The 210,642-nt window shown below is 55.2% G+C and overlaps 9 protein-coding genes across 18 annotated transcripts; 4 read left to right on the forward strand and 5 right to left on the reverse strand.

The window, feature by feature from the left end:
- Positions 1-8,223: 8,223 nt before the first annotated feature.
- SRL (sarcalumenin) lies at positions 8,224-32,628 on the reverse strand. Of its 6 annotated transcripts, none has more exons than XM_063171241.1 (8): positions 32,520-32,580; positions 24,136-25,113; positions 22,508-22,603; positions 21,522-21,617; positions 18,255-18,290; positions 13,374-13,490; positions 12,437-12,670; positions 8,224-11,856 (listed from the first exon to the last, which is right to left on the reverse strand). In XM_063171241.1, the coding sequence occupies exons 1-8, from the start codon at positions 32,578-32,580 to the stop codon at positions 11,045-11,047; spliced, it is 2,430 nt and encodes an 809-aa protein (XP_063027311.1). In that variant the 3' UTR covers positions 8,224-11,044. The 6 variants fall into 6 exon arrangements, with proteins under 6 accessions (XP_063027311.1, XP_063027310.1, XP_063027314.1 ...); XM_063171240.1 differs by having other exon boundaries at positions 22,508-22,606; XM_063171244.1 differs by lacking the exon at positions 24,136-25,113 and having other exon boundaries at positions 22,508-22,606; positions 32,520-32,628.
- A 2,331-nt stretch (positions 32,629-34,959) lies between these two features.
- Positions 34,960-41,807, reverse strand: TFAP4 (transcription factor AP-4). The gene is made up of 7 exons (XM_063171247.1): positions 41,634-41,807; positions 38,105-38,270; positions 37,575-37,673; positions 36,911-37,081; positions 36,547-36,684; positions 35,414-35,572; positions 34,960-35,320 (listed from the first exon to the last, which is right to left on the reverse strand). The coding sequence occupies exons 1-7, from the start codon at positions 41,720-41,722 to the stop codon at positions 35,126-35,128; spliced, it is 1,017 nt and encodes a 338-aa protein (XP_063027317.1). The 5' UTR covers positions 41,723-41,807; the 3' UTR covers positions 34,960-35,125.
- A 3,711-nt stretch (positions 41,808-45,518) lies between these two features.
- GLIS2 (GLIS family zinc finger 2) lies at positions 45,519-52,315 on the forward strand. The gene is made up of 6 exons (XM_063171253.1): positions 45,519-45,560; positions 49,220-49,592; positions 49,998-50,174; positions 50,619-50,752; positions 51,298-51,416; positions 51,528-52,315. The coding sequence occupies exons 2-6, from the start codon at positions 49,236-49,238 to the stop codon at positions 52,313-52,315; spliced, it is 1,575 nt and encodes a 524-aa protein (XP_063027323.1). The 5' UTR covers positions 45,519-45,560; positions 49,220-49,235.
- A 1,696-nt stretch (positions 52,316-54,011) lies between these two features.
- LOC134426324 (mitochondrial import inner membrane translocase subunit TIM16-like) lies at positions 54,012-93,352 on the reverse strand. 3 transcript variants are annotated; one of them, XM_063171251.1, is made up of 31 exons: positions 93,247-93,352; positions 90,272-90,368; positions 89,960-90,034; positions 88,354-88,424; positions 87,844-88,027; positions 87,201-87,277; positions 85,364-85,414; positions 78,039-78,125; positions 77,720-77,802; positions 61,528-61,582; positions 61,331-61,388; positions 61,096-61,241; positions 60,601-60,696; positions 60,391-60,522; positions 60,147-60,279; positions 59,894-60,069; positions 59,151-59,259; positions 58,972-59,058; positions 58,738-58,880; positions 58,562-58,666; positions 58,354-58,439; positions 58,139-58,280; positions 57,952-58,041; positions 57,758-57,874; positions 57,541-57,676; positions 57,355-57,446; positions 57,187-57,273; positions 55,768-55,852; positions 55,303-55,442; positions 54,864-54,929; positions 54,012-54,169 (listed from the first exon to the last, which is right to left on the reverse strand). In XM_063171251.1, the coding sequence occupies exons 1-31, from the start codon at positions 93,304-93,306 to the stop codon at positions 54,083-54,085; spliced, it is 3,153 nt and encodes a 1,050-aa protein (XP_063027321.1). In that variant the 5' UTR covers positions 93,307-93,352; the 3' UTR covers positions 54,012-54,082. The 3 variants fall into 3 exon arrangements, with proteins under 3 accessions (XP_063027321.1, XP_063027320.1, XP_063027319.1); XM_063171249.1 differs by lacking the exons at positions 54,012-54,169; positions 54,864-54,929; positions 55,303-55,442; positions 55,768-55,852 and adding an exon at positions 56,965-57,108; XM_063171250.1 differs by lacking the exons at positions 57,187-57,273; positions 57,355-57,446; positions 57,541-57,676; ... (22 more) ...; positions 90,272-90,368; positions 93,247-93,352 and adding an exon at positions 56,335-56,486.
- VASN (vasorin) lies at positions 64,963-72,012 on the forward strand. The gene is made up of 2 exons (XM_063171248.1): positions 64,963-65,075; positions 69,353-72,012. The coding sequence occupies exons 1-2, from the start codon at positions 64,963-64,965 to the stop codon at positions 71,370-71,372; spliced, it is 2,133 nt and encodes a 710-aa protein (XP_063027318.1). The 3' UTR covers positions 71,373-72,012.
- Positions 93,353-94,426: 1,074 nt separating the features above from the next.
- DNAJA3 (DnaJ heat shock protein family (Hsp40) member A3) lies at positions 94,427-104,291 on the forward strand. Its single transcript, XM_063171462.1, has 12 exons — positions 94,427-94,643; positions 94,773-94,906; positions 95,282-95,365; positions 95,905-96,117; positions 96,853-97,005; positions 97,841-97,988; positions 98,563-98,627; positions 99,458-99,586; positions 99,995-100,110; positions 100,394-100,491; positions 102,420-102,536; positions 103,228-104,291. The coding sequence occupies exons 1-11, from the start codon at positions 94,427-94,429 to the stop codon at positions 102,521-102,523; spliced, it is 1,461 nt and encodes a 486-aa protein (XP_063027532.1). The 3' UTR covers positions 102,524-102,536; positions 103,228-104,291.
- NMRAL1 (NmrA like redox sensor 1) lies at positions 103,931-108,690 on the reverse strand. Of its 2 annotated transcripts, XM_063171254.1 has the most exons (6): positions 108,518-108,690; positions 108,153-108,218; positions 107,717-107,955; positions 106,740-106,989; positions 106,126-106,316; positions 103,931-105,312 (listed from the first exon to the last, which is right to left on the reverse strand). In XM_063171254.1, the coding sequence occupies exons 2-6, from the start codon at positions 108,190-108,192 to the stop codon at positions 105,142-105,144; spliced, it is 891 nt and encodes a 296-aa protein (XP_063027324.1). In that variant the 5' UTR covers positions 108,193-108,218; positions 108,518-108,690; the 3' UTR covers positions 103,931-105,141. The 2 variants fall into 2 exon arrangements, with proteins under 2 accessions (XP_063027324.1, XP_063027325.1); XM_063171255.1 differs by lacking the exon at positions 106,126-106,316 and having other exon boundaries at positions 105,169-105,312.
- Positions 108,691-111,006: 2,316 nt separating this feature from the next.
- NLRC3 (NLR family CARD domain containing 3) lies at positions 111,007-128,824 on the forward strand. Its single transcript, XM_063171430.1, has 18 exons — positions 111,007-111,238; positions 116,832-116,969; positions 117,909-119,634; positions 120,188-120,274; positions 120,957-121,040; positions 121,258-121,341; positions 122,177-122,260; positions 122,365-122,448; positions 123,264-123,347; positions 124,073-124,156; positions 124,572-124,655; positions 124,759-124,842; positions 125,075-125,158; positions 125,773-125,856; positions 125,964-126,047; positions 126,571-126,654; positions 126,812-126,895; positions 127,638-128,824. Exons 2-18 carry the CDS (start codon positions 116,963-116,965, stop codon positions 127,726-127,728), a joined length of 3,003 nt encoding a protein of 1,000 aa, XP_063027500.1. The 5' UTR covers positions 111,007-111,238; positions 116,832-116,962; the 3' UTR covers positions 127,729-128,824.
- Positions 128,825-129,543: 719 nt separating this feature from the next.
- Positions 129,544-193,283, reverse strand: CLUAP1 (clusterin associated protein 1). 2 transcript variants are annotated; one of them, XM_063171256.1, is made up of 13 exons: positions 193,224-193,283; positions 192,659-192,770; positions 191,421-191,505; positions 184,899-185,078; positions 183,006-183,101; positions 171,798-171,881; positions 170,130-170,263; positions 168,583-168,724; positions 150,200-150,272; positions 139,889-139,993; positions 131,986-132,041; positions 130,310-130,351; positions 129,544-130,048 (listed from the first exon to the last, which is right to left on the reverse strand). In XM_063171256.1, exons 1-13 carry the CDS (start codon positions 193,243-193,245, stop codon positions 129,893-129,895), a joined length of 1,287 nt encoding a protein of 428 aa, XP_063027326.1. In that variant the 5' UTR covers positions 193,246-193,283; the 3' UTR covers positions 129,544-129,892. The 2 variants fall into 2 exon arrangements, with proteins under 2 accessions (XP_063027326.1, XP_063027327.1); XM_063171257.1 differs by lacking the exon at positions 130,310-130,351.
- Between the last annotated feature and the right edge of the window lie 17,359 nt (positions 193,284-210,642).

Consider the following 210,642-nt stretch of genomic DNA (forward strand, 5'->3'; position numbering starts at 1 on the left):
CTTTACTCCTTCAGTGGATCAGATATATCTCAGCAACTTAGCAATGTTGGGACAAGTATGAAGTGGAAGGCACTGAGAAACTATTAAATTGATTTTTAGTTTGTATTTAAGACAATTTCTACACACTTTTGTGTTCTCAAGCTTGGAGAAAGTTCACTTTTTTCTACAAACACAGCAACCTGATATTACTTCAATTTTTTATTGTGGTGGTAGGATTGAGACTTAGATGAAACAAGAAAGATTCATACAGGGCAATGTATAGAATCAGACAATCATGGAATGGTTTGGCTTGGAAGGGAGTCTAAAGATCATCTCTTTCCAACCCCCTTCCACTAGACCAGATTGAACGTGAAAGCAAACACCTTCCAAAAACTCATGTTTAAAACTGAGCATGAATGAATGTTTTTGCCATGTGCCTTGTTCTGTTTCCAGAGGAAACAAAAGAAGAAAATGTTGCTGAGAACACTAAAACATAACACTTTGGCAGAGGTGGTTGTCACATCCTCCAGGCATTTTTACCTGAGGTGCTGCCCTGGCAGTTGTGGTGTGTTGTGGAAATAAAGTGTGAAGTCACTCAGGAGTGGGTGCTGCTGGTTGTGGATGAGGCAAGTACATAAATACCTTTTGTCAGAGGTAAGAGGGAAGGCTTGCTTCCACAGGGGAAGGGGAATAATGGTTCTGAGAACTGAAAACACAGCAAATGTCTGTTAAAAGGGGGAGCTGGGGAGCAGGACAAGGTGGCACATACAGCCCAGTGAAAGGTCACAAAGGGAGAAATGCTACAATCCAGCATTTATTGCCTAATGGTGCCAGGATTTAGAAATGGGGACCCTAATCCTTTTATAAACCAGGAATCTCCTTGATTGGTGAATGGGATAACTAACAGCCATCATCAATAAGTAAAAATCACACCCTTGTGCTTTGTCCACACATTGAACTCTCAATGGAACAGTCAGGCAAAATCCCTCTCCAGTAATTTCCCACCAAAGGTTTCCTCCAGACTGCAGCTTCCAGAAGCTCTGCATGATTTTACCTGTGAGAACTGCTCAGATTGCTTGGTAGATTTAGTGAGATGAGTTATTCACCAAAGGGATCTTGGTTATGATGGTACTACTATGTGTGATCTCATGCCTAAAACTGTCCCACATCTTGTCTATTTATTTGGGAAATTAATTTCTAGAACACTTGGAAAGCGAAAACAGGAGTTGAAATTGCCTCTCAGTATTTCTTCAGTCCAAACAAAAACCAAACCAACTCATTGTGTGTCTTACATGTTCAGTCCAAACATCTCAGTTATTAATGTTAAATTCCTGGGTGCCTGGAGAACCTGTTCTTGAATAAGCTGCAAAGCTGAAGCCTGGCTGAAAATATTAAAGTAAGGTATCCCACCATCTTCAGCTGAAGGATTTTCCACAATTCTGCAGTGATTTTGGGAGGCAGAGCCATGTGGCCAGAGAAGGAGAAAAGGCTCCAGCCATGCACCAGGGAAGTAGGGGCTCAGAAGCAGACTGATTGTTCAAAGTGGCTTTTTCCTGTCTGTTCATTTATCCTCTTTCACCATCCTTGTTTCCATTCCTTCCTCAGCTTTATCTCTGTTGAAGAGAAGAGAAAATATTCTATTCCCCTTTCACAGTTGTAACACACATTTATTAAGTCTCATTCTATTATAACTCAAATAACTATTGCCATGTTTGATTCTCTATTTGGACCATTTAAGCTCTTAATGAAGAATTTGCCCTGCATCTGGATCTCTTCCTTCCTTTTTTTCATTGAGTTCAGTTCACAGTCAAGCCCCATGGACTGCTTTAGACACCCTTTGAGTGGAGATGTTTGGATTTTTATCTGATTTTCCCTCCTGCCCTGTCTCACCCCTCCAGCTGCGCTGCTCAGACCAGGTGACACCAAGTCCATCAATCACTTTGCTACAGCCTCAAACTCCTTCTTCCAAGCCAGAAATGTGGGCAGGGCTTTTGGAGAGATTATCATCTTCCTAACCTCAGCCTGAGTGCAAAGCAGCCCACAGCCCACCTCTGTCCCTGTGAGCAGTTGTGCTTCTCTAACCATGGAAACTTCAGCAACACAGAGTTGCTGCTTTCATTTCCCCCCAAAAAGGCAACACACAGCAGTGTGTTAGTATTAGTGGGAGGATGTTTCTTTCTCCAACAGAACAGAGCTTCAGGTGGCCACTGCCTGGGGCCCATGACCTCTGCCCTGCTCAGTGTCCTAGGAGAAGTGCAGATGTAGAATTTTTGGGCTGAGGTCTTATTTAAATTATATATTAGGCTGAAAAATGAACACACAGGAATGAAGGATGCTCCCAGTGCCTGTTGGAGCTGACAGCAGGGATGGTCTGGGCTGCTCCATCCTCCTCCTGCATCTCAAGGCAAGGATGTGGCAAACACCATGGACTGAAAGAAGTCCCTTTTATAGGCCCCAAATCTTACAGAAAATAAAGAGTTACAAGGCTGAAGAAACCTCTTAGGCTGGAAATGTATTCAGTGTTTCTGCAGAATGGGGAGAGCACAGAGCTTCACTTACCAAAAGCAGCCAAATCTACAGGACTGTGGGGTTGGAAGACTTTTATGTCTAGCAAGTAATAACTGTCTTTAATTAGCTTTGTTTACATGATAGATGTCAATGTCAAGCTCTCTCCATGAAAAGGGCAGAATGTCCTTAGTGGGAAATGTGAGTTTTGAAGCCTGACAGCATAAAACCAGCAGGAAGGTTTGTGCTCAGACTGCTGGGGAGAAAAATCACCTTTGGCTCAACAAAACAGGAAGGATTTCAAGCCCACAGCAGAAGTTTTTCAAGAAACTAATGAAAATGGAGGATTATAGTTTAAACTGTTTTGCAATCGCTGGCCTCAATCCTGCAGACACTTTTCACACACACTCAACTTTATATCTGTGGTTGGTTCTGCTGACCCTCATGGGATTATTGACACCTGGAGATAGAAGTGAAGGCCAGACTGTTTACAGAGCAGAGTTTAAACTATAGCATTTTAATTTTTAAAAAAAGCATTATATCAAGGTCTGCATAATCGGCTCATTGGGATTCTTCATGTTTGAAAAAAAAAACCCTGAGAAACTCAGGAATTAAGATTCATTAGGTGGTCTCAGATCTGTTCCCTTGTGTGAATAGGACCTTTTGTTGTGCTGGATCACAGCACTGGGCCACAAAACTTATTCAGCAAATATTGAAAAAAACCCACCTTCATAAAATTTGAATCTATGGCTCACATGCAAATACTGTCTGTATTTCTTTCCTCTCTAAAAAATAGTATGTTTGACCACTAACTGAGACTGAAAGGTTTCTCCTCATCAACAGAGAGCAACTAATTAGGGAAAAAAAAACCTGGTTTATTATTTTTTTTAAATTTTGATTTTTTTTTCTTTTTTATCTCAGCAGTATATTGTACCTGCCATGAAAGCACTTTTTGGAACCCCCAAAACAGGAATAAATCCCCTCTGCGAGCTCTGGTTCCACCATTTATCAGACTGCTGGTGCAGGAGCCAAACTGCCATTGGGCTGACTCACATTTGGCATTTTGAGTTTATGTACGTGATGACGATGTTTGCAAGCAACAGGGGAAAAGCCCTGTGTTCATCAGCACCATGATCCCAGCAAAACCTTCCCTCCTCAGCTGCATCAGCAGAGCCCAGGGATGTGGCCAGAGCCTAAGGCTGCTGTGGGCACTGTTGCCACCACTCTTTGCCACCCAGCACCACAATCCTCACGTTGCATCCCAGACTTCCAGCTGGCCATGCCCCGTGGCTGCCAGAGCCCCAGATCTGCCCAAATTTAGGCACACCTGGTGCCCCTTTGCCCTGCCCATCCATCCTGACCCTCTGTGATTCTGCCAGCATCCTTTGTGGCTCTGGAGAGCCAGCTTTGGCACTCAGGACACCTTTCATATGATCCTTATGCCCCCAGGTCCAATATTTTCAATGTATTATTCCTGGCACTGGTATTGTCCTTGACACCAGGTTTATTTTTATCTTGCTGGCCCTTTTTATCTCCAGCTCTGTTGCCCTAAGTCTTATCTTGTTTTTTGCCTTTTCCCAGGCTTTAAGGACCTGATGGGGACTCTGGCCACACAATGACCTGGCAGACTTGGCTGTAAATGGCTGTCACTCCCACCTGCCTCTCCTGGCATTCCCTAAGCTTTAACCACAATTTCTGGCTGCATCACAGTCCTGTTGGTCAGAGGCAGAAGTTGTCCCTTCAGGCCCTGCCACCACAGTTTCTCTAGGTGTCCTCTGGCTCAGGCTGACCCATCACCACCTGCCCCATGTCCCACCTCTGACATCCTGCCTCATCCTTTTCCAGGTGAAGAACCACAGCTGGAATGAAAAGGGGACAATGCCATGGGAAAACCCTGTCCTGGGATGCAATAACCCCCCAGCCTATTCAGTTTTGCCATGATTGACTGGGCCCTGCAGGGTTGGAGGCCGGGCTGGCTCTCCTGGAGCATTTGGCTGAGTCTGTCACCATTTACCTAAACACATCTCAGCTGCTGAAAATCCCATCCAGATCTGCTGCAAAGTGGAAATAATTTGTTAAATGCTTTATACTGGGGCAGTAGCACACCTTCCTCTTGCTGAAGCATTTGGATTTCTGCCCATGGAGAGGACCAAAGAGAGCATCAGGATCCAACTAGGTGAGCAGATACCCAGAGCACAGCCTTGATTTTGGCTGGGGCTGGGGCTGCAGCTGCAGCTGACATGAACTTTCCACTGGTGGCAATGGGTCAGAGGCAGCTGGGGCTCCTTTCCTTCCCTCTCCAGCCCTTGCCTTTGGGAGCTGTGGGCAGGATTAAGGAGAAAAAGCAGTGTATGGGTCATGGGAAGAGGGAAAACAGCAGCAGCTCAGCCAGCCGAAGAGGAAACAGGGGACACAGATGTCTGTGGAGAGCTGAAGCCACTTGCAGAGGATGCATTTACTTGTATTTCCTTCCAGAAGAGCTTAATTGCAATGTTTTTTAATGACAGGTAGGATGGGAGCTAGGCTTCTGCCTAAGCACTTCTGTGTCCTGCATAGAAGTACTGAATTTAATATTAACAGCAATTAATCACTGGCAAGCAGCCGGCCACATTCCCTGCCTGGGAGGGCTTGGTTTGCATACTCAGCCCCACCAACCTCCATCCCCAGGCCAATGGCACTGGAAAGTCACCAGGAAGCAAGGGCCTTCCCTGTGCTGCTGGATTTTGGTCTGGATCTGAAGTGATGGTGACACCAGCATCCTCTTCCCATTCCCACCAACAGAACAAAGGTGGTTTTGGACACCTCTTGTCTCTCCCATGGATAGGAATTTGCCACTTGCCACCATCTCACCCACATTCCATTTCCCTTCCTTCTGCCCCAAAAGGCTACTGGGATAATTTCAGATCAGAGCAGCCCATGTGGGTTAGGGTGGATTGCAGGTTTGCCAGGAGGCTGATGGATTTATCCTGTTGCTGATACGGTGACTCGCTCTCTCATTAGCAGCACTAATTGCTCATTGCAAGTTTTGCACAGGTACATGAGTATTTTGGAACAGCTCATCTTTGCATCCTGTAATTAAATGACCACTAATGAACGTGTTAGAGAGGGAGGAGCCAAATGCTCCATTCCATGCTGGGCATCCATAGAATAACTGCTGGGAATTCACCAAGTTGGTGCCTGGGCTGCAGCAGCTCTTGGTGAGGGACAGCAGTGTGTGAGCACCCTCCAGCCTCTGCTCTGCTTAGAGGTACCCCCAAGCCCTGGCCCACCACACCCCAGTTTTCAGGGGTAACATTTGCTGGACACCTCATGGAGTGAAATCCCCATCCCAGGGCTCCAGGATGCCCTGGCTTCTCTGATGCTTGCCCTGAATATGATGTAGGTGTACTAAAGCAAGTGGTGATCCCTTGGGGCCAATATCCAGGCTTTTCCCATCTCCCTCAAGCAGACAGTCCTTTTGGACATTCCTTTTTCCAAGGCAGAAGCTCCAGAGGTGGGCTTGCTCCCCTTCCTTCACCCTGTGTCCTCCAGGAAACACCAACCTCATGTGCAAACCCCAGTTCTGGGTCTGAACCCCTTTGCAGTCTGCAAATCCTTCTCCTGTGGAGACGTGTGGATGTAGCATTGGGGACATGGTTTGGTGGTGGCCTTGAGGACATGGTTTGGTGGTGGCCTTGGCAGTTTGGGATTAACAGTTGGGTTTGATGATCTTAGAGGGCTTCTCCAACCCGTGATTCCATTTGTGTCAGCCAAGGGAAGTGCTCCCAAAGCCCCTGCACACTCTTCAGGACAGGGCTTTACTTGCCTTCCTGGTTAAGTGGCCTGCACATTTTGGAGAAAATGTGTTGATTTGGGGTTTCTCACAGACACAAAATGATCTCAGTGCTCTGGTTTGAGGCAGGAGGTGTCTATCTGACATGTCCTGAACTTAATGTTGAAACTCTTCCAACTCCAAGCCTGAGCCTAGACCCTGTCCTGGGAAGGGATGCCAAAGGCCTATGGGGTCTGTGCAAGCCAGGGTGCTTTTGGGGCTGCATGAAGTTCCACAGACCCAAAAAGGAGGGACTTACAGGAAAGGGGGGATTGTTTGCTCCAGGAGCTGTAAATGGCAGCTTGAACCAGTCAGGCATCTGCTGCCAACAGGGAGAGTGACAACCCCAGCTCTCTGATGGACAACTGGGTGGGCAGATTTTTGGCAGAGAGTGAGTGGCTTCATAAAAATCTCACAGCCACTGGGGTCTTACAATTGCAGCACAGGGAGTTTTGGGGGACAAGGTTTGGAAGGAGTTTGGCCCCAGCATTGGATGCATGGGAACAGCAGAAAACAGACTGGGTGGGGACCTCCAGTGTGCAGCAGGCCGAGAACCAGGGCTCCCCCCAGCTCCCAGCAGACCTTTCCAAAAGCTTTTATTCTTTTTCTGATGACTGGATATGGGATATTTTCATGCCTTCAGGAGATCAAGGGGCTGAGGTGGTGGAGGACAACCAAAAGGGACTGTAAACCCCTTCACTGGTGTTTGAGGAGCTTCAGGAGAACTCTGGAAACCTTGGTGGGAGCACCCTGGGAGCTGGCAGGATCCGGCTGCCGCCAGGCTCTCGGCAGCACCGGCAGCTCTTCCCCAGCAGTGTCACTATGATAAATGTTTGTCTTTTCCGTCCAAGAGATACAGCAGAGCCACTGCCAGCACCGTGTCTCAGTGGAATTGGGGTTTGCTCTGCCAGGAGCGTTACCGGCTCATGATTCACATCTTTACAGCAGCTTTGGAAGGAAAATGTGCTTCTCGCCAGGCAGGCCTTTATGCACGTCGAGATGCCACAGTTTTTCCAGACTTTCCAAAGGAAGCCACAGCCAAATGAGACATTCCTTCTCTTCTTCCAGCTTTCTTGGAACAATCTTCTTTGATTAGTAAGTGAGACAGATAGTTGGAAAGAAAGACAGACAGACAGGCTGGGAATAGGGTTATAATGAGCAGTTTGCATGAGCCCCAGTCGCCGGTGGGAAGGTATCTCCATCCACCCCTTGCTGGGTGGCTGCTCAGAACCCCTGCTGTACACTGTAGTCCCCCACCCCTTTGTCCTCCTCCATGGTCCCCAGCCCCTTGATGGCATCCTGTCCTCCTCTATGGTACTGCACTCCTGCCCTCCTCCATGGTCCCCAAAGCCCTGTCCTCCTCTATGGTCCCCAACCCCTCTGTCCTCCCCCATGGAAGAAAAAAGGGGAGCAGGGAGACATCCATGGAGAAGGACAAACCTCCCTCTTTCCTCCATGATACCTGACCCCCTGCCCTCTGCTGGGATCCCAACCCCTCTGTCCTCGTCCAAGCTCCTCAAATCCCTGCCTCCCTCCATGATCCCCAACCCTGCCCTCTGCTGTGATCCCCAATCCTGGGTTCTCCTCCATGGTCCTTGACCCCTGCCTTCTGTCATGGTGCCCTGACAGCATGTGCTGAGGCACGTGGGATCTGTCTCACCAGGGAGGATCACACTGCCCTGAGGCACAAAGCAAAGGGGTTGGGGTTTGCTTTGCCTGTATGGCACAAGGAGACAGGTTGGAAAAGCAGCCAAATGCCTCAGGCATGGCTGGCAGGTCGTGTGCAAGGGACAGAGGCCAAAGCTGGGGTGCAGGGAAGGAGATGGGAGTTCCTGCCTTGCTCCCTGCAGCTGCACCCCCTCATCCACCCCAATCCCAGTGCTGTCTCCCATACCAGGAAGAGAAACAAAACAAGCATCTCCAGGGAGTGTGTTTGGAAAATATCAGGTTTTATTAGACAGGCTGATGTTCAAGCTGACAGTTTTATCCCAATGCACATGATCACGGGCATCTACAGGGCCTGTGTCCCAGCTCCCTCCCTCCCATGAAGCTCTTAGGCAAGATGTTCAACTCCCCCAAATTCTGGGGAGGTTTGAGTTTCTCAGCAGAATGAAAATGTCTCCCTGCTCCCCATTTTTCCACTCCCAGATTCCCAGAGGTCTCCTGAGAAAGCTCAGTGAGAACTGGGCTGGGAACTGCAATCCTCTTGGGACTGACAGCCACCTGGATCCGTGGGAGAGGAGGCATCTCAGTGGTGGCATCTCCCTGAGGCAGCACGGAGCTGGGTCAGTGTGTGCCACAGGGAGCAGACCCCCAATGCCAGGGCTTTGGAAGGGGAACCCAAAAGAACCATACTGGGGGGGAAAAGGGTTTTGGCTGTCATGGGGGAGCCCATCCAGCACACAGGCACCAAGGCTTTGCACAGGGCGTGCAGGTGCTGCAGGGAAGAGGAAGGGAGGAGAGGAGGCAATGAGGGCTGGAAGATAAAGCAAAAGGAAACCAGAGAAAGGGTGGAGAGAATGATGGGAGTGGCCTGAGAGCACTTCAGTGCCTTCAAGGTCAATACTTCTTGTGGGGCAGGGGGCCTTTCCCTGGGTACCCCATGGGCTTTAGGGTGACAGAAGAACTAGGAAAGAGATGGTGCAATACAGTGCTTGCAAACAGAAATGTTTAAAGGCCTTTGCTTTCTGTGACAATGACACACAGTGTGATAGCAGGAACGGTGACAACATCAGCCAGTTTCTCGTGGTGATTCTATTCCATTAGCTCTCAAAAAACCATGCAGACCAGTCCAACAGAGGAGAGTGAACGACAGATGGAGAGGAAAACTGATGAGCAATGGGATCATGGACAAGAAAGAAGGAATTACAGCAGAGGGGCAGCAGCAATGGGGCAGGTTTGAGACCTCACAAGCACATCCCTTCTCTCCACACTGCTCTGGGTGCTGCCCTCCCTGGCACTGCTTGCCTTCCCTTGCATCTCTGCTCCCTCTGCACTGCAGGCAAAATCCTTCTTCCTGAACCACGCCCTGCCCTGTGCTTGGACGTAGATTTCGGTCTCAGCTTCATTATTTCAAATGTCAAGTCCTACCTTGAAGCAGAGGCCAGGAACATTCAAGTCCCTGCAGCAGCATCCCCTCAGACTCACCTGGACTCAAGGGCACGACTTCATTGCAGTGTCTGGGGGACATGGAGTTCTCCCAGGCCTCCTGCCTTAGCTCACTTCCTGTTGCACATGTGGAGATGCCCTTCACACCCTCCCCATCACAACACAGCCTTCCATTCCCAGCTTTCTCTTTCCCTCTTTCATTCCTTTTGCCTTTTTATTGCTTTAGCCAGCATCTCCATGTCCTCTTGCTTCTGTCCCTTTTCTCCAGAGGTTTCCTGGAGAGCAGTGCTTGCTGTGGGTGTTTGGCAGGAGGAAGGACTTTCAGCAGGTTCTTGGTGGGTTTGAAGGTGCCGGTTTTCCATCCAGGATGACATCTATCACCTGGTTGGTTTGGGCTCAGCTTGGCAGACAGCAATGCTGTCCATGAGGGCCAAGTTTCAAGGTCAGATGTCCATGGGGAACTTCACCCTGCTCGGGTGCTTCCAAAGCAATACTCCTTCAGGACTGAGCACCGATGCTCAGAGACGAGCCAACAAATGGCTAAAAAGGGAGGAGTTTGGAAAGCAATCCCCAGAAACCTGCCTGGACTGTCCTGGGGAGGACAGATCAGCAGGTAGGCAAAAGGGATGTGACCTTTTTAACTTCACAGCTAATGACCCCCCTTCCTGCCTCCCTCCACAGAGCACAAAACCACGGAGGGCTGACTGAGAAAAGAGCAACATGGACTTCAACAAGGCAAACTGCCAAACCCTCACCCTTGGAGCCCTGCTGGTCTAAAGACAAGACTTGCTAGCATGGGTTTTGAGGTTAATGACACACATAAGCATGAAGTGCCTTCTTCTGTGCTGGTCCAGGGAAGGAAACCCTGCTCACATCTCCTTGTGGGACCATCTGGTTTGGGGTGCTGGCCCTCCTCCTCCAGCACAGCTCAGCCAGTGATGGCTGCTCCTTTCCACTCCGTTTCTTCCTTTGCCATGGACTTGCAAATCCCATCACAGCTGCCTGTCTGGAGCTACAAGTGTCCCTTCAAATGCTCCTTCTTAAGTCGAACACTCACATGAAGGCTGCAGAAAATCAACTGAGCTGTCAAGTGAAAACAGAACTCACCAGGTGACCTAGAGGTCTCGGAAATAAAAACAAGATCAATATTTGCTGAGATTTGTAGCAGGTTTGTGCCTGAAAACAACAGCTGGGACATGGCTTCTCTTTCCTTGACCAGTGCTCCCGGTGATGCCTGGGTTAGTGTGTCACTGCTCTCCCCTGTGTTCTCAAGCTGTGTCCTTGTTCTCATTCCCTCATGGCTTTGGGGATGCAGAGGTTGAAATTCCTCTTCATGCACTCTTGGCACCAGTGGAAAAGCAGCTGCAGTCCTGCCCATGCATTGCTCATACTTACAGCTTAAACATTGCCTTCTACTCAAAAGAACAAAGATAAAATGTCAGGAATTCACAGTTTTTATTCTCTTCCTTATGCCCACCCATCTTCCCCTGCCATCAACGTCAATGACTCAAAAGTCCTCATCGTACGGTAGCCTTTGCCAGCGCGGCACTCAAAGGGTTAACAAACCACGGCTTCTTGGACAGATAAGACATAAGCTCATTCACCAGTAGGAACATGTGGACAGTTGGGTTGTGGATCACCTTAGGGCTTCCTGTAGCGATTCTTTGGGGTTTCGCCACAGCCAGTGACGTCGCAGGAGAGGACATTGGGCTTCTTCCCCAAGCCGATGCTTCCCAAGAGATCAGGAAGCTCACGGGTGATGGCCTTCTCGATCTTCTCTAGGAAACACCCTCCCATGTAGGAACACTGCTGAGATAGCAGCTTAAAACTGGTGATGGGATTGATGCCAAAGAAGTCCTTGTAAGCCTCACGGTTGGGGAGGTCAAATTTGCTGACATTGGTCTTTGCCAGAATGGATTTAAAGATATAGAACCTGTCAGGATCTTCCACAATGTCCCTGAATACCAGTTCTCCATCGCTAAAGAAGGTCATTTTGTCCTTGTAGGTCTGGAGATAGCGATCGACCAGCAGGGCGTGGATGCGCACCCGGATGGCGTGCTGGCGGATGAAGGCAATCTTGTTCTCCATCCTGTTCTCAATCACCTGGTTGAGATCTTCCAGGAGTGATATCTCTTCTTTGAGGAACAGGTCTCTGTGGGTTTCTGGATGGTAGTCATGGGGCCAGAAGGAGCTAACGTACACCCTGGGCGGCTCTGTGACATTGATGAGAGGAGCCAAGCTCCAGAACAAGGCACCATAGACTCTCATCAGCTCCTGGGTAGCGAGGCTGTCAGCTTTGTTCAGGATGATTCGGATCTGAGACTCGCGGCCCTTCAGCTGACGAAACAGCATCTCCAACTCCAAGCCCACATCCAGCTTCGTGGGGTCAAAGACAACAAAGATGAGATCAGCTCTGTCGATGAACCACTGGCACACGTCATTGAATGGGTAACCTTGAGGAGAGGAAACAGAGAAATCCAATGCAGGATGAGTCCCTTCATCAAGGGGATTGATAAACCTGCTGTGAGCCTGCTGTGCCTCAGTCCCCATTTGGCTGCATGGGTTGTGAGGCACAGTGGTCTTCCCTTGTAGCCTAGAGCCTTTTTCTCACATGCTAAAAACACTTTGGAGCTTCTTGGCACAAAAAGCCATCCATGGGTGTCTGGGCCTGTGACTGCCTGTCTCTATCACCCTTATCTCCAGACCCTCCTCCTCCCTGCTCCTGACCACAGGTTCCTGATGTTCCTGTGAGCAGATACTGAATCACAGGATCAGAGAATCATTATGGTTGGGAAGGTGCTCTAAGATCATTGAGTCCAACCATTCCATGCACTGCCATGGCCACCAGTAAACCATGTCCCCAAGTGCCACATCCATACATCTTTTAAATCCCCCCAAGGGATGGTGACTCCACCACTGTCGTGGGCAGCCTGTGCTGTGTCAGGACTCCATTGTGCTTCAGCCACCTTTGTCACCTCAGATCATCACAGCATCTTTTCTGGGGTCCCTTAGATGAACCCAGTGAACCCCTACCTCTTTCTTGCTGCTTGCGGTTTTCAATGATGCCCGGCGTGTCCACGAAGGTGACTCGCTCCAGGAGTTTGTGGGGGACCTCAATGCCAATCAGCTTCTCCAAGAAGTTCTGCCCAAACTTCTCCAGGGGTGAGAAGGAGCGGGCGCTGTCAGCAGCCATCACGATGCCCTCGATGGTCTTCAGCTTGGGGCCGTGCATGATGACAGTGAACTCGGAGGTGGTGGGTTCTGCCCCTGTGCAGCAACGAGAGGAGCAGCAGAGGCATGAAATCCATGCCAGGCTATGGACACAACAGGGCTGGCCTGAGGCTGGGAGCATTGAGAGCATTGCATGCTTCTCAAGGTGCAGGGACAAGGCAAACAGCATGAAATTCCTGCTCTGACTTCTTGGGAAGACGTCATGGGGTTGTTTTCTGTGGGGACTGGTTTCTCTGGAAGTGGCCTGACTGCACAAGGTGTCATGGAGAACCATCTCCTGGAAGCTCTCATTACCACAGCACTGATCTGGCCATGGACATTTGCTCTTAGCTGTGAGATGACATCCGTGGGAGCAGGAAGGAACGAGGGGTAATGGCATTTCTCCTGGGAGGGCGAATTAGCTGGCTGCATGTGAGGAGGGATGGGGAGAAGAGAAAGCCCTTTTGAGCTGCCCTTTTGACATGACTGCTGCTCATGGGTTTGGTGTTGGGAGCTGTGAGCCCTGTGCTGCAGGATGAGGATGTTGTGGGAGACATGTTCTCCTCCACCCTTGCAAGGGTGGACAGGCTGTGATGGGGAACCTCTCCCTCCACATGGCACCACAGCCAGGTGTCATGGAGCAGATCCCAACCTCCCGGCTGTAAGGAGGGATTGAAGACACACGGCTGGGAATTGCCGACTGCAGGAATGTGGAAATGCAGGTGTCAGCACCCCCTTGGCAAAGCAGTGAGTGTGGTACCTGTGTAGAGCTGGTAGGGAGTGTTGTCCAGCCCCAGGAGGTAGTTTATCATGGAAGATTTGCCGACGCTCCACGGTCCCAGGAATAGCACCATAGGCTTGGAAGTGATCTCCCCATCTGCGGAGAGGGGAAATAACAAGAGGAAGTGAAGGAACAATAGCCGTCGCCGCCGTGCGATGAACTCGCGGCTGTAACGAGCATCCCATGTGAGCGGCGCGGTGCTGCTGCCGGGGGATCAGGGGGATCAGCCGCCCCGGGGCCGCCAGCAGCCATTCGCCAGCCAAGGCAGCGGGACGGGCCCGTGCTCTGCGGCAGAGCCCCCCTCGAGCTTTAGCCCTTCTTAGACTACGGAGGGTGTTTAAAGCCTTGTCTCGGTTTGTTTCAGGTTTAGCCGGGTGAGTGCGGGGCTGGCTGCGGGCTGGGGGTGTTGTTTGAAGGCAGCCGCCGCAAAGCACGGGCCGTGCCGAGGAGGAGGGCCCCATGCCGGGCCCCGTGCGCAGGGAGCTGCCGTGGGCTCCGGAGCAGCGGCGCAGGGCTTGGGAAGCGCGGTGCGAGCCTCGAGCCAGCTGCCTGCAAGCCTTTCCACCATGCCCTCACTGGGATCTACCCCTGGGCTGTGCCTCCCGACCCTCCGGCCGAGCAGGGGGTCACTGCCTGGGTGTGAGCTGGGTGCGAGGCTCCAGCTGGGTGTGGGGAGGCCAAAACCCCGCTTTGGGCTTGGGGAAAGGCAAAAGGAGTGTGAGCTATAGCCCCCATCCTGTGTTTTTCAAGTCACACAGTTTTCTCCATGAGGATGGTGACCTGTCCCCGTGCCATGCCATCAGTCCAGGAGCACAGAGGTCCCTGGACACACGCAGCCAGCCCCCCCAGGAGCATTCTCTGCTCAAACAGGACTCATGCAATCAGCTTGTGACCACACTGCTCGAGCCCCCAACCCCCAGGAGCCCAGGTAGGCAGCTGGTGGAGCCAGAGGAGCTCAGGGCCTGTGCCAGCCCTCAAGCTGTGCCCAGGACACACAGGAGCCTGTGAGTCTGAAGCAGGACAAGAATAAACAGGACAAGAATGGAAGTAAACTGGGTGAGTTCCCGTTGGTGAAAACCAACCCCATCCTATGCTCAGGGTCCATCCTGTTGTTGCTAGCAGGAGTTCAGCTAGGGGATGGATGACACCAGATGAACTGGGAGCTGCTGTCTCAGCTGGAGCAGGGCCTTTCCCCATAGCCCAAGGCAAGGAGATGCCCTGATCAAACTGTGCTGCCCTCAGCACCTTCTCTTCATCTCCATGCCTACGGCAGAACTATTTTCCATGAGGCAGATGAGAGCCCTTGGTGCTCCATGGTTGCCACCTTGCAGGAGCCAGCAGCATTCCAGCAAGCCAGGGATCCATTTCCAAGGTGGGGGAAACCACAAAGCCCCCCTGGTGCTGAGCTCCTGCCCCGAGGGTGCTGGAGGGCACTGTATGGCAGCTTCACACTGAACCCATCTGCCCATGGGAGCAGGATCTGGGGAGAACATTCCAACCTGCTCCTGCTGTACCTGCCCATCACAGGCTCGCTCTGTCACCTCTGGGGAAGGGAATGGGCTGGGACATCTCTCCACGGGGCACTGCTGCATCCATACAGCTCAGCCCTCCTTCACAAAGCAGCACCTCTGAAGCAGGGAATGCATGGCTCTTCCTGCACCCTACTCCCTGCCTGGCAGCTGCAGGAATCCAGCCTTGTCTTCTCACGTGGGACCAAAACAAGTGTTGAAACCTTGGCCTCTCATTATTAATCATTCCTCTGCTGCTCTGTCGCCGCTGCTCTGCTCTCTTGCCAGCTTTAATTAGGTTAGGATGGTTGTTATTATTACCATTATCCCTGTGATGTTGTGCCAGAGGTTTGGGGTGGGTCCCTGTGTGCTCTTTCATAACACAGCCCTGGCCAGGTGTGACTGTGTGAATGTGGGCACCTGTGAGCTCCAGCTTTGCTGCACAGAGCCAAGGCGGGCAGCGAGATGGGCAGCCCCCCTGGCTGGTCACCCACAGCCCCTCGAGCAGCTCTGTGCCCCCCACGGGCTGTGTGGGCAGTGCCAGGCGCTGCAACTCTGCAGGCAGTGCAGGAGCTGCGAGGATGTGAGGCCGGGCATGGATTCCCTGGGAGAGAGGGAGCATCTCCCAGGCGGGAGGGTGCTGGCCTGGCATCTGTCCCTGCTGTGTCCCCATGTCTGTCAGCAGCAGTTCGGGTCAGCCTGACGGCCCGGACAGCAGAAAGGAGCCGGGCTCGCTGCCGGCCGGGCGGGGATGGCGGCAGCTCCGTCACAGCGGCTCTCTCCAGCCACCCTGTGGCTGCTCGCTCTCAGCTCAAGCACAGACGAGCCTCAAGCTCATCCCTCCGCAGAGCCTGGGTCTGCTTGGGCTCCTCAGCTCTGGGCACAGGAGCAGTTCGGCTGTCCAAGTAGATTTTTTTTTTCCTAGAGCAGTGACAGTGCTTTCTGTGAGGTTTTGCCATGTGGCAGTGCCAGGTTGCCCTTGGTTGGAAGCACTGCTGCTCTGGGGTGGAGAAGAGACAGCTCTGGGGAGAACTTAGAGCCCCTTCCAGTGACTAAAGGAGATCCAAGCGAGCTGGAGAGAGACTTTGGATGAGGGTCTGGAGTGACAAGGCACAGGGAAATGGCCTCGCAGTGAGAAAGGGCAGGGTTCAATGGGATTTAGGAAGAAATTCTTCCCTGTGAGGGTGGGGAGGCCCTGGCTCGGGTTGTCCAGAGAAGCTGTGGAAATTCTTCCCTGGGAGGGTGGGGAGGCCCTGGCTCAGGTTGCCCAGAGAAGCTGTGGCTGCCCCTGGATCCATTGAAGTGTCCAAGGCCAGGTTGAATGGGTCTTGGTGCAGCCTGGGATTAGGGGAAGGTGTCCCTGTCCATGACAGGGGGTGGAACTAGATGGGCTTTAAGGTCCTTTCCAACCCAAATCATTCCATAATTCTATGATTAATGCTGGGCAAGGCTTTGTCTCCCCTTGTCCTTAAGCCCAGCAGATGTGCCTGGTGTGGCCTCTCCCCCAAGCACAAGTCTGTCCTGAGGATGCTGAGCAAAGCAGAGGACCTAGCAAAACCTCCTTCCTATCCTGGTTCCTACTGAGCCACAGGCACCAAGCTCTTCTTTGTCCTCAAACCACCAGGAAGGCTGGAACACCTGGGGACTCTCCCAGCATCACCCACGCTTCTGTCCCACCCTGTGCCACAAACACCACCGGCCATGTGCCCATGGCATGGATCCAGCAACCCTTGGAGGGCACCCCTTGCTCCCAAAGCTTCCAAATCCACGAGTACCCTGGCAACACGTGTGCCCACAGCCAGAGGGCCCAGCCCACGTGGCTGAGGCAGCCTGTGCCTCCCCGTGTGCCCCCAGGCTGTGCCCACCCTGGCAGCACGTGTGCGAGCGCCTGAGCCCGAGATGAGATAAGGCAGCTATCGGAATATGCTATAAATAGCCCCAGCCCTCTGCACTGCTGCCACACTGGCACTGCAGGGAGCCAGGGGCTCTCCAGGCACTGGCAGGGCTCAGTGTGGCCGTGCCCAAAGGAGCCTGGCTTGGCTGAGTGTGGCAGCGTGGCCGTGGGCAGGACAGCAGGGACACGAGATGGGATTTCCCTGCGGGAACATTGTTCCCGTGGCTGAGCACCAGGCCCAGGGGAAGGGCTGGGTGTTGGCTGGCATTTCTTGGACTGTGTCCCATCTCCTGATCCTCCTGGGGGACCTGGCAGCACACCCTGAGCAGGATAGGCAGGGAGAGGAGCCAGCTCGGGCTTCAGCTGGGCAGGGGCCAGCCCGTGTTACTGGGACAGCTGCTGTGGGATCTGGGGTGGACATTCAGGAAAGTTTCTCACGTAGGAGGGTGAAGGGTGGGAAGAGATCCCCTCTATAGGGGAGCTGTCATCTGGGCTGCTCCAGTTCATGCCGTGGGTGAGAGATCAACCTAAAGGTCCAACACATACAATCACAGAATACTTTAGGTTGGAAAAACCTTCTAAGATGACCAATTCTAAATGTTCCTGCAGCACTGCCAAGGCCACCACTGTCTCATGTCCCCAAGTGTCATATCCAGAGGGCTTTTAAATCCCCCCAGGATTAGGGACCCCACCACTGCCCTGAGCAGCTGTGCCGGGGTCTGACAGCCCTTTCTCTGAAGAAATTTTCCCAATATTTCCAAGCTTCCTCAGGTGAAATTTGAGGCCATTTCTTCTTGTTATGTCCCTTGTTCCCTGGGAGTGGGCCCGGCCCCTACCTGGCTCCATCCTCCTGTCAGAGAGCTGAGAATGAGAAGGTCCCTCCTGAGCCTCCCTTTCTCCAGACTGAGAAAGGGAGGCTCGTCTCCCTCTCACAGGGCTACCAGAAACACCTTTGAACCCTGGCCTGAGGAATATTCTCCCTCTCGGTCGTAAACCAAGAGGGAAAGGTGTCAGAGCCTGAGCGAGGTGAGGACTGGAGGGAAGGGCACTGTCAGGACACACTGTCAGGCTGGGACAAGTGCGGGCTCTGGAGGGGCTGGGGACACTGTCCCGGTGGGGATGGCGGGTACAGCCCTGCTCGGTGCCCGGGCATTCATTCCCCAGGAGCCCGGAGGTGCCGCAGGGCAGCGCAGAGCAGAGCAGAGCAGTGCCCTGCTTGGTGCCCGGGCATTCCCCAGGAGCACGGGGAAGCTGGAGAGCGGAGGCAGAGCGGAGCAGTGCCCTGCTTGGTGCCCCGGCATTCATTCCCCAGGAGCCCGGGGAAGCTGCAGGGCAGCACAGAGCGGAGCAGTGCCCTGCTCGGTGCCCGGGCATTCCCCAGGAGCCCGGGGAAGCTGGAGAGCGGAGGCAGAGCGGAGCAGTGCCGGCAGCATGCAGGGAGCAGGCGGCGATACCAACCTGTGGCCGAGGAGCCCAGGGTGCGTCCGGGGTAAGCTGTTAGCGAGGGACACGGGGAGAGAGAAAAGGAACCGTGAGTCCGAGGAGGGATGCGACAGCCCGGGAATGCTCCAGGACAAGGAGGGAACCGATTGCCACATTCCCCGCAGGAGACGAGGAGTTACAGCCTGGGAGCAGCCTGCAGCTCCCAGGACAAGCACTGAACCCCTGTCTGCCCTGCAGGGTGGAGATGTGGCTTTGCATCCCCAGCTCCTGCTCTGCGGGGTTGTTGCCTTCCCTGGCATCACCCACCGAGCACACGGAGCCCAACAAGCCAGGGTTAGACAGCCACCGACCCAGCAATGTCCTGACAACCCCAGTGAGAGGGTCACCCGGACCCAGCCCCTGTGGCTGGTGACGGCATCTGGGAGGTCGTTCTCTACACAGGGACACTTGCTAATTAGCATACATCAGTAATTAGGGTCACCAGCATGCACCAACACCCGGTGTGACCTCACAGCAAGCTTTCCATGGCTGGATTGGGAGAATCCCTCACCCTCAGCTAGGGATAGTCCCTCCAGGCACAGAGTTGGACCCAGGCAGAGCACGTCTGCATCCACGTGGGATGGCAGAGCAGGGAGGCGGGAGGGTGGCAGGCAGGGAGAAGGAAATGGCATCTGCCAGGCTGAAGCAGAGGGTGTGTGGGAGCTTTCTGAGATGCACCCTGACAAGTCAGAATTGATGGTGACAGCCACAGCTCCCACAGGACTCCATGGGAGTTCTCACATGTTGTGGGGAGCAGAGGAGCTCTTTGGATTACACTGCAGTGAGAGGAGCTGATGGGAAGGGAGACAAAATGGAAGGCTGCCACGTAATGGAGGGGCCAGGGTGCTTGCCACGGCACCCCTCTATATTGGTTTACACCTCCAAAGGTCACACATATTCCATGACAGGCCTGCCCCAAAGCTCCCCCAGCTGTCCTGCTCCTCCCAGCCAGCTGAGCCGGCAGCTCTGTGCCCTCCAGCCTCCCCCCACCACGGAGAGGGGGCACAGGGGGAGCTGGGAGCACCTCCCAGCCTGCAGGGACAGCACTGATGGGATGAACCCGCTCAGGACACGGGCACTGTGCAGGGAAAGTGTTGAGAAGGCTCCCTGAGCTCCACCGTGTCCTCACCTGCCCTCCAAGGTCAAGAGAGTTCCCTGGGCCAACCCTGTAACTAATGTGCAGGTTTCTCTGATTACACTGCTAATGAGGGCTGGGGAAGGCTGGATCTGTGGGTATGAAAGGCAAACTGCTGAGCTGGAGGTTTCTAGAGAGGGCTCTGCGTGCCAGGGGATGGCTGGGCTGTCACAGATCATTCAAGAAGTTTGGTGTATGTACAAATTTTTTGGAGGGGAGCATGGCCAGGATGTCTCACAGCTGAGACAAGGACTGGAGGCAGTGCAGCATCCCTGTGCCCTTCCCTGGGGGCCAGGAGGGGACTGTGGGTCAACAGCTCCAGGGTCACAGGACACAGCTGTGTGCTGGGACCTGACCTGGGGACTGTCAGCCTGAGGGGTGGCTGCTCCTCACAGTGAGGTGGAACAGGCCATGGAGTGTTGAGGTGAGGCCAGGAGGAACACCAGGACCTGCTGTCCAAGGTGAGTCCTGCTCAGGAGCTGGATTTGAGAGAAGCTGGGAAAACAACAGGGTCAATGGTGAACCTCAGGAGCTGAGAATGCCAGCAGGAGCCTGGGGAACACTTAAACACTTGTTTCCTCACAAAAGGAGAGCAGGGAAGTGGCTGCTTGGGCATTGGAGGGATTAAGGGTAGGGTAGGACATCCTGAGGGCTGGAAATTGTGGCTGGGGGCTGCATCCTCTGGCTGTGAACAGCAAAGGGGGGTTAGAGCCCACCAGCTGCCCCTGTAACCCCAAACATCCTCCTGAACTGTGTCCCAGGCTGAACTGACAGCAAACATCAAACACCAGAGCAGCTTGGAGAAGAAGTTGGGGTGTTGCCAGGGGACAGGCCAGCAGACATGGGGTGACAATCTGGACACGTTGTGATGCTCAATCACCCCCTCAACAGGGTAACTTCCTTGTGCTCCACACTGGCTGTACACTGGAGATGGCCTGGCAGGGTAGGGAGATGTCCAAGCCTGCTTAGAGAATGTCTGACCCAGACTCAGGAGTTGCAGGAGGGATGCCTGGAAAGCAGGAGGGATGCCTGGAGAGCCAGAGTTCTGCTCTACATGGATGTGTCCCAGCTGAGTGTGGGCACCTGGTGTGACCTCACAGCACCTGTGTGCTGGTGGAGCAAGGCCAGCTGTAGAAGAAAGATCTGTGGAGAGGGTGCATCCCAGGGTGTATCCCAGTCCTGCCTCAACAGAAGGGAGGGCATGGCTCCAGGAGGATGGGCCTGGACACTGGGGAGGCAGGCAGAGCTGCAGGATGAGGAGGACAACTTCAGGGCCTTGGCAGGAGGGCGACATGGGCATGAAGTCCTGGGACATTGACAGCAGGGATTCCAGCAGCCCTTGGATACTCAGGAGATATCTGGCCCTGGCTCCTGTGCTTGAATAGATACTCAGAGGAGAATTATTGCAATGAACAAGGAAGTCAGACTTGGGTTTGATCCATCTGTGCTTGGAAAATGAGGCTGCTGGTGTTTCTTGGGTCACAAGCACTTCCTGTATCTTGTAAGCATCTTGGGACAGGGCTGCACTTTCCTCTTGTGGAGGAACACATGTGTGACCTGGCTCAGCCCACACCATGCCAGGGGCCACAGGGACCTGCTCACCCCATGCAACATGTCTGAGATTGCCAAGGGCTGGAAACTCCAACTCTCAGGATGAGTGAAGGCTGTGGAGCTTGAGGAACACCCTGCCCACATGTCTGTGTCCTGTACCCAGCAGGAAGGATGCCAGCTCCTGCCACCCCCAGGAAGCTCATCCCCAGCCTTGAGAGGTCCTGAGCTTCCTTGCCAAGCCTGTTTCATTGGGCCATGATCTCTGCTTGGCAGGGGTACAGGGCATTGATGCTGAGCAGGTGGGAGACCCGAGGCAGGCAGGGCTCAGTGCTCAGCCCACACAGATGGCCCTGACAGCAGATGGGCTGAGGCAGAGGCAGGAATTCCTGCTGCTGGGTTCACTAGGGCATGGCCTCTAAGCCCAGCGTGTTCATGGACTCCCTGGGAAGCTGCAAAGGAGGACACACAATCCGAGGCTGCCATGATCTGCTCTGTGTGCTGTTATCTGCATCCCAAGGACCTGCTGGTGCTGGAGACCCCAGTGCCCGTGGCATTACCTGTGATCTCATGCTGCCTCAGCTCGTTGTATCTATAGGAGTGCTCCAGGGGCTTGATGGAGGAGTGGTAGATCTTCCTCAGCCGCTGCAATACTCCTGGGGGGCGAAGCAGGTGGGCAGGTGAGAGGCAAGCCCCACCAGGCTGGGTGAGACCCTCCTGGGGCCATGCAGGTCCCAAGGGTGGCCCAGTCATGGATCAAGGGACTTGGCTTACAGCTGAAATATTGGCCAAACTGATCCCAGCCACACATTTTGCCCAGAGCAGCTGTGGCTGCGCCTGAATCCCTGGAAGTGTCCAAGGCCAGGTTGGACAGGGCTTGGAGCAGCCTGGTCTGTGGAAAATGTCCTGCTCATGGCAGAGGAGTGGGATGAGATGTTCTTCACCATCTCTCCCAACCCAAACTGTTCTAGGATTTTGATGCCTCTCCCCCACTAATGTTTTCCACTGGGCACTGTCCCCATCTGCTCCCAGCAGCTGATGGAAGGAGCACCTTTCCTCAGTGCTGTTTAGCACACAACACCCACAGTCCCAAAAAGCCCTCCACTATGGTGCCAGGGGCCCCTGGCATGGCCCCAGAGCTGCTTGTTAGAAAAGAGGAGAAGCTTTCTCCACAGTATCTCTTATCACTGCCTTTCCAGCCCAAACTGCCAGTGGGGCCAGCAGGAGCAAACCTTAGAGCAGCAAAACCCAGTATATAGTTGGAATAAAAATCCCAACCCTTTGTCACAAGTTGCTCCAGGTTTCTTTGAGCAGGGATGTGCCTGATTCACTGTCTGCATCTTCCAGCCTCTATACCCTCCTAATTCTTGTATGCCCTCAGTGATGTCCTTAAAATACCTAAAATACAGTAGCCCACGAGCAGCCAAAGGGCTGTTATTGAAAATCTGGCATTACTAGACCTGCAAGAAGCAAGGTTAAAATCAAAACACAAGAGAAGGAAAATCCTGTCCATGGCCTTAGTGCAGGACATGCACGGCCTCCTCACCTGAGACATCATCGGCAGGTTTCTCCTCATTGAGCTTCAGGGTGTTCTCCAAGTGGGACCGGTCGCGCTTGGTCGGCTCGCTGGCATCTTCAACCTCTTCTGGAGGAGAAAACAAGGAGACCTGTTACTGCTGGAGTGGGGAACCCACCCAGGAGCTCACACAAGCGACTGCCAGGGAGAGGGCACGGGGAGCACACACACCCCGAGCCTGCGGGCACGCCATGCCCACGGCAGCCGCTGTCACCCTCGGCATGCCGCGCGCTCTCCCTTCAGCACAGGCTCCTGGAGGCTGCCAGGGCTCTGCCTGCTGGGGGAAGTGTCATGGGCAACTGCTTGGCTCCGAGGAGGGGCTGGCTGCTCGTGGGGAATGTGAAGGATGTGCCTGGAAGGGGCTCCCGGGGCTGGGATGTAGCACGAGCACGCGGCAGCTGCTGCCCAGCGGGGCCCTGGTGCTTCCCCCGGCAGCTGTGGCTCCGTGGGCTCGGCCCCGGCTGCAGGCTGGGTGCTGCCCACTCCCCCAGAAACCTGGAGACATGGGGTCCCAGGCTGGGGCTGCCTCTGGCTCTTGGGGGACAGGCCAGCCTGCCCTGCCTTTGCCAGTGGGGCTGTTCCCTCCCAGTTCTCCCACCCCACCTCTGTCCCCATGTTCCCCTGCCCTCTGCGCAGCGCCCTGTTCCTCATGGCTCCGTGCCACGCATGAGGAGCATGAGGCAGCTGCCTCCACTGGGGGAGGCACCCCACTGTCCCCAAAACAGGGAAACAATGGTGGCCTTGCCATGGAGGTGCTGGCACACCAGGAACTTCCAAGAGCTTTTTGGGGTTGGACTGTAGCAGGGGTTTGGGGACAGCAGGATCAAGCAGGGCGCCACTAAGCCCTGAGACTGTGTTGAGCATCTACTGAGTGTTGGGCTGAGGAAAACCTTTTGACCTGCCAAGTGAAGACACAGAGACCAAACTGGATTTGTCTTTTGGGTAAAATGGGAGGCTTTTTGAGCTGGGACATTACAGATGAAAACAACAAAAATACTAATCTGGGTCCAAAGGTCCCTGCCCAACCTGTGGGCCAAAGTCTACAAATAATTCTAGGAAATTGTGGTGGAGGGTGTCCCTTTCCCCTAGTTAGCCTTTCACTGACTGAGCAGGGCTGTGCCTCAGCAGCTCATTGGCCTGGATTAGTTCTTCACACCTTCCCTACTAGCCAAGAACTGGTGGAGATGAGCCCCACAATCCTGAGAGCCCCACCATCCGTCCCAGGAGCATCCTGCCCCTGGCCAAGCCAAGAGCCCGGCTGGTGGATAAAGAGTCTTTAAGAGATCTGCGAGTGCTGAAAGGGGCCTGGAGGTTAAACATTTTATCCCTGTCCACATCCCTGAGGAGAAATCATGGACTTGGAGTGGCGAGAAGGGAACATCAGTCAGCGCAGGCACCACTGCGATGAGTGCCCGTGTGTTGGGCATCCTGCTGCGGCCTCGCTGCCCACGCCGGGCGCTGTTAGGGCGGGCGGGGAAGCAGAAGCGTTAGGAGAGGGCCATGCACTAGGGCAGGTTTAATGTGCCAAGCTCAGCTCCGCCGGGTTGATGGGAGGTCACTCCTGCTGCCACAGCACACCCACAAGAAAAGACTCCAACCTATCTGGCTGTGCTGGGTCTCGGTGGTGCTGGGGACCTCTGTTCCTGCCAGTGGGGTCTTGTCTGCAGGGGGGTCTGCTGCTGCTGGAGGGTCATCCTCTGCTCTTGGTGGGTCTTCTGTTACTGGTGGGTCTTCTTTTGCTGGTGGATCTTCCACCATTGGTGGGTTTTCCACTGCTGCTGGCGGATCTTCTGCTGCTGGCGAGTCTTCCACTGCTGCTGGTGGGTCTTCTGCTGCATCCCCACAGGGTGGGTGATGGCAGCTGGCAGGGCCATCCCTGGCTTCTCCTGTGCCAGCAGCTGCTGGTTTGCTGTGGTTCTTTTTGTTGGAAGTGCCGGCTCCTTCCTTGTCATTCTCTCCAGATTCATTCTCTGGCCTGTCACCATCTTCATCAGACTCTTTCTCCTCCTCAGACTCTCCCTCTTCAGACTCTTCCTTGTCTCCATCTACCTCAGACTCCTCGTGTTCACCTTCCTCAGACTCTCCTTGCTCATCATCTTCCTCTGAGCTCTGCTCATCCCTTTCCCCCTCTCCCTCAGGAGCAGATGCTGCTCTTGGCTCCTCTGTTTCCTCTTCCCCTGGCTGCCCTTCCTCCTCAGAGCCTCCTTTCTCTGCGCCAGGCTCCTCATCCTCCTGGGCATGGATGTCATCTTGTGTGCCAGGCCCATGGTTTCCTCCACAATGAGCTGCCAGAGATTCCTCCCCTGAGCTCTGTTCTTCCTGGCCCTGCTCCTTGCTGCTCTCCTCTGTCTGGCTGTCCCCTGGCCCCAGGCCCCTCCTCAGGCCGCCCGTTGGCTCTTCCTCCCCCTCTCCGTGTCCCTCCTCGGTGACACCAGGCATGGAGGCACTGGCAGTGCTGCTGTCTTGCTCCTCCTCAGGGCTGCCATCGTGTGCCTTGTCCTGCAGCGGGGGCTCCGTGCCGGGCGGGGGGCTCTGGGCAGCACCATCCCCATGGCCCGTGCCGGGGCTGCGTGGCTCTAAACGATGAGAACAGCTCAGTCAGTCCCACACCTGCCAGGGCCCTGAGCTGTGGCTGCTACCAAGAGGTTTCAACTCTTCCCTAAGCCTTCTCCAGCTCAATTTTCTGTCCCTGTCGCAAGAAGTTGGGTGCAAAGGTGTTTGTGGGGGCAAAGCGGAGCTGGCAGGGGCTCTATAGCTCCACCAGCCCTGGCTGCCTGGCACTGGGGCTGCCCACCCCAAAGCACTGCAGGAAGGTGGCAAAGCTGCCCTAAAGATGGGGAAAGGAGTAAAAATGGCAAATTTTGAGGGGCTGTGGGCACTTGGCAGGTTAAAAGGGTCCTTCCCCAGCCCTGACTCCAGAGAACATCCCACCAGCCAAGGTGGATGGTGAAGTGAGGGGGAGGAGGAGGAGGAAGGGGCTTCCTGGCATGAGGGGCTGCCCAGCATGGGAATCTGCCTAACCCTGGCCACGGGGCTGAGGAGCTATTTATTGTAAGTGTCCCTTCACTAGGAAAGCATGTGCCACGCCGTGCTGCTGCTGGGGACACAATGAGTGTGCTGTGTGGCCCAGGAGAATCCATCCGTATTTTCCATAGGCTCCAACTGCAATTTAACATCAGTCAGCAGGTGCCAAAAATAAAAGATCACGGCTATACTGTCTCTGTTACAAACAGTTGCTGCTAGTCTAAATAATCCCCCCAAACGTCTCATGCCAGGGGAGCGTTTCAGAGGAAAATAATTCCTTTGTACTCCAGCTGGCAAGCAGGAGCCAAGCAGGGAAAAAGGCCACCTCTATCCAGGCTGCAGGAGGAGAGGGGCACGGCCAGTGCTGTGCTCTGGCTCCTGCTCCATGTCCATGCAGGAGCCACAGGACTGTGTCCAGCAGGATTTTGCCAAAATTGGAGCTCACTGGGCTTGGCCACAGGGCCGAGCACAGGAGGAGCTGGGCTGGGGTCAGTGTGGGACCCCTCAGCCCAGTTTGCCCTGGGGATGCCAGGGGGTGGTTTTACCTCCGTGGCACTGGTGGGGCTGTGAGCTGGGATCAGGTCACATTGGGAGGCTCGTGCCATGCCAGCAGCGGGCACTGGCAAGGGCAGGCTGCCCCAAGCCTGCCCTCGTTGCCAGTGGCTCTTGGTTCCCTGGCACAGCAGAGCTGCAGCCGCTGCCACAGCCCCTCACCCTGCCCAAACTGGATGCACAGGTCACCCTTGCTCTGGCCTCTGACCTCCCTGTCCTCTGCTGGCAGCAGCTCACAGGTGCCTCCAGGCACCCAGCCCAGCTCCCAGATGGAGGGAGATGGCTGTGGGCAACACCCACACCCCTCCCTTCCACCCTGCTCCTTCAGGTCACCTTCCTACAAGACCCCTGGGACACTGCAGGAGCCTCTTGAAATGAAATATTTATATTTGACCTGGAAGCCCTGAGTGGCTGGGTCCAACATGGCCCTGCCTGGCTCTGGTGGTCTGGGAACCAGCCCGAGTCATTAGAGGGTCCCCTCAGCTGATGGGATATTCTCAGTTTGGCCCCAAAATAGCTGGTGACCTGGAGAGCTGGGAGAGGAGTGATGGTCAAAGCAGAGGAGGAGGGCAGGACCGGGCAGAGGAGACCCTGAGAGTCCTCAGGGCTTTATCTGGGCTCTGTGTGCCCCCTCTGAGCCATCACCCACCATGGCCTGGCACAACAGCAACGCCAGTGCCCACCACGAGCCCTCCCTCGAGGAAAAAAGGGAAATATCCCCAGGGCTCCGATGGGGATGTCCCTGCCCCGTGCTGCTCACGGGCTTCATTTCCTGTGACCTTCAAGCTCTGACAGAAAGTCCCTGTCCCCTCTCCACCTCCTTCTCCCTGTTTCCCCTACATGGCCGCCCGATCCAGGGTGAATTGTGCTGACCTGCACATGGCGGCCCGATGAGCGCAAAATGGGCCGAAGGTTACGGGCTTAACACCCTCGGCAGGCTAAAAATACAGCACGGCAACTGTACGGGGCACCGGGGCACCGGGAGGAGCAGCCCCCGCCGCCAGCCCGGGGTGACGTCCCCACCTGGGGGCCCCCGTGGGTGTCGAGTGACACCGGGGCTCCCCGTGTTCGCACCTTGCATTGTGCCAAGCAGATGGGTGGCATCGCAGAGGAGACCTCGCCGTTTTCCCCTCGGGGACTTGGCCTCTCTGTGAGGCTTGAATTGCCGCTGCCGCCCCTTTCTCGTGCTGGGAGCGTTACGAGCTGCCAGGGGACACTTTTTTAGGTGGTGACAGCGGGGATGGAGCCCCAGGGCGCGGTTCTGGGTGGCACAGGGTGCCGTGGCGGGTTTGCAGCCAGACCAGCCCGTGCGGGAAGGAGGGGATGGCTGGACGTCGCGGGGTCCCCTCCATCCCTGCGCGGCATCGAACGGAACAGCAGCGATCTGACAGCAAAACGGGTCCTCCAGGAGGACGGGGAGAAGGGACAGATGGGCACAGGTGGCCCTGGAGGGACACTCTCCCCCTCCAGCAGAAACCGGAGCCGTGAGCGTGGGGCCGGCGATGGCAGGGCTGCGGGGATGGCTTTTCACACGCCCCCTTCCCCTGCCCGGCTCCCCATCCCTGCTTCCCTGCGGGTTTATCCACCGGCTCCTGCAAGTCCTGTGCTCCCCGTGTCCTCCCGGGGGGGTCTTGGCAGGACCTTGTATCCCAAATATCGAACACTGCCTTTATTCTGGCAAAACCCTTTAAAACCTCGTGGAAACTGACTGGACACAAAGAAGCTGTCAGGGAGTTCCTGGATTTTCCAGCAGGACCTGGTGCAGACCCCTCCTTTCCTGTGAGACCCCTTTTGGCAGTGATGTCCCTTCTCTCCAGGCTCTTCCCTCTTGCTCAGGGTCATCACCCCAGGGCTCCTCCAGCCCAGCCCTCAGAGCAGGGGGAGCCCGGCCCCGGCTCCACTTGGAGCCAATACCTCCAAAGGGAAGCGTCCCATGAGGGTTCAAGCAGCCCAGAGGACACAGGCACAAGGATGAGGCTTGAGGATGGGGTTGGCTCTCCAGATCTTTGTGCACTCCAAAACCCAGGATGCCCAGACACATCATCACATCCCAGAAGCTTCATGATCCCAAAAAACCAGCATAAAGCAAATATATTCCGGGTTTCCAATGCAGAAGGAAGTGCAGGAAACACTTTTGTCAAACTAACTTGACCTCATTTGTACAGAAAATTTTAAGTTTAGCTAAAAATGTTATGAAGTTATTTGATTTCTGTAAATGGTTGAATAGAACAAAATTATATTTTTATTAGTATATGGTAAAGAAACATCACCAGGAGCTACCAAATGGATTAAAACCAGACTTGGAGCTTTCTGAATAGAGATTAAAATAGGGAATCACTGCTGCAGGGTGTTCCTTGCACTGTCTGCCCACCCTCAAGGTCTGTAAGGGACCCTGAACCCTGACTTGCAGAAGACACGAAGATGAGGAAGGTGGGAGATGAAGCACCTGCTGCTTCCTGCCTGAGGAGATCTGGGTCATCAGTGAGCAGAGGGCCAGGACACGTCAGGTATTTTGGCACAGGCAGATGTCACTCTGTGTATCGAGGAACATCCACCTGCAGTGTCCCTTTGCAGCTTGGAGCAGTGCTGGTGGACCCAAGGGACCTGCTGGGCATGGCTGGGGCTGGAAGGGCTCCTTCTTCCAGAGGAAGGGTGTCCAAGAGCTTTCACTGCTCCTGGCCTCCAGCCATGGGAGGCTTCACCAACCCACCCCAGGGCTGTCCCCTGAGGGACATCTGTCCATTCAAGGCCAGACCTCCTGGCTCCCCATCCTTCCTTGGGTCATCCCAAGCATTCCTTGGACTTGCCAGCCTGGATTCTAATGGTTGATGTCCCACAAGATCCCCAAAGCCATGGGAATGTGGGGGCAGACCCTGCCTGGCCATGCTGAGTGAGGGGCTCAGCCCTGGGGGTGGCAGCACTGGGGACACCAGCCCATGGTGACACCAGCACATGGACAGGGCCACACAGCTCTGAGCCCTTTTCTGCAGTGTACCCAGAGCTGTGTGACCCAAGGGTGCCCAGCTGGCACCAGGGCCATGCTGCCACTGCCAGCACCCCATCCTAGCTCGGGGTGCCTGCCCAAGCCTCCCCTGCAGCCCCACCAGCACAGGAGCTCAGGGCTCTCTCCAGCAGGCACTGACAAGGGAAATGTCCCCATGAGCTGGAAATAGCTCTGTGGAGCCCTGCACAGCCCCGGGCTGCTGCTATTCCTGCAGAGCTCGGGGAACAGCAATTCCAGAAGCAAATTGGTCACCCTGACCCAGTGGCCAGGCTGGGATTTCACCAGCTTGGCGAGTGGGACACAGGGGAACATGGCAAGAGTGCTGTCCTTGGGCATGGCACGGCCCTCCCAGCCTGATGCCAGCCCACAGAGACCTGCTGGCATCTCTGTGCCACCAGGGCCATGCACAAGCGAGGTCTCCTGGCCTTCCTGCCCTGCTGGATGTCACCTACACACTGAGAGGGAGGGTGCCACAGCAGAGCCACCCTGCCTGGCATCTGCCTTGCTTTGGTCAGCCAACAACTTGGGAGTAAGATGGGCACACACAGGGCCCAGGGTGTCCTTGGGGTGAGGCACCAGGGGTGTGACAGGGATGTAGGTGGCACAAGCACCCAGCACACCCGAGGCACCACAAGCCCCTTGTCTCACACACACCCATTGCAGTGCTGCCCATGGCTGTGCTGGTGCTGGAGGGTGGAACAAGTCCAGAGAGGAGTCCCTGGGACACAGAGGTGCCCACCTCTGGGCAGGTTGGTTACTGTGGGGCCATTGGCCTGGGATGGTCAGGGTGAGGTGTCCCCATGGCTGCTGTGCCCAGGGCCCTGAGCCCACACAAGGTGTCACAGTCCTGCTCCCAAGATGTTCTGGCCTGGGAGGTGGAGCCCACCCCAAAGTGACACATTCCAAGGTGGTGGAGAACACCCCAGGATGCCACGAGAAGGTGGTGCTGGAGCTCACCCTGGGGTGACACCTTCCAGGATGAGGCAGGACAGGGACTCCCAGGAGCTGAGGCTGGCACAGACCCCTCTGCTGTCACCAGGAGGGGTCTGTGCCAGCCCTGCAGTGCCTTGCAGGAGGACACCACTGTGCCAGGGCTTTCCCCAAGTCCTCTCTCAGCTCAGAGGCGGTGATGGCACAGCCTGGAATTGCCCTCCCACTCAAACCCATGATGGCTGCAGAGCCAAGGGATGCCCAGGGCAAAGTGTCTGGGCACTGCCCTGTAGCCCATTGCTGGTGGCCACAGGGGCCACCCAGCCTGGAAGGGATGGCTGGGCTCTGCCTGAGGGCAGGAGCAGATGGTGAATCGGGTGAGTGCCCTCACCATGAGCCCCTGCCCAGCCCCACAGTGGGTGCTGCTCCCTGCCAGGCTCCAGCAACCCAGGGAGCTCTGCCAGCCCCAGCCCTGTGTGCAATGAGCTGCCTCAGCTGGGGCTGTAAGGGCACAGGCACAGGGCAATTCCCACCCCCAGCCTCTGGGAATGGTGGCAGGGTCCTGGCAGCCCCACGTGCCACTAAACCCAAGGAACCACACCTTGCCATGATGTTTCAATGAAGCCCCTGGTTCTTCACTGGACTTTCACCCCTTCTCTTCCCACGGGCACCTGCAGCCCCACAGCCCTGTGGGATCCCCACAGGTGCCAACAGGGCTGAATGGGAGACATGTCCCAAAAATGGAAAAAAACTCCCCTCCAAGCCACTTCCTGCACCCCAAAGGATCCGGGTCTGAGAGTTCAGCTTGGCACCAAAGGAAAAGCAGAACTCATCCTGCAAATCCCACTGCTCTCTGAGGAGCAGAAGCATGGGCAGGAGACATGCCAGTGCTTAGAGCTTTTTTGGAAACCTACAGTACTGGGGTGAAATACGTGACCCTCAATAAACAGGTGACCATCAATAAACAGGTGGCCCTCAATAAACCCCCAATAAACTTGGGGGACCCCTCAGAGCTGGTCCTGGGGCTGCCAGACCCTCATGTGCCTCCTGCCCCCAGAGCCTCCTCTGGGATAGGGGATCCCAGTGCTGTGCCATGCCAGCCTCAGCCAAACCAAGACTAGGCTGGTGGTCACCCACCATGGACACAAGCTCCTGATGTCCCACAAGGCCACCAACCCCGCTTGGAGTGGCATCAGCCACCATCCATGCCGGCAGAACACCTTCCCAACCCCCCTGCACACACTGCACCCGCAGCCCCACGGAGGTCACCCCACCTCTGTCGGGGTGTGTCGCCGGCCCCCAAACCCATTCATTGCCGAGAAGGGCCCAAGATGCCCTTAAAAGGCCAAAACTCGGCGGGGCCGGGGGTGCCGGGCGCTGGCAGCGGCAGCTGCGGTGGCCGCGCGGGGCCGCGGCGGTGCCCGGGGGGGTGCCGGGCTCAGTGTCCCCTTACACGGCTGTTTCCATTCTTAGCAGCCCCGCTCCCGGCTGCGCGGCCGCCGGAGCGCGGCCAGGCACAGAACCAGCCCAAATTAACTCAAGGGCAAGCAAGGGTACCAGCGATGCCGCGCCGCCCCGGGGACACCCGGCCGGGCAGCGCCGTGAGGAGCGGGGATGGCACAGCCCGGGGAGGGGGATCCGGGGTCCTCAGAGCCCCCCACCCCTCGTCACAGTCCTAAATCAACCACCACGGCAGCCGCAGGTGACACGGCCGCAAGGCATGGCAGCGGCAGCGCGGCCCCTGTGCTCAGCGTGGCTCTGTAACAGGGACCCCAATCTGCACCTCCCGCCTTCCCCTCCTGTCCACAGCCCCCCAACATGTTTCCCTGCACATTTTGAGATGGTTCTGCAGCCATGGAATAGCTGCTGGGGAGCCCGGCCCGCTGTGCCCCTGCCACCCTGCCCTGCTCCAGGTCGAGCTCGCTGGGTGCCCCAGAGCCTCTCTCAGTCCCACAGGCACCCACAATTCTGCCTGCAACCCTACAGGACCCCCACAGACTCCCACAGACCCACAGGTACTGCAGCCTACAGGCACCCAGAGTCCCAGAGGTGCTCACAGCCCCACGGGCAGCCCTGCCCCCACAGGCACCCCCTGTAGGTACCCACAGCCCCACAGACATCCACGGCCCCATGGGCACCTGCAGCCCTACAGGGACCCCAGAGCCCCTTGGGGTTCCCACAGCCCTGCAGGACCCCACAGCCCCACAGGCACCCCCAGCCCCATGGGGACACCCAGCTCTATGGGGACCCCCAGCTCCATGGGGACCTGCCAGCCCTGAGGGGTTACCACAGCCCCAAGGGCACCCACAGCCCTGTGGGGACCCCATAAGCCCGGGCACGCAGAGGTACCCACAGAGTCCCCACAGCCCCAAGGGTACCCCCAGCCCCACAGAGACCCCATAACCCTGCCAGCCCCCCAGCCCTGGGGCACCCCCAGCCCCCGGGGTGCCCCAGCCCGGCGTGTGGCCGTACCTGCGGTGCCGAGGAGCAGCAGCGAGGCCACGCAGCAGCAGAGCAGGTTGAGGCCCTTCATGGTGGCTGCCAGGAGCTCCCTGCCGCTCGCTGCCTCTATTTATACGGGCGGCGCGGGGCAGGGCCGGCAGCTGCCCGCACAGATGCTGCCGCTGCCGCCGCTCCTCCGCTGCCAGGGGCCCTGGCCATGGGGACAGCGAGGGGACACAGCGCTGGGAATGGCTCCTGTCAGGGATGCCAGGGCACGGGGCACCTCCAGGCGTGGGGATGGCGCTGCTTGTTCGGGCCCTGTCCCAGTGAGAGGAGAAGCGGGTGCCTCTCCTCTTTATTTGAGTGAATTCCTGCAGGGCTCCTCTGGACTGTCCCCATGCAGAATCCTGCTCGTGTGGGGTAGCACGGCTCCTTGGGCTGCCTCAGCTCCTTCTGGGCTTTGTGGACAGGGAGAGATGAGCACCACCGCCCTGCAGTGTCCTCATCTGTCCCCAAAGGTGGCTGTCCCCAAGCACCGTGTCCTGGGCTGGTTTGGTGTCCCCTCCAGCCACCACAGGTCACCAACTCCAGGCAATGCCATAGACCCCAAAGGAAACAGGCCGTGTTCCTGCCACCCTGAAGGTGTCCCCACTGTCACTGCACTGGCAGCGTGGCACAGGGCACAATGTCACCAGTGCACCTGGCACCCTTGCTCATACAGAGCAGCCTCCCAGTGCTGTCCCCAGAGCCTGGCCATGGCACTTGACCCTTGGGCTCCCTCAGGGCAGGAGCCATTCTGGGGGGGCTGTGACCCAGCTTTTTTAAGGGAAGGTGGCAAACAACAGTTCCCCAAGAGTGGGAGCAGGGGGAGCCCCTGAACCCAAGATGGGGGTGGTAAAGGGCAGTGGTGTGGAGCAGGGGGTGATGGCTCAGAGCAGGCAGGAGCCAGCCCTTGGCTGGACACCACGGATGGCCATGGAGTGGAGGGGCAGTGAGAGGGACCCACAGCCACGGGAGGATGCTGAGAGCTGGGTGCTCCATGGGAAAAGAGGGCTGCCTCCCCCCAAGAACACATGGAGAGCAGTGAGTGCCCCGAGTCATAGTCAGCTCCATGGAGAGATGGATACCCCATCCCTGGGCAAGGGGGACACAAAGCCTGACCCCAGCTCCCCTCAGCTGTGTGGCCTCATTAAAGGCAGCCCAGACGTCCCCACCTGCACCTCAGCACTGAGCTGAGCCCCGATGTGCCCATCACGTGTGGGCAGCACTGGCAGGGCTGAGCCTTTAAACACAGCCTGAAAACCACAGCAGGGCCAGCACCAGGGCCAGCACCCTCTGCCCGTGCCTCCTGCCGTGATTCCCAGCGCAGGCAGCACCCCCTGCCCTCCCCACGAGCCCCAGAGGGACCAGTGTCCCTCGGGCTGGGATCCATCCCTGTCCCCACAAACGTCAACGCCGGGACGGAGCTTCTAAAAAACCAAGTACAAACTTTATTTTGTTTCTTTACAAAGGCACGAGCCTCTTTTTTTTTTTTCAACTTTCTTAACAAAATAGAATAGCTTCTCAATCAACACAAAGACCTGAAAATTGTAAAAAAAATACAAAAAAAAAACCAAAACAAAAAAAAAGAAACAAAAAAAAAAACCAACCAAAAAAAAAAAAAAAAAAACAAAAAACAAAAGGGGAAAGGAACCGAGAAACAGCTGCAGCTGGGGGGAACCTACTGAATACCACCGAGGCTCTACACACGACTGGCCTAAAACCCTACAGCCGGGTGGGGGGCAGTGGGGCGAGGGGGGATGCACAAAACAGGGACCCCCCACCCGCCACGACAGACCCAAGCGACACAATCACAAAATAGAAAAGCTCTTCGGAGCTGACAGACCCCAAAACCAGGTTAAGTGCTTAAAGGAGGGATGGGAACGGGCTGGGGGGACAGGAATGGGCACAGGTGCAAGGACGGGGTGTAAAAATCAGCCCCCAACCTGCCATCCCTGTGCCAAGGAGGTGGGTGTTGGAAATGCCAGGGAGGGATGGCATATGCCAGCCCTCCCACCATGCTCCAATGGCATCATCCCAGGATTATTTTACTCTCCAAGGGGGTTTTCCCTGCCCCATGTGGGGTGCAGGAGCCATGGTGGTACCCTGAAGTCAGGGATCCCTGTCCTGCCCTTGCTGCCATGTCACTTGGCATCTCCCCCCCGCTTAAAAACAAACATTTAATTAAAAGAAAAAAAAAAACAAGAGAAGGAAAAAAGCAAATTAAGATCCCAACCAAAGGCCCTGTCCCAAGGGAACACCATCAGGAACAATGGGGCTGCTGCCAGCTTGGCAGGATTCCCTGTGGGTTGGCAGGTGGGGGGTGACAAACCAGGGTGGGGGGCCGTGCCCCCCATCCCCAACGCCCCCCACCATGCCCCGAGCCCCCCATACCCCACTGTGGCCACCCCCAAGCCCCCGCCCCCCTGGGAGCTGAAGGGTGACCTTTGCCTGCCTCTAACGCTCTGCTTTACAGTATTGGAAAAAGGTCATAAAAGAGACCCAAATCACGTTGTATTTTTTAAAAATTTCAGCATATTCTCTGACGTTTCCCCCCCCTGCCCCGGCTTCCCTCCCCAGCTGCTGGCCGGGGGGTGTCAGGGCAGCTCCCCGTCCCCCGAGGGCTCCTCTTTGCTCTGGTCCATGGAGTCACTGTCGTTGCCCTCGGTGTCGGAGGCGGTGTCGGAGGCGGAGGGCTCGGGGCAGGCGCGCGCGGGCGTTACGATGACGGCGCGTCTCTGCTCCTCTTCCTGCAGCTGCTTCTCCTGCGTGCCCTCGATGTGCTGGATGGCCTGCCCAGGGCACACAGCGACTGTCAGGGCACCTCTGACCCACCCTGGGGTTAGGGACCCCCCGAGCCCCCCGCTGCCAAAGCCCCTGCTGACCTGAACGATGGTGTCCAGGTTTTGCCGGGACGTGGAGACCGTGTTGATGACCGAGGAGGGGCCCATGGTGACCACGGTGACATGATGGGAGGGAGGCGGCGCTGGAACGATCACGGTGGGGTGGTGGGTGGGCGCTGGGGGAGCGTGTGATGGCAGGAGCTGGGAACAGAAGGGAAACCCTCAGTGAGCAGGGCATGGCAGTGTGGGGAGAACATCGTGCTTCTCCACAGAGCCCAAGCTCCATAAAAGCTGAAGCAGCACTCTGCTGCTCCAGTTCTCCATCCCAGAGGATGCCAGCTGAAAGCTGCTGTCACCTCAGCTTTGCAGAGTGGAACATGAAGGATTCCCCATGCCCCAAAGGGCAATGATTTGGGCTTTGAAGCCGGGAGAGCCAAGTGCCAGCCCCTGCATGGCCAGGAATTCCCCACACCCCTTGGAGATCCTCGCTGGAGCAGCGGATGGGAAGATCCGCCCCAGCAGGAGGCTACGGAGAGTTCACCTAAAAATAGGCTGAACTTCCCCGGGAGGCGGCCGGCGGGGACCCTGCAGGGACACAGCTCTGCAGGAGCCCAAGGAGCAGGGAAGGAGCTGCTGTTCCTCCCTTTGAAGCTCCCAGAGTGGCATGGCCCCGGGCTGGGCTTGAGGGTGGCAGTGCACAGGGACCAGTGCTGGCACAGTGCTTGCCTCCTCCCTGCACCAGCAGGCCCGGGAGAAAGGCTGAAGGCTCCCATCCCCTCAGCCTGCCAGCCTGACACTCCCCTTTCCCAGCCTGCTGGGTGGCAGGGAGTGGTTTGGGCATCCCTGAAATTCAGTGGGAGCCATCCAGAGAAAGGTGAAGCCCCTGAGATGAAACTCTCTCTGGCAGAGAGTGACCTTCTCTGTACAAACCCCTCTGTGCCAGGGAACAGAGCCCTGGAAGCCACCACGAGTGCTCCAACCCACAGTCCCTCCCTGAATCTCAGGGTGCCCACAAGCACAGCCCCAAGCACTGTGGGCAGCTTTGGGCCACCCCTTTCCCAAATCACTACAGGCAAGAGCTTTGCTGGGACATCAGTGCCTGCAAGAAGTGCCAAGCCCATCACTGAACCCACCCCCCCTGTTCCAGTACCTGGGGGTGCCTGGGCTGCACTCACCTGGGTTCGGATCTGCTGCTCGCGCTCGAGCTTCTCCTGGTGCAGCAACCTCACCTGCTCCTGCTGCTGCTGGAGCTGCACCTGCTGAGCAATCACCTTCAGCTTCTCGGGGTACATGTGGGCCTCCAGGGAGCGAACCTGCGGGTCAGGGAACCCCAACATCAGTGGGGAGTCTGGCACGGCCCCATTGAACCCTGGCTGTCCCCTTAGGACGCCCTGGACAAGCATGGAGAAGCAGTGTCCAAAGCAGGTGTTTGGTGACCCCACAGCACTGCTGGTGTCCCTGGGGGTCCCTGGGGATGTGGCAGAGGCTGCAAGAGGGCACCTGGCCTCACCTGCTCCTCCAGCATCAACCTGGCCTCACCTGCTCCTCCAGCATCATGCGGACCGAGCGCTCCTTGTCCAGCTGCTGCCGGAGCTCGATCATCTCCCGGCGCAGATCCTCGGCCTTCTCATCCTCCCAGATGTCGGGAGAGCCGATCCCCTCGTCCTTGTCCTCTGCCCGTCGCCGTTTTGGGGAGGAGCCACTGAATTCCTGCCATGGGAATGGGGTGTCAGGGAAAGGGGGATGCTCTCTCTCTCTGCCATCCAGACTTCAGGGTGATGCCACTCCCCACCAGAGCTCCATGCTGGAAAGGGTCTCCCTGGGGCTGGGTTTGATGCTTGGGGACAGATGGGCTCCTGTGTGCCCCATCCTGGTCCTCATCCCCAAAGCCAACCTGATTCTCACACTGACACCCAGAGCAGTTCAAGCAGGGCACTCCAGCACCAGAACTGCTACCAGGACCTCCCCAACCCCCCAAATGGGTGGAAATAATGGAAAATGGGATGCCAACCCTTCTCCCCCTGACAGGTAAGGGATGCTGGGTTGAATGGGGCTCTCTGTCCTGCCAGAGGAATGGAAACACCTCCACTCTCTGGCTGAGCAGGGTAGAGGGCTCCACCCTGAGCCCAAGGAACTGCAATGACATCCCCCCCGGCCAGCCAGGACTGTCCCACCCCCTGCTGTCCCATCCCCGGGGCAGTACCTGGATGAACCGCTTGAGCTGGGTGTTCTGCTGCAGTAGCCGAGTCTTCTCCTGCTCCAGGGAGAAGATGTACTCAGCTGTCTGCTGGAGGATGGCTGCCTGTGGAGGAGGAGGAGGGGCAGGCTGAGGCAGGGGACCCTGGTGTCCCCCAGACCTCCTCCCGATGAGCTCTGCAAGCAGCACTGCTCCTTGCCTGTCCCTGGTGCCTCCTCCTGGAGTCTGCTTCACCCCAGGTTCCCCTGGTGAAACCCTCCAATTCACCCACCTCGGGAACACAACAGCTGCCTCCTCACCCCACTCCCCTCTGCATGGGTCCCCTCCTCACCCAGGAATGTGTCACCCTGCTCCTGGGGCACTGGGGGCTGTCACACACTCCCAGCCCACTGCAGGACACCGGGCTGGGCATGCACACCCACTCCTGCTGGGAAACCTCCCCAGGAGAGAGCTCCATCACCGAGTTCACACCCAAACGCCCCCAACTCCACTTTCAGCCCCTCCACGTGCAGGACCAACGTGTGCATGCTGCTCACCTTGCTGAGCTTCTCCCCATCCGTGTGTGGGATGAGGGTTTTCAGGGACTGGAAGCCAGCATTGATGCTCTGCATCCGCCGCCTCTCGTTGCTGTTGGCGATTTCCCTGCGTATCCGCCGCTCCTGGTCCCGCTGGGTCTCTGGAGTCAGTGGGATGTTGGCCAAGCTGTGAGAGAGACCCACGGTTAGGGAAGAGGGGCTGCACCCCTGCTGCCAGCTCACTGCATCTCCCCTTGCTTTGCAGTGATGTTCCAAGCCACCAAAGGGATGGGTGACACGGAGGGGACGATGGCTGCAGCGCTGGAATCACCAAAGCAGGTGGGTGGGTTTCTCCAGCCCTGTGTCCAAACCTTTGGGGGATGCACTTGCCAAACAACAGCCCTGCTGCAGCCCCCTGGTTCCACTGGGCTCAGCCACACTGCCCAGTGCCCAGCCTGGGCCAGGGGACCCCCAGGTGGGCGAGGGAGGCTGCGGGCTGGCCGGCTGTGTCCCCGCGGGCCGGCCGGCGTGTGTGGCCCCGGGAAGGCGCTCCCTCCCTCCCTCCCGCCCCGCTGATGGCTTCCAGATGACAGCTCCCAGCAGAGAAGCCCCCGTCCCACCCCAAGCCGCAGCTCCTGCCTGCTTCCTGCCGCTGCCTCCTCGCCCCCCACGCCCTTGCCCTGCAGATGGGCCAGGAAATGCCAGCACAGAGGGCGAGGGCTCCGGGCAGCCAACACCCACGGGCGCAGAGCACCAGACCCGAGCGAGGCTCGCTGCCGTGGGGTCCAGCTTCACCCACACCCCACTTCCTCCCCGAGGGAAGCAGGGCAGAGGTTTTGGATCGCACCATGCCAAGTCTCCCCAGCGTGCAGGCACCCGCTGGCGCTGGGGATGCTGCGAGGCACCAAAGACTAAACACAGCAGCCGGGCTGCCGGCACGGGCGAGATAAGCCGGGCTCCAGCCGCCCGTCCAGGTGCCCGGCGGCTCCGGGATGGGGAGGTGGGAACATTCCACCCAGAGCCTTGCCAAAGCCACACTGGGAAGCAAAGCCCAGCATCCTGCCCTCACTGCCCCCCTGGTTTGGGAGCGTGGGGATCTAAGGGATATCAGCAGCACCACCGTGTGCCCAGGCAGTGACCAGAGACTCTCAGGCCACTCATCACTGCCTGCTGCAACTGGGGAATGCACCACAACTCATCCATGGTACACAGGGATGGGGAAAGAACCAGCTCATCCAGAGGGATGGCAAAGGATCCTCACTCAGCCTAAGAAAGAGACGGATTCCAGGTCTGTCCAAGAGCATGGGGAAGGATCCCAGCTGTGCCCAGCAAGACAGAGAAGAATCACAGCTCATCCCAAGCAGATAGGGAAGGATCCCAGATTACTCTAGAGGGATGGGGAAGGATCCCAGATTACTCTAGAGGGACAGGGAAGGATCCCAGTGCATCCAAGGGGATAAGGAAGGACCCCAGTGCAGCCCTTGGAGGCCAGGAAGATATTTGTCCCCAACCTCTGGGGCAGTGTCCCAGCATAGGCTGATGCTGGGTGCCAAGCACACTGCACTGGCTCCCCCACATGGGGGTGTGGAGCGGGGATGGGTGTCCAGGGGTCTGCCCCTCTCCCTGGGAGCTGCCTCTGCCGCATGGACCAAGAGCTGCTTGCAGCAGGACTGTGGCACAGGGCTCCCATCTGGTGGTGGCTGTCACCCACCTCCCTGCTCCTGCTGAAACCAGCCCCAAACTTGTCCCCAGAACACACCAGACCCTGCAGGTCCTGGAGACATTGTCCCTCTTGGGGTAAGGAGGTGGCTGGAGCACTGCTCCAGGATGTGGGACCACCAGACACTCAGGGGGAATGGGATGGAGAGGCCCAGGACTGGGCAGCACGGAAGTGCTTTCTTAAATACTGGGAAAGGAGGAAGAGCCTGCTTCCTCACCGGGAGACCTCCCGCAACCTGCCCCAGCTGCTCTTCCTGGGAAGAGACCTGAGAAGTGACAGAGAAATACAGAAAGGGCAAAAACCCATGGATTCAGACACCCAGCATGGCCAGGGATGGGGCAGCACAGAGGCAGGGGGAGCAGGTGGCATCCACTGGACCCCTGGGGTGTCTCCAGCCTAGTGCTGGTGCTGTGGGGTTCATGCCAGGCAAGCAGAATTTGGTCCTACCCACGCTGGGGAGGGCATTTCTCTGGCCTGGACTGCGAGGGAAACAAACCCATGAGGGTGCTGGAGCCAGGCACAAGGCAGATGCCCCCCTGTCCACTCATGTCCAACACTGATCACACCTTGTGCTGTGGGTTGTGCAGGAGGTCAAGGGAGGCATGGCCATGCGGACAGGGTGTCCCCAGGCTCTTTGAGGTCACGGGCAGGGTGTTCCCCAACCTGCAGGCAGGGCATCCCCAAGTGCACAGGCAGGGTATCTCCATGCTTCCATGAAGGGCACTTCTAAGCTTACAGGGTCAGGGTACACCTGAGAGTACAAGCAGGATCCAGCCCCAGTTCACAGGCAGGCTGTCCCCCAGCACCCTGAGCTCACAGGCAGGGTGTCCCCGAGCTCCTGGAGGTCACAAGCAGGGCAGCCCCGGCACCCCGAGCTGCACGCAGCGTGTCACCGAGCGGCCTGAGCTCATGCAGGGTCTCCCGGAGCTGGGGGCAGCGGAATGGCTGCTCCCCGAGCTCTGCCCGTGCGGGGTCAGTGCGGGGCCGTGCAGCCCCCGGTGCCGGCCGGGACGGCCGCACCCCCAGCCCATGCAGCCACCCCCGGCCCGCGGGCCCGCAGCGACCGCCGTGAGGGACCCCAGAGAAGCCGCCCCCCAGCCCCCCGCCCTGGGTCGCGGCCCCTCCGGGGGGGCTCAGGTGCCGCCACTCCCCGGCATGGCCGGGACGAGCCCCGCAGGCCTTGGGGCAGCACCCGAGGGGCCGGGCCCCCAGCACGTGCCCCGGGGCCCGGGCCGCCCCTCAGTCCCTCAGCCCCGGCCGTGAGTGCGGCCCCGCGGCGGCCCCGGGCGCGGGGGGCTCAGCGCGCCCGGGGGCGGGAGCTGCAGGCCCGGGGGGGCTCGGGGCCGCCCCGCGTGGCCCCGGGGCCCGCGCCCCCGCCCGTCCGCCGCCCCCCGCGGCCGCGGCCCCGGTCCCCGGGCGCCCCCCCGCCCGCCGGGGCTCCCCGCGTGTCCGCGGGCTTTGTGCCGCCGCTCCCGCACTACATGTCCCGGCAGCCCCGGCCGCGACCCGCCTCCTCCGGGCGGCTGCAGAGTCACGGCCAGGCCCGGCGGTAAACACACACCCCCGCGCCCCCCGGACCCCCGCGCCCCGCGCCCCCCGCCCCGAGCGCGCCCCGCCGCACCCGCGGGGCCCGGCCGGGACCGGGGGCGCGGCGCTCCCCGCCCGGGCCACGCGCGGCCGCCGGTCCCATGTGCGCGGCCGGGACCACGTGCGGGCGGTGGGGCCGCGGCCGCCGCGCCGCTCCCCCCGTTCTCCGCTCCCCCCTTCCCCGCCATCCCCTCCCGGTGCTCCCGAGACCCCCGAGCCCGGGATCTGCCGGCGCTCCCCCACCTGCAGAGCCCACCGATGACCTCCTTCTCGGATTTCCTGAAGTGCTGCAGGGCCGGCACCTTGGGGGCCGGCACCATGAAGTACTCCATAACGGGGGCGGGGGGCCCGGTTCAGCCCAGCCCGGCTCGTCCCGGCCCGGTTCAGCCCCTCCCGGCCCGGCTCCGGCCTCTGCCCGCGGCCCAAGGCGGGAAACAGCTGGAGCGAGCGCGGCTCCCGCCCGCCGCCGCCGCCGCTCCCCCGCCCGCCCCCGCCCGCCCGGCGCCGCCCCCGCCCCGCACCGGCCCCGCGTAAACAAAGGCGGCGGGAGGGGCCGCGGCGCGGCCGGAGCGGCACCGGGACACGGCGGCGGAACGCGGCGGGACACGGCGGGGCGGGGGGCGACTGGAGCGGCCGGGACGGTACCGAGCCGTGCTGGCACCGGCCCGTCACAGCGCCTCGCGTCCTGACCTGGCTCCATCCTATTCTGCTCTATCCTGTGCTACTCTATCCTGTCCCGCTCTGTCCCATCCTACCCTCATGCTGCCCTGTCCCCAACGCATCCCACCTCATACCATCCTGAGCTGTCCCCATGCCACTCCATACCCCTCCTATCATACCATACCAAACCCTACCCTATCCCACCCTGACCTGTCCCCCTCCCATGCTGCCTCATTCTAACCTGCCCTAGCTCCATCCCATCCTACCCTATCTTATCCTGCCTTATCCTACCCCATCTTTACCTGTGTCCATTCCACCCCACATCATTCCATCCTGCCCTAGCTCCATCCCATCCTACCCTATCCTGTGGATCCCATCCCACCCTGGCCTGTTGTGTCCCTATCTCATCCTATCTCAATGTGACCTGTCCCCATCCCCTCTTGCCATAGTTCTGTCCCATCCTGCTCTATCCTACCCCATCTTGACCTGTCTCCATCCCATCCAGCCTTGTCCTTATCCTATCCTATCCTACCCTACCCTATCCCATCCTTTCCCATCCCATCCTGCCCTAGTCCTATGCCATCCTACCCTGGCCTGACATGTCCCCATCCCATCCCCATCACACTCTGTTCTCACTCCATCCTAACTCATCCCATCCAATCCCATCCTAACCTATCCCATCCAATTCTATCTCAGCCCATTCTGACCTGCCTCATTTCCATCCCATCCCATCCCATCCCATCCCATCCCATCTCATGGTATCCTGACCTGTCTTGTTCCAGTCCCATCTAATCCTATTCCATCCTGTCCTGTTCCCATTCTATCCTGCCTTATCCCCATCCCACCTCATCTGCCCTATCCCATCCTACCCTATCCTACCTTATCCTGACTTGTCTTGTCCCTATTCCATTTTATCCTGTCCCCATCCAATCCTCTCCTATGTCCAGCTTGTCCCACCCCATTCTACCCCATCCCCATCCCAATCCCACCTAATCCCCTCCCCATCCTATCCTACCCATCCCCTACCCATCCTATCCTATCCTACTGGCCTATCCTACTCCTGTCCCATCCTCTTTTATTCAATCTGATCCCATTCCTATCCCACCACATCCCATCCCATTCCTGTTTCCAGCAGGGTCTGCCTTTTGGGGGGCTCAGGGGGCTGCCAGTGGCTGGGGAGAGGGAAGGGGTCACAGCAGCCCTGGGGAGCTGGGGGTGACAGGGATCCCATGGCTGGCAAAGGGCTTTGGGGAGGAGGCTCTGGGGGCTGCCAGAGGCATCCTGAGAGCTCATGGGGGGTTCTGGGGGCTGGTGAGGAGCTTGGGGAATTGACTGGGGGGCTCTGGGAGCTGGCAGGGGGCTGAGGGGCCTAGCAGGGGCGTTGGAGGCTGGCAGGGGCATGGAGAGCTCCAGATGGGGTTCGGGGTTTGGGGATGATGGGTTCATGTGGGCAGGGGGCTTTTAGGGGGTCTGGCAGGGGGATGGGGAGACTTTGGGGGATGATAGAGGCTTTGGGGGGCTGTGGAGGTGGCAGGAAGGTGTAGAGGGTGGCAGGGGTCACAGGGCTGGCAGGAGCCATGGCAGGGCTGGCAGGGGCTGTGGGGGGGTCACAGAGCTGGGAGGGGAGTCTGGGGGACCGGTAGGGGAGCACAGGGCTGACAGGGGGCTGGCAGGAGCCGTGTGGTACCTGAGGGACCTACCTGAGGCAGGTGACCTCCCCCCAGAGCCCCCCCAGCAGCGCCTGCGTGTGTCCAGGGCCCCCGGAGCGGGAACGCTGGGGGTGCAGGGGTGGCTGTCAGCCCGGAGGGGCAGGAGCCGCTCGGCAGAGCAGGGTGGGCTCAGCCCTCCCCCAGCACGGCCCGGCCCCGCCGGGAGCTGCAGGACAGGTTCTGCCGGTGTCCCCTGGGCCCCCTGCCCGGCCCCCGCGGGGCCCCGCGGCTCGGGGAGCAGCGCGGCGCCCCTGGCTGGCACAGCGAGGGGACACACCGCGGGGACACCGCAGGAACCCCTCGGGCACCCGCGTGGGAGGGACGGTGCTGCCCTCCCGGGTCTGCCCTGCTCGTGGCGGGGATGTTGGGGACGCGGCGGCTCCCACACGAAAACACCCAAACCGCGGGTGGGATGTGGCTCCGGCCGCCCGTGCGGGTCAGAACTGCCCCTCCCCTGTGTCCCCGCTCTGCTGCTGGGGACACAGCAGCTCTGTCCCCGCCAAAGAAAACCCCAAACCGCGGCTGGGATGTGGTTTCAGCTGCCCGCGGGAGAATTGTGCCCCTCACTCCGTCCCACCTTGCGTGGGGCTCTTGGGGACACGGCAGCTCCCTCTCCACCCAAAAGTCCGCATGGAACAGAGCGTCCTCCCCGTGTGTCCCTCCCTTTCGCAGGGAGGACACGGCATCTCCCCCTGCAAAAAAAAAAAAAAAAAAAAAAAAGATAAAAACAAAACAAAAAAAACCCAAACGGAAACAAAACAAGCACGGGTGTTTTGGTGGGGCGTGACTTCAGCCACCCGCCTGGGACAGTGCTGTCCCCCACGCGTGTGTCCTCCCTTTCACATGGCGCTCTTGGGGACACTGCAGCTTTCCCCGCAAAAAAAAAAAAAAAAAAAAATAAAACAACCCAACCAAACAAAAACCGCGTGGGGCAGGGTCGTGTCCCCCCTCCCTGTCCCCCGTGTCGGGGGGGCGTTGGGGACACCGCAGCTGCATTCCGTCCCCAATAAAATCACGGGTGGGGTGTGCCCAGCCACCCGCGTGGGCCCCGGGGGACGGAGGGAGGGAGGGACCCCCCCGGCGAGGCGCGGCTGCAGCATCCGGGCCGGCCCCGCCACATCCTGCCGCCGGAAGGAGCCGCGGCCCCGGGACAACCCCCCCGCCGGTGACGTCATGCGGGGGCCCCCGCCAGGCGTGACGCCAGCCCCGCTCTGTGACGTCACGCGGCGGGCGGGCGGCGCCGCTCCTGCGGGGAGGGGGATCCCCCCCAACCCCCATTTCCCCGGGGTGACCCCCTCGCCGCCCCGGTACGGGGTGGGGGCTCCGGTGGGCGCCGCCCCCCGCCCCGCCACGTCCCCGGGGGGGGACAGGGACACGCGGAGGGGACACACGGACACGCGGGGGAGGGGGGGGTCGGCTCTGCCGCAGCGCCGGGGTGACCTTGTGCGGGGGGGCGGCGGGTTCCCCCCCGGGGCGGGGCTCGGTGCCCCCCGGTGCCCCCCGCGGGGGCGGGGAGGGGCCGCCCCCGCCCCCGCCCAGCGCCGCCCGCAGCCGGGGCCGGGCCGCTCGGTGCGGGGCGGCCATAAATCACGGCGGGCAGAGCCCCCGCCCCGCCGCCGCCCCCGGGACCGGGCAGGGGGGGCCCAGCCCCGCCGCCGCCACCCCCGCCCCCAGCCCCTGCGGATGTGGCGGAGCGGCCCGGCCGCCCCGCACCGGCCCCGGCACCGGCCCCGGGGGGCCCCGCTCCGCCGAGCCCCGCACCCCGCCCCGCTTCCCGCCCGGCGCTGAGCCCCCGCCGCAGGTACGGTCGCGCTCCGGGCACCGCGGAGGGGAGGAGGACGATGAGGAGGATGCTGCCACCGCCGGGGGGAGGGGAGGGGGGACCCTCCGGGCAGCCCCTTCCCCGCTACCCTCGGGGTGCGGGGGGTCCCTTGGCACCTGCGGCCCCCCCGCCCAGGGAGCGGGTCGGGGGGGGACGTGGCCCCGCCGCACCCCCAGGAAAATGAGGAGCGGGGGCTGCCCCGCTGCCCGGTGGGTGCCGGGGGGGGGGGGGGTGGCCGTCACCCGCCGTCCCCCCGCACCCCGGGCGGGTGTCCTGACCTTGGCCGTGGGGCGGGGGCTGCGGCGGGGACGCGCTGGGTGGCTCTGCCCGGTTGCGGCCACCTCCGGGGACACAGCAGTGTCCCCATGGTGCGAGAGGGGAGAAAGGGTGGCAGTGGGTGGGGGGTGCAGGGCGTCCCCATCCCGGTCTCGCTCCGGCGGTGCCACCGCCCGGCAGCCGCCCCGGTCCCCTTGGCGGGGGCCTCCCGCTCCCCATGGTGAGAGGTGACAGTCCCCACCACGGGGGTGACAATCCCACGGCCCCGTGGGGCTGAGGCGTGGGGCGGCCAAGCCCAGGCTGTGCCATTGTGGGGTGTTTTGGGGACTAGGACGGTGTGACCCCCTCCCTGAGGTGCCAGCAGCGGGGACCACAAATTGTCCCCGGTGTCCCCAGGCGCTGCTGCAGGCGCTCGCTCCCTGCCCAGCATGGAGAAACCCTGCAGCCGGTGGACACCTCCCCTTCCCCATGCCTTTGTCACCCTGCTGTCACCGCCTCCCCCAGCCCGGGTCCCCATGTGCCCCCATCCCCACGATGCTGCCGCACCCGGGGCGCTGCTCCGCTGGGTGCCGGGACCACCCCGCTGCTGTCCCCGCCTGCTCCAGCTGTGTCCCCGGGCAGGGCTGGCGGGGGCCCTGGCGCTGTGGGGCTGCTGTCAGCCCTCTGCCAGGATCCCCACGGCTTCCACATGCCCGCGAAGGGGCAGCCACGGCACCGGCCTCAGCTCGGGGACCACAGCCGTGTACGCTCCCGGGGACACCTCTGGCAGCTGCCGCCAGCCCGGCTGGCGCGGGGTGCCGGGTGCTGGAGGGCCACAGTGACAAGATGGAGCTGCCAGCAGGATGTGACCCCCCCTCGCCTCCCCCAGACCCGTCAGGCACCGGTGGGCTCCCGTGAGGAGCGGCCGTGGCAGTGCCAGCACCATCTGCACCGGGACGAACAGCGATGGCCGGGTCCCACGGGCGCCCGCGTCCTGCCAGCAGCCGTGGGGACAATGACCCGCATCCTGCCAACCCACCCACGCCGCCCTGGCACGGGGGGCTCCGCGGAGTGCCCCCCGTGGCGGCGGTGCCAGCCTGCCGCTGCCAATTGCCACGGCGGCGGAGCCCGAGCCCTGCCTGCGGCGCTGGCACCGCTCCCGCTCCCCGAGCCCCGGGGTCACCGTCCCCCGGCCATGGCAGTGCCATCCCGCCATCCCCGAGCCCACCGCGCCGCGGAGCCGCTGCCCGCGCTCCCTCCGTGCTATTCCTGGCGGGTTTGGGGCTGGAGGGGGGACACACGACACCCCGGCAATGCCGGCAGCCCGGAGAGCTGGCACCCCGCCGGCCGCTCCGGGGTCACCCCGGGTCCCCCGGACGTCCCAGGCAGTGCGGGGGGCCCAGGGGATGGGGGCGCTCCCCCCGCGCCCGGGCTCCATCCCAGCGGCCCCCACCCGCACCGGGAAGCCCCCGGGCCCAGCCCCGCGCCGGACTGGTCTGAACTGGTGTGGCGGGGGGGAAGCCGGGCTGGGGCCGGGCTGGCAGCGCCTGGCGCGGGCAGGAGAGGCCATGGGGGGAGAGCGGGCAGGGGCAGGCAGCAGCGGGCAGGGGCCTCGCGCGGGGGCCGCAGGTGCCGGGGCGTCCGGCCAAGCCACCGCAGGGCTTGTCCCCGTCCCCATCCCCGCGGGGCCCCCGCGGCGCCCCGTTTCCCGAGGCCGCGTGGTTTGGCAGCCTCCTGCTCGCCCGCCCGCGGCCGCGCTGGGAGCCCTGGCGTCAGCGGCTGGAGGCCCCTTTCCCAGCCGGCCCGCCCGGGGATGGCTGCGGTCCCCACCCAGCGCCGCCCGCACCGGGACCCCCCAACCTCCCAGCCCCGAGGACGTGAGGACACGAGCGTCGTGGTGGGACCAGCAGTGACGCCTGGCCTGGCCCCGTGTGGGGGGATGCCAGCCCCTGTCCCGCTCCCTGGGCTGGGGTGCGGCTGTGCCACCCCAGCTGTGGGTCCTGCCCCTGTGTCTGTCTGTCCCCGAGCTGTGCCAGCAGGCTGTGGGGCACAGGGGGGTGCTGGAGCCCGACGAGCGTGGTGGGGCTCAGGGTGGGGACAGCCCACGGGCGCAGCCCGCAGTGGGGCGCAGGGTGAGCCCCCCCAGAGGGGAAGGGCCCCACTGCGGGCAGGCCGGGAGAGCTCAGCGAGAGTCCCTGTCCCGGGAGAGGGACGCTGAGCTGGGGCAGCCTCCGGAGCGGCGGGAGGAGGTGGATGCTCGGGCCAGGACCCCCCCGCTGAAGGGGAGGGCCCCGCCTATGGGGCTGACCCCCGGCCGCGGGAGGCGCAGGGGGATGCGATGCTGTGGGGCGGCTCCTCCCCCGCCGGGAGCCCGGGACAGGAGCCCCCCCCTGGGGCCTCCCCTCGGCCAGCTCGGGGGTGCAGCGGGGGGTCCCCGCCCCGCCGCCCGGGCCCCATGCCCCCCGCGGCTCCTCCGCATTCCTCAGCGTCTGAGCCGGGCTGGACCCCCGCCAGCGCGGGGGCCCCTCCGGCGGGGCAGGGCGGGGGCCGGGCCCCCCGGGGCGGGGTGGGGATGATGGAGGGGCCCCCCCGCTGCCACGTGTGCTGGGTGCGCCGTGCCCCCCGACACGGCCCCTCGGCCGCCCCCGGCCCGCCCCGGCCGATGCGGGTGGCCGCGGGGGCACAGCCGGGGGGCGGCACCGGGCGCTCACCGCTGCACCGAGCTGCCCGTTCTCAGCTGCCCGCCAGATGTGCGGCGGCCGAGCCGCGAGGGTGGCATTGTGCCGTGTGCCGTTCCGTGCCGTTCCGTGCCGCGCCGTGCGGCCGCAGCCCCTGCTCGGCCCCGGCAGCGGCGGCGTTGGCCGGCGGGGAAGGGGCCCCGGCGGGGGAGGAAGCTCCGCCGCCTCCGGGGCCGGGGCCAGCGGGCTCGGCCGCCCGGGTCACCGCCGGGCTGGTGGCCGCCACCGCCCTCCTCTGCCGCTGGGAAAGGCCTCGCTGGGGCAGGCCCGCGGGGACTGACGGACGGACGGATGGATGAACGGATGGAGGGGGGGTGGAATGGGGACACCACGGCTGTAGCTCCGCGGGTGCCCGGGGGATTTGGCAATCCCCGGCAAGGTTTGGTCGCGGGCCAAGGGGCTGTGCCGGCGACACGGAGAGGACACACTGGGGACACCGCAGGGCCGGGGTGGGGGGGGAGCGCGGTGCCATGCCCTGCCCTTTGCCCGCTGCGGGAGGGGGCCGCGGCAGGGCGGCCGGAAGGGACGGCGCGGTCTCCGTGCCAGCACCGTGTCCTGCGGGCCGGAGCAGAGCGGGCATCGCCATGGGGCCGCGCTGGGGCGATGCTCCGGGTGGCACCGGTGACCCCCGGGTGTCCCCCGCAGAGCCCACCCCGGCACCATGCATTCCCTGGAGGAGCCCCTGGACCTCAAGCTGAGCATCTCCAAGCTGCGAGCTGCCCGCGAGAAGCGGGGCCCGTCCGGCCCCCGAGTCCGCGCTGCCCAGCGCCCCGACACCCCGCCGGCCGGGGAGGGCCGAGGGGGCGCCCGGGGGGTCCGCAGGGCCGTGCCAGCCTCGCCGTCGCCCGCGCTCCTGGCACACTCCAGGCTGGTGGAGCCGCGGGACGGGCGCTTCCCGGTGCCCGTGGTGGATCTCAGCCTCTCGCCCCGCTCCGGGGGGGACTCTCCGGCGGGCAGCGCCTCGCTGTCCCCCGAGCGCCAGGGCAGCGGGGACCTGCCCGGCCCCCTCACCCCACACGTAAGTACGGCCGTGACCCCCCCCCCGAGGTGTCCCCAGCTGTGGGGACGGTGCCCGGACAGTGCTCCCGACCTCGGCAGCGTGCCCGGGGCTCCTCTGTACACACAGCCCGGGGCAATGTCCTGCCTGCCCCCCCGGCCCCAGAGGTATCCCCGGGGAGGCCCCTGGGAGGTCTCTTTGGGGCGTCTCTGGGGGTCTCTGTGGGGTTTTGGGGTCCCTGGGGGGGGTGGCAGATCTAGGGGGTTTCTGGGGAGTGTGGGGGGATCTCTGGGGGGGTCTGTGTGAGGTTTTGGGGTTCCTGAGGGGCTATAAGGAATCTCTTGAAGGGCTTGGGGGGCGTCTCTGGGGGTCTGCATCCAGCTTGGCCCTGTCCCCCACTGCTCCTCCATCCGGACTCTGCTCCAGGATTTCCAGTCCCTGCGCTACATCGATGGCCTCCCCAGCTCCTTCCAGTTCTTCCTGCCGCTGGGGGCCGGGGGGGCCCTGCACCTGCCCCCCGCCGCCTTCCTGCCCCCCAGCAAGGAGAAACGGCTCCCCCCCGAGCTGCCCCTGCCCAAGCAGCTCGTCTGCCGCTGGTCCAAGGTCAGCAGGGAGGGCTGGGGCTGTGGGGGCTATGAGAGGATGGAGATGATGGAGGTTATTAGGGGCTGGGAGACCACACGGGCATTGCAAGGATGGGGGGCACGCAGGGGAATTTTGGGGCTGGGGAGATGGCGTGGGGCTGGAAGGCCATGGCAGAGATCTTTGGGGCCGTGGGTGAGTTTTGGGGCTGAGAGGCCAAGCAGGGACAGTAGGGCTGGGAAGGATAAGTTTTAGGGCTGGGGAAGCGGGTGCTGTGCAGAGATGCTGGGGGGTGATGCAGGGCTGGGGGTCATGCAAAAGGCCTTTTCCATTTCCCCAAACGCTGCTGCTGCACACAGGTGGGAGCTGGGATGGGGTGGGGGCAGGTGCTGGCTGTGATGGGGGGACTGGCCCCCCTGGTGCCCACCCTGCTGGGCACCCTCACCCCCAGCCTCCTGCCCACAGTGCAACCAGTTCTTCGACCTCCTGCAAGACCTGGTGGACCACGTCAACGACTTCCACGTGAAACCCGAGAAGGACGCGGGGTACTGCTGCCACTGGGAGGGCTGTGCCCGCCATGGCAGGGGCTTCAACGCCAGGTGGGCGTGGGGGGCTCTGGGGGGGCTCTGGGGGGCTGCTGCGGGGAGGAGGAGCCCAGCTCTGGGGATGTGCAGGGGAAGTTTCCCTCTGTCCCTCCCTCTCAGGCAGGGTGTGAGGTCCTGGGGGCGCTGGGTGACTGTGGTGGCCTGGATGTCCTGGTTCTCCCACCCCACAGCCAAGGCACGGGGACAGGGACTTGCCCTGTAAGGCAGGGCTGACTCCCTCCCTAGCATTCCCTCCCCAGTGCTTCCACAAGCAGATGGTGATAGGACAAGGATGAACAGTTTTAAACTAAAAGAGGAGAGACTTAGATGGAATATTGGGAGGAAATTGTTCCCTGTGAGGGAAGGCAGGTCCTGGCACAGGGTGCCCAGAGCAGCTGTGGCTGCCCCTGGATCCCTGGCAGTGCCCAAGGCCAGGCTGGGCAGGGCTGGGACAGTGGAAAGTGTCCCTGCCCATGGCAGGGGGGGTTTGAATTATACAAGATTTAAGTCTTCCCAATCCAGCCCATTCCATGACTGTGTGATTGCCCCGACCCCGGCAGGTACAAGATGCTGATCCACATCCGGACGCACACCAACGAGAAGCCGCATCGCTGCCCCACCTGCAACAAGAGCTTCTCCCGCCTGGAGAACCTGAAAATCCACAACCGCTCGCACACAGGTCAGCAGAGCAGCCCCCTCATTGCACTGCTGGGGCTCGGGGGGCTCGGGGGGCTCGGGGGGACACGGCAGGGCTGGTGCCCCCGGCAGACCCGGTGCTGCTGTCCCGCAGGTGAGAAGCCCTACATCTGCCCCTACGAAGGCTGCAACAAGCGTTACTCCAACTCCAGCGACCGCTTCAAGCACACCCGCACGCACTACGTGGAGAAGCCCTACTCGTGCAAGATGCCGGGCTGCCACAAGCGCTACACCGACCCCAGCTCCCTCCGCAAGCACATCAAAGCCCACGGGCATTTTGTGTCCCCCGAGCACCCGGAGATGCTCAAGGTCCACCCGCCTCCCAAAACGCCCCTGGGCTCGGCGGAGGTGCCCTACGTTAACGGGGCGCAGCTCGTCATCCCCAACCCCGCCGCTCTGTTCGCCCCGCCGGGGCTGCCGGCGCTGCCCATCCCGCTGGCACCGGCGCCGCTCGATCTCAGCGCCCTGGGCTGCGGGGCTGCGGCCGCGCTGCCCGCCCTGCCCGGCCCCGTCCTGCCCCTCAACGGCGGCCCCCTGAACTTGGCCAAGAGCCCGCTGCTGCCCTCGCCCTTCGCGGCGGGGCTGGGGCTGCCCGTCATGTCGCTGCTGGCCGGCGGGGCCAAGGCCGAGGGGGAGAAGGGCGGCGGGGCTGAGGGGCGGCCGCCCAAGGCGGGCAAGGGGCTGGAGAGCCGCAAGGAGAGGGGCGAAAGGACGGAGCCGGGGCGGCCGCGGGTGCCCCCCGAGAGCCTGGCGCTGCTGCCGGGGGCCGTGCTCGACCTCTCGGCCGGTGTCAGCTCGGGGGGCAGCCCCGAGGCGCTGCCCCCGGGCTGGGTGCTCATCCCCCCGGGCTCCCTGCTGCTCAAACCCGCCGCCGTCAACTGAGGGGCCCGACGATGCCCGGGGTCAGCCGCCGGCCCCGTGGGCAGATCCCGCTCCCGTGTGGGGACGGGGGGCACGGCCCCCTCCTCCCCCTGCGGCCCCGGCGGGGCCTCGCTCGTGCTTTTACCCGTCACGAAAGAAGAACGGACTCTTCTGAGAAAAGCAATAATCCCTCGGCGGCCGGAGCCGGCTGCGACCCCGCGCTGGGGGCAGGTGGGGCACAGGGGGGCTCCCCCTGCCCCCTCTCCTTTCCCCCCGGCCCTGGGCAGCCGGACACGCCGCTATTTATTTCTCGACCAGTCCCCCTGCTCCGACAGGGTCCCGCTGGGGCTCTCCTGCTTCCGCTGACTCGGCGTCTCCCTGCCCGAGCCCTCGGTGCTGCTGTGGGGGGCCGCAGCCCCGGGGCTCTGCCGCACGGCCAGCGGGGTGACAGCTCCGCAGCCCCGAGCCGTGCCCGGCCGTGCCATCCCAGCCCCGGCAGCCCGTGCCGGGCCCAGCTGGCTGGGCACCCGCCGGCCCGCCCCTCCCCGCTCCGTCCCCGCCGCCTCCCCGGCCCTCCCGTGACAAGGCACACGGCCGGTGTGCCGCTCGTCGGGCACTGCCCCCTCTAGCTACGTTCATACCTAACCACGCACCGCGAGCGCATGCGGGCAGCGCGGGCACGGCCGGCAGCGGCTGCCGGGCACCGCTCCTGGGGCTGCGGCGGGCATGGAGGGATGCATGGATGGATGGATGGATGGATGCTCCCCGGCCGCGGGGCAGCGTGCCCAGCTCGGAGCCCCCCGGGATCACACACACACCCGTCCCGCTCGCTCGGGAGCCGTGGGGGCTCCGCAGTCCCGCCCCGGGCCGGGGTGCCCGCAGGGAGCCGGTCTCCCTGCCCTCACCGCCCGGCGCTGCCCCAGCCCAGCATGGCTGCGGGCCCTCGACCAGGCCGCCCCGGCCGGTGAAACGTCTCCTCGCTCCTCATCGGTTTGTTGTTGCACATTCCAGGACATCAGTATTTTAACGGTCTCGAAGTGCCTTTCTATCGTAGTTTCTGGGTTGTTTTTATTTTCCTCCTGTTGGGCTCCATCGCTGTTAGCGTAGCGTGTAAGGACTGCACAAGTACGAGATAAGCTAACGACTGTAACACTATATTCGTCCAGGGGAGAGGAAGTTTATTAAGAAAACAATAAAGTGAAGTTGAAGTAAGTTCCTGTTTCAGTCCGTGGTGCCAACGGCAAGGACAGAGGGGTGCAGGGGGGGACGGGTGTGACCTTGGGGGCACGGCTGGCCCTGCCTGACCCCCAGCCGTGTCCCCACGCTCCTGCTCAGGCAGCCTTGGCACCAGTGACACCCTGCCAGCACCTGTGGGGTGAGCTGCAGGTGGGGACAGCCACAGGTGTCCCCTCACCCCGAGCCAGCAGCCATCCATCCACGCTGGGAGGAGGTAACGGCACAGCACTGCCAGGGTATGGAGCCAGAGGTGCACTTCATCCAAGAGCATCCAACCTCCCCACCAAAAATAGCTCCTGCAGCCTCCCCCAGTGCCATTTGAGCCCTGGCAGCCTCAATGCCCTGGGGACACCCCTTCTCCCCCAGCTGCCTCCTCCTCCCCCGGGCAAGCACAGCCCCTGCAGGGGCCGATCCCTGCAGGGCAGCGCTGGGCAGGCAGGGCCCGCTCCCTCCCCGGGCGTGCAGCAGCCAGGCCAGGTGCTGGAGGACACGGTGTTTATTGGCTAGCTATAAGTTAAGGGTGAGGGGCACGGGGGGCAGGGGTGGCAGCAGTCACGTCTCGGCTTTCCGCCCCTTCTCCGGGTCACCCTTGGCCTGGATGCGCAGCTCCTCGTCCAGCCGCTCCTTGGCTCGCACCACCTGTGGGACAGGGACACCCGGGGTGGGGGACACCAGGGACATGGGGACAGCCAGGGACATGGGGACAGCCAGGGATTGGGGACAGCCAGGGATGGGGAGATACTCAGGGACATGGGGACAGCCAGGGATGGGGGGGACAGCCGGGGACAGGGGGACACTCAGGGATTGGGGGACAGCCAGGGATGGGGGATACCCAGGGGTGGGGGCACACCAGGGATGGGGGTACACTCAGGAATGGGGGGGACACCCAGGGACAGGGGGACACCCAGGGACACGGGATACCCAGAGGTAGGGGACACTCAGGGATGGGGACACACCCAGGGATGGGGGGACTGCCAGGGATTAGGGGGACAGCCAGGGATGGGGGACAGCCAGGGATGGGGGGGACACTCAGGGATGGGGGGGACAGCCAGGGACGGGGGGGACAGCCAGGGATGGGGGGGACACTCAGGGATGGGGGGGACAGCCAGGGATGGGGGGGACAGCCAGGGACGGGGGACACTCAGGGATGGAGGGGACAGCCAGGGATGGGGGGGACACTCAGGGATGGGGGGGACACTCAGGGATGGGGGGGACAGCCAGGGATGGGGTGCCCCCTGCCCTCTCTGCCTCATCCATGGGTACACCCAGGATGTCCCAAGCCCAGGCAGGGTTAGGAAGGTGCAGCCCCTGCCCTGCTCCTCCCAGCACTCACCTTGGACTGCAGGTAGAAGGAGCCTCCCACTGATTTGTCGTTCACCTTGAACAGGTGGTCGTAGTTCTGCCGAGAGAAGCTCTGGGTCAGAGGCACCTCCAGCCTTGCCATTCCCACTCCCAAACCCTGGCACCTCCCACTCCCCAGAGCACTGAAGAGTGATCCTGGGCACACGGCTGGCTCTGCCCGACACCCCTTGGGAGCCCCCATGCTCCCAGCAGGGCACCTCCAGAGCTCCCACATCCCCTCCCTGAGCAGCCCTGCTGGGCAGATGCAGAGGCCAAGCCTGGAGGGCTGCTCCAGCTGGGGCAGGGAACCCTCAAAGTCCTCAAGCTGTGATTAACTGAGCCCAAGGCAGCACAGGGGAGCAGCTGCCACCCCCATGCACAGCAGCACCCCTGGAGAGGCCAGGCCCTGCCAGCCCCAAGGAAGCCTCTACCTTCTGGATCTCCTCAGGGTTCAGGCTGGAGACGTTGAGGATCTGCTGGGCTTCCTGGAGGCTGATGCCGATGATCCTGGAGGCAGCAGCAGACTGGGGCCTCTCGGCACGGCCCCGCGCATCGGCCGCGGCCTGGCTCGCTGGGGACACCGGCCTCAGTCCCCTGCCACCCCCCTGCCACCCCCCGGCCCTCAAGCAGCACAGCCTGGGCACTACCAGGTGCCCCGAGCCCCCTCTGTCCCCACCCAGCCACCCCGGGGCCAGCTGGATGCCGTCCCAGTGCCCGGGAGGTGCAGGGAGCAGGCAGGGCAGGATCACACCCCAGGGACTGTCCCACTCTGCCCTTTGGGGGGCTGGGATCCCTGCGAGCCTGGCAGCAGTGCCAGGGCCAGGATGGCCCCTGTGACAGTGGCAGTGTCCCCTGCAGGGCAGCGTGGGCGCACAGAGCACCATCCCAGCTCGTACCTGCGAACTCCTGGCGCAGCGCCCGCATGAAGGCCCGTCCCACCACCTGGGCCCCCACCAGGATGATCTGTGCCAGGTACTTGGCCTGCGGGGACAGCCTGCTGTCACAGCCACCGCGGCTCCTTGGCCCTGTCACCTCTCCCCATGCCCCGGGGGTCTGCTCTGACCCCATCTGGTTCCTGACATGGCCGTACGTGGCCCCGTTCCCCCTTCTCTGTCCCTGTCCCCCACCCAGGCCCTGTGATACCTTCCCCAGGCCCCCTCTCCTCTCCCCCGTCTCTGTCCCTTGTACCCATGCCCGGTCCCCTCTCCGTTGGTCCTGTCACCCCCTCCCTGTCCCTGCTCTCCTCTCCTCTGTCCCTGTCTCCCCTCCCCATGACTTCTTCCCCGCTCCCTGCCCCTGTGACCCCTTCCCCTGTCCCTGTCCCCTCTCCACTGGCCCTGGCTCTCCCGGAACCAGCTGCTTCCCACACTCCCGGTCCCGCTGCCCCTGCCCGGGCCCTGTCCGGCCCCAGCCCTGCCCCCCGGTCCCGCTGTGCCCCCGCCGCGTCCCCCGTCCCCTCTCACCATGTCCCCGCCGCCGCTTCCGCCCCGCCGGTCACGTGCCCGGGGCTGAGGGTCACGGCGGACACCGAGACTGCGGCGGCGCGGCCGGAGCGTCCTCTCTGCAGCCACAGCGCCCTCTGGCGGTAGCCCCGCGCCGGAGGCCCCGGGAGGGGCGCGACTTCCCCGGCCCTCCTCCCCGTGTGCCTCCGGTCCCCGTGTGCCCCCATCCCGGTCCCTGTGTCCCCCTGGTCCCCCCGGTCCCCGTGTGCCCCCATCCCCAGTCCCTGTGTTATCCCGGTGCCGGTCCCGGTGTCCCCCATAGGAACGAGGGAACCCCGTGTTCCCTCCCGCCGCGGTCCCTGGCTCTCCCTCAGTCCCTGTGTTATCCCCGATTTCCGTGTCCCCCGGTGACGGTCCCTGTGTCCTTGTGTACTCCCCGCCCTGGTCCTCACGTCCCGCTCGGTTACCGTGTCCCCCCGCTGTCGGTCCCTGGGTCACTCCGATGTCCGTGCCCCCCAGAGCCGGTCCCTGTGTCACCCCGATCCCCCCGGAGCCGGTCCCTGTGTCGCCCCCGCTCCACATGCCCCTCGTTCCCTGTGTCTCCCCCATTCCCGGGCCCCCCCGGTCTTCCAGGATCACGGCAGGACACGGTGCTGGTGCAGCGGCTTTAATAGCGGGTCCTGCCCGCGGCGGGCCCTGCGCCTCCTCCATCTCTTCCTCCTCCTCCTCCTCCTCCTGGTGGTGGCCCCGCCGGGTGCGGGGTCCTGGCTGTTCTGTCCCGGGTCCGGCCTAGTCCTGTGGGAGGCCGGGGGTGAGGGCGCGGCGGGGCCGGGCGGACCCAGCCGGGTTCGGTGTGTCCCGTCCCGCACTCACCCACTCGTCCTCGTCCACGCCCTCGAAGGAGTCCTGCGGCAGCGGGTCGTCCCTGTTGCCCAGCCGGGCCACCATGGCGCTGAGGAGCTGTGGGGAGAGCCGGGCAGGGCCGTGGGGCGCGGGGCATCACCCCCGGGCCCGGCGCAGGGTGCTCAGCCCTGAACCCACCTCCTCCTTCTTCTGCTCATCAGTCTTCTCCTCCAGGTACACGGAGGCAGGGACGAACTTCCGAGCCGGAGCCTCTTTGGGGGCCTCACTCACTGCGAGAGCGGTGTCAGCGTGGGGCGGGAGGGCTCCACCCCATTGACCAAAGCCCCCCGAGGGCCGGGGGTCCATGCCCAGCCCCGTACCCACCTGGCACCATGTCTGCGGGGCGCAGGCTGGCACGGCGCTGCTGCCCGTCCTGCCCGTCCAGCCACGCACCCGCACCCAGCGCCGGCTCCCACCACACGCGGGTGGGCGGGTACAGATCGTCCTGGAAATACTCCTTCTGCGGGGACAAGGGGCGCTCAGGGGGTGTTATCCCTCCTTTCCCCATCCCCAAACACGGCCAGCCCCCCCTGTCACCCACCTTGACGCGTGGCACATGGAAAGCCACGGGCTCCAGGCTGCTCTGCCCCAGGCGCAGCGCCCGCGCAAACTCCACGTCCCGCACCTCGCACGCCGTTTTGGGCAGGAAGACGAAGCCCTGGAGGGGTGCGGGTGTGAGTGGGGTCTGGCAGCACAGGTAGGGGGTCAGGGACAGGCAGCATATCCCCCCTTTACCTTGTGGGGTTCATTGGAGGTGAAGCTGTTGCACTCGAGGAAGTAGGGGGGCTCGGGGGTCACTTCATAGAGGAAGACTCTGGTGTCACCCTGGGGACGGAGCAAGACAGGGGCTGTCAGGGGACATGGACACTGTGGGGTGCTGTAGGCAGGGAGCCCCACAGTTTTTTAGAGGGCAAGCCCTCACCTTGCCGGTGAGGAAGACAACGCTGGTATCCTCATCATAAAAGGGCAGGAGGGTGGAAGGGGCCACGTCCAGACCAAGGACAGACAAGGGTCCTTCAGACAGGGCCTGTGCCCGGTACAGGAGGATCCTCCTCTCGCTGCGGCTGTGGGGAGGTGACAGTGAGAGCAAGCACTGTCCTCAGGGACCCCTGCCCTGCCCTGTGTCCCCCTCCTTACCTGTCAAAGCCGGACACCAGGATGTAGTCACCACCACACACCCAAACCAGGCGCGCTCCACGTCCCCCCTCGGGACCTGGGCCCTCCTGTGTGGGATGAAGGTCACCCTGCCTGCTCTGAGAGAGCTGGGGGCACAGTCGTGTGCACATGGGAGGGTTTCCTGCCCACACCCCAGCTCTCCAGCCCGTCCCCAGCGCTGGGATTGTACCTGTTGAGGCTGAGAGCTGCGCCGTGGCTCGTAGATCCGTATCCGTCCGTCTTTGCTCACCGTTGCCAGCTTCTTCCCATCCGGGCTCCAAGCCATGCTGAAAATCTGGAGAGACGGATGTTGTGCAAATGTCCCAAAGCTGCCTCTCGGGTATCCCTGGATTTGTCATCCCTTACCTGATCCGTGTGTCCCTGCAGGCACAAGACTTCCTGCCCTGTGCTCAGCTCCCAGATCCGCACAGTCATGTCATAGGAGGAGGAGACCAGGAGATCGGATGCCGTGGGGTGGAAGCGGATGGAGTAAATCTTCTCCGTGTGACCTGGTGAGGTTCAGCAGTGCGTGGTTGTCCCCAGCTGTGGGTGCCAGTGGGCTGTTTGTCCCCAGTGTGGGGTGCTCAGTGGTCCCCTCACCTTGGAGAACAGCTTCAGGCTCCTGCAGGGTCTCCTGCAGCCCTCCCTCAGGGATGCGCCACAGCCGGATCTTGGCATCCTCACCCGCTGTGCCAGGAGGGATGGGCAGTGTTTAATGGGGTGGGCTGGCATGCCTGGAGCCCTGGGGGACTCTCTGGGCAGGGCTGGCATGCACGTACCCACAGCGAGGCGCCGCGGGTCGAAGGGGTCCCAGGTGAGGTCGGCCACGGCCACGCCGTTCTGGATGGTGGGGACGGCCACGTCGGGGAGGCGTCCAGGCTTGGAGAGCTGCGGGAGAGAGCCGGGCTCAGTGGCATGGCACACAGGGCACTCATGGTACACACGGGGCACACAGGGCACACATGGTACACATGGTACACACAGGGCACACATGGTACACAGGGCACACATGGTACACACAGGGCACAAAGGGCACACATGGTACACACAGGGCACACATGGTGCACACAGGGCACACAGGGCACACACGGCACACAGGGCACACATGGTGCACACAGGGCACACACAGCACACAGGGGACACACAGCACACACAGGGCACACATGGCACACAGAGCACACACAGCACACAGGGCACACAGGGCACACAGGGCACACATGGTACACACAGGGCACACAGGGCACACAGGGCACACAGGGCACACAGGGAAAACATGGCACACAGGGCACACAGGGCACACACAGCACACAGGGGACACAGGGCACACACAGCACACATGGCACACACAGGGCACACAGGGTACACAGGGCACACACGGCACACACGGCACACATGGCACACGCAGCACACATGGCACACATGGCACCATGCCAGCCCCACACCTCCCCGGGTACCTCGAGCATGGCACACACAGCACACATGGCACACACGGCACCGTGCCGCCCCACACCTCCCTGTGTACCTCCAGCACGGCGATCTGGCCGCCGGCAGAGAGCAGGGGCAGTGCCACGCGCTGCAGGTTGGCACAGAATCCATCGCTCTCTCCCGGCGTGGTGAGGCTGAGCCCCCGCAGGTTGGTCAGGTGCAGGTCCCGGTGCAGCACCCGGCCCTGGGTGTGCCTGAAGCGGGAGCTGGGCCCTGCAGTGGGCACGGGCTGGGTGAGCACCCCAAATCCCCCAAGGGGGGCACCCCGAGCCACCTCACTGCCCGCTCACCCAAAATGCTCTGCAGGGATTTCTGGCTGGGGCTGCTGGCAAAGCCGCTGGAGGGGCCGGTGCTGGCTGAGAGCGAGGTGGCTGCGCTGCCTGGGGAGGCCAGCGAGGATGGCGAGGAGTAGCCACTGGCTTCCTACGGGAGAGAGAGCCCAGGCAGGGAGTGCTGGTTTGTTTCGTGGGACGAGGGCAGCAGGGACCCCACCCCTTCAGCACTCAGTGCACTTTGGCAGCACCCCATACTCACACTGTGGTCAGCGTCGGTGTGGCCGGTGTCGGTGTCTGTGTGTCCAGCGTTGGTGGGGACAGTGCCAGCAATGATGGGGGATGTGAAGGTCTCCGTGGGTCTCCGGGCTGGGTGCAGGCTCACTCTCCCCACCTGCACCGAGCACAATGGTGAGCATGGGGCAGTGGCAATGCTACCAGCAAGGACACCCCCCCCCCAGATGACACTGACCTGCTGGCTGTCCCCTGCCCACCAGCCTTGGGCATCAGTGGCTGGCAGCATCCCTGTGCAGTCAGGGAACAGATCCTCATGGAACTCCTGAACAGACTGGGGGAGAGGGGATGGGGTGAGATGGATGTTCCTAAAATCCCACAGCCTCTGTCCTGCTGCAGCTGGGACACCCCTGGGCACTCCCAGACACTTCCAGCACCCAAACTTCAGCAGCTTGAAGTGCCCAGCACCCACTGCACGACAGCACCCAGCAGGTGGCACCCAGTTGTCAGCATCCACTCTCCAGCAGGCAGCACCCAGCTCCCCAAATCCAGCACCCAGACTCTGCAACCCACCACCAGCATCCAGGTTGGACCTCCTCTCCTGCTCTCCCCAGGCTGGAGACCGGGGTCTCACTGCAGCCGGGTCCTTTTTGTCACCCAGTGCTGGGCAGGTGTCACCCATGAGATGACACCAGGCACCTAGGAGACAGTGCCACCCCCAGGGCCCCCTCACCTTGCGTGGCACCACGTAGCTGACGGGGACGAGGGCGGTGTCGGTGAGCTGCAGGACACGGAGCACCTCACAGGCCATGACATCCAGGGCCAGGCGTGGCACGGCCCCCAGGCCCCTTGTGCTGCCCTCTGTCCTGCACTGGGTCACTGTGGGACAGGAGGGTGGCGTGGGCTGGGTGGCCAGGCAGCAGTGAGCCCCCGTCTGGGGGAGATACGGGTGGGGGGGACCCGCTTACCCTGGGTGAGTGCTGGCTGTGCGGGGGCCGCCTCGAAGCAGTACAGGAGGTTTTCTCCCTGGAAGAGACATGGTGGGAACACGGAATGGGCAGGGCTGTAGGAAGCACCCCACTGCACCCACATGCACTAAGCTGCACCTCAGTACAGCCCTCCTGTCCCCCAGTGCCTCCCTGCACCCCCAGCCATGGGAGCTCACCTTCCCTGCCAGCACCAGCAGCCCCGTGTCGGCATCGTACAGAGGGATGGTCACCCTGCAAGGGAAGGGGGCGCTGAGCCAGGGCACACATGGGCACAGCACCCCATGGGCACAGCATCCCAATAGGTACAGTATCCCCATGGGCACTGCACCCCATGGGCACAGCACCCCAAGGACACAGCACCTCCGTGGGCACAGCACCCCCATGGGCACAGCACCCCAAGGACACAGCACCTCCATGGGCACAGCATCCCCATGGGCACAGCACCCCATGGGCACAGCACCCCCATGGGCACAGCACCCCATGGGCACAGCACCCCCGTGGGCACAGCATCCCCATGGGGACAGCACCCCCATGGCCACAGCACCTCCATGGGCACAGCATCCCCATGGGCACAGCACCCCATGGGCACAGCACCCCCATGGCCACAGCACCCCAAGGACACAGCACCCCCGTGGGCACAGCACCACATGGGCACAGCAACACATGGGCACAGCAACACATGGGCACGGCATCCCCATGGGCACAGCACCCCCATGGCCACAGCACCCCATGGGCACAGCACCCCCGTGGGCACAGCACCCCCGTGGGCACAGCACCCCATGGGCACAGCACCCCAAGGGCACAGCATCCCCAAGGGCACAGCACCCCCATGGGCACAGCACCCCCATGGCCACAGCACCTCCATGGGCACAGCATCCCCATGGGCACAGCACCCCATGGGCACAGCACCTCCATGGCCACAGCACCCCATGGGCACAGCACCCCCGTGGGCACAGCATCCCCATGGGGACAGTATCCCATGGGCACAGCATCCCATGGCCACAGCACCCCCGTGGCCACAGCAACCCCATGGCACAGCACCCCGTGGGCACAGCATCCCCATGGGCACAGCATCCCCGTGGGCACAGCATCCCCATGGGCACAGCACCCCGTGGGCAACAGCACCCCCATGGGCACAGCACCTCCGTGGGCACAGCATCCCCATGGGCACAGTATCCCATGGGCACAGCACCCCGTGGGCAACAGCATCCCCATGGGCACAGCACCCCCATGGCCACAGCACCCCCAAGGGCACAGCTTCCCCATGGGCACAGCACCCCATGGATGTGGGGCTGGGTCCTGTTCCCCCACTGGTGCACACACACCCCAAACCCCATCCTGGGCAAGCGTGGGGCAGAATAAGGCTGTGCTGTGATGGGAGGGCAGCGCCGTGCCAGGGGGTACAACCCTCATTGCCCAGCTTGGCTGACAGCTTGGCAGCAGGATGTCACTGCCACCTGCTTCCAGCACAGCCGTGGGGCATCCTGCTCCCTGCCCTGCTCCCTGCCCTGCTCCCTGCCCTGCTCCCTGCCCTGCTCCCTGCCCTGCTCCCCGTGCCCAGCCGTGGCACCCGGGGAAGCCTCCAGTACCCGCGGGGTGGCCCCCAGGGCAGCCGGGCCGGCTGGGCCGGTTCGGGGCGGGCGTGTGGCACTCCCGGCTCACCCGAGGAGCCAGCCAGCCCCGGGAGTGCCCTGCGGGCCGGCTGTGCCAGCTGGAGCGTGTCCCTGCTCCCTGTCCTGCCCCCTGTCCCACACCGCAGCCGGGGCAATGCTCAGTGGCAGGGGGGGCGCACAGGGAATGCCCGGTGGCAGGGGGGGAGCACAGGGAATGCCCGGTGGCAGGAGGGGACAGGGGTGACAGGAGCACAGAGGCGCTCTGTGCCTTCCCTGGCAGGGGTGGAGGAGGGAGCGCCGCGGGCAGAGACCAAAGGGACAATCTATACAATCTATCACTTTCGGTTGAGGTTTCTGTGGCTGTGCCAAGGGGAGGGAGCTGCTCCATGCCATCCCGTGCCATGAAGGATATCTGGTATGGCATGGTCCTGTCCCAGGACTGTTGGCACAACAAACACTGCCAGGATGCCTGGGACAGGCACTGGGGTCCCCTGCCCTGCTGTCACCACAATCACCAGCACTGCCACCACCACAGTGGTGCAGGTCTGGGACAAGGACACCCTGAGTGCCTGGTTGTCCCAGCCCAACCCATGCCAACCCTCACCAAGCCAAACAGGGAGCATTGCTCTGCTGCCACAGGGGCATGGCACAGCCCTGCAAGGGCCACCCACTCTCCCCTGTCCCTGGCACAGGGTGGCAGGAGCTCTCTAGACACTAGGGGCATGGAGGGATTGGGACCCCAGGGCATTGGGGCTCACCGGTGCCAGAGTCCCTGGTTACCCTGGGACAATGGATGTGGGGGTCCCTGGGTGTGCCAAGGACACCCAACCCAGCCTTTGTTGTTACCAGGGTTGCCAGGGGTCCCATGGGTGCTGGGGATACGAGGGAGATCTCTGTACCTGGATCTAGCCTTATACCTGTGTGTACACACACCTGGGGTGCTGGGGTCCCAGGGACCCCGGCCCCAGGGATGCTGAAGGTCCTGGGGGGCTCTGGAGGCTTTGGAAGGTCTGGGAGCTTCCAAAGGTCCTGGGGGTCCTTGTGAATCTGGGGAGCCCTGAGGTCACATGGAGCTCCCACGGGGTCCCAGAGGTCCTTGTGACTCTGGAGGCTCCTGAAATCTCAAGGTCCCTGTGGAGGCCTCTGGGATCCTTGTGACTCCCAGGTCCCAGAGGTCCTGGAGGTCCTGGGTGCCCCGATGGTCCCTGTGACTCTGAGGTCCCACATGTCCTGGGTATCCCAGGGGTCCCTGTGAATCAGAAATCCTGGATATCCCGAGGGTACTTGTGCCTCTGGGGTCCCAACAATCTCTGTGACTCCAGGGTCCCGGAGGTGCTGGATGTCCCCACGATCCCCATGGCTGTAAAGTCCCAGAGGTGCTGGATGTCCCCGCGGCTCGGGGGGTCCCCATGACTCCAGGGTCCCTGTGGTCCCGGATGTCCTGGGTGTCCCTGTGGTCCCGGATGTCATGGGTATCCCTGTCGTCCTGGATGTCCTGGGGGTCCCTGTGGTCCCGGATGTCTCGGGGGGTCCCTGTGGTCCTGGATGTCCCGAGTGTCCCTGTCGTCCTGGATGTCCCGGGGGTCCCGGTGGTCCCGGATGTCCCCGCGGTTCTGGGGGTCCCGGGGGTCCTAGTGACTCCAGGGTCCCGGTGGTCCCGGATGTCCCCGCGGTTCTGGGGGTCCCGGGGGTCCCTGTGACTCCAGGGTCCCGGAGGTGCTGGATGTCCCGGTGGTCCCGGATGTCCCCGCGGTTCTGGGGGTCCCGGGGGTCCCTGTGACTCCAGGGTCCCGGTGGTCCTGGATGTCCCGGGGGTCCCGGTGGTCCCGGATGTCCCCGCGGTTCTGGGGGTCCCGGGGGTCCCCGCGGTGCCGCCCCCGTCGGGCCCCAGGTGAGCGGGGGCGGAGCCTCCATGGAGGCCGTGCCCCGCCCCGCCCCCTCCGCGCTCTCAGCCAATGGGCGCCCTGCGGGAGGCCAGGCCCCGCCCCCTTGGTTTAAATGCCGCCCCCCGCGCCCGGCGCCGCCAGAGAGGGGAGCGCTCGCCCGGCCGCCGCTGCTCTGCCGCCATGGACTGACCGCCCGCCCCGCACGGCCCCGCACCGCCCGCCACGGTGAGTCCCGCGGCCGCCGCACCGCCCGACCCTCCACACGGCCACCGCGGCTCTGTGGGGCGGCAGCCCACGGGCGGGAGGGGGCTCTGCCGGGCATCCGCGGCTCAGGGGGCGGTGGGGCCCGGGGGGCCCTGGTGGGCCCGGCCCGGGCCGTGGGACGTCCGGTGTGGCCTGGGCACCCAGAGTGACAGGGTGTCACTAGGGCTCGGCTGAGGGTCGGCATGCCCTGCTCCCTGCGAGGCCTCAGCTGAGCCAGGGGCATCCGGCTGGCCCCTGCCCCGGCTGATGGTAGGGCCTGGGCTGGGCTGGGGCGGTGGCACTGCAGAGGGCTGGGACAGGGGATCACGGAGGGATCTCGTTTCCCTGTCCCTGCCTGTGCCTGTTTTGCCATGGGATGTGCTGGGGTCTGGCTCTGGGATCCTGTTCTGGTGCTGCATCCATTGCAGGCAAGGGGAGGGATGTATTTGGGGCTGACATGGAGCACAGCTCCATCCGGCATGGCCGAGTGGCAGCGAAGCGCTCCAGACCCACACGGGACCAGCATGGTCTCGGGCCCATCCCATGCTTGCTCTGTCTCGGCAGATGTGACAGCTGGGCTCTCCTGCTGGGGTCAGGCAGAGGTGGGAGCTGCTGGCAGCAGTGTCCACCACCACCCTGCTCAGTGGAGGGCTTGGCTGCGGTGGGGTTTGGCTGCCCTCGTTCTGCTTGTCCTCAGGGGCCGCTGGCCTGGGTCACTGACCTGCTGCGGGTCCCCATGCAGTGCTGACAAGGGTTTTCCTCTGGCTGGCACAGAGGGATGGGTGCCAGCAGGGCCACGGCCAGCCTGGCACTGAGAGGCAGGGATACCCCAACGCTCCTCCTGCCTCCAGCTCCCCACACACTTCACTGTCACCTGGCATGAGTTCGGAGGGTGCTGGCGCCTGTCACCCTCTTTGGGTGTCACCTCTTTGTCTTTGGGTGTCACCTCTTTGGGCCACCGTGGTGTAAATGTCCCTTTCCACGCCTGGCTCCCTCCCAGCCTGACAACGGCCACAGGAGCCAACACATGCCAGCAGAGATGCTCCAGTTCTGAGGCTCAAACCCCCCACTACTGTCCCCCCATACACCTCCCCGTGCCAGCGTGCCCCACGCCCTCACCCCGCGGCGCTGGGGCGGCCGGACTGCGCTGACCCAGCTGTGCCGCTGCCCACACGGCCGGGGCAGTGCCGCCATCAGGGATGACACTAATTACTGTTTTCCCCCGCGCCACGCCGAGCCCGGCCGGGTGGCCCTGACGCAAGCGCCGCCGGCCCGGCTGGCTCTGCCGGCACGGGGAAGCGCTCGGGGACACCGCGGCCGCCCCAGTCACTGCGGAGGAATCTGCCCGTGCCGCCCGGGCCACGCGTGGCACCCTCGCCCGCCTCCTCCCACCCTCCGCCGGCGTTCCGGCTCCTCCCGAGGCGCTTTGGCTGCCGGCAAAGCGGCTCTGCTGGTTTTTCTCCTTGCCGGCACCTGAGATGGGGAGCGCGGCCGGGTCAAAGGGGCAGGAGCGGGATGGAGGGGCTGGCGAGCGCTCGGGGAATGCAATAACCAGGCTTGCATTCCTGCGGGGCTGCTGCGGAAACTTTAATTAAATAGGGAGGGGAGCGGGAGGAGGTGGGAGCTGCGGCGGCCGGCGCAGGGTGGGTTGAAGGGGAGGAGGATTAAGGGTTTAATCCTGCACATCCCCCCGGCTGGCTCGGGGAGGGGGCACATGCTGACATCGCCTTGTTTTGAGGGGTGTAAGGCAAGGGGAGCAGCGTCTGCATCCCGCCCGGCCGCGGCACCGTGTCAGCTCCCTGTCACCGCACACTGCAGGGCCCCCGTCCTTCCTGCCCTGGTGCCACCGGCCAAGGTGGCAGCCCACGGGCCGGCAACAACGCTGGCTTTGTTTGGCCGCGCTTGCCGGTGCGGGAAGGGACATCCCGGCTGTGATTGCTTCCCTGAGGTCCCCAAGCAGAGGAGAAAGCAGGGACTCTGCAGCTCCTCCAGCCTGTCCTGCACAGGTGTCACCCTGCAGCACAAGGACATGGCCTCGTCCTTAAAAACAGGAGGCGGGCGCAAAGCAGGGCATCCATCCCTGCCGAGTGCCAGGGGTGGCCCGGGCCCGGGGGGTGACACGGCACTCCCACCCCAGCAGGCTGGCAGGGAAAGGCTGAGCCGGGACTGGGGGAATCTGAGCCCAGATCCTCCCCGCAGCCGGAAAATATGAATAATTCGGCAAATATCTGCGGTGCAGGCGCGGGGGAGCCCAGCCAAGGCAGCAGCAGGCCGCTGGCAGGGCGGCCCCAACACCTCCGGCAGGAACGGGGCCCCCTCTCCGCCCTTGGGGACCCTGCCAGGACCTGGGGAAGCTGTCCCCTGTCCCCCGTTCCTGGGGCTGTCCGGGGCTGCGGGAACCCCTCTGTGCCCCGCAGCAGCACCGTGCGGGAGGCGGGGCGCGGACGGGGTGTCGGCGTGTGCCGGCGGAGCGGGCGATGCCGGGGGCGGCGGCGGGGCCGTGCCCGGTGCTCGTGGCCAGGCGCGGATGCGCGGCCGTGGCCGGGCTGGCCGAACCTGCCCGGAGCGGGGAGCCTGGCAGACGGGGAGGAAATGCCAGCGTAATTAAAGGGACGAGAGAGACTTGGAGTCAGCAGCTGGTTGCAGCACGGGACACGTCAGCGAAACCCGACCCTGGCATTGCAAAACCAGCCCCGGCCTCGCCAGCATCCCGCGGGCCCGGCCCCGCTGCGGCGCTGCCCACCCGGGCGGGCTGGCACGGCCGTGGCACCGCTGGCATGCCAGCATCCTGCACCCGGGGCTCTGCCACCAGCCAGCACGCTCTGGTGCTGGAGCCACCTCGAGGGGTGCTGGGTCTGCCCCAAACAGCTCTTCACAGGGTCTCCATGTTGTGCTTTTAACTCTGCTGGCAGCTGACTGTGCTGCGGGGTGCAGGGGCACCCGACACCGCTGAGGGGGCTGAGCTGGCCTTGCTGGGGAGGGGCTGCAGTGATGGTGTGACCCCTGGGTGACAGTGACCTCTGGGATGTGGCACAGCTCCTCCCCAGTGTCAGGGCTGACGGCACAGGTCATGTCAGGGCAGGGCTGGCCAGGCCAAGTGACTCAGGCGCTTGTGGTGACCCTGCCCAGCCGTGGGCTCACCCCACCCTGGGGGGGGCGGCTCGGGAAGAGGCGAGCACAGAGCTGGCCGCGGTGTTAACCCTGTCCAGCCCCCCGGCAGGGGACAAGGGGACACAGCACGGCTCCAGACCCTCCTGGCTCGGATGTGTTGTCCCTGCACTGCTGCCGGGGCAGGCGGCACGTGCTGCTGAGTGACCTGCGGCCCCCCACACACAGCGGGGCCCCTGTGAGCCACGGGGGGGGCGTTTGCCTGGAGCTCCCACAGCTCTGAGCAGGGGAGAGGTGGCAACAGATGGGGCTGGGGAAGGGTTCGCCTCTTCCTTGCCCAGGGATCCCACTCTGCCACCTCCCCCCGACCCTGAGATGGAGTGGCAGGAGACTGTGAGGCTCTGGTCCGGCCATTAAAGGGGCTGAAAGAAGAGCCCTGTGGGACACAGACAGCGTTTGTGACATTGGCCAAGGCATCCATGGGGAGCTGGGGTTGGGGTGTTACAGTCTTGGTCACCCCAGAGCCTCCTCCCTCCATCCCAGCCCTCAAGGGACAGGGACACAGCCCACGGTGCTGAGTCCCTGGAGTTCAACAGTGAGGGGAACAGCAAGGTGACCTGTGGGGACAGGGGCTGGGTGGGGGTGAATGAGCCCCTGGACACTGTGGGGACACAAATGGCTCCTCCAGCCCCACACTGTGTGCCCCTGTCCCCAAGAGGGGCTGCTCTTGCTGGTGATCCGGGCAGGAGCAGCCCCTGAAGGTGCAGCTGCTGCAATGGCAGCACAAGCAAAGGGTTAAGCTGAGCTCTATGCAGGGGAGGCCGGCCAGGCTCCCACCCCTTCCCGGTGCTCTGATTCTCCACATCCCCCGTGTTTGATTTGCACCCTGCTGAGCAGCTGGGGAGGTTGGGGCCCTTGTGAGTACTGGGAAAGGTCTCGGTGCTCCACAGAAGACAGCCCCAATACCAGTGGGAGGGCCTGGGGTGTGCAAAGGTACCGCATCCCCAAATCCTGGGGGTCTGGGAGGGGGGGAGCATGGAGCTGGGGTGGGCAGCCCTGGAGGCTGAGCGGGGTTCAGAGGTGCCCCCCAGCCTTGGGTACCCCCCAGCAGGGCCCATCCCCTCACCCTGGCTGTGCTTGTGTCTCTGCAGAGCTGACACCATGAAGCAGCTGATCCTTTGCACCCTGCTCCTCTTGGCCCGTGGGGAGCTGGCCGGGGCATGTCCTGCAGGCTGCCAGTGCCATGACACCAAGACCATCCTGTGTGCAGCCAGGCGGGGCCAGACGGTGCCCCAGGGGCTGCCCCCCAGCACCCTGTCCCTCTACGTCTTCGAGAACGGCATCACAACGCTCAGCGAGGACAGCTTTGCAGGGCTGCCTGCCCTCCAGCTCCTGGACCTCTCACAAAACAAGATCACCAGCATCCAGAGAAACATCTTCCAGCCCCTGACAGAGCTCGTCAACTTGGACCTGTCCTCCAACCAGCTGCAGGAGATCACCAATGAGACCTTCCATGGGCTGCGGCTGCTGGAACGGCTCTACCTGCAGACGAACAGGATCCAGCACATCCACGCTGCTGCCTTTGACACGCTGGAGAATCTGCTGGAGCTAAAGCTGCAGCACAACCAGCTCAGGGCTGTGCCCCCCCTCGACCTGCCCAACCTCCTGCTGCTGGACATCAGCTGGAACAAGATCCCTGCCATTGCACCAGGGGCTTTCCATGCCGTCAGCATTGAGTCCCTGAAGATCGCAGGGCTGGGCCTGACGAGCTTAAACGAGGAGCTCTTCCAGGTCCAAAACAACCTCCACGAGCTGGACATCTCTGACAACCTGCTGGAGCGCGTCCCGGCCGTGCTGCGGCGCCTGGGCAGCCTCACCAGGCTCAGCCTGGCCGGCAACGCCCGCATCTCCCAGCTGCCAGCTGAGGACTTCCAGAGCCTCCACAACCTCCAGGAGCTGGACATCAGCAACCTCAACATCAACACCATCCCTCGGGATTTCTCCGGCTTCTTCCCCAGGCTGCGGGCCGTGACGGCTGCCGGCAACCCCTTCAACTGTATCTGCCAGATGAGCTGGCTGGTGCAGTGGGTGAACACCAGCGGCGTGCTCCTGCGGCGCCCCGAGGAGACGCGCTGCCACTTCCCCCCCAAAAACTCGGGCAAGCTCCTCCACCACCTGCAGTACACCGACTTTGGCTGCCCCACCACCACCCCCACGCCCACCACGGCCCGCACCACCACGCTGCCGCCGCCCACGGCGCCGCCCAGCACCCACCGCCCGCCGCCGCCCCCCAGCACCGCCGCGCCCACCCTGAGGCCCGGAGAGCCCCAGGGCAGCTCCACGCTGGTGCCCTTCAGCGGCGCCCCGGCCCCCACCAGCCCCCCAGCGCCCATCTGTCCCCCCCGCACGTGTCTGAACGGCGGCACCTGCCACCTGGGCGCCCAGAACCTCCTGGAGTGCCTGTGCCCCACGGGCTTCGCTGGCGTGTACTGCGAGGTGGAGGCGAGGGGAACGACGGCGGCCCCGGGCACGCCGGCCCTGCCCCCTGCCCAGCGGGTCAGCATCGCCCAGGTGGGCAGCACCTCCCTCAAAGTGGACCTGCACAGCTACATCCAGTCCAAGGCGCAGCTGAAGGGAATCCGCCTGAGCTACCGGAACCTGTCGGGGCCGGACAAGCGGGCGGTGATGCTGCGCCTGCCGGCCTCGCTCTCCGAGTACACGGTGCGGGCGCTGAAACCCAACTGCACCTACCGCGTCTGCATCGGGGCGCTGGGCGAGGCGCCCAAGGAGGAGCACTGCGCCGAGGCACACACCCTGCCCCTCAGCCTGCAGCAGCACTCCCCTGTCACCCAGAGCCAGGACCCCAACCTCGCCCTGATCCTGGTCCCTGCGCTGGCTGCCATGCTGCTGCTGCTGGTGGTGGTGACGGCCGCCATGTACTACTGCCGGCACCGCCGCGCCAAGGCTCGTGCTGGTGCTGGGGTGGACACCGGCCCGCTGGAGCTGGAAGGGGTGAAAGCCTGCCTGGAAAACGGGGATTTGAGCAGCCACGGCTGCAAGGTGCCAGAGGCGGCCATGCTTTCTGGCGGCTCCGAGTGCGAGGTGCCGCTCATGCAGTCGCACTACCCCAGCAACAACAACACCCCGGGGCTCAAACCCTCCTACTTCTGAACCCACAGGGCTTCCAGAGCCCTGGACACAGGAGGGCTGAGCTCCAGAGGCAGCACCTGGCCGTGTCCCTTTGGGATACGGGTTGCCAAGGAGCTGACTGAACTGAGGCAGAACCCCCTCATCCCACAACGTGCAATTTCCCAGAGGCTGCCATGCTTCAGGAGGAGACACGAATTTTACTGCTCTGTGCCTTGATTTCTGTGACTCTACCTAGAAGGTGCGCAGCGGAAGAGAAGGGGGGGTTCATTTGGGGGTTGGGGGGCTTTTTATAGCTCCTGCTAAAGAGAAAGCTGCTGTGACTGGGCTGAGGGACGCCCACGTGCTGGTAACAAGGGTCCTTCAGTGGAGCATGGCCCGTGACTCGACTCCCTGGAAGCTGATGTGAGCAATACGGCCCGGCCGAGGTGCTGGGACCCTCGGGACCCCCCGGGCCAAAGGAAGTGCCGAGCAGGCAAACCGGGAATTGAAGCTTTAAGAACTCAGAGAGAATATTTATACATCGTTATTTCCCATTTCTTCTGGGAAAACTTTTTTTTAGTACAGGTTTGTGTACATCTCTTTTGTAAGGCAGATCAGAAGAGGGTGTCTTTTTGTAAAAAAAAAAAAAAAACCAAAATGATTAAAATAACAACAACAAAAAGTTCTGTGCAGCTCTGAGTACCTCGGCAGGCACTGCCCGTCACAGGCAGGGGTGTGGGCAGTGTGGCGTGTCCCCTGCAGAGGAGCGGGAAGGTCAGCCGTGTCCTCCAGTTGTTGTTGGCGAGCACCGGGATGAGTCAGGGCAAGGGAGGGGGGAAGTTTTCCCAACTCTGGGCGTTTTTACCCCTAGGGCGCTGCCCCCCACCTCGGGCGCTGAGGAGGTGTTCCCAAAACAGAGGCCACGGGGTTCAAATCAGCCCCTGCCCTGCGCATCATCCAGCCTGACTTCATCCCTCCCCGCCTGCCAGATGGCTGCGGGGCCAGCTGCGGGACAAACAGCCCAGCCCAGCCTCCTGCCGTCACCCGCGGCGGCACCGGGACCCCCAAATGGCCCGTGACAAGTGTCAGCCTGCGTGGCCCCCAGCCCGGGGGCGCCGCCAGAGCCCCCGCTGCCCGGCCCCACAACAGCCGGTTTTGTGCACGGGGTGGGCTGGGAGCCGACGCTCGGCAGGTTCCCTCTGCCAAGTGCTTTCTGCTCCAACCCTCTGGTTTTAATCGTTTTCCAATCCTTTATCTTTGGGCCTGGAATTTTCCAGGTTGGGGCCCTGCCCGCCGAGGTATGTTTGATTTGGAGAGAATGAGCGCAGCGCGGGGCTGCAGCCGGGGGTCAGCGCCGTGCGCTCCGGGCCCGCCGCTCCGCCGCAGGGCACGGCCCTGACCCGCGGCCCCTCGGTGCCGCTCGCCCGGGGCAGGGAGCGCCTCTGGATGCAATTAGGGGCGCGGGGCGTCGGCGGGGCCGTCTGGCGCAGCCCCCCGGCTCCCAGGTGGGCTTCCGGCAGGGCTGGCTCCCATTAGGGCCGGCGCAGCGGCAGCAGGGGCCCCTCGCCGGCGCGGGCGGCTCGCTGCGATGGCCACGCTCGCCCGCTCAAAGGGCCCATTGTGGTCCTCTCCCCACAGATTTTTCAAATTAACATCCCAAATTCCTCCCAAAATTGCTGCTGTGTAAATATTTTCACTGCGAGCTTTGTATATTTTCCAGCCTCGCGAGGAGGAGAGAAGAAAAGTCCCTGGCGGAGCCGCGGCCTCGCGCCGGGTGCCCCCGGCCGGCCGCCGCCACAGCCCCCCGGGCCCGGGCCAGCCCCCGGCGTGTCCCCGGCCCCAGGAGCCCTCCAGCCCCTCCTGGCCCCTCACTTCCCCCTTCCTTTGCCTCCATGATGGGCCCTTCCCCTGTCGAAGCCGATTTCCCCGCTTGCAAGTAGCCAAAAGTTTGCAGGGCATCCCCTGATGCCAAGCGTGTGCTGGGGACCCCTTGGCACCTCAGCTGATCCCATTGCTCTGGAGGAGCTTCCAGCAGCTCCAAAGTGAGGGAGCTTCAGTGGAGATGCCAGGAGGGCAGAAGTAAAGTTAGGGCTCAGCTTTGGCAGGTGCAGCACCTCTGAGTCACCCCGAGCCAAAGATTTTGGGGTGCCAGCTGCACAAGGGGGGCAGCAGGGCTCAGCCTTGGCACGGAGGTGATGGGGACGCTGCAGCCAGGACAGGGCTTGGCCCATACCCACATCTGCACCCGGGCAGCCCTGCGGGAGAGCAGCAGTGCCCAAAGTGGGGCTGTCCAGCCCCTGTGGCTTCCTGAATCCCAGCACAAAATTCCCCTGGCCACTGCCAGCCCCGTCGTGCGCCAAGAGCCGCTCCAAGAGCGGCACATCGTGCGGCGCTGCTAATTCCTGCGAGCTGAATCAGCGCCGACAAGGATTGCAAAACCCCCTGAAATGGACCCAAAAAACAATCTCCCTCTCTCTGTGCGATCCGGCGGGTGAGCGACAGCCCCGGGCAGAGCCACCGGCAGGATGGGGGCTCGGCGGGGAGCCACAACGGGAGGAGCTTCACCGGGGCAGAGCCTGCCTGCACCCTGACGTGGCAAGGCTGGAGGGCTCTGGTCTCCCAAAATCACCCCTGGTTGCAGGCATGGCCCCACAGAAACCAAAGACAGGTCCCCTGGGTCCCCCAGGTCTGCAGCAGAGCCCCGAGGGGTCATGGCTCAGTGCCAGGGATCTGAATGCCCAATCTCTGGGGGGAGGACAGGCGTGTGCCCATCACACAGAGCCCAGTGCTGCCAGGAAGAGCTTTGGAGCTCATCATCTTCCCGCAGAGCTGGGGAGGCCAGGAGCACCGTGTGGCCACTGAGGCTGTGGCTCATCTGGGAGTGATTTGGGCGCTGCCATCCCGCCCCAGCGCTGGGCTATTTTTACCCAGTGGAATTACGGGACAGGCCACACGGGCTGGGTGGCTGCCCCGCCTTAACCCCTTCATGTGGCTGCCCGTGGGGATGGGTCCCACTGGGGTGACACCTGATGGGGTGGGGTGGCCTCTCCCCTTCCTTGTGTCTGAGGGTGGCAGCCAAGCTGGGGCAGGAAAAACCCCTTTCCTCTGATGGCAAGCACGTGTCAGCCCAGGCATCTCTGGGATCTGCAGGGGCATGGGGACAGCAGTGGCCCTGTCCTGCTCATGTTCTTCCTGCTGGGATGGGTTTTTTCAGAGAGCCCCAAAACACCTACCATGACCCAAAATGGCCCAGGAAAGAGCAGTGCAGAGGGTGCCAGGCAGGACAAGAGCAGGTCCCATCCTAGCTGGTATCTGGGGAGAGGTGGCAGGGTGACAGTGGGAGCATTGTGCCTCGGTGGGGTTGGGTGCCCCGGTGCTGGGAGGTGCCAGGGCTGCAAGCCTGGCCCCAGGAGCTGGCTCAGCCACAGGCCTTGGCAAAGTGTGAGTGTTAGCAGGACCACCAGGGTCCTGCTCCAGCCTGGGGGAGCCAAACAGCCCCAAATCCCTCCACAAACATCCTGCTGTGCCAACTCCCTGCTGCACACAGGTCCCAGCTGTGGCACCTCCCAGCTCTGTCAGACTTTGCACCGTGAAGGGTGGTGGGGATCCAGCTGTCCCCATCCCTCAGCCCCACCACCATCCTGCCCTGCCCTGCTGGAACACCCCACGGGCACCTCTGCTGACCCCAGATCTCATCCCTGCTGATCCAGCCCTAGCCCTGAGTGGCCGTGGCACCCCAGCCTCCCTGGGGACATTATCAGGACATTGATGCAAGGAAGGGGCTGTTCTCCTGTCACCACGGTGGTGACAGCACTGTCCCCGGGCAGTGCTGTGCTGCCTGCCAGGCGTGCAGCGGGGTCTGCTCGGTGACCCCAAGTCAGAGCCGGTAACCCAACCCCGCTGGTGCTGGTTACAATTTAGGGCAACAATAACCTATTGAGGCCCCTTCCTGGCTCCTGCCCTGCTGCTCCTTGATCTAATTAAAGGGGGCCAGGCGGGGACAAAACCCGAGCTGAAGGAACAGCAGGTACCCAGGGGTGGCACATTGAGGACCAGGATGCAGAGAGGGGCCATGGCCACCCACACCTCTCACCTCCTGTTCCCTCAGGGTCTGGGAATTGGTGGGGTCAGCTCTTAAGCATGGCCCTGACATGCTTTGAAAATGATATTTGTGTGGTCAGAAATATCTCACCTGCTCAGGATTTGGGAAAGAGAACCCCCAAAAGGCACAGGCTGATGTGGAGGTCCATGGGGCCGGTGCCTCCCACTCCCTGCCCTCTCTCAGGGATGCTGGATAGGCCACAACCAGCCTGATGGGTTTGGTGTTGCTGTGGGCACACTGGGGGTGTTGGGGTGAGCACACTAGGGTGTCCCCCACCTTGGGGCTCGCCGTGGCCCTGCTTTGGGGTGCCACGGGGACGCGCGGTGCCGGCTCGGCGGGCGCGGTGGGGATGCGGTGGGGATGCGGGCTCCCCTTCCTGCCGGCCTGGCGTCAGTAATGAATGGTATGAGTTTCCTGCCCGCCCACTGATTGCTTCCTCAAAGAGCTTCAACGAGCTGCTGCTGCTGCTGCTGCTGCTGCTGCAGCTCCCCACGCCCCGCTCCCGGCCCGGCACCGCTGCACTGCCCAGCAGTGTCCGTGCCCCGCACTGGGCACCACGGCCACAGATCCACAGTGTTATAAATGATCTAACATCTATCACAACAGCCATCCCCGGGGCTCAGTCCCTGTCCCCCCGTTCCAACCCTGCCCCAAGCACATCTGGTGATCCGGTGACCCCAAGAGCATCCACCCCGTGCCCCTGCCGCGGCTCCGCAGTGTCGCGGCCGTGCTGGGGATGGCTCTGCCGGAGGGGGAGCTCGGCCCCCGCCCGGAGCCAGCCCAAATCCCCTCCGCCATTTGTCATCCCCGCCAGATTTACAGGCGGCAGCGCTCGGGGCTGGAAGCGCGATGGCCTCAGAGCAGCACCTCCCCACACCAAGGGGGGCTCTCCGCTCGCCCCCGCCGCCCCCGGCCCCTCTCGGCGGGCCCCGCACGCAGCCGCGGGCCGGAGGGCCCCGGAGTGACGCGCAGGCAGCGCCCGCCAGCCGCATTCCTGAGCCGATAAACCCGGCAGCCAAAATAACTGCAGCCTGTGCTCAGGGGGCCGAGCACAGCAGCGCCTGCATCCCATTTACCCGGCTGGCTCGGGGTAATTCCCGCTGGATTCTCCGCCAAGGGCAATAATGGACCCCAAGGTGTCCCCCTGCAGCAGCCCCAGCCTCCCTGAGAGCGTTCACTGGACACTGGTGATGGCTTTGCTCACTGAACTAGTGAGCAGGAGAGCTGCAGGCTGCTCCCCAGCAGCTGGCAGGAGGCTCAGGGATGCTCAGGCAGCCTCTCCACACCAACCTCACCCCACCGTGCCCAGGCAGGTCCTCTCCTCTCCCCTCCTGTCTGTCCTGGCCGCCCCCAGCACTGTCCTGAAGCTGGCACTGGTGTGAGGCATGCAGGCAGGGGCTGTCACAGCACACTCAGCCCCTCACCAGAGCCCTGATCCCCCAGCCTGCCCCAGCATCCCAGACCATCACAGAGCCAGCTCGGCACACACAGAGGGTCCCGGCAAGCCAGGGCTTTGCCTGCAGCCCTGGGAAGAGCTGGTGGCCTCCAGTGCATCCCAACAACTGTGTCCCCAGCCCCATCACCCTGTGGGAGGAAGGCACAGCCTCCTCCTCCTCCTCCCACTTTCTTGCCCACACGGTGACGCCAGGCCAGCTCTCTGGGCAGCGTGGGAGAGGCCAGGCCGGCTCTAGCTGGAGGGTTTCCAGCCCTGGCAGCGCCCCGCAGACGGACACGGCTCCATCGTGCCGTGACAGGGGGCGCTGACCCCTTACACAGCCAAGGCTCCTTCTCCACTTCCCGGCGGTGTCCGGTGAGCGGGGCTGGCCACGGCTGGGCGGGCACGGCGGCACAGAGCACGGCAGGAGCGGCACAGAGCACGGCAGGAGCGGCACAGAGCACGGCAGGAGCGGGAGGCCAGGGCTGAGCCGCTCCAACAGCGCCAAAGGGATTCACTCGCCTGCAGCATCTTGTGATGCTGCCCCAGCGCACAAACCCACCCGGCCAGCAGCCACCTCAGACAGTGTCCCCAGCAGCGCCACCACCCACCACGGCATTACAGAGCACCTCTGTGCCCTCGCCAGCACTGCCTCTGCCTCTCACCTCCCCCAAATGGCGACGGGGATGCAGCTGCACGGTCTCCAGCTTTGTCCCCACCCTTGTGGCCGAGTGCTGCTGGTTCCAAGAGCTCTCTGCCAGCTCCTGCTCCACCACCACACCCCTGATGGGTCCCTGACCACGACATTTCCACCGCTGTCCCTCCCAGCCCATGTTGAGTGCCCATCCCTACCCAGGTGAGGTGTCCAGAGCCATGGTGAGCGTTGCCCCGCTGAGCCTCCGCGTGTCCCACAGCTTCACCTCCCGCTCCCGCATCTGCAGGGACACAGACACAGCATCAGTGGGCACTGGGTGGCTCTACGGTGCCACCACCTTCACCAGTCACCTTCCACCACCCCAGCAAGGGCCAGGGCACCTGGAGAGGGCACTTCCTGCTCTCATGGGGGACAGGCCACCCAAAAAGCACCTGGGGTGCTTTGGCACAGCGGCCACAGGGAGTAGGGCTGGAACATGCCAGAGGTGCCAGGGCCACCTCCTGGCAGGGACTGTACCTGGCTGAACCCCACGGAGATGAGGCAATCGCTGGAGCCCATCCAGAGCAGCCGGGAGTCCTTGTTGTTGTCGTGTCCCAGGACACTCTGCAAGGCACAGGAGACAGGGCTGTCAGAACTGCTGCCAGCCTTGCTGGACACGCTGAGGGGACGTGTGCTTCACCAGCCTGAGCACGTGGAGCGAGCGCTGGCCCTGCTGAGAGCTGCCCTGGGGACAGTGCGGTGGGGACAGCCCGCAAGCAGTGACAGCCCTGACTGCCCCCCCTGCCAGCGTGGTTGCCTTGTGGAGCAGCTGGCCCAGCTCCCAGCAAGGAGTGGAGGGTGGGAGCAGGTAAGGTGAGTGTGACAATGGCTCCCGTGTACCCAGGGCTCTCCCCACGCCCGGGTGAGGGGGACAGAGTGCTGCGAGGAAGCTGCTTCGTGCCACACACACAAGAGGAGGCTCTGCCATGGCGATGATGACAGAGGCACTTACTTCCCTGGCTGCATGCCAGGCTCTTTATCCATGCTGAATCCTGGCTCCTGGAGCTGGGTGCCCCGTGTGTGCCCAGACGCTACTGAAACACGGCAAGGTGAGCCTGGCCACGTTCACCAGAGTGCTCTAATCCCCTGCACCCTGCTTCACCTCTCCCCTGGCTCCCTGTGGGGTGGGACCCCCAGCCCACATCCTGTCCCCATCCTGGTCCTGCTGCAGACAGGAGGGGAAGAGCTTCCACGGGGCTGTCAGCGTGTGTTTCCCAGCTCCCATGTGGTGCCCAGATGGGCCCTGCGGTTCAGGCACCCCAGTGGGAGCTGCAGGCAGCCCTGGCCCGCGGCACAGGCAGCACTCACAGCCCCTCGCTCTCATTGAGCAGCGCCAAGAACTGGCTGCTAACGAGTTTGGAGCTGGCAGGGAAAGTGCAGGGCTCTGCCAGAGCCAAACCCGGCACGGCGCTTCCAGGATCTCTGTGCAGGGCAGGGGCACCAGGCCTGGGGGCATGAGCTGTGTCCCCCTTGGTGTGAGCACTGTGACCACCAGCGAGGCTCTGCCACCACAGCAGCCAGAGAGGGGCCATGGAGGGGTCACACCTCGCTGGAGAAGCTCTGCTGGAGCAGCCTCCACCCCACAGAGATGCCACTCTCTGGAGAGAGCCAGGGTGGGAGCAGGGGCGCGGTGCCAAGCCCGTCGTGCCCTGGCTCCGTCACGGCAGCTGCCCTGCCAGCACAAACACGGCTCCCTTGGAGAGGCAGCGCTGGCCCAGCCCAGCCCGGAGCTCCCAGCCGCAGGCCAGGATGTGGGGCAGGAGCTCCGGGCCCCCAGCGCCAGCACGCTGGCACGGACCCAGCAGGGAAAGGACCTGGAGAAGGGAACGTGTCCCAGGATCGCTGCCAAGAGGGATGGAAACTCCAGGAGCTGGGGCCAGCCCGCGTGTCAGCCAGGAGAGCACTTCTGCACCTGAGCCGCGTGGCCCAACATCTGCAGATCCCATAACCGAGTGACGGCCTCGGCTCCGCAGCCCTGGGTCCCGCGGGTGCCCCGGAGCCCCTGGCGGTGCTGGCAGTGCCCGGGGCAGCGGCAGTGCCCGGGAGCCCCTGGCGGCGGTGGCAGGGTCTGGGAGGGCAGGGTGATGCTGCCGTTCTCCCAGCCCCCGGCAGCCGGCTGCGGCTCAGGGCCATGTTTTCTGCATTAGTTCCATCCCGGCTGAGCTGTACGTATGGCAGCAAGTATGCGGGAGGCTGGGCTGCTCCGTGCTCAGCCTGTGCAGATGTTGCCAGAGGTGAGCGTGCGGACAGCAGCTCCCCTGGTGCAGAGGGTCCTGGCAGGGACGGGGCGGCGTGGGCTGGCACTGAGGGTGGACACTGGTGTGGCTCAGCCCTGGGGCACCCGTGGGGCTGCTGTGCACCCGTGGGGCTGGCAGAGCTGGGCAGAGACCCTGGCAGCTTTCCGGAGTGATGCTGGAACCCTTGGAGCAGGGAACCAGCCACAGCCCAAGGGACGGGTGTCCCTCCTGAGCCTCGTCCCCCTGGCAGCTGCAGGGAGCCCACCAGCCCTGGGCCAAGGAAGCTTCCCAGCTCCCTGACAGTGCCCAGCTCATTGCACGGATCCAGCCCTGCCAGTTTTGGGCAGCCCATGCTGGGGGGAGCCTGAGCCCCCTCCTCAGAGCCAGATCGGCTGCATGGGGAGAGTTTCCAGCACCGTCCCTCCCCCAGTCCCAGCCGATCCCTCCTGGGCAGGCTGGGGTGAGGCGCTGGTTTCCGTGGGGGTCCCAGCCCCTCTCCCGGTGCAGCCCCGGGGCGGCGGGGGCCCAGGGCTCGGCCGCAGCTGTTGGCAGCGCTGCGCGGGCTCGGGAGCTGGGAACAGCTGCCCGCAGGGAGCGGCCGCTCCGGCTGCCTGCGAGAGCCCCACACAAAGCCAGGGCTGCTCCGGCTCCCAGGCGATCCCTGTTTCCCCGGAGCCGTCACCCTGAGCCGGATGCAGGGCAGGGAGAGCCGGAGGTGGGAGCCCGGGGCAGAGCCCTGGGGCTGGCAGGGCGGGAGGTGGCCGCGGGGGTCAAAGCTCTGCTCTTGGCACAGCCCCGTGGCTGGCAGGGCTGGCACAGCTCAGCCCTGCCCGTGGCTAACAGCCCACGGACATCTGATCCCCGTGAGAAGCAACCCCAGCAGCGGGACCTGGGATCTGCGTGGGCACAGGAGGCTCCAGTGCCAGGCTGAGCTGCCCCTTTGCCAGGCGGTGCCAGGGCAGGAGGGGTCTCTGGCCAGGGCACTGTGGGGGACTCTGGGGACAGACACCCACACCGGGTACGTGCACTTGGGGAAGCTGCTGCTCCTTGCACACCCACGAGGCCGTGGGCAGCAGAGGAACGGCTCCCCTGGAGCTGAAAGGGTTAACCACGCACCGAATCCTCCTCTCCGAACAGGAATGTGAGTGATGTCCTTCCCTTGCCAAATCCCAGCTACTCCAGAGGTAGCCAGGAGAACAGAGCAGCCTCTCCCAGGCCAGCCTCACTCCTGGTCCCTGCCTGGAGCTCGAGGAGCCCAGGAGCTGTCACCGGCCCCAGGGGAGTGCAGGGACCCCACAGAGCTGGGGGCTGCTCCAGCAGCCATCACACTGCCAGCACAGGCCCTGCCCTCTGCCAGGTGTGTGGTGTGTGTGTGTCACACGGGGCAGGGACCAGGACAGTCCCCTGCTGCCCATGCCACCTCCCCAGTCCCACTGGCCAGGGCAGCATTGCTGTGAGGCCCCTGTGCCCTGTGGAACTGGGCACCAGCAGGCTCTGCCTGTCCCCCCACCACCAGCACGGCCCCCCTGCTCCATCCAACCCCTCCTGCCCTTGGTGAGGCCAAGGCCATGCCCCAGAGGATGCTGTGGGCACAGCGAGGGCAGAAGGTGGGTGGGCTCCCAGTGGGCACAGACACCACGAGGCTGGGGTGGGGCAGGAGAGGGGGATTTGCTGGCCAGGGGGGTGGGCAGGCTGCAGCAGCCAGCAGCCAGCCCTCCTCTGCTGCCTCTCCCCTCCTCCTGCAGCCACCAGCCCCACCAGCCCTGCTGTGACGCCATCAAATCCCAAAACACCTTTGCCCTCTGCAGAGCAGCCTGCCAGGAGTCCCAGGTCAGTCCCAGCTGGGGCTCCTGAAATACCACCAGGAGCCCCAGAAATGGAGATGCCAGCCTGCGTGGGCCTCAGCTGCTGAGGCCATTCCCAGTGGGAGGGACGGGCACCCAGGCAAGGACAATCCAGTGCCACCACACACACCCACACCCCTGAGATGCCTCTGGCTCGTTCCAGATCCTCCTCGACTTCCCCATGTCTGCCATTCCAAGCAGCATTCCTGGGAAGGACGGGCTGGGGGAAGCGGAGCAGAGGAAATGTAAACAGTCCCGTGCAGCTACGCTGGGGAACGGGAGCATGAGAGCGCCGAGCGTGCGCTGCTATAAATAGGCTGCCCAGAGTCAGGCCAACTTTTTCATAGCTTCCCACGGTCTCCTTGGGAATGTGGGATGCTGTGGGCCTTCCCCCAGCCCGGAGGAAGCTGCTGCTGAGGCTGGGAGTCAGGTACCCCCGGGGTGACCCCAGCGTGGGACGCCGTGGTGATGGGGCGGTGGGAGGAAGGCTGGAGTCTCTCTACGTCCTGATGATGACAAGGGGTCCCCAGCCAGCCCTGGGCTGACAGCTGGATCCTGGGCAGAGGTGACATGTCAGGGTTCTTGGAGTTCTGGTTGTGGGTCAGATCACCCCAAAACTGAATCTCCACCCTGCACAGCATCACCCTGCCACCACGGGACCCTCTCCATGGCGTGTCTCCCACTGGGGCACAGCTGATGGGATGGTGGCCATGGTTTGGGGCAGGGGCTGGAGTCCCTCTTCCCCCAGAACCTTGAGCAGGGCTGGGACAGCCCCGGCTGTGCTCAGACTGTGAGCCCCGGCTCTGCCCATCACTGAACTGCGCCCCGGCCCAGCCTGCGGGGACAAACCCCGGCGGGGACAGCCCCCAGGGACACTGTCACAGCTGTCCCCGGGCGCCCTCAGCCCCGGCCCCGCTCATTAGCGCGGCTCATCCCGAGGCGAGCGGGGCGGGCCTGGCCCGGTGCGGGGCCGTTCCCTCGCCCCCGGCCCTGCCCAAACGCCGGCGGAGGAAGTTTCTCGTGAGAACGGAGCCGGCTCCTCTCATCCCACTCAGCGGCTGCCCCCAGCTCCACACGGACGGCGCCTGTCCCAGGCCTGCCCCAGGGGCTGGCCAGATGCACACACAGCCCCTCGCAGGGGGCAGCAGGACGTGGCCCATGGGCTCTGTACCCAGGGCGGGGTGGCTGGAGCAGTGGGCAAGCAGGGATGCCACCTTAGTACCCAGGGCGTATCTGAATCAGTGCCCCACACTGCTGGTGACCCAGCTGAGGCATGAGCTGGGTGGGTATGGATATGGGTATGGAGCTTCCCTGCTCAGCCTTGTGTCCCCTGTCCCACCAAGGTGAGGGACCTTTGGTGGGGTTTGCACGGGGATTGCAGGAGGGTGAGGGCAGGACCAGCGACACAGAGCCCCGGCAGGGCTGCAGCCACAAGGGAGAGGCTGTGACTCGCTTCCAGGGGGAGGGTCAAGGCGAGGAGGGCGACCACAGCCCTGTGGGAGGGGAGGACAGGGCAGCGTGGCCTTGGGAGGGGATAAGGCAGAGCACAGAACTCACAGAACTCTCTTCCCAGCCAGCAGCAGGAGCGTGGCCCCATGGGGTGGCAAGGCAGGACCCAGGGCAGCTCTGGCATCTCCGCTGCCAGTTTAGGGCACTGAGAGCAGCCCTAGGGTGTGAGCACAGCCCTGATGCTCACAAAGGGGCTGCAACAAAGGATGGGCATCCAGCAGGATGAGGCCACTGCTCTCCCAAGGGAAATGATGGCCCCGGGTACATACCAGGCACCCCACGGGGTCAGCCAGAGCCCGGCCACGCTGCGTCACACGCGTCTGCCTGCTGCTGGGATATGCTCAAAATAGCTGCTAAGGGCATAGCTGGGAATGGGGGGTCAGGACCTGGCGGGGATACGGCCCCAGGGTGTGGGGCAGCCTGCCAGTCACCCTCCCTGTCACCCACCCTCGGTCCCCAACCCCATTGTGCCACATCCATGGTGCCTGAGAGAGCAGCAGGTATTAGGAGGAGCGACCACTCCTCCCTGAGCTTATTTTAGCTCCTTCTCAATTCTTTTCCCCTGCTCTAAACAAAGGAATGTTTAATGAGGCAGGCTTGGCAAATTAAGAAATCCAGCCGGAGGAGCAGCCTGGGGCTGGCTCTCAGCTCCACACAGGGCTCAGGGTGAGCCAGCAGCAGGACCCTGTGCTGGCTGTGAGGAAACCCAGCCCACGGTGCTGCAGGGGCCAGCACAGCTGGGAAACCCATCCTGCAGCTCACCTCTGCAAAAAAAAAACAGGCAACTTCAAAGCCAGGAGCCTGCGAGGTGCTGGCACGGCCCCGGCATCACCCGGGGGAGAAGGAGATTCTCCAACCAACCCAGCCCTCCAGCCATGGGGAAAAAAGAAAAGAACAAAACCCAGGAGCGTTATTCTTCTTGGCTAAGCAAGCCCTGCGCAAAGTTCCAGAGGATTTATGGCATTTTAAAGTTTTCCCCTTCAGCAGAGCACTTCTCCAAGACTAAACATCTCCATGCACTGCGAGGCGGCCGGGCAGGGCCGCGGCAGTGAAGGTGAATATTTCTCTTGGCAAACACAGAGTGCCGGCCCCGGGCTGGATCAGACAGCAGAGGAGGGAAGTGAACTGCCTGCTTTGAACAGCCACCATCATTCACACGTTATTTTTAATAGCTCAGTGAGACAGAGTCCACCCTCCCCAGGAGACTTGGCTCGAGCCCATCGCACTCACAGCTCCGCCATCAGACAAGCCGACAGGTCTGGCAGGGGGAGAAGGGGGGCCACGAGGGGAGGGGAGCACTGAGGCCAGCAGTGGATAAATTTTGGAGTAGAGAATGGGATCTTCCAGCCATGCTGAGGCAACTGGGGCGGGACAGGGTTGTGGTGGTGGCTGGAGCGCTGGGAGCACTTTGCCCCGGCTCGTCCGTATGTGTCACCCCTGGGTCTGTGCTTATTTTTTGTGCTGGGGTGTTTATAAGGCTGCCTGAAGGGTCAGGGCATCACTTGTACTGCAGGAAGCACCCAGGGGCCTTTGGGGAGCTCAGCACCTGGGTTATGTGCAGGAGCAGGTGGAAAGTCCTGGTGCAGCCCTGGAGCTCTGGCTGCCTTCCATCACTGTGCCTTGGCACTGTCACCAGAGCCACTGGCTCCTGAGCCCACAGGCAGCAGGAGATCCACCATGAATGACAGAGCCCACTGCAGCCATCCCACCCTGCTCTCCACTGCATCCCTCCCTTCCCAAGGGCTTCCAGCCCCTTCTGCAGCCAGAGCCCCCAAGCCACAGGAAACCTCTAATAAGAGGCTGTTTGAACTTGACGTCAGGGCTTAAATTCTCTCCTTATTTCCTAATCACTGTTATTTGCTGAGTTGTGCAGATCCAGCTGCCCAGGCCTTGCCCTTGGTGGGTCCTCATGCCCAAGAGCCTTTGGTCCAGCTCCCACAGGGCAGGGCAGAGCCCAGGAGCCTGAAGAGCCCAGAGCCCTCACACACACAGGGCTTGCCTGCCATGTCCCACTGCACTGGGGGTGCTCCCTGGCCTGGTGGGAGAGCAGGGCCCCCTTGCTGAGCCCCACCAGGGTTAAGGGGACAGCCCTATTCCCCCTGCCCTCAGCTCCTGGCATCTCCTAGCCAGGGCTGGCATGGTTTGGGGGACCAAAGCTCACTCCCCTGCAGCCTGGGCAGGGCTGCCTGCAGCACATCCAGAGGGGACATACCTGGGAGGCAGCTGGGCCTGCTCGGGGGTCAAAGATCCGCAGTTTCTTGTCCTGATGAGATAAAAGAAAACAGAGGAGGGTAAAGGACCTTGGGGCCAGTGGGATGTCATGATGCAAAAGGCAGAAGGCTGGAGTGAGCAGCCCTCCCCTTCCTGCCCATCACTCTCCTGCCTGCAGTGCCTATCCCTATGGATGGCTTGCACTGTGTCCTCCCACATCATGGGCGGGGGCACCCCCAGAACCCCAACACACTCAAAACTGCTCCCAGAAAAGGAGGGAGCATCCCAAGTAGAATCAAGGCTGGAGTCCAGCCCTCAGATGCCATCTTGACAGTGCTGCGGGAGAACGAGCCCCCTCCTGCCTGGCACCCCTCTGCCAAACGGGCAGGGCACAGAGGCAGGGCAGCGACGGGGTGCACAGGTGCCAGGGTGCTGTTTGGGGAGCATGCATTGTGCCAGCCACAGCCACAGGGGCAGATCCACACCCCAGGCACAGCCATAGGGGCAGATCAGATCCACACCCCAGCCTGCACGGCTTGGGCTTGCACCCGCTGTGCCCAGCTCGCACACGGGCTCGGGGCTCCATCCCTGCGCTGGCACTCCGGCTCATCCCTGCGGGCCGGGCCGGGCTCCGGCTGCCCCCGGGGCTCCCCCCGCCAACCCTTTGCTGTCCCTCACTCCCTCCCTCCCCAGCTCTGGGGCTGGGGCTGCGCGCTCAGAGCTGCCTGCCGAGCCTCTGCACGGCCTGGGGAGGCTTGCGGCTTGCACGCTCCCCTTGCACACTCCCCTCGCACACCCCCCCTGCACACTGCCCTCACACACCCTCCTTGCACACTCCCCTTGCACACTGCCCTTGCACACTCCTTGCACACTCCCCCTGCACGCTGCCCTCGCACACTCCTTGCACGCTCCCCTTGCACACTCCCCTTGCACGCTCCCCCTGCACACTCCCCCTGCACACTGCCCTCGCACGCTCCCCTTGCACACTCCCCTTGCACACTCCCCTTGCACACCCCCCCTGCACACTGCCCTCACACACCCTCCTTGCACACTCCCCTTGCACACTGCCCTCGCACACTCCTTGCACACTCCCCCTGCACACTGCCCTCGCACACTCCTTGCACACTCCCCTTGCACACTCCCCTCGCACACTCCTTGCACACTCCCCCTGCACACTGCCCTCGCACACTCCTTGCACACCCTCCTTGCACGCTCCCCTTGCACACTGCCCTTGCACACTCCCTTTGCACACTCCCCTGCACACTCCTTGCACACTCCCCCTGCACACTCCCCCTGCACACTCCCTTTGCACACTCCCACTGCACACTCCCCTCGCACACCCCCTTTGCACACTCCCCTTGCACACTCCCCTGCACACTCCCCTTGCACACTCCCCTAGCACGCTCCCCTTGCACGCTCCCCCTGCACACTCCCCTTGCACACTCCCCTAGCACGCTCCCCCTGCACACTGCCCTCGCACGCTCCTTGCACGCCCGCCCCGCCGCCGTTCCCGGCGCGTCCCGCAGCGAGCGGCCGGCGCCATCTAGCGCTGCTCCCGTCCCTCCTCCCCGCGGGCTCGCTGACCCCGCTCCTGCCCCTCTCCACACCCAAACTTCCCGTCCCTCCACGCTCCCCGTGCCTGGGAGTGTTCCAGGCCAGACTGGGCGGAGCTCCGAGCACCCCGGGCTAAGGGAAGGTGCCCCTGAACGAGACGAGCTTTAAGGTCCCTTCCAACCCAAACCACCGTGGGATTCTGTGAAACGGGTGCCCCCCAGGTTCAGGGTACATCCAGCCCATCCCTGCCGTGCCACCCCGAGGCGCCCCCTGGCACAGCTCACCTTGCAGGAGGTGCCCAGGAGGTGCCCATCTCGCTTCCAGGTCAGGCTCTGCAGCTGGTCCCCGTGGGAATCCAGGACTGTGGGGATAAAGCACAGTCAGAGCCAGGATCAAGCAGGGTCCCTCCTGCAGGCAGGGCAGGAGCCACCACTCTCCCAGCCAGAATATTTCCCTGCTAAGTCTGTGCAGGGAGTGTTCGTTCCTGTGCTGCTGGCAGCTGTAAACAAAGAGCAGGAGCCCTGGGAAAGCCACAGAGCCATGCTGCCACCCATCTCCTCACCCCCTCAGGGTGGCTGAGGTCTGGGCAAGGCTGCTCAGCAAGCACCCACATCCACCCATGCCCTGGGCATGCAGAGAGAGGGGCCTGTCACCCAGGGGATCCCCAGCAGAGCTCCTGTGGACACCTTTGGCAGTACCGGAGTGTTTCACACCTCTGCATCATTGTGCAGGGGCACAAGGGGCTGTGGTGCCCTGCCTAAAAAGCCACCTGAGCTGCCTGTTTGGTGACACTGAGGTCAGGCCCTGAGCCCAGGCACTGGCACGGAGAGGACACATGGAACAGACACATGGAACAGACACACAGGGAGAACACATGGAGAGACACACAGGAGGACACGTGTCATGGGCAGTCACAGCCCTGCCTACCTGTCAGGGGCTGCTGCTGGCCCAGGTCCCACACAGTGACTCTCTTCCCTGCACCACTGGCCAGGACAGCGTCTGCCGTGGGGTGGAACTGCAGAGTGTCCACTGGAGCCCCCCCGGGCCCCAGGGTCAGCCCTGCGCCACTGGGAATGTCCTGGCCACCCTCGGGCAGGCGCCACACCTTCACCTGCAGCCCCAGGAGAGAGGGGGTCAGTGCCAGGGCAGGTGAGCAGGACCCTGGCCCACCTGGGCTCGCTGCTTGCCCAGGGTTTGGTCCCTGAGGTCCCTGAGCATTCCCAGGTGATTGCAGTTTGGTGGGATGGGGTCCCAGATGGAGGAGGCTGATCCTTGACCATGTGCTCTGTCCCCCTCCCTGGGGATGTCCCACTCCTCTCTCCCAAAGCTGGCACCCTCCACCCCATGCTCCTCTTACATCACTCCAGCCCTGCTGTGACTCCCAGAGACACCCTGGGGGTCATGAGGCGTCTGTCCCCCCTGCCACTGAGCACTCACCGTCTCATCAGCAGAGCCTGTGGCCAGCAGGAGCTGATCAAAGGGGGAGAAGTCAAAGTCTGTGACCACATCTGGAAGGAGAAGGGCAGAGGTTTGTCCCCACCTTCCTCTGCAGACAGTGTGTCTGCCCCTCTGCTCTTCCCAGCCTGATTCCTTCCCTACACACTCAGCAGTGGGGGGCAGCTTCAGCCCCTTCAAGGCGTTTTGGAGCAGCTCAGCTTTGCTGTGAGTGCCTGACCCCCTCCACTCCATCCCTCAGGGCCTTGCACCCCTTTGGCAGGGGTAGAACCCTGGAGGGGCATCCCCCTGTCTGATCCATGCACTGACACCCCCACAGGGCACAGGGCACAGCAGGGACAGCCCCAGGGTGTCTGTGCCATGACACCCCCACAGGGCACAGGGCACAGCAGGGACAGCCCCAGGGTGTCTGTGCCATGACACCCCCACAGGGCACAGGGCACAGCAGGGACAGCCCCAGGGTGTCTGTGCCATGACACCCCCACAGGGCACAGCAGGGACAGCCCCAGGGTGTCTGTGCCATGTCCTGCTGGAGCCACGCTGGTGACAAGGCTCCTTTGTCACCCCGGGCTGGCATGCCAGTGGCAGGGATGCTCCGGCCCGGCGGGAGGAGGGCTGGCACCAGCAGCAGCAGCAGCAGCAGCCCCTCGGATGCATTTGGCACGCTCAGAAAAGTAGGTCACTGTGTACTTTTCTGCTTCCAGGAGACAGGCCCCGGAGGCATGAAGAGCAGGCAGCTCGCTCGGCTGCATCCACCCGGGAGGAGAGAAAATCCATTCGTGCCACGGGAGGAGGCGTTGCTCCGGCACAGCCGCTTCAAAGGGCTCCTGCTGATCCCATTAGGAAGCCGTGGGATGGCGCTGCCTCCCGTGCGCCCCTCTGGCCTCCCCAGGGAGCAGAAGAACTCACACTGCCTGCTCTTCCAGCCCGAGGGAGCTCCCGGTGCCAGGGGCTGAGGTGGCACGGGCTGGGCACCCTCCTGGTGCCAAGGCTCACACACAGGGAGGCAGTGCTGGAACCAGCCCCCATCTTGCTGCTCTGGTGTAATTCTGGGGAAATGGGTGCTCAGTGCCCCTCAGGCTGCCACTGCTGCTCCAGCACCTTGAGGTGGGCACCCTGAGGTGGCACCACCCCTCCCTGTGCCCACCAGAGTGTTTCACAGCCCTGCTCCTCTGCCACAGTGATGCTGCCACTGCCTCTTCTCTGCCACACTCACTGCCCACATCAGAGCTCTGGTCCAGCCTGTTCCTCCTGCCACTGGAGGCAGTGATGCCCCAGTGATGCCAGCTCCAGCCTGGCACTGGGTGTACTGGGAATTTCAGGGTGTGCTATAAGTAATGTGGAAAGGCTGTGCTGGAAGGATGAGAGGAAGAGCTACATGTTCAGGCCTCACTGCAGCCTGAGAGATGAATGAATACGGATTGATTCCAGCCTGGCAGAGTCCCTCCTGGTGTCACCCTGCCCTCAGGTGATGGTCCCTGGCAGGTCCCCATGTCCCTTGCCTGGCAGACAGCCCACCACAGCCTGCCAGGCTTGGACTCAGCTCCCGGGGCCAAGCACATCCTGTGGAGGTGGCACTGACACCCACCTGAGTGGCAGCAGAGCTGAGATATGGTCCTCTTGCCCCCATCCTGGCACTCCAGGGGCACAATGCCCAGCACACCTGCAGGAGAGGGCACAGGAGCAGGTCAGGAATCCCCCCAGCCTGGGACACACAAGGGGCACCCAGCTTTGCACTGCCAGCCACGAGGTGTGGGGCTGCCAGCACTTTGGGCGATCTCAGGGAAAGCCTCCTCCACTCACCCTGGTGTCCCTGGGGCTCGGGGGACTCACCCACCACCCAGACCCCTGGGACAAACCCATCCCACCCCCAGGCAGTGCTGGGACCCCTGTGCCTCACCGGCGGCCTCGGCGCTGAAGGCGATCCAGCGGCAGCTGGCCTTGACATGGCTGCCACAGGAGGGGACAGAGCCCGCTCGGATACCACTGATCCAGGCCTGGAATACAGAGGGAAAAACCTTCTCAGGGGCTGTTTGTTATGGCAGGGCTGCAGGAGCATTGGCACAGCATGGGCAGAGCCCCCAGCCCCAGAGGAGCTGCCATGCCCATGGAGAGATGGAGACTGTGGGATTATCCTGACCCTCTGGAGCGTCCCAGGCCAGTGTGGCTGCTCCTGCTCCTGCCACAGAGCCCAGCCCCTCACTGGGGCTGGAGAGGGGGACACAGGAGCACCCCAGCTCCCAGACTGTGCCATCTCTGGGCTGTCCCACTGTGGGAAGCAGTCAGAGGTCTTTGCAATAAATTGGTGCCAGAGAATCCAGATGGGATGAAAGCTCTTGGGCTGTGAAGCACCACAGGGTCAAGCTGTGGCTGACTGGGGCCAATAAACACCTCCAGCAGCACACTTCCCACACAGACACACAGCCAAGGAGCTGCATTACAGCCCCAAAACCAAACCCCCACTCTGCAGTGTGTCCCAGGGCTGAGCACTGCACTCGTGGGGCCCTGGGACAGCCAGCCCCACTCCAGGCGACACAGACACCCCACCTCAAGGGGCCATGAGCTCCCTGGCACTCCCAGGGCCAAGTCCAACCCTTGACAGTGGCAACGGCAGGTGGTTTATGGCTGGCACAGGCCTGTGTGCCCACAGCCACCCCTGGAGCTGCAGTGGGTGTCCAGAGCAGTGGATACCCCACAAACTGAGCAGATACCTGGGTAGGGAAGGGAAACCACGAGCCCCAGGTTTCCTCTGCTTGCACAACTTCCGTTTGAGGCCTGACAGGGAGCACTGGCTCCTGCAGCACTTCCTCCCTTGACAGCTGTGCAGACCTGTTAACCCTTCTCCTGCCAAAGGCCGCTTTCTGTCCCCACACCCAGCATGTGGGCAGGGGGTGCACTGGGAATGGGGAACGGGGCAGGAGCATGAGCAGGACCCTGGAATAAGGGCCTCACTATCTGCATCCCATCACCCTGCACTGGGTCCCCAGATGTGACACCAGCCACATGTGGCCTCCAGCAGCCAGGGGTGCCTGCAGGATCCCTGCAGTGAGGTTTCACAGAGCTGGTCCATGCTGACCCCACAGTTTCCCCAGACACAGGCAGCAGCCCTCAAGGCAGTGATCCTCCCTGCAGCGTGGCAGCACGGCCAGGAGAGCACATGAAACCATCCTGGCTACATCCCTGGAACAAACTGTGAGCTCTCAAGGGCCATCTGGCAGCAGAACCGTGCAGATGCTGCCTGAAGAGCAGCATCAGATGTGATCCCTGATGTTTACACTGCGCTTCCTGATCCAGCCAGGTCGGGTGTCTCTTGTGCCTCCATAAACAGCTGCTCAGCTGGGGACACAGCACAGCTTCCCGCTGTGACACCTGAGATGGGCTTGGTGACAAGAGTTCCTCCTCCACCTGCTGCCCTACGGGGAGTGCGTGGCCTCACTTCCAAGGATATGTTTCATGCCTGAATGGGCAAAGCCTTTTGGAAAGGCCTTGCAGAGCAGATCCTGCACAGAGTGAGGCCACGCTGCCCCTCGGAGCTCCTCCACCATGGAACCAGCACCAGGACAGCAATGATGGGATGTCCCTGCCTGCAGGATGCCATGTCCTGCACAGCCACACTCCCCACTGCCAGTGATGTATCTGAACCCTGGAATTCACAAACATTCATCCCACAGAGATTTCAGTGACCAGAGCCACACTGAGGCTGGCACACCATGGGCATGGGGGCACCGTGTCCCCTCCCACATCTGAAGCTCAGAAGATGTTTTGGGTGCTTGCTGGATTTGCAGAGGCGTGTGAGCACAGGCCATGGGTGCGTGCAAGGACAGCTTGGCTGGGAAGTTACAGAGAGGGAGTGTGTGTACACCCAAGGGCTGGGAGCAGCAGCAGCCTCACTCATGGCCACGGTGCTGAGGGGGTGCTGGGTGCAGGGTACCCAGCTCGGGGAGCCCCCAAAAGGGCTGTGTGTGCTGGTAATGCCCCCCATGTGACTCACCCAGCCCTGCCCCTGCATCTCTGCCCCTGCCCTGCCAAATCTGTAGGGACAGGGACCTGAGAGATTGCCCTGGCCCAGCTCTGTGGTTTGGGGGACAGCAGGGCAGGACTACGCACTGCCAACACTGTGCCAGGATGGATTGTGACACTTGGCATGACTGGGGCTGGTTATTCATGGAGCAGAGGCCAGAGCTGGGCACCACACGGCTCTGTGCTGCCCACAAGACTGCCAGAGCTGCCTGGCCCCAGCGGTGCCGAGCTCCACAGCTCATGGCCAGGGAGATGGGGCTCAGCAGCACCCGAGGGGCCCTGCCCTTCCTCCGTGCCTACGGAAGCGGGGTGGCACAGCAGCGGGGGGGCACAGCAGGATGGCAGGAGCGAGGCCCAGCGTTTCACACTCGGTGCGTGGTTCCCCGGCTGGCACAGACCAGGAGGGCGAGATACCGAACGGCAGCGGGCAGCAAGAACCGGGGATGCACCGTGTGCCAGCCGTGCCCAGCGGCAGGAGGGCAGCAGGCACCGCAGGACGGGTATCCCATGCCAGCCAGGGGGACTGCACCGGCCCAGGACAGGGCTGGGGTTCCCCTCCCGCCCCACCTGCGGAGCGCCTCGGGGCCGGGATCCTCCGCCGACACCGGCATGAGCAGCACCGGGTGCCAAGGAGGGGCCGCCCGGGCAGCGCACCCGCACCGCGGCCGGGAGCCCCGGGCACGGCCCCGCCGCACCGGGGATGCCGCGGGGCCCGGACCGCGTCCTGCCGGTGCCGCGGGGCGGGGCCGGCCCTGCCCCGTGCCCGTGGCAGTCCCTGTCTGTCCCTGCCCGCCCGCAGCCCCGGCCCCACCGCCCCCGCCATCCCCCGGTACCGGCGGGTCCCGCAGCGCTCACCTCCCTGCGGGGCAGCCGCGCCTCGGTGTGCCGGAACTTGGACGCCTTGAAGCGGTTCATGGTGCTCCGGCTGTACCGCTCCGAGCCGTGCCCAGCCCTGCCCGGCCCGGCCCGGCCCGGCCCCGCCACTCCGCCCGCCCCGAGCCCCGCCCCGGACCGAGCCCCGCCCCTGGCCCGGCCCCGCCGGACTCCCCACGTGTGTCCGTCTGTCCGTGTGTCCTTCTGTCACCGTGAGCGGGGCACAGACCCCAGCCCCGGCTCCCTCGGACCCCCGCCAGAGCCTCCAACCTCGGCGTCGCAGCCAGCCCTGGGGTGACTGAGCCGCGGTCCGGGGATCCCGGCCCCTTCCCCCGAGGCTCGGCTGGCACCCAGCTCTCCTCCCTCAGAGGGGCAGCGGTTCCGTGGGGCTCTGGCCGGGGGGACGCGGCCAGCGGGAGGTTTGCAGTGCCGTGGGCCCGGCGTGATCGCCTCCTCCTCGGCCGGCAGTCGGCGGTGAACAGAGACCTTCGTGTGCTCACGGCTGCGGGGAGGGAGGAGGAGGAGGGACCGCTGGATCTGAGCCCGCTGAGCCCTGTGGAGCCCGGGTGTGACCCACGCCGCTGGAGGCCAGGCCTCCTGCCCCGCTTTGACCCAGGCTGGGACAGGGCCCGTGTGGGCAGCGGGAGCGGCACGGCCCCGTCCCCGCTCAGCCCGGCGGGGCCTCCCCCGCGCCGCAGCCCCGAGCCTGTGCTGAGCAGCGCTCGGAGGCGCCAGCCCCGGTGCCGAGGGCGGGAGAGAGACGCGCCTGGCACGAATCGTGCTCCCCCTCTGCAGAGGAAAGCTGCTGTGCTGCCTGCCGTGGGTGCCGTGCCAGGCTGCTGTGCCGGGGGAGCGTGGGCGTGTGGCACTGCACCCGCTGCGCTTTCAGAGCCTTTATTCCATCCGGGGAGATATGTCACCCGCTAGGGGAGAGGAAGAGCGGCCCTGAAGGGCTGGGCAGAGGGCAGGGTTCGCACCCCCCGCACGAGGCTGTCACGGGGCAGTGCCCGCCTGTCCCGGCCGTGTCCCCGCGCGCTCCCTGCCCGGTGCTCCCGGGCCCAGCCACCGCTCCGCTCCCCCCCCGCCCGCCGCCAGCCCCGCGGCCCCACCGAGGCCCGCGCATGCGTAACCATGGCGCAGCCACGGCCGCGGCCCCGTGCGCATGCGCGGCCCGTCCCCGCCGAAGGGTGCGCAGGCGCAGCGCCGCGCGCGGGCCAAGATGGCGGCCGGGAGCGCGTCGCGCTGGGTCGGGACGGCCGCGGGGCGCGGGGCGGGGAACGCGCGGCCGCCGCTGCTGCTGCTGCTCCGCGGGCTCCGCGCCCCGCCCGCCCGCGCCCCGCGCCGCCTCCTGCTGCTCCGTGCCGGGCTCTGCGCCGCGGGTGAGCGCGCCGTGGCCGGGAGGGCCGGGACGGGACGGTGGGGCGCGAGTCTTTTCCCCCGGCCGTGTCCCTTCCTCCAGCCGGCCCGGCCTTCCCCTCACGGCGGCTCCTCTCTCTCCTCTCCCGCAGGGACGAAACACGCTGCCGCCGTTGCCTCCGCCGCCTTCCACAGCAGCGCGGCCCGCTCCAAGGAGGATTATTACCAGGTGCTGGGGGTGCCCCGCACCGCCACGCAGAAGGAGATCAAGAAGGCCTATTACCAGGTGCGGCGGGGCCCCAGCGCTGCCCCTCCGCCGGGGCACGGAACAAATCCAGCCCCGTGCTCGGAACCGCTGCAGACAACGGGAGGAGGCACTGGGGAAGCTCAGCACATGGCCTTGGGGATCGCTTCCAAAGCATGGTCTGCCTGTGCTGTCATTGCTTGTCTCCTTCCAGAAGGATCTGGGATGGCTCAGGAGATCAGCAGCAGCTCCTGTAGTTCCTTATTTTGGGTTGATAAATGAAAATGAAGGGTTTTAGTTCCCGGGAATCCATCTAGTGAATGCCGGGCTCTGCCTGGTGTGTTTTATCCTGGCATGTGAGATATGCTTAAGTAAATAACTCCTGCCTGTCCCTAAGAGTTGGTTTTTGCTTTTTAGTTGGCAAAGAAATACCACCCTGACACAAACAAGGACGACCCCAAAGCGAAGGAGAAGTTCTCTCAGCTGGCAGAAGCCTACGAGGTAATAGCAGGATTTTATTGTGATGAGAAGGAGGAAAGACTAGAGCGTGGACGAGGGCAAACATTTCCTGTAAAACCATGGCTGGTTTTTGATGCACTTTAATCTGGGGCACCTCTGTCCCAAGAAATTCCTTGGTCCAAGTATGTGATTTAGCTGCTTTGTGCTTTTTCAGTTTTCCCCTTCCTTAGCAGCGACTGGCATGGATGTCACTTCCATGGAATTATTGTCAGTTTAAATAATCAAAGAAAAAACCTGTCAGCAGGTTTTTGAGGCAGAGGGACTTTCACTGTGCTCCCTAAGCCCTGTTTTTTGAATCCAGCTGGTATAACAATGATCAGCTGTTTCATAGAAATTACTTCTGCTTTTTATAAATTCGCAAGATCTTGTCGTTTTTCGGCCGACGAGCCTGGAATCACCAGGGAAGCAGCAGCTTGTCCCTCACTCCCATGGTGCTGAGAGCGGGCTGAGACCTTGATGGAGGGTGTGAGCCCGGAGCCAGGGATTCTCCTGGCCCCTGCAGTGCCCGTTCTTGCCCGCAGGTGCTGAGTGACGAGGTGAAGAGGAAGCAGTACGATGCCTACGGCACCGCGAGCTTCGAGGCCGGCGCCGCCGGGGCCGGGGCCGGTGCGGGACGGCAGTACTGGAGCAGCGGCCCCTCCATCGACCCCGAGGAGCTCTTCAGGAAGATCTTTGGGGAATTCTCAGGATCCCCTTTCGGCGATTTTCAGAGTGTTTTTGACCAGCCACAGGAGGTAGGAGGTGCCTTTATTTAGGAATGAGAAACTCAAAGTAGTGTCTCTCTGCAGCTTCTGTCACAGAGCGCTCTGGGAGCTTCAGCAAGGAGTTACTTCTGGGGATGTCAGTGTGTGAGTGTTCCATGGCATGGGCAGAGTCTCATAGTTTTGCTCAGCTGTGCAGGAACACACCCCACAGCTCCAGACAGAATATTTTTTCTGGGCTTTTTCAGAATATTTTTTTCAGACCTACTTCTCTGGTGTTTGCTGACACCATCCAGTACTGCCAAGCAGTTCCATTGCTGCAGAGGCACAGTGTCTGCTGCAGCTTATTTACCTATGCCTGCTTTGATCTGTAATGCTAAAACCCACAAAATACCTTGTAACTATAAACCAGGCCTTCCAGCAATATGTTTGGCTGCTTAATTGGCTTAATTTTGCAACTTAATTAGCTTCATGTTGCAGTGAGGCACACCATAAAATCTGTCTTGTTCTTTGTGTTGCAGCTAAATGCTCCTGTAAGTGTTGATGGTTCATGTGTTGTCTTCAGAAATGTTTGGTGTTTGGTACTCCTGGTTTTACTAAAAATGACATTTTTCATATAAGGAGAATTTCTTCTTTTGATCAGTCATCTTTACTGAGAATTTATGTTTTAAGCATTTAAATGTTTGGTATTTAGCCTGAACTGTTCTCAGTCTCTTTAAGACTCTATCACACCTCAGTCATGGCGCTATATCCATGTTTCCTGTGCAGTACATCATGGATTTGACATTCACCCAAGCTGCAAAAGGCGTCAACAAGGAGATTGTGGTGAACATCCAGGACTCCTGTGTGCGCTGTGATGGCAAAGGACACGAGCCTGGCACCAAAGCTCAGCGCTGTCACTACTGCAATGGCACGGGCATGGTAAGTGCTGAGCAGACACCAGCCCTGTGCTTTCCCTCCTTGGGGAGAGTCCCTTCATTCCATGAGGAAAAATTCTCACCACACTCATCAGCTTATCTCAGGCAAAGCTGAGTTCATGTCAGCTTGATGCTAATAGGCACTAGGAAGATTTTCTTTGTGTTAAAGTGCTGTGCTCAGCTGAAAGCATGAGCCTTCAGGCTGGAATTTCTGCTGCTGCACATCCCACAAACCATATGAATATAATGTAACTCTGAATGTAATGTATATGTATGTACTCTGAATGTAATGTATATGTATGAATATCATGTAGCTCTGAAATTCCTCAGGCAATAAATGGGTATCTTTTGATTTGAGGGGTGGAGGAAGGTGGTGAAAACCCAAGGGTAATCACAAAATAAGAAGATGCAGGTAATGATGGAGCTGCAGGCTTTGGTTACCACGCAGCTGATTCCTTGTGTGCTTCAGTGCTTCAGTCCAGGGCTTAGTCACCATGAGGTTTCCTTGGACACTGGCAGTAATCCATGTAAATGGATTGTCCTTGGATTCATCAGAACACAGACGTTTGTAGCACTGTAAGGAGCTTTGTTCCTCCTTGTACATCAAAGCCTAGACTTTGAGGGTGTTTCTGTGTTTCCCTTGCCCTCACCACCTGACACTGGGAGTAGTGGTGCTGTTCAGTGGAAATCGGCATGTGATGGCGAGCGGATTTCAGAGCCAGCGTCTGAAGGGTATCTGTGTCCTGACAGGCTGTGTGTGTGATCAGCGCTCAGAGGTGCTGTGTGAGAAGCCCCATGTGAGCACTCCTCATTTCCCAGGGTGTGTTTGTGCTCCCCAGGAGACGATGAACACGGGCCCGTTCGTGATGCGCTCCACGTGCCGGCGCTGCGGCGGCCGCGGCTCCATCATCACCACGCCCTGCGTCGTGTGCCGGGGCACGGGGCAGACCAAGCAGAAGAAGACAGTGATGGTTCCTGTGCCAGCTGGTCAGTGGTGTACCTGTCTGCTGCTCTCTCTTAAAGAGCTCTAGTTATTTACTGCCACTGCTAGGTGCAAACTGGGGAGCAGTGTAAGACCTTTATTAAAGCAAAGCAAGTCGAGAGCTCAGCAATGAAATGGGCCAGTGATGAGATGGACCTTCTGGCCATGCTCTGCCCGTCCTCAGCTTTGGTTCTTGCCTGGGTGATCCTAGGCAGGTTTTGAAGAATGAATCTCCAAAGGTTTTCTTGCCATGGGTGTGCTGATTGCCTTCCTCACCAGAGGGGAGAATTCAGTGGTGGGACTAAGACTTGATTCTTTGAGACCACCCTTGGTGAGCAGCCTGTAATTTTCCTGCAGCTTGTGGAGGCTGCAGTGTTCCTTAGTCCAATGCATTTCTATACAAAATTCTGTAGATACTGAAGTAACAAATGTGTTGGGGGCATGGGGATCACCTCAGAAGTATAAACATGTGCTGACCCCTCCTGCTTTGGGCTGTGGTGGCCAGCTCTTGGGATTGGCAAGAGTTGTAGGCATCCATGTCATAACCCAAGGTCATATTCCCTCCTGTTCTGATTGCAGGTGTTGAGGACGGGCAGACAGTTCGGATGCCTGTGGGGAAGAAAGAAATTTTCATTACGTTCAGGGTATGTATCCCAAGCTGGTTTATGATGTAAGTTGGTTGTTCCCTTCTCAACTGCCTGGGAAAGGCCTGCAGAATGGGCAGAGGAGGAAGAGCCAGTGATCCTTTGGAACAGCTGAAGTAACATGATCCCTGTGAACTTTGTGAGACAGCAGGAGATCTGCATTGTAGCAAGGAGGGTAACTTTGAATCTGTTCATGAAGAATCGCTGCTTGTTCCAGGATCAGGCCCTTAGGGTAGTGTGAATCAAAATGCAGAGTAGGCTTTTCATGCCTCCAATTTTTGACTTGGAAATGTGAGGAAGCTTCCTGCTGGCAGGGGTGGCAGAGCTGAGGAGAGCTGTGGGAGGTGCTGCAGGAGGCTGCCTGGTGAAGTGTCCCTCTGCAGATCCACCTTCAGGGCTGCTGTGCACCTGTGCTGTTGCTGGGTGTCTTCTCCTGCCACACACATCCCTGTTGAGGAGAAATTTTTTTTCATCACCTCTTTCATGGTGCAGGAGGGTTTAATTCTCTTCTAGATTGTGAGGCCACTGGAAAGGTGCCTAATTTCCTTCTCACTTTTGGCTTTCCCCTGTTCAGAGTGCTGACATAGTGACATAGATAAACTAACAGCAGGATTAGGGAGGGAGTTCCTGAGGCAGGAAGCAGGGATCCTTCCAATCCTTTGGCTAATTCAGTTATGTTGAGATCTGTGTTTTACTGGGACACCAACTATTAACTCACAGTTCTTAACCATGCAGTTTGGGATGGTGTCATTTTTCCTGAGACTATTGGGAGCAGTTTAGCAGGAGAACATGGTGTGCTCACTGCATTTTGGAACTGTGGTGCCCTGCAGGTTCAGAAGAGCTCTGTGTTCCGACGAAACGGAGCCGATATCCACTCGGATCTCCCCATCTCCATAGCCCAGGCTGTGCTGGGAGGCACTGCCCGGTGTCAGGGCTTGTATGAGACAATCAACATCACGGTGAGTGCCACTGCTCTGGGCATGGAGCGCTGGGGCACAGCAAAGGTGGGCAAAATATCCCAAGTCTGCCAGTGTTCCCTTTCAGACTCCTTCAGGATTGAGCCTTGGGTAGTTTGTGACCTGCCTGGTCACCCTGGTCACAGCTTCTTTGCTGTGGAGGGACAGGGAAAGAAAGGGATTGCTGGACAAACTCCAAACTACAGGGCTACAAGCTGTGTGAGGTTCTTTACTGATTCCTACAAAAGCTTTTCCATCCTTACTGGCTTAGCTTTGGGATGTGTCCAATGCATATGAGAACTCTCCTATCCTACTTTAGAGCTTGTTGGAGAAGGAGATAATTTTTATAGCTGTGTAATTATTATCTAATGTTTAATTAGAGTAACAAATGTGACACCTTTGTGTTTATAGATACCCCCTGGCATCCAGCCAGACCAGAGGATTCGAATGAGTGGGAAAGGCATTCCCAAGATCAACAGCTATGGCTACGGAGACCACTACATCCACATAAAGATAAAAGTTCCTCAGTAAGTAGAGCTAAAACAAGTTCCTGTGAAACCTTAAGAACTTTTCACAAAAAAATGTTGTGTAAAAGTTGTGTAAATTTCATGAGGTGAAATGCAGTGGGTCCTACGTCCCCTCTTCCACTGGAGATCATTCCTTACAGATGGCTTATTTAAAGAGCACATGGATTCCTGGTGTATTCATACACAACGTGCTCCAGTTCCTGCCCCCTGTGGGTGCTGCTGGGGGGGTTTGGGAGGCTGTGGGGGCCCAGGCCATCCCTGAGCCCATGTCCTGGTGCCACAGGAGGCTGACGGATCGCCAGCGAGCCTTAATGATGAGCTACGCCGAGGACGAGGCCGACGTGGAGGGCACCGTGAACGGGGTCACCAACACAGCCTCAGGTGAGTGAGCAGGGACACTGCTGCTCCTTCCTGGGCAGCTGCTGTGGGAGTGCAGAGTGTTCCCTGGGCAGCAGGGTGAACCAGGGGCACTTTCAGGTCTGTGGCAGCACAGCCTGGTTAACAGAAGCAGTTCTGCTGTGATATTAACAGGCTGTAGCACTCAGCAGGGAGGCAGCCTCTTCCCAGGAAGCTCTGTTCCAGTACTTACTGGGCAAATGTGTGAACAGAGAGCAGGCACTGAGTACTCCAGGGTGCAGACAAGCTGTGCTGATGAATGCTTCCTGCTCCCTGCTTCCCCTGTGCCAGCACTTGCCTTGAGGCAGGAAAGCAAATGTGCTTCAGGCAAATTTCCTGTGTGATCCCAATCCAGTGTGCTTGTGAGCACAGCAGGGCTGCTTCTGGAATGCTGACAGGGGTTTCTGTTGGGCTGAGCTCTGGGTGTGTGGGGAAACCTGGGCTGGGAGTGTCCACTGGTGGCAGTGGCTGCTCTGATCAGTGGACAGGGTCCAGCATGGTGGAGGGGTGAAAGCAGCTGGGAGCTTTGTGGAGCTGCTCTCCAGCTCCAGATGGAAAACTGGGATTCAGCAAGTGTGTTCTAAGTTTCAGGGATGAGGTACACATGGTAACATAGTAAAGAATGAGCTTTGGCTACTGGAAAGCAGTTTTTTCTTTGCTTAATTGAAACAATGAACTTCTTAAAGCCTGTTGGATTTTGGTTTTGGTTTGAAACCCAACAGGGCATTTATGACTAGGCAAAGGTGAGAGTCTTTTGGAGCTGCTGAATGATCCCAGGATCTGCTCTACTGTGAGGAGTATAGGCTTAAGTGCAGGATCTGCCAAATACTTCCCAGTGTTCTGTTTTATAGTAATTATACATACAGAAAATATGTCTTTCCTATATTACAGTCAGCCCTGGGGAAAGGGCAGAGAGCTCTGAGCACTAAATTTCCATTCCAGCTTTTTAAAGGCATTTGTGTGCCAAAGAGGAAAAATAACCTCTTCAAACGAATTTTTTAAATAGCAAACCTGCCAGTTTTTACCATGATGAAGCAGCAAGGTGAGTTAAAACAACGCCAGTAGGTCGCAGTGTAGAGTCGGGCTGTGCTGAGGGAGGCGTGTCCTGCCTCGGGATTTCATCCCATTGCATCAGTCCGAGCCCGGGGAGGCTGGGGAGCACCAGGCTCCGAGTTCTCTGTGCACAAAGAAAGCTCAAGGGGGCGTTTGGGATCTTGTTGTTGATGGTTTTCCTGTAGAAAAAAGCAGATTAGCAAACAGGTCTCCTTTGTTCTCATTTATAGCCACTTCAGAGGGACAAACAAATTCTCAGGACCTGTTCATATAGGACAATTTTAACATTCCTTATCTAGACAGTCTGAAATACTTGCAGTCTTTTTCGTTCCACATGAGTTAATTTTCTGCTTGATACTGTGTGAGCATTGCTTGCAGTGACTCAAATCAGGCTCCTGGGGTGGTTTTGCACTGCTTTGCAAGGACACAACCTTGAAACAGGCAGAACCTGTTTCAGGGACCACCAGCATAGATCTTTTAACCCTGGAAAGTCCTGGCTGGCTGTGATTGAGTTCACCATTTGTTTTTAGTGGCAGACTCTCAGTTCCAATACTTGTTTCCAGAGCCTGTGGCATGCCTGACTCAATTGTGCAGCACGAGAATCCCCTTGCCAGTTGGAGGGCTGGGGAGAGGGGAAGGGAGCAGCTCAGCACCTGTTTCAAAGTTGTGTTGTTGGGATCCAGGCTCTGCAGTGCTTCCACTGCAAGGGCTCCAGTCCTGTGTCTCGCTGCCAGGTGCAGCCCTGGACAGGAGGGAGCAGCACAAGCAGCTGCTTTCTCCTGGCCATTCCCTGTCCAAAAGAGCCCCCTGGTCCTGCTGGGAGATGTGTCTGACTGCAGCCCTTTGCTGTTTGTGTCCAGGTGGCAGGGCCACGGCTAGCGCTGACGCAGGCGGGGATAGGCCTGAGGCTCAGGAGAACAAGGAGGGATTCCTTTCCAAACTTAAGAAAATGTTTACCTCCTGACACCCCATCCGAGGTACGAGGTCTCTTGTGTTTCACTGTTGTCTTTCCCCCACACTGAGCACTTCTTGGGAGGTGGAAGCACAATAGCACAGCGTTGCTTCTCACTTAGCCTCAGGCCTTCCAGCCCTAGCTGTCCCCTGGGACCTGGAGCAACAAGCCAGGGATAAAAGTGCATTGTTGCTGCAGCAAAGAGCAGCACAGATGCTGGGTGCATGCTTGGGGAGGTGGCTGGCCTCCCCTGCAGCTCTGCTGCTGGAGCTGTGCCCAGTGCCAAGCACTGAGCTTGTTCCCTTGAGCTGGTCCCACTGGGACTGGGTTCTGCCACACAGATCTGGGCTGCAGAGCTGGTGCTGGCACACTGGGGCTGGATTCACTCACCCCTGCCATGGGCTTACAGCACCAGGAGGAGCCAGCCTTTGTCACAGAGCACAGCAAAGCCCACCATGCATCACTGCAGTGCAGCTCAGGTGCTTCAGCTGGTGCTGACCTCTTATGAGGGAGCACCAAGGCTTGGAATCATCTATGGCAGAAACAGTCTGGGATTCCAGGGGCTCAGCTGTGCATCTTTGCAGGCTTCAAACTGGCTGTGCTGTAGGGGTGACAGTGTGACAGCAGGCCAGGAGGGGAGGTGCTCCCAGAGTGGGCTGTGTGCTGTGTGCTGATCCAGCCAGGAAATTGTAACCTTCCTCTCACTTCCACTGCAGGAAAGCGTTCTACTGGGAACTAGGAGCCAGCAGCAGCAGGTCATCCGTGCAGTTGGGGGTGAATCTTTGTGGCAGCCAGGCTCTGGAGAACACAGGATGTCAGTCAGCAGCACAGCAAGAATCCCAGCTGGAGAGGCCATGGGCCACCAAGGCACCAACACAACAAACCCCACCCACTGTCCCAATAAATGGCAGTGAAGGAAAAAACCAGCTTAGCAGAAGTGTGGCTCTCTGGAGGCTGCTCCACAACCCTACTGCTGCTGGAAGCTTATTTGGTAAAAGCTAAAGTTGAAGTATTATTTAGAATCCAAACCAGAGGAAATGTGAAATAAATAGTCCAGCACAGAGCAGCAGTTTGCTGTATGGAGGCCAAGCCCACCAGCTGCTCACTCAGGTGCCCTTTGGAATGCCAGGTGTGCTTGGTGAACTCTCCAGGAGACTTGGTGGATCAGGAAGGTCTAACCTTGTCTTCATGACAGCCCTGCTGCCCTGCACAGCTCCAAGTGGAATCTCCCTGTGGCTGGGTGTTGTCTGAGCCCAGCTGGCCTGGCTCCCTCACAGCCCTGGGCTTTCTCTATCCTGCTGATTGCCTGCACAGAGCAGTGATGGAATCTGCACTTTGCCTCAAGTTTATCCCCCAAATAACAAAGTTACCACACAACTGCTGTTGCTTCTGGACTGGTACAAGTCGATCACTGAGCCCTTTGCCAGCTGGGGACAAAAATCTTTTATTACTTTAGTGCAACACCCGTAGCGTAAAGGATTGGTCAAAGCATCGTTGTTTTACTTGTGTGAGAGTGCAAGTGAGGTGGATCACTCCTTCCACATGGAGCTGAGCTCTTGCAGTGAGTATTCCATGGTTACTGTAGCCTGCTGTGTTTGTGATACTGTGCAGGTACCATCAGCCACATACTAATCAGTTCAACACCAGTTCAGGGACATGCTGTAGTCTTGCCCTTCTTAATTTGCTGAAATAAAGCACGCGTTGCCTCCTGATTAAACTTCTGTAAAGTGATTCTGTACCCATGTAAATAAGATGGACTTCATAAAGATATTTAACACGTGCTGTGCCTTGCTGCCTTGTCTGCTCTTCCACCTGCTCTGTCACCCCCTTTCCCTCCCCTCAACAGGAATGAAGGTCTCTGGGACAAGGAGGGGACAGGGTTGGATGGCTCAAGCAGTGCTAGGGGCTGGGATTGACTTTAAACACAAAGCTGCCCTATCTGAGCAGTACTTTAGGCACATGAGGGGGAAGGGGCTTTTCCACTGAACCTTGGACAGTCTAGAAGAAGCTGAGTTTTATCTCAGCTCCTTGGGACAGTGACTGAAATTAGCTCCAGAAGCCCAAGGACCAGGGCTGTGTGATGAGGAATCAGGCTCAGCTTTTGTGTTACACTCACAGGACGTCACTGCAGTCCCTCCTCCTGGGCTGACACTAAGCCTCCATCTCTCCAGTGGCTCACCTGCAGGGCCCAGACCAGATCCATGGAGAAATCCCTGTCTGCTGTTTGCTTAGGAGCCTGCAGCAATGGATACCTGCCCCAAAGGCACTGCCTTTGGGTACACACCTTCAGCCTCCCACATGGTGCCAAATGCTCAGAGCTGCCTGGGAAAGGAGGTGATCCTGGAAAAACAAGCCCCCACCACCCTAAAACACCCACAATTACTAAAGCAACGCCTCCCTGAGCACAGACTGCAAAGGCAGCACTTCTGCCACCCCTCTGCCTGTGCTGTGCAGCCCTTCCTCTTGTTCTAGCTGCCTAAATAGCCCCAACCACACTGCAGGAGCACACAATGGACCAGCAATGGGCTGAGCTCTGCCTGCTGGGGCAGATCAGCCTCTCAGCACACCTCACCTCAGCCAGGTGCCCTAGCTGCTGCAGAAAGCAGGCAGGCAGAGGAGGGAGGGGAGGCTCAGAAGGCGTTCTTGTTGTCCCCCACCCACTGCTGGAAGGTTCGGGCCCTGGGGTTCAGCTTCATGGTCAGGGCCACGCTGCGGTCCGGCCTCAGGGCGTAGAAACGGAACATGGCAGCCAGCTCCTTGGCCCCAGGGAAGTCCCGCTTCTCATACTCCTCAGGGGAGATCTGCCAACAGAATTGGGGGAAAAACTGGCTCAGAGCCTGCTGGGCTTCCCCTCAGCCTGTGAGGGGATGTGGTGAGGGTTCTGTTACAGCAGCCTGTCACAGCATTGCCCCTGGTGCGGAGGGCTCTGCAGGGCACTGTGGGGTTGGGCAAAGGAACAGCCCAGCCAGCCTAGGGCCACCCCCAGCTCTGGCACAGCTGGCCAGGGGCTGGAGCAGCTATGAGGGAGCCCTTCCTCACACCAGAGCTGTGGCTGAGGGGTTCTAGAAACTGGGTGGTCCAGGAGGCAACTCAGGTTGGCACCTGGCACCCCAAAACATTCTTTCCTGCCTGAATCAAAGGGTTTGGTTCACTGCACTTCTGAGAGGGCACAACCTGCAGAGAGCATCACAGGGGCTTTGTTTCTAATGAAATGCACTTTACCACACCCCTCATCCATTGTATTGGGTGCCCGAGGCACAACTGAACTGCAAACAAAGATTACAAATAAGTCACGAAGGGGCAGGGAGTGGTCAGGGTGTTGTTAACAGTGACACAGCAGAGGCCAGGTCTGTTGTAATGGTGACACAGCAAAGCCCTGGGGGAAGCCCTGCTGAAGGGAAGGGCACCCAGCAGAAACCTGTTGTGTAAGTGCCCATCCCTGGCTCCCCTGGAGACCTCCCAGCTCAGTTATCCCTCAGAGCCAGGCCCAGACGTGCCCAGGTACATCTGTGTGCTCAGTGACAATACCAACAGGGCAGTGTCACTGCTGGGCTGTACCAAAAGGAGCTGTGGGTCCCTCAGGAACATCACCTACACCAAGGGACACTTCCTACCTTGCTGGCTGTCACAGTCTTGCCCGTCTGCTGGGAGAGGAGGGCAGCATACTCTGCCTCGGTGAGCTTGCCCGTGCTGAGTCCTATCACCTGGCCAATGTACTCCCCTGGGGACTTCAGCAGGGAAAGTACAACGGGCCCAAGGTCCTCCACAGCCATCCCATCCATGGGGGTGTCTCCCATGGGCAGCTCTGTGTGGAGAGATTGGTCCCAGCTGCAGTGCAGCCCAGCTCTGAGCAGGTACAGCAGTTTTCAGTCTCTGGATATGAGGGGAGGGAGGGATGAGAGCATGGCAAGGCAGGACAGCAGGGCTGAGCTAAGAGACCTCGACAGCAGAGCAGCACCATGAGTTGCACCACAACCTGCACCATCCCAAATGCAGGTACTTGGGGTGTGTGTTCAGAGCTGCTCTGGCATCTGCAGAACACCCCTCAGCACCACAAACAGGCCCAGCATCCTGGGGATTCCCTGCAGGCCACCAAAGAGGTCTGAAAACCATCAAGCAGCTTCCTGTGGTCAAGCTGGGAGAGGCCTCTTCACCCTAGCAGCCCAGAGCCCTGGCAGTCTGTCCCTGGCACAGTGGGACAGTCACAGCACAGTGACCCACAGCTTACCCAGCACAAGGGCGTCTCCCTGCGGGGCCTTCTGTGGCTTGAAGATGGAGAGGAAGTTCTCAAAGTAGAAGGGCAGGCGGATGATGGTGGTGGGAACCCCGATTTTCTGGAAGTGCTCCTCCACCACGCCTTTGCCATCGAAGTGCAGCACCTCCAGCCGGCCCCCTGTCAGCTGCTGCACGTTCTCCAGCCCGCTGAACACCACGTGCTGCAGGCCCTGGCGCTTGGACAGATCAGCCAGACGCCGTCCCTGGGCCAAGGGGAAACCAGCCATGAAGAGGGGAATGGGACACCCCCATCACCCCCCTTCCCTCTGGGGAGGATCCAACTCCCACCAGCCCTCAGCTGGGAGCACAGTGAGTTGTCCAGGTGGAGCTGAATTCTCTCCTTACCCCGTCCTACTTCAGAAAGACCACACACCCTCCAGCTTTGGAGCTTGCTGCTCCACCAAACACGCAAGCACCAGCATAAAGAACCTGCCTGGCCAACATACCTGCCCTAAAATATCTTATGTTTTGTTTGCTGCCATCCAGGCGTGGCCACTCTGCCACCTTGCAGTATCTGTACTGGCATGAGCAACACCCTTGGGATCTCTGATACTGCAGGGTTTTGGTCCCAAAGCTGCAAGCACAGAGAACTACAGGTCTGCAGGCAGTGACTGTCCCAGCTCTGCCCCTGAAGGCTCTGAGGAGCCAAGTGTTCTCACTCCTGCTAGTCCAGCTCCCGGGAAATGCTCTCCATAACAAATTTATCAGCTTCTGAAGGCACCAGACCCTGAAGCCATGCAACTGTGAGGGAACAGAGAACAAGTCCTGGCTTTGCAAGAACTGGGACCTGTTGTTTGGGAGGCCTTGGGGTCTTCTGGACTGGCTACTCAAGTCATCAAAGCTGCCACGGATGCTCCAGGAGCTGTCCCCACTTTGTCCCCACTGCCAGATGATTCTGCACATGGTCCCAGTTAATGTCAGGACAGGTACCTGCTCGATTTCCTTCTCCTTGCTGCAGTGCTCCCAGAAGTTGGTGACAATAAAGGCTCCGTAGGCACCGGCCAAGGCCCGCTCCAGCGACGCCTCATCGTCCTGATCTGCCTTCACCAGCTCGGCTCCCCTGCGCCTCAGCTCCTCCGCCTCCTTCTTCCTGGGGCTCCGCGTCACGGCGCGCACCTTGAAGCTCCCATCGTCCAGCAGCGCCCGGGCCACGCCGCCGCCCTGGGCCCCTGCAGCCGGGAGCAGCCGGTCAGGGCGGGCCCCGGGGCTCCGGGATGCGCTGGGGCCGCGGGACGGAGCGGCCCGACCGCCGCAAGCGCCGAGCCCCGCTCGCTGCCCGCACGGCTCACCCTCCTCACCCACCCCGGCACCTCCGGCCCTCCCCGACGGCCTCAGGGCACAGCCCGGGCCTCTCCCGCGCACTCACCGGTGGCCCCGAACACCACGATCAGCTTCTTCCCGGCCATGCAGCAGCGCGGGCGGTCCCGGGGCTCTGGCAGGGCGAGAAGCAGCGAGGTCGCACCGGTCCCGGGAGAGAGGGAGAGAGGGAGGAGGACGGGAGCGGAGCGGCTGCGGGGCCATCGCCGGTCCCAAAGAGCAGGGAGCGGGGAGAGAGCGAGGCGGCTGAGGAGCCATCGCCGGTCCCAAAGAGCAGGGAGCGGGGAGGCAGCGGGGAGGCTGAGGAGCCATCGCCGGTCCCAAAGAGCAGGGAGCGGGGAGAGAGCGAGGCGGCTGAGGAGCCATCGCCGGTCCCGGGGCACCAGACGCGTCTTCCCTCGCACGGCTCCTCACCTCGGCTCCAATCGGCAATGCCCGGCTCGGTTCGGGTCCAATCGGCTCCAATCGGCAATGCCCGGCTCGGTTCGGGTCCAATCGGCTTCAATCGGCTATGCCCGGCTCGGTTCGGCTTCACTGGAGCTGCGTGCGTCCGTCTGTTCGGCGTGGCCCGATTGTGTTCGGCTTCACCCGACTGCGCTCGGCCACGCCCGTCCGGGCGGGGCACAGATGTCAATCACAGCTAGGCCACGCCCACCAGAGACAGACCACGCCCATCGTCGACATGAGGCTCCGCCCCCATCCCCGATCCTTAATCACATCCCCATCCCCAATCCCATCCCGTCCCTTGGCCCAGCCGCCTGCTCCTTGCTCAGGAAACCCGCTTAAAACCCAAAACCCACCGCGTCACCCTCTGGGAGGTGACCGGGAGTTGTGTCCCTTCCTCCTCGGGTCCCCCCCGAGCATCCCAGACTAGTGAGGTTTCCTTGCTGTGGAGGCCGGGCTGTTCCCCAGGCTGGTCCTGCTGCTCCCTCTGGAGCTGGGACCGTTTATTGTCCCCAGGCAGGTGACTGTGGGCAGGTGTGAGCCGAGGAGCTGTCCCCGAGCACCGTGTGCCAAGCAACCGCTCGAATCAACAAACAGAGCCACCCCGGACCTTTCCTCTCCTCTCCTGCCAGCTCCGGAGGGGCTGCGGGCAAACCCACGCTGCCGGGAACTCTGTAGGTTGGGTTTAGTGAATAAATACATTGAGAAATTGGGGGTTGAGTCTGGTAAATGACCCAGAAAATCCGTGAAGCCTGTGTAACACAGATGTGTTACACAGATGTGTAATTCAGATCAATGACGAATTGTGAAAGAAGGAGGAGGTCCAGCCCTGACCGGGGTTTCTGCGCAGTCATTTTGGATGTGAGGGATTTCAGCTACAGATTGGCTGCTGGGAATTACCAGGCGCCAGCTCCTCTTGAAACCCTCCTCCAGACGGGGAAATTACCAACAGACCAGAGAAAAGGTTTTAACCCTTTACAGGGCACAGCCCGGGGTGGGCACAGAGCGAGACTGGCCCGAAGTGGTGCTGGAGGTGCCAATTCCTGCTTGCCCCCACCTCTCCTCCCGGTGAAAAACGCCAATCACTTGTTCTTGAAATTTTAAAAGTTTAATAGTAATAAAATGGTTATAAAAATAACAATACAATTAGAGTGATAATAATTTGGACAATTTGAATTAGGACAATATGAGAACAATTGAAACAAAGAGTTATGGATGTCTGGGTACCTTTTCTGGGCAGCATGAGCCTGAAAAAGGACCCACGTTAACAAAGGATTAACCCTTAAAAACAACAGCCTGTTGCATATTCATACACCTCATACATGATGCATAAATTCCATTCAAACACAGGATTCTGTCTGGTCACCTTCAACTTCTTCCTCTGAATCCTGACAGCGCCTTTGAGGCAGGAAGAAGTTCATTTCTTCTGATAATGGAGCAATAAATTCTTTTTCTCTGAAAGATTTTGAAGTCCCGTGGCTGCTATCTCGCTGCAAGTCCTTTCTTTAAAAAAAATATCCTACATAGCACAGTTTCTATTTTAACATTTTTTATAACCTAAAACTATATTTAACACACTGCTTAAGAGAATTAACACAGCGTTACTTTCTAACACAACACATATAATATTCGTTTTAATATTTGCGAAAAGCCAATCATAAAATATGCATTTTTCACACTCCCCAAACACAGCTCCGTGGCCACGAGGCCGCCCTGACCCCACCAACTCCATCAGCCACCATTAGTCTGAATGCCAGGGAAATATTTTATAGGATTTACAAATGGAGGGTTTTGTGGAATAATAATGGGAAATCATCACCGAGCCCACCTGGAGGGCAGGGAATGGAGAGTGGGGAAGGGAGATCCCGCTGGTGCTGCTGCTCTGGTAGCTCTGGCTCCTGGCTCGGATGGGATCCAGCTCTTCCCACACAAATCCCACTCCAGGAAGCATTTGGCAAGGACAGGAGAACGGCTTTGGAGGAAAGGCAGGCTATTCCTACCCTTTTATCCCACTCTTTCAAAGCACAGCTTTCATTTCCTCCTGGGATTATTCCGAAGGGCAGAGCTGCTGCCCTTCCAGCCTCTCCCCTGGGACATTCCCATCGCTCCTGGCCAGGGCTGGGGCTGTGCAGCAAAACCCTCGGCTCTCCGAGGCCGGGGCGAGCTCTCGGTTTCGCTCCAGGTGAATTCACAGCACTCTGGGTGTTATTTGGGGCGGGTTTGCGGCTTTTGGGACAAAGAGTGGGCAGCGGGGGAAGTGTCCCTGCACGGAGCATCCCATGGGGCAGCCCCAGCGTGGCTGCGGGGCTCGGGCGGGTTTCGGCCGATCCCTCAGCCCCATTTGCATAGCCGGCAGCCCCACACTGACAGGAAGGAAGATCTGCGAGACCCAGGGCAGGAAGGGGCGCGGAGAGAACGGAAAGAGACGGAAACCACCGGGCTGGAAGCGGCGGGGCAAGGCGGACCCACCTTGCCCAGGTGCTGCCCGAGCATCCCCCGGCCCCGGTGGCATCGGGGGACACCAGCGGGCAGGGTGGCTTCTGCCTCTTCTTCAGCATCGTCCAGGAGGAGAAAACGCTGGGGACAAGGAGCTGAGCGGGACACGGAGGGGCTGCATCCTCCCGGGCCGTGAGGATGCTCTCGCCACTGCCCTGCTGACACAGCGAGCCGGGCAAGGGGCCCGAGGCCAAGGTAGGGGCTTGGAGGGGTGTGGGGAGAGGGAGAATTGTCACTTGGCTCTCCCGAGTGGGGACAAACTGCTGCAGAGCTCGTGCTGTGATGGCCATGTGAAAAAGAGTCACTGGGCCAAGGCAGCAGGGCAGGGAGTGATGGGCAGAAGTCCCTGGCACGGCACCGCATGGCACAGCACGGTATGGCACGGCCACCAGGCTGGCAGGACGAGGTGGAGCCCAGAGTGATGGAGATGAGCGTGGCACCCCACAGGGAAGCTGGCACTTGTCACAGATGCTGTCCCCTTTGCCTGCTCTGCCTGCCAGGGCACAAAGGAGCCTCAGCCGGGCTCTCCTGCCTGCCCAGAGCCTTGGGGAGGCTTCCCCCCTTAATGTCATCTGCTGAGCTAATTAACTTCAAAATAAGCCAAAATAAACCCCAAGATGTACCACAAACAGAAAAGGAAGGTATAAGTGACACACTCACCTGTGGCACAACTGCACCAAAGAGTGGGGCAGGGCCCTGGGGGTGCCCCAGGAGCAATTTGGGGGGCTGGAGCTCAGCCCTGCACCCAGCTGGGCACCCTGGGCTGCCTCAGGGCATCAGACCCAACCCTGCTGTTATTTAGGCCCTTTTGGGCACTGTGTGGCCATAAATGCTGCTGGGGACAGGCTGGCTGCTGTCACCCCTGGGGCGTCACCCTCACTCAGCGTTTGGCCACCACATGGAAGAGTTCCCCAAAGCCAGACAGGGGAGCCAGGGGACACCTCCCACTCGGGTTGTTCATGTTGCACAGAAATTCCTTCCTGCAGAGCTTGCAGCTGCTCTGGGGCGCTCTGCAAGCCCAGGAAGGCTGGCTGGGTACCACATCTGTCAGCATCCCTGCATCCCTGGGCTGTGGGGGGCACAGGGACGGGCTGGCAGCAGTTTCCCTGCTGATATCCTGAGATCCCGGGGCTGGGAAGGGCAGGAGCTGTTTGCTGGGAGCATCTGCTGTTTAATCAGCTGCTTGCACTGCTGTGGTGAAGCATCCTCAGGGCACGGCCAGCTGAGGAAATGCATCAGCCTTCACTCTGCAGCTTGTGAGGTGCAGCAGTGCCCTGCAAGGGACCTGCTCTCCAAAATTAGCTTCATTTTTAGGTGTTTGGAATCACTTATAGATTGATTTTTCCTTTTTTTCTGGTGAGATTTGGGATTGGCACTGCTAGCATTCATGTTCCCTCACCTTGTATTTAACCCTGCTGTGTCTGGGCCCTGTTATAGGGGTTGGGGCTCAAGGAAACAAAAAGCCAAAACTCAAACCTGGGAGAGATTAAATTTGACATAAAATACATTTAATTTGCCAATCAATTTTCCTGGTATTAAACCCAGACCAAAAAATTTAAGTAGAAAATTTATTAAACTTTAAATCTAAGTTTAAAATTATTAAACATGTTAATTATTTAAATTATTTTAAAATTATTTAAAAATTTTAAAGTTTAAAATTATTAAACATATTAAACTTTAAATTTAAGTTTAAAATTTAATATGTAAATTATATATCTGAGTTACTTGCCAGTCTGCAAGCCTCCTAATTGAGTAATAATGCAGAAGGTATTTTATTGCCTCGTTTAATTAGCAGAAATTAACGATGTGAAGTCTCTTCCATCCTGCCAAAAGGTGGCAGCCTGCATCCTGGCTTCGGGATTCGCTCAGCTCAGGGAACAGCTGGAGCTGCTGGCCTGGGAAATGTTTTCATTCCCATGGGGGCACAGGGATATGGAGATGGCCAGGCTGAGGTTTTGGTGTGTTTGGGGATGGAGTGAGCTGGGCTGGGCACTTCCCACCTGGGCATGACCATGTAAGAAGCTTTTAACCTGATCTAAATGCTGTAGCTCAGTCCATGTTTTCCATCTGTGGGTGCTGCACCATGCAGGAGCTCTTGCCCAGCCCTTTGGTGTAACCCCAGCCCAGCCCCAGAGGCAGCAGGTCGGGTGCCCAGGGCTGTGCTGGGAGCTGGGAAATCCCCCTGGAGCTGCCAACCAGCCCCTCTCCCCACACTGATGAATCTGCAGGGGACAAACACAGATTTCACTGCTGGTGCAGCTCTGCTGCTGCTGGGACAGCTCCTGGCCTGGTCCCCAGCAGGTTCCTGAGGGTGGTGGGGCTGTCTGGGGCAGCAGGAAGGGCTGGAGGCAGTAAATGCTCCCTGCTGTGGCCATCTCAGGGCTGTCCCTCCATCCCACATTCCTCTGGTGGTGTTGGACTGCCAGGGGTGACACTGCACGCACATAATTAGAGGCTGCACATAATTAGAGGCAGAGATGAGCAGGAGCTACATCTAGGCCTGTGTTCTCTGGGGTTGGTGTCAGGAATCTTGGGGCAGACACGATGAAAGCACAGCAGCTGTGTGGCAGAGGACTGGCTGTGACCATGGTGGGGACCTGCCAGCACAGCCCTTGTGGCTCCCAGCACTGCTGGGTTTTGGGCAGGGACACTCAGGGATGGTGGTTCATAGGAACAGTGGGGTTGGAGCTGCTGGAAGAACACATCAGTGTTGTCTGAACATCCTTAGAGGAAAGGATTTTCTCCTAGGCTGGACCTTTGGATTGCACTAAGCAAAAACCAAAGTGTTAATGCCAAATTGTTGCCAAGAAAATCCCAAATTCTCTCCCTGGGGCTTGCAGGTGCCACTCATAGTTTGGCTGGGCAGCCTCCTGTCCTCTTATCCCATCTCCCTGGGGACACAGGCAGGGCAGGGCGGACACAAAGCTGCCTCCCTGCTCCTGTGGCTGCCCGGGGGACACTGTCCCTGCTGGGTCCTGGCTGGGCAAAGCTGGGATGTGCAGGATGGACACCTCAGGCAGGGCTCTGGAATGAGCTGGTCCCACCCTGGACACACCTGGGAGCCTGCAGGGGTTATGGAGCTTGGCTTTGGCCAGCCCTTACCCTTCAGACAGCTCCTGTGGGAGCTGGGGGCTCCTCCAGCCCCAGGACAGCCTCCAGCAGCCCCTGTGCTCCCAGAGCTGCCCCTGGAGCTCCTGGAACCAGAAAGAACTCACAGCCCTCCCTGCATTATCCCCACTGCTGCTTTATCCTCCTGGTGAGATGTCTCTGCTTTGTGAAGGAGCAGCAGAGGACACATCAAACCCTCTCTGGTGCTGGAGCAGGTTTCCCCCATCAAAAGGCCCCGTTTCAGAGGCAGGGCTGCAGGGAACACCTGCAGCAAAATCCCTTTATCCCTGCAGGGAACACCTGCAGCAAAACCCCTTCCATCCCTGCAGCAAGAGCCTCTTTCATCCATCCTGGCAGTGCAGCAAGGACCAGAGACAGACCCTGGGACTGCAAGAGCTTAATTGAGCCTTCCAGGCCTGTTAGAAACAAGAACACATCACAGGGTGAACATTTAGCTGTGAATTGATCACTGAGCTCCTTTAATTGATGGTGTCTTCATTGACCAGGCCACTGCCTGGGGGGTGATGAGTCAGTATGGAGAAAAAGGCTTTTCTGGGGATCACCATCACTGCCCAGGGCTCCTGGACCTCTGGCACCGCTGGCACCAGGGGCTCAGGCAGGTTCCATCCTGAAGGGAAGAGCAGTGAGCTCAGACCCTGCCCAGCAGCACCTCCCAGCCCTGCAAAGGCTCCTCAGGAACTGGGACATGCCCCTTGTCTCTATGGGAGACCCAGGTGTGTGAGGGACCCAGCCCTGTGACACAGCCAGGTCCCTCTTGTGCTTCTGGTGGGAGAAACAAACCCCACATGGGCCCCTGGGAGGGAGCAGGAACAGAAGCTCCAAGCGCCTTGGGGCTTTGCACCATGGACCAGAAGCTCTGCCAGGTTTGGCTGGTCCAGCTGCGTCTGTGCTTTGTCCCTAGAGGAGGTGTGACCAAGGAAAGGAGTGTTACCTTCGTGTGACCAAGGAAAGGAGTGTTAATGTTGGTGTGACCAAGGAAAGGAGTGTTACCTGTTGGTGTGACCAAGGACAGGAGTGTTAATATTGGTGTGACCAGGGAAAGGAGTGTTAATGTTGGTGTGACCAGGGAAAGGAGTGTTACCTTTGGTGTGACCAAGGACAGGAGTGTTAATATTGGTGTGACCAGGGAAAGGAGTGTTAATGTTGGTGTGACCAAGGACAGGAGTGTTACCTTTGGTGTGACCAAGGAAAGGAGTGTTACCTTTGGTGTGACCAAGGAAAGGAGTGTTACCTTTGGTGTGATCAGGGAAAGGAGTGTTACCTTTGTGTGACCAAGGAAAGGAGTGTTACCTTTGGTGTGATCAGGGAAAGGAGTGTTACCTTTGGTGTGACCAGGGAAAGGAGTGTTAATGTTGGTGAGGCTGCACCAGAGCCCCCACAGTGCCCCTGTTCCCCTCAGGGGTGGGCTGGACAAAGGCAAGGCTGTCTGTGGGGAGAGACCCCATTGCAGAGCCTCTGACCAGCATGGAGGTGTTCACATGGATCCAGAACACCCTGCAGGGCACGTGGAGGGGAGGAAAGATGCCAGACACAGGCCTTGAGACACTGTGTGTGCACTGCTGCTGCGATCAGACATCCCCTGGGGCTCAGGAGTTCATCTCCAGAGCCTGGAGATGACTTTGGGGCTGGTGCAGAGGCCACAGCACAGTGTCTGTAGCACAGCTGGAGCTGGGAGCACCTTCAGCCACGGAGATTTCCCCTCTCTGCCTCTGCTTGAAGAGCAGCAGGGCTCTGAGCAGATACACCTCTCAAAAATAACCACCAAGCCCTGAGCGTGGTGTGGCAGCAGCGAGGGGGAGGGAGCAGGTGATGATTCAGAGCATCCTCAGAGCTCTGCACAGGATGTGGTGCTGGCCCCGCTCAGCAAGCCCTGACAGAGGCACTGGATGGGGCCAAGGTGGGTTTGAAACCAAAGCAGGCCCTTCATCATCACTGCCTGCCGCCCCACAGCTTCCTTCACAGCACAGAGGACAAGGTGCAGCAGCTCCCAGCCCTGGTGGCAGTGGTGACACTCAGGTGACCCACAGAGGGCACGGGGGCACTGCCAGGGCAGGTCATGCCCCTCTGTGCTTGAGGAAGATGGTGCTGGTGGTGAAGGCACCACGTGTGACCGTGTTCACAGGGGTCTTTGGATGAGGGAAGAGATGAGGATCTGACTCCATGTTTCAGAAGGCTTGATTTATTATTTTATTATATATATTACATTGAAACTATACTAAAAGAATAGAAGAAAAGGTTTCATCTCAGAAGGCTGGCTAAGCTAAGAATAGAAAGGAAAAGAATGATAACAAAGGCAGCTGCCTCAGACTCTCTGTCTGAGCCAGCACTGCTGTGATTGGCCATTAATTAGAAACAACCACATGAGACCAATCACAGATGCACCTGTTGCATTCCACAGCAGCAGATAATCATTGTCTACAATTGTTTTTGAGGCCTCTCAGCTTCTCAAGAGAAAAAATCCTCAGGAAAGGATTTTCATTAAAAGATGTCTGTGACACCACACGTGTGCCACTGGAGGTCTGGGCCCAGCTGTGCCCCTGACACTGAAGGGGGCTCTGTGCCAGGCAAAGGCTGATGAGTGACCCCCTGGCTGACCCACAGCCAGCTCAGAGTGGGCTCCCTCCCACACCTCTCCTGATCTTCTCCTCTTCCTCCCCAGGGCCATGGACAGGGGCTGAGGAGCCCCGGGTGGGGCCGTGAGCGGCCAGGGTACACAGGGTAGCCCATGGGACACTGCTGCCACCACAGCACCCCTCACCCTGGCACCACCCATGCCACAGGAGGCCTCTGATGGAAGGTGAGTGGTGCTTGGGCAGATCTGCCACCCTGGGGGGGTGCTGGGGTCAGAAATGGGTGAGGAGGGCACCAGGGTGTGAGCAGGTCCAAGGCCGCACCGGGGAATGGCTGCCTCTGGAGGGACACGATCCTGCTCAGGCTTTGTTCCCTGCATGGCTTTGGATCCCAGGAGGAAACAGCATTTCATGGTTGTGCTCTTCAGTCTCCTTGGCTCCAGTTTCAGTAGCTGCTGCCCTCACCCAGCAGCTCCCAGGGCTCTGGGATGGCATCATCACAATGAGGGATTGGGCAGGGCATTCTGGGGGGCTCCAGCTGGGCCTGACCCTGACCTCTCGATCGATTCCCACCTTGGCTTCATCCCTGCCTCACTGCCATGGACTCTCTGATGAACTGCACTCCTGGCTGAGCCTGGTGGCCACCGCTGGCCCTGTCCTGCTCCCCTGGCTCAGGTGTCACAGTGAAATTAAACCCCCAGTAAAGGCTGGACAACCAGGGGATGATGGTGTGAGAGATTCAGGGCTGAGGAGCCTTCCAGGCAGGAGGGAAAGCAGGGAAAGTCCAAGGGAGTCCATGGCAATGAGGCAGGGATGAAGCCAAGGTGGGAACTCAATTGAGAGGTCAGGATCAGGCCCAACAAGGGCAACCAGGTTCAGACACAGCCCAGGGGCCACCAGGCAAGGTCAGAACGATGAGGTCCAAGATCTAACTCCTACAACACAGCTTTAGCTGAGGCTGAAGGCCCAGGGCTGAGCTTAAATGGGCTCCTGGACTGACTGTGAGGCTGACCAGGGCCCTTTAGGCCTGTTGGTGCCCTCTGAGCCCTGCCACCCTTCCCACCAGCATGTAAGCATGGGCACAGCAGAAAAGTGAAGCAGGTTCTGTCATTTGCCTTTGTGCTTCCTCCTCTTCCTCCTCACCCCTGTCTCATTCCTCTGTGCAGAACCCATGGTGCAGAAGCACGTGGAGAGCCTCCAGAGCTCCTGTGGGAATGGCCTGGAGACAGGAGCCCTGCAGCGCCTCACCAACCTGCTGCTGGTGGAAGGCCTGACCGACATCCAGCAGAAGGAGCACGACATCCTGCAGGTGGAGACCACCAAGGGCCTGCCCAGCACGTCCAAGAGCATCCCCCTGGAGAAGCTGTTCCTGCCTCTCTCCAAGCTCAGCATCCCCCCTCGGATCTCCGTCACCGTCGGCGCGGCCGGCATCGGCAAGAGCACTCTGGTGAAGCTGTTTGTGTGCAGCTGGGCAAAGGGGGAGATCAGCAGGGACATCCTGTTCGTGCTGCCCCTCACCTTTAAGGAGCTCAACACGCACGAGAAGCTCTCTGCTGAGCGCCTCCTGAGTTCAGCCTGCCCCCACATCCCGGCCGGGGCCGCCCACACCCTGCTCATCCTCGACGGCCTGGATGAGTTCAAGACGCCCTTGGATTTCTCCAACGCAGCGGTTTGCACTGATCCCAAGAAGGAGATCCAAGTGGACAACCTGATCACCAACATCATAAGGGGGAACCTGCTGCAGGAGGCCTCTGTGTGGGTGACGGCGCGGCCAGCGGCGGCCGGGCAGATCCCCAGCGGGCTGGTGGACCGCATGACGGAGATCCGGGGCTTTGGGGCTGCAGAGATGAAGGACTTCTTGGACCACATGTTCCTGGACAACAGAGATCTGTCCAGCCAAGTCCTGCAGCACATCAGGGCTAACAGGTCGCTCCATGTCCTGTGCACCATTCCTGGATTTTGCAGGATTGCTGGTTCCTCAATCGCTTATTTCCTCAAACACAGCAACGATCAATCCCAAGAAGCGCCCGTGGTCCCCAGGACCCTGTCAGAAATCTACTCCTATTACTTCAAAATGGCTCTGAGTGGTGACTGGCTGGAAAAGCCGAGAGAAGCCCTCAGGATCGAGCAGGCTGTGAACACCAGCAAGAAGCTGGTGGGCAGCCTGGGCAGGCTGGCCTTCTACGGGCTGCTGCGGAGGAAGCACGTGTTCTACGAGCAGGACATGAAGGCCCACGGCATCGACCTCTCCCTGCTGCACAGCTGCCTCTGCACCCGCCTCCTGCTCAAGGAGGACCTGCCGGCCTCCACAGCCTACTACTTCTCCCACTTGACCATCCAGGAGTTCCTGGCAGCTCTCTATTACTACACGGCGGCCAAGCGAGCCATCTTCGATCTCTTTGTGGAGAGCGGCGTGTCCTGGCCCAAGCTGGGCTTCCTCAGCCACTTCAGGAACGCGGCGCAGAGGGCGCTGCAGGCCCAGGACGGGCAGCTGGACGTCTTCATGCGCTTCCTCTCGGGGCTGCTGTCCCCGCCGGTGAACCGGCTGCTCTCGGGCTGGCTGCTGCTGCAGGACGAGCAGGAAGGGTGGCGCAGCCAGGCCGTGGATGCCCTGCAGGGCTGCCTGCAGGCCGAGCACGCCGTGTCCTGGCGCGCCGTCAACGCCATGCGCTGCCTGCAGGAGCTGCAGCACAGCGACACCGCCCAGGCCGTGGAGGAGGCCCTGAGGAGCGGCACCCTGGCCGGCATGCTCACCCCCATCAACTGCTCTGCCCTGGCTTACCTCCTGCAGGTGTCTGATGTGTGCCTGGAGGAGGTGAACCTGTCCAACTGCCTCACCTACAATGTGTGTAAGAGGCTGCTCTCCCAGCTCCTCTTCTGCCACAGCCTCAGGTGAGTCCTGCTGGAATTGCACCGGGAGGTGTGAGGAGAGGTGCCAGGCCGTGACTGTGGAATCCCAGACTGGTTTGGGGTGGAAGGGAACTTAAAACCCATCAGTTCCATGGGCAGGGACACCTTCCACTGTCCCAGGTGCTCCAAGCTCCATCCAACCTGGCCTTGGGCACTGCCAGGGATCCAGGGGCGGCCACAGCTGCTCTGGGCACCCTGTGCCAGGGCCTGCCCACCCTCACAGGGAACAATTTCATCCTAAATTCTAATCTAATTCTCTCCTCTTTTAGTTTAAACCTGTTCCCTGTTGTAAGTCCCCTCTAAGTACTGGAGGTTGCAATGAGTTCTCTCTCCCCTGTGACTCACAACCCCAGGTGTCAATGGAGACTTGGGTCCACCAAATGTTGTCCACCTGCAGAAGGGGTGGCACTGGTTCAGTTCTGCTTCTGTCCTTGAGTTTCTAAACCTGGGACAGGCAGATGTCATGGGAGGATGATCCTTTCCCCACTTTGTTCTCCAAACCCCTGCTCTTGCTCTTTCCTTGTGTGTCCTGCAGGCTGGACAATAACCAGTTTAAGGACGATGTGATGGAGCTGCTGGGCAGTGTGCTGAGTGGGAAGGACTGCCAGATCCAGAGGCTCAGGTAGGACCTGGCCCAAGGTGGGTGGGATGTCCTGGGGATGCAGTGTGGAGCTGGGGGCACTGCAAAATCAGGGTGAGGGTCCCCCAGGAATGTGTCTCCCCCTGGCTCCCCAGGGTGCCCGATGACAAGGACAGCCCCACACGATCCCCTGCACCCAGGCACAGTCACCTTACCCCAAAATTGTCTTGCCCAGTCTTCCTGGAACTGCTGCCTCCTCACTGTTCCTAAAAAAACATCACTAAATCCATGGGTTATCCTAACAAACCACTTCCCAGGGTCACAGCAGATCCCTGGACACTCGAGGCCCTGCATGGAGCACCTGCTGCAGGGAGGGGACAGGCTCCTGACCCCCATGCAGGGAGGTGCCTCATCCCAGACAGATGGGCTCCCACTTTCCCCACCTCCTCCTCTTCCTCAAGGCTGCACAGAGTTCCCCATGCTGCCATCCGAGCTCCTTTATGGGACACAAACAAATTTTATGTCCAGAAATGGTGTCCTTGCAGTCCTTGCCTGGTGTGCCCCCCAGGAGAACATCCATCACTTTGCTTGTACCATGACCCAAATGCTCCCCATGGCTCTTCCCTGCTCACCCATCCCAGCTGCCTCCTGGGACATGCCAGGCTCTGTGCCAGTCTCTTTCTCCTCTGGAAAAACACCCAGTTTTCCTTTTTTTTTTGGGCAGCTTGGCAGAAAATCAGATCAGCAACAAGGGAGCCAAAGCTCTGGCCAGGTCTCTGCTGGTGAACAGGAGCCTGATGGTGCTGGAGTAAGTGTCCCCCTTATCCAGCCCCTGTGGTGCCCCCATTCCCAGTGGGAACCATTCCCTGCCCGTGGCTGGGCTGGATCCCACCCCCTAAAGCCACCACCACGAGCTGCTGGCCTCCTGTCCCACCCCAGCAGTGCCATGTGGAGACATCTGGCTTAAGCTGGGCCTGTGCCAGTCTGGCTTTGCTAACCTTGGCTTTTCTGCTGTCCCGCCCCAGCCTGCGGAGCAACTCCATCGGCCCCACCGGAGCCAAGGCCCTGGCTGATGCCCTGAAAAAAAACCAGATCCTGCAATCCCTGAAGTGAGTCTCAACCTCTGGAGCATCTCCTGAGCAGATCCCCAGGGCAGGCCCCGTTCCAGGCACCTTCTGTGCCCCTGGGGTTTTGCCAAGCTCCAAGGGCAGCACATGGGGACAGCCTGGGCACACACGAGTGCAGCTGGCACAGACCCAGAGAATGGGGCAGATCTGGGGCAGAAATTTGGGGTTCTCCTGCTTCTTGGGGCAGTGAAGGGAGGGGCTGGGGCTGCAGTCCAGGTTGAGGTCCTCTCTGTGCATGGGAGCTCCCAGGTGCTGTTTGGTGGAAGAAGGAAAATCCCATGGGAGAGGAGTGTGACAGTGTTCACAGAGGTCTCAGGTTGAGGGGAGAGACGAGGATCTGACTCCATGTTTCAGAAGGCTGATTTATTATTTTATGATATATATATTACATTAAAACTATACTTAAAGAATAGAAGAAAGGATTTCATCAGAAGGCCAGCTAAGAATAGAAAAGGAATGATAACAAAGGTTTGTGGCTCAGTTCTGTGTCTGAGCCAGCTGACTGTGATTGGCCATTAATTACATACATCCAACATGGGCCAATCTCAGATGCACCTGTTGCATTCCACAGCAGCAGATAATCATTGTTTACATTTTGTTCCTGAGGCCTCCCAGCTTCTCAGGAGGAAAAACCCAAAGGAAAGGATTTTTCCTAAAAGATGCTTGCGACAGAGGAGGGAAGGAGACTCCTGGTCAGGGGTGCCTGGGGGCCAGACCCCTTTGTCAAGCCAGGGCAAGCAAACCCCAGGGCAGGTGGCCCCAGGCCCTGGCCCTGCTGTGGGAGCATCCCTGCCTGGCCTCACTCTGTGTCCCACAGCCTCCAGCACAACTCCATCAAGGAGGACGGCGCCGCCTTCCTGGCCGAGGCCCTGCTGACCAACCACCGGCTGCTGACCCTGCAGTGAGTGACCAGACGTGGTGTCCCCGCCATCCAGCCCCCAGCAGGGTGGGTGCCACCCGTGGGGACGTGGCTCTGCCATTCTCAGGTGCCTCCTGCCTTTGCAGCCTGCAGAAGAACGCCGTGGGAGCCCAGGGTGCGCGGAACATGGCCGAGGCGCTGAAGCAGAACCGCAGCCTGAGGGAGCTGATGTGAGCACGGTGTGAGGGCAGGGATGGCACTGCCAGGGCCATGTCCCCTGGATCTGTGGGCAGAAAAGGGGCACGGCTGTGTGCCAGGCAGCAGGGACAGTGCTGGCTCTGCCCAGCGGGGCTGGTGGGGATGGAGAGAGCAGAGCCTTGGGAGCAGCCCTGTGGGGATGCTGTCTGCACCTCCAGGCATGCAGGAGCCACGTGAAGGAAGGAGAAGCTGTTTCCCCTCTGGCAGAGGGAAGCAGCAGGGCTGCAGGCCCTGAGGAAACATTAAAAGCTATTCCAGCTCAAAGCAGCCCTGAGAACAGAGGTGTGTGTAGGTGGGGAGTGAGGTGGCAGCGAGTTCATGCTCACTGCTGCAGCAGGAAGGGCCTGGGGGAGGTGAATCCATTGCTGGCAGCTCCAGGCTTCATTGTGGCCGTGTTCACAGGGGTCTGAGGATGAGGGAAGAGACGAGGATCTGACTCCATGTTTCAGAAGGCTGATTTATTATTTTATGATATATATTATATTAAAACTATACTAAATGAATATAAGAAAGGATTTCCTCAGAAGGCTGGCTAAGAATAGAAAAAGAAAGAATGATAACAAAGGCTTGTGTCTCGGACAGAGGGTCTGAGCCAGCTGACTGTGATTGGCCATTAATTACAATCAACCACATGAGACCAATCACAGATGCACCTGTTGCATTCCACAGCAGCAGATAATCAATGTTTACATTTTGTTCCTGAGGCCTCTCAGATTCTTAAGAGGAAAAATCCCAAAAAAAGGATTTTTCATAAAAGATGTCTGTGACCCTTCCTCTTCTGTTTCAGACTCTCAAGCAACTCAGTGGGAGACAGTGGCTCCATTGCCCTGGCTGAAGCTCTGAGGGTGAACCACAGCCTGCAATGCCTGGAGTAAGTTCGCCCTCCATGCCTGGACTCCTTGATAACAGAGCCCAGCCTCCTCCTGCCAGCAAAATCTGCCACCCCTCAGGCCCTCCCCATGTCTGTGTCACTGCACATTCCCTGGATGTGCAGGCTGGACACGATGTGGCAGCTCCAGCAGCAGCCAGGCTGGAGGGACTCTGGCAGAATCAATCCTAAAACCCAGCGGTGACTTTTTATTCTGGCTTGGAGGAAATCAGGAGCTTTGGGTGTTTTCTCTCTCAAAAGTGACGGGAATCGGCTGAGGAGGGAGGGAATGGCTGGGGCCTGGCAGAGTCAGCCTGGAATGGTGCCACCTTCACTCCCCATGGGAACAGCCCCTGGACAGGAGGGCTGGTGGCTTCTGCTGATGAGTGGCTGTGCCCTGGTGCTGTCCTGTGACCAGGATCCCAAACCCGTGGGAGCCACGTGCCCAGCTGAGCCAGCAGCCATGGTGACAGACAAGTGGGGACAAGGGTGCTGCAAGCCCTGTCCCCTGTGCTTGCTGGGGCTGGGGCTGCTGTGGCCAGCAGGAACGGCTGATCCCACCCTGGATGCTCCCAGGGCTGCTCCTTCTGCCTTGGTTTCCCTGTTCCCTGTGGCTGGGAGATGCCCTTTTCTTGGTGAAATGGGCACTGTCCACCCCAGCCATGGCCCTGCAGCCCAGCTGTGATGCCAGGACTGGCCCATCCTCACACCTCCCCTGTTTGTCTCAGTCTCCAGAGCAACTCCATCAGCAGTGCAGGGGTGACAGCGCTGACAGCAGCTCTCTGCTCCAACAGGGGACTCCTCAGCCTCAAGTGAGTGACAGCCCCTGCAGCCACCCTGGCCAAAGGCTGGGCTGGGACCTGGGAGCTTCTCAGAGCTTGTGCCTGGTTATTTCCATCTCTGAGATGCTTGAAAGCAGCTTTGGTTCCTCCTCCAGCTGTGAGGAACTTCTCTGTGTCTTTATCTTTCTTCCTTTGGGACAATATTCATTCAGCCCCATCTTGGAATGACAGGATGGCAGCAGGGATGGGAGGCTGGCAAAGAGCCCTCATGGGCCCACAGGGAACACAGGGAATGGAGCTGCAGGAGCTGATGGGGGTGGTCTCAGACAAACTGCTCTGCTCAGTCCATGGCCTCAGCCCAGAGCAGGAGGGGAAGGGGCTCAGGGGGAGCAGCTGACCCTGCCCTGCCCTGGCTGCCCCTCCCCAGCCCTGTGTCTGTCCCCAGCCTCAGGGAGAACTCCATCGGCGGGGAGGGGGGCCCGGCCATCGCCCGCGCCCTGCGCAGCAACAGCACCCTCAGGAAGCTGGAGTAAGTCCCATGGGGGCCCCAGGAGGGCACCCAGACCACCCCATGCTGTCCCTGGAGCTGTCCTCAGCTTCTCCTGTGTGACCTGAGCCCTGTGTCCCCGCAGCCTGGCGGCCAACCTGCTGTGTGACGACGGGGGCCAGGCCATCGCCTCGGCCATCGGAGAGAACCGTGCTCTCACCTCCCTCCAGTGAGTGTCCCTGGGCCCTAAAACCCCGGCATGGACATGGGCAGGGACACTGCTCCTGGCCCTCAGCCCCGCCAGGCTGGGACATGGCACCCTGGGAGCTGTGCTGTGACATCCTGGATGGGCCCACGGGGTCCTGCACATCCCTGGGTGGGTGTGGATGGCTGTGGAGCCTGGCTGGATCAGGGCACGCTCACAGCCCAAGGCTTCACCTCTCATTTTCTCCTGCTTGCAGCTTGCAGTGGAACTTCATCCAGGCCAAAACAGCCACGGCCCTGGCACAAGCACTACAGTCCAACAGCAGCCTGGTCAGCCTCGAGTAAGTGGGGACACAGCTGGATGGGTCCTGGGTCCTACTGATAGCCCATCCAGTGCCACCTCTGCCATGGCAGGGACACCTCCCACCATCCCAGGCTGCTCCAAGCCCTGCCCAGCCTGGCCTTGGGCACTGCCAGGGATCCAGGGGCAGCCACAGCTGCTCTGGGCACCCTGTGCCAGGGCCTGCCCACCTCATTCTTGCCAATACCCCATCTAACCCTGCCCTCTGGCAGTGGGAAGCCATTCTCACTTGTGCTACAAACCCTTATCCTTGTGCCTGGTTTGTTTCCCCAAGTGCTCTGAGATGCTGAAAGTAGCTTTGGTCCCTCCTCCAGCTGTGAGGAACTTCTGTCTTTATCATTCTCCCTTTGGACCATATATTCATTCAGCCACATCTTGGAATGAATCTCTGCAGATCCTTGTCCCAAGTCCCTCTGCAGCTCTCCTGGAGTCCCTTTAGGCCCTGCAAATCTGCTGTGTCCCCTGGCTGGGGATGCTCTAAATGCTCCAGGAGCTGTCCCAAGCCATTTGGGGATGCTGGGAGAGCAGGGCCTGTGCTGGCCCTGTCCCTGCCCTGGTTCCAGACCATGGGCACACCCAGCCCTTCTGTCCCAGCCTGCAGGAGAACACCATCGGAGACGAGGGCATGGCCGCCCTCTCGGCTGCACTGAAGGTGAACACCACGCTGGCAGATCTGCAGTGAGTACCCAGGCTGCAGCAGGGCCCTGCTGTCACAGCCCAGTTACCCTCATTAACACACCATGGCCACTCAGGACAGTGCTGAAGGTCCCTGTGTTCCCTTGCAGCCTGCAGGCGGCTTCAGTTGGCACGGCTGGTGCCCAAGCCCTGGCAGAAGCCTTGATGGTCAACAAGAGCCTGCAGGTCCTGGAGTAAGTGGGGCCACCAAGCACCCAGGGCTGTGCCACGGGGCCCTGGGTGTCTGAGAGCCCTTGGCTCAGCTCTGCTCCTGCCCTCTGTGATCTCCCAGAGCTGTCCCTGGGTGTCACTTCTCCATCTCCTCTCATCTGTGCCCCCGGGGCTGTCAGGCTGTCCTTCCTCAGCGCTCCTGTTTGCATCCTGCGAGCTGTCCTCTGTCCTTCCTCACCTTTCCCTTGTTTGATGCCTGCGGGCTGTCCCTCCTCACCTTTCCCTTGTTTGCATCCTGCGGGCTGTCCTCTGTCCTTCCTCACCTTTCCCTTGTTTGATGCCTGCGGGCTGTCCTCTGTCCTTCCTCACCGTTCCCTTGTTTCCAGCCTGTGGGCTGTCCCTCCTCACCGCTCCTGTGTTTGCAGCCTGCGGGCTGTCCCTCCTCACCTTTCCCTTGTTTGATGCCTGCGGGCTGTCCCTCCTCACCGCTCCTGTGTTTGCACCCTGCGGGCTGTCCTTCCTTCCTCACCCTTCCCCTGTTTGCAGCCTCCGGGGGAACTCCCTGGGCCCAGCCGGGGCCAAGGCCGTGGCCAACGCGCTCAAGGTGAACCGCAGCCTCCGCAGGCTCAAGTAAGTATCGCAGCCCCGGAACAGCCCGGGCAGGCGTTCCCTTGGGAACAGCGGGGATGGCCAAGCCAGGGCTCCCAGAAGGACAAACCCTGAGCAGGTGGCTCAGTGCATTCCCTCCACACGTGCTGGCGCTGTCTGACCCCCCTGCCTCCCGCAGCCTGCAGGAAAACGCCCTGGGCATGGACGGAGCCATCTGCATCGCCACGGCCCTCAGGGGCAACCACGGCCTCACCTATGTCAAGTAAGTGGCTGCTGCAGGAAAGGCAGGGATGAGGTGACCATGGAACCATGCAGGGACCTTCTCCCTGCCAGCCCTGCCCTCTCCTGGCTGCCCCAGAGGGCAGGGGCATCCTGTGCTCCTCCCAGTGTGAAACCACCATCTCCACACAGCTCCGGTACCCTCAGCTCCCCTCCAGGGATGCCTCTGGGCCAAAGAACCACCTCAAAAGAGAAATCCTCTCCAAAGCCAGGGGAGAAGGGGCTCAGCCCCTCCAGCTGCCCAGGACTGTGTCCAGCTCCTCCCTTGGCTGCCTCAGGGCTCTCAACCAGCAGGGTCCTCCTGCACAGGGTGGGGTGGGCACAGGTGATGCCAGATTGTCACCAGAGGACACGAAACAACACAACGTGCACGCACTGCTGTTCTCAAGATGAAAAAGGGAAGTTTCTTTTCTGACTCCAACATTTATAGATTCCCAAAAGTGCCAGTGGATTGGAGGATGACAGTCCCACCTCTCCAATGACACTGGACAAACCAACAATCCATCAAATTTCTCCTCGTCCATAAAAGAATGCAAACCAATAAGTTATTTACAGAAAATGTGTGAGAAACTTCATGACAAGAATGTAAACATCAGAAGGCTTAGAGAATCTTTACAAGTCAAGGTGACACCAGATGCTGGTGCAAAGCTGGGCACCATCTGCTGTCCCCAAGGATCCTGCTGTGCCTCTTGCCCAGCCTGAGCTCTCTCTCTCTCTCCCCCCAGCCTGCAGGGGAACCTCATCGGGCACTCGGGAGCCAGGATGATCGCGGACACCATCCGGAGCAACGCGCCCGACTGCGTCGTGGACGTGTGAGGGACCCGGCTGCAGAGAGGGGACTGGGGTGCTCCTGCCCTGGGTGACTGCAGAGTGCCCATCTCAGGGATGAGAACTGGAGCAAGGACAGCTCCTGAGCTCCTGGAACAGCCCAGGAGGACCGAGGGTGTCGGATCAGGAGTGCAGGAGGGTCAAGACTCGCGTTGAAAGCTGAGGGATGTGTGTGCCCGTGTCTGTTCATCCAGGCCCTGGGGGAGCTACAGGGAATGGGGGAAATGCAAATAGGTGTGAGGAGGGGCAGATGCCACAGCCAGACCTTGTTTTTGTGGGGGATTTATCTGCTGGTGGCAGCAACTCCTCCTGTGCCTTGTCACCCCTGGCTAAAACCAGCCCAGTCCAGCAGGGTCCTCTGAAATCCCAGCTAGACACAAGAGATTTGCTGCTGCCTTGCTCAGGTGGGAGTGATGCTGTGCACCTGGCACTCCAGCAGGTCCTGGCTGGTGCTGTGCCCTCAGTAAAAGGCTGGTGCTGGCCAGACACACCTGCAGTGTTTGGCAGAGCTGTTCTCTAACAAGAAGAAGTAACCCAAGGCATAGGAGTGGAACCATCTTGGAAAATAAAGAGTCCTCAGGAAAATGGAGGAGTAAGCAGGGGAATGTAAGAGGAACTGCACTGCCTGAGGGTGGGATGTCTCCAGTACACCTTGGTGCTACACCAGGACTGCCTCAGCTCAGCTCTCAGCTTCAGGCTGGAGCTCTTGGACCTCCTGCTGCTCTCACGGTGTTCTGTGACCTTGGGACACGTCCTCCCGATGTCCCAGCTGCAGGGTCTGTCCCTTGCAGGTCACCTTTTGACCAGGAGAGCAGAGGTGGTGCCTTTGTCTGTGTGGCAGGGACCCAGGGACTCCCAGAGGTGCCAGGTTTGCAGGTGACCCAGCAGCCAAACTGTGAACCCTCAGAGCCCCCTGAAGCCTCTGTCCCCTGTCAGGACACTCTGCCACACTCAGGGCAGCCAGTGGCTATGCAGGGACCTGGGGCTGATCCACAGACACTGGGCTGAGCTCTGGAGATGTAAATGCTTGGGAATAAATTCATTTCTGGATGAGAAGATGCCTTGTGCAGCCTTGCTCTTGCACTGCAGGACATTTGGGATGGGCTGTGCTCCTCTGCCCGGGCTGAGAGCTCAGTTCTCTGGCACAGGGGCTGCTGCCTGGCACCAGCAGGGCTCTGCCACCTGCCTGCTGGCTGTGCTGGAGGCTAGGTGGCACTGCTGCCTGGAGAGAGAGGCTCTGCCTCTGTGCACACCAGCTGTGGAGTCACTTTTTCATCTACACGAAATAGAAAACTGTGACTCAAACTGCAGCCCTGCTTTCAGGAGTCAGATGATCACAGAATGGTTGGGTTGGAAGAAATCTCAGAGCTCATTCATTCCCAGCCCTGCCATGGCAGGGACACCTCCCACTGTCCCAGGCTGCTCCCAGCCCTGCCCAGCCTGGCCTTGGGCACTGCCAGGGATCCAGGGGCAGCCACAGCTGCTCTGGGCACCCTGTGCCAGGGCCTGCCCACCCTCACAGGGAACAATTCCCAATATCCCATCCACCCCTGCCCTCTGGCACTGGGAGCCATTCCCTGGGTCCTGTCCCTCCATCCCTTGTCCCCAGTCCCTCTGCAGCTCTCCTGGAGCCCCTTCAGGCCCTGCAAGGTCTCCCTGGAGATTTCTCCAGTTTTAACTCCACTCCTTCAGTCTCCCTGGTGCTGCTCTTTGTGCAGACAAGCCCTTGATTAAGTAAAGGATATGTTTAGGATAAATAGATTTAAGCCAGATTTAAAACCAATTGAGATGCATTCCCAGAGCAGCTTTTCATCCAGTTTTATTAAGCCAAAGAAATCTATTTGGACATAATAAAATGCAGGGAAATCAGGCACATGATGCTCACTGGAGTGAGGCTTCTGGCACTGCAGTGCACAAGAGCCAGTTTAGTGCAATTATGGAAATAAGTGCACATTACTGTGATTCTCATTATGGATAAACTGCTCATGCTTTGAGATTCACAAACCTGGCAATCCAAGTTTAATTTTCAGGTTTAATGAACATTATTTACCAACTCCTGAGTTCACACTGACACACACTTCTCAGACAGCAGGGTATTAGCTCCTGGCTTCTCCAAAATTGGTGCTTCAAGAGGCCTCCTGCTCCTGAAGGGTCAGAAGTCATTATCACTTTGCTCCAGTGGCTCTGGCTTCCTGGCTCGGAGACTGGATTTGCCTGGGGTGATTTCCATGCTGTCATCTTCCAGATCATCCTCCTCCTCCTCATCTTCATCTTCATCCAGGTCAATCTCACTATCCCCTGAGTCGTCCTGCAGGACAGGGAACAGGAATCCATGACCATGGCTGCCCTTTGCCAGCCCCACATGAGGGATGGCAGTGTTGTTGTTCCCCTGCACTCCCAATGGATTGCAAACCTCCTTCCCCACCCACGGGGCTCAGGAACACAAATTCCCTGACTTCTGCTGGCTCTGGGCTGTTTAACATTGAGGTGACAGCTGCTGTGAGCCCACAGAGTGGAGGGGAGTGGAAGAGAATGAATCCCAGGAGAGGAATCCAGGAGAGGAACCCACCTGAGCCTTGCGCCGGCCTGGCCGTGCCGGGGCTGGGGTCCCCTGGAGAGCCAGAGTGGAGGAACACCAGAGGCAGAGCAGGAAAAAAAAAGTACAAGAACATAAAAGAGACCAGAAAGTACCCAGGCTGGAGCAGGGGAGAAGGCAGCAAAGGCAGGCACAGCTCAGGTATCACAGCAGACAGGGGCTGGGCACACAGCACTGGCTCTTCCTCACTCCATGAGCTCCTGGAGGGGCTCAAAGCAGCCTCAATCCCTGGGCTGGGACACACCAGCAGAGCCTGCAGAGATCCCTGAGCTCTGAGAAGCTGCAGGCAGAGGGCAGAGCAATGAGACAACTGCAGAGGCTGCAGCTGAGGGAAGTCACAGGCTGAAGGCCTTGGCTTTCCATCCCTGATGTGCTGGGGCTGTGCCAGCAGGGACAGAGCTGCCAGCAGGGAGTCTGAAGGGAACAGAAATCACAGAGGGTGACCATCCAAACCTGTCACTAACGTGGCCAAGGACAATCAGGCAGCACTGGGACTACAGTGACATCTTCACCCACAGCAGAGCACTCTGCCCTTCCCAGAAATGGGTCAGGATGTGCAGGAGGCAACAACCCATTCTGGCAGGAGCAGAGAGCAGAGCAAGGGCTGCAAGTTCTCTCCAAGACACAAGGTGAGGGTGCCCCAAAAGCTGTGGCTGCCCCACCCCTGAATTGTTTTAAGTCAGGCTGGATGGGGCTTGGAGCAACCTGGTCTAGTGGAATGGGTCTCTGGGTGGAACAAGATGGGTTTTAAGGTCCCTTCCACCTCAAACTGTTCTGGGATTCCCAGAAATGTCTGAACTCCTCTCCCTGAGGGGTGTCTGCTGGATTGAGACAGAAAGGTTCCACCCACACTGGGAATCAACAGCAGCACAGGCTCAAACACAATCCCACAGTGACCACAGCTGTACTAGTTCCTAGCCCTCTCCAAAACAATGTTCCAGCATCACTGGAGAGAACAGCCCCACTGCCCCTGGCATGGCAGCAGCTTTTTGGGATGGTGGGGAGAGCTAACTGCAAATGCCAAGCACATCCCAGCAGCTGGCTCTGGTGCAGATGTGGCCACTCAGGTGTGCCCAGAGGCACAGAAATGCTGCCCATGGGTGCCAAAGGCTGGGCACAAACACAGAGCAAGTGCCTCCTGTGCCTTTTTAAAAGCTGTGTGAGCCCATTCACATGGAAACCAGAACCAAGGGCAAGGCCAGGAGCCCTGGGGCAGCAGGAATCCCAAGGGCACAGCTCACAGTCCTGCTCTCATCCCTGTCCCACCTCCAGGGCACTGATGCTGCCAGCACAGGGCTCCAAGGAGTGACTTTAGAGCAGTGAAAGGGAATTAGGTCCATATATTTAACAGCTGCACTGGTCCCTCTTCCCAAAAATCTGCCCCACAGCTCACCAGAGCATTCCTGCAGCCTGTGTGCCACTAGTTCTGCACTGCAGGATGGGGTGAAAGCACATGGAGCACACAGACTCCAAGAACAAAGGAAATATAAGGAAATATATGCCTATGCCAAGGAAAGGAGTCAGCCATTGGAAAGGAGGGGAAAAGCAGGCCTGGGGTGTGAGGATTCAGCAGGTAAAAAGGTGTCTCTCCAGCTGGCATGTAAAGCCCTGTCAGAGAAGCTCTGCAGACACATGAGCTGGTTACTCACATCCTCCTCTGTGTCTCCACCTTGCATTGATCCCACGATCCGTGTGCCAACTCTTCCTGCAGGAGCAAAGAGAATCCCATCAAACCTGGATCATGGTCATAGCAGCAAAGAGAATCCCATCAAACCTGGATCATGGTCATAGGAGCAAAGAGAATCCCATCAAACCTGGATCATGGTCATAGCAGCAAAGAGAATCCCATCAAACCTGGATCATGGTCATAGCAGCAAAGAGAATCCCATCAAACCTGGATCATGGTCATAGCAGCAAAGAGAATCCCATCAAACCTGGATCATGGTCATAGGAGCAAAGAGAAACCCCCTCAAACCTGGCTGGTGGTACAGGAGCAAAGAGAATCCCATCAAACCTGGATCATGGTCTCATGAGCAAAGAGAATCCCATCAAACCTGGCTGGTGTCACAGGAGCAAAGAGAATCCCATCAAACCTGGCTGGTGTCACAAGAACAAAGAGAATCCCCATCAAACCAGCTCATGGTCACAGGGAGGGAGGAGGAAGGGCAAAGCTCAGGGTTCATCCCTCAGTGAGAAGATGAGATCCCAATCCATGCATCACCCTCCTTGTTAAGCCTCATTGCTCAGGAGAGGGTAGGAGGGGTAAGGCTGACAGTAATTAACCTTGGACTCAATGACCTTGGAGTTCTTCTCCAAGAATGAATGATTCTGTGATTCTAGTTCCAGTCAAGGATTATTTCTGCTATTTCCAGAGCCACCTCATTCCAGCCTGATGGCTCTGGCAGAACAAGAGGCAATGGGCACATTAAGAAACAGGAAATTCTATCTAACCAAGAAACCTTTTATTATGTGGGGGCAGCCAAACACTGGGACAAGGCTGCTAGGAGAAGTTTAGGAGTCTCCATCCATGGAGATACTCAAGCCCAAACTGGATGTGGTCCTGGACAAGCAGCTCAAACCTTCTGTTAGATCAGAGAGGCTGCTCTAGATCATCTTGAGAAGTCCTTCCAACCCAAAAAAATCCATGAACTGACACATTTCTTCCTCTGCTTTGGTACACAGAGAACAAAAGCTTGTTTTTTTCCATGTGGTGAATGAACCCTTTTTCCTTTAGAGAGCTCAGACCCTTTCTGATATTGCAGGATGGATTGAATCTCACAGGAAACCCAGGCAAACCTCAAGAATTTCCTGATGGGAGCACACAGCATCCCTGCTTTTAGCTACCCTGAGGCCATGGGGAATGCTGGCAGGTGTCCCTTGCTGGGGAGGGAGTGCTGGGAATGGGGAGGGCAGAGCTGGGAGCAGGGAGAAGCTCCTGGGGGCTGCCTGGGTGACTCAGCCCTGCTGCTGCAGCCACAGAACCCACTCCACACTGGATCCTGTTTCCAGCCCTGCTGTGTCCATCCCATCACACCAATTGTTCATTTCCTGCCATCACCAGCTTCCTCCATGCCAAATATGGATTGTTCCAATCCAGAACAATCCAATCTGTGCTGTTTTTAGCATGGAAACAAGGCAGCTTTAAAATATACCCTGGCAAATCTCTGTTTTTTCTACTTCCCAAAGCACAAAAGATGACAGGTCCCCTTTGTCCCACGCAGTTTGAGCTGAGTTAGTGGTGGGAAAAAGCTCCTAACTCACCCACAGCTCACCAAAAAAACCCTGTTGTATCAAGGCAGATCACTAAAAGGATTTTATGTCTTTATATGAAAAGCAGAGGCCTCTATGCAGCAGTTGCTAGTAACACAGGAAGTGGAGATGGAATTAAAAGATTTCTGGATACATCTGTCTTCAGGCTTTGGAGACTTTTGCTCTAATTTGTGCAACACTAAATGATATAAATTTGGGGGTGATTACACCTGACATCCTTAGATGACAACAGAACCCCATTTTTGCCCAGCCTACAAATGACCCTTGAGTTTAACTGCAATTTTACTCTGTAGAAGGCTCACCATGAAGTGCAAAATTGGGAATGACTACCTCAAAAAAGAGAAAGCTGCAGGGAGCTGCTAAAAGAAGACAAAGCTGAGAGAGATTCTGAATAGAAAAGAGAATCAAGATGTCAGATAAGGAAAGCTGATGGAATAGGACAGTTCAAAATGCCATGGAGAGAATGCTCCCAGGGGGAGTGCAGGGTGCTGCTCCCCCCTCAGTGGCAGCAGTGCACACATGCCATGGACACAAACCTGCTCACACCTGGGGGAACTCCAGCATCTGCTACTGCCTGCACTTGGATCCTGCATTGTCTCAGCCAGGAGCAGCTCTCTGAACCAGCAACTGGGTCAGGTCCTGCAGAAAACCCTGGGACTCTCCCAGGAGAGACCCCAGCATGGAGAAGGGCTGCAGCAAACCCTGAGGCTCTCCCAGGGCAGGCCCCAGGATGGAGAGGAGCTGCAGCAAACCCTGAGGCTCTCCCAGTCATCAAGAGAGGCTGCAGCAAACCCTGAGACACTCCCAAGATGCAGAAGGGCTGGGACTTCACCTGAGCACTAAACTGTAAGGAGAAGATAAATCAGATTTTCCATGGAGCATTGTTGTCACCCCCAGCCCATAAATCCCACATTTCCCTGTGTGGGGATGGCCCTGGGGTGTTCCTGAGTGTGCTGGGGCAGGCAGCAAACAGAGGAGTGCCCTGCATGGCACAGGGACAGCTGGATGTTGTCATTTGGTTTCCTGGGCTCAGTTCAGCTGGGCTCACACAGCTGCCAGGAGGAGAGGGCCTGTGGTGCCTCCTTCCAACAAATGTGACTCCAGCTGGGACAGGCTGCACACAGCAGTGATCAGGAGGATGCTGGTAATGAACAGGCTGTGACTCACTGCACCTGTGGAGTCAAATCTCCCTCCCTGTGCATGGCCATGGTTTGTAGGCACCTCAGAGAGCAGAAGGCAATGTGCAGCCCTGATGTGGAGCTGTGAGCTGTTGCCATTTTCCCTCTGTGTGGTGCTCCCCATTTCCCCAAGCTGTGCAGCTGCCCAGGATGGAGGCACAGGGCAGGGATGATTCCCAGCTCCTCAGGCAGCAGTGGGTACAGGTTAACCCTGTGCCTCACAGCAAGGAGTGACACACAAGCTGAGAGCCTGGGAGGGGGGCAGGTGGGTTTGGGCACATTTTGCTCCCAGTCTGGAGATCTGCAGTCAGTCTCCAGTGCTTCATGTGAATTCAAAGCATGAACTTGCAGAGGACAACTCTCCTCCCTCTGCATCACATTCCCTTCCACACAGAAAAATGGGATGAATCTTCTGCCTGATCCTTCTGAACTGTGGCCCTGTGTGCACTGTGCTCTCAGTCACAGAGTGATGGAATTTCCTGAGTGGGGAGGGACCCCCAGGGATCATCCAGTCCCACCCCTGGCCCTGCACAGACCCCCCAGCACTCCCACCCTGTGCCTGGGCACTGTCCAAGCTCTCCTGGAGCTGTGGCAGCCCCGGGGCTGTGCCCATTCCCTGGGGAGCCTGGGCAGTGCCAGCACCTCTGGGGGAAGAACCTTTCCCAAAATCCAGCCTGGCCCTGCCCTGCCCAGCTCCAGCCATTCCCTGTCCCAGGGATCAGAGCTGCCCCTGGGGAGGAGCTGCAGCCCCCCCTGAGCTCTGCCCTCAGTCTCCTCCTCCAGCTGAACAATCCAAGTGCCCTCAGCTGCTCCTCAGAGCCTTCCCCATGCCCATGTTCCTGCTCTGGACACTCCAACAGCTTCAGATCCTTCTGATATTGTGGCACCCACACCTGCCCCAGAGCTGAGATGAGGGCAGAGCAGAGCAATCCCCTCCCTTAGAGCAGGACCCTGATCCCAGCAGCATCTTCCAGGCATTGCCAAAATCCAGGGACTGATGAAGCACAGCCCAGCTGCTGCATGGGGAGCACACTTTGGTTTATTTCTTACACCTCCATGAAAAGGAAATCTGCCAGGAGGTGAGGGAGCTGCTCCCACATTTCAGACCTACAGCCTCTCCTCCTTCTTCATTCTGATGTTGGGATGGGGCACACCTGGGGAGGCTGAGAGGGAAGGAAAACATTCTAGAAATCCCATAGCAGAAATCTGAACATGGCCACAAGCTGGAGAGAGAAATTCCACAAGCAGAGTGAAAATTCCCAATGCCAACAGCACCTTCCTGGTAAGGAAGGATTGGAATCAGGACTGTGGAGGCTCACCTGAGAAGATTTGCACATCAAAACTCTCCTTTTCCCTACAGGACTGAAAAGAATGAGGGATAATCCAGGCTCTGCAGCCTTTCCCCAGCATGGAGGGTGCCACAGGCACTCAGCAGCAGTGCCCTCTGCCATCATCATTAACCCTGATCCTCTGGGCCAGCTCTGCCCAGGAAAGGGCTCCAGGAGAGCTGCTCTCACTGTGTGACTCTGGGCTGACTGTCTGCTAAAAAACCCAGGGTTTTATAAAGCTGTCTTCTCACAGTAAAGATCAAATGGGGCTGGAGTTGTTCCTGTCTCAGTACTGAAATGGTTTCTGAGGTCTGGCCAGGACAAAGCCAGCCCTTAACACCAATGTTATGAAAGGAAATGAGCTCCAGCACGGGGAGGAATGGTTCACAGGAACTGAAACACCCTGGCAGTGTGGAATAAAAGGTGATTTCCAGGCACAGCTCCAAAGGGAGGGACTGTTCCAGCTTCATTCAGCAGCACTGCCTTGTCACAGCACAGTGTGTCCCAGGCTGCCACCTCTGGGAGGGGAAAGGTCCTCATGATGCCACAATGCATTTCAGAACTCTGCTCCAAGTGACTTGAAAAGATGGATCTGCACATGGAATCAGAACATCACCTCAAAATCTGTCACTTCTGATGGTGTGGGTGACAAAAGTCTATTTAGTTCAAGGAGAGACTGGACAGGTTCTTAGGAGAAAATCAGTGTCCTGAGGGTTAGCTTAAATCTGTGCCAGCCACAAGTGATGGGGCTGGAACAGCCTGAGAGCCCCAGGGAAGCTGAGAGAAGCTCCAGGTGCTTCCCCAGGCATTTTCTTCCAGCCAGGGCTGGGGACAGACCAGGCTGGATACTACAATGCATTTCAGGACCATCTTTGTTCATATCCACCCCAGCTGCACATGAAACACCATCCTGCAAACAACTCATTCAGGCAAGAGGGTTCTCCACACTGCAAATGGTTAAAGAATTTCTTTTCCTTTGGCACTCTGACAAAACAAGAATCTTACTGCAAGTGGCACCACAAATTCAGGGAAGTCCATTGTATTTGTCACAGCCTCACAGATCTATTGCCAGACAGAATAAAAATGGATGTGAAATTTTATTCATGTTGACAATGCTAAAATGAAAATGTAGAGATCAGAGTGCCTCCAGCTCTGGCATCCCCAGCAGAGGAAGGACCTGGAGCTGTTGGAGTGAGGCCAGAGGAGGCCACAGAGATGCCCCAAAGGCTGGAGCCAGGCTGGCAGAGCTGGGGGTGCTCCCCTGGAGAGGAGAAGCTCCAGGGACACCTCAGAGCCCCTGCCAGGGCCTGAAGGGGCTCCAGGAGAGCTGGAGAGGGACTGGGGACAAGGGATGGAGGGACAGGACACAGGGAATGGCTCCCACTGCCAGAGGGCAGGGATGGATGGGATATTGGGAATTGGGAATTGTTCCCTGTGAGGGTGGGCAGGCCCTGGCACAGGGTGCCCAGAGCAGCTGTGGCTGCCCCTGGATCCCTGGCAGTGCCCAAGGCCAGGCTGGGCAGGGCTGGGAGCAGCCTGGGACAGTGGGAGGTGTCACTGCCATGGCAGGGGAGGAACAAGATGAACTTTAAGCTCCTTCCCACCCAAAGCAATGTGTGATCCTGTGATAAATCAGTGTAATCTCTAATCTACAAAATCAAATGATCAGTGACACATGGGTTTATTACAACACCCCCCTTAAGGAGGGGATTCTCCTGTCAGTGTGACACTGTGACAAATAAAGCAGCTGCAGCCTCCCCCAGCCAGGAGCTGTCCCCTCCCTGCTCCCTCCTGGACCAGAGCCCTTCCTGCTTCCCTAATCCAGGTTTTGCCAAGTTTGCTGTCCCAGCAGCACTGAGGTCACAGCTCCAGAGCCCATTTCCAGTTTCCCTCTTCAGCTGCTCCTGCCTGTTCCTCTCTGTGTGTGGGGAAGGGGTTGATTTTCTCTCTGCACCTGGGGAAGGGGTTGATTTTCTCTCTGCACCCCACAAATCTCCCCCAGCTCCCTCTTTGCTGCTCCAGGGGAAACCAAATCCTATAATTCAAGTGTTTTAACTGGCTGAAAGAATAAATCCAGGAGCAATATTGTCAAACCTGCATTTAGTTTGAGTTTTGCTGCATGTAGACAGAGCTGATGAAAGGGCTCTTGAGGGTGAGTGTGCTGATTTTTCTCAATTATCCCAAGTAGCCTAAAAAGAGGGATTATCTCCCCCTGAGAATCTTGCCTCTATAATGGCAACAAACACTGGAGTATCTGCCCACCACAGAGAGAGGGAAGAAGCCTTATCTCCCAGCACTGATAACTTGGGAATTAGAGATGTAAAAGATGGAAACTGGAATGTAAAACAGATATAAAAGTGCACCCCAGGAGGCACAGGGACTGAGCACAGTGGGCTCCTTCTCCTCAGCTTGAGAGCAAACATGGCTCAGCAGCATCACCATGTAAGAAAACACAAAGCTTCAAAAGAAAGTGATTGAAATATCTTAAATTGAGTCAATTTAAAAAGCAATAATTAACAGAAATAATGTTCTTGTTATGCTGCCTTGATCATTAAGTGCATCTTAAATGCAAATTGCTGAATACCAGCAGATTTGTGGAGTGTTTAATAGCAAACATTCAACCCTGGTTTTCTAAAGAAGCTGCTACTGCTTCTGACATTTATCTCAGGTCTTAAAGCCTGATGAACTGAGTTTCCATTAAGGGTAATTAATGATAACAAAGGTCTTCCTAGAAAAAAAAAAAAAAAGAATCTACTGGCAGCACAATCTATAACTTTTAGAGTAAAACTCCAAAACTGCTATTAAGAGCAGCAGGGACTCAGGTTATGGTGTTCTCTGAGATGAAGCATCACAGTCAGGTACAGGGTCACTTCCAAAGCTCTAAAACCTGTGTACAAACCTTTCCTTGAGAAATGCCAATGTAAAGTATTCCTTAGAGAATATCAGTGTTCCTAGAACTTAACAAGACTTCAATTTTCAAGAAAAAGAGAGGATAAAAATGCTTAAATTACATTGATTTGAGAATGCCAGCTTCTGTCCCTGGTGTCAGTCAGAGAGGGGAAAGCAGAATTGCACTCACAAGACCCCAGATGTCTACAGTTTATCTAAGGAACAGCTTCCAGAGGAGTGGTGGCACATGAAACCCCACACAGGCACCTCCTGCAGGGCCCAGAGAGGTTTGTGCTCACAGCTCACAATCCCTCACTGCTAACAAACAGAACTATTCTGATTTCCTGGCTGGGTTTTGCTCCACTCCAGACTGAGCAGAGCATTTCTTTTGCCACCTGGGTGAGCCACAGACCCTCACCCAGCAATTGCTGTGAGCAGAGGCTGCAGTTGCACTGCCCAGGAAGCAGGACAGAAGGACAGAATCCCTCCCTGGAGCAGCAGCTCAGGTATGCCACACCTGTGCCAAGGCAGTGCAGGTGGCTTTAGTGACTCACTGAAGGTCTCCCAGCTGAAACAGGTGCAAGAGCTACAGGGAAATAAATGTTTTACAGAGAGAAATGGGATTGCCTCCCTAAGGCTTTGCACAGAACTGCTTCAGGAATGTGGAGGGCAATACCAAGGCAGGATTTTCCCCACACAGCCATTGTTTTTCCCAGTAAATAATCCTGAATTTGTTGTTCCCACAGGGCTTTAATCCTCCTGCAGCTCCTGAGAGCTGAGCAGTGCCAATACCCTGAAGGGTGACAGGGGCTTGTCACATTTGCAGCCACTCAGGTAAGTGCAGCCCATGCCTGTGGCTCAGGGCAGCTCAGGAGGGGTGAGGATACCTGGCAGCAGAGGTTCTGTGCTGATGTGGTGCCTCGTGATCTGCAAATCCCCCTCGCTGTCAGAGCCTTCATCCTCCTGGATTTCTATGTCAGAGTCATCATTACCTGGTGAAACACAGAGGCAGCTGGTTAAAACCACCCACAGCAACCCCAGCCCAGGTGGATTCAGGAGACAGCAGCAGTTCTACCTTTGCTCAAGCCCGAGAGGAATTGAAAATTCCTGCACAGGGAAATGGCCAATCTCCACATCCCGAGGAGAAATCCTTCAGCAAGGGGGAGCCAAGGCAGCACCCACAGGAAACAGGAGCCTTGGGACAATCCCAGGCTGTTTAAACATCCCCTCTGGGCATGAGGAGCTGCTGCTTCTTCAGCAAATGATTCAAAGATAAAACTCTTTGAGAAGCAATTGGGAAGTGTGTGTTTATTATCCAGGTTTTACCCTGACACCAGCAATGTCAAAACTCATCTCCTGGCAGCATCTGCCTTTCATTTAATTCTAGATAAGCACAGTTCCACATTTCCAGATACAGGAATGCAGCTCCAGCCAAACCCAAGATGCTGGAGAGACAGGGAAGCTTCCAAAGAACAGGAACTTCTTCAGATATTTTCATCATCTGCCTTTGTTTCCTTCTCCCCATCCAAAGCAGAGTTCCCAGTCCAGGGAACCCAACAGGATCCCATGGGAGGAGCCAGCACAGCAACATTTGCTGCTGATTATTTAGAGAAAATAGGCAATTCTTTCCCAGGTACATTTAATTACACACATGTCCAAGCTGAAAATGGAAATAACTACTTTAATTAGGATTAGTAATGAGCTGACACATCTTTGCAGTATTTAATTATCAGACAATATACAAATATTTGACATTTCCCCATCTTCTTTTTCACTGCAATATTAAGTTAATGAGAAAATAATAATGGCAAGGGGAGTATCTGCCAGCCTGGTAAGATTACAAGGCTCCAGCAGAGTTAGCTACAATTTCTATTTGCACTTTCTTCTTTGGCAAGTGAGGGAATCACTCACTGCTGTGTGAGCTGGATGCTGCTTCTGTTTGCCTGGCATTTAGGAAACTCAGGTTTTGTTCAGCCCTGCATGGGCAAACTCCTTGGGAGGAGCCATGTGGAGATTCCAGAAAGGATTCAAGTTTGTGCTCAATATATTAAAGAATGAATTTATCATATCTGTGATGGCTCTTACTGCTACTAAAATGCCCTCATTCTTATTTTGTGGGGTTTTTTCCTTCCTTCTTGGTTATTTATTTTGTTTTTAGCTGCAATTTCTCCCTTTCAGGCTTTGTCATTCCTGTTAGGCAGCAGCACTGGGACAAGCTGAGGATGCTGCAGGGATTTCTTGGCCAAAGCTTTCCCATTCCATATCCATTTGTGCTTCCTGCTCCTGTGTGGGATTTCCTGAGCATGAGGTTCCAGCTGAGCAGGGAGCTGCAGCTTCCCACTGCCAGAGAGCAGGGTGGGATGGACAGGAGGAACAAATCTTCCCTGGGCCTTTAAAAAGCCTGGATTGCCTTTCCAGCCAAATTGAAATAGAAATTTATCACCTGAACCCCCAGCAAGTCATGGAATGGCCTGGCTTGGAAAAGACCTCAAAGTCCACCCAGTGCCACCCCTGCCATGGCAGGGACACCTTCCACTGTCCCAGGCTGCTCCCAGCCCTGCCCAGCCTGGCCTTGGGCACTGCCAGGGATCCAGGGGCAGCCACAGCTGCTCTGGGCACCCTGTGCCAGGGCCTGCCCACCCTCACAGGGAACAATTCCCAATTCCCAATAACCACAGTACAGCGCTTTTCCTGCTGAGTTGTGACTTTGAAATAAATCCTGTTATAGACCCATGGCAAGAGTTTGGCTTTTCCTTGACCAGCCTGGCTGCAATCCTGGAGCACAGAGCTCAGAGCATCACTGCCCTGAACTCCTGCCAGGGGCTCAGAGAAGTGACAGCTGCAAGTTCAGCAATATCCAAATTCCTGCCTCCAAACCTCCTGCTCCCTCTTGAAATGACATCAAGCACCTTTTCCACTCCACAAAACCAAATCTACTGCTCCAGTCCAGCCCAAGGGCTGCAATCACCAAGCTCTGCCCATGTACAATCTGAATTATCAGCTGAGCTGAATTGTGCTGAGCCTAAATCCCAAGGACACAGAACCAGAGGACAGTGCTAAGAAATTATCCAAATATACAAGACAAAGAGAAGCTGAGTACAGGCTTTTTATCAGGATTAAATTAAACACTAAGAAAGTTTTCAAATATACAAGACAAAGAGAAGCTGAGTACAGGCTTTCTATCAGGATTAAATGAAACACCAGCCCAGTGTGACCTGTCCTAAGCAGTGCTCCATACCCACCCCTCACTCTACACCCAGTGTGCCCAGCTCTCACCAAAATATTCTTAAATTCTTAAAAAGTATTCATAAAAAGTGACAACTCAGAAAGTTTCATTTAACCCCATGCAAAAAGACTTACTGCCCTAAAGAAGCCACAGTCTCATTTGTGTATCACTGCACAGACAACTACAATCAATTTTGAAGAGACAAGGAACATTCCTTAGGAAAAAAAACAGATTTTTCTCAGGATCAGCATAAAGCAATGAAAATAATCAACCACAAATTGCCATGTGCTTGTACATGGAGTACAGAAGCCACTGAATGGAGCTGGCTTATGAGATTTATATGGGTTTACATGAGGATTATTAGAATTCTCACAACAGACTTATTTATTATTATTCAGCAATCCATGTGCCCCAATTGAGGCCAAGCTGGCAGCTTGCAGAAGCTCCAGACTGAGGTTTTAAGCAGCTCTTGTATTTTTGTTATGAAAAGGTAATCAGCAGAACAAGTCTGTAAATTGTGCTGGGCCCATCTCCCCACTGCTGTGATTGCCTCTGCTGCACAGAAAACACTCCAAATATCAGCCTGAGAGAGGATATACTGGCATTTTAAACCCCACTTGCCTTTCATTTCAACATTTCTATGTCATAAACATGGGTTTCAGTCAACTAAATTAGTTTCCTTTAAAACTGTCCAGCCACAAAAAATACACCCTGGTTCCACTGATCTCCAAAGGTGGGAATTTTTGTTCCTGCTCCCAGAAAAAAATCCAGAGCTGATACCTGGACAGATAATATTACACTAAAATGATTTAATTTCTGGTAATTTGCAATGCTTGAAGGAAAAGCAGCATGATTTAATAACTTAGCAGTGATTTCAGTGCAGATTTGGTAGTTTGCATCAATATTCAAGTAAAGGTATCCAGCTGTAAAATAAGAAGTTACTGTGGTGAGGATAATGAGCACAGTGGCCATTGTTTATTGATATGCTCTGGAATTAGCTGTAAGTGCTGTGCAGTGTGTCCAATTTCAGAAAATCACTGCCTTGCAAGCACAGGCACTGCTCCTCAGCAATTACTGCAGCCAGCAGGATGCTGCTTTGGGGGAGAAAACATCATGAGAACAATCAAATGGGCAACTGCCAGCCACTTGATCCCAAATGGAATAAATAGCATGAAACAAGGGAACAGCAACAAGCAAAGGGGTGGGATTGGGGTTTTTTGGGTTTTTTTGATGTGCTTTGAAGGACAGTGATGCCCAGTGCCCACTGAAAGCCTCAGCTCTGCCAAACCCATCCTATTGTCACACCAAACCCACAGCTCTGCAGGCTGAAGGGAAAGAAAGGTTTGGACAGAAAAGCTCAGATAGAAAATATATTTGGAGGGAAGGTCCTTTTGTCCTTAGCACAAAACTGAGATCTCTCACCCATCTCTGAGATGAATTCAGCCAGGTACTGAGATGTGACTCCTAGGAATTCCATGGAAAACTTGGATGTTCAGAGTTGTGCAGCCAAAAACTGGGCATAACAGCAACATAGAGAACAAGGTTGGAGAGGGAGCTCTAAGTGCATTTATTTACCTTGCATGGTCATTTTAAGGTCACAGAATTATGGAATAATTTGGATTGCAAGGGACTTTATTGACACCTCCCCTTAACCCAGGTTGCTCCAAGTCCATCCAGCCTGGTCCATCCACAGAATCCAAACTCCCAATTTATCAGTGAGGATGATTAACACTGCCTGAGAAACCAATAGGTGTCAGCCACTTGAAGTAATTAAAATGAACTCAGGATGACAAGCTCCACTCAAACTGGGATTTGGAGTTTTAGCATCAGTGAGCAGTCAGGTTATTTTTGGGCCCATTTGATCATGAGGTCATATTTGGTGACCAGAACTATTTCTAACAGGCTTACAAGCCAAAAATCCATCCAAGCACTATTAAATTAGCTCATGAATTTGCAATTACCCACCAAGCACCACACAAAGCTCCTGTGGAGCAGTTCCAAGAGTCTCTCACGAGAAGATGGATGGCCCAGGCACCAGCAATATCATCCAGGAATCATCCAGGAGTCACCCTCAGCTGCTCAATGGGGCTTTTTGTTGGTCTGCTGGCAGATTTTAAAGCATCAGATGTGGAGCAGAAGGGTGCAACCAGGAGCAGCAGTTAAATCCTATGGTTATTGCTGAACAAGATTCCAGTAGTGCAGATTTACAAATGCTGGGGAAAATCAATGTTTATTCATCCCACAGACCAAGCAAGAGGATGCAGGGTGGGCTGATTGGAAGAGCACAACAGAAAGTGGCAGAGTCACTGAAAATTTCAGTTTTACAGCAAATACTTCCCCATATTTAAATTAATCCTGGGCACAGCAGTGGTCAAAAGAAATAAAGGAAATATCTTGAGAAATTCAAAGTGTTTCTGTTTTTATACTTTCAAAACAAAATATTTTACTTTAAAAAAAATATAGTTCATTTATATTCCTACAAGAAAAGTGGAGAGAGACTTTGGACAAGGGATGGAGGGACAGGACACAGGGAATGGCTCCCACTGCCAGAGGGCAGGGATGGATGGGATATTGGGAATTAGGAATTGTTCCCTGTGAGGGTGGGCAGGCCCTGGCACAGGGTGCCCAGAGCAGCTGTGGCTGCCCCTGGATCCCTGGCAGTGCCCAAGGCCAGGCTGGGCAGGGCTGGGAGCAGCCTGGGACAGTGGGAGGTGTCCCTGCCATGGCAGGGGTGGCACTGGATGAGTTTTAAGGTCCCTTCCAGCCCAAACCATTCTGGGATTCTGCATTGTCTTGTTTTAAATTGATAAAAAGCTCTTGAAGAACGTGAGAAAATGCATTAGAAAAAGTGTGAAAAAAGTGAAAAATATCTGTAAATGCAATAAGCTGAAGAGTCTGAAAAATTATTTCAGTCTAGAAACAATCAAGTTGCTCCTTTCTGTTCAACAAAGTTTTTGCAATTTTGGATAAACCTGAGGAAATAAATTGAATTTCTGCTGCAGTCAGTGACATTGCCTGGCCTCTCCTCTCACACAATCCAGCACCAGAGCATCCAATATCTACACCTGACAGCAGAGCCACCTCCAGCCTTCCCCAAGCAGGGTCTGATACACTGTTCCAGCTGTCACTTTGACATTAACAAGGAAACCAAGCCCTGAGTTTCAGGCAATTGGATTTGTGACATGGCAGCAGTCCTGATGTGGCACAGGGGCAGCAGATGGGTGAGACATCCCTGCCTGGATCAGCCTCTCCCAGGGCATCTCCTGCCAAGCAAAGATCAGAAAAATAACAACAACTTCCTCCCTGCTCAGCACAAAAGACATTTTTCATTTTTATACTGCTGCAAATACTTAATTATGTGTAATTTCATCAGGCAGATAATTCTCAGAGGCTGATCTGTAGCAAGAGTTCAAAATCTTTATGTTGTTTAAGAACAGTATTTCAGATAATTTAGTGGGTTTTTTTTGTTTTTTGGGGTTTTTTTTGGTGCAGTGGTTTTATGGAGCTGCTATGTAGGAGACAAAAGCTGATTTGACATGTGTGGAAGAAAAAAATCCAAAACAAAACAAGCAAACAAATCCCCCAAAACCCTGAAAAAACAAACAACAACAACAAAAACAAATAAACAAACCCCCAAACAACCCCCACAAAAAAACCCAAAATCTTCCTCCCCCCCCCAAAAACCCACCAAAGAAAGAAAAGAAAGAAAGAAAGAAAGAAAGAAAGAAAGAAAGAAAGAAAGAAAGAAAGAAAGAAAGAAAGAAAGAAAGAAACCAAAACAACCCACCAAAAAAAAATCCCCATCAGACTTTTGATCAATAACCCTAAACAATTTTGCCAGTTTTATGCAGGTACCATATCCATGGATTTCTTTTATTCTTAACACAGACCTGCACAACTCAACCTCCATCCCACAGCTCCCCTTTACGAGAAACAGAATTTAGGCTTCTCAGCCAGAAACTCAACTGAGAGCTGTCCAAAACTCCTGCAGCTTCATTGCAGAGAAAATTGAGGTGTTAATTTGGAACCTTTCCCACCAAATTAGCAGGAGATAAGGTCAGGGGACCCAGACAATGCAGAGCTGATCGATGCTGTGGGTAGGTGAGAGTAACAGAGCTCACACGGCAGAGAGGATTTATCAGAGTTTTATCAATTTATGGCAACAAATTTACCACCACCCACAGCCCACACTGCTGGGAAAGCTCATTAAGTGTTACCAGAGGGAGAGTGTTGGGAAGGATGAAAGTTTGACAAGGAAGTCTCACAGATATGTGTGTGCTTAACAGAAAGATTTTTAAATGTAGAGTCTGATGAAGGAATAGAGATGGAAGCAAGTTCTGATATAGAAGAAAAGAATTGCTGAGACAGTCCTGCTAGATAACTAAGAAAGCAAAGGGTGTGTTAGTTAGAAGGGGGTTTTATGACTTAGAGGATAAATCCACCTCAAACAAGATGTTTTTATCAAGCAGAAAGAGAGCACAGGCAAACAAGGCAGCAAAGCTGCAAGTAGAAAAAAGTCTCAGAATTTTCCACTGTAAGAAAACTGAAAAACAACTTCTAACTTAAACTGTAATGCACTAACTTTTAGTTATTAAAGAATAGTAACATAAATATGGTAATTATAGTAGTTATGATAGGCTATAGATAAAAGTTAAGGTATAGATTGGTTCTACTGTGTTAAGATGCTCAGCAAAGAAAAGGTGACCCTGCCATGGCAGGGGTGGGATGGGATGAGCTTTAAGCCCCCTTCCCACCAAACCACTCTGGGATTCTATGCAATATTTTTCCCTCCAAAAACCTGCTTCACAAAGATGTTTCTGATGGTGAAATCCCTCTCTACTCTTCCCTTCCTGGCTCCTCTCTCAGGACCATGCAGCACCAAATCCCAGGAGCTGAAAGGCCGAAGTGCTCAGGCTGCAGCACCTCTCATCATTCCCTCACTGACAAAATCAGTGCCAGATGCAGCTGCAGGTCCCTGGGAGTGCTCTCATCCCTCAGGTGATGCCTGAGCTGCAGGATGAATCCTGGGGAGGCTGGGCAAAGCTGCTCCCAGGAAATGCTGAGCCCATCCTGCTGCTCTGGCTTTGCTTCCTCTTGTGCCAAATGTGCATTTTCCCTGTGTGAGGATTAACACAGCTGCTCTGCAAACAAACTGTGCCATGGCAGACACCCATTCCTGCACTCCCACCACAGCAAATCTCGGGGGTTTGAATTGTTTAAAGGGCAGCTTTTAATTAATTACAGAGGAGGGGGTGTCTGCACTCAGGGGAGAGCCCAGGTTGTTAAGTGTGAGCAGACTGAGGTCCTGGGGAGCTTTAAACATTCATTAATTAACTTCTGTGCTCCTGACTGGAAAACAGCCCCAGAGAGCAAATTTCCTGTCAGCTCCACCCCTGCAGAGTTTCACAGACAAAACCAGGGCGGAGCTGACAGAGATGAGAGGATTTGCCAAGGTGATGGGACAGGCAATAAATGAGGCAGCTCTGGAAAGCAGGATCCTGGTGCTCCTCTCACTAAAATAAATGCTAATTATGACAATTTGGTACTTGAATTAAGATGTATTATGGTAATATTTGAGGTCATTAAAAGTAATAATCACATTCTTAGGTGGCAGCTAAATCAGTCACTTAAAGGTAAAGTTCCTTTTATTTCAGAGATGGAAAGTGACAGTTTTCCAGCAGAAAACCCACAGACAAGGACAAAGCAGGGCAGCAGATTTTCATGTTATACCTCACTCTGCCAATTACTGGTGACTGATGTTCACCTCCTGTTGAACTTTTTTACCCCAAAAATTCTCAGACAGCAGGACTTGGACTTTTAATGCAAATAAATTCTTGAAATAATTCCATATTCTTGTAATTCACGTTACAAATCCTGTATTTCAGCTGAAACTTCTTCACTCTTTACCTCACTAATATGAGATCAAAGATGGGCAGAAATCAGTGAATTTCCTCTTTCACAACTTTGCTCTGAAAATCTCAGCCACCAAACAAAGTGTGAAGTGCAAGTTTTATGTCATTACTCAATTTCAGCTTTCATGAACTCTCCCTCCCTCTGATCCTGAGAATTAACTTTCCTCCTAGTTTCTCCAAGTATCAAATAAAAATGCTCAGCCTGCAATATTAAAATTCCCAGGGGTAGTTCATGATCAAGTTCTGTCTGGTGCTTGGCTCAAAAAGAGCAGTATCTGGTTTGTGAGCTTTCTACAGTCTCAAGAGGTCATTAATGCCCTCCTGATGCTAATTAAGAAGTAGTTCAGGAAAAAAAAAAAGAAAAAAACCCCCAAATTTTAATTGCATTCCCCTTTTGCAGGTACATTAAATCAAAGAAATACAGGGAGGAAAATGTGGATCCTGTTGGTAAGATTGATGATAATAGAGAGGATTTTAAGCTGGGAGTTTTCATCTGGGAAAGCTGTGATGTGTCAAAAAGAATCATTCTGGGCCAGAAAGGACCCTCTGGTTTGGCAGGACACCCCAGCAGGTGTGGGATGGGGCACAGCCAGCAGGACCCCTCACCTTCTGCAGCTGGCTGAGAAGGATCCTCTGCCCAAGCCTGCTCTCAGGGCAGCAGTGCCCTGTGCTGGGACAGGGCTGTGTGCCCAGGGCAGGGAGCCCAGCAGGGCTGGGAGCAGGGAAATGAATCCCAAAGCTGCCCTGGGGCTGCCCAGCACTCGGTGGGTGACTGTGGCCATCCCTCAGCTCTGCAGGGGGAACCTTCCCCAGAGGAACTCTTCCCAGAAGAATATTCCCACAGGAAATTTCCCAGAGGAACACTCCAAAGAGGAACATTAGATAGAGGAACATTCCCCAGAGGAACATTCCACAGAGGAACATTCTTATATGAACATTCCCAGAGGAATGTTCCATAGAGGAACATCTCACAGAAGAACATTGTCCAGAGGAACATTCCCCAGGGGAACATTTCCCCAAGAATAAAAGGAATTCTACAGAGGAGCATTCCACAGAGGAACATCCCACAGAACATTTCCCAGAGGAGCATTCCATAGAGGAACATCTCACAGAAGAACATTCCACAGAGGAACATTCCCCAGAGGAACATTCCGTAGATCATTTCCCAGAGGAACTGGGAAATGATTCCCCACAGGAACATCCCACAGAGGAACATCTCCCAGAACACTTCCCAGAGGAACATTCCCATAAGAACATTCCACAGAGGAACATTCCCAGAAGAATACTCACAATGTTCCCAGAGGAACATTCCATAGAGGAACATTCCACAGAGGAACATTCCCAGAAGAATACTCCCACAGGAACGTTCCCAGAGGAATATTCCATAGAGGAACATCCCACAGAGGAACATTCCCCAGAGGAGGACTCCACAAAGGAACATTCCCCACAACATTCCTCTATGAACATTCCCAGAGGAACATTTCCCAGAAGAACATTCCACAGATCATTTCCCAGTGGAACATTCCCTACAGGAACATTTCACAGAGGAACATTCCCCACAGGAACATTTCCCCACAGGAACATTCCACAGAGGAACGTTCCCCAGAACATTTCCCACAGGAACATTCCCCAGAGGAACATTCCACAGATCATTTCCCAGAGGAACACTCCCCACAGGAACGTTCCCCACAACATTTCCCACAGGAACATTCCCCAGAGGAACATTCCACAGATCATTTCCCAGAGGAACATTCCCCACAGGAATGTTCCCCACAACATTCCCCACAGGAACATTCCCAGAAGAACATTTCCCCAAGAAACATGCCCCAGAGGAACATCTCACAGAGGAACATTCCATGGAGGAACATCTCACAGAGGAACATTCCCCAGAGGAACATTCCACTGCTGTCCTTAAAGTTGTCACAATTCCACTTGTTCTGCCCCTGCCTGCTGACTCTGTCATCCCCCCACATCCCCTTGGAAGAGGACACTTCCACCTGGAGCAGCCAGCACTCAGCAACTCCTCAGCCACCAGGAGAGCTGAAGGAAATGCCACTCACCTCCAGTCTTGAGCAGGTGCTGCTCCTCCTCCTTCAGCCTGTTCTGGATCACACGTAGCATGTTGGCTGCTTCCTGCAAGAGGAGGAAAGAGCTGCCTTGGCAAAGCTGCCACAAGGACTAAAAAATGTCCTAAAATTTCATGTTTTATGGAAAACCAGGTCTGATTTGAAACACGGAGTTCCTGCTCACTTTGTGAGGGTCAGGAGATAAAGGCCAGGTCAAGCAGTGCACTGAAATTCAACCTTAGACCCCCACTGGGTAAAACATCACTTATCCCATGGAAAATTGGTTAATTTGTGTGCATCCCTGCTGTTGCTTTGAAAAGCAGACTTGGGTGGTTGTTTTCAGCCAGCAGTCCATTAAACACCAGGATGATTTGTGAAATGACTGCACTTCCTGACACACATCCAAACCAGAAAGAATCCACACCTTGCCAAGCTCCAAACCAAACTGGAGCAAACAACCCTACCAATGAGCTGGGAAAGTACAGCCATTATTTATTAAACCATTCTGGTGCAGAGAACCAACCAAATGAAGGTCAGTAACACTACAAAGTCACAGAATGGGACCTTCCTAGCACATTTTAATGACATTTAGCCTAAATTTGGAAAATGCTAATGGTGAAGAGCAAATTAAACATGATAGAGTAGGTAAGATATGAATGCACAGATTCAGGCACAGCCAGAACCCACAACAAGAACAGGTGGCAACAGCTGATAGAAGATTTAGCCACAAATTTTGCTAATTTTAGTCTCTTCAATTCCATCAGGCAGAGGAAAGTTAATTAATTGTAGACTGAAATAAGATTTTTCTGAGCCTTTGATTTTTCTATGCAAAATATGATTCTAATTAAAAGTTGCTCTGATGTGATCAGACCTCCACAATTACAGGGAAGGAAACGTGGACTCAGCTGGAATATCCATGGGACAGAGGGAAGAAAACAAGAAGAGCATGAAATGGAGCACAAGTTCTTCACACTTTCATGTGGAAATATGTTTCCAAAAGTATGGAGGCTGAGAAAGGAACCTCCAAGGCCTGTCACTGTCATATTTTCTGAAAAATCCCTTTGCCAGGGTTTCTTCTCCAGGGAAGCTGGAAGCCTCAGGGGAAAATGAAAACAATAATTATCTGATTTGCTTCTCTTGTGTTTTGCTGCTTTGGAATGTGGTTTGGACATTGGTTACCAACTGGTCATTGCTTGATTGGTTTCATGTGAATTGTTTTAAATTAATGACCAATCACAGCCAGCTGTGTTGGGACTCTGAGAGGAGTCACAGGTTTTTCATTAGTGTCTTGTTAAACCTTTTGTAAGTATCTTTTCTCTATTCTTTACTATAGTTTAGTACAGTAATATAATATGATATGATATGATATGATATGATATGATATGATATGATATGATATAATATAATATAATATAATATTCCTAAGAACATGGAGTAAGATTCCTCTTTCCTCCCTGTCAGAACCCAGGACATCCCTCTGGCTGCCCTGGAGGACTCGAGACCCTGGTAAGGGGCTCAGAGACCTTGGCACAGAGTCAAAACCACCAAAACCACCTGTGCCTTTGATTTTAGCCCATGGAAACAATGCCCAACTTTTCCTGAGGATTTACAAGCCACAAGAGTTTGAGTAGAATGATGGTTAATTTGTCACAGGGTGAAAAAGTAGAATTTTGGGGATTTAGAATGGGGTTCAAGAGGCAAAATGGAGGGATCTGGGTGTGTCCTGTCCTTCTTCTCCTTCTTCTCCTTCTTCTTCTTCTTGTCTTCCATCTTCTGCTGTGATGGTGACACTTCTGGAATGCTTTGGAGTAGAGACAGACTGTCTAACACAGGTGATAGGTATTGGAAAATTATTGTAAATAAAGTACAAGTAGTTTTTGGTATAAAAAGCCAACACCACACCAAGGGCAGGGGCTGTGCCACAACCCAAGCTGCAGGACAGATCTCAGCAGGTCAGAGAGAGAATGGAACAGATAAGAGAAAATAAACAAAATTCAAATGTGTGTGGGGCTGAGGCAAAATGTTTAGAGTTCCCTAGCCAACAGTGTTTCCTTTGGTCAGTGTTTGAGGGTCTCCCTCTGCATCAGAAAGTCCCAGTATTTCCTCACTGAGCCTCACAATTGCTGTTTTTTTTTTTTTTTTTTTTCTTTACCTCTTCCTCCCAGCCAGCCCTAAGGTTTAAATATGGTCAGAGATTTCAATAATCCCCTGCCCCCATTCCCAAGGCAGCCTCCCCCCTGCTCTGTCCCTGGGACAAATGGATACCTGAGGAATCATCCCCCTCCTGGATCCCAACCCCACGGGCTGCTGCAGCCCCCAGAAAGGAAAAAACAGCCTAAAAAGGGACATTTCCCAAATGTCATGGGGACAAATTCATAAGCCAGGAAGCACATTTAGAATGTTCACAGAGCAGTGGAATAATCAGCACAGACATAATCACTGCCTGGCACTGCAATTCCAGGCACACACACGACAGCTGAAGCTGGCAATTCCAATATAGACAAATGAAAGCTCCCCTGCCCTGCTCCTTCCCTTCTCCCACTCTCCAGCTCTGAGAAAAGCACTTGTGCAGTGACACAAAAGGAACCTGCTGCAAACCAACCCAGCAAAACAAAATTAAGGCAGGCAAATTCTCCAGTGCAGCTCAGAATGTGCCCACCCAAGGTCCTGACTGGAGGATGGGATGCTGCACCCGTGGGCGAAACAGCAGGGTGAAGAAAATGGGGTTTATGAACTTAAACTGTGAGAGAAATGAAGGCTAAAAGAATGTTTACCCATACAAATGAGCCACTTTCCCCTTCCTCCAGCCCTTCCTGCTGCCAGCAGCTCAGCTGATGTCATTGCAAGGCAGCCCAGACACTTAACTGGCAGGAAAAATGTTGTTTTTCTGCTGGTTTAGGTTTCTGAATAACTTAATGCACAGCTGGGCAAATGCCACTGTCAGCCCAAGGGACCTGCTGAGCCTGTGCATCCTCCCTTCCCCTGGCTCCATCCTGCAGGAGCTCATCAGAAACTGCAGCCACAGAAAATGTGTTCAAAGGGCAGCTCCAAAGCATCAGTGAGCTGCTGGTCACTGTCCTCAGCAAGTGACAGCTTCAAAAAGGGGGCAGAAGGGATGGCAATTCAAAAATCTAGAGAGTAACCTGTCACCCTGGTTTTTTAAGATTTTCTAAGCCTTCTGATGTTGACATTCTTGTAGTGAACTTTCTCACCCACTTTCTGTAAATAACTCATTGTTTTGCATACTTTTATGGAGGAGGAGAAAGTTAATGGATTGTTGGTTTGTCCAGTGTCATTGGAGAGGTGGCACTGTCACCCTCCAATCCACTGGCACTCTTGGAAAACTATAAATGTTAAAGTCAGGAAATAAACTTCCCTTTTTTCTTCACCTTGAGAAAAGCAGTGTGAACTTGTGTTCTTTCGTGTCCTGCAGTGACATCAACCAGAATTCATCATTTGAGGTTTTAAAGGTTTTTGAGTGCCTGCCATCATCAAAGCTGCATTTTTGGGCCTGAGCAGCTCCCACCTCCCATGGTGACAGCACCTTAGCAGATGTGATTTTTGGCAGCTCAGCCATCAACCAGAGCTGTTTCTGTTTGAGCTGGGCACCTGTGAGTGACCCAGAGCTGTGGCAGGCACAGGAGCTGGGGTTGGTGGTCTGGAACACTGCAGATGCTCCTGGAACACACAGGGTTGTGCCAGGGCTGCTCAAGTGTCACATCTCCCTGCAGGGACAGGGTGACAGCTCCATGAAAACACAGATGTGTCCCTGTGCTCCTGCAGGGACAGCCTGAGTGCCCTGGGATGCTGGATGGGAAGTAGGCACTGTTTAACCCCCTGCTCAGTCTCTGCAGTAACCAAAGAGCAGCAGGCAAACCCTCTCTGGATCATCCTCTGCAGTGAATTTTATCAAATGAAGTGGCAGTTCCCACTGGGGAATCCCAGTGTCAGCTCAACACAATTGGAGTACAAATTAACACAAAATCCAGACAAACCTGCCCCTTCAGAGACTCCCAGGGCTTTCAGAGTACCAGGGATCAGTGGGGCTGAAAATCCTGCTTTAGGGACAGACAGATGGAAATTCTCCTCCATATATTAAGCAGTTTCTCCTGGGTGTAAATCTGCCCAAAGGAGGAATTTTTGCCAATTTTTGCAGCAAGGCAGGGCTGACACTGAGACTTCCTGAATAACCGTGGCTCCAAGGGACCTTTTAAAGTCCCAGCCCAACCTCCTGCTCCAAGCAGGACCAGCAATGGGATCAGATCCCTCAGGGCTGGAGTTTATTGGCTCCTAAAGATCTCCAAGGGAGAGACTGATCAGCCTGCCTGGGCAACCTCTTCCACTGGCTGAGAGGCCAAAAGGTGCAGAAGTTTCATCCCAGCAGCTCAGAATGGCTTTTCAGTGCTAATGACCTGTCCCTGCTGCCAGCACAAGGGTGTCCTTAGTCACCAGTGGTGTCCCCACCCTCCCTTGGTGACACAGAGCCCACACAGACAAGAGCAGCAGGAAATGCAGAGCTCTTCTGGTGACACACAAAGAATCTAAATCAAATAAGTTTCACTTATGTTTACAATCAACTGGGCTTTTTTCATGCCCATTTTCTGCTGTTATGGAAATGTTACCTGCCCAGCACACAAAATAAATGTTTTTTGTAGACTGGAGCTGGAATGGGACAATTCAGACACTCTGCATCTTCTTCAACTGGCAAAGCAGATGATTTTCCACCTGACTGTGAAAGTCTTTGCAGTAAATTGTGTCAGAATGTTTAAATTTGCTCTGATCTATTGCCCTCTGCACAAGTAAAACAGTTTTGGGTTCCATTGTGCAGGCTCTGGGCTGGGAGGGGTGATTGGAGTAATTTTGCTTTTAAACAGAGGCCATGGAGAAAATCCCTCAGCAGGAGACCCACAGAAAACTTGCTTTGCCACTGCCTCAAGGGCAGTGAGGCAGGATTTAGAGAAGCCACATGACTGCCAGCCCCTCATCCCTGTCCTTTATGGTGCTCCTGATGTTCCTGAGTTTTGGGTTAAACCATAACATCAAGCTGGAATTCATGAGAAATCACGAGATTGAAGACAACTCTGCCCCTGCAGATGGCAAAGCAGCAAGTCTGACAGCTCAAAAGCAGGAAGAACAAAAATGATGCAGAATTTGACTATTTAAAACAGCTCAGCTTTCTCTTTTTCCTTTTTTTTTTTTTTTTTTTTTTTTTTTCTTTAGCTAACCTCAAAGTTTTGGTTGTTTTTTTTTTAAAAAACATCAGCAGGATTTTTAATATAAAGAATTTGTGCCCTGCAGCCAGCTGGCAAACACAATTACCACTAAAGAGAGAGGAAAGGGAAAGGAGTGGATGAAATAGGAAGAGAATAAGTACCAATGCACAGGACAACACCTGGAGCTCAGTGACTTTCTGCATTTGGATCAAGCATTTCAATTTCTGCCTTAGCTATTCCTTTTGTTCTCACTCTCCCAGTCCCAGAAATCTCTCAGTATGTAATGTTTTCATCTTAGCAAGGGAAAACAATGTTTCCTTCTGCTTTTTTTCTGGAGTGATTTACATTGCTCTGGAGTACCCTTGGAGGAAGGAAACCAATTTGCTGCTGGATTGAAGGGCTCAGCTCACCCTAACTTCATCTGGGCAGCTGCTCCCTGCTTTGTGACTGAGCAAAGCACCTGAGATCAGCTCCTGCACACTGAGGCAGCTGCTTTTGGAAAGAGAGTGGCCTCTCTTCCAGCAGGAGGGAGATAAAGGATGAGGAGAAGCCATGAGTGTCGCAGACATTTTTTCACAGAAATCCTTTCTTTCAGATTTCTGTGTCTTCTGGAAGGCAGAGGCCTCAGAAGAGAATATAAACAATTATTATCAGCTGCTGTGGAAAGCAACAGGGGCACCTTGATTAGCTCATGTTCCCATGTTTATAATTGGAGGCCAATCATGGGTGCAAGTTAGGGACTGAGTCCTTGGACACAACTTTGTTATAGATTCTTTCTTTCTATTCTTAGCCTAGCTAGCAGCAGCTCTGCAAATCTCTCTCTTTATTCTATTTAGTATAATTATAATGTATTATATATTATAGATCAATAAATCCAGCCTTCTAATCAAGAAACAAGATTCACCATCTCTCTCACCACCAGCAGCGACCCGACCCACTCAGGACACTGTAATACATGAGGAGCCTGATGAGAATGTGGCAACACTCAGTGACAGGAAATCTGCCAAGACCAACAGGAAAGGGACTGAAGTTCCTGGAAACAGGAGGTACCAACCCACCTGGAGCTGAGATGATGTTTCCTGGATGCTGCACCACAATTAAATACCTCCCCCAAAATTCCTGCTCTGAATGGGATCATGGCTCTCATCATGTTTGACCAGCTCTGGCTGCAGTGCTGCAGGGTTTGTTCCTTTTTATTCTGTTGAGGAATGGTGGGAGAGAGACAAGATCCACCTGAAACAGTGGGGCAGGAGAACCTTCACCATCAGGCTGGCTCAGCTGTGAGCAGGGCCTTGAACGAGGCAGGGAATGATGGTGGTGATGATGATGATGGTGATGCTGACAAGAAACAGGGCACTGTGAACAGGTTCTGGAGTGTTCCTTGTGAAGGCAAAACAAATGGGATCCCACCTCATGTGCCTGAACACAAGTGCATCCATTGTAGGGAACACAAGGAGGAATCAGCTGTGATCCCACAGGGGTCTCCTAATAAATTGTGGCACACCAGCTCCAACACTCACATTTATCCAAATAATCAATTAGACCTGTTAGATCACTGCTAAAGGGCATTTTCATCAAGAGGAGTCATCAAAACACCTCAGAAGTTCCTTGAAAAGTTCCTTTTTTTCAAGGACAGATGTGTTAATTAATGGAGCATCTTTGATGCCATCAAGAAAATCAGGGGGAAAGCAGAAATGCTTTCTGATGTGAGGCCAATGTTTCATCAAGGAAAGCTAGCAGAGTGAAAAAAAAAACAGCATGGGTTTTCATAGAATCACAAAATCATTAAGGTTGGAAAATACTTCTGAAACCAAGGTGGATTTCTGTCAGCCATGAGCCAAGTGCCACATCCACTTGTTTTCTGAATGCTTCCAAGGATGGTGACCCCACCAGTGCATGTCCCCATGCCTTTTTGTGGTGAGATTTTCCCTGATATCCAACCTGAGCCTCCCCTGGCACAACCTGAGGCCATTTCCCTTTGTCCTATTACCAGTTATGATAACTTTGTTTTGGAGGAAAGTCTTTAGGAAGGAAAACTTCCATCAGGGATGTGTGGGAAAGGTGCCCAGCAGAGCCTTCACACGGGGTGACACTTGTAGCAGAAGGCAGAGCCAGGGAAAAATTGGATTTTTGGCTGATTTACACCAATGCAGCTCTCAGAGACACCAGCTCAGGCTGCACAGAGCCAGGCAGTGAAGTGCATTCAAAACCAGCCCCCAGCAACTGTTCTAAAATCAGTTAATCAGATTGGTTTAACATTTTTCACACACTTCTTCCTAAAGCTCCCAGAATTATTTGGCAAGTCCTGACTCCATCCAGCTCCAGCCCTGCAGTAGCCATAGATGAAGTGGAGATGTCCAAAACCTGGACATCAACACCTTCCCACTGGGAACCCAACAGGAGATCACCCAGGGTGAGGAATGGCAGCTTCTCCTTGTTTGTTCTCACCTGTGGGATGTGTTTGTTGACCTGGATCAGCTCATGCTCTCACTCAAAGAGAGTCTGAACTCTCTTTGCCTCTCTCTAAGCTCTCCCCTTGTGTCCTCACACAGTAAATGAGTAATTTACTCATTCAATCCAGTCATTCTCCCCCTAGCACAATTCTGGAGTGACTTTTAATGCAAATATTAATAATATTAAACCTCTCTGCCCATTTTACTGTGCACAGTGCATGTTTTTTATTGGAATGATCAAACAGTGCACAGCTGGCCCCAGGAGACTGCACAGTCTGTCCCTGGAGGCTCTGGGGACTGGAGTGGATAAAATCTGATGCCACAGCTGACCTTGCAAGGGACAGAATGAATGTGTCATTCAGTGACTAAGAAAGCAGGTTTAAAAGTGATTTAGTTGACTGGTTTTCTATTAAAAAAGCCCCAAAAGACAACAAACAAAGCCCAGCTCAAAACTTTCCACCTCAAATACTTCTCTGCACTGCTGTGCTGGTTTCAAGGCCAGGTTGGAGCACCCTGGGCTGGTGAAGGTGTCCTTGCCCAAGGCCCTGGGTGAGCTCTAAGGTCCCTCCTGTTGGGAAGGAAGAAAGTTTGACAAGGAAGTCTCACAGATATGTGTGTGCTTAGCAGAAAGAATTTTCAATGTAGGGTCTGATGGAATAGAGATGGAAGCAAGTTTTGATATAGAAGAAAAGAATTGCTGAGCCAGTCTCACTGGATAACCAAGGAGGCAAAGGGTGTGTTAGTTAGAAGGGGTTTTTATGACTTAGAGCAAAGGATAAACCCACCTCAAACAAGAAGATGTTTTTACCAAGCAGAAAGAGAGCACAGGCAAACAAGGCAGCAAAGTTGCAAGTAGAAAAAAGGTCTCAGAAAACTGAAAAACAACTTCTAGCTTAAACTGTAATGTACTAACTTTTAGTGATTGGAGAACAGTAACATGAATATGGTAATTATAGTAGTTATGATAGGCTATAGATAAAAGTTAAGGTATAGATTGGTTCTGCTGTATTAAGATGCTCAGCAAAGAAAAGTCTATAATGCAGTGTAACCAAAACCAAAGGGTCTCCAGGCCTGCCTGCAGCTGGAGCTGACAGCTGTGGGCACAGCTCTGTCACCCACCACCCTGGACTGCTGTGACACCTTGGATACAATAAACTGCATTTTGGAGAGCTGCCTGGAGTCCCACATCCCTCATTTTGGCTCTTACACCCTCCCAACCCAAACCCTTCTGTGGTGTCAGGAGTCCTCCTGGCCCATGCAGGAACCACAGGTGAGAGCCAAGGGAGTCCAAGGGAACAGCACTGAGCTCCCTGCTGGGGATTTGTGTGAGTGCCCTTGGCAGGACAGACACAGGAGGCAGAAGGATTGGGAAGGCACTGGGAGAGGCTGCATGAGACCAGGGCAGGGCACAGGCCTTTTTATCATCTGCCAGCACTGAGAGAAATCTAAACAGAAGGGAAAAAGTTAAAAAATAAATCCAGACTAACATTTTCTGCCCAGAATTTTCCATTTAAAATCCTTTCACACAAGAAGTTTTAAGTCAGGAATAACACAGACAACTTCATTACTACCTGAAATAAAATGGCAGAAGCTGGACTTCATCTGTGTATCAGATGTGTTCTGTACCAGCATTACATGCAATGCAAATTTCCCCTAATGCCAACTCTCCATTTCTCCTATTTGCTTTTGTGGAAGGGATGAATTCTAATGGCTCAATAACAGCTCATTGAACATTCCCTTCATGGATTACAACTTTATTGTAGTGATCTTACAAGTGATCTTGTTTGGATGTGTAATTTATTTGAATTAATGTACAATTCTGGGGTCACTTTGCAGTGCCTGAAGAAATCATCACCCAAATTAACACAGATTGGAAGTTGGGAGGCACAGCAGTGCCTTGTTCAGCAGCACAGAGCAGTCACTGCCTGCTCCCTGCCAGACTCCTGAATTATCCCTGCCTGTGGCACAAAGCTCAAGTGTTCAAGGGGGTCAGGATGGCTCTGGCTTTTCAAGGAGAGTGTTTACCACATTAAAGGGCAGCTGTTGGTGATGGACTTGAGGGTTCCAGGAACTGATAATGGACTCTGCTGCCTTTTATCTAGAGATAATTATCTCAATGCAACCCCCATTTCCCACAGCAAGAGCATCTTCAAGAGGGGTACACTTCAGTTTATTCCTGATCTCCCACCCAAATGAAGTGGCAGCACCATCCAGCCTCTCTCAAACTCTTGTCAGAGAGGAATCACAGACCTGTTTTGTGTCATTTCTCCAGCTTGAAAACATTTGCACTCCCACTTCCTGCTCCCCAGGACAATGCTCTACCTACTCCTAAAATGACTGGAATAAAACTATTTCTAAACATGTCCTTGGGGTGGGCTGGAGAAGGAAGGGCAGGTGAGTAATGATGCAGACAAACCTTTCTGGCAAGGAGGTGACAAACACAGCTTCTAGGACTGCTCTTCCATCAGTTCTTTAACACAAAAGAGCAGGTAAATAATTTCTGAGCAATGGACAACACCAGCAGCTTTCACCTCCTGCTTCTGTGGTTTCCATGCTCTGCTCTCCTCCATGGAACAGCAGGGATACAGGAGAGCTCCACTGCAGGTTACTCCAGGGATTAGGAAAGTGGAGCTGTTGGTTTAAACACCCTGGTGCTGAGCAGGAACTGATGCAGGATGCACTCTCTGGAGTTTCCCAGCAGAAGGTGGCACCAGCAGGGATTTCCAGGGAATGTGGCACTGCCAGGGGCATTCAGACCCTGCTTTGAGGGCAGGTTCCTCCTCAGTCCTCTCACAGATGGAAAAAAAGCCTGAGGAGGAGACTCAGACTCACAGGTCAGCAAATTCAATAAAACCAGGGGAGTCTCACAATGGAGGTTCACATTGATTTTGGAACTACATCCTGCTCAAAGTCCATTCCAAATGGGAATGGAAGTGGATTTCCAGCAGAATAAATGTGATCCCAGCCCCCAGGCAGCAAGGGGTGCAGTTTGTCCTGGGATTTTTTACTTTCCATGTCCTGATGTGTGACCCTGCTGCAATGCAGAGCTGGGCCCATGGGTTATCCCAACATCAGGATCCTCTCCAAAGGATCCCAGAGCTCTGGGAGGGGAGGCAGGGACTGCACAGGGCACTGCCAGCCCCTGCCAAGGCTGCTGCCAGCACATTTATCTCAGAGGGGCACCTTTCACAGCGTGCCACTTCCACAACTCACTGAACTCAGTGAGGAATTGCTCTCACACAGGCAGAAAACTGAGAATTATTTTCCTGTTCAAAGACTCAGACCTCACTGTTTTGCAGCTGATCAGATTATGCATGTTTATGCAAATGAAAATGCCACTCTCACAGCTCCTTTTCCCCACTAAATACCTACAGCAGAGCATAAACCTCCTCAATTTCCTGTACATCATTTTAACACTACCCACTTATGTCATTTGGTGCAAAGCACCAAACATCAGTCCTAAATTGAGTTATTTCAGATTTTTTCTTTCAACCTGTTTAAATGGTTCTCAATTCTTTAAATGTTGATCTCTGGGGAAAAATATAAATTGATCTTCTTGATCAGTGTTGTTTCACGTAATCTGATTGTCTCTATTCTGAGTGAATTTCAAGTGATTTTTGTTACATAATTCAGACATCTAAAGTCTTTGTGAATATTCAACAGGATAATACAGGGAAGGCAGGAAGACCATAATATGAACCAGACACTTATTAATCTCCTTCTCAACTGAAGCTGGATAAAAAGAAGATTTAAAACCTACAAAGCAGCACTTTGGAATACACTGGAGACTGTTCTCATGCATTGCTGCTTCTCCTCTGGAGTCACTGCACAAGAAATTCAGTGAGACAAGTGAAGAACTGAATTTATTAGAGATCAGAAAGTTCTGATTTCTCTTTGTGACAGTCATCCATGGATTTCCAAGCCATGCAGTCAGTGAGAGCTGTTACATCTCACCCTTCACAGAAACAGCTGCTCTCATGACAAACTCACCCTGAAAACTCAGCCCATCCTCTCTGTTCCTTCCCCAAGTGCAGAGGATTTAATTTATAAAAGAATTAGCACAGATTTATAACAGCAGCAAGAAAGAACCAGACTGAGAAACCTTTACAGAGGGCTCACAGCCAACCACAGCACCAAGCCCTGAGGCACAAGGAACCTCTTTACCCTTCAAGGGCTCCTGGAGGCAAAATATGAATTTTTCCATTGCTCAGAAAAGCCTGTAAGTGATTTGGGATTCAATAATCCCTTGTTTCATCTCTAGCTCTGTGATAAAATAAGCTCTGGAGTGTGTCAGACATGAAGAGCTTGAAGCTGTGAGTCAAACAGCCCCAAATCTGGGATCCTAAGGCAAGTTTGTCACCCACTGGCACATCAGATATCCACATAATCCCTATGAAACCACAGATCTTTGAGCACTGAGTCGATCTGACTGAGATAATTGAACTGATCTCAATTGTTTGCATTTCCCAAAAAGTTCTCCCACAGCTTTAATGGGAGAGAGTAACAACAGAGCCCCAGGAGCAGGCAGGCATGACCTGCCTCAGGGCAGTTGCCATGGTATTGGCAGGGCACTGCAGAATTTTATTTCAGTGGAATAAATGCACACAGAACCTTTTCATCTTCCCTGATGCACTCTCCACACACCCTCCCACCTTCCATCTCCACTTCTCCTTTCTGTGATCATCATTTCTCAGGCAATAATTTCTTTTGTCCTTTTCTCCTACGCTCCACTGCCCCTTCTCCTTCTGTGCATTCCCTTCCCCCTGCTCTAATTTTTTCCCCATTTCCCCACTGGTTTCTGTGTCTCAGTGCACCAATACTGGCGCCTTGCACACTGAACTAAAGGCCAAAATAGAAGCAACCAGCAATTCAGCAGCCTGTGCTTATTTTACATCTGATGTTCCACACAGCCCAGCAGTGCTGCACCAGGAGTGCTCTCCTGGCACCTGTAAAATGTTTAAAGCAGTCATAATTCAAATGCACATTAGTTAGAAGATTAAAGACTGTAACCAGCTGCTTGTCATGTTAACCTTGTGCTGGCTATTGCAGCAAACAGCTGTCCCAGTGGGAATGGTGAATTTAGTTCAGTGCAAAAAGCAGAGAATCAGAGTGGAGCAGAACTGATGTCCCTGTTTATTATGATGTGCATATTCAGAAGCTCTGCTAAAAAGAGTTGAATGAAAAGGGGATTTTATGTGGGGAGGGCAGGTTGCAAAGGGTAAGTCACAACACAGTTTGTTTATTTGGAATTGCATGATTAATCATGAAGGGCTGTTTACTGATAATTCATAGAATCAATCATGGAATGGGTTGGCTTGGAAGGGATCTCAAAGCCCATCCCATTCCACCCCCTGCCATGGCAGGGACACCTCCCACCATCCCAGGCTGCTCCCAGCCCTGCCCAGCCTGGCCTTGGGCACTGCCAGGGATCCAGGGGCAGCCACAGCTGCTCTGGGCACCCTGTGCCAGGGCCTGCCCACCCTCACAGGGAACAATTCCTGCCCAATTGTCACAGACATGTTCTATGAAAAATCCTTTCCTTAGGATTTTTTCTCCTGAGAAGCTGGGAGGCCTCAGAAACAAAATGTAAACATTGATTATCTGCTGCTGTGGAATGCAACAGGTGCATCTGGGATTGGTCTCATGTGGTTGTTTCTGATTAATGGCCAATCACAGTCAGCTGGCTTGGACTGTCTTGGTCAGTCACAAGCCTTTGTTATCATTCCTTTTCTATTCTTAGCCAGGCTTCTGATGAAATCCTTTCTTCTATTCTTTTAGTATAGTTTTAATGTGCTATGTATCATAAAATAATAAATCAGCCTTCTGAAACAGGGACTCAACATTCTCATCTCCTCCCTCATCCTGGGACCCCAGCAAACACCACCACACCCAATATCCCATCCAAACCTCTCCTTCTTCACTTTGAACCCATTCCCCTTTGTTCTATCTCTACATGCCCTTGGAAACTCCATAATGATGAAAAGAAAAGCAGTTTAAGCAATCCCAAAGCAAAGATAAAGGACTGAGTGGCTAAGAACATCCTCATCCCCGTGTCCAGCACTTCATGGCACTCCTCAGCTGAGATTACACACAAGCAGCACAAAAACAGTCTGAAAATACCTTAGGAGAAAGCAGATGAAGAGGAAAGTACTTCTGGGGTGTCCTCTGAGAAGCACAAGAAAGAATAAGCACATTCTCTCCAGGGAAAAGGCAAATGCTGAGGGAAATTGCCAAGTTATTCTGGCATTACATAAGCTAATGCCAAAACCACCTTTTTGAACTGTATTAGCCTGTGCTGTCCTTTAAAAGAGAGGCATTCATTTATAATCCAGAGAGAATTCCAACCCCCAAATCTGAAAAACTCCTGAAAATTGGGTTTTTTAGAACAGCCAAAGTTCTAATAGCTTCTGTGTCTAAACAACTGAAACAACTCCATCTTAGAAACAAGGTAAAAGTGAATTAACTGTGCTGAATCTTTTTACAAAGCAGAAAAATATGACCCAATCTTTGAGAAGACACAGCTCATAAATCCACACCTTGGCACAGAACTGCAGGAAGATGGATTAATTCCATGAACAGCACCAAGAAACAGAAGGAGAATCAAAGAGGTAAAGGAGGCAAAGGAAACTGCAAAGACAAAAGGCCCTTGTTTAAATTCCTTGGATCCAGGAGTAAGTTGTGCATGACAGCTGTCAATAAGTGTGAGAAACTCACTGGAAAGACAAATCATGTGTGGACTTCTGCCTTCTCCAGGTGATAATGACCAAATAATTGTGGTTTTTAATCCTATATTTCAGCAGGTGCCACATCAGACAGGCAGGTGCTCAGCAGGAGCTGCTTCACCACCAATGAACTGTTGGCTCAGCCTCCCCACCAGCCTGGCAGCTCTTTTAGCACAGATTTGTCAGTGCTGGCAGGAGCCTCCCACTGATCACACCCCAACCACTGCTCCCTGGGCCAGGCAAAGCACCAGGAGGCTCAGGACAACACCAGGAACCCCATGGGGATGGACAACTCAGCATGGACAAAACACCTTGAAAATGTACACAGCCAGCAGCTCTGGAGGGGCTGGCATGCCTCAACTGCTCAGTGGCACTTAATTAAAATCCTGAAATCACTTTGCTAATTAGGAGCTGCACTCTGGCCCAGGTTGGTGGCTGTGGATACCCAACCACTCTGAGTCCAACTGCAGCACAGAGCAGGCTCATTATTCAGCAACAGCATCAGGCTCTCAATCAGAACAAAAACTCCTGAAAATGTGGATTAAATCAAGGAGAGGGGCCCAAAACCAGAGCTCAGAACAGCACAGGGAGTGCTGGATTAATCTAATTACTCTGCTGATGCTTTTTGCTGGCAAGCTCTTTAGCAAATACACAGCAATGATAAAAGAATTGCCTCATGCTGCTACTGCAGAAGTTAATTAAGATTTGTTTGGTGGAACAAAAGACAAATCAGGGTTGGGGAAAAAAAATCAACATAATTTGCAGTGTTTCTGACAGCTGGAGTGAGTGTGTTTTAAAATAGATTAAATGTAATTATCCTTGTTATTTTTTCCTCTGTTGATGCTGAAAATGACACAAGATTATAAACTGTAGGACAACAAGCAAAGCATTGCTTTGGAGCAAAATGTTCTATTTTTTTTAAGCATGTAATAACCCACAGTTCTTCACCATAAAGCAGCCAAAGTGCTGCTTTGACAAGCAGAATCTGAAAAGCAGATCCAGACTGAAAGAAGTGACAGACACATCCTTGTGCTCCAGGCTGGCCAGAGATTAACCCAAAATGGATTGAACAGAGCATCCCCTCACTGGTTTGGAAGTGCCCCAGCAAATCTCTTGGTTTAGCTGGGACCCAGATCAGAATCATGGAATGGTTTGGGTTGGAAGGGACCTTAAGGCCCATCCAGTGCCACCCCTGCCATGGCAGGGACACCTCCCCCTGTCCCAGGGTGCTCCCAGCCCTGCCCAGCCTGGCCTTGGGCACTGCCAGGGATCCAGGGGCAGCCACAGCTGCTCTGGGCACCCTGTGCCAGGGCCTGCCCACCCTCACAGGGAACAATTCCTCATTCCCAATATCCACCCTAAACCTCTCCTCCTTCAGTCTGAGCCATTCCCATTGTCCTATAACTGCAGTCCCCTCATGCTGAGTCCCTCTCCCTCCTTGCAATCCCCATTGGAGTGTTCAGGTTCACAGCTTGGGTTGATTTCTGGCCCTTAATTAACTTGCAGGTTTATACAATCTCCAATCTGCCCTAATATTAAAAAAAAAAAGAGGAACTATTAGGCAAGGGAGTGGTGGAAGGAATGACCTGGATTCACATCCCTGTTTTATCAGCACCACTCTGCAGATGTGGATTGGCTAGGTGTGAAGCTCTGGGCAGCAGCAGCAGTGGATTCCCAATATCCCATCCATCCCTCTCCTCCTTCAGTCTGAGCCATTCCCTGTGTCCTGTCCCTCCATCCCTTGTCCCCAGTCCCTCTGCAGCTCTCCTGGAGCCCCTTCAGGCACTGGAGGCTGCTCTCAAGTTTCCCCAGAGCTTTCTCTTCTCCAGATTAAATTCTTCAGCCTCTTTCAGTCCCCAAGTGCTGGAGTTTGATTTTGAGGACTAACATCTCATAATGGCTTCAAATTCCAGTTTGGACTCCAGCACTTCTGAATATTTGGCTGGAAGAGAGAGAGACACACACACACAGACACACACACCCCCCTCTTCTCCTGCAGCAAAGGCTGCCTGAGTCACTGCTCCTGCCCACAAAGAGATGGTCACAGCCTCGTCCTTTATATGTTCCAAGTATTTTTAGGTACAAGTGATAGAAATGTGCGAAGCAAATCAATGTTTTTTTGTCATCAGCTTTTATACTTTTTAATTCTGCACTAGACTGAAGCATTGTTCCCTGCTTATCCTAGGCAACCACAAGCTCAACCATATGGGTAGGGTCCCAGGAGTGTCAGAGAAAGGAGAAAAAAGGGAAATAAAGTGTGCTCTCCATATTCTAATCACGGCACAGCCGTGAATGACAAAGGCTTTTTCTTTGTCTTATTATCTTTTAACAAAAATCCCCAAAGAGCTGAGCACCAACTCATTAACAAAGTTCTGCACTTGAATTCATAAACACTTTCAGGTAGCTCAGTTCAAAGCATTTCTCCTCTGGCTGTGAAGTCTCAGTGGCATTTGAACAGAAGGGATAAATCAGATTTTAGGCTTCACTTCAAAATTATGATTTAATTGAAGGCTTTTTTTGAGTGGGGGGTAAGGATATGGTGAAGAACTGGAACAGAGAGCTAGAAGTGACTTCAGATAGGAGATGAAAAAACTTGTACAGAGCCAGTGCTTGTGAAGAGAGGCTTGATGGGAAACTGCTTCACAGGGATGAACAAGGTACCAAATGCCCACATCAGCTTTGAAAAGATATTTTATCCCTCAAGTAAATAATGCAGCAAAATATTTGAGACTTCTCAACAGATGGTTTTCCCTGTGTCCAAAAGGTGGTGGTGGAATGAGGAAGCATTGATGAACAATGGGTTAATTGGCTGCACTGATGAGGCCACAGCCAAAGTGCCCCTGACAACAGAAAGGACATTGAGGGGCTGGAGTGGGACCAGGGCACTGGGAAGGGTCTGCAGCACAAGGAGAAGGGTCTGGAGAATTCCTGAGGGAGCTGGGCAGGGGCTCAGCCTGGAGCAAAGGAGGCTCAGGGGGGACCCTGTGGCTCTGCACAGCTCCTGACAGGAGGGGACAGCAGGGGGGGTGAGGCTCTGCCCCCAGGGAACAGGGACAGGACAAAATGGCCTCAAGTTGTGCTGGGGAGGTCCAGGTTGGACATCAGGAGGAACTTCCTCGTGGAAAAGGTTGTTAAACACTGGAAGGGGCTGCCCAGGGAGTGGCAGAGTCCCCATTCCTGGATGTGGCACTCAGAGTTCTGGGCTGGTGACAAGGTGGGGATGGGTCCCAGGTAGGATTCAGTGGTCTCAGAGGTCTTTTCCAACCCCATGGATGCTGTGATTCTGTAATTTCAGGTTCAGCACACCCAGCAGCATTAGATCCCAGGGGAGAGGGTTCACTCAAATGTGTTTTCAATGAACAGAAGACAGAGTGGGTAATGACTGTGAGAAAGATGAAAATAAAACAAGAACCTGCTGGAAGCTGAAGGAATGGCCAGCTGAAAGTATTACTCCAAAGAAAAGTCTGGAACAAAACAGGATACAGATGCAATTATCCACAAAGAGAATCACACTGACCTGACACAACTGAGTAAGTCAAGAGAAGGCAGAATTCTGCCAAACAAGAGTGAAGTCTGTGAGGGGGAAGATCCCAGCACATCTGATCTCCTCAGTGTTGCTCTTGGCTGTTTCTATTGATACTCTGAGGAGACTGAAGAGCCTTGTGCTGAGACACCCTTGTACATCAGCAGACAACAGGAGTAAACATCCATTGTATGCAGCAAAAGGAAGATCAGAAATTCTGAAAACGTTCTTCATGAACAAAAGCCAGCAGCTGAAAATGAGTCAGGGGGCAGAGACTGGCAAGAGCCATCAGTGAACTGGTTTAACTGGTTTCACTTTAACTTTAGCAGCTGAGCTTGGCCAGGAGCAGCCACAGTCACTGGACTGTCCCTCACCTGCCAGTGACTCAATCAACTCCTGATGTGCTGCTTTGGAAAAGGAGATTAAAACATTTTCTGTTGCTCTGCAGGCTGTAAGTCCTTCCTACCTCAAACATCTCCTGCTCTGTCCGTCTGTGATCATCCAGGAGCTGCTCCATGTAGGTCAGATTCCTGAACTTCTCCAGGTAAGTGCTGTACTGCCTCTGCAGCTGCTCCTCAATCTTCTCATACTCATCCATGAAAGCAGGCCTGGGAGGGCAAGCACAGGGAACTCAGTGAAATTTGCCCAGAAAAGCTGAGCTGCCCCATCCCTGGGAGAGCTCTAGGCCAGTTTTTTTGGGGTTTGCAGCAACCTGGGACAGTTGGAGTTGTCCCATGGCAGGGACTTGGAATGAGATGAGCTTTAAGGTCTCCTCCAACCCCAGCCATTCTGTGATTCTAGGGCTCTATAAATATTGCTCTGAAATACAGAATTCTGAAATGCTATTTTAGCTTTGCAGCTGCTCTTCCATATCCACTAAACCAAAAAACCTCCTTTTTTTAAGGTTAACATTGGCTTTGCAGCTGCCCTTCCATATCCACTAAACCAAAAAACCTCCTTTTTTTAAGGTTTCACACTGCTTCAGAGAATAAAAGGTCAAGAAAAGCCCCTCACTAAACAATCCTGGGAATTACATGAAGCATAGAGAAGGGTTTTGTGTACAACTCCCTTTTCATTTCACACAGACACAAAGGCAGCATTTTGGCCTCCTCAGAAGGCAATGTTAGATTATTTATGCTGCTGTTCCATAACTGCACTAAGTGTGTAGACTTTGCTGGGGACTTCCTTGCTACAAAAGTGTCCTGGGTCACTACAGGGTTAATTAAACATTATGATGAAGTGATGGTGTCATTACACCTGAGAGCTGAGTGATGCACCCCAAAATCCACTGCTGCTGCTGCTCAGAGCTTCACACCCACCCAATCCACATCCTGCAGAGTGGTGCTGATAAAACAGGGATGTGAATCCAGGTCATTCCTTCCACCACTCCCTTGCCTAATAGTTCCTCTTTTTTAATATTAGGGCAGATTGGAGATTGTATAAACCTGCAAGTTAATTAAGGGCCAGAAATCAACCCAAGCTGTGAACCTGAACACTCCAATGGGGATTGCAAGGAGGGAGAGGGACTCAGCATGAGGGGACTGCAGTTATAGGACAATGGGAATGGGCTCAGATTGAAGGAGGAGAGGTTTAGGGTGGATATTGGGAATGAGGAATTGTTTGTTCCCTGTGAGGGTGGGCAGGCCCTGGCACAGGGTGCCCAGAGCAGCTGTGGCTGCCCCTGGATCCCTGGCAGTGCCCAAGGCCAGGCTGGGCAGGGCTGGGAGCAGCCTGGGACAGTGGAAGGTGTCCCTGCCATGGCAGGGGTGGCACTGGATGAGCTTTAAGGTCCCTTCCCACCCAAACCAGTCTGGGATTCTGTCATTCTATGAATCTTCTGGCAGACTGTAGCAGTGCCCAGAGGATCTGATCCTAACAAGGGCTGCAGAAGGAATTTTTCAAACTGGTGGTGAAGAGCAGAAGGCTGTGGGCACAGAGGGGCTGTTGGCACCAGTTCCACCCTTTCTGTTCCCTGTCCTCCTCCCTGCAGTAGGTAACAGTTCATGATCTCACCGAACACTCTGCAGGGTCTGCAGCCTCTTCTGGCTCCTCTCCAGCTCCAATTTTCGTTTTTCAATCTTGGCTTCCAAATTGACTTCATCCAAAGCCACATTATTCAACATGTCTTTGGTCTTTTGGACTTCTTCCTGAAAGAGAAGGATGGTGAACCATGGCTGGCACTGGGATAATTACATTTATCTTTCAGATGCTGAACATTGTTCTGGATAATCTCATCTGTGTTTACTCAAGTAGGCAATGGAAATTCAAAAGTTCTTTGTGGCCAGGATAATGAACTAACTGGACATTTGCAAATGTAAAATACCTGATTTTCTTTTTGCCAACATTCTTAAAGAAGGAAAAGCCCCACAGCTGTAACTTTAGTTTTCCTTCTCACTGAGGAAGCAGCAGAAGGCAGGAAGAAGCCTCTCTTTTGGCATCATTAAGGTCTTTTTGGATTTTATCTTAATGGAATCATTCAGGTTGTTTCCAACCTTAATGATTCCACGATTCTCTCTGAATAAACAGATGAGAAATGCATTTGTTTCTTGGTACTATTTTAGGGAATTTTAAGCTTCCATAGTTTGTTTCTTTTCTCTTCAAGATACAAATCAGTTTTATAAAGAACTTCCTATATCTGAATATCTTCATCCTTTCCAAAGTTTTGTTTTATCCATTTATTTTCAAAATCTGGGAAGCATCTTGAACATTTCAACATGTGCTACAAGGACTAGGAGGGGAAGTGGGAATATTCCAATTGATTCAAATCTGCTGAGTACATCCAGTGTGCTCAGGCTCAAGAAAAAGAAACCATGAGCATCTTTTGAGGGGGAGGGAGGATTCCACTGCTGGAATTCCAGCTGTGAGTGTTGGTGCTGCTCAGCTCCAACAGGTCATTCCATGAAGTGGGCCAGGATTAATGAGCTGAGTGTGTGCCAGGAATCCTCTCTCATGGAGAAGAGGAGTAAGAAATGTACATTAACAAATTTAGTATTCACACAGCTTGTGAGCAGATTTCCTGGAATCTCTCTTGATTATCCATTGGTTGTTTAAACCTGGAACTCCATTCTTGTAGTCAAACTCTTGGACTGGATACAGTTTGCAGTGAAATAATTGAGAGGGAGTTCATTAACTGGGAGTTAATGAACTCCCTCCTCACACAGAGCAGCTGAAGGCTCAGAAATTCAGGAAGGCGGGCACTGGAGCAAGGACAGAGCTGGAAAATTCAGGACAGACACAAAGCCCTTCCCAGCAAGCAGCTCAGGGTGCCCTGGCAGGATCTCAGTGGCACAGGGCAGCTCTCACCCACCCCTGGCCAGCTCAGCTGCTCCCACAGCCCAGGCACCTCTGAGGTCCCTCCCTGCAGCCCTGACTCTGCAGAGGTCACAGGGCTCACACAAGGTACAGGGTGTAATTTCTGGGCTGATTTGGGCAATTTTTATCCCTCCTGTAGGGAAATAAAAACCCCTGCTTTGGAGTGAAGCCCGTAACAGAGGCAGGGAATGTGACTACAATGTGTTTTCCCTCACAAGAGGGGATAAAAGCAGCTCTTAGATACATCAACTGCAGCTGCAGGTGATGGCTTTGGCACTCTTTACCCCAGGCTGTTGATAAAAAGAGCTAATTTCTTCTTGCAGCAGAAAAATGATAATTTTGCAATCAAATAAATGATATTTTGCTTACCAGAACGCTGTTAATGGCAATTTTCATCACCTTCTCAGCCTCATTTATCTCCAAAGGTCTGCCAAGAGATTCTGTCCTTGCTTCCTATGAAATAAAATGAACCAATATATTTAAACACTACACAAAGGAATTAATTTATGCAGAACTGAGAGTGATCAAGCAACAATGATAGGATCATCTGCATAATAAATGGGGTAGGATTTAGTGTTTATTCACCAAGGCTCAGATGATTTAGAGACCAGGAGATGATGAAAAAGTGAGTTGAGATGAGCAGGAGGAAGCAATCAAGGCATCTTTCCCAAATGAGGTGAGTGCTGTGTCTGACTGCAGCTATTCTTGAAGGCAGATTTTTGGCAACTGCTGTGATTTTACATGTGGAGCACAGAAGATTCCATCACCTGTACAACCCATGAAAACACCAGTGCAGGTGGAGGAGCACAGTGTCCCAAAAGTGTGGAGTTACAGGGACTACAAAGGCACCAAACTGTGCCAGGCAGGTGGATGTCACAGACATCTTTTATGGAAAATCCTTTTCTTAAGATTTTTCCTCCTGAGAAGCTGGGAGGCCTCAGGAACAAAATGTAAACATTGATTATCTGCTGCTGTGGAATGCAACAGGTGCATCTGGGATTGGTCTCATGTGGTTGTTTCTAATTAATGGCCAATCACAGTCAGCTGGCTTGGACTCTGAGACACAAACCTTTGTTATCATTCTTTGCTATTCTATTCTTAGCCAGCCTTCTGATGAAACCTTTTCTTCTATTCTTTTAGTATAGTTTTAATATAATATATATAATAAAATAATAAATCAGCCTTCTGAAACATGGAGTCAGATCCTCATCTCCTCCCCAGTCTGAAAACCCCTGTGAACACTGTCCCAGGTGGACTCTGAGCACTGACCCTGCCAGAGCTCCAGGAGCCTTTGGACAATTCTCCCAGGACAGGATGGGATTATGGAGTGTCCTGTACTGAATAATCTCTGTGGGTCCTTCCCACCCAGGATATTCCATGTGCCTCCCATGCCCATGTGAAAATTGCACACTGCAGATGTTATGGGCATCTCTGCTTCTGAGTGAGTCAGACTCCTCCAAGACCCCCCCAGTGATCCTTGTTTAGATCCCAAAGGATTTTAAAAATCCCTCTCAGCAGATTTGGGGACACATAAGCTTGGCTGTGCACTTGTCTAATTGATGCCTTAAACACTGACCTGGTCATTACATAAAAACTTCTGATTACTTGCTTGGCACTGGAAGGGAGGAGAGGGAATTTTGCAGATGTCCCTGAAACAATCTTACATTGGCAAAACACTTGGTAACAGGTGGATAAAGATGGAGAAATCATCTCTCTAGAAAATACCTGATTAAGAACCTAAAAATGCTTTGTGCACTTTGCCACAAGCTGTACCCAGGCCACCACAGGAGGAATTCTGGAAGCAGATTGAATAACTTTGCTAAGATGCCATGCCAGACTCTCCAGATTGCACAGCTCAGCTCCAGCAGAGCCTGATCCCTTCCCACCAACTCCAGGGAACTGCAGGGTGAACCCAACCTGGCAGCTCATCCAGCAAAACAATAAAAGCAGCTTTTTGTGCTGAGCTTATTCCTCTGCTGGATCAGGTGTCTGAGCAACCCCAGCACATGCTGCACAAAGGCTCATTTTCCTGGCATGAGAAAAGAAGGAGAACAAACATTCTGCTGGGGAGAGTGACAGCAGGTACATCTGTTGGTGGCAGTGACTGCTCACACTGCCTGAAGTGCTCGTGAAGTGCAGAGAAAAACAAACTCCAAAGCAGCAAGTTTATTTGGGTAGAAATAGGATACAAAACGTGCAATACAAATTCCCAAATAATTCCATATATAAATGTTTTTGGAGGAGGGTGGGGAAGAATAATGTAGCTCAGTTGTTTGGGAACATTTACCATTTCAGAAGCTCAGTAAAATCCCTGTTTATTTGTGAGGCCTTTGCCAGGACCAGCAAAATCCCTGTTTATTTGTGAGGCCTTTGCCAGGACCAGTAAAATCCCTGTTTATTTGTGAGGCCTTTGTCAGGACCAGCAAAATCCCTGTTTATTTGTGAGGTCCTTGCCAGGACCAGCAAAATCCCTGTTTATTTTTCAGGTCTTTGCCAGGACCAGTAAAATCCCATTTATTTGTGAGGCCTTTTCCAGGACCAGCAAAATCCCTGTTTATTTTTCAGGTCTTTGCCAGGACCAGCAAAATCCCAGTTTATTTGTGAGGTCCTTGCCAGGCCCAGCCTGGTGCACACACATTGCCCTGCCAACTGGGCTCAGAGGGTCTGGGCCACAGAGCAAACACATTTCAAACAAAACAACAGAGGAATGGGAATTCTTGTCCTTTCCACTTGCAAAGAGGTCAAAGGAACAGCAAGGACTGCAGTGTGTAATCATAAACAACTCCCTGAGCAGCTCCTGGTGAAACACCCCAAAACATGAACAGGGCAGGGCAGGGAGCTGATGGGTTTGGAGAAACTTTGAGGATCTGCCCTTTTAGCTGGAATAATTAATGCAAGTTTAATTTCTTTCCTTCTTCTGCCTTCCTTCTAAGAGCCCTGAAGTTCCATGCACACACCACAGCCTGGCACAGAAATCCACATAATTTTCTACAAGGTTCAGTCCCCCAGCCACACCTGCCTGCAAAAATGTGTCAGGGAAATGCAGAGCAGTGGAAAGCTGGAATTTGTATTTTCAGACTCCTGGGAAAGGAGAAGTTCAGGGCAATTAACCCCTCCCACCCCAAGAGATGGAGAGGAGAATCCTCTGTGCACACAGCTCATCCCTAAAACTCTGCCTTAGAATGGGCAGAGTAACTTCAGTGTTACAACAGAGCCACTAACCTGACTTTGACTCTCTGGAGTAGCAAGTCTAAGTGGAAAAGATATTAAATATTATGGAAAAATAGTAATATATAGTGGAAATATAATGGAAACATAAATATATGTTAAGTCTATCAAAACCACTGATATTTTTTGTGGATGTCTGTCACAGCTTCCCTGGGTAACAGTCACTGGGCCATTTCCTGTTACCCTGTGAACATTCTCAGAGAGCAAAGTTTTGTCTTTAATATCTCTTTGCAAATGCACCCACCACTTCCCTTACTGGGAATCCCTCCCCAGTTGTTAACTGAGCTTCATTCCCAGTTAACAATGAAGAGCCACTATTGCAAAGCCCATTCTGCAAATATGCCCAGGGAGGCATTTCCAACTGACAATGGATTTCCATTTTCATGGACCAGAAGCTGATAAAGCAGCTTCAGTGTGCCTGATGTATGGAAAGATGGATGCACTCTTCTTCTAAACTGCAGGAAGCAACCAAGAGAAGTAATTAGGCATGACCAGCATGCAAGTCACTGATGATAAATGTGGTGTAATAACATGTTCTGATGTGGTCAAGGTCTAGCAGAGGTTTCTAAACACATTTTTTGTGGTAATGAACAGAAAATAAAGTTTTTTTTTTCCTAGCAGACTGGTCTTGCTGTGCCTGCTCCATCCCTGGAAGTGCCAAGGCCAGGTTGGATGGGGCTTGGAGCCACCTGGGATAGTGGAAGATGACCCTGCCCATGGCAGGGGTGGAACTGGGTGATCTTCAAGGTCCCTTCCAACCCAAACCATTCCATGATTCTTTTTCTGAGTTTTTCAGCTTAAATATTTCTTTGGTTTCCAGGAGTTCAGGTTAAATCTTTCTTTGCTTTCCAGGAGTTCTACGTCTGATGCACACAGAAGTTTGTGCATTCCTCACTGCCACTTCAGCCTCAATCCAGGCAGCCCCACACCCCTGCTCCCAGGGAATTCCAGGTGTCCCTGAAGGCCACAAAGCTCTCCTGTAGGAGCTTGTTACTCAGGGAGTTCACTCACCCATGCTGGGATCACATCTGGCCAATCCAGGGATGATTTGGCACTGTTATATCAGAACAGGGAGGCTCATGAGGGACATTCATCCCTCTGAAGGAATCTGACCCTTCCCAACAGCCCATCTGCCTCTTTAAGACATTAAAGTCATGGCAAATGAGAATTTTGCTGCTTCCAGACTATGCTGCTTGGTTTCATGCTCATCTCAGCAGCCAAAGGGTGTCCACAAAGATATTTCCCTGCTCAGCAATGCAGGGCCTCAATCAGTGCTTCAAACCCTCAGCCATGCCAGCAGGTAAAACCCATGCCACAAGGAGAGAGGAGCAAGTGGAAAATGTAATTTTTCAATGGATAAGAAAGAATCAGAAGTAACTCGCATATGGTTCTGCTGAGGCAGGAAAGGGAACTTAAAAGATTTCTGACAGGGATGAATTCACACTGCTCTGCTCCCTCCATCTTCTGGCTCTGGAGCTGATGCTCAGCTGACAAACCCCAGCATGTGCCCCAGCAGGTGATCCTTCCACACCCTCAGAATCCTCACCTTTCATTGACTTTGTGCAAGGTTTGAGGGCAGACTGCACTGGCAGAGCTTGGATCAGCCCTCAGCACTACAGGAGGTCACTTCATGGCTCCTTGGCCAGGAGGTGGCCTGGGATGTCTCCTCCAGACTGTGGGAACGTGACAAGGAACTTCTTGTTCCAGAGCAGAAGCTAAGCCTGTGAGTGAAATTCCAAATACCAAATTCCAAAATTCCAAATTCCAAACAAATTCCAAATGCAATCAGCTAGAAATGGCCTCATTTGGTTGGTTCACAAAGGAAAAAAGGGCAGGGTTGGAAGAGACTGAAAGTTCACCTGATTCCAAGTCCCTGCCATGGGCAGGGACACCTTCCACTGGACATAACCATTCCCAAAATGCCAGGAGAAATGTGCCACCCCCTACTTTACAGCTGATGCCATTTCTTCAAGCTAAATACTCCTGGGAAGGCCAAACAAAATGATTTCTGACTTTAAATATACACACACAACTGCAGTTCTGGTTAAAGCTACATTGATTCAACACTGGATCACAGGTGCAAGGGTTAATTTTGGATTCCCAGTTTGCAATAAGCCCTCTTCCTCAGAGTGATGGGTTAGGCTTGGGTTAGAAGCAGGACTGTTCAAAAAAACTGAAGCAAACCAAGTAATTCTCCAGAGTTGTGGCAATTTCAAGTTACAAATTTCCACTACAAGTTGTGTGTGTGGCAGCTCTGTAAGCAAAACCCAGGAAATTAGAGAAATTCATTTATCAGCCTCCCTCAGGCAGTGTCTCATACCCAGAAGGAACATTTGGCAGGCAGGAAAATGCTTCCAACATTCCCAATAAAATGAGTTTTTGCAATAAAGTTCTAAAGAGCTGGGAGTGATGCAGCCACCTCAGAAATCACATCTCCCTCTGCCCCCAGCAGCTGGGCTGGGAGGGGGAAAGAAGGAGGGAAAAAAGGAAAGAAAAAGGGAAAGAAGAAGGGAAGGGGAAAGGGAGGAAAGGAGAGGAAAAAGGAAAGGAAAAAAAGGGAAAAGGAAAGGGGAAAAAAGGGAAAAGGAAAAAAAGGGGAAAGGGGGGGGAAGGGAAGGGAAAAAAAGGGAAAAGGAAGGGGAAAAAAGGGGAAAGGAAAAAAAGGGGAAAGGGGGAAAGGGGGGGGAAGGGAAAAAAAAGGAAAAGGAAAGGAAAAAAAGGGGAAAGGGGGGGAAGGGGAGGAAAGGGGGGGAAAGGGGGGGAAAGGAAAGGAAAGGAAAGGAAAGGAAAGGAAAGGAAAGGAAAGGAAAGGAAAGGAAAGGAAAGGAAAGGAAAGGAAAGGAAAGGAAAGGAAAGGAAAGGAAAGGAAAGGAAAGGAAAGGAAAGGAAAGGAAAGGAAAGGAAAGGAAAGGAAAGGAAAGGAAAAAAGGGAAGAGAAAGAAAAAGGAAAGGAAAAAAGGGAAAATGAAAGGGAAAAGGAAAGGGAAAAAAGGAAAAGAAAAAAAGGAAAAAGGAAAAAGCAAAGGGAAAAGGAAAGGAAAAAAAGGAAAAAGGAAAAGAAAAAAGGAAAAAGGAAAAGAAAAAGAGGAAAAAGGAAAAAGGAAAGGGAAAAAAAAGGAAAAGCTCTTTAATCCAAAAGGTGGGAATACAGAGATCCAAGTGAAATGTCCTCAGTGGCAAGGCTGGGGCTGAGCTAACAGTGCCTCAGTTCCCCAGCTGGCTCTAAATGCCTCAGGCTCTGTGAAGAGTTCAATTCCAGCCTTTCCCAGCTGAGCTGTAACAAGATTCTCAGTGCCTCCCATCAGTCTGGGAACAGGCTGGTGCTGTGGGCATCCATAACAATAACAGGGAGCAGTGCCCAGAATTTATCCCCCACAGAGTGGCAAATACTTCACGTGGCTGTTAAAAGCTTTAACCCACCAAATTCAGCAATTCCAATATTTACAGGAGTGGATACAGGGAATAAACACTTTGTTCAAGGGCACAGATGGGAAAAGTGCCAAGAGGAGCATTAGAACACAAACCCACTGCATCGTTCATCTTCAGCACAAGCTAAAAGCCTTAAAAGAAAATATTTTCATTTTTGTTCAGTTTTACAGGGCTTCCAGCTAATTAAGAGGTAAATAAAATGAAAACAAGCCAGAGAAGGTCAGAAATCTTTCTGCCTGCCAGCAGCACAGTGGCAGCTTTCTTTTGGAATATTTTTTGCTCCATTATCTTCCCATGTCCAATAATTCAGCAAGTGTGAGCAGGGCAGCTCCCTGACAGGCTCCTGCTAGTGTGGCCAGGACCTCTGGCAGAAGCAGAGTGGGAGGCACTCAGAGTTAAAAACAGCCAGGAATTTCCATTATAGGATAATTCAAGAGAACCCTTCCTCAGCTGGGGCCAACTGCCCTTGAAAGTCTCATTACTGCTTTATTTTGAGCTGAAGAATGATTTGCACCAGCTCATCACCCCTCCCTTCCCACAAAGGTTAATGTGGCCATTTCCCCCACCTTGCCATGTTTTTAGGGTACAGAGCACCACTGGCTTTTCCAGCATCTTTTTCCATGTGCAGAATGGCAGCTGTGTAAATCCTTTAGAAGGGAGTGCATGGGGAAGCAGTGCTGCATTTTGCCTGAGTGCTGACATTAATTCCCTTGCTACTTTTCTTGATTTGGGGTTTGACAGCCTTAATCACAGACTGGTATTTTCAACAGCTTCTTTTCTCCATTCATTTAGTACTGTGTAGGAAGATACAAAAAGAAATCCAAACAAAATCTCTCATGCCCGTCTCAAATCCAAATCAACCCCACCTTCTCCATGCAAAATCTCACCATGCCTGGTTATTCTTGCAAAGGTAACTGTAAATATTCTGAAAATTAAAGTTACACAGCAATGAAATGCAGAGAAAGTGCCCCTGGCAGGAAAGGAAACAATAAAGATGAAGATTTATTTTACCATGCATGGAATTTGCATGAATTGGCTTTTCATTTAGGGATCTCACTGTGTGGTACCAAACTCATTCATCAGCTCCACTAAACTCCACAAATCCCAGCTGCAATTCCTGTGCTCCAGGATTGGACCAGCAAGACTGGAAGCTGCAAATTACCTTCCAAATGTAATGCTTAAATGTATTTTTAAATAAAAATTCTGTGTCTCTACACTGCCACAGGACACCAACAACCTGCACTGTGCTCCTCCACAGCTGGGCTAGAAACAACACAGCTCCCCCAGAACTCAAAATTATATTTGGGATTTTCATCTGGCAATCCAGCTTTGGGGGCTGTTTGGGATTTTTTTCTCCCATGATCTGAATTCAGCACACCCTGTAGGTTTTGTTCCTCTGTTGTTAATGAAAGATTCTTTTTTAGCATTACAGATGAACTTGGGAAGCAGTTTGAATATATAGAACTGTATATTCAGTCAAGGAATAAGGTATTTGCAAAAGCTTCAGAAAGGCACAGAACCACATTTCCAAGAAATCAGACCTCAACTCTTCCCCAAAAATATGTACATACATTTACAGCACTCTCTACCTCCAATAAATCTAACAGAACCATTCCCCTAAATTCTTCTCTAGCTGGAATTTGTTTTCATTCAGAAAGTAATTTATTTTTAAAAAGTGTTTCATGACTAGGAGCAATGTGAAATTTATCTAATGCATGAATTTCTTCTACACAGTTTCTATCCAAATTATGTACAAAAAGACTCCAACAAAGAAGGTAAAGGTTGTGGAGCAAATTAGAGTCAACATTTCCAAAGGAAATAATGAGTTTTACTTCACTTTTCCCCAATGATCTTTCCCCAAAAGCTGCTCAGACTGTGAAAACAGATCAAGTCAACCCATTAGTGCCAAATGCTGGCATTTCCTTTATAGTTCCTGGAAAATGAAAATCTTCACTTAGGATAGAAATAAGATTTATCATCAGCCTGTTGAGGCTTAGGTAGGAAGAGCTTTTATTTAAATATTTGGAAATGAATGGATTGGAAAAAGAAAGAGAAAAGAGGTTCAGGGAACATAAAACTCCCATGTTTTCAAATTCCTTTAAACACTATGACAGCTGTTGATAGATTCTGGCACATGCAACAGGTTTCAGGAGATAAAATGGAATAAAAAACTAAACCACTGCTCCCCTGCCCTCCAACAGCACAAACCCTCTGGAAGTGCTAACTAGTGTGAGCATTAATTAGCCAGGCACTGCCAGAAGAAAATAACCAATGGAAATTGGTTATTATTGGTTATTATACATTCAAAAGCACTAAAAGTAACATTTATTTTAATGGCAACTAATCTGGTGTCTACCAGCAAAGCTCTACTCCCCACCCAAAGCCAGAAGGAGCTTCAATTCTTCCCCACCTGGAATGGGGTGGGAAGGGCAGGCAGAGGATGCCATTGCTGAGCTCTCCTGATCCTCCTCATGAAGGATCCAAGGAGGATGAGGAAGATGAGGAAGGGCAATTCCTGACTGCCCTCAGCACTGACAAGAAGCCCAGACCCAACAGTGATGGAAAAACCCAGCGGTGTTTGGCTCCAAGCCTCTCCTGGCATGGGCAAATTTCATACTTCAGGTGAAAGGCAGAGCTGGGGGATGATAATTAAAAATTACAAATTCCACTGCCAAACTGCTTCCTGCAGCCTCCTGACTTTTAATCTGAATCCTGTTTGCTTTGCTACACACTCGAGTCTGTTGCATGTACTAAACTTGGCATTTAACACATCAGCCAAAAATGGGTCCTTTAGGTTTAACAAATCACTGAAAAACCTTGGAACCAGCCCCAAATCATAAGGAACAGAGCCCAAAAGCATCTTCTGCAGCTCTCTGGAGGCTCTCCCTGTGCTGTCACTGTCACCTGCTGCCTTTAGGCCATGCACTCAGAGCTAATGGCACAGAAGGTCATTTCCTAAAGATAACAAGTTCCATCTACCAAATCCTTTCAGCAAAACACAGCCTGTGCACCAGGGCAGGATCAGCTGGCCCCAGCTTGTGTGCTCAGCCACAAGGAACACGAGCTCCCTGCTCTCTCTAGGAAATCCAATCCTTTCAGAAATTAAGGCACCTCTGAGCAGGCTCCCACTCCAGAGCTCTTCATGGCCCCACTGACAAGTGCCTGCACTGAAGCACTTTCTCATATTCCTCATTTTTCAGCTCTTGCTCTCAGCACACTCCACTTGTGCCTGGCCCTTTTCCAGGGCCCAGTTCTAAGCTCAGTGTCCTGAAAGCTTTGATTTCAAGTGACTAAACAACACCCAAAAATTCAAACCAATGCTTGAGAATTGGGGTCTCTAGCTGGGGTCAGAGTGACCCCAAAAAATATTAAAGTCTCTTTTCCAGGCCCAGTGCTCAAAGAAGGAGTCAGAGCTCTTCATTTCTTGGCCTCAAGATTGTTTATTGTTTTTTATCTATAAAATTCTTTCTCCTGTCCAGCTAAGGTCCATCCAGCAAAACAGATAGAGGCACTCTGCCTGCCCCCTGTTATGTCTTTATCCTAAAAACTATGTATATAATATTTACAATTACTTTCCAATAGCTCTCACCTGTGTTAGACAGTGAGCTTCTACTCTGAACCAATCTAAAAGTGCCAACAGCATAGCAGAAGATGGAGGCCAAGAAGAAGAAGGAGAAAGGCTGGACATGCCCAGTTCCCTCCATCTTGCCCCCTTGAATCCCCATTCTAAAAACTCCAAAATCTACTTTTTCACTTTGTGATAAATTCACTGTCATTCTACTTAATTTGTCATGGCTTGCAGATCTTCATCTAAGGTTGGTAACTTGCTCCATGGGTCATAATCAAACCCACAGGGGCATTCTGGGCTCTGTGCCAGGGTCTCTGGCAGGGGTCTGGGCTGCTCAGGACAGCCAGAGGGATGTCCTGGGTCCTGACATTTGAGTACTTTTAAAAATGCCTAAACTGATCTGTAATTGACTTTTAGCAGAGTTACAGGGATGCTGTACTCAGAGTACAAGGGTCCAATGCTCCACCAAAGCAAATATTAACACATCACACAGCAGCTGTGTGAAAATTCCTTCAAAGCCAAGAAATCAGGCAGAGTGCAAGAGGAGAAGTAACTGGTTAACACTTCTGTGACAGTGCTGCATGTTGAGTTGAACTGGATTATCACTTCTCCCTCTCTTTTGAAGTATGAACACCCTGCACAGCACAGAGATGCAGGGATCCAGCATGGATCCTCCATGGAGGAACTTCCCAGGCTTTGAAACACCTGTACTCCATCACACAAGGATCTGGGAGCATTAATTGTGGAGGCTCAGAGTTTACAGCTCTGAAGGGTGCACTCCCTCCAGCTCAGACATCTGAACACTTCCAACACCATGCAGGGTCTCCGTCCTTTCAAGTCCCTCTTCAGAAAATGAAGAACCTCCAGCACTGCAGATAAAGGCACTGAAGAAAATAATGGCAAGACTTCCTGGCAGTGTGCACTGACTTCACACACCAGCTTTTGATTTTGCTTCTTCTCCAGCTAAGCTGAAGAACATGAACCCTGCAGGCTGTGATGTCTCCAGCTCCTACCACAGAAATAATGAGCCTTGCCCTTGCAAAACTAACAGCACTCATAATTTATCTGATAGAATATCCAGCCCCAGCACCACAGCCTGCACATGTATTTCCAAACAGGGAATATTTCAGTTTTCTGCTGAAGAGGAAATGCCAGGCTGCTCTCTCAGGCTGCCTGCAGTGCAGCCATGAACAGGAGTAGGAAGGAAATGCAAACTGTCAGGCTCATTCCTTCAAACTCTTGGAATATTCATGTCAGATGCAGACATTAATAAGAACTGAGACTTTTCCCCCTTTTTCCTTTGAGGCACCCAGTGAACACAAGTTTTTCCACACTCTCCAGTGTGAACTTACCCTCAGCTCCACCTCTTTGCCAAGTAAGTCATACAGGACTGCTCCTTTGGAGGTGATTTCAGAAGCAAGCTGTCTGGCTGCCTTCAAATCAGCAATCTGGGAACACAGCAACAGCACTGAATAGCAGGAGAATCCCCAACATCACAAAGAATGTCCATGGTATTTCTCATTCTGATATCAAAATTGCACTGGAGGTCTAAACTCTGCCAGAGGTTGTGCACCAGAATCAGAGTGGACAGAGTCTCCCTTGGCTTGAAACAGTCCAGGTGAGGCTCTGTCAGGTACAGGTTTCTGAGGGGAACCCCAAATACTTCAGGCCAAGGGAAAAAACCCCACAAATCTCTTCAGAACTGTGGCTCAGCCAGCTGTTGGTTCATGTGCTGCCCAGGACAAAGGGAAATATCTCCCTTTTCATGAGCAGAAGTAAAAACTTCATGTACCAAAAGGAATGGGACCAGCCTGCAGTGGATGTAATGAACTTTTGAGCATCTCCCAAGTGGCTTTTTGTTATTTTTTCAGAGAGACACATCAAGACTTACAGAATCACTTCTGGGTCTGCCATTTCCTCAAGAATCACAGGAAGAGAGAATCATACAATGGTTTGTGTGGGAACAGACCCTAAAGCCCATCCAGTCCCACTCCTGCAATGGGCAGGGACATCTTCCACAGAAGTGGTAACAGAAAATCCTCTTATTTAGCAAAGTGTTGGGTTTGTTTTGGGTTTCGTTTTTTGGGGTTTTGTTTTGTTTTGGGGTTTTCTGTAATTTTTTGGGTTTTTTTTATATTTAGAGAAGGTGCTTTTAAAATATCAAGAGATGGCTTTTATTTTAAGGGCTTGAACAGCTTTGATGTCTGTTAGGGTCACAGGAAGATTTATCCTTCTTTCAATGCAAATGGGCTAAAAATCAACTTTCAGTCAGTGTTTTGCAAGCTCCTCCTGTTGCAAAAGTTTAGTAGGTAGAAAATAATCTTTATTCCAGCCTACTCCAATATTTCTATGGTGTCAACAGGATTTCAATACAAAGAGAACCAGTTTTGTGAACACTGTTCCCTTGTGTCCTTGTTTGCCAAGCAGTATGTATTCTGTTTACCATCTGTTAGAGATATGGCAGTTGTCTTCTGTTAATTGGGCAGTTTTCCTTATCTCTTCCACAACCACTCCTCCCTCAGAGGAGACACCTGCTGATAACAGCTATTGAATGTCACTGCATGGCTGATAAGAACTGCAGCATCCCATTGGGAGATGTGAGCCCAGAGGGAGGAGCCAAGCATTGCTACCTGGATATAATCTGGAGATCTTGGGACACCAGCACAGCATTTCCACTGCATTCCCAGAGGAACAGCAGCTGCCTCCTCTTCCACTGGATCTTCAGAGGAAGACTGCACCCTTCTACAGGATCCCTGCTCCAGCTGAACCACCCCTGACACTGCAGGAGGGCTGAGCCACAATTCCAATGGGACTGCTGCCAACACCCTGACCCACAGGGTGTCAGGTTGGGTTCCAACTCTGCCAGTTTTGTTTTGATTTACTGCACTGTTTATTTTATTTTTTATTTTCCTCCCTAATAAAAAACCTGTTATTTCCTGCTCCCATATCTTTGCCTGAAAGCCCCCCTTAATTTCAAATTTACAGCAACTGGGAGGGAGGGAGGTTACAGTTTCCAGTGCAGGGGAGGCTCCTGCCTCCTTTAGTAGACACCTGTCTTTCCAAACCAAGACACTTTGTATTAGGCTTCTTGTTGAGAATTCAGAGATTAAAACAAATCACAGAGTGACATAACCCCATCTCCTGAAAGTCTGATTTAAAACCCTTGCTAGAGCACTCCACTTAAATCCCAGCTAGCAAAGAGATGAGTTTTCCCAAGTGAACACAAGAGTGGCACTTTTGCTTACTTTGGAGCCCAGATCAAACTTGAACTTGGTGCTGTCCTCCTCGGGGAGCTGAGCACACTCCCCTCCCTGCGTGTTCATGGCCCCGTAGAGCACTGAGGTGACTTTAAGCAGCTCCTTCACAGCGTGGCCATCAGCCTGGTACAGCTTCTTGGTGTTCAGCTTGATGTGAGCCTTGGTAGCCTGGGCAAGAAACAAATAATTCAGCAGTCACAAAGAACAAAATCCTCAGTTATCTGCGCTCAAAGCTGGTTTTGGGGGCACCAATTATTCTGCTGTACAGAATAATTCCCATCGGCCTGGTACAGCTTCTTGGAGTTCAGCTTGATGTGAGCCTTGGTAGCCTGGGCAAGAAAGAAACAATTTAGCAGTCACAAAGAACAAAATCTGTGGGAATCCATAAAATCAGAGGGATTTGGGGAAGCTGCAAAAGGCAGGCCTCAGAGACAGCAGAACTGTGATTGGAGCTAAGCAGCAGCCATGAGATTGGTCAGCAGAAAAATTATGTAAAAACTAGAAAAGTAAGGACAAATAGAACAATGGTCTGTGTATTAATGCTTGTCTAGAATAACTCTCTAAGCTACAGAAAAGTGTATCTAGTGAGATGTTAGGAAGTTTTAAGCTTAATAATGGAGCTCTGTGCATGGTGTTTTAAGGTTTTAAGCTGGTATTGTATCCAAAATAAGCAAGCTGGGTTTAACCAAAGGTACCTGTGCTTATAGGTGTTGGATAGAACTACTGTCAGTGTGCTTCTGCTTTGTGTGATTGGGCAGAAAACTCTTAAAGTAAATTATAACATTGAGTTCTTGGTTTGCTGCCTGGGATGTGAGCTGCTGGCATCTTCCCATCGTCATAGCCATGGAATGAGAGTGATGGTGGAAAATCAAACAGCTCAAGGCACGTTCCCAGCAGTCCTGTCCTGTTTGTGATTTGTACAGAGCCTCCAGCCAGTGATAAAAATCCTCAGTTATCTGCACTCAAAGCTCTTTTTGGGGCCACCAATTATTCTGCTGTACAGAGTAACTCCTCCTGTTTGGACCCCTCATCATAATACTGGTATTTCTAGAAGAAATTTTTCTGAAAGCTGTGCTCCTTCTGCATGTCAGATCATTTGCAGAAAAACCCTCAAACTATCATCATTTCTTCCCTGAATAAAGATCAGCAAAACCCCTATGCATCATTTAAATTCAAATTAAGTTTAAGTGGAAAGTAAGTGCTGCCCAGGTCTTGTGATGATGCTGCAGAGAGGTAAATTTCACCCTTAATGAGTTGCAAGAATGAGATCAGTTATCCTAATTTAACTGTCTTCTCTTCCAGCAGCACCTTCCAAATGTTTTATTGCTTCTCTCAATTTTTTTTCCCTGCTATGATATTAGTGATTTTATTCTCTTGCCTTCCATCTCTGAAAGCTACAGACAGAACAATAAGGAAAAAATACAAAAATTTCTAATATTATCTTTTTGTGCTTCAAAGTAATAAAGGGGGAAAATGACTATCTGTCACAGAAAGGACACAAATGTTGTTCTTGAAATTCCTGGTAAGTTTATATTACAAATGAATAGCCTCAAGGAGCCAACCACAAATTTCAGATTAAACTTTGAGGGAGTCTTTGTGGTGGCATAACTAAACAAGAAAGCAAAAAAAAAAAAATTGATCACCATCTATGGATCCAAAAATGAAGCTTAAAAATGACACACAAAGCACAAAAGTGACTTAACATCTGCTTTTCAGTGTATTTTTAAGATGAAACTTCTGCTGAAATGCTTCTCCTTTGGGAATGCTGCAGCAGATAGAGCTTATCCATGAGTCACTGGTGGTATTACACAGCTTTGGTTTCTCAGTGCTCCTGGAAGGAATTCACATTTCCTCAGGCTCTGACAGAGCAGGATCTTCAAGCTGGGGGAAGAGACTCAGACAATATTTGGTACAATACCATTATAAGCTCTGCATTGAGCTTCAATGAATAATGGACTGAAGGAAAAAATCCTGTGAAATTAAAGAGAGAAAGCACCACACTTCAAACCATGGATTTGGCTCCAGCTTTGCCAAAGAAACAAAGCAAATGGATGCTGGCTTTAAAATCAGATTTTAATTCCCAATAAATATTTTCCTCTTGCCTCTCTCATCTCAAAATCTCAACCCAGCAGAGGAAAATGACTCTTTGTGTCTGTGTGCAGAGACAGTGCCCAGGGAATGGCTGGAGCTGTGTTAGGAGAGGGTCAGGCTGGATCTCAGGAAAAGCTCCTTCCCCAGAGGGTGGTGGGGCATTGCCCAGGCTCCCCAGGGAATGGGCACAGCCCCAAGGCTGCCAGGGCTCAAGGTTCCAACTCAGGATCTTCTGTGGCTCCTGAAAATTGAAGCCCAAACTTCCAGAACAGGCTCCTGGTGTTGTGCACCTGAGCCAGGGGAATAAGAGACCCACAGTACAAAAAATCCCAAATTGCTTTTGAAATGCTGCTCTCAGAATGACCTCCAATGAGCCAAGACAAAGTGAAAAGCCAGGTATGTTCATCTCCATTCCCTTGCAACTAAAAGCAATCAAAAAAAATAATTGCAGAAACAGCAAGTATTCCATTACAGGAGAAGTGGTCATTAAATTGACAGACTCTGTTAAACATCCCCTATCCAAAGGGGACTGATGCACTAAATTATAAAAGATGTTGTTAGAGACAGAAGTTCTAATTTCAGCTTCATTCACCCTCAAGAGAGTAAAATCAATGTCTAGTAAGAGGAAAAAAAATGTTTTTCATTCAAAGGCTACTTAAAAAGAGAAAAAATACACAGACAAGTATATATATTTTTCAGACTGGCACAATGGCACTGTGGAGTTAAGAAGACAATTTCATATTTGGCAAGTCACCTCCTTCACTTCATCTTTGAGTTGCCTATTTGATTTGCTGTTTTATTATATAACAGTTTTAGTTTTACAGAACTACTAAAAACCACAGCTGTTTATTCTGAAGATTAGATGGTTAAAATGCAACAAAAATATAAATATTCAGTAAGAATAGCAGCCACAGCCAGAAAATTTGCTTAACTTCACAATCTGCTTAATTAATATCATAAAGCCAAATTTTCTGTGATATCTGACTCTTGCAAAAGGTTTTATGCCCTTGGGTTGCTGAGTTTGTTTTCATGAATGAATTTCTATGAGATGAACTCATTGAAGGCTTTTTGTTGCACTCTACCTCAAATTTGGATCCAAGTGGGCTTAGGCAGATCCAGGTATTGAGCCCCACTGATCAGGGCAGCTCTAGGGGGGGAATTGATTAAAAACCCACCTAAGGCAACCTTGCAGGCACTTCAGAACTTTGGGGTCTGGGAACTTTTGGTAAGCTCTCAAACTGCCAGGAGCACAGAGCAGCAGTTAATTTGTGTGGAAAATTAACACCTCCTCACTCCTTGTTCAGTAAAGCAGAGCAGAGCTGCAGCTGCATTCCCTGTGATGGATCTGTCCTGCCATTCTCTTCTGAGACAATTCTGTCTCCACCACATCTCCCATCTGCCCACGGATGCATAAAGCCATTAACTCCTGGGGAAGATAATTGTGGATTGCATGGCCAGTGAATTATTAAGGAAATGTCTACAAGCTTCTCTCATCCTGAAAATGCTGAAAACCTACAATAATCCCCACACCTAACCTGTAATATTAACTGAGACTAAGTACAGGATGACTAATTTCCATTCATTTCATTTTCTGAATCATATTATGTAATTCTCCAACACCCCTGGGATTTCTGACATGAAATCAGCTATTGAAAAGCATCACATTATTTCTGCTTTCAGACTTGTGCTTGCAGGGGGAAACCCTCCCAAACAAAACAGACCTGCTCACTCCATCTCAAGATGCTCCAAGGCTCAAAAGTACATTCTAATATGTACAGGAATGTACCCTGCTCTGAACATGGCAAAATTAAGAGAATTGAGGGTGCACACTATTCACAAATGACAAGGGAAATGTTGTTAAAATGACATTTTAATATGTTTAAGATTTTTTTTAAAGTACTGTAATTCATCTTTGGTATTAGCATAAAAACTTCCATTGCTTCCAGACCCAGCTGCAGCCCCAGAAAGTTCTTTTCATATAATGAGTGTTAATCTAAGTGTGTGATAACACCAAAGGCTCCCACTGCTTCCAAGTAACATTAATTTTCTGAAGGACGATGTTATTTTATTCCATAAGACTAAAAAATTTGATGGCCCAAGCCAAATATGCTCATGCATAAAAAAATTGATCTGAGAAAAAAACCACATGCCTTGATCTGTGGGAAATCTCATACAACCAATATATGATTCTGTATCAGCATGAAAACACCACAAGTTTTGATAATTCAAGCACAGAAAAGGCATCCAAAGTTAGCAATAACCAAGGTGGGATCTCTTCTAAAACAATTTAAATGGTTTAAAAACAATTCCCATCTACAGCTGTGTCTTCCACTGTTTCCTTTTATAAATAAGGAGAGATAAGGATGAATATTGGTTTAGATCCCAATATTGTGTTTAGATCCCAATATCATATTTAGATCCCAGTGAATACTGGAATGAATATTGGTTTAGATCCCAATATTGTGTTTAGATCCCAATATTTTATTTAGATCCCAGTGAATACTGGAATGAATATTGGTTTAGAAACCAATTAGATCCTAATAGTGTATTTAGATCCCAGTGAATATGGGAATGAACATTGGTTTAGATCCCAATTTAAATCTCAATATTGTATTTAGATCCCAATATCATATTTAGATCCCAGTGAATACTGGAATGAATACTGGTTTAGATCCCAATATTGTATTTAGAACCCAGTGAATATTGGAATGAATATTGGTTTCTATCCCAATTTAGATCCCAATATTGTGTTTAGATCCCAATATTGTATTGAGATCCTAGTGAATATTGGAATGAACATTGGTTTAGATCCCAATTTAGATCCCAGTATCATATTTAGATCCCAGTGAATATTGGAATGAATATTGGTTTAGATACCAATTTAGATCCCAATACTGTATTTAGATCCCAATATTTTATTTAGATCCCAGTGAATATTGGAATGAACACTGGTTTAGATCCCAATATTGTATTTAGATCCCAATATTTTATTTAAATCCCAGTGAATATGGGAATGAACATTGGTTTAGATCCCAATATTGTATTTAGATCTCAATATCATATTTAGATCTCAGTGAATATTGGAATGAATATTGGTTTAGATCCCAATTTAGATCCCAATATTGTATTGAGATCCTAATGAATATTGGAATGAAAATTGGTTTAGATCCCAATTTAGATCCCAGTATCATATTTAGATCCCAGTGAATATTGGAATGAATATTGGTTTAGATACCAATTTAGATCCCAATATTGTATTTAGATCCCAATATTTTATTTAGATCCCAGTGAATACTGGAATGAATATTGGTTTAGATCCCAATTAGATCCTAATAGTGTATTTAGATCCCAGTGAATACTGGAATGAACATTGGTTTAGATCCCAATATTGTATTTAGATCCCAATATTTTATTTAGATCCCAGTGAATACTGGAATGAATATTGGTTTAGATCCCAATTAGATCCTAATAGTGTATTTAGATCCCAGTGAATATGGGAATGAACATTGGTTTAGATCCCAATTTAGATCCCAATATTGTATTTAGATCTCAATATCATATTTAGATCTCAGTGAATATTGGAATGAATGTTGGTTTAGATCCCAATTTAGATCCCAATATTGTACTGAGATCCTAGTGAATATTGGAATGAACATTGGTTTAGATCCCAATTTAGATCCCAGTGAATATTGGAATGAATATTGGTTTAGATCCCAATTTAGATCTCAATATTGTATTTAGATCTCAATATCATATTTAGATCTCAGTGAATATTGGAATGAACATTGGTTTAGATCCCAATATTGTATTTACATCCCAACATTGTATTTAGATCTCAGTGAATATTGGAATGAATATTGGTTTAGATCCCAATTTAGATCCCAATATTGTATTTAGATCCCAGTGAATATTGGAATGAATATTGGTTTAGATCCCAATTTAGATCCCAATATTGTATTTAGATCCCAGTGAATACTGGAATGAATATTAGTTTAGATCCCAATATTGTATTTACATCCCAATATCATATTTAGATCCCAGCTCTGCAGAGAGAAGTACAGAATGTCAGTAACAGCATGCCCTGGCCTCTTACAATTTCCAGCATCACAAGACACAGGATCACAGACTCACGGAATGGTTTGGGTTGGAAGGGACCTCAAAACTCATCCAGTGCCACCCCTGCCATGGGCAGGGACAGCTGTCACCACCCCAGGCTGCTCCCAGCCCTGCCCAGCCTGGCCTTGCACACTTGCAGGGATAAAGCAGCAGCAGAATGCAACACAAACTCAGCCACCCTTGCAGGGAAGCTCTGTGGGGTTAAGAGAAAGCTCTAAAGCTGCCATGGAAGCAGGATTTCAGATTTCCAGGGTTTCAGATTTTCAGGGTTTCAGCCCAAGCACAGCTCCTGGGCAGACTCACCATGAACTGAGCCACGGCCTTAATGAAGAAAACTCTGTCCTGCTCTGTGTCCACGTCCCCAGGAATGTCACTCTGAGGTTCATACCTGTGCAAACAACAGCTGCAGATCAGAACAAGCTTCTGGCAACATCTGTGAGGCAAAAATCAAACTCCAAGCAAGCACAGGCTGGAGGATAAATGTGTAAATAAATTCCTGCTGCAGACCCAGGCATCCAGAGCTGGGTGCACACAGGGGGTTTGCACAAACTGCAGGAGCTGTAAAAGCTGACACACTGCACCAGTTCATAGCCAGACATCATTTCAAACATCCTCCTTTCACAAGTGAAGGAAATTTATGGAAAAGCAAACTGAAATCTGTAAAATGCTTAAAAAAAAAACATCAGTGAGATGCAGAAACTTCTAGAAGTGGCCAGTCTGCAGGAACCAGGGAAGGATAAAAGGAAATTCAGTGATTTGGACCCTCAGAGTGACAGCAGCATTTGAAAGACTATTTAGGCAACTTAATCCAAGTAGTTCTGAATGGTTGTGAGTATATCCCTATTTCATTACAACTGCAAGAGCATTCAGCAAATTTCTAACAACTTAATGGATATTAATTATTAATCCAGGCCAAAAAACAGCCGTCAGGAAAACTGGTCAATGTTGGTTTCAATTATAATGTTCTACCTTATAATCTTAAAAAAAAAACCCTTTAATTTTACATTTAATTAGGAGATAGAAGATAATGCATAATTCAAATAACTCTTCAGGATCCAGACATATTTAACCACAGTCTATCAATGGGTTAAGTGGGTGTAAAACTGCAACTGGACAGTAGTAGATTAGAACCAAACCATTTTATTTCTTTCAAATATGTTGTGGACGCAGGACAATATCAGAACAACAAGGCAAGAATTAGCTGGGTTTTGCTGAATTTCCCACAACAGATCACCCTGTTTGGATAGGATGGACTGGATGGCTGTGGAATTTGGAGAATATGGGAGAGATAAGGCTGCTTTTAAATGAGTGTGCCCACAGTCAGGGTGAAACCTCTGGCAATCACTAGGTTTGCTACTCCAGACTGTGTCATTAAGCTAAAATTCTGCAAACTACCACATTTCTGTCTGGTATTTAAAGAGCAGAACTCAAAGAATTAATAAATATCCCTGAGTTCCCTCATTTCTCAGCACACCATCAGTTCCCAAGCACACTCCCCACATCTCAGCATCAGCCCAACATTTGTTGGCCTCATCACCGACCTTTTCACCAGCCACAGCAGCACCTCTGACACGAGCATGAAGTTTGGGGTGTGGAAATTCTCCATGGATATCAGCCGAGGATACCCCAGCGCCCTCATCATCTCAGTAAAATCTGAAAAATGAGGAGGAGCAGGGATTTCTTCTTTTATAGCCAGTAAGGGCTTTGCCAAGATTGCCATCTCCCACAGAGTGCTGCTTAGTTACCGTGCGATACAAGCACCGTTTAAAAAAATTAAACCTCAATAATTAATATAAATCCTATGATTTCAACAGACAACACTCCCAAGTGAAAACAGGCGTTTTTAAGGAGATTCCCTGAGCTGGAACAACGCAGACACAGCCTGTCCTGCACACACAGCATTTAATTTGTTCCCTACGGGCGGGGGAATCCCTCCCTGCAGGGCTGCGCCACCCCCGGCAGCGGGGACCCCTCCCCGGCAGGGACCGGCGGGCTCAGCCTCGCATCCCCGCAGCTCCGTGTGAGGCCCAGCAGGGTCCCCCGGGAGGCCCAGGCGGGGGTGCCGCGTCCCGCCCGGCCCTGCCCCGCCGCCCCGGCCGCGCTCACTGCGGAGATCGCGGAACGACATCGCCGGGAGCCGCGGCCGCCGCCGCTCTGAGGGAACGCGCTGCGGGCGCTACGGCGGCGCGGCGGGGACAAACCCCGCGGGAAGCGAAAGGCGCTGCCGCCGGACACTGAATCACGGCATGGCGGGATAAACTGAGGGGAAGGGTGTGGAATACAAAGCTGTGTTTCGTGTCAGGTACATACAGGCAATGTGTGTGTGAAAAACGCCAGTCACTTGGTTTTAAAATTTTAAAAGTTTAATAGTAATAAAATGGTTATAAAAAATAGTAATACAATTAGAGTAATAATAATTCGGACAATAATTTCACAGCGCCAACCAGACCACAGCATTGAGTGCCATTTCCAGGCTTTCCCTAAACACCTCCCGCCACAGGGAATGCACCACACACATAGGCAATGCATTCTAATATCACATCACCCTTTCAGGGAAGAAATTCTTCTTAATGTCCAATCTAAACCTCGCCTGGTGCACTTAAGACTGTGTCTTGTCCTGTCCCTTGTTCGCGGGTAGCAGAGCCAGCCCCCGCCGGCTGTATCCTCCTGGCACGGAGGTGCTGAAAGGGAGAAGGTGTCTCTGTCCCCCCTCACGTCCTCCAGACTGCGCCCGCCAGGCTCCCTCAGCCCCTCCGTGAAATAAATAGAGCAGAACATCTTTCTCCTTTTAATGCCTTTATTAGAAACCGACGGGTCGCGCTCACACCACCGCAGCTTCCAGAAGTGGCACAGAGGAGGAGGAGAAAGTGCAGCTTTGTCCACTGGTCTGTGGGCAGAGCTGGGGGTTCCATCCTCACGAGAGCACCAGGAGATTCACAGTTTTTCGGTTTGACATTCGAGGTCCTCTGTCCAGCCGACATCTTTTTAGGTTAGGGTGAGGGGTAAAAAGGGTCTTAGCGGATACTGGATTTTGTTCCTCACGTCGAGACATCACTTCGATCCCTCAATTCCGGGGGTTTTTGCTCGGTTTGGTGAGGGGCTTCTTCATTTACATGCCAACTCCGATGTCCCCTCCTCTTCACCGTCCGAGTGCCATCCTCCAGGAAGCAGCAGGGTGCTACTCGACAAAAAGGGGAATTCCCAACCATGAACAACAGGTAGTTAACGAAAAACTATTAACAACAGGTGATTACAACAACAAACAGTTAGAACTCTACCCTGGCAGCAAGCGGCTCAGCCTGTGAACTCTGCAACCTTTTAAAAAAATGGGCAGCTTTTCTACTCGTAACAGTCGGCTCAGGACGTGCCGAGGCCGCCCGGGGCAGAGCCGGGGCCGGGCCGCGGGGCGGGGGCGGCAGGAGCGGAGCGGGGCAGGGCGTGTGGGCTGTGGGAGGGCGCAGCTCCTGTGCCGTGTCCCGCTGTGGGACCCTCAGTTGTGAGGGGACATTGAGGGGCTGGAGGGGAAGGGAAGGGAGCTGGGAAAGGGTGTGGAGCTCATGTCCTGTGCAGAGGGGCTGGGGGAGCTGGGGAAGGGACTCAGCCTGGAGAAAAGGAGGCTCAGAGGGGATGTCCTCACTCTCCTCAACTGCATGACAGGACATGGAGCCGGAGGGGCCGGGCTCTGCTTCCAGGGAACGAGGGACAGCACAACAAAACAAAGTCCTAAATGTGCCAGGAGAGGTTTTGGTCATATTTAAGGAAGAATTTCTTCCCTGAAAGGGTGATATTAGAATGGGGTACTCATGCGTGTGGATGTGTGTGGTGGATTCGCTGTGGCAGGTGTTCAAGTGTCGCTCTGATTTTTTAAGATTTTCTAAGCCTTCTGATGTTGACATTCTTGTAGCGAACTTTCTCACACACTTTCTGTAAAAAACTGATTGTTTTGCATTCCTTTATGGAGGAGGAGAAAGTTAATGGATTGTTGGTTTGTCCAGTGTCATCGGAGAGGTGGCACTGTCACCCTCCAATCCACTGGCACTCTTGGAAAACTATAAATGTTAGAGTCAGAGAATAAACTCCCCTTTTTTCTTCACCTTGAGAGCAGCAGTGTGAGCTTGTGTTCTTTTGTGTCCTATAGTGACATTCAAACTAAGCCTGAGTGTGGCACTCAGGGCTCTGGTGTGGCTGCTGTGGTGGAGCTGGGTCCCACGTTGGACTCAGTGGTCTCAGAGGGTTCTTGTACCCCAATTAATTCCATGATCCTGTGACATTACAGCCTTTGGGGACATCATGGTGGCTCATGAATGTCCCCAGCCCATCACCAAGCCCAGAGCCCAAGCAGAAGTGACACAGCCCACTGCAGTTTCCATGTTGATCCCCAAGGAGGAGCAGTGTGAGGGTTCCTGTGCTGACCCTGGTGATGTCCCATGGACCAAGGAACGGCAGCTGTGACCACAAATCTCTGCATTAACACTGGATGGAGCAGCCACAGCTCTCCCTCAGAGTCATCTGTGTCTCAGGATGGATTGAGCTGAAAATCACCTCCATGTCAGGTGTGACAGTGTTCACAGGGGTTCTTGGATGAGGTAAGAGACGAGGATCTGGCTCCATGTTTCAGAAGGCTTGATTTATTATTTTATGATATATATTACATTAAAAATATACTAAAAGAATAGAAGAAAAGGTTTCATCAGAAGGCTGGCTAAGAATAGAATAGCAAAGAATGATAACAAAGGTTTGTGGCTTGGCTCTCTGTGCTGACTGTGATTGGCCATTAATTAGAAACAACCACATGAGACCAATCACAGATGCACCTGTTGCATTCCACAGCAGCAGATAATCAATGTTTGCATTTTGTTCCTGAGGTCTCTCAGCTTCTCAGGAGGAAAAATCCCAAGGAAAGGATTTTTCATAAAATATGTCTGCTACAGTCAGGCTCATCTGTGCATGTCTGAGGACATTTTGCAGAGCAATTCACAGTTTTTCACTTCAGACTGCCCAGGCTTAGAAGGCACACAGATGTGGACTCTCTAGTGAGCAATGCTCATGCACATGATTGAAAAAGCAATCAAAAGCAAGGGAAGAGCAATAAATCCTGAAAGACTAAGTAATGAAATTAAATAGTTACATTAGAAAATAGGAGATGTGTTTAGAGACTGGATTTCTTATGCCAGAAAGCCATGAGACAGCAAACCTTGAATAATTCACCAGTTCAAGAACGTGTCAGCAATCCCACTTCTGCAGGGGGATTAAAGAAGGAAGGAACCACTCCCCTGCTCTGCTCTGAGTTACACTCACTGATGATGAAATATGTGAGGGAAAGCCAAAGCTGTAAAATCAGTAAAATAAATTCCACAGCTGAGGTAAACACCACACTGAGACTCTGAGTAAATATCATTAATATTTATATATTAATGTTAGGCAGCACAAAGGTGGGGTGGCTTTGAACTGAGCAGGGACCCAGAGAGGAGAGGAGCAGCCTCTCTGGTGGGAGCTCAGACATTTATCCACAAGGGATAAACTTTTCTCCCTGCCCACTCTCATTTCCAGCAACCCAAACCTGAAGGAAAATGCACCTGGAGTTATTCCCTGGGATATGAAACATCTCCCCATCCCACAGCCCACACTTGAGGAATTGGGTTTTTTCTCCTCTTCATCAGTACAAAAGTGGAAATTTTCTTGGAAAGGAAGGAAAAGGGGCAGTTTTGGTGCAGGTTTTGGTGGCAATGGGCAAGCCATCAGCTGGGGCTGCAGGCTTTGAGTACAGACCCTGTCAGGTTCCCAACATATAAATAATCAGTTCTACTCATCTTTCCCTCTCTTGGCCCTTTCAGCCATCAGCCATCTTGTTGCAGATGAAATGGTGGTTGGGGTTGTTGGTTTTTGGGGTATTTTTTAGTTGGTCGATTTTTTGGGATTTTTTTTTTTTCTGTTTTGTTTTGGTTTTTTAATTGTTTGGTTTGGGTTTTTGGTTGGTTGGTTGGTTTTATGCTGTTTATTTTTGGTTTTTGGGGTTTTTGCAATACTTATATTTTCATTCATGTTCTACTGTTCTTTCCCCTGAGGTTTTGTTAGCAGAGCTTGGCACTAAAGCTTCTATCACTTATTTTTAAGTCAAATCTTCACATCCTTGTATTATCCTACCTGGCAGATGGACCTGAATCACTTTTCCCCCCTCTGGTAAGAAGTAATTGGGCTTTGTGAGGAGTTTCTGCTTCGTGAGATTCCCATGGGGATCAGGCTCACCTGGACCACACTCACCAAGGCTCAGGGTGTGATTTCACAGCTTTGGCTTTCCCCAGAAAGTTTATATTTGTCATAAACACCAAATGGAGCCCCTCTGTCTGGGCTGGGCACAAATGGGCAGTTGAAAACATGATCAAGAGGAACACAAGTGGTTTTTAACTTCATTTCTCCAATGTTTTTTTGAATTAGGAATTAAAAAAAATTCAAATTAACATACATTCTTCAGAATATCTGACATTCTTCAAGCACAGAAATCAGAAAATACTCATTTGTGCTTGCCCTGTTGGGGGGAAAGTGGGTAAAAAGTCCTCAGGCTTCTTTTGCATCCCAGGAAAATGCTCCTGTGTGCTGCTGTACACTTCAATATTCTCTAAGTCACCTTTCACGTACTGCAGGAGAAAAAATTAAATAAATGTGGTGATGGGGGTGAAAAACCAACCCATTTCTGCTGGGTTGTTTCCCAGCCCACCTGCCAGACAAGGTTTTAGGTTTACAAATTACTTGTAAGACTGGGACGGGAATCTGCCAGGTTGTTTGCTCAGAGAAGGGCAAAAATAACCCCAAAATCAGGCAGGGTAGGAAGTGATGAGGTTTTCATTTGGCTGGCTCATGGAATTGTACAGACAATCCATGCTGAGCTTTTTTGCATCCACTTTTGCCTTTTATTTCCAAGCTGGGCACTAAGTTTTGCTCTTCCAACCAGAACCTCCCTTATTTCCCATCTGGGACATTAATTTTCACCTAAATTCTGTTTTCATGCCTGGGCTGCTGCCTTACCCACAGGATCTGAGGTTTCTGTCTGCTGCTGGGGGCTGGCTCAGACTTCTTGCAGACTTCTGGGCCTTTGAAGGGTTTCATGAGCAAACTCCTTCCTTCCCACTTTATTTAACATTAACTCATCCCTCCCTTTGCCAGAAGGAGAGAAAGTGGCCAGGGAATGGCTGGGGGAATGGAGATGCTCTTTGTGATGAGGAGCCTGGGGAAATCTGGAGGTCTGGGGAAGGGAAATATGCAGGAATGTCACGTTGGCTGTAATTACAGTGCAGAGCTGCTCTCCCTGCTAATGGGCTGGCATTAGAGGAGAGCTGGGTGCCCAGGAGAAGCTGAAGCCCATGGATCAAACCCCAGGGCTAATAAATCAACAGCTGCCCTTTGGTGGCTCAGCTGATGAGCAGGAGAAGCTGTTTAGGATGGAGAAACACCCCCAAAAAAGGAGATTTCCAAATCCATCTCCATCTGTGTCTGACAGGTCAGGAGAGGAGATTGGCTTTTCGTTTATATTCAGTGAAAAACAAAATTAAATGAAAACAAAATTACACACCCAGCCTCCATTAGCTGCCTCCAAAGCAAAGTGCCATTTGACCCACTCAAAGCCAGCATTAATTGCTAAAATTTCCCAAAGTGTGCCTGATTGCTGGGGTCCAGTTTCAGATGGCTCAGCACAGCTTGGGTTAAACCAGCCCAGGCCTCCTTGGGAGCTGCAAGTGCAGCTCATCCTCACCACAAGGCACAGGGAACCCAAAAATCCTCATTTCCTCATCAAATATCCTGACTTGGAAGAGCCCCATAATGATCACAAACTGCTTGGGTGTGTTTTTCACCAACATTTTGGCTTTTGGACTACCTGGAGGGCAAGTCCAGCTCATCCTCATGACAAGGCACAGGGGAGCCAAAAATCCTCATTTTCTCATCAAATATCCCGACTTGGAAGAGCTCCACAATGATCATGAGATGCTTGGGTGTGTTTTTCACCAACATTTTGGCTTTTGGATTACCTGGAGGGAAAGGCACAGAGAGCAATCAGCCAAGGTGACAAGGACAAAGGTTTGGAAGGCCACTGTCACAGTCACCCAGTTTTACCCTTTTGGATAAGGATCACCTAGAAAAACACTGCCCATGGATGAGGAAACACAGCCCTGCTCAGCAAAAGGGGGAAATGAACCCTCCTGGGCCTCCTCTTCCTCAGGCTCCAAACTTGGCACAACCTCCTTATTTAACTCCGTGCAGCCACAGAATAATTAGGGCTGGAAAAACCCTCCAAGATCACTGAGTCCTGAGGTAATCACAAACCCTCTGAACAGAAACAGACATTGCTCTCTCCAGGATCTTCCTGGAAAGCTGTGAGAAAGCTCAGAGAAAGAATTAAAACAATTATTATCTCAATTTCTGCACCTGGCAGGCAATCTCTGTTTGTCAGAGATGTTTATGAGAAGGAGTTGTCCCTTCTTGACCAAGAAGTGAGAGAAGATTCCTAAAGGCCAATCAGGTCTTAGGTCCCACCATTGTTTCTGTAAGAACTGTGAATTTCTAATAATAAAGTGCCTTTTCATGCCTTCTGGTGATGGAGTCTCTGTGTCACCTTTGGCTGTCCCCAGTACCCCTTTGGTGACAGTCCAACCATTCCCCAGCACTGCCAAGGCCACCACTAACCCATGTCCCCAGGGGCAACATCCATGACATTAAAATATCCAGGCTTAAGTACAAAATTCCAGAGGATTTTTCTCAAATGTTAAGTATTTTATATAATACTAATACTAATACTAATACTAATAATAATAATAATAATAATAATTAAGTGTATAATATTATATATTATATAATTTAGTGTAGCATTTGGGCACTGCCATCAAAACTAGAGACACAAATGGGTGGAAATGAGAGCTCTTCCAGGATTATCCCAAATATTCCTTCCTCTTGGAGGTGCTGCCTTTGCCTGGTTTTCCCCCCTTTCTGAGGGGGCTCTCAGGGGCAATTGGAGTCTTGGATAAACAGACCTCAGGCTGGGCCAGTCTGGGAATTTTATGTTGCTGTGCTGGCAGAAACTTGTGATCTCAGCAGCAGAATTAAGTGTTGCTCAGTTCAAAGGTGAGGGGAGCTTGTGTTTGTGTTCAAAACTCCTGAAAATAGGATTGTGACAGGGAAAGGTTGGAAGTGGAAGTAATGGAGGGGGTTTGGGCAGGGGATGGTGAGTGAGAGAGAGAGTGGGAGATCACTGGGCTGCAGATGGTGAAACCATGGCCTGGGCACTGACCCCAGGCAGGGGATGGCACTGCTGAGCCCTCCTGTGGAACCCCAGCTCCCAGCAGAGCCAAAGGGATCCCTGAACCCACCTTTGGATCATCTCCTGTGGAACCCCAGCTCCCAGCAGAGCCAAAGGCATCCCTGAACCCACCTTTGGATCATCTCCTGTGGAACCCCAGCTCCCAGCAGAGCCAAAGGCATCCCTGAACCCACCTTTGGATCATCTCCTGTGCAACCCCAGCTCCCAGCAGAGCCAAAGGGATCCCTGAACCCACCTTTGGATCATCTCCTGTGGAACCCCAGCTCCCAGCAGAGCCAAAGGCATCCCTGAACCCACCTTTGGATCATCTCCTGTGCAACCCCAGCTCCCAGCAGAGCCAAAGGCATCCCTGAATCCACCTTCATCTCCTGTGGAACCCCAGCTCCCAGCAGAGCCAAAGGGATCCCTGAACCCACCTTTGGATCATCTCCTGTGGAACCCCAGCTCCCAGCAGAGCTAAAGGCATCCCTGAACCCACCTTCATCTCCTGTGGAACCCCAGCTCCCAGCAGAGCCAAAGGAATCCCTGAACCCACCTTCATCTCCTGTGGAACCCGAACTCCCAGCAGAGCCAAAGGGATCCCTGAACCCACCTTTGGATCATCTCCTGTGGAACCCCAGCTCCCAGCAGAGCCAAAGGCATCCCTGAACCCACCTTCATCTCCTGTGCAACCCCAGCTCCCAGCAGAGCCAAAGGCATCCCTGAATCCACCTTCATCTCCTGTGGAACCCCAGCTCCCAGCAGAGCCAAAGGAATCCCTGAACCCACCTTCATCTCCTGTGGAACCCCAGCTCCCAGCAGAGCCAAAGGGATCCCTGAATCCACCTTCATCTCCTGTGGAACCCCAGCCAGAGCAGCCAGGCACAGTGACAGGAGAGGGAAGTGACACAGGGCCACTCCTGACCTGGAAATAACCCCCATCCCTAGAACCTCCTTTTCCTAGTGCAAAGCTGCTCTCAGCTGTGGAATTGAGCCCTGGGGAAGCCATTCCTTCAGGATGAACCCAGCCCCACTCCTGCAGCTCCCTGTGCCTCAGCTTTGTCACCTGGGGGAGGGAGACCCTGCAGCCTCAATGCCAGCCCTGTGGTGTGACCGTGTTCACAGGGGTCTGAGGATGAGGGGAGAGATGAGGATCTGACTCCATGCTTCAGAAGGCTTGATTCATTATTTTATTACATATATTATATTAAAACTATACTAAAAGAATAGAAGAAAAGGTTTCATCAGAAGGCTGGCTAAGAATAGAAAAAGAAAGAATGATAACAAAGGCTTGTGTGTCTGACAGAGAGTTTGAGCCAGCTGACTGTGATTGGCCATTAATCAGAAACAACCACATGAGACCAATCACAGATGCACCTGTTGCATTCCACAGCAGCAGATAATCAATGTTCACATTTTGTTCCTGAGGCCTCCCAGCTTCTCAGGAGGAAAAATCTTAAGAAAAGGATTTTTCATAAAATGTGTCTGTGACACTGTGACACTGCAGTTCTTATGGGATTGGAGGAATTATGACCCCCACCCTCAGTTAGGAAATGAGGATCTCAGGCTCCCTGGGCAGGAGATGGATTTTCTCTGCAGGCTGGGTGCCTTCATCAGTTGTTAAACCGTTGGAAAATGTGTGGTCACAGCAGAAAAACATCCCTGATGAGGATGTCTGGCATCTTTATGAGCAGGGCTGACATGTTCAGCCAGAAATCTCTCGTGACTTGAACTCCAGAGAATACATCACAGTGCTAGCAAACCCAGCCTGAGGTTTCATTCACTGAGAGAGAAGTGAATAATCCTCAAAAGCTCCCCCAAAACCCCTTGGGGCTAGCCTCCAGGATGGGGAGGCTGCAGAGCAGGAGCTGGGGTGATGTCTGCTGCAGCTCATCAGTAAATGTGTTTGATTACAGCCCATCCCTCGTGGTCTGCAGCACCCTCTGAGCAAGTTGTGCCATGTTGTGGTCACCAATTGTTGAGGTGTTGTTGTCCCCAGGATGAGGTGAGAGATGAGAATCTGACTCCAAGTTCTTAGAAGGCTGATTTTTATTTACATTGTATATTATATATTATATTATATTATATTATATTATATTATATTATATTATATTATATTATATTATATTATATTATATTATATTATATTACTAAAACTATACTAAAGAAAAGAGAAAGGATACATCAGAAGGCTAAAACAAGAATGATAATAAAAAGCTGTGACAGACTCAGAGAGTCCGACACAGCTGGCAGTGATTGGTCATTAATTAAAAACAATTCACATACTGGGTAAACAATTCTGTGAATCGCATTCCAGAAGAGCAAAACATGGAGAAGTTTTCTTCTCCAGCTTCCCAGGAGAAGAAATCCTGGCAAATCCTGGATTTTTCATAAAATATCACAGTGACACCACGTCCTGGAGCTGGTTATACCCAGCAGAAGGAGCCCAAAATGAGGCTAAACCCATCTCAGTTCTGTGGGGAGGACAGAAGCTGCTGAGGCAGGAGGTGTGTGGTCCATCCTGCTGCTCCCAGAGCTTCCCTGCAGCAGCAGGAACAGGAGTGGGTGTTGAAGGAGCAATTACCAGAAACAACCCAGCTTTGAATTGATACTGATTAATGGGCCCTGAAAATCAGACACAGCCAGCCCTGGCAGGCACGAAAATCCATCAGGTTTTTCAGCCCACCTCGTGGTGCTAATTGACACATTTAGATACAACCCAACCCACCACATTTTTGTGATGATTCTGTAAATATGCAGAAATTTGATGCCAAAAAGAGCCCGAGGTGGGCAGGCCCTGGCACAGGGTGCCCAGAGCAGCTGTGGCTGCCCCTGGATCCCTGGAAATGTCCAAGGACAGGGCTTGGAGCAGCCTGGGACAGTGGAAAGTGTCCCTCCCCAACCCCAGGGTGCTGCCCAGCCTCAGACCCCCCTGCTCCTGTAGGAACACACACAAGGGACTGCTAAGAATTGGGTGTGGAATTTGCAGGCAGCCCCAACAAGGGAAGAGATGAGAATCTGATTCCTTGTTTCAGAGGGCCGATTTATTATTTTATGATGTACACTATATTAAAAGAAAATTAGAACTAAAATTATATTATTATATATAATTTTAAAATATTATAACTAAAATTGTATACTAAAATTATACTAAAAGAATAGAAGAAAGGATTTCATCAGAAGACTAGCAGAGAAAAATAATGGAATTATAATAAAATCTTGTGACTGACCAGAGTCTGAGCCAGCTGGACTGTGATTGGCCATTAATTAGAAACAACCAACATGGGCCAATCACAGATGCACCTGTTGCATTCCACAGCAGCAGATAATCAATGTTTACATTTCGTTTCTGAGGCCTTTCAGCTTCTCAGGAGAAAAATCCCAGCAAAAGGGTTTTTCATAAAATATGTCTGTGACAATGGGGCAAGTTGCTTTTTTACTTCATTTTGCCCCAAGTGAGGGGAGGGAGCTTTCCCACCAGCACTATGCCTGGGGGCTCTCAGTGATTCCCAAATCACTCAGAAAATGCTGAAGGAGACACATCCTGACATCTCCTGTGGCACCTGGGTTTCCATCTGTCTCCCCTGGAGCATCCCTCCTTGTGACAGCACAGAACCTCCATTCTCAGGGCTCCCCTTCCCAGCTCTAAGCCAGGTTTTGTATCATGAGGCTCTGGCAAACCTGGGGGTAGTTTTTCTGGAGCCCTTTCAGACCTTTTGGCAAGAGGAACATGCAGAGCACAGCTCTCACCTGGCAGGTCTGAGTGACTTGAATGCTTTGCTGAGCACAACAGAGCAGCTCCAGCCCAGGCTGAAAATACATTTTCATCCATCACTGTCCCTGAAGGTGGCAAACATCCAACACTTGGGACAGCTGGAAGGCTGGGGAAGAACCAGAACTCAGAACAACTTCTTAATCCCTTGGTTTTACAGAACAGGATATTAAAGATGTGGAAAATATGTCTGTTCTGAGAGCAGCTGAGGGGCACCCCCATTTCTGGGGCATCTGTCTGGGTTTGGAAAGACAGGAGTCTGCTAGGGAAAGCAGGAGTTCCCCTGAAATGGAGAATGTGAACCCTCCCCACCCCTCTGAATTGCTATAAATTTTAAATTAAGGGGCTCTCAGGCAAAAAATATGGGAGCAGGAAAGAACAGTTCTTTAATAGGGAAGAAAATAAAAGGGTAAAATCAACAATGCAGAGCACTAGAACAGCACTGACAGAGTCAGAACCCAGCCTGACACCCTGTGGGTCAGGGTGTTGGTGGCAGTCCCATTGGAAATGTGGCTCAGCCCTCCTGCAGTGTCAGGGGTGGTTCTGTTGGAGCAGGGATCTGTAGAGAAGGATGTATTCTTCCTCTGAAGATCCAGTGGAAGAAGAGGCAGCTGCTGTTCCTCTGAGGAATCCAGTGGAGAAGCCGAGCTGGTGTCTCAAAACCTCTGGATTATATCTGGGTAGCAATGCTTGGCTCCTCCCCCTGGATTTTATCTGGGCAGCAATGCTTGGCTCCTCCCCCTGGATTATATCTGGGTAGCAATGCTTGGCTCCTCCCTCTGGATTATATCTGGGCAGCAATGCTTGGCTCCTCCCTCTGGATTTTATCTGGGTAGCAATGCTTGGCTCCTCCCCCTGGATTATATCTGGGTAGCAATGCTTGGCTCCTCCCCCTGGATTATATCTGGGTAGCAATGCTTGGCTCCTCCCTCTGGATTATATCTGGGTAGCAATGCTTGGCTCCTCCCTCTGGGCTCACATCTCCCAATGGGATGCTGTAGTTCTTATCAGCCATGCAGGGACATTCAATAGCTGTTATCAGCAATGTCCCCTCCTGAGGAAGGTGTGAATGTGATCACTCAGAGAGAGAGATAAGGCAAACTGCCCGCTTAACAAAAGACAGCTGCCATACAAATGGCAATAGAAAACATCTTGCCTTGCAGTCTGGAACAGCGCCCCAGGCCCACAGGGGCTGCTCACCCTCTCTGCCCTGGGCTGGGAGGAGCGAGGGCTCAGCCCTCACACTGGGGACAGAGCCACTCATTCCTCAGGGTGACTGCAAATGTGCTCTGCAAACACCAAAGGAGATCCTCCAGCTTCCCCTGGGAATTTTGGGGACCACCCTGGGGACAAAGCAGCACTGCCAGCCCCCTGAGGAGCAGGGAAAAGCTGCTGGGAGGCTCTGATGTCCCTTAGTGATTGCACCTGGGACTCACCCTGACCCTGCCCAGCTTAATGATGATTAAGCTAAATGACAATTAGCAGAGTTTTCACTTAGAGGGTCTTAGCAGGGACACCTCCCACTGTCCCAGGCTGCTCCCAGCCCTGCCCAGCCTGGCCTTGGGCACTGCCAGGGATCCAGGGGCAGCCACAGCTGCTCTGGGCACCCTGTGCCAGGGCCTGCCCACCCTCACAGGGAACAATTCCCAATTCCCAATATCCCATCCATCCCTGCCCTCTGGCAGTGGAAGCCATTCCCTGTGTCCTGTCCCTCCATCCCTTGTCCCCAGTCCCTCTGCAGCTCTCCTGGAGCCCCTTCAGGCCCTGGCAGGGGCTCTGAGGTGTCCCTGGAGCTTCTCCTCTCCAGGTGAGCACCCCCAGCTCTGCCAGCCTGGCTCCAGAGGGGCTCCAGCCCTTGGGGTATCTCCATGGGCTCCCCTGAACTCTCTCCAGCAGCTCCAGGTTTTCCTTGTGCTGCAGCCCCAGGGTTGGTAACAGCAAAAGCTGCACCAGGCTCCGAGCAGGCAGGGAGGAAATAAAAGATTCGTTCCATTGTCTGCTCCTGAATTCCCGGGGTCTGAACCCTTGGAATGTGGATGCTGCCCTACCTGCCAAGGCCCTGCGGCAGAGCAGGGCACAAAGAGCCCGGCCCCGGGGCAGGATGTGAATAGCGATGAATTTCACAGAAGGTCTTGATCTCATGTTTAAACCTTCCGGCGTGAATGAGGCGAGAATCCACATGGAAACCGAGGAGACCCGGTCAGCTTTGCATCCCGGGGGCTACTGCAGCTGCAGAGGGCTCTGAGCGAGAGCCAAATCCAATGGAGCCTTTGTGAGCTGGGAACACTCATTTATCGCTCATTTATCACTCATTTGTCACACATTTGTCACACATTTATCACCGCTGGGAATGTGGTGAGTGCTGCAACACCGCTGGAGTGACCTTTGTGTGTGATGGAGTGGGGTCCCTGCCTGTCATCGCCATGGGGGATGGAAATGGGATGGGAATAGTGTCGAAGTGGGATGGAAACAAGATGGAAATGGGGTGGAAGTAGGATGGAAGTGGCTGGAAGTGGGTGGAAATGGGGTTGAAATGGGATGGAAGTGGGATGGAAACAAGATGGAAATGAGATGGAAGTGGAGTGGAAATGGGGTTTAAATGGGATGGAAGTGGGGTGGTAGTGGGATGGAAATAGGATGGAAATGGGGTGGAAGTGGGATGAAAGTGGATGGAAATGGGGTTGGAAATGGGATTGGAAGTGGGATGAAAACAAGGTGGAAATGGGATGGAAGTGGGATGGAAATAGGGTGGAAATGGGATGAAAGTGGGATGGAAACAGATACTCCTGTTCTGCAAAGCTGACCAAAGCTCCAAGAACTGCCCCAGGGGCAGCCCTGGAGATGGCTCAGCCCCAGGGAGCCGTGTCCCTGCCCACTCTGCTCCCTGGGATTTCTCTCCCACAGCCTTTCCTGGGAAGTTTGCAGCATAACTGGGAGTTGGGATGTGTTGGTGAGTGCTTTGTTGTGTGGATTGCTTCTGGATGGGAGCAAAGCCCCTTGACTAGCAGATGCTGCAATAATGCACACGGATGGATTCCCCCATCAATAATGGATAGATAAAGTGAAATCTGCCTTCAGGAGGTGTTGCTGCTGGTAACAGTGATCGGGGGAAGGGATTTAGCCCTGGGGGTTCTCTGGCTGGGTGTTTATCCCTCACTGACCCTGGCTTTTATCACAGGGAACAGGGACAGGACCAGAGGAAACGGCCTCCAGCTGCACCAGAGGAGGTTTGGGTTGGGCATTGGGAAAATTTCTTCATTGAAAGAGTGATGAGGCCCTGGAACAGGCAGCTGAGAGCAGTGCTGGAGTCACCAGCCATGGAAGTGTTCCAAAAACTTGTAGATGTGGTGTTTTAGGGACATGGGTTAATGGTGGCCCTGGCAGTGCTGCCTCGTTGGACCCGATGATCTCAGAGGGCTTTTCCAACCTGAACAATTCCATGATTTTCCCATGCAGGGCCCTGGAGGATGCTCTCCTCTCCCTGAGCACCCCTGCAGCTCTCAAGCTGCCCAAGAAACACCAACACCTTCAATTCCCGAGACTCTTCTGGCACAATTGTCCCAGCTTTGATGGTGAACATCACCTTTAATTAATAAATCAATCAATTTACCAGTCATGTGTCCTTGGTGACAGCTGTGTGCCAAGCCCACCCTGGCAGCACAGCAGCTGTTGGGAGTGGGGTGCTGCCCCAGCCCCTCTTCCCAAGGCTCTGAGCCCCCCATGGATCAGGATCTGGCCCTGGCAGAGCCTGGAGTGCTGCAGTCACTATGGAGACCCACCTGAATGCATCCATCTATGGAGAGGAACAGCATGGAGACCCACCTGGAGTGCATCCATATGGAGAGGAACGGCATGGAGACCCACCTGGATGCATCCATATGGAGAGGAACGGCATGGAGACCCACCTGGATGCATCCATAAGGAGAGGAACAGCATGGAGGCCCACCTGAATGCATCCATATGGAGAGGAACAGCTATGGAAACCCACCTGGATGCATCCATATGGAGAGGAACAGCATGGAGACCCACCTGGGTGCATCCATATGGAGAGGAACAGCATGGAGACCCACCTGGATGCATCCATATGGAGAGGAACAGCTATGGAGACCCACCTGGATGCATCCATATGGAGAGGAACAGCATGGAGACCCACCTGGATGCATCCATATGGAGAGGAACAGCATGGAGACCCACCTGGATGCATCCATATGGAGAGGAACAGCATGGAGACCCACCTGAATGCATCCATATGGAGAGGAACAGCATGGAGACCCACCTGGATGCATCCATAAGGAGAGGAACAGCATGGAGACCCACCTGAATGCATCCATATGGAGAGGAACAGCATGGAGACCCCCATGGATGCATCCATATGGAGAGGAACAGCTGTGGAGACCCACCTGGGTGCATCCATATGGAGAGGAACAGCATGGAGACCCACCTGGATGCATCCATATGGAGAGGAACAGCTATGGAGACCCACCTGGGTGCATCCATATGGAGAGGAACGGCATGGAGACCCACCTGGATGCATCCATAAGGAGAGGAACAGCATGGAGGCCCACCTGAATGCATCCATATGGAGAGGAACAGCTATGGAAACCCACCTGGATGCATCCATATGGAGAGGAACAGCATGGAGACCCACCTGGGTGCATCCATATGGAGAGGAACAGCATGGAGACCCACCTGGATGCATCCATATGGAGAGGAACAGCTATGGAGACCCACCTGGATGCATCCATATGGAGAGGAACAGCATGGAGACCCACCTGGATGCATCCATATGGAGAGGAACAGCATGGAGACCCACCTGGATGCATCCATATGGAGAGGAACAGCATGGAGACCCACCTGAATGCATCCATATGGAGAGGAACAGCATGGAGACCCACCTGGATGCATCCATAAGGAGAGGAACAGCATGGAGACCCACCTGAATGCATCCATATGGAGAGGAACAGCATGGAGACCCCCATGGATGCATCCATATGGAGAGGAACAGCTGTGGAGACCCACCTGGGTGCATCCATATGGAGAGGAACAGCATGGAGACCCACCTGGATGCATCCATATGGAGAGGAACAGCTATGGAGACCCACCTGGGTGCATCCATATGGAGAGGAACAGCTGTGGAGACCCACCTGGATGCATCCATATGGAGAGGAACAGCATGGAGGCCCACCTGAATGCATCCATATGGAGAGGAACAGCTCGTTCCTCACGTCCCCATTCCTGGGACATGGCAGACAATCCCATCCAGATGGACCTCAGCAGGGCAGTAACATCCAGAGTTTGGGATTCCTCTCTAGGGAATGGCATCCAGTGCTGCAAATCCAGCATCCTTGTGGGATGAGCCCAGCCCTGCTCCTGCTGCCTTTGGATGGGTTCACACAGGGACATCTGTGGGGTGCAGGTGTGCAGTGTCAGTCTGGGAAGGGGGACCTGGCTGGAATCGTCTCCCATGAGTGCCCCGGGGCTGTGGCATCATGGAATCCTGGAATGGTTCAGGCTGGAAGGGACCTCAAAGCCCACCCAGTGCCACCCCTGCCATGGCAGGGACAGCTCCCACTGTCCCAGGCTGCTCCCAGCCCTGCCCAGCCTGGCCTTGGGCACTGCCAGGGATCCAGGGGCAGCCACAGCTGCTCTGGGCACCCTGTGCCAGGGCCTGCCCACCCTCACAGGGAACAATTCCCAATATCCCATCCATCCCTGCCCTCTGGCAGTGGGAGCCATTCCCTGTGTCCTGTCCCTCCATCCCTTGCCAAAGTTCATCATCTGTCGATGAGCAGACACCTGAGGGCTCATTTCCCCCACAAACATCAAATCCTTTCCCTGGGCTGCTCCCCAGGGCGTTGTTTGTCACTTGGAAAAGCAGGCACCTCTCGCATGGCTGCAGCCACAGCTGTGACTCCTCATCCCCCTGGCTCCTGTGGCTGCTCCACTGCAGCAGCTTTCAGACAAACATCTTATTTTGCAAAACAAATGTGATTTCTGGTGCATGCAGCCAGGCTGGGGGATGGTCCCCCATGCTGCAGGGCAGGGTGGGCACCAGCATTGCAGCAGGAGGGAGCACAGCTGCACTGGGAGGGACAGGGAGCCTGGAAGGGCTGCATTGGTGATTTGGGCACCTCAGGGGGACCTCCTGCTCCACTGGTGGCAAAGGCACCTTCCCCAGCACAGAGCCCTCCCTCCCACTGCCAGCACGGGCTGGGCAGGCAGCAGGACCAGGGCCACCAGGATTGTCCCATGGCTTGTCCTGCCCTTGGAGCTGCCCTGGATGGGTGACAGGGCGCATGGATGTCACAGGCTGTGCCCTCTGCCGGATCCACTCCTGTCCCCAGGATCTCCTGGTCCCAGGGGAGGGAGGCCCCCACACCGCCCCTGCCTGCACCGGGGACAGCCGCGGGGACACCGAGCCGGGCAGGGGAAGGACTTGCCCCGGGGCTGTGTGATGGAGGGTCAGG

Source organism: Melospiza melodia, chromosome 18, assembly GCF_035770615.1.
Source record: "Melospiza melodia melodia isolate bMelMel2 chromosome 18, bMelMel2.pri, whole genome shotgun sequence".
NCBI lineage: Eukaryota > Metazoa > Chordata > Aves > Passeriformes > Passerellidae > Melospiza > Melospiza melodia.

Bases quoted from the DNA above. Each gene is read 5' to 3' on its own strand.
- CLUAP1 (XM_063171256.1), bottom strand. From the start codon at position 193,245: ATGTCGTTCCGCGATCTCCGCA. The intron at 150,273-168,582 runs GTAGGAAGGACT...CTCCTCTTGCAG, and splicing joins CAGAGCAGGAGATGTTTGAG to GAAGCAGCCAACATGCTACG. The intron at 132,042-139,888 runs GTATCCTCACCC...TTGCTCCTGCAG, and splicing joins CACAGAACCTCTGCTGCCAG to GAAGAGTTGGCACACGGATC.
- NMRAL1 (XM_063171254.1), bottom strand. From the start codon at position 108,192: ATGGCCGGGAAGAAGCTGATCGTGGTGTTCGGGGCCACCG. The intron at 106,317-106,739 runs GTAAGCTGTGGG...CTCTCCACACAG, and splicing joins GGGAGACGCCCTTGTGCTGG to AGCTGCCCATGGGAGACACC. The intron at 105,313-106,125 runs GTAGGAAGTGTC...TTCTGTTGGCAG, and splicing joins AGACTGTGACAGCCAGCAAG to ATCTCCCCTGAGGAGTATGA.
- SRL (XM_063171240.1), bottom strand. From the start codon at position 32,580: ATGAAGGGCCTCAACCTGCTCTGCTGCTGCGTGGCCTCGCTGCTGCTC. The intron at 21,618-22,507 runs GTGAGGAGGCCG...TTCGCCCCCCAG, and splicing joins ACCTGCCGATGATGTCTCAG to GAGTATTGCAGCGGCTGAGG. The intron at 11,857-12,436 runs GTAGGGGTTCAC...CCTCTCCTCAAG, and splicing joins CCGCAAGCAGCAAGAAAGAG to GTTACCCATTCAATGACGTG.
- NLRC3 (XM_063171430.1), top strand. The intron at 122,449-123,263 runs GTGAGCACGGTG...CTTCTGTTTCAG, and splicing joins CGCAGCCTGAGGGAGCTGAT to ACTCTCAAGCAACTCAGTGG. The intron at 126,048-126,570 runs GTAAGTGGGGCC...CCCTGTTTGCAG, and splicing joins AAGAGCCTGCAGGTCCTGGA to CCTCCGGGGGAACTCCCTGG.
- VASN (XM_063171248.1), top strand. From the start codon at position 64,963: ATGCCGCCCCCCGCGCCCGGCGCCGCCAGAGAGGGGAGCGCTCGCCCG. The intron at 65,076-69,352 runs GTGAGTCCCGCG...GTGTCTCTGCAG, and splicing joins GCCCCGCACCGCCCGCCACG to AGCTGACACCATGAAGCAGC.
- LOC134426324 (XM_063171251.1), bottom strand. From the start codon at position 93,306: ATGAACCGCTTCAAGGCGTCCAAGTTCCGGCACACCGAGGCGCGGCTG. The intron at 88,028-88,353 runs GTGAGTGCTCAG...CTGGGGCTGCAG, and splicing joins CAGGCTCTGCTGATGAGACG to GTGAAGGTGTGGCGCCTGCC. The intron at 54,170-54,863 runs GTGAGTGCTGGG...CCTGTCCCACAG, and splicing joins CCTTCTACCTGCAGTCCAAG to GTGGTGCGAGCCAAGGAGCG.
- GLIS2 (XM_063171253.1), top strand. From the start codon at position 49,236: ATGCATTCCCTGGAGGAGCCCCTGGACCTCAAGCTGAGCATCTCCAAG. The intron at 49,593-49,997 runs GTAAGTACGGCC...ACTCTGCTCCAG, and splicing joins CCGGCCCCCTCACCCCACAC to GATTTCCAGTCCCTGCGCTA. The intron at 50,753-51,297 runs GTGGGCGTGGGG...CGACCCCGGCAG, and splicing joins GGCAGGGGCTTCAACGCCAG to GTACAAGATGCTGATCCACA.
- DNAJA3 (XM_063171462.1), top strand. From the start codon at position 94,427: ATGCGCGGCCCGTCCCCGCCGAAGGGTGCGCAGGCGCAGCGCCGCGCG. The intron at 94,907-95,281 runs GTGCGGCGGGGC...TTTGCTTTTTAG, and splicing joins TCAAGAAGGCCTATTACCAG to TTGGCAAAGAAATACCACCC. The intron at 96,118-96,852 runs GTAGGAGGTGCC...TTTCCTGTGCAG, and splicing joins TTTTTGACCAGCCACAGGAG to TACATCATGGATTTGACATT.
- TFAP4 (XM_063171247.1), bottom strand. From the start codon at position 41,722: ATGGAGTACTTCATGGTGCCGGCCCCCAAGGTGCCGGCCCTGCAGCAC. The intron at 37,082-37,574 runs GTACTGCCCCGG...TTCCCATGGCAG, and splicing joins AGCTCAAGCGGTTCATCCAG to GAATTCAGTGGCTCCTCCCC. The intron at 35,321-35,413 runs GTCAGCAGGGGC...TGCCCTGGGCAG, and splicing joins ACCTGGACACCATCGTTCAG to GCCATCCAGCACATCGAGGG.